Source organism: Candoia aspera, chromosome 6 (assembly GCF_035149785.1).
Source record: "Candoia aspera isolate rCanAsp1 chromosome 6, rCanAsp1.hap2, whole genome shotgun sequence".
NCBI classification, from domain to species: Eukaryota; Metazoa; Chordata; class Lepidosauria; order Squamata; family Boidae; genus Candoia; species Candoia aspera.
The window spans coordinates 73,392,687-73,681,044 of record NC_086158.1 but is presented as its reverse complement, the minus strand read 5'-3'; the positions used below and the strand labels follow the sequence as shown (position 1 = coordinate 73,681,044).

General features: G+C 39.3%; 3 protein-coding genes and 1 pseudogene across 8 annotated transcripts; 3 read left to right on the top strand and 1 right to left on the bottom strand.

Moving 5' to 3' along the window:
• Nucleotides 1-24,454: 24,454 nt before the first annotated feature.
• TBC1D12 (TBC1 domain family member 12) lies at nt 24,455-83,528 on the top strand. 2 transcript variants are annotated; one of them, XM_063307411.1, is made up of 14 exons: nt 24,455-25,391; nt 37,005-37,128; nt 54,917-54,973; nt 62,588-62,703; nt 64,782-64,864; nt 67,351-67,468; nt 67,806-67,912; nt 70,885-70,965; nt 73,273-73,367; nt 75,205-75,276; nt 76,205-76,333; nt 77,582-77,691; nt 78,698-78,956; nt 81,943-83,528. In XM_063307411.1, the coding sequence occupies exons 1-14, from the start codon at nt 24,658-24,660 to the stop codon at nt 82,009-82,011; spliced, it is 2,154 nt and encodes a 717-aa protein (XP_063163481.1). In that variant the 5' UTR covers nt 24,455-24,657; the 3' UTR covers nt 82,012-83,528. The 2 variants fall into 2 exon arrangements, with proteins under 2 accessions (XP_063163481.1, XP_063163482.1); XM_063307412.1 differs by lacking the exon at nt 54,917-54,973 and having other exon boundaries at nt 24,456-25,391.
• A 6,569-nt stretch (nt 83,529-90,097) lies between these two features.
• On the top strand, nt 90,098-115,381 carry NOC3L (NOC3 like DNA replication regulator). Its single transcript, XM_063307409.1, has 21 exons — nt 90,098-90,187; nt 91,763-91,967; nt 92,581-92,704; nt 93,527-93,684; nt 93,779-93,844; nt 94,401-94,528; nt 95,678-95,839; nt 96,562-96,655; nt 100,106-100,281; nt 100,376-100,504; nt 100,763-100,894; nt 101,996-102,076; nt 102,986-103,086; nt 103,521-103,593; nt 108,952-109,015; nt 109,839-109,910; nt 110,243-110,424; nt 111,573-111,701; nt 114,250-114,347; nt 114,764-114,848; nt 114,950-115,381. Exons 1-21 carry the CDS (start codon nt 90,179-90,181, stop codon nt 115,079-115,081), a joined length of 2,400 nt encoding a protein of 799 aa, XP_063163479.1. The 5' UTR covers nt 90,098-90,178; the 3' UTR covers nt 115,082-115,381.
• Nucleotides 115,382-121,058: 5,677 nt separating this feature from the next.
• On the bottom strand, nt 121,059-278,023 carry PLCE1 (phospholipase C epsilon 1). 5 transcript variants are annotated; one of them, XM_063307406.1, is made up of 34 exons: nt 276,596-278,013; nt 227,506-227,764; nt 205,805-206,109; nt 178,094-178,239; nt 175,828-176,086; nt 173,126-173,340; nt 165,437-166,112; nt 165,057-165,239; nt 164,313-164,430; nt 160,709-160,871; nt 159,928-160,050; nt 159,706-159,842; nt 158,439-158,677; nt 156,158-156,219; nt 155,912-156,077; nt 153,623-153,730; nt 153,196-153,312; nt 152,421-152,579; nt 151,923-152,052; nt 150,138-150,179; nt 149,311-149,435; nt 148,854-148,907; nt 148,072-148,189; nt 146,624-146,755; nt 145,027-145,314; nt 142,545-142,708; nt 141,797-142,058; nt 140,169-140,287; nt 138,841-138,969; nt 136,102-136,311; nt 128,851-129,012; nt 128,156-128,374; nt 127,489-127,688; nt 121,059-121,906 (listed from the first exon to the last, which is right to left on the bottom strand). In XM_063307406.1, the coding sequence occupies exons 1-33, from the start codon at nt 277,526-277,528 to the stop codon at nt 127,509-127,511; spliced, it is 6,702 nt and encodes a 2,233-aa protein (XP_063163476.1). In that variant the 5' UTR covers nt 277,529-278,013; the 3' UTR covers nt 121,059-121,906; nt 127,489-127,508. The 5 variants fall into 5 exon arrangements, 3 of the variants coding, with proteins under 3 accessions (XP_063163476.1, XP_063163477.1, XP_063163478.1); XM_063307407.1 differs by having other exon boundaries at nt 138,841-138,966; XM_063307408.1 differs by lacking the exon at nt 150,138-150,179 and having other exon boundaries at nt 276,596-278,012.
• LOC134500589 (U2 spliceosomal RNA) lies at nt 134,159-134,292 on the top strand (annotated as a pseudogene).
• Nucleotides 278,024-288,358: the final 10,335 nt, after the last annotated feature.

The window sequence follows — 288,358 nt, the reverse complement described above, 5'->3', positions numbered from 1 at the left end:
GGAGTTGAAGTCCACACATCTTAAAGTTGCCAAGTTTGAGAAACACTGATCTAGATTCTTTTCAGGCAGGTTTTAAACCAGGATATAGTTCTGAGATGGCACTGGTCATCCCCTACCTTGACCATGTTTAAATGGCTCCTTAAAACCTGGCTCTTCCCTCAAGCTTTGGGCTGGGCCAGGGGGCAGGCTTTGCCTGGGAATATGTTATGCTAAAAGGGTGTGTTTGTATTGCTCTTCCTGGATGTTTGCCACCCTGTTCTGTTTGTATTCCAAGCTTTTAGCATACACCACCTAGAGTCATTATGGAGTCAGGCAGCCTTATAAATTTGATAATAAATAAATAAATAAATAAAGGATTTATAATAAAGAAAGAGAAAAAATAGCTGTACCAGCACAATGAAGGTAAAAAACCCTCAGAAACAGCTGTTGAATTGAGTTAATTTCTTTATCAGGAGTATCTTTATCAGGATGAGGTCAAAAATATCAAGATACCAGCCATGATGATGCAATAGAAGGTCCATCTGTTCTTTGTGTGCACATGCAACACACATAAAAACAGGTGGCGTTTTCATTGCACGGTGACGTCCATCTTGATTTTTTTGACCACACCTTGCAGAGACCCTATTCTTTATTAAGATGCCCCATAAACAAACATAAGTTTGGGTAATTGGAGTATTACACTGTTGCTTAAAGAATGCTTGAAAGTTCACAATTCTTTGGTCACTAGTTATTTTTTAAAATTAATTGAATTGAATTTTCAGGATTGTTATCTTCTATTTAGGAAGCCAAGATGTCAGATATTAACTGTTTAATTTAATTGTTTTTATGAATTGTTTTACTGCCCAGAGTCGCTGGTTTGAGATGGGCAGCTACACAAATTGAATAAATAAAATTAAAATAAAATAAATAAACATCTGTGTATAACAGATATAATGGATCACACACAGCTTCATTTAAGGAAACAAGATATTTGGTCAGCTTTTTATATTATAAAGGTAGGATATCTAGTATATTTATAATAAATATTTTTCAATTGCATTGGCTTCATTATACCATAATAACTATATTGTTATTATGTGGTTGTTATCTATACAGTATGGAATGCAATAAAACTGGAAATTGTCAAAGTAGAAATGAAATGCTTTAAGTTAGATATTTAGGAATCAACCAGTTTAGCTGGCCTGGAATGGGGCACTTTAAATCAGGGGCTTATGTCATATATTTTTTAGGGCATGAAACCTTACAAAGTAGTGGTCTGAAAGAGGATGCCACTAACTATCTCCTTAATTGTAACCCAATAAATGATGGGGTCATATTTATTCATATGGGATCATATTTATCCATATCCATTAAACATTAATTTTGTATATATCTGTGTTCCTGCTGGTAGAATGGTAGAATACACTGAAGAATTGCATGGCAGACTGCAAGCAATGCTAAATGCATATCAAGAGAGGACATGCAACTACTAATAAATGATTAGAATGCCAACGTTGGAGAAACAGAGGAACCTAGAATTTATAGGCAGATTTGATTGATTACATGCCATCAAGTCATTTCCGACTCCTAGCAACCACATAGATAGATTTTCTCCATGACAATCTACCCCTAATCTGTTCTTTCAAGGATCCCAATGGTGTACTCATCACCATTTTAACTGAGTCCATCCACCTTGCTTCTGATCATCCTCTTCTTCTCTTTCCTTCCACCTTTCCCAGCATTAGAGCCTTCTCCAGAGCGCTGGGTCTTCATATAATGTGTCCAAAGTAGGATAATTTCAGCCTGGTCATTTGTGCCCCGAGTGAGAACTCCGGGTTGATTTGTTCAATGATCCATTGGTTTGTTTTCTTGGCTGGCCACGATATTCTCAGGAGTGTTCTCTAACACCAAAGTTCAAAGGTGTCCATACTCTTCCTATCTGCTTTAAAGTCCAGCTTTTGCTTCCATACTGTCACAGGGAATACCATGGCTTGCACAGTTCTGATCTTTGTAGGTAGAGACACATCACGGCATTTGAATATCTTTTCCAAGGCCTTCATGGCTGCTCTACCAAGTGCTAAAGGTAAAGGTAAAGGTTTCCCTTGACGTAAAGTCCAGTCGAGTCCGACTCTAGGGGGCGGTGCTCATCTCCGTTTCTAAGCCTTGGAGCCAGCATTGTCCATAGGACACTTCCGGGTCATGTGGCCAGCATGACAACACGGAACGCCGTTACCTTCCCGCCGAAGCGGTACCTATTGATCTACTCACATTTGCATGTTTTCGAACTGCTAGGTGAGCAGGAGCTGGGATTAACAACGGGAGCTCACCCCACCGCGCGGTTTCGAACCGCCGACCTTCCGATCGACAGCTCAGCGGTTTAACCCGCAGCGCCACCGCGTCCCATTCTACCAAGTGCTAGTCTGCAGCATATTTCTTGACTGCTTGATTAGAATGCCAAAATTAGAGAAATAGAGGAATCTGGAATTATAGGAAGATTTGGATTGGGTAAACAAGAAAGAAAAGGTGAAGAGGTACAATCCAATCAGCCACAAGATGTAGGTGCACATTGTAGAAGAGCCTATGAATATTAGGACTTAATTTATGGGATAAACTTAGAAAATTAAAATAGGTATATCCACAAAATTTGATGTAGAGAACATAAAGTTAGAATATACAATCAACATAAGGAACCAGCTTGAATTCCCTTAATTTATTGCAAAATAAAACCTGAGTAGCTATGGAAATTGCTAAGAGACTTGGCATTGTAGCCAATTGGAACTGAGATGTTGCTAAATTGGAAGGAAGCATGGTAAACCAAACACTTGGTGGGGCTTAAGCTGGCTCAGGTAAAAAAAATGGTACACATATGGGAGTGCATTTGAGATGGGCTGTGAGTTGGCAAGCACCATGTTGATTATTATTACACTCACGAAGTGATGTGTGGCCAACACTGGCACTGGGACAAGCAGAAAGCACAGATCTCGCCACAGTGAAGTCAAACCAACAAAAACATTCCAAAATTTCAAAGAAGAAAAGATCCAGGTGACTGTCAGGATAAGCTATTATGATAGACAGAGAAGGACAGGCAGTGAAAGCCTTGGATAATAAGAAGGTTGTATAACCACTGAATGCAGATTTTTAAAGGAAAGAACAAGGGGAGAAGATGTCAAGCATGTCAAAATAAGAGATGTTTTTAAGAAGGGAAAAATCACAGAATCATTTACACCTAAGTTAGGATTACTCCAAACTAATCAAGGAGGATATACAGTATAATAGAGGCAAATAACACAAAGAAAGATGGAAAGTTTATACTGAAATTCTACGAAGAAGATTATAACATGACAGAAATGTTTGTGTAGAGAAATATAGCCAGAAACCTATTCCCCTAGAAAATTAGTTAGAAGATACAATAACCACCTGTCAAATAGAATAGCATCAGAGGCAGATGAAATACCCATTGTTTTGTTTAAAGGCTGCAGGAGAAGAGGCAGTTAAAGTATGAATAGGTTGATGTAATATGATATATGGAACAAGACTATCTACCTTAGAGACTATATATGGATATATATGGGGATATATATATATATATATATATATATATATATATAAATAAAACTGGCCAGAGTCCCCCGTTGGGGGGAGATGGGTGGTGATATAAATTTAAATAATAAATAAATAAATAAACCTATACCAAAGAACAGAGATGCAAGAGATGGTGTGGTAATTCTTCAAAAGGTTTTTTTTTTTTTTTACAAGGAAGACAGTCATACTTGGAAGGAGACATACCAAATAAACAGAGAGCCATATATGGAAGCAGGTATACGAAATAAATCTTCAAAAAAGGCAAAGGGACACAAAATCAGATAGCTAGTATAAGATGGATTATAGAGTACATAAGAATATATAAAGAAGAGCGTTAACCTGTCCTGTCCTGACTGTAACAAGATGTTTGATTATGTAGATTATGTCTATTATTGAAAAAATTAAGGCTATACCAGAATACCTGATTATTTTTTTGAGGAACATTTACAGTGAACAAGAAGCTACTGTAAGAACTAAATTAGGAGAAATAATTGTTCAAAATTGGAACAGGAATGAGACAAAGATGCATGCTGCCCCATATCTGTTTAACTTGTACAGGAACCTATTAAAGGCTGGCAGGATTAGAACAGATGGTATCTGGAATCAAAATAAATATGAAATCCCTAACAATTTGTGAAACTGAGATGAGACCCACTGTATTGGCTGAATATGAAGAAGACTTGGAAAAGTTCATTAGGAAAGTAAAAAAAAAAACAAAGAGAAAAATCAGGGTCAGGGTTAGATAGTAAGGGAGATAATGTCAACCAGCATATTTAGTGAACTCACGGTTGATGACAAAGGAATGAAGGTGGTAGATAATTTTGTTTTCTGGTGCTCAAGGACAGATAAATATTAATAGAGTGTTAGAGAAGTAAAGAGGAGATTAATCCCTGGCAAGAAGGCAGTGGAAAACTTTCACAAGATCATGAATGATAAGGATATTATTTTAATATGTTTACAGGTAGTCCTCATTTAGAAACTGCCTTGTTTAGCAACCTTTCACAGTTACAATGGTGATTTTGTGTGTGTGTGTGTGTATCAGAAGCACCTACCAAGGTGCTTCTGTATTGAAAGGATTTGCTGGTGACGTCACCACTGCCCAGGGGATGCCTGAGGAGGCTCCTTTCATGTCGCTGTTATTTTCCCACCAAAGTGGTACCTATTCATCTACTTGCATTTGCATGCTTTCGAACTGCTAGGTTAGCAGGAGCTGGGATGAACTGACAGGAACTCACTCTTGTGCTCTCAGGTTTCGAACTGCCGAGCTTCCGACCTTAATGGTCCTCTGACTCAGCATCTTAACCATTGAGCCACTGTGGCCCCCACAATGGTGATGAAAAAGTAACTTTGTGAACAATCCTCACATTTACGACCTTTGCAGGACCTTTGTCCTTATGATCTTACTTCAGGAAAGCTGAAGTAAGATCATAAGGACAGTTGTGGTTTCACTTAGTGACCACTTCGCTTAATGACAAAGTTGCCAATTGTGGTCACTAAAAGGGGACCACCTGTATAATAACAAAGATCAGAATAGTTAAAAAAATGTTTCTGTCAGGGGTAATGCAAGTTGTGAATTCTGGACATTAAGAAAGGGAGAAAAAGATTTATGCCTTTATGGATTAGAAGATGGTTATCATGGACTGCCAGAAGAACCTATCAGTTGGTTCTTGAGAGACCCAGTTTGGTCTAGTGGTTAAGGTGCTGGGCTAGAAACCAGGAGCCTGAGAGTTCTAGTCCCGCCTTAGGCATGAAAGCTGGCTGGGTGACCTTGGGCCAGTCGCGCGCTCTCAGCCCAACTTGGTGCAATGTAGACCAGCCTCCTCATGGTGCACCCCGGGCAACGTGACTTGTCATGGCTAAATAGTCTACACATCTGGCTGCTGGACCTCACAAGGATTTCCCAGCAAGGAAAAAACAAAAAGCAGCATGAACACCAAACTGCTATGCCATATGATTTTTTGAAAAAAGTTGGTGCTGGAAGAAATAAAGACTGACTGTTCCTTTGAGCTGATGACTGGCAAGCAGAAATTCACATACTTTGGTGATGTGACCAGACAATGCACTAGAAAAAACAACTACTGTACATTTGATGAGACTGAGGGAAATAGAAAGGCAAGACAACAGATATAATGGGTGGCTAAGATCAGAGATATCTTTGGGATGTTCCAAAAAGAGCTGCGAATTGTCACCAAGAAAAAATCGAGATGCAAAATACTTGTTGATGGTCATCAGGATTGTTACATAGACTACACAAGGTTGCAAGATCTGTTTATAATTTGCACCTTGTTCTTCTTGAAAAAGGAAGTAGCCAAAATGTGTAGGAGACTAAAAACAAACACCCAGGACAGAGGACTTTCCTTACCTGTAACAAAGCACCATCAAATAGGAAGGTCACATGTAAGTGACCTCCTGGTTGCTTAATTGACAGCAGTTGCAGGTACTTGGATGCTAACATTTTAGATTTCTAACAGTGCATTACAGCCAGGCTATATGGGGTTGTGGGAAAATTTGAAATGGTACCTCTGCAGATGTCAGATGATGGAGCAAAGACAGAGACATTCCATTCAACCCAGACAATGTCTGGGGAAACAGACAAAATATGGAAGTCTGACTTTTATGTCCTTCTGTTTAATAATTTCAGTATAATGATCTATTGCTTTTGATGTCGATAGCCTTGAAAACATGGAAAAGCAAACAAAAGGAAAAGTACAGGTTTCAAACAGAACCACTAGAGGGCAAACACGGCGTTATGAAAAAGTCCCTTTTCTTATTGTGGTTGAATGGTTGTCCCTTGATAGTCCCTCTTGTTAAATGATTCATACTGTAGGTTAACACATGTGGAAAATATGTCTCTTTCATCCCTTAAGTGTTAGAAGTTCTCAGCTTTAAATGTTAGAAGACGAATTGACGTGACAGACCATTTGGGACAAATACAAATTGCTTGAAGAACTCCAGCAGCTTGGGAAATAATCAGTTCTGCTTAGAAAAATAAAAATGATCTTGGGGGGATCCTATAGAATTCTGCAAGAAGATAGCAAGGAAAATAGCTTTGCAATTACAAATATCATTGCGTTCTGCAGTTTTCAGCTCAGGGAAAAGGGGATTGTAATCTATGCTAGCAACACAAGTTTAAATATGTTTCTTGGAAAGCACAAGTCAGAACTGTAGAATTTTACCTGGAAAAGAGAATTATTACCCTGAGGTATTGTGCCTTTCCTCCATATTGCAGACCAATTGGTTTTTTCTCCCTATACTATAAATGTTTTATTGAAAATAAATTCCATAGTTTAACAACTGAGATTTTGGCACTGATAACAATAGAATATATGAATTGGAAAGTATCTTATAAGTCATCTAGTACAACCCCCTACTTAGTATAGGAATCCACTAAACCATCCACAATAAGTGGCCATCCAGTCCCAGTTTGAAAACATCCAATGAGGCTATTACTGGGGCAACATGGATTGCTCTGGTGGAAGAATATAATATTGTTCAACCACCCAATTATGTTCTTGGTTTTCTTCTGCTTTGGTATATCAGTTCTGCAAGGTTGGGCTCGGTTGGTTGGAAGGCCACCAGGGAATTCTAGGGCTGCAGGCTAGATTTGGAAGTCAAAAAGTCCTGGAAGAAGGCAGTAGCAAACCACTTTGATACTGATACCAAAGAAACTGAATGGTTATGCTCATGAAGACCCCCAGGAGTTGACCTCAACTCAAAGGAGGCTTAATTTATGAGTGGCCAATTTACAGTAATTTTTAAAATAAACCTGAAGACCATTAAGCCTATAATGCAGAACCTGTTCAGTCTGCTTAGAGCAAAACAGTAGCCATATTTTTAGAACACTTTTCTTCCGTCTCTTTGGTGAAATTTCAAAATCCTTAAATAAATTAATGGAGTATTATCCAAGGTTAAGTTCAACTGTGCTCTATTGCTAACAGCAGACATATGATTGGTTAGAATACAGTAGGGTCATGTGATTAGTTAGAAGACAACCAATGGGATTATTTCTGTTCATGTTTGCATCCCTTATTGGATGACAAAAAGTCCATGAGCTGCACTGACTTCTTATAATTAACAAGATTATGAGGCTGATGTAATGGTTGCCTATTCTAAAACACTATCAGACTCATGAGCAGGAATTCAAAGATACCTGATTTATTAAAGAATAGTATGCAGGATCACAGAGAAAGCTGAGAATGATAAAAGTGCGCCAAATGCAAACTGGGGAAGGTAATGGCAACCCACCCCAGTATTCTTGCCGTGAAAACTAAATGGATCAGTACAACCAGAGATATGTCGGTATACCATCGGAAGATGAGACCCCCAGGTCGGAAGATGGTCAAAATGCTACTGGGGAGGAACAGAGGATGAGCTCAACTAGCCCCAGACTTGATGACGCAGCTAGCTCAAAGCCGAAAGGACGGCTAGCGGCCGACGGTGCTGGTGGTGAATGGCAAATCCGATGTTCTAAGGATCAACACACCATCGGAACCTGGAATGTAAGATCTATGAGCCAGGGCAAATTGGATGTGGTTATTGGTGAGATGTCAAGATTAAAGATAGACATTCTGGGCGTCAGTGAACTGAAATGGACTGGAATGGGCCACTTCACATCAAATGACCACCAGATCTACTACTGTGGACAAGAGGACCACAGAAGAAATGGAGTAGCCTTCATAATTAATAGTAAAGTGGCTAAAGCAGTGCTTGGATACAACCCAAAAAACGACAGAATGATCTCAATTCGAATTCAGGGAAAGCCATCTAACATCACAGTGATCCAAATATACGCCCCAACCACAAATGCTGAAGAAGCTGAAGTAGAGCAGTTCTATGAGGATCTGCAGCACCTACTGGACAACACGCCTAAAAGAGATGTTATTTTCATCACAGGAGACTGGAATGCTAAGGTGGGCAGTCAAATGACACCTGGAATTACAGGTAAGCATGGCCTGGGAGAACAAAATGAAGCAGGACACAGGCTGATAGAATTTTGCCAAGACAATTCACTCTGCATAACAAACACTCTCTTCCAACAACCTAAGAGATGGCTTTATACATGGACTTCACCAGATGGACAACACCGAAATCAGATTGACTACATCCTTTGTAGCCAAAGGTGGCGGACATCTGTACAGTCAGTAAAAACAAGGCCTGGAGCTGACTGTAGTTCCGATCACGAACTTCTTCTTGCACAATTTAGGATCAGACTAAAGAGATTAGGGAAGACCCACAGATCAGCTAGATATGAGCTCACTAATATTCCTAAGGAATATGCAGTGGAGGTGAAGAATAGATTTAAGGGACTGGACTTAGTAGATAGGGTCCCGGAAGAACTCTGGACAGAAGTTGGCAGCATTGTTCAGGAGGCAGCAACAAAATACATACCAAAGAAAGAGAAAACCAAGAAGGCAAAATGGCTGTCTGCTGAGACACTAGAAGTAGTCCAAGAAAGAAGGAAAGGAAAAGGCAACAGTGATAGGGGGAGATATGCCCAATTAAATGCAAAATTCCAGAGGTTAGCCAGAAGAGATAAGGAATTATTTTTAAACAAGCAATGTGCGGAAGTGGAAGAAGACAATAGAATCGGAAGGACGAGAGACCTCTTCCAGAAAATTAGAAACATTGGAGGTAAATTCCAGGCCAAAATGGGTATGATCAAAAACAAAGATGGCAAGGACCTAACAGAAGAAGAAGAGATCAAGAAAAGGTGGCAAGAATATACAGAAGACCTGTATAGGAAGGATAACAATATCGGGGATAGCTTTGACGGTGTGGTCAGTGAGCTAGAGCCAGACATCCTGAAGAGTGAGGTTGAGTGGGCCTTAAGAAGCATTGCTAATAACAAGGCAGCAGGAGACGACGGCATCCCAGCTGAACTGTTCAAAATCTTGCAAGATGATGCTGTCAAGGTAATGCATGCTATATGCCAGCAAATTTGGAAAACACAAGAATGGCCATCAGATTGGAAAAAATCAACTTATATCCCCATACCAAAAAAGGGAAACACTAAAGAATGTTCAAACTATCGAACAGTGGCACTCATTTCACATGCCAGCAAGGTAGTGCTCAAGGTCCTGCAAGGGAGACTTCAGCAATTCATGGAGCGAGAATTGCCAGATGTACAAGCTGGGTTTAGAAAAGGCAGAGGAACTAGGCACCAAATTACCAATATCCGCTGGATAATGGAAAAAGCCAGGGAGTTTCAGAAAAACATCTATTTCTGTTTTATTGACTATTCTAAAGCCTTTGACTGTGTGGACCATAACAAATTGTGGCAAGTTCTTAGCGGTATGGGGATACCAAGTCATTTTGTATGCCTCCTGAAGAATCTGTATAACGACCAAGTAGCAACAGTAAGAACAGACCAGGGAACAACAGACTGGTTTAAGATTGGGAAAGGAGTACGGCAGGGCTGTATACTCTCACCCTACCTATTCAACTTGTATGCAGAACACATCATGCGACAAGCTAGCCTTGAGGAATCCAAGGCTGGAGTTAAAATCTCTGGAAGAAACATTAACAATCTCAGATATGCAGATGATACCACTTTGATGGCTGAAAGTGAAGAGGAACTGAGGAGCCTTATGATGAAGGTGAAAGAAGAAAGTGCAAAAGCTGGTTTGCAGCTAAACCTCAAAAAAACCAAGATTATGGCAACCAGCTTGATTGATGACTGGCAAATAGAGGGAGAAAATGTAGAAGCAGTGAAAGACTTTGTATTCCTAGGTGCGAAGATTACTGCAGATGCTGACTGCAGTCAGGAAATCAGAAGACGCTTAATCCTTGGGAGAAGAGCAATGACCAATCTCGATAAAATAGTTAAGAGCAGAGACATCACCCTGACAACAAAGGTCCGCATAGTTAAAGCAATGGTGTTCCCCGTAGTAACATATGGCTGCAAGAGCTGGACCATAAGGAAGGCTGAGCGAAGGAAGATCGATGCTTTTGAACTGTGGTGTTGGAGGAAAATTCTGAGAGTGCCTTGGACTGCAAGAAGATCCAACCAGTCCATCCTCCAGGAAATAAAGCCAGACTGCTCACTTGCGGGAATGATATTAAAGGCAAAACTGAAATACTTTGGCCACATAATGAGAAGACAGGACACCCTGGAGAAGATGCTGATGCTAGGGAGAGTGGAGGGCAAAAGGAAGAGGGGCCGACCAAGGGCAAGATGGATGGATGATATTCTAGAGGTGACGGACTCGTCCCTGGGGGAGCTGGGAGTGTTGACGACCGACAGGAAGCTCTGGCGTGGGCTGGTCCATGAAGTCACGAAGAGTCGGAAGCGACTAAACGAATAAACAACAACATGCAGGATCACAGAGAAAGCTGAGAATGATAAAAGCGCGCCAAATGCAAACTAAAAACCCTCGGCACAAATGAGATCCCTCCCCCCGTAGAATCTTCCCAAGTTCACAATCCCAGGTGCTCCTAACAGTTTCTGATGGTCTGCGGGAAAAGTCCTTGAACAGAGAACATAACCCAAACACATTCCATTGTAATGAACACAGATACAGAGCTTGGTACAAGGTGCACAGCAGCTCCCTCCCAACAGAAACACGTGTCAGCGCCATGGCATGTGAAACGTTACGATGTACAGTGCACATTGAAACAGTGAACATGACAGCTGAGCTATTCCCCTCTCCATTCTTATTATATTTCCTAGTAGCAAATTGATGGGCATTTTGTTTTGTTTCATGTAAAGGGGCATTGTGGAAGGTCTTGTTGGGGCAGTAAGTGACACTAGTCTTCCTTTTTCAAGAAAGAGAAAGAATCTGTAGCCTTTCAAGCCAGTGGTAAGTACAAATTCCCTCCTCCTACTTTTCCGTCGTCTATATCCTGTCTTTCTCAAGGGCAAGCTATTCTTTGGCATTTATTGTTACAGTGTTTTGCGACCAATAATAGTACAGTGTGTGGACTCATTCTTGATTCAAAAACCATCTCAGTATTTTAACTCAGAGCTGGGAGATGGATGCATTGTTTCAGAGCTACATCATAATATGGATATCACACCTAGGTTTCTTGAAAGCATTTTTTACAGCATCTGTTCTATTCACCAGCCTTCTCCAGATTAGTGCCCACCAATTTTGGTTTATTTAGTAATCCATAAGTCACCCAGTCCCATTTTTTATAGCCCACAAGATCACCAAAAATGCCAGGTTTGGGGTGGGTGTGCTTTTTCCTTCTCTTTTTTAAGATACAAGGCATAAAATAGGTGCATTAAGCCACTACAAAGTTTAATGAATTGATTTTATGGGAAACACACCCATTCCTTCAGATGTAACTGGAATCCCCTCAGTTATTTAACACCATTTCCTGGCAAATCATTTTAAAATCAAAGGAAAATTTCAACTCTTCCCCCTGCTCTGATGGCATCACATAGCCAGTTGTGTCTGCTGAAGTCCTTGGAGGTTAAAAACCTTAAAATAATCCGTGCCCCGTAGGGAACAAAATTGCTCTTCTCTGCAATAGAATATGCTTAAAGATGTCATAGATGAGCCAGAGACATGAAGCCAGTCTTTCTCTATGTGGCTTCTTCACGTGGTTCCTCCCTAACCAGGTAGGTTGATCCATGTGCCACAGGGAACCTTTGGCTTCTGAATAGCATAGTGAAGCTGACTCATCTGATGAGCCAGTAAGCACAGACTGCACCCTGCATGCAGCCACTGCTGTGTGGAAATGGATGAGGGAAGCCACAACATGTTTCAAGGCTCTTGAACAAAGGAAGTTCTTCCTGTTACTAAATGAAGCCACAAAGTTCCTCTCTGTTTGTAGAGTCCTTCAGCTGCCCAAGCTGATTTTAGAATGCAAGGGCATGTTGGCTCTTTGCAAGGGCTCTGTGTTCTGCTTTAAAGTTTTATGTAAAAAAGGAACTTGAGGTTATCAAAAAATTTCAGTTGAAGGCAATACAATGGAAGGCAAAAGGTTGTCCATGAACCCCTGGACATGCAAAAACCCATACAATTCAACCAATCAATAAAGAAGGGGCAATTATTTTCATTAGGAGTTAGTAACTTTTATAAACAGAAAATACTAATAGCAAGTATAATCTGTGTCTCTAAGATTGTTATGAGCAGATTGTGTGGAGAACACCTAGATCTGAAAACACCTGGCAGTCAGTGCCTTCTAGATGCTCCGGGCTGTAAGACCTATCACCCCCTCTCCCCAACCTAGCCAGTATGACAGTTGCAATCCAACATATATGGAAAGCATCTGATTGGGGAAGGCTAACCATACGTAATGTGCTCAGAGTCTTTGGACTTGAAACATTAGCCATCTTCATTCCTGGTTATGTAAAACACTGCTTTTATCATTCAAGGTAGTTCAGAGAAAATTAGTGGAAACAATCCTGTGGGCATGCCCAGCCTTTTGGATGTTGTTAAAATAGATCCTCAGATCCTGATTTTGATCTCCCGATAATGTAATGTTAGTATTAGACGAGAAGGTTCAAATCCTCAGTTTTCCGTGAAATGTGCTTGGTGGACCAGTCTCTGGGCACTTTTACACAGGGCTTCAGCACACTGTGATCCCATGGAGATGTCCCCTGCAGGCACTGAGCTGAAGACTTTGGCTCAGGAGGAATCAGTTTTGGAGTGGCCTTTGGGCAGGGAGCTCCACACTAGTCAGAATTCTCAGCCTGCCGAGCTTCTTGGCTCTCCATAACCTTAAACCTTTCAAGGTAAAGGCACTGTGATGCCATGTCTCTGTTGCCCACCCCACAAATTGAGTCGAGTGAAAGGACAACTTTTGAAAGCCCCCTTCACCACAATTGGTCAGTCTTTAAAATCAAACATCAAAGGCACACAGAACATGGCAAGGGGAGGACACTCTAGGTATGTCAACTTGTCTGTTTCCCTGTTGGACAGCTGCAGAGGGTTAGTTGTGTGTGCTGGATTTCAGGGTCTGTTACAGTGAGAACACTTGTGTGGTGGTTTGGGGATGTCTCCAAAGTACTGGGTTGTGAGGGTGATCCATATTGCCCATCCAAGTCTATGTTACAGATTTATGATGAAAAGTAAATGAAAGGAGAAGCTCCTATTCAGCTCTTTGCAGAAAGGATAAAAAGATAAAGGCCCCCTCAAGTCAAACTCAACTCTGGTGATTACACAGTTATATCCCTGGATTTTTCTTGGCAAAAATGTGAAAGTAGACCATTATTGCCTTCTTCCAATATTTTTTGTTCGACTTCCCTGTCTAGCCTTCAGCTGTGGTAGTATATTCCCTGTCCAATGTTGAGAAGATGATAGCAAGTTGCAAAATATTGCAAGTTTGGAACATCAGTACATTCCTCCTTTCTCGGGAAAATGGGTAGCCACCTCCCACTGCATTAAAAGCAAGAGGACCAAGGAATTCTTGACATAACAAACCAACTTCTTTTTTGCCACTATTTATAAAACTGAACAAAGACAAAGGAAAGCAATAACACAATAAAAGTTACACAGTGTACTAAGGACTTCTTGTGTGTGTGTGTGTGTCTTTGTGCAGGTAAACTAACTGAGAGTACTTAGAGTACAAACTTAGAGATAAATGGAGTGCTAAATAAATTTGCCAAGATTTTTGCAACCTAGTTCCTCTTTCTTTCTTCTGAGCTAGTACAATTTTCTTGGTGATACCAGCCTAGAAATAGTTTTATCTCCTGTCATGACTTGACACAGGCAATGAGGTTGGCCTAGAAAAGGCATCTTAAGCCTGAAGGTAAAGACGAGGAACTGACAAAAATGTGAAGATTTTAGTCAAATTAAGCTTTGACTAAAGCTTGGTTTCTACATCCTGCCAAGCCATAATGCAGAGGATTGGACGTAGCGTGTTTAAGATTGTGCCATTTGATGTCTAAATCGCAAGATACAGCTTAGCATAGTGTGAACACAAGTACTGTGTTTTGTTCAGCAAATCATAGTAGAGGCAAACTATGGCCTAGCACACCCAGCCTAGCATACGAACCCAGTTTTGTCCTGATTTAAAAAGAAATAAAAAGACATAAGGGCAGTCAAAATTGCCTCAGAATTAACATAATATACTATAATTCTGAGGCAATTTTGACTGCCCTTATATCTTAAGAAAAACTTGAACTAAAATTATAGTCCATGGTAGAAGACCCTCACAAAGAAATCAACTGTGCTGTAACCAAATAAATGACTTTGACAAAGTGATTTGTTTTCATAAATGAAGATATGTCTTTCCATTGCTGTGCCTAGCATCCACCAGGCTACAAATAGTGGCATGGTCACTGGACATAAGGCTTTGATGAATAGGCAGCTGTAGACAATTAGCAGCAACACTAGCAGGTTGTATTAATGACTTGACCAAAATGTTGCATCTAAGTATTGCCCTAAAGAGGACAGCTGCTCTAGGAGTAGCAACCAGAAGTGGAAGCATGTAATCTGGAACAGTTGTAGGGGCATGTACAACGGCAGGGATGAAATATATTTGTACAGCAATGCATCAGTGATGTGGAATGCAACAGAAAATCACTACACTATATTTTCCCAGGAAAACCATTAATCACTGGGAAAGAAATAGCAAATAGCAATGGTGGTCACCAACCTCTAGTAAGAAAAAGGTATCAATGTCTTTCTCCTGGCTGTTTTTCCATAAGAGGAAACTCTAAATAAGCAGTTTCTCTTCTAACAGTTGCTGTGGTTGTTGCTGTTATTAACCATAGCTCAGTTGTTGACCATCTGCTTTGCATACAGAAGATCCCAGATTCAATTCCTGGCATTTCCAGATACAAAGACCTCTTGACTTGGATTCTAGAAAACTGCCATCAGTCAATGTCAACAGTATTGGTTGAGTTGATTCCATCATCTGACTTATGAGAAGGCAGTTTCCTAAGTTTCTTTTTGAAAGATGTGTTGGTGGGACTCCTTGAATGACAGAATGCTCTGTTAATGTAGCGGTTCTGCCCATGAAAAAGTCACAGATGGGGCAAGCTGACAGCTGGTAGGAGTGCTTTGATGCCATATCCTATGGTCCCCCACATGTTTATGGCATGTCTTCAGACTGATACAAGATATCCATCCAATCACCGCCACTAGTTTTAGCTTATAAAGTGAACTCTTGTCAGAGGTCACCATAGCTTAAGCAATGATACCTGGATTAGTTCTTAAAAGTACCGTAACACACTTTGTCATTTTTGCCAGAACTAACTTCCATAGCAATTTCTTTGGAAAGCAGAGATCCAGCTGCCAGGAAAATAGTGAGGTTTCCTTTTTTTTTTCCCCCAGAGGCAGCTGCTAATTTAGCAAGCTGTAGAATCAGCTTTAAGTGAAATGGCTGAGACACTTATCTAGACAACACTCCATTTCCTTTTTGGTTCATCATAATTTTAATGGATGTATGGGGGGAAAACATCTCTGAAAGAGAACACCATGAAAAGACAAGTGAGCAGGGAATTAAAATGTACGTGGAATTTAATACCTTTGTCTTACCAGCCTTGAAATAGGAACTGGACCTGTCTTGTGTTCTCATAGCAAAAAAAGGTCTAGATCACAATCAAAGGCATTGTTGTAATTAGAACAATGAATAATGAATGGGTTGAACAAGGAATAGTAATTCAAGGGATATAGATCTCCCCTGATCTTGCTGAAATGCCATTCTGTAGACTTAAAGGAGCAGAGGAACATTGAAAGAAACAAGTTCCTTTCGGGTGATTAGGAAAAGAAGGCTTTGTGGTCTTGATCCAGCACTAGCCACCAATGGTTCTTTGTATGCAATCACTAACAGCCTTGAGCCTGGATGTAAATATGCACCCCCCTTTGCATCAGTCCAGTTTGATGGGTATTGACTAAATTATACAATGGGAATTGTACCATTAAGTGTATAAGAGGCCGCCCAACAGGAACCCCCTGCGGCAGAGGACTAACGTACAATCCTTAGCACGTTTGTTCAGAGGTAAACCCTGTTGAGATTTATTTATATATTAGATTTATATTCTTTGTTCTTCTTGTTGTTAAGGAACTCGAGGCAGCATACATAACTGTTATGGCTGGGCCTGACAACAATGCTCCTTCTTCCTAGTGTTTTCTTCAGAAGAGCAATCCTGTGAGGCAGGTTGAGCTGAGAGAGTGGTTGTTCCAAATTCACCCAATAAGCGTCTGCAGCTCAGGATGGACTAGAACGGTGACTCCCTGCTCCTAGTCTTAACCGCTGGGCCACACTGGCTTTCAGTGGATAATTCCCCCAGGATAACATAGAACCTGAATATGTGTCTTCCTATTTTTTTTTAAATGCCAATTATTTTGTTGCATGGGATCTAAATTATTGTAGAGATGCATTTTACTGGTATTTAAAATAAAATAGGTTGTTCATGGAATCTTGTTTTTCACTGCCTGACTATGAATGCTCTCCAGTGCTGGTGACATCACTATAGTCAGTCCCTAATATTTCATAGGAGTAAACAGAAACGTATATGTTCAATACCTTGTTTTCAAAGTCAGGGTTACAGTCTGAGTTCTCTCCCCTGCTCTCAAATCTCCTAGAGGTGGGAAAATTTTAACATCCAAATGTTGATGAGCTACAGTTTCCAACAGCTCCAGTCATCATGGCCAATGGCAAGGCATGGTAGATCTTGGAATGGTGGATAAGCCTTAAAGAAACTTGTTATCTTCCATCCTCCTTTGAAGGCAGACCTCGAGGAGAGCAGAGGGGTAGACCTGGAGGTCTTCTTGTCTGCATTAACTAAATCCCACTTGCTTAGCTATCAGACTGGAGAAGTCAACCTTCCAAATAACTTTCTATGTTTGTTGTGCTAAGAGTAAAGGAAGAAGTTGATATCATTTATAAGTCTTTGAATGTCTGATCAATCCTAAGAACCCATAGCACTCAGATCAAAGCACTCATAACATGTATGGTTTGCTTTGTACACAAACCACTTGACCAGCTGTTCAGTGCTTGAAATGGTTCAGATTCAGACCATTTTCACATCCCCATTTTCTGTGCAACACACTGTTGTAATGGCAAGGCAACATAGATACTTCCTTTTCCTTTTCAGAAACCACTATCCTACCATAGCTTGTTTTGAACTAACACGGGTGAGTGGGAAGTGGTAATGGTGGAGGTAGCAATTAATTTCATTTTCTGTGGAGTGGGGTAAGGGAATTTTTGATTTCAGGATTTACATCAACCCAGGGATTGACACTGATTGAACAACCTTTCTATGCTCTCCTATTGATCTGCTAAAGACTGCAGGGCTCATGATGATTTCAGTATGTTTCCCACATTTCTAGGCTGTAGCAATTTTAGATAGCTTTAGAGAGATGGGGGAGAGAAAATTGGTGGTGTTCAACCATTTCTAATGTAAGATTCACTCTTTCCTACCACTTCAGCCCTGCTGCCTCCAACTGTCAGGCTTCTTTCTCCATCAGCTGGCAACCAGCACCAGCTGAATTCTTTCTTTTCAGTTTTTAAACTTCCAGCATGAAATCCCTGCATAATGTCAACTGAAACCAAGGCAGCCACAGCTTTCTTTTGCCTCAGATCCAGCAACCACACCTGGATTTGGCCTACTTAGTTATATAATAACTCATTCAAGGACTTGCAAAATATAAACATTACAGAATATAAACAAATCGATAAAAATATATAGTATTCTTCACACAGCTCCAAACATGGCTAGAGAAGGGAATGTATTTGTTTGAAGAATGTTTTTTTTCCCTCTTTGTTCTGTCCTTAGATTAATCAGTGGCTTATATTGCTGTGGTTGCTTTGCTCTTTCCCTCTGACTACAGATTTGGAATATTCCCAGGTGTTGAACTTTGATAACTATATAACTAATGAGTTTGTTTAACACAGAGTTATAGAAAGCTTCCTGGGAGGCTTTATAAACATAGGCCTATAAGGAGTTTCTTTGAGTCCAAAATAGGAGGAGGGATGGAGGCATCTGGAAGCCATATGTACTTATGAGAGTCTACTGTTAACTCTATGGAAGGATACAACAAGGATAAAATGACAATTGTACTGGCCACTCCACCACTCCATGTGCCTTTCCAATAACAGCCATATCAGCAACATGAGCTGCTAGTTTGTTAAATGCTTCTACCCACCAACAACCACAGGAAGAAATCTAAAATAGGCTATGGGTTATTTTTGTGTTTGGTTAGTAAGAGTGGAAGTCTCATGGGCAGATGCCATGAGAAGCATTAAACAAGCAGTGGCAGCCATTGGTGGGGTATATTGAGGAGGAGAGATGAGCCAGTTAGTGTGATCGGGCATATTTGTCAGTAATTATAAGCTATGTTTGTCATATTGTCCAAATGCACCCAGTGTTGTCTTCTCTTTTTCCTCCAGCCTTGTATTTTAATTCTTCTTCCTCTTCCTCCCTGCTAAGAACCACTTTAGTAGGAAGAGTGTATCACTTGAAGCAGAAGTGGACTAAAATGTGCAAACCACTGCTGTTGTAATCAATCCGTTCCCTTCCATGATCATTCACAGACTGTGTGACTAGATCAGACGCTGTTTGGAAGCTAAACATAGCTAACAAACCCCTGCCTTGTTCGTTATGAACAGACATAATAGAAACTAAATATGGAGGTGTTCCTGTTGTTCAAAGAAAAGTAAGTTCTTAAATGGAGATCTTTCACTGGTCATTCCTGCCTTCTGAGGTTAGGCTTATAGCTATTAGCGAGGTAACCTTCTTAATGAATAAGGAAATATATGTGCCTAGTTGCTATTACTATATTTTAATTCCATCTTTATTTTAATGGCTTCCATTGTGTTAATTTTACTCATTTTATTTTGGTCCATTCTACTGAATTTTAAATTACTTGAAATATTTGTTAAAAATGATTATGTGTCATCAGGTCAATGTCAACTCTTAGTGACCATATAGATAGATTTTCTCCACAGTGATCTATCCCCAGACTGGCACTTCAGGTCTCCTAGTAGTGCACCCCTTTCTACTATAATTGAGTTCATCCACCATGCTTCTGGTCATCATCATCTTCCCTTCTACCTTTCCCAGCATTATGGATTTATCAAGGGAGCTAGGTCTTCACATAATGGATCAAAATGTGATAATTTGAGCCAGGTCATTTTTATTTCAAATTAGAATTCTGGATTGATCTATGATCATTTGTTTGTTTCTTGGCTATCCAGGGTATTCTTCAGGATTCTTGTCCAACACCAAACTTCAGAAGGGTCAATACTCTGTCTATCCTGCTTCTTCAACATTCGATTTTCACTTTCATAGAGTGTCACAGGGAAAACCATTGGCTGCATGATTCTGATCTTTATAGCTACAGACACATCACAACATCTGAATATGCCCTACATTTCTACCTTAGTAAGTGCTAGTCTGCAGTGTGTTCCTTTACTTGGTAAAAGTACTAAAATAATTAATTAATTAACAAACCTTGCAAACCAGAATCCCTGAAGCCCTGAACAGAGGCAGAAAATCTTAAGCAACTCTCCACATGAATAAAAGTTCAACAACAATAAGAATTAATAATTTGTTGTGCGCTTAATGGAGCTCACTTTGAAGGAAACTTTGATTTTACTTTCCATGTATTCATATTGACTGCCTGAAGCCACTGCCTCATTTTGCAAGCAGTGTGGAAGCTGGTAATCATCAGAAATTAGACTACAAATGCATCTTCCCACCACCACCCTGGAAATTCAACTAATTGAAATATAGACCTTCTATATGCAAACTGAGAACCAGTTTGTTGCAGTGGTTAAAGCACTAGGCTAGAAACCAGGAGACTGTGAGATTTAGTCCCGCCTTAGGCACAAAGCCAGCTGGGTGACCTTGGGCCAGTCACTTTCTCTCAGCCCTGGAAAGGAGGCAATGGCAAACCACTTCTGAAAAACCAGCCAAAAAAACTGCAGGGACTTGTCCAGGCAGTCTCCAAGAATCAGACATGATTGAACGGATAAAATACAAATACATAAGCAAACCAGGAGCTCTAGCACTGAGTGCTGGTCCCTGTTACAGATCTATTCAGACTCCCAAAGTACCTGGCTTAACGCTACATCTTCTAACAGGGACCTCCACAAATAAATTATGAAGGGCACAATAGTGGAACAAAAACGTAAACCTTGAAACCTGTAAGCATTATCCCGTAAGCAACTGAATGTTTCCAAATTTACTTTGAAATATTTAACTTCCAGATGGAGATACTGTATGCCAAGTTTCTGGACTATACTTTTATGGTTGAGTTATAAACCTGTGGAAAATGAACTTTGTAATATTAAACCAAACAGATCCAAAATGACAAGGTAAAAGAGCAAATGCAGGATAAAAAAAATCTTTGATGAAGAATAAACAAAATAATAAAGGTGACATTGAGTTTGTCACACAAGATTGGCTTAGGACAGGATAAACTTGTTTTGGTCTCTACGTTGGGATACACCCTGCAATGTAAAATATTATGAGGAAATACTTAAGTTGGTCTCATATCTTGAATAGAGTAATACACACACATGTCCAAATAATGTGCATTCTGTAGACAATTGCCTTAAAGAAAGTTCTGATATAAAAGTTTGAGGCTATACTTCAACAGGCTCAGCAATTCAAGTTCTGTCATGTTTCTGTGGGAAAAAGTTTTCTTTGCTGAATTTGAAATAAGTGTAAACTTGAAACTTTGAGCTGATCTCATCTCCTTTTCTCCGAAATCTTTGCCTCATATTATGCCACTTTCAAATGTTTCCAATGATCACTTTATTAAATGTTATGTATATTAACTTTCACTCTTGTCATTTGATAATCTAAGAATATCAGCACCGATGCTGAGGCTTAAGATAAGAAAAGGATAAGGATAAGAAAAACATGAAAAGAATTTATTGCAGAACATTTTAGCACCAGCAAAGCACCTCTTCCCAAAGCATTTAAAGCAACAGCATCATTTACAAAGCTTGCTCTCACACCGTTTCAAAGTCAGTCCCTGACTGTCCCTGTGTGTGCATACACAGCTGCTTTGCTGGAAGTCTGCTACAGCCTTTAAGGCAGCTGTGGGAGCCTTCCAAACAATCTAGCTACTCTTACACTTTGAGGAAAGGCCTTCTTCATGCAAACACAGAGTGTGAAGCACCTCTCTCAAAAGCTTTGTATAGCCCTACTATGGGCAGGTTTCCTAGGATGCTGCTAGACAAGGCTTTTTTGCCCTGCTTTATATATGAAATTTGATCTTCTATGTATAATCTTTTTTTTACACAGGGCATGTCCATTGTAGTGGTTTGTGACATCGAAAGCTTAGAAGAATTATTCGGGACAGCTGTATGTGGACATGTTGAAGAAGAATTGATATATATCGCTTAATAAACCTAATTGGGACCAGAATTTCCATCACTAACTGAAGTGGTCATTAGGCAAAACATCACGTGACTGCACTACTTAGCGACAGCAGTTCTAGTAGTCCCGGTTGTGGTTGTTAGGTGAGGACCTCACACTTCTGCCCTGCTGCACTCATCTCTGCTTCAACTCTCCCCACCCACCTATCTTCCCACCACTTCTGCCCTTTTGGCTGCCCTGTACTCCACCATCACCACCACCTACCCTGCTGCCCCCGCCAGCCCTAGCTGACCTTCACTGTCTTCTTCCTCCCCCTGCTGATGAGGTGCACCTAGCCAAGGCAGCTTCCAGCCTCACAAAGGGCCAGCAGCTGCCTCAGCCAGGCACGCCTCATCCGCAGCAGGAGGAGGAAGACCGTGAAAGTCAGATGGGGATGGCAGTGGCAGGCAGTGGCAGCGACATGCTGGGCAACCAAAAGGGCATAGATGGGGGGAGATAGGCGGGTGAGGGGAGTTGAAGAGCACGCTGCAGTTGTACATGCGGACGGGCTGCCAAACACCCGAATTTTGAGGTGACCGCGTGGGTAACTTCAAGGACTGGCTGTAACTACCATTCGTTCAGTGTCATTGTAACTTTGAACAGTCGCTGAACAAATGGTCGTTAAGCGAGGACTACCTGTATTGCATAGTAATAAGCTACCACAGTTATATATAAACTAAAAACTATGCAGTGCTTCACTTAAGCTAGGGCTATTAAGACCTCATTCCATGCTGAATCTCAGGCTTAGTTCTAGAATGTTTGGTGATTGAAAAAAAAGGGCTCCAAGCATGCACTGTGTGTTCAGAAAATATACCATGGACATCCCTCACACATATGGGACCTGGGATAGAGTTTCCATGCAAACTCCAAATAAGTGAAGAGGACAGCTAAATACTTAGGACTAAGACAGGCCAGAAGGATTTCCCTGTGGCTTTTACAACAACTCCAGAAGGGGATAGGTATCATGAAATCTAATTTCTTTAGGAAATCTTGGACTATATTATAATAGCTGTATATCCATTCCCCATCAGTTTTCTTTTCTCTTTTATTCTACTTTTAGCCCTTCAGGCGATAGTGTTACATATACAAGATCTCATCTTGCGATGCACTATGGAATTTATACTCAAGTTATTTGAAGACATCTGATACATTTGTACTGCCGGAGCGGTGAGGGTCCAGCTGTAATGTTGGCTAGATAGAAGATGACAATGAATGGGAATATTATTTATCTGGGCCATTCAGAGCTTGACAGATGGACAGCAAATTGTGTGGGATAAATAATAACCGAAAGCAGATTTGAAAATGATTACCTCTATGCCACAGAGTTTATAGCCTGGGCTGCACATGAAGCATAATGAGGTAGAAATGGAATTATGAAACTGCTGATATGGTAGAATGGATATAATACCATTTTAGAATGGGAAGGGAGCTAGATAAGAAGTATTTTGCACACAGAGAACAGTCTTTGCAAGTAGAAAACTGGAACATCAGTGGAAAGGTTAACCATTTTTTCCCTCCACTTTTAATATTTTTAAAAATTATTTAGCATGTTGTGTTGTTTAATGTGAGAAGTACTGAAATGCTATCTGCCAGTCAGGATGGTCTGCAGTCTGAAGTGGCAGTCCAGCCTACTCATCTTAGTAGCCTTTACCTGGATGTAGACTAAGCCTAAAGCCTTTTTATTTGTTGGGAGAAATGTGAGCATTAATGGACTGAATCCACATTACAGGTGGGGCCATAAATCACACTAAACCCATGATTTAAGCACAGTTTGTTGTATACATGACAACTGGCTGAGTTTTCAAATCATAACTGCAAAAACATGGTTTGCAAAGCCTAACCATCCCAATGAAAGGTGTGCATCTCTGGCTCAGAATCAAAAAATCATATTATTGTTTGTCAGATGATATGAGCCAGGTTCTTATAAACTCCCTTTCAGTTCAACTAACTTAAGAGTCATATGCATGCCTATTCAGAAGTGAATGTCATGCTTAATGAGGCTTAATCTGAGAAGAGCGCACATAGAAACTTAACTCCTGGATGCACTGGACCCCAAAAAGGGTAGTTCAGAGTTTTTCAACCTTGGCAACTTTAGAAGTGTGGACTTCAACTCCCAGAATTCCCCAGGCAGCATGCTGGCTGGGAAATTCTGTGAGTTGGGGTCCACACATTTTAAAGTTGCCAAGGTTGAGAAACACTGGGTTAGTTATTAGTCGAAAAGGGGCTACCAGGCTGCTTCTGATTTTTGCCACCATAGACTAACATGGTTCTCCTCCTACAAGGTTAAGGGGTGAAATCCGAGGTATATGATGCCTGGATCACGGCCCCAATAAATGAAGAGGGAAAGATGATATCTAAAACAAGACGGTCCCCAAGACGCTTCTTCAAAAGAAATAAAAAAGTGGATGCGTTCTTCCAGCAACCGTAACGCCAAGAGAATTTCGGTTTGTAGGCGGGGCTTTTAGAGAACATACGGTAAGCCAAGGGCTTCCGTCAATTTCACTAGGGGCGGCCCAGACCGCACCGGATGTTTACAAGCTGCATTTCCGCACCAACGAAATATTCTCTATGATCGGCCGCCTGGGACCGCTGAGGGGGCTAGCTGCGCCTGCGCGAGCCGGGCCCCTTTAGGCCGCTCCTGCCGCCACGACCGTCCGTGGAGCTGTATGCGTTGAGCAGAGACGCGCGGGCTCGGAGGCGGCGGCCAGGCGCCCCGCCCTCTCCCCTCCGGTGGGCCCCGCTGCGCCGCCGTGAGGAGCCGGTTCTCCTCCCCGCGTCCTCGTGCTCTCGGCCGGGCCGCTGGCTCCCCTGGAGTTCCTCGACGGCAAATGGTGGGGCCGGAGGATGCCGGAGCTCAGGGCGGCGCAGCCTTGCTTCCCTCGGGCCGGGACGAGGAGGCGGAGGCGGAGGAGGCGGAGGAGGACGCGGAAGCGGACGGCGAGCGGGATGGGAGCCGAGAGGTCTCCCGGGCCCGACTGCAGCGCTACCTGGCCGGCAAGAGGCCGCCCAACGGGGACGCCTGCCGCGGTGGGAGGATGACCAACGGGGACGCCGGCTTTCTGCTCCTCTCGTCGCCGCCGCCCCGTGAGGGGCCGCCGGGCCCCGAGGCGCCCGCGACTCCGCAGCGCGGCGAGGAGAAGCTGCACAACGGCGGCTGCGCCTTGTTCCTGAGCGGTCTGGCCGTCGCGGAGCCGCCGAGCGGGGGCAGCCTGGCGGGGGCCGCCGTGGTTTCGGCCCCGTCGCCGTCGCCCACCTCCTCCTCCTCCGCCGCCTCCTCCTCCTCCAGCTCCTCGGAGACACCTGAGGAGGCGGAGAGTTTGTCTTCCCCGGCGAGGGCGCTCCCTTGCCTGCCGGCCTTGGCCTTCATGGACATCAGCCTCAACTCCCGAAATACCTTCGAGGTGAACCGCCGCCGCAGCGCCCCCGAGCACTTGCCGCCGCCGGAACCGCCCGACGCCCCCTCTGCCGGTGCCCACGCGGCGCCCCCCGGGTCAGAACAAGGGGACCGGGCCAAACGGCTGAGTGGGATCTCCGGGTCCAGTTTCGCGGAATTTTTCACGAGGTAAAATGACTCATCCTGCCTCTCCCTTGTACCCGTAGAGAAAAGGTATGGTACGGGTGCCGCAGACCCGAGTTGTGTAATTCTGGGTTCCTCCGTCGTTAATCCTGAATAGCATTGATCCTCCTTGCCTTGTAGTCGCAGCCGCCCGTGCTTGCTAGCATTTCCCTCTGTAGATAGGCTTGCAGCAGAAAGAGTGCCTAACTACTTAAAAGACTTGTCTTGCAGAGGTTAATGATCTTAATTATGGATCCTGTGAGGTTCCTTATTTGCACTCTTTTCTCCCAAGTAGGTAGAGCTTTCTGGGTAGTTGTCTGGTTTACCATGGCATATTGCAAAGGACAGATCTGGAATGAGGGATGGCCTGCTAAAAAGGTTACCTTAAGAAATTCCTTATAAAAGGAAGAAAAATCTTAGTAGATAATGTTTAAGTAAGGCTTAAGCATGGCTCTTTAATTTCTGATAAATCAGCTCTGAAGGTGGAGAAAATTTTCGTAAACATATGAATATGTATAACCTTCAGAGAGATGTCCTCAACTTTTTTGAGTGTATCATTTGCTTAAAGTATAGTCGACTCTGATGCATTAATTGCTTTATTTAATGCTTGACAGGGTGCATTTTTAGGTATTTTTGTCTTAAGTCAGTTCTACTCAAAGTAGAGATTTCTGTCTATAAATGAGATACAATGATATCTTATGCTTTGGCAAACATTTATTGCGCTTTGCACCAAATGCCATTTTAATGGAGAATGGTGATAGTGTTCTGTATCAGATGACTGGTTAAACAGCTGCATGTTGCATTGCTACACATTTTATTGCATGGCTCCATGTGGCATTTTGAAAGCCAAAGGTGCTTATATTGAATTCAGTGAATTTGACCTCTACATTTCATTAAAAAGCCTATACCAGAAAATATTGGCAGACCTTTTAATCAGAAACATCTATTGTAATCTCTCAGTGATACATCCTCATTGAAGCAGGGAGCTGTTCTTTGTGACATGTGGAAGAACATACCTTGATGAATAATTAGCTTCTGGGGTCTCTGAAGTAGCTATCCAAGCACATTAGAGTATCTGGTAGAATGCGGTTTACCACTTAAAATGCTGATGTTTCCTAATCATTCTCCTCTTGCACATTTCACTGTACTGCAAAATACTGTTTTCATATTCTTAACTACAAGTGATTCAAGGCTTTAGAATGGTTAGGCTAATAGGGAACAAAATCCTATTATAGGCTAGTGTTGCAGTGTTACACTGTTCTGTGGATACGCATGACATCTTCCAAACTGAGCAGTTTTCAGGAATGAAACCTTACATCATTGTTGGCTGTGTTTTCAGTTACGTTAAGGACCAATGCATTCTTATTTGTACTTAGCTTCAGTAATGTTGGTAGACTTAATGAGTACTGGACTGGTGGAGTAAAAATTCACCATGTAAAATTATTTTCCTAAAGGGATTTTGTTCTATCACACACTGATATTCAGTGTCCTGGATATTGAAACCATTTATAACGTTTATGTTCCCAAGCTTCTCCTGGAAAAATCAGTAAAAAGCCTTGAGGCTTATAACCTAACACTCATGAAGACCTGGCTCTTCACCCAGGCCTTCAAGGGAGAGTGAAACTCCTCACTTCATTGTGCTTGCCATCTTTTTTCTTTCTTTTTTCTTGATTTTATTGTAATGTCTTTGTGAACCACCCAGAGTCATTGAAAGCTGAGCGGCATATAAGTTCAATAAATTATTATTACAGTATTATAAAAGTATGATTCAAAAGAAAAATGAGATGGGGCATGAAAAAGAAAACAAGAGCATTATAGTATCAGTTCTTAATGTTACAAGGATCCTAATCTTACCTGTAGTAGCTCGCTGGAGTGGCTCTTAGGTCACTAGTGGGGGATAAGCGTGAAGAAATTTGCTTTTGAAGAGTACAGGTGGTGGTCCCGCTTTCCTTCTCTTCGGCCAACACAGCCTAGTGGAGTGGCTTCTGCATTATTGGCAGTTATTTATGGCAAGGACTTTAATGCTGACTGTGGTCTTTTTGTGCTAAATAAAATGTGTGGTAGGATGTTCTAAGCTTTTCCACTGTGTTGTTGATATGTTTTAACATACCTAATTCAAAATCCTCTAATTCCTCAACTGTTGCATGGGATGGGGAGAGAAGAGGAAAAAGGAAAATGATAATGGACAGAACTTTTTGAAATAGCCCACTGATATTTTATAAAATATCCTGTTGAAACATCTGATGTAATTGATGTAAATTACTTGTCAGAATGTGTGATTCTTGGGTTGAGGGAGTACTTCATGCCTCAGGGTTCATGAACAGCTGATTTGTTACCAGTTGCTCCTTTTACAATTATCTAGAAACATTTCTACTCCATCTGAAATGCTCACCACCTCAGAGTATAGCTTTATTTGGAAGATGTATCTTTAGAGAAGTTTTAATCCTATTTACAGAAATGTGCCAATTATCCTGAATGATATAATAGACTATAGAATTATACCAGTGCTTTTTCTAATGTCCAATTTAGTCTGCTTTCAATATTTCAAAATCCTCTGGATTTTTTCTAACAGCATTTCTGAAGTATCAACAAATCATGACGAATAGAATAACAAAAGAAAATTATTTAGCTATGAGATCTGTAAAAGTTGAGTTCCAACATTTTTAAGAATGCAGTAATCATGCAGAAGCTGTTTGTATTTCTTGAATAGAACTCTTGCTTCTGCATTGAGCTTAATTTTCAAGCTTGTCCAATTTAAAAGGAAAATGCCAGGTATGTAATGCCTTTATTACAAATATAGTTTCAAGTCTTGATCATATATTAGGATATGCTACTTTTTTTTTAGTTAACCAGGAATGACTTGGCATTTCTTTATGACTTCTTGCCTTTGGTTTTATTTATTATATTTATAGCCTGTGTATCATAGCGCTCACTTTTCCCATTTACCCCACAACAGCCTTGTGAGGTAGATTAGGCTGAGAGAGAATGACTGGCCCAAAGTCACCCAAGGAGCTTCCAAGGCTGAAGATGGACTAGAATCTGGGTCTCCCCAGTGCCAGTCCAACGTCTTAACCATGGCGCCATATTGGCTCTGTGTCTTGACTGTGGGACTCACAGTACAACAGCAGAGAGTAGTGCCTGAATTGCTTACTGTACCCCCTATGTTCTTGTGAAAAGGATCTTGGAATTGTATTCGATCACTGGTTAAATATGAGTCAGTAGTATGACCGGGCTTTTAGAAAGGCAAAATGCAAATTTAGATTGCATCAGTAGATGTATAACTTCTCAGTCACATGAAGTAATAGCCTCATTTTCTTTTTCATTAGTCAGAGACTAGGTAGGACATGTCCAGTTCTCAGTATCATACTTTAAGAAAGGTTCAAACAATTGGTATAGGTGCAAAAAAAAAAGCAGTAAAGATTAGGGTACTGGAAACTAAATCCTATGAGGAGATGAATAAATTGGCTAGGTCTTGGGAAAAGGAACTGGTAGGGGAATGTCATCAAGCATTTTCCAGGTACCTGAAGGGGGATTACAAAAAAGGTCAAGACCTGTTTTCTGTTGCCTCAGGGTGCAGGATAAAGAATAATGGCTTTAGTTATAGGCAGGCAGATTTTGGCTGAATGTGAGGATAAGTTTCCTAAAATGTAAGATGGTAGAAGTGCATGAAAAGAATTGATTGGGCAGCCATCTGTTCGATGCTTTAATTTGGGTTCCTGCACTGAGCATAAAGAGCTTGATTTAAGGGTATAAATGGTCCTTTCCAATTTTATGTTTCTGTGATAATTATCTCAATTCATCACATTTTGCTTTGATGAGGAGCAAAGTAAAAAATTGCCAGGGGTATCCAGTCTAATACCTCCTGAAGGGAAAATTGATGCTGTATCATGTGGATGCTGTATCCCTCCTTGAGTCATTTAGGAAATTCAGAGGGTATGTATGTGAAATTGCCTCGCAATATTGTTAAAAGGGCATATAAACTATGGACTTTGTTGTCAGTGCATCCTAAGGATCTAATCTGACCCACTGTTCAATCTGAGAACCTATAAAATAGCATAATTTGCTAGGTTTATCACTCTTTTTATATACAATTATAAATTTTATAGTTCTGCAAAATCTGAAGTTTCCCTGAGCTTGTTGATACTTGTTGCTGTGTCTGATTGTAAGATGAAACGTCGGTTTTATATTAAAAAGCAAATGCTTAATTTCTGCTAGGGCTACAGAAGCTTGTATCTCTGAGCAGCATTAATAAAGGGTTAGAATGTTGATCACCCCACAGTAACATTGTGTTTGAAAACTGAAATTTTATTTAAGTACTTATAACACTCTGCTACATAAATACCCGTTAGAAGTAATCTATTTGATGTAGCAATTTCTGATTTGACATAAGTCACTCTTCTTATTTGTAAATTCAGTGCTTACTGTCTAGGTTGCATGTGAAATTTGGACAAAAATGACCAATGAGTAAAGAAAGACAAATAGCTGAATACAAATTATATACATAGACATGCATTTCATGCATATTACCTTATCCTTTTTATTACATGTTTTCTACAGTATTATGAAATCTGCTAAAACTGTAAACTTAAACTCATTTATCAAGGAGAATTTATTTTTTTAGTTAATGCAATGCAATAATATAATTCAGTCCTTCAGTTATTTTATATATACAATACTTCCATTATTGGTACTATAAGATAAATGTGTTCTAGGAATTATCTGTCTGAAAAATAGATAGAGAAGAAATTGTATAAAGATATTCCTCCATTCCATTTTAAGTTTATACTGAGATAGGACTATATGTAACCTACTTAAAAAGTTGATAAACTTGAATGTTGGAGTGGTGCAATGTGCTGTAGCATGTTTTATTATGCTCCAACTTGCAGTTGTGATGTTTTAGAAATCTAATACTGTTTTAATAATACAAATTAAAACTGGTGCAAATATAAGCAAAAAAAGTACCTGTTAGCTGTATGTCATTTTAATTTAAGTTCTCCTAGTAACTTAGTTGAAACTGAATGTTTCACTTTGATTGTGAACTTGTTTTTCTGGTTGCGATTTGTTTTTTTTCTTATTTGTATAGGCAGTACTTATCTGTGTACTGAATGACTTTCACAGGTATCAGTTTCACCTTTGTCTCAATCCAGTGTTTACAAAATTGCTGTTAGAGATTCAGTTTGTGTATATTTAATTGAATAGATGGCATAAATGCTTTTCAGCTAAGTCAGTTATTCCTCATTTGATATTAATTGAAGAAACGTAATTTTTTCTGGGTATATTTCAGAGTGTCATGATGATGGATAAATTGCATAGTGGAAATGTTGTATGCGGGATGTTATATACTGCTGCTCATCATAATCCTTGTGTCCCTTAATTAACATTTTTTTGATGATGATTACATGCCATTAAGTCATTGTCAACTCTTAGCAACTACATAGATAAATTTTCTCCATGATGATCTGTTCGTAACCAGGACCTTCAGCAGTAGTACACTCACTGCTACCGTGACTGAGTCTATCCGCTTACTTCTGGTCATCCACTTCACATTCCTTCCACCTTTCCCAGCATTAGAGCCTTCTCTGGAGAGCTAGATCTTCATATGTGTCTGAAATAGGATACTTTGAGCCTGGTCATTTGTGCCTCAAGTTGAAACTCTGGGTTGATTTGCTCGATCCATTGGTTTGTTTTCTTGGCTGTCCACAGTATTCTCAGGAGTCTTCTCCAACACTAGAGTTCAAAAGCATCAATAGTCTTCCTATCTTGCTTCTTCAAAAGTCCAACTTTAGTTTCCATAGAGCATAGAGTGTTACAGGGAATACCATGGCTTGCACAATTCTGATCGTTTGTAGGTATTTATAAACAGAAAAAGGAAATTAAGATTGATATAAAAATAGCACCAGCAGTATCCCATTGATCAAACATTATAGCACTTTGGCTTATAAGATTGTAGAACATGGGAGAAAACTGTTTTGCCTTGTGAAGAAAAGCCTGTTTTAAATCCCATTATATGCCATCACAATTCTATTTTTGTTTGTAGGTTTGAGATTTTATTTCCAAAGTTAAGTAACCCAAGTTTCAATTCAGAAATAGTTTTTTTAATCCTTTCGCAACAATAATTAAAAAAAACATTTAAGTTGAAAAAATGGCTCTAAAATGGCAAATTTTGCCCTATCATGGCTAATTCTATATAATTTAACCATGTGAAGTACATTATAGCTAGCAAATAAGTGGGTATATGCATGTTCACCACCTAGAGAGCTTATATAATAATATGGTAGAATATATATTTAATAAGTAAAAATCTGTCAAACACCGTCCGTCCCCCGAATTGGATTCTGACACCTTTGTACCCTTTAAAAAAAACTTTTTCTCTCAGCTTATATGCTGCTCCAGTGTGTGTGTGTGTGTGTGCTTTTTAAAAAAACAACCTTTGAGTGGCTTAAGCTTCTCACCCCAGTCATAAAGGTAAAATACAATTGACTTAAAGTTATCAAAACCATACAGTATGATAATTTATACTTATAGTCATTTTTAATAAGAATTTTATTAAGTTTAAAACAAAGATAAAAACTGCAAAACAATAGAGTTTCTCCCTGCTGTAGAAAGTCTCTCTTAGGGTACATAACTTTAAAAAAATGAATTGGGTGATTTTGAAATGGGATAGCTCAACCCAGTGTCCCTTAAGGCTACAGCGCCACTTGGAAATGATATCTCAGCCTCCCGTCAACTTTTACCCAATCGGTGTGAACACTGTTGGCGATTCTCAGGCTGCAAGTCGTCATTCCAGAGGGCAAATGAGGTGATTCCAAGCGTTTTCTTTCGTGAAATTGCTCTAGGACTTCAGGAAAAAGCCTGCCTGAGCCCAAAAAAGAACTGCCACTGTCAGTTCTGTCTGCAGAGCTCATGGACACAGCTGTTCAGTCAGCCATGTCCCCACCAGAAGTACATCCTTGTACAGTCATATCCATCAATAATCATATGTCACTATCTATAGGATAGCTGCCAGTGTGTCACAAATTGTATTTCACTGACAAAAGTAAATATAGGTAACATTTGGATATGATCATTTTTTAAAATAACTTTCTAGGTACAGAATATTATAAACAGGATACAAGTGTTGAGTAACATACTTCATAGTTCTGTGAAGGAGGAGCCCTATATTCCAATGATGTAGCTTGTTAGTACCACCAAACTTTAAAAAGTTATCTTAGGTAGTGTATCACAAATAAACAGTATTTTTGTCCATCTAGAAGCGATGTTAAGAACCTGTCAGGAGCTGCCTGTTGTGGACAGACATGGCTAAAGCTGGTGGGTACATGGGTTGGTTGGTTCTGGATCTACAACAAAAGTGCATGCATATAGTGCACAAGCAGAAGGCCTGCCGTCACTCCATTCCACACGTGCAGCTCATGTAATATTTCATAGGAGTAGAGTATTCTCTAGCCCAACTTAGTGGTTTATTTTAATATAAAAGTAGAATATGTTAAACTAAACTGGCAAAAATTATTGACAAGCTGTAGAATACGATGATATAAAGTATCTGTATTGGGTACGAGCCTGAACTTCAAGAAGTACATCAACTACAAATGTTTTGCTGTAAGGAACTTGGAACTACAATTATGCATTACCAAGCTGCAGTGGAAACATTCCCATTTATAAATTCTTAAATGATATTGTTCATACTAAGTATACAGAAAAATATATACAATAAATTAAAACTTTTGTAATCATCTAATTGAATTATAACAACCAGAATGGTGGATGAAACTTGAAAATCCACAGATTTTCTGTGGATCCACAGATTAAATTGAAAATCCACAGATTAATGTGGATTTAATTTAATTTAATTTAATTTAAAAATCCACAGAAGATCCACAGAATAAATTGAAAATCCACAGATTAATATTTCGTTTCCAGATACAATTCCTTTATGCTGTGGATCTGGAAATCTTCTATGTTGTACATTTGTATTGCTTTGTATTGTATTGAAATAAGTGATAGTCACACTTGATAAAGCACTTTTAATTATAAGGTTACTTTGTTCTTCTTTTGAATTAGTTGTAAATAAACTTCCAAAGCAAGCTACTAAACAGTTACAAGTGAAAGATAAAATGTAATACAGGTAGTTCTCAGTTAGTGACCATTCGATCAGTGACTCTTAGAAGTTACGACAGCCCTGAACAAGATTTATAGCCAGACCTTGAAGTTGCAGCCATCGCAGAGTCTCCATGGTCATGTGATTGCAATTTGAGCACTTGGCAATCAGCTTGCAATTATGGTAGTTGCAGTGTCCCACGATCGCCATTTGTGACCGCTGCTGGCTTCCAACAAAGTCAGTGAGGAAGCCAGTAGGTCACAAATGGCAATCATATGACATCATGCCTGACAACTGTGCGGGAGTCTCCTAATGACTACTTCTGAAACTGCCAGAACTGCCATCATAAGTTGGGACGGTCACGTGACATCACGCTTTACGACTGTGTCACTTAGTGATGGAGTTCCCGGTCCTTATTACCATTGTTAACCAGGGAGTACCTGTAAGAAATACTTTGCCTAAAAACTCTACTGTAAAATGTAGTTCCCCAAATGGCATTTAAACATATATGAGTGGAGGACACAATTAGACTGCTGGATCAACCAATTTAAAGATATATTACTTCCATACTTGTTAAATGTTGAAGGATTTATTTTAATCATTCATAAGAATGTAATGTGACTGTGGAAAATCATCTTCCACTTCCCATCCTTACTTTCTATAGAGGCATGATAGAGAGTGTATTGACCAACTGTATTTCTATTTGGTTTGGAGGCTGTAGTGCCTCAGATAGGAAGTCTATGCAGAGGGTGGTGATGGTAGCAGAGAGGATGATTGGGATTTCATTTCCTCCTATTCAGGATATTCAGGTTAAATACCAACAGTACATCATCTTATAGAAGTTTTCTTTCAAATTATAATTCAGCGTAAATTTCAGACCTTCCCCAGAAGACCCGGGGAGCAATTCCAAGCTTTCCTCCTTCCCAGGGAATGCTTCAGGGCTCAGAATCTTGCCTGAGCCACCAGTTAAACGCCGTGCTGTCGATCTAGCCGACAGAGCCGGCTATCAACTATCTTCTGCCATTAATCTCCCACTGGAAGTCTTCACAGAGAAACTTTTTCTTGACCTCATAACAAAAGTCAGTGTCTACAAAATCAAAAGAAAACCTTGAGAAGCCTGAGAAGTTTTGGACAAAGTACTTTGGACAGATGAAACAAAAAATAAACTGTTTGGCCAAAACCACCCAAGATACATTTGGAGACAAGGGGTGAAGCGTTTCAGGAAAAGAACCCCCTGACAACCATTAAGCACAGGAGTCACTCTATTATGCTTTGGGGTTGGGTGGCAGCCAGCAGCACGGGAAATACTCTGTGGGTAGGTGGAGGAGTAGATGCAATTAAATAGCAATATATCTGGGAATATTTCTGAGTTACGAGAGTTCTGCGGGGAAGAGTGGGAAAAATTCAAAAAGCAATAGGAAGACTCTTAGCTGGCAACAGGAACTGTTCGGAAGCTGCTGTTTATCCAAAAGAAATCTTACAAAGCCTTGATTGAAAGGCTACCTACATTTTTACACCGCCTTATTCATTTTCTTAATATTTTGAATCTGTAAACAACCGCACATAAATGTTCCTTAATGTGTTATTAAACTATATTTCAAAAGCTGAATTTCTCAATTTGTAAGTGTATTGTAGATAAATATCAAAATATGTTGTGCTTTGAGTGTTGCAAGTGAGGTGATTATGTATTCTTGAAAGAGTGTCTATGTACCAGGCTATAAAAACTGCCTTAATGAAATTTGTCAACTCTTCTCCTTTGAACTGGCTTTGTGTCAGAGGAGAGGCAGTAATACGGTTCATTATGTTTCTGGGTTTTTTTCCCCCTCTTGTCTCCTTTTTTCTTGCATTTCTTTGGCGAGAGGAGGTATTTTCATTTTATTTTTAGTTGTGTTTAGTTTTACTTTGGTTCTGAAGTTTCTTTTTTAGTTCGGGGGTTGTGCATACGGGGGCTTGTAAGGCATGGCTTCCATATATATTTATTAATCATGATTATTAATATGCAGTGTCTTAAAAATAATGGCAGTGCTTTTACAGTCCAATTAGAAACCTGCATTCAAATAAGCGTGCATTCAGATTTGCAGAAAAATCTCATGTTCAGCTTGATACCATGTAGTGGTTGCTTTAGCTTCTATTCGTCAAAAGATTCATTGAAGCACAGTTTGATCAGGGTGCCTAAACTTTTGCATACAACTGTAATTGGGAGCTTTTCATCTATTCAGCTGCAGTGCCATGATGTATAGCATGAGTATTAGGATTTGTGTGTTGTCTTTCCAAAGGAGAGATTGGCTATACCACGAAATTGTGTGTGCCCATCAGTCTTGCTTGCTATAGTTGAATATTTGTTCCCTCAACAATACAAAATGTGCATTTTCAGTTGTATGCAGTACACGGACAAAAGTGCCTGTTTTGTTGTGTTAAATCTTTGCTGACTTTTCAACAACATTTGAAAGGCCTTCCATTTTAAATCTTCGTACTGCAGTCCAGAAGACAAGAGAGATTGTTATTTCTGGCTAGAAGTAGCAACAACTGGATAGGACAGGGAGATTGCTACTTCTTACCATAGAAGAATGGTGACTTTCACTGATGGCTTAAATGCTTGCAGAACCATCTAGCTGGTTTCTCTGAATGACTACACATGTTGATTATGCGAGCCATGTTTCATGTAATTTCAGAGGCAGCATGGTAGAGGCAAACACCTCCCCAAAGTTAGATTACTATTTCTCGTAAAGCCTGTCTTTCCTCCTATATGTCAGTTTAGTGTCTTGTCATGCATGCATATTTGAAAATTGTAAAACACTCCTAAATTTTGGGAGCCAGCTCTACCTTGTGACAAAAAAAAAATTCGTATTTATAGATGCCCATGCAAAACGTCATTTGTGGTTTTTTCCCTATGTGTACAGCACGAAGACAGAAAAAGAATACTTCATAGATTTATAAAACAATCCAAAATTGGTCAAAATATACAAAACATTTTATAGTATTAGAAAAGAAAAGCTATTATTTAATAATGCTGTGTTCAGCAGGAAGAATAGATCTTTGGATCAGAAGTATATAACTTATTGTTATGCAACAATGTAATTATAACAGTAAACAAGACTCGTCTAAACTCTGATGATAATCTTGTTTACTGTTACAATTACATGTTGTATTTTATATTATGAATTGTGAATAATTTAGGACTTTATATTACAAAAAATAAAACATCAAGGAAAAGGATTCTGCACCGAGATATCAATTTTTTTTTACTTGATTTCAGTGATGTTTGTACTCCGTACCATCTGAAAGGCTTACTTTTAATGTCAGTGATACCTCTACATTAATTTAATCCTTGTTTTTCTTAATCTTTTCTAAATATTGATACAGGGAAAACAGGTTTATTTCATTCCATTCTAGCAGGAATAAATAAAATATTTTCAAATTAGTAATATATAATGCTCACTTTTAAATATCAGATGAGACAGCTTTTTGTTTCATTCTGCTAATGTGGTAAAAACATCTACATTTAGATTTCTTTTTTTTTACAGGAATTTCTTTAGCAAAAGAACAAAGGAACTCAAGCCTGGTATTCATAGTGCCCCTGGCTGGAAGTTGTTTGGGAAAGTTCCACCAAAAGAGAACCTGCAGAAAGACTCTAAAATAATTCAACAGGTTAGTATTCTAGAGTGATATTATAAGCTTTTATCTTCATTTTTAGTCTGTTCTTCCATTTCTTTTTTTTAATATATAAGAATTTTAAGTTTCAAGCAAAGATAAAAGCTACATAAAAACAAAAAACTGCAAAGAAAAAACAAAAAAAACTTAAAAAGTGTAGAAACACAAGAGAAAATTTTTCAAAATTACAAAAAAGAGGTGACTTCCGACTTCTAACAGCAAGGATATACAATTTTCCATAATCAATCCCTTACTCTATATTAAACCAAAATCACATTATTTCTATAAATAATTCCATTGGCACATTATAAAAATCACTAAATACAGTTGCTCCCTCCCCTTACATTAAAAGAAAAGAAAAAATATAAACCACCTAATCAACTCCCCTCAAAAGATAACATTTATTTAATTATTTCCTTCCTGCTATTATTCTATACATTTCTGTCTACTATAGTAAAGATCAAATTAAAAAACATATAAATTGTCTGCCATTGTACTTGATTAAACAACAATTTTAATAATCTTAATCATATTAAACCCCAAACCAGACATTTATTATTTTTTATTATACCTTAATACTCTTAATCCAAATCATTAAAGATAAATAAAATCAGCCAAACCCTAAAGGCAATCCAGATAAATATTCTTTAAACCTTATCCCACTTCAAAATAAACCAGAGCCTTTACATATCCTCACAGTACACACAGAGCCTTTTTCTTTAAAAAGTCGAACAGCCCGACTGCCCCCCTCAAAAACTCTGACTTCTGTTCAGGAGACCTCCCATACGTAATAAGACTTTCTTTTCCATGATGTTCCATCAGAAGTTCAATTTCACTAATGGCTTGTAACTCGATATCTCCCTTTAATTTCTTCAACATCCAATCTTCATCCAGAATTTCGACAGATGTCCTGATCTCACTCTTAGAAGAGACATTTCTGCCACTGTTAAATTCCTCAGTTTCATCCACAATATCCCCAACCAGATGACACATTTTAGATCTCATGTTTCTACAGTGTCCTGAATGCCTTGCATAAAAACTTGGTAGGAATCAGAAAGAACCTGTTTAAAATCCTGTTGGAAGTCAGAGAAAGTCTGTTTAAAATCCTCCATGTCTCAAGCAGTAGATTGTGGCACCCCCTAGGAGCTTAACCAGCAAACGTCGAAGATATGAAAGAATTCCAGAATGTGTTTACTTAAGTGAAAGTGAGATAATGCAGACGGTTCGCCAGGGAAAATAGAGAAAACTGAAAGTTCAAAACAGCCAATTCAACGTGTAGGAAAATGCTAATATCTTCAAATTTAGTGCAAAAATAATAACAGGGAGACAATTATTTACTCTCAGTCCTCCTTAATATTTGGATGGAAAACAAAGTCCAAAACTGAAAAAGAATTTTTTTTAAAAAAATAATTCCAAAAATAACGATAAGCACCAAGAAAACCTGATTCTCCTTGCTATAGAAAGCCTCTCTTAAGGTATGTATACATAAAAGAAACATAAATTGGGTGATTTAGAAATGGAGTGGCCAGTCTTAGTGTCCCTTTAAGGCTACCGCGCAGCTTGGAAATAGTGACGTCCCAGCCTCCTGGCTAGCTCTTAACAGTCAAGCGTGAACACTGTTTGCGATCTTCTGGCTGCAAGCAGCTGTCCGGAGGACAGATGGGGTGATTCCAGGTGTTTTCCTTTTTCTGGAAAAATACTCCTGGACTTCAGGAAAAACCTGCCTGAGCCCAAGAAAACTGCCACATTGTCAGTTCTGCCCACTGAGCCCGCGGACACAGCTGTTCAGTCCGCCATGTCCCCACCGGAAGTGACTGTTCTTCCATTTGAAATATTTCTCAGAGTGATTAACCATTTAGAAAGAACCTTGTATGGAATCTATAGTTGTAATAATTTTGATGTGCATTTGCTTTAGTGTCTTTCAGTTGAACTAAACTCCTGTTGACTTCAGTGACATGTCCACACACTTTTCTTAGCAGCAGCTGGCTGATCCTGTCTAAGCTGAAAGCTAAGTAGGGCTGGGGCTACTCCGTACCTGGGTGGGAGACTACCAGGGAATACCAGTGCAGTGTTATAGGCTAAACTGGTAGTTGAAAAACATCCTGGAAAAGAGAAGGAGAAACCACTTCCTAGCCAAGGAAACTAGATGGTTCTGTCCATGTAATCATCAGGAGTTGAGCTTGACTCAAGGGAGATGTAACCTTTAACTTTGCTATAGTGGTAAAGATGTTGGACTAGGAACAGAAAGACCCAGGTTCTAGTCTACCCACAGTCATGAAACCTGAATGGGTGACTGTGGGCCGGTACCTCTCTCAGCAGAACCTTCCTTGCAGGTTGTGAGCTTCTGAATGAAAAGCAGGATAAAAGTCTAATAAACTGTTGGCAATGTAAAAACTTTGATCAATCATTTATATAGTAAACTCTTGATTTAACATATTGTGGGGGGTAAAGGGTTGTCTGTTAAATGTCTGTTCAATTCTAACCCCCCTCCCATTTTTTCCCTTTCCTTTCCTTGTGAATACCAAGAAAAAAAAGTTTTTTCATAGTTTTGAGGAAGTAAAGCACTTAAAAACAGCACTCTTAAAGGATGTCATTCTTGGCACCAGCCTTCAGGATTATTGGCAGGCTCTTTTTTACCCCCTCCAACTGCTCTGTCAGCAAGGAAACATTGGTTGGGGTGGGGGGGGGGAGGTACTGCCACTTCTCTTGCCTATCATGTCCACCTGGTCGATCTTCCCAGGAGCTTCCCTCCCTCCCCACTTAGCCACTGCTCTAGGTCATTACCTGCCCATCTTTCCAGTCTCTCCAACTGGAACCTTTCCAGCCTTCCATCCTCAACTCAGCTGCACTCAGTGTCCCAGACATCAACCACTACCTGCCCAATCGGCCCAGTCTTCCCTTCCACCTTTCGTCTCTCACTTGGGACTCAAACCTGATTCATGCACAGGAGAAACGCATTATTTAGGGGAAGCGGCAAGCACTGTCTAGATTGCTTCCCCACATAATGGACCAGTTCATTATTTCCTGTAGCTTAAAGTCATATGGGATGTTTCCCGTAACAGTATAAATTTCCTTGCTGGAATCTGGAGGTGGGAAATTCCCACCCCCAGAGTTTCCTTTATGCCTTTCCTACTTTAGGAAGTCGACCAGCTCTAGAACAGATTTAAGGATGCATTCGGACTTCAGGGAAGAAAGAATCCTATTGTGAAGAGAAGTCCACTTCTGCATTGCTGAGTTTCACCCACTTTATAAACACAGATAGTCAAATGTTAATAATTAACATGAATAAAAATACAACAGTCAATCATGTGACAGAGCCAGATTATTTTATTATTATTTACTAAACTACATATACTGCCAAGTTCTTTCAGCATTTTTCAGTAAAATGTAAAACTACAATTAAATCTGAAGATACTAAAAGGAACAATTAAAAATCTATTTGAAAAGGTTAGGTTTTAGGAACTTATAAAAAGCTGGCAAAGATTAAGGTCTTCAGCCTAGGTGAATACATTTCAAAGACTACTGACCTCTGTTCCATTTGAAATTTCAGATCAAGTACCAAAGTGGATTTGTGCAGAACATACTGCACTAGTCAGTTATGGAGGTTACCAGCACATGTCATAGAGTTTTCCATGTCATTTTCTTCTAGGGAGGAATGTAGTTGTATGTTAACTGGATCTAATAAAAGGTGTCTTTGTTATTGCCTCAGTCTGAGCAATCAATCTGGAAGCACCCCAGAACTCAGGGCCGCAACTAGGCGGGGGCAACCGGGGCGTGTGCCCCGGGCGCCATGCTGGTGTGTTCCAAAATGAGTGCTGGGGGAGCGCCAAAATGGTTACGGAATCCATGTTTGCCCTGGGTGACACAGACCCTAGTTGCGACCCTGCCAGAACTGCATATTTCTGTTCTTTCTGGATGAAAGTGACCCCATTCAGGACATGGTGATCTACCTACTCTCTGGAATTGTGATCCCTCATAATTCAGTCCCCTTCTGAAACCAGTTTGAAATGATCAAGATAATCTGCTTTCTCTAGAGTTGTCTGATGTTTAGAAACCATCACAGTCTCAGTAACCTGAGCTAGCTGTGGATATTTAGAGACTAGCCTATAATTGTCCATCTCTAAGGGATCTGGTATAGGTTTCTTAGAGGTGATCTAATACTTTGCCTTTTTAATCAAGGAGGTATCCTGCTCTCTCTGAGAGAAACTTATTATATATTAACTTAAGCTTCTCCAATAACTGCCTGGCTAGAATTTATAGTGAATGTGGGGAAGGACCCAAAGGACAAGTGATGGAATGTGTCATTTCAAGCAGCCTATCCATATCCTTGACTCTTCTTCAATAGCGACATCCATTGTAACCCAGAGAATTAATCTGCAAAAACAAAAAGAAACAACAACAAAAAAAAACCTAATTAAAAGGATCACAGCATGTCTCAGAGGGTTATATAATCCAATTTTGGGAGGAAGACGTGAGGGTACAAGATATTCTCCCCCTTCCTCCCAAACCTGAAATAACTCAAGCCAATGTTACAGAATTTGAGTAATCTAACCTGAGCGCCCTTGCTTTTTACTTTGAGGTAGAGGGGTAGCTGCATTCAGGGACCAAAGTCAAAAGTTTGGAATCTTATGCAACAGTATGAGACTACATACACAAAAAAATGTAAGTAATAAAAATGGCTTTATTTAAACAGTTTTAGAGATCAGTTCTCATTTACTCTCTCATTCACTCACTCTTACATACCATGCCAAGCTGATCGGGCATTGGTTAGGATTTTGGAGAAGACATGACATGGCAGCAGATACATGACCTGAGTCAGAAGTCATCTAGTGAGCCTTGTGATTCTGTCTTCCTTGTACAGCCTGCATAGACTCTCAAACTTCTCCCTTCTTTGGTGATATTTACTGTTAGCTACTTTGCTTTAACCACATACTCCCTTTTCTCACAGAATGTGGTGTTGTTTCTAGACACCGATTCACCTAGACAACTTCCAGTTTCTCACCATCTTAGAATTACTGATCTTCTATTGGCGTAAATTAGTGTCTACTTTCCATGGTCACAAATGGTGTTTCACTCATTTATAACACCATAAGCCAAAGCGCGTGCAGGAAAAAATGAATTTTTCTGTGGCTTTATGCTGTGCCTTACTGGATTTGAGACAAGTGTTGCTGCACCAGAAGTCTTGCTGTCTACCTATCAAAATTGGTATTTTGTACCAATTGCAGTTTCTAAATAGCCTTCAAAGGCAACCCGGTGTAAAATGCTTTGTGGTAGTCCACTCTAGTGGTGCTGAGGGGGTGGGTTACTGTTGCCTAGGCTTCCTGCTCCAGTTAGGACTGTGGCTAGGCAAAGCCTTTCCTGGCCACCTGCAAATTTAGCAATAATTGGGAATCCAAATTTCCTAGTCATGGGTCAGCACCTTTGGGGAAATGCCCATAATTAATTGGGATAGGCTCAATGTTGTCATGGCTGCTAGAAATTCTATTACGGTTTACTCAGAAGAAACAAGCCACAAAATAGATCTTACTACACCATGAACCTTGGGAGACTCCAACACCAGCTTAATCACAGCTTTCATTAAATAGTGGATATACCAGGAGAATCCCCAAACTATCCCCGATCCCGAAACTGAGGTACACACACTCAATATAAACCCACTGTCTCACATACTTTGGTTAGAGCTACTGTTCTTATAGATCATAGCTACACCACTTTCCCTGCTTTACTATCAGTTGGAAGAAGCTAAATCCATACTGGCCCTTCTGTTTCTATCAGTCATGCCTCTGTTACGCAGACCCATTTGGCTTCCTTATCTCTGATTTATTTTGAGCTCATCTGCTATTACAAAAGATCAAGACTTTACTGGGCTCAAAGCCTGAAAGAGGAGAAGGCTGCTAGAAGGGAGGATAGCACTTCCATTTTTAATTTATTTTCCCCTATAACAGATTGCTAACTTGTCAACACCAAGTATGCTATTCCTCAGCAGTACTGTAATTGCTGCTCTGGATTCAATAGATACAGACTCTTCCCTACTCCCGCGCCCCCCATGATGAAGAGTTGAATGAATAGTCCTGATGGATATTTAACAGACAAACTGAGTATTGAAAGATACTTTTAAAAAACAAACAGGGAAATCTTTCAATTCAGAATCATATCAGGGGTGCCACCAGGAAAATCTAGTACATTGTAGCCCACCAAAGAGATTGGGTCTATCCCCTAAAGTGACAACCAAACTTATACCATCATTCCCAGTGAGTTCCATTTCTCACCAATAGGGCCAGTTGGGCTTAATCAGCTGTTCCTCAGCTGCTCTTGGTTGTTGCCCAGACAGCTCTAGTCTTTTTATACTTGCACACACACACACACACACACACACACACACTCTACACCAGTAGGGTTGTGGCCCTCACTTTCATGTTGTCCAAAGTGGCATATCCCAAAGGGATGGCTTCCTTTGTTGTCTTCTTCAGAATTGCCAACCATGCTAACCAGCCTTAAATGCAGCTCTCCCAAAGAGGTTCAACCAGTAGGTGATTGCCTGATTCTTCCAGGGCATGTCCTCTCCTAGTTCATAGCTGACAAGTGATGTGGTGTCTGCCTCCATGCAAGGCAGATTGCTGACCAAGCAGTGCAGAAGTACAAGGATTGGATCATAACTTTCCAAGAAATTTGTCTTACCTGCTCACCTGCTATTGCTGCAGTTCCTGCTTTACTGGCTATTGAAAACTATGGCTCTAATTTAAGTTACATTTGCTATGTTTTTCTACTTATTGTTATATAATTGGCAACCATGTTTGTAAACTTTTTATATTGGTTTTCAAGCAGTACTTTTCAAGGTGAATGTTCTGTCTTTAAGGTCAATCAGTTCAATCACAGAGAAAAAAGATTTTACATTCAGCTTGCTATTTTGAGATTGATATATTCCCTGTATTGAAAATTGCTAGCACTAACATATATTGATCCAGTTAGAACCATCAAACTTTTTGCACTGCAGAATTATATTGAACTAAATAAAAACACAAATTTGTACTTTCCATGCACAGATACAAAACTACTTATCTGAATGTTATGGAAGCCCTGTTGAGCAAAGTAGGATTGGATGACACATCTCCTGAGCATGTTGGAGGACTATTTATGATTTTCAGATCTTTCCCTCCCATCCCCCACAAGGCAGCTAACTTGAAGAATACGATTTGTATCAATGGGACTTTTTTCTTAATTCAGAATGCTGCAAAAGAGCATTTGGAGGAGAATACGTCACAGTTGGATAGGGAAGTTTAATACTCTTCCTTCTGTTCTGTAATTCTCTCTCCACTGCCCCCAGATTCCCTGACATGTTGCAATTGGATTTAGGAAAAAATGTCCCATTTATGTTAATGAGAATTTTTCTGAAAATCATGGTTGGAGGATGATTTTGATAAGTATTGCAAGAAGCAATAATATAAAGGGGAAGTGGAGGCAATAGACCGGGCATGTCTAAGTAGATGGTGTGAATAGATGGGTAGTACTTAATGAAGGTATTCTGGATGAATGAAGGGGGTTCTTTTTAATATATATATAATTTTATTGAAAATGTTAATAACTAATACAGACTAAAATAGAACAGGAAAAAAGAAAAGAAGGAAGAGAGAAATAAAAGAAAAAGCTAAAAGTGCAAAAAGGAAGTAGAAAAGTAAGGAAAAAAGAAAAAAGGTTATTTAAGAAATGGTTTCTGATCTTCTTTACAGCAGTTATAAATATAATTATAGTTTAACCTCTCTAAAGTTACATCATGACCCTCTTCTTCCTATAATCTATCCTGTCTAATCATCAAAACCATAAAACGTAAAGCAAATAGTCCATAAGGGGTTTCCAATCACCAATAAATGTAGATAATTATCTTTTCTCTAATCAATTTAGCCATTTCAGCAAGTTCTGTCATCTTCACCAACCATTCCTCCATTGTAGGTATTGCCAGAACTTTCCATCTTTGTGCATACAATAATCTCACTGCAGTTACCATATATAAAAACTGTGTTCCGTGAATCTTTTCTAACTGTTTATCCATCAGTCCCAAGAGGAATGGGATGAATGAAGGTATGAGTACCTCCATGTAGTTCAATTAATGGGGTACCTCTATCCCCTCTCTCCATTGCAGCACTCCCTTCGGGCTAAACTGCCAGTGCTATGTGCCAGCCATTTTGAGCTCTGTCAGTAATGGACATGTGGCTTTGGGGAAGTGCAGTCCTGAAGGATGGTGATGGGAAAGGTTCTTATCCCTGAGGCTCAGGCTTGAGGATACTAGAAAAAAGAGTATTTATCTCAGACTTTATTTGTAATATTTTTCAGCATACTTTCAAAGAAAAAAACAAGATGATAGAAGGTAAATAGTTATTTGGATATATTTGCAACTTGAATTTGAACCTGCAGTACTACAGTACTTGAATTATAAAATTTATATTATGTCCAGTTCAATGGCAATTGAGTGGCTCAGAAAAGGTATCCCCCCCCAAAAAAGTACCAAAACTATGAAAATAATAAAATAGCTCACCGTGTAGGACAGAGATAGGCAATTTAGCCATTTGATCACTAAATTTTAATGGTATGATTTGGAACTGATTTTCAGAGTTTAGGGAGATTTTAATGATGAAAATAGATCTTTGCCTTTCAGAGGCCTTGTCACATTCCCACTCTTCACCTCCACCAGTAATCTCCAAGAAAAAAGGCATAAGCATTGACCCAGCTTCTTCCAGTAATAGCTCTACATCCCAGAAGGCCGCCTGCAGCCTCCAAAAGATTGTGAGGCTGACTTGCAGTCCCGTAAATCTCGAATATTGTCCACCCTGGTATAAGATAAAAACTCCAGTCAGTGCAGATTTACAGCAGCTTAATTGTGAGCGAAAACCATAGCAGGAGTCAAAAGTCTTCCACAAAAAGAAACCCCACATACACATACACAATTGTACAGCCCTGGTTGGTTTATTAGATAGCTAATGACGAAATACGAAACTCGTTTTTCATAGCTCTTTACTAAAAATAATGAATAAAGTGCATGTTCAATTGTTTAAATGTTGAATAATGTTTCCTGGACTGAGGTTCTTACCATTGCTTTTGGACTCATAATATTATAACCTAATTGTGTTTTTTGTGATTAAACAAAACTGTAATCATTTAATAAATATCCATGCTTTGATATACAAAGATAAAAGCTGCGACATTACTGTTTATTGTGAAATCAGCTTAGATGAGTTGTATGCATTATTCCAGACACTGAAGTTAGCTTCCTATTTATTATGAACTTGTTGAAAGATCTCCTTTTAACAAAGTGATCTTTTGGGTGGATCACGGGTATTCACTAGAGAAAAGAAGGAAGAAAATTTCTGCTGATACTTTGCTATTGGAACAATGGGCTTGCTGAAGCATGAAGACATTTGAGGGGTATCTCAAATGTTGTTGCCTCCATCTTATCCCAAGCTTGCTGCTGAGGCAGCCTAAAGCCATCTTTAGTTGTTTCCATTGGGGAGTGGTGTTTGCCTTCCCATGCCAACACTCTAGGGTGCCTTGGGGATGACACCTGGAAGAGCAGCCTGCTGCACAAACATCCCTCTCTGTCAAGTCTCAGGTCACTGCTTCCCCATGGCCATTTAGTCTCTCTTGTACGCTTTTACTCTTTACATTGAATTATTGAACTCCCAGGAAACTGAAGGATTTGTCAGCCAACAATCCTGTTTTTTGATTTGTGTGTGCATGTGGGTCTGCATGTGCTGAAGAGGTATTTACGCATTTATTTATTATTTAATTTATATGCTGCCCAATTCCCAGTGACTCTGGGCAGTTTACAAATGATTTAAAACATGAAAACAAGACAGAAACAAGAAAAAAAAGAAGGGTAGAGATGGCAGAATAAAAAAGTGGGTGGAAACAAAAGGAAACAACCTAGGTTAAAAGGAGGCTTCAGTCATCCTCACCAAAGGCCTAGGTGAACAGCCACATTTTTAGGGCCCTTCAAAATACCACCAGGGTGGGGGCCATTCAGATCTTGGGAGAAACCTCATTCCAGAGGGATGGCATGCTTATGGGGTCCCAAGATATGGCATTGTTTAATTGAAGGAACCCACAGTGCACCAACCCTGTCAGATCCCATTGGCCAGGCAGATACTATGGGAAACAGGTGGCCCCTCAAGTAACCAGGCCCTATGCTATGTAGGACTTTATAGGTAACAACCGGCACTTTGAATCACACCCAGAAGCAAACTGGCAACCAGTGCAGCTTGCAAAGCAGAGGTGTTACATGGGCATACCGAGGTATGGCCATCACTGCCTGAGCCATTACATTATAAACCAGTTGAAGCTTGTGGATAGTCTTCAAGTTCAGCCCCATGTAGAGTGCATTGCAGCCTTGAGGTGACCAGGGCATGAGGGCCTCAATCTATGAAAGATGCAACTGGTGCATCAGATGAAGCTGTGCAAAGGCCTTTCTGGCCACAGCAGCCACCTGCTCATTGAGCAGGAGCTGTGAGTTCAGGAAGACCCCCAGGTTGTCAATAAAGTAGGAAAGTGTATGACACGTTCAAGATGCGGGGGGGAGAGAAGAGGCTCTCTGCCTGAAGCCAATCTGAAGATGATTTCCTTTCTTTAACTGTTGGTAGATCATAGTGGCTGTTGATCACTTTGCAGACTAGTAAGTCTGGATCAAACTTTTTAAAGTCTTTGATTGCTCCATGTAGATGTTCCCCTAGTCTCATTGACGCAGTAGTTAAAATAGTGGTAAAAGGTAACATTTCATGAAGTACAGACTTGAATTTTGGATAGTTACATAGCAACATTTTATTTATATTAGTCTTCTACGATACTCCGGTTTTGTGCTGGTTTCATATTTATCTTTAAATCTTGTGTCTACTAAATGGGTGACCTAGTTTGCGTGTGTGTGTGTGTTTTCATTCTTTGAACTACATTCATTTCAACCATTTACAAGCTTGCAGACAGCTCTGACTTTTTGAGGCAGAGAAATTGTTCTTAGCAACTTTTTCTTTTAGCATATTTATTTTTTCTTTTCTTTATTTTTATTTTTATCTCACATTTATTTATTTATTTTTATAAATAACTCAAGGTGGCAAACATACCTAATACTCCTTTGTCCTCCTATTTTCCTCACAACAGCATCCCTGTGAGGTGAGCTGGGCTAAGAGAGAGTGACTGGCCCAAGGTCATCCGGCTGGCTTTCATGTCTGAGGCGGGACTAGAACAGACTCCTGGTTTCTAGCCCAGCACCTTAACCACTAGACCAAGCTGGCTCTCTTAATACTTAATGAGACCTACAAACTTTCAGTAGAAGTTTGAGCCAGGAGTACATTCAGTGTCGTCTGCAAATTGGGTGGTTATTTTCGTTTTGTTTTGTTTTTAGGAAGAATCAGAAAACAGGAAGTCTCTTGAAAAATAAGAATTATATCTAGATAGAGTAGTTATCAGGAGAGTAAAAAGCAGACCAGGGTTATACCTATGTGTAAATCAATTACAAATAAAGCTACCAATTCAGTAGTGCCATAAGTCCAGTTTTTTATCATGTTGTGTCAGGATAATAGGCAGAATCCAAACAATTACAGAAATAATTTTGTCATCAGCAAACTTCCTTCTTTAACAGTAATCCTTTGTTACATCTTTTTCTTCTTACCTCATCTGCATTGAAAAAAAAAGGGCAAGTCTCAATATGGAAGTTTCTCTGAAGAAAAAGAAATCCTCTGAGGTTTTGCAAGTTTTTTGTATGAGTCAGGAAGAATGATTTGTGAGAAGGTGGTTGGGCTGGGAGGTAAGATTATCCCGCTGATAAGAGCGTTGTTTTTTTTTTAATTCCCTTGGTTTCCCCTCTCCCCTTCGGATAGTTCTTGATATTCCAAAAGTTGTTTTGGAGTGTCTTAGGACAGACAGGAATTGTTTTGGCTCCTGTAGATCCAAGGGTGCTTCTACTTTATCCCTGATCTTTCATCTCTTGTGGCCTACTATTAGCAAGCACATCAACACTAGAACTGTTTGCTTATAATCCATGGAAGATCCATGGATGTTCCTTTTTAATCAACCAGTGAAGGTCTTCTATGCCAGTACAGAGGTATTTTCATCCCATCAATTTTTCCCTCCTGAAGAAAGGAAGCAAACATTCCTATCAACTACCTTAAAATACAGTCACCTCTGAGCACTGAAGCATGATTGTGTGTAGCAGAACTTCCTTTTTTAAAAAGGCCTAAGAATTACAATCAGTACAGTATATTCTCCAGAGCTTTCAAGTTAACACTTTTCTTCTTGGGTGGGTGAAACTGAAAATCCCCAGAATTAGCTGTTCTAGTTCCTTTTTAAATATGTCTGTTGTTGTTTATTTGTTCAGTCGCTTCCGACTCTTCATGACTTCATGGACCAGCTTATGCCAGAGCTTCCTGTCAGTCAACACCCCCAGCTCCCCCAGGGACGAGTCCGTCACCTCTAGAATATCATCTATCCATCTTGCCCTTGGTCGGCCCCTCTTCCTTTTACCTTCCACTCTCCCTAGCATCAGCATCTTCTCCAGGGTGTCCTGTCTTCTCATTATGTGGCCAAAGTATTTCAGTTTTGCCTTTAATATCATTCCCTCAAGTGAGCAGTCTGGCTTTATTTCCTGGAGGATGGACTGGTTGGATCTTCTTGCAGTCCAAGGCACTCTCAGAATTTTCCTCCAACACCACAGTTCCAAAGCATCTTATCTTCCTTCTCTCAGCTTCCTTATGGTCCAGCTCTCGCAGCCATATGTTACTACGGGGAATACCATTGCTTTAACTATGCAGACCTTTGTTCTCAGCGTGATGTCTATCAAGATTTGTCATTGCTCTTCTCCCAAGGATTAAGCGTCTTCTGATTTCCTGACTGCAGTCAGCATCTGCAGTAATCTTTGCACCTAGAAATACAAAGTCTTTCACTGCTTCTACATTTTCTCCCTCTATTTGCCAGTTATCAATCAAGCTGGTTGCCATAATCTTGGTTTTTTTGAGGTTTAGCTGCAAGCCAGCTTTTGCACTTTCTTCTTTCACCTTCATCATAAGGCTCCTCAGTTCCTCTTCGCTTTCAGCCATCAAAGTGGTATCATCTGCATATCTGAGATTGTTAATGTTTCTTCCAGCGATTTTAACTCCAGCCTTGGATTCCTCAAGCCCAGCATGTCGCATGATGTGTTCTGCGTACAAGTTGAATAGGTAGGGTGAGAGTATACAGCCCTGCCGTACTCCTTTCCCAATCTTAAACCAGTCCGTTGTTCCGTGGTCTGTTTTTACTGTTGCTACTTGGTCATTAGGCAGATTCTTCAGGAGGCAGACAAGATGACTTGGTATCCCCATACCGTTAAGAACTTGCCACAATTTGTTATGGTCCACACAGTCAAAGGCTTTAGAACAGTCAATAAAACAGAAATAGATGTTTTTCTGAAACTCCCTGGCTTTTTCCATTATCCAGCGGATATTGGCAATTTGGTCCCTAGTTCCTCTGCCTTTTCTAAACCCAGCTTGTACATCTGGCAATTCTCGCTCCATGAATTGCTGAAGTCTACCTTGCAGGATCTTGAGCATTACCTTACTGGCATGTGAAATGAGTGCCACTGTTCGATAGTTTGAACATTCTTTAGTGTTTCCCTTTTTTTGGTATGGGGATATAAGTTGATTTTTTCCAATCGGATGGCCATTCTTGTGTTTTCCAAATTTGCTGGCATATAGCATGCATTACCTTGACAGCATCATCTTGCAAGGTTTTGAACAATTCAGCTGGGATGCCATCAACTCCTGCTGCCTTGTTATTAGCAATGCTTCTTAAGGCCCATTCAACCTCGCTCTTCAGGATGTCTGGCTCTAGCTCCCTGACCACACCATCAAAGCTATCCCCGATACTATTATCCTTCCTATACAGGTCTTCCGTATATTCTTGCCACCTTTTCTTGATCTCTTCTTCTTCTGTTAGGTCCTTGCCATCTTTGTTTTTGATCATACCCATTTTTGCCTGGAATTTACCTCCAATGTTTCTAATTTTCTGGAAGAGGTCTCTTGTCCTTCCTATTCTATTGTCTTCTTCCACTTCCGCGCATTGCTTGTTTAAAAATAATTCCTAATCTCTTCTGGCTAACCTCTGGAATTTTGCATGTAATTGGGCATATCTCCCCCTATCACTGCTGCCTTTTGCTTTCCTGCTTTCTTGGGCTACTTCTAGTGTCTCAGCAGACAGCCATTTTGCCTTCTTGGTTTTCTCTGTCTTTGGGATGTATTTTGTTGCCGCCTCCTGAACAATGTTGCGAACTTCTGTCCAGAGTTCTTCCGGGACCCTATCTACTAAGTCCAGTCCCTTAAATCGATTCTTTACCTCCACTGCATATTCCTGAGGGATATTAGTGAGCTCATATCTAGCTGATCTGTGGGTCTTCCCTAATCTCTTTAGTCTGATCCTAAATTGTGCAAGAAGTTCGTGATCTGAACTACAGTCAGCTCCAGGTCTTGTTTTTACCGACTATAGATGTCCGCCACCTTTGGCTGCAAAGGATGTAGTCAGTCTGATTTCGGTGTTGTCCATCTGGTGAAGTCCATGTATAAAGCCGTCTCTTAGGTTGTTGGAAGAGAGTGTTTGTTATGCAGAGTGAGTTCTCTTGGCAGAATTCTATCAGCCTATGTCCTGCTTCGTTTTGTTCTCCCAGGCCATGCTTACCTGTAATTCCAGGTGTCATTTGACTGCCCACCTTAGCATTCCAGTCTCCCGTGATGAAAATAACATCTCTTTTAGGCGTGTTGTTCAGTGGGTGCTGCAGATCCTCATAGAACTGCTCTACTTCAGCTTCTTCAGCATCTGTGGTTGGGGCGTATATTTGGGTCACTGTGATGTTAGATGGCTTGCCCTGAATTCGAATTGAGATCATTCTGTCATTTTTTGGATTGTATCCAAGCACTGCTTTAGCCACTTGACTATTAATTATGAAGGCTACTCCATTTCTTCTGTGGTCCTCTTGTCCACAGTAGTAGATCTGGTGGTCATTTGATGTGAAGTGGCCCATTCCAGTCCATTTCAGTTCACTGACGCCCAGAATGTCTATCTTTAATCTTGACATGTCACCAATAACCACATCCAATTTGCCCTGGCTCATAGATCTTACATTCCAGGTTCCGATGGTGTGTTGATCCTTAGAACTTCGGATTCGCCGTTCACCACCAGCACCGTCGGCCGCAAGCCATCCTTTCGGCTTTGAGCTAGCTGCGTCATCACGTCTGGGGCTAGTTGAACTCATCCTCTGTTCCTTCCCAGTAGCATTTTGACCATCTTCCGACCTGGGAGTCTCATCTTCCGATGGTATACCGACATATCTCTGGTTGTACTGATCCATTTAGTTTTCACGGCAAGAATACTGGGGTGGGTTGCCATTACCTTCCCCAGGGGTCGCATTTAGTCTGACTTCTCTGTCATGACCTTCCCGTCTTGGGTGGCCCTACACGGTTTAGCTCATGGCATCATTGAGGTGCTCAAGCTCCAGCACCATGACAAGGTAACGATCCTTTGCTGAAGTTAAATATGTCTACTGAACTTTTTTCTCACCACTTTATTTCTCTTAATACACTGTCTAGTTTGATATTCTTTGGCAATTTTTAAATAGATTTTTCTGGTCAATTTTGAGAAAGCAGTGTCAGAACAGCTGAGTGCTGTTAGACAACTCTAACATGGGGCAGTATAATCTAAGTTTGGGGCTCAAGATTTTTGAGAGTAACTTCCCAGGCTCTATGACAAATCCTTTCTGAAACCAAGACACTTGCAAAACCATATATTAAGTTCACTGTGGCTGTCTGTCCATGGAAAACAATGTAAAATAAAATCTGTCTTTTGCATACCCAAGTTCTGGACGTTCAAAACACCTCAGTTAAAGTGGAGTTAACAAGGACATTTCAGTTATGTTGTTTTGAATACTAAAACTGATTCTGTGTTCTGATGTTATTCATAAATAAGTGAAGTTTTTTAAAACTTGGAAATACATTGATGCAATATAGAAGAAATGCTTATTCCCACAGAATGGGCTTTCAGAGCTATGGGAAAATAAGCTGTAGAAGTGGGCATTTGCTATCAAGTTTCCTGTTATCTCAGTTCAACCAGCCATCCAGTCCTCCTAGTTTTTCTCTGGTAATTACTCAATTTCTACCTCTAACAGAACAAAAAGGAGAAATTGTTGGCTTCTGCATGTGTCCTGTTGTGTCTGGAAATTTGTCAGCATTCTGATTGGAAGTTGCTACCTGGGAGAGAGAGAAAGAGAGTGCCATAAATCCTTGCACCAGATTGGCGAGGTGCAATCTATTATCAGCAAGGTTTATATCAATCTATTATCAGCATATCAATGTATCTGTCCTGCTGGATCATATACACGTTTGGCAATTTGAGCATTTTGTTTTGCCTCTTCCATGATAATTTCAGACTCTGCATAAATTAAATATACCACTAAAGCAATTTAATAATTACTTAATAGATATTTATTGTACGTTTTGCCTACTCAGTAACAAAAAAATGTCCCACACAACATGAAATAAAACCCAATAGTAACGCAGGAAATAGGAAAACAGTTTGAAGTGCAGTATATATAAACTGTCATTGCAATGCTTGGTATTTAAATTTCTCTCTAAAATGTAAGTGTGCATGCATAAAATGCCTGGGGGAAGGAAAACGGCACAGACAGATAACTGGGACTACCAGGCACTCTCTTTAAGGAGATATTCTGTGCATGGGGCACTCTAGCCAAGAAGGCTTTTTCTTTGCAATCTTTCTAATTTCACATAGAACCAAATTTCAGTTATAAATCTTAAATCTTAAAATAGATTTAACAAATGTAAATATTTTAGAGTGAACTTTTAAATTGAATAACATTTAAAAGACTGTGAAATAATTAATCTGTGAAAGCCTGAATCACAAGTGGTGTTATTCCATAATGATTTATCCCTATTGAACCTCTCTCTATATATAGATTGAACAGCTTGTGCCTTACAGAAAATTATTTTTGGTAGAACTTCTGATATAGGAAATACAGTTATTTAATGAGTATTGATAAGAGACTTTTAAACAATGGCAATTTGCTGTTATTTTAGACTATGACGGCTTTTTAGTTTTGATCAGAGAATGAAAATCAGGGATAGCTCTGTAGCCAAATGCCAGATATCTTTGACAGACTCCACTAAGTGCCTGTGAATATTTTCCTTCTTTTTAAGTAGCTGAAATCTTGGAAACTATAAGACACTTTTGAACCTGTCAAATTATTTTTAAAAATCACAAATTCTGCTGACTCCTGAAGTAAATGGTATAATTAAAGAAGGAAAGTTAGCTATGTAGTAGCAGAAGCCAAATTCATGAAAAAATTGAAGGTAATAGTTGGGCCTGGGAAATCTTCAGGATTCAAAGCATAGATAAAAATTTTAGGAAGTCTGCATCTAATTCTTTATCTAGCTAGAACTCAGAATTCTAGTACAGTGTGCCTCTTCCTTAGGCATGCATGCACGCCTCTTTGCATAAACTCTTGAAAAGTACAACTAGAACCTTTCTCAGTATCTTAACGGTTAGAGTTTAATTGACTTTGCTTGATTTGCTTTTTGATTTTAGAATTTAGATTACTGGCTGACATGGGGAGGTGTGTATGCAGGCAGTTTGAGCTAGCTAAATTTAAGCCATTAATCTGATTTACCAATACATAGATTATAAAGGAAAAGCTAAAATTTGCATGCATAATACTGTATATTAATGATTGTCAAATGTTTCTCTAAGGATCTACTTCTGTTTTTCTCATTAGGAAGAAAGTTCTGGCACTGTTGCGTCAGTATCTACACTCAGTCTATTAAACACTGGGGTATGAAATTTAATATTTTTCTTTCACATTCTATGCCATTTAGGACCTCCTTAGCATTAATTGAAATACAAGGTACATTACATAATTGTAGTATGAGTGAACAGTACTAACACATCAAGTCATCAATACCATTAATGAAAGGAAAATTATATTAATTGTCTTTGTTTAATGTTAAATATTGATATTGACTGCCTTGTTTCTCTTAACTTTACATAATTTTACTGTTTAGTTGAAATAGGCTTCAGTGTATAAACTTCATTTGTATTCACTTGATTCTAATGCATAAGGCCTTTGGCCAACCTAATGTGCTCAAAAGTGTAAGTGCATAGACATTTGCAGTAGCCTTGGTATCTCATTGCTTAATGAAATTTGATACTTTTAATAGAGTGTCAGCATCTCCAGGCAATATATTTAAGTGAGTTGGTAAAGGAAAAACATTTAAGACTTGAACTTGTCAAAGGCTGCAGTTGTACTCTCGTAATACGAAGAAAATTAGACAAGTTGTTTTTCTGATGACCTAGGCCCATGCAAAATACTCCTCTACTTATTACAGAACTTTGTACTCCTTTCAGGTCAGCTGTGTAATTGTTCCCTCCTTTGAGGTGCAGAGGAAAGTGATTTATTTATTAAAAAGCAACTGTCATAAAGTAACTAATTATAAAATGAATCTTTTAATTACACAGAATAAGTGATAATCAATAAAGTGATAAGCACATCACAATTGGGGATGTGGTGACAACTGGGATGGTGAACAACTAGACTGAGCTTTTTATTTAGAAACCTGACCCTGCCTTCTTCAGTGGCAGTTACAGCTTAGTGAGACTATTTTATTAGGCAGCACCTTAAGCAAAATTTTACTAATGTCTTAAATTTTACTAAAGTCCTAAAATTTTACTAGAGTCTTAAACCACACTCCCAGTATAGCCATTTGAGAAGCCTGTTTTGAATTCTCAGTGAATTCAACATTTAGATCTTCTCAGCTGCTATTTAATATCTTTAGCCCTCATTCCTATTTCTTAACTGTTTAATTGTTGTCAGTGGCTTTAATAGAAAGTAATATGGTATAAGAGTTACTGGCATCTTGTGACAGTTGCCTTATCCTAAATAAAACTCTCAGACTCAAAATGTCAATTCAGGTTCTGGATTTATTTAGAAAAGAGTGCAAACAGGTAAAAAGCTGAGAATGAGAAAAGCGCGCCTAAACTCAAACTAAATAGCGTCTTTGCAAACAACACCCCACCCCCTCCCTCACATACAGTTCTCCCCACATTCCCAGGTGCTCCTAATGAGCTCTGCTGATCAACGGGCAAAAAGACCTTGACATTTCAGAGATAGCCTAAACACATTCCACCAGGCACAGATCAGTACATCTTCTGTACAAGGTTCCCAGCAGCACCCCCTCAGCCCGGACACGTATCAGCACCTTGGCAAGCGAACCGTTACGATGTAGAGAAACACCGGAACGGTGAACATGACACATCTGATCTCTCGTGTTTGACAAAGAGATTGTATATCTTAAACTATTCCATTTAAGATACATCAGATTTATTGTTTTGTTAGGAACAGAAATAGAAATAAGTTGGGTTGATTTTAAATATATATTTACAAATGCAACAGAGCTCAGGTTTGCGGCAATAAATAATCTTTCCCTGTCCTAACTCTTTGCTTTGCCTATGTTAAGCTTGTTTTTCCATCCTACATGTATTTGAATGGCTTTTTTTATTCTGTGGCTCTCCATGAAGCCATAATAATAGTCTTGGTAACAAGGCAGAAGAACCAGGGGAAATTTAATGTGCTCTATATGCCTTAGGGTTGATAATGGCATTTAGTTGGGATCCTAACATCTTTATAAGAGGCCTGACTTGGATTGGAGACTATGAAGAAGTCATAGAGCTGTAGATGAGATTGGGAAGTTAAAAAAAAAACCCAGAAGATGGCAAATCTTTTAGGTTGTTGCTAAGATCACCATGTACATATGCTGTGTAGTTGCCAAGAGCTGAATTTGACTTGAGGGCATCTCTCTTTTTTCTCAAATGTTTTGAAATGATACTTTTTATTAGGACTGTGTAGTGCTTTGGATTCAAAGGGAAAAAGTGATTTGGCATGCACATTGCAAGGAAAGATGCATGCTAAGTTCTTGACAGGCACCATGTAAGCACTTCTGTGTACTCTGAAGCACTGCATAGCTCTATTGCTTATTTACAAAAAAACAAACCTGTTGATTGATTTCTGTTACTTCGTTATCTTCACTTCCTCTTTTTGGCGGTATGTTGCCATAACCATGGCAGTGCAGACTAGTTTTATTCTGATTATTTTTTATTAAGCTTCCTGTTTAATATCTACCAAATTCCCTTTGCTAATGCCAGCATTTTCTCTCTGAAGTGCAAATTCTTAAATTAAGTGCCTCATTTTTATGAAGACCCAGTTTGGTTTTGAGTATTCATTTGTTTAAGCCCAGACAGAAATTTCCTTGTGTTCTGTTTTGAGAAGAATGACATATCCTGATTTGGTTTTTAAACAGAATACTTAATAAATTTAGAATTCCACATCTGAACTAAACTTGTGTTTATGTTTTTCAAGAAAGGATCATACAGAAAGAGGTCAGTTATGCAGGAAATTGCATTAGTATCTGATTCAGAAACCCCTAAACTGTATTTTTTTATTGTTTGCATCACAAAAGCTTTTCGGCTTCCATCAGTTCTCCTATGATGTCTGCTTACAGTGGGTAATGAATAGAAGGAAAGCTTTGGATGAAACAAGACAGAACTAGCAAACTTGTCTATTGCCTGAGTATTTATCAACTAATGTTAGGAATCCAATATGTCTGTGTAAGAACTAGCAGCTTTTATAAGGGCTTAAAATTGAAGTTATACAGAGATTAAAAAAAAAAGACATTTCCTGCCTGAATGCTTATGGTCTAGTATAGTTTTCCACACAAGAAGGAAAGGCAGTGGGAGGAAACATTCAAGGTTTGTTTGTTTGTTTGTTTTAGCAAAAACCCCAAACCAAGTAAATCTCAGTGGAATTAGGAGAACCTTAGATGATGCCACATATGTCTGAGTGGAACTGCAACATGCAGCAATTGTGCTTGCTGAAGCTGTACAGCTGTTAACTGTACAGTTACTGGTCTGAGATGGGGCAGTTATACAAATTAATTTCAATAAATAAATATAAATAGGTATTTTCCCCAAAACAGCAGACAGAAGGTGTATCATCTGAAATGCTTACAGCATACAAGCTAAAAGCTGTGGCAGATATTCATCTGTGAAACACGAACATGATTCCCTTTCTCTGCAGCATATCTTGCCGCCTTTAGAAAAGTCTCTTCAGGAAATGGATGTCTTCCCATCCTGTTTATAGCATCTTTATGGAGATTTGGAGAATCAACTTCACATTTCAAAGAAATGGCTGATATAACCCAACAGCACTTATGGAATACAATGTGGATTAGATTTATTTTGATCTAGACTTACTAGTTCTTAGAAAATTTAAAGACAGCTTACAAAATGTAAACAATTGTTAAAAAAAATAAAAGATACATGTGTAAATAAAGCACATAAAACAAATATATTAAGCATAATTAAAAGTGCCTAACAAGAAGCATCAGGCAATTATGTGTTATCTTGCTGAAGCCACTGAATGTAGAGAGAGACTGATACTGGCTTATTTGCCAACAAGGAGCCTTTGTGTCTAGCACACACAGACCTGCAATAATGGGCAAGAAGGAATGCTGTCAGATGCCTTTTCCCAGCTTGGTGCCTTTGCTGTGTTGGATTATAACTCCTATCCATCTATGTGTCTGGGCTGTGCAGCAATCTGGATTCAAAGGGCAAAATGTGATGTGGAACATGGTAGGTATACACATAACATTTCTCAGAAATTCCTTAAACCAAATGTGTTTTTTCTGGGAATTCTACAGGAGTTGAAGGCGGAAGTTGTGCAAACCCAAATAAATTTGCAGCTGCTTTGATGTATTCCCAGAAGGTCCTGTTATATACCCTTGTATGCTTCGCCTTATATTTTGCCCTTGAAATCTGGAACTCTTTACAGCTCTACTATGTATATCATCTTGTATTACTCACAGACTTGGTTTGTATAAAGCACCAAGTTTATTTACCTTTGGTTTCCCTGGGGCTTTGGATTTATGCGTCATGCAATCCTAGCCACTGTGGTTTGTAAACTATGGTGTATAGGTTAGTAAAATCTATATAATCCTGTTTTCTGCAGATTCTTCAGGAAAATTATTTAAAAATGGATTACTATAATGTGTGAGTGCAACCATTGCTCTGTAACTGGTTGCTGTTTCTTCTTGACAACATAAGGTCAAATAAGAAAACCAATATGTCACAGTCTGGTGGAATATAATATGTTGTATATCTTTCCTCTTGGTTCATATATTTAAATTCCTTGAGACTGTTGTGTATGTAGCTGAGGTTTATGAACATTACCTGGTCTGTTTTTAGCTGGTGTTACAGTTAAAAAAAAGTCATGAGATGACAATATTAGCTTGAAGCTTTATATTATCTAAAGTATACAGTGCTATTTAATTACAAAGCATTCAGCTAGATTTTTTCACTTTCTCACATACCACAGTCTACATAAAGGGGTTCAGTGTTTAGAATTTTTTGATCCCTCCTTTTTGACTTATGCATGTTAGTAGTGACACAGAAAACAGTGTCCAAACTGCATTCTTAATTGAGTTTCAGTCTTCTAGTCAAGAAATTGGTATTTATAAATTATCTCAGCTGTCCTTTAAAAATCTATTTAAACATCTATTGATATATTAAAAGTTATAAATAGTGGTTTCACTGTACAAGCATAGAATTTTGTATTGGTATAGAATTCAGTAACTGAATAATTTCAGCATTCACATGTTTTATTTCAAAAACTGGTTTTCTAATCCTTATACTTGTAAAGGCAAGCAAAAAGTATTAATAGATAATGCCTGTTTAAACAAGAATGGAAGTGGAGCAGAGTAAGACTTAAATGTCCACAAAGTGAATTTTTAAATTATATTATTATTTAATATTATTTAACTTTCTATCTGTATCCCAGATTAATAGATACATTTCAACAGGATAAGCAAATGAAATCTATGCAGGGAGCTGAAGAATTACATTAGCACAAAACTTTTGAATATCCCATTGATTTCACTGACTGCTGATAATAAATCATGAAAGCCTCTGCATTGATATGTTCACTGACGGTTTTTCTGTTGCATTTTGTTGCACCATTTGCACACTTGTATTGATTGTGCTTTAAATTCTCTGAACAGATGCATTTTATATTCTGCTAATTTGTTCTTATAGCTATGTATGAGCATGTGTTTTGTTTTCCATTATCTAAGCTACTGATGCTTCCCAGTGGACCCATGGGGCGGAAATAAATTTAAATTCAGAGAGTTTGGGGTTGTTTTTTTTTGCAATAACTTGGATTTCTGTTGGCAGTTATTTAAGATAAAAATACTGTTTATATTAAGATATAAAGATTTGAAATGTATTGTTGAACACTTATTATGTTAAGGCTTGGTTCAAACTTGTTTAGTAAAAAGAAATCTTGCTGATTCTACCAGATAGGTATAAGTAATGTGGATGGCTGAAATACATAAATTATAAAACAAATATTTGTTATAGATTGAAGTATCATGTAACATGGCATGCAAAATGTAGACGAGATAGCAACGTGAGCACATTCAGAAGGCCTTTCTGATGGGGCCATTTTTTATGCTGCAGCATTCTCTAGTAATGCTGTTCTGGCCTGCAGCATAAAAAATAAATAAATAAGCTAAATAAATGCTGCAGTTCCCATATCGCTGGCATTGTAGAGTGCAGGACATCTTTGTGACTAGTAGTGGACCAAATCATCATAAATCAAATTGATGCTGCTATTGAAATTGATGCCATTTCATGTTGTAAAACAGATGCTTTATGAAGGAGTCTCTTTGTTTTAGGATCTTGCAGTCTGTTGGGGAGAAAGGCATGAAGTTCCTTATTTTGATTCCCCAAATGATATTGGAACTCTAATTACATCCAGACTGGTGCTTAGCTATAGAAGACCTCTTAGAAAGATGGCACAAAAGTTGCTGTTGTAAAATACTCATAATCTGTTGATCCAGTAGGGTGACATCTTGGCAAAATATTGATTTCTGAATGGGGTGAATATTTGTTTTTACATTTATGGCTGCGATCCTGTACCCACTAAGTGGGTATAAATCACATTGAACTTGGTGGGATTTACTTATGCATAAATTTACAGGATTATTCCAGAAAGACATTCAAATTAAGATAACTTTTTTTTTAAAAGGACAGCATTTTAGAGCATATTTCAGATTCCTGTAGAGTAAAAGACACCTCCACAGATATTGGTAATGGGCCTTTATCTCAATATCAAAGATTTTGCTAAAGGTATAGCTTAGAGCTTATTGAAATGCAGTTTTTTAAGGCAGACTGTGGGTTTGGTTCACTGTTAAATTTATAACCACTGAACATACATTCAAAATGACATATATAAGAATGCTTAATGCTCTTTTTTCTCTTTAAGATAGAGCTCCTGCATCATCTCCAACATCATTAGACTTATTTTAATACTAGCAGTGTTATATTCTGGTACACTTTGAGAAGCTCCTGGCAACTAAAATCATTAGTTTCATCAGATGTAATAATAAACCATGTTTAATACTTATCAAAATAAGCTGAAATTAGTTTTAGGCCTGATGTACATTTTCCTCAAACAGTGTCCAGATGTCAGAAGGGTTCATTTAGCAAATGAAAGTAATCATTAGGTCTGAATTAGCATAAGTTCCAACAGTTTGAACTATAATTAGTTAAAACAAATCAGCCACTAACCATTGTTTAGAAAATTGGCTTGATTAACCAGAATTTAAGATCAGATATAATATTTCAGTCCAATTATATTTAAAATGGAAAGAAAAGATTCCCACTCCATCCTCTTAGTGATGCTGGGGGAGGACAACGGTGCAAGTGTGAATCCAAGGTCCTTGTATATACATTCTTATTTCACCTGAACTAGGCAAATGTTATTTCCCTGGTGTCTTTCCTTCTCTTTCCTTATAAGTTTCAGCTTGCATAATATTGTTTTAGGTTGTAAGAGTTAGAAGTGCATTTCTCTGTGGCACGTGCATATACAACTAACTGATGCAATGTCTCTCGTTCAATCTTAAATTAGCCCTAGGTAAAGGTAAAGGTTTCCCTTGACGTAAAGTCCAGTCGTGTCCGACTCTAGGGGGCGGTGCTCATCTCCGTTTCAAAGCCTTGGAGCCGGCGTTGTCATAGACACTTCCGGGTCATGTGGCCAGTATGACTCACGGAACGCCGTTACCTTCCCGCCGAAGCGGTACCAATTAATCTACTCACATTTGCATGTTTTCGAACTGCTTGGTGTGCAGAAGCTGGGACGAGCAACGGGAGCTCACCCCGCCGCGCGGTTTCGAACCGCCGACCTTCCGATCGACAGCTCAGCGGCAAACATTGTTTATCTAAAATGAACCTGACATAACCTAAGTCATTTGATCTCAATAGGTAGCTGGTAGAATCTGAACTGTGCAGGTTATTATATTTACAAATCTGTAAAAGTTTATTATTTAATTTTGTTTAGGAATATGAAGCACGGATAGGAAAATTGTGTAAACCTGCACCCCAAGCAACAAGACGTAGACATTTTGAATTTGAGCCACTTTCAACCACTGCTCTTATTCTGGAGGATCGACCATCGTAAGTCCCTGTGGATTCTTTTTACAAGTGTTTCAGTGTCAGATCAAAAAGTAAGCTGAGGTAGATACACAGGTAAATTATGCTTGAATTGTAGCACAATATGCCCCCATTTCCAAAAGTAATAACAATTTTTTGTGAATATATAGGTATATGCAGTGGGAATAATTTTAGAAGTACTTTTAAAAAAAAAAAATACATAATTTAAAAATAAAATATTCCATAGCTATTCACATTAAGAAAATTAAAACTTATCTTAGTAGGAATACAATAACATAGTTTAATTTTAATAAGCATCAATTGGAAAAAAACACTTTCTTGAGTTAACCATTATGTTCTATTCTGTAGTCTATTTGAGCTCAATCTAATACTGCTTTTGCATGTTTGACTGTAGAAGAGTTGCAACAACAAAGTATGTACTCATGACAGAGCCTAAAATAATTGCTTTATTTTTAAGCTTAGACAAACCGTTTAAAAATCTAAATTGGTACAACTTTACTACATAAGAATTAGGCTTTAATGTTAGTATATATCTGAGGAACTGTACTTTGTACAATTGACATGCTGCTGAAAATAATCCTGTTTCTAAAGCAACTGGTAATACCTTCTTTGGAACTATAATTTTGAAACAAATTAGATCTTTGAAATTTAATACTGAGATTAGATAATAAAATGGGCATTTTTATCACTTTTTAAAATAAATATTGTCTACTCTGCATGGAGTTGATAAATTCAAACTGATCTGGTGAAGTAACTTGTTGCTTGTTTATTTTTATTTTATTAGAACATTTATATGGCCAAGATCTGTACGTGAAGGATGAAGAGTATTTGATATTTTGTGTTTTTCAAGAGTTGTTTTTGGGGTTAAGCAAAATCACTGAAGTCAACTGAGAGGTGTGGAGGATTTGGGTGGATACAGAAGTAAACCGTCAGAGATTTATAGGACAGCATGAAACTGCTAATAATAGTAGAAGTAGACATTCAGGTGTTTTATACCTTGCTCTTTCAGTGTTAATGCTGGTAACATACTTGGAAGGACTCTTTAGAGACCAGAGTATGTAACTTTGCAGCTTTCTGTTCGCCTGAGGCAAGTACTAGTTGTCCACATATGTAGTACTGCCACATCTCTTCTCCCTGTAGAGAGCTTTTTTCATCCTCTAACCAGCCTTTTTTCTCAAATTACTCTTATCACTAATTAGAAGAGCGGCAGATCACTATCTAAAATCCTTGAATATTTCTTTTAAGGACAGTACTAAAGTTTGGTTTGGGAAGATGTTATGATTTCAGGGAAGGAGGAAATTATTTGAGTGATTGGGGTAGGAGTTAGCTGGAAAGCAACTTACTGAAGCTGCAGGGCTTTGGTAGTGAATTATTTTAGGCAGGGATGGATGGATGGATGGATATCAGAATGGTTATATAGAGTTTGTGTAGAAGGGGCGTGGCCCTATTTTTGAATGCTTTGGAATAGGCACAGCTCTCAAATGTAGATGGATAGTTGAATAATGAAAACAGTGACGTTGCATAGTAAACTGGAGACAGTTCATATTGATGACTAATTATACCACAGTGGTCTATTGCTTTGGTTTTCATGGTATCATTATCTTTTTGGTCTTACTTGTGTGCATACTTGCACTGGTATATTTTTCCCTACGTCCCCTCAGAACCTATGTTGGGATCTCTTAATAGACAATTTTCAGCACCCTTATTCAAATACAGTTTTCAGGTCTCTCTTAGATAGAACGGTAATAGTCACATATCATTTCATATTATCTTTCAAATATCCTTGGTCCAAATTTGTCAGAGAGCAAATTGGTCAAGATGTGCACCTTGCATTGTATCTAGAAACTAAACTGTTTTAGCATAAAATCATTTAGTTCAAACTATAATTTGTTCCATTGTTTGTAATTAGACTTGCTCCTGAAACATTAGTTATACATTCTTATGTAACTTATTTGTGATAACCTGTAAAACTAAGGATCTGTTGGGAATAAGTACAATTCAAGCACTCCTTTTTTAATGTACGAAAAATTTAACAAGACTTTAATTTGATTAATCTATTCAATACTTACAATTCTTTCCAGGAACCTTCCTGCAAAATCTATGGAGGAGGCTTTACGTCACAGACAAGAATATGATGAAATGGTGGCAGAAGCTAAAAAGAGAGGTATGTCTGATCTAGATTATTATCTAATTTATCTGATTTAACCCAGCTTTAAAAACTGGCTTGTTATAGAGGCACTACCCTGTTTATATTCTTCAGATAAAATTAAAACACAACATTCTTCCGAGTATTGTGGGTTGTTTTTACTACTACAGGACCACGTGTATGCTTCAAAAGAGAGTTGACATTCTGGAAAATTTAATTTCCATGATTGATCGATTGTTTCATGTTTAAAACTCAAACCCTGAATTATCATTACTCATTAGTGAGTGTATACATTCATAAACTACAGACATAGGTAAAGATTTTTAAACACACTTGCTTTCTCATATGCATATACATGGATACACTGTACCATATATATTTGCAGACTATCCCCCCAAAGGGTCAGATGTGACTTGGTGCTTGCACAGGGGACCTTTCACCTTTTACTATGCTAGAAGAAGAATTTGTAGTATGACTTTCTAGATGGTTTTATATATTTAAATATGTGTACTTTTTATATATTGTACTCAAGAACAAGTAAAATGTGCAGTATATGAATATAGACATGAAGAGGTCCACTTTTTTCCATCCTCAGTAATTTTTCTTAGAATAGCATTCAGTAGATCCTTTCTGAAACAAAAAAATTGCCATCTCCTCCCATGTGTGAACCGTATTTATATATTTTGCACAGTATGCACTGTTTGTATAATCTGAAAGTATATGTTGTTTAATGTAATGTAGGTGTGAATATTGAATTATTTCATGATGTGATCTTTGACCCTCTTTGTCAAACCAGTCATCTTTGAGGGCACGCCAGTGGTGTTAGTTATAAAATATACAGTATATACTCTTGATACTTTATGTGTATGAAAGAGATTGTTTATTATACATGCTTCTTTCTAGCAACAAGATATTTGCTATAGGAAAGAAGCATAATCTGTCATACAAAATGTAGTGCATTTGGCACATACTGTTATGTCAAACAACTATAATCTGTGTTTCCAGTATTTCAACGCCAAGTATGCTACTAAACCAGATTGATTGCATCCTTTATTTTTTTTAATTAGGCTTGATTTGTGGCAAATTACTCTGTATTTAGTCATGCACAGAACTCATATCTTTAAAAAAAAAACCAAGTTTTTAAAACAGTTGCCTCATATTTTCAGAGTCAGGCGGGAGCTTTCAAGATTGTGGCTTTTCAATCCCATCTCTATATTTAAGTACAATTGTGGTTCAAAGTATAGTTCTAATTATTCTGATGGGTCAAGAAATGAAGTTGTAAATTTTTCTTTAAAAATGTACTGTGACACGAGCTTCTATAAACTATAATCAGGGCCTTTTTAAGATTCTGAGAGGCCCAGCAACAGAATATTGTTTTGATTTTCTTCCATTATTTTTGCTCATGGAAGTCATAATTGGGAGTATATGGGAAACTACTGAAATAATTGTTTCCATTACATTTTAACAGATTACTTTTTCTGGCTTTTATTAATAATACTGATCCACTCATTTTGAAATACTAAATTATGATGGGGGAGGGGGGCCCTACCATTGCTGGAACCTATGGCAATTGCCCCATTCTTTAAAAATCATTAGATCCTATATTACCCTGCCCTGGTAGGAATATATAAACAAAGGTGTAGAGGGGAAACATGTGAAAAATGGGATTACATGGCAGTGAAATGAAAAAAGTACAGTCTGTGACAGTTTAATAATTCAAAGTATAGATGGTAGCACTGAAGTTTCTTTGATGTTGTCATGGCATTTCTCCTTTTGCATCCCTGTGCCTAAATACAGTTATTTAATTAGGGCAATGTCTCATGATATGAAATAGATTCTAATCTAAGAAAACTTAACCATTTTAAATAATATTGCTGTCCAAGGGCACCAATGTGCCAATAGCAGTTTTTCTTGACATCTGCCAGGCTTTGTGTCTTGATGTGTAAAAATGACATTCAAAATCGAATATGACTAAGTAGATTTTCACAGTCACAAAATGTTGACTGTAAGATGTGTGCAAAACACTTCACCCATAGAAATGTAGCATTCTGAGAAAGGTTCTGATTTTCCTCCAGATCACATCACCTGACCATTCTGGGTGTTACGGGGTAATTTTCCCTCAGTAAACCTTCCAAAATAAGGAAGTGATTTATGGTGTTCCAAATTTACTTCTAGAAAACAGCTGGAAACCACCCTTGGGACTGCCCAGTAGAAAAAACAGAACATTCTGGAATTCCTCAGAATGTTCCTTTTCGGGAGATGGAACACTTTGCACATGCCTGTTGACTTTTTCTTGCACAGTTATTGAAAAAAGAGCTACAACAGTGTAACAAATTTGTACATTCCCGTTATTAGATTTATCTCTGCTAAGGGCTGCTTTACATAGCAGATACATATTTTATAAGTATTTATATTTAAGGGACCCATATCCTTTAATTATCTAATATTTGTTTTAAACATAGCTTTTTGATGTCACATTGCATTTAAAATTCTGAATTTAATAGAAATTAAAGAAGCTCATCGAAGGAAGAAAATAATGAAAGAACGCTTCAAACAAGAGGAGAATATTGCTAGTGCTATGGTGATTTGGGTCAATGAAATTCTGCCTAATTGGGAGAGCATGTAAGTGTAGAACACTTGGTAATTCAAGTTTGATACAGACTTCTGCATGTTTTCCTTTCTGTTCTCAGCTGTACTTTTAACTGATCGTAATACAGAATTGCATTCTCTGGCGTCTGCTGTTTTTTATTCAGAAATCCCACGTAAGAAAGCAGTGTGTGCTGTCTTGTAAGGATGAGGCAATATTACACTCATAGGAAGCACTACTAGCAAATTCTAATAGAAGATCTCTGGCTTCTCATATGGAGCTAAAGTTTACTGGTGTATTTGTTTCTAGGAGATTTCTAGCAGTGCTAAAAACGTTTACACTTACACTCCTTTTACTTCTATGTCTTTATAGGCGTTCTACAAGGCGAGTGCGAGAATTATGGTGGCAAGGATTACCTCCAAGTGTTCGTGGGAGGGTTTGGAGTCTTGCTGTAGGAAATGAATTGAATATCACTCCTGGTATGTTTTGAAGCATACAGATAGTTTCAGTGATACCCTGCAACATAACTCAGCTTTGGCTTCATTGAGTATATGATGGTGGCCACATGCTGAGGAGTAATTCCATTGTTAGCCATAACACTTCAGTAGCTGGTGCTTCCCTTATAAATGATGAGAATGTGCAACACTCAAATCCATGTCTTAAACTGAAGCCATTTCTTTAAAAGAAAGTCAATAGTGCTGAATGAGTAGAATAAGTTAAACTGACATGTTGCTAACTAAGACTTAGTTCAAAAACTGATTTTTTTACATACAACTTACGATGTCACTTTTTATGATATATCACTTAGTTATGCATTACATAAAATTTTATTAACAATTTATTAATTTAATAAATAAGAAAATAAAATATAGTATTATATTTTAAATTTTGGCTCTTTCAGTAAATAAGAACAGGATTATCATAACTGATAGGTTCAAAATGAAAAATGCTCTCTGGAAAGCTATCAGGAAAAGTAGAATTACACTATTATTATATTAAGCTCAGTGTTTTCTAAGAAGAGTATATATGTTCCTCCAGACATTTATGAAAAGCAGGTTTAAAGAAAGAGCAGGATTCCCATCCTGAGCTTGGTAAGTCCAGGAATCCTGGCTGATTTTGGATGAATTCAAATCTTGGTAGCTGAATGGATTTTGCTGAAGAAATTTGCTAACGGTCTGGCCTGACTTCTGTTCGTTATCTTTAAGAAGTCCTTAAGAATGAGGAAACACATTCTCTTCACAAAAGGGGTAAAGGACAATCCAAGAAACTACAGATCACAGTGCTTGACATTGATAACTGGAAAAATCCCGGAATAGATCATAAAGTGACCAACCTTAAACACCTTGGAAATAGTGCAATGTTTACTATTAGTCTGAATGCATTTGTGAAGCCTTAACAAACTAATCTTTCATTTTTTTTGAACAGTTAAATTTCCTTAACAGATCATCAAAAGGGTTTGCTAAAATCAATATATTAGTACTCTCTCCCCCCACTTCTGGTGTGTTTATGATGCTGACCCTAATCATATCATTGCAATAAGATAAATGTAGAGACATGTTTTCCCCAGAATGAGGAAAGGGTTAAAAGGGCACAAAATGGTGTATTTGTGTGTTTGTGTGTGTTTGAGAGAGAGAGAGAAAGAGAGGCTTCTTTTCAGTAGTTGCAGTTGTGACTCAGTGACTAGGGAGGTGGTGGTTAGGTTGTTTGAGCCAAACAATGATACTCAACAATTTCTCATCAAACTTTAATAAGATGTCAAATGGAGTACCATTGAATTAGGTCCTGGGCTTTCTACTCTTCAGTGTTTTTATTAATGACTTAGATATATCACATTCACAGTTAATTCAAAACTGGATGGTACAATTAATACCATAGATCACGAGAGCAAAATTCAAAATGATCTTGACTAGTTAGAGAGATGGACTAGAAGTAACAGAATAATATTTAATAGAGATAGATGCAAAGTTTTTCAGTTAGGAAAAAAAATCAAATGCACAAGTTTAGGAATGAGGATTATCTGGCATGATAAATGTGAATAGGATATTTGAACTGTAGTTGATTATAAGATGAATGTGAATCAGCAAGGTAACACAGCTTCTAAGAAGGCAAATTCAATTTTAGGTTGTATCGCAATTTTGTTTTGGATTGTTCAGAACCCGGCTTGGGTAGCAAATCCACTTCTGGGCATCACACTTTATGAAAGGTTCTGGTGCAAGGAAGGGTCATCAGGGCTGGATACTATGTCCTGTGAGGAGAGAGTGGGAGTATGGGAAATGTTTACCTTGAGAAAAGGTGTTTGGAGGAGGATATGATGGCCCTTTCAAAGAAAATAAAGCAGTGCCACATAACAGAATGCCATTGCAAATTCTCTATTTTTGCATAACATGGAATAGTAGTCTTAGTTACAGGAAGGCACATTCTTGGCTGCATGTTAGGAAAACAAATGCTAAACATAAGAACAGTTGGACAGTGGAACAGATTTCCAAAGGAAATAGTAAGCTTTCTTCCTTGGATATATTCAGAATGAGTTTGAACAGCCATCTGTTGAGAATGCTTAATTTGGATTCCTGCACTAAGCAAATTGCTTAGACTTCATGGTCTAAATGGTTTCCTCCAACTCTTATGATTTTCAGAATTCTGCGTATGCATAATCCAGTATTTGTATACGTTATATGAAATATATATGAAGCATACAATTGTGTACAGGTAGTCCTTGCTTAACAACCATTAGTTCAGTGACCGTTCAAAGTTACGACGGTGCTGAACTAATGGTAGTTACAATTGCTCCTCGAAGTTACGGCCATTGCAATGTCCCCATGGTCATGTGATTGAAGGCCAGCAGCTGCCTCAGCCAGGCACACCTCATCAGCAGGAGGAAGAAGATGGTGAAGGTCAGCTGGGGGCAGCAGGGGTAGGCAGCTGAGTGCAGGGCGGGCAAAAGGGCAGAGGTAGGGGGAAATGGGTGGGGTAGTTGAAATGAGGGTGAATGTGGCAGGGCAGGAAAAGCGTGAGGTCCTTGGCTAACAACGGCATGGTCCTCACCTAATGACTGCAACTGGGAATACCGGAATTATTGTTGCTGAGTGATGCAGTGATGTGATACTTCACCTAACAATCATTTTGCTTAGTGACAGCTTCGCTTAGCGACAGAAATTCCAGTCTCAATTAGGGTCAATAAGCAAGGACTACCTGTACGTATATGCATATTCATAGTAACAAAAGCATGCATTTGTCACTTTGTATTCTGTTTTTACCCTTTGGGGGGTAGAGCTTATTGAATCTAACTACTGAAGTTATATTGTTGCTAAATTACTAAACGGAGACTTCCACCAGTCAACTTATAAATGTTCTGATTTTAAATATCTGTAAATTAATGTTAGAATGAAAATTATATAGTTCAACTTGCAAATCATAAAGTTGATTTTTGGCTACATTTTGCTGTGTTTTGCAGAACTCTATGAAATTTTCTTATCTAGAGCCAAGGAGCGATGGAAGATTTTTGAAGAGACAGGCACTGAAAATGATACAGAAGGTATTGTGAAATGGTACCAATAGCTACTCTTAGCATTTCACAGCACATAGTATACTGTTCATAGGGTTTATGCATAGAGACTTTCAAAGATTTTAACAGTATAGTCTCCCAACCCAGAACATTTAGCAGACAATTGTGTGTTTCATGCTTATTTATCGGGAAAGTAACATGTCAGAGAGAAAGATTCTAGAAATTTTATGTAGAGGATCACATTTGGGACTCTATTCTCTATACAATTCTGAATGATCAGTGTCATGTGAAACTTCTGGATGTGCTCAGCCCTGCATTAAGAGATCTTTTTTTTATATTAGAAGTACATAGCTCTTGTTGTTATACATAGCTCACATAAATAGTGCCCTCTTCTTCTGAAATAACAGCCTGACTTCGTAACTTAGTGAGTAAGATGCTGGTTTCATAAGTTACACTAACATTTTCTGACTAGGTTCACTTTTTGTGCCCAGTTGGTTTTAATCCTTTCTTCTGAGCGCTACAAAATTGAGGGAAAAGGCTGTTCTTTTTAGATATAAGCTCCTAACCCTATCATCTGTTAAATGGCTGTTTGGTGTACATATCTCTAACACACTCATGATCCTATTTATAGGTAGTCCTCATTCAGGGACCACTTGTTCAGCGATTGTTCAAAGTTACAATGGTGCTGAATGAGGGGACTTATGAGCGGTCCTCACATCTGCAGCTGTTGCAGTGTCCCCGCAGTCATGTGATTGTGATTTGGGTGCTTGGCAGCTGTCTTGCAATTACGACACTGCAGCATCCTGTGGTCGGTATTGCCATTTGAAACCTTCACTGCTGGCTTCCAGCAAGCAGATTCAATGGGGAAGCCGGCAGGAGGTTACAAATGGCAATCACATGATGTTGCACCTAATGACCGTGCAGGATTTGCCTAACAGCAGCAACTGGAACTGCCGTCATAAGTTGGCGTGGTCACATAACATCATGCTTTACGACCCTTTTGCTTAGTGATGGAGTTCCCAGTCCCAATTACCTTCATTAACTGTGGACTACCTGTAGATGTCTTTCAAAAACAGTGCCTGGCTAGGAAAATGGAGTGTGATGTTAAGGAAACCCATCCCTCTTTCATTCCTTGTTCTGCTCCTGTTGGAAGACAGATTGCTTCCTGACAGATAGTGCTTGCTCCAGAACAAACTTACAGGAGTACATTATGAATAGCATGGGTGTTTGGTGTAGGGAGGGGAGTCCATATAAGAAGCAACAAAGCTGAGACATAGCTTTTTATGCAGAAAAAAAGGATTAATTAAAAGAAAGTAAAATACATCCGTAGTCTCATACTAAAGATTAGCCTGGAGAAGGAAGGAAGGACAGTCAGGAAGGGATAAGAGATTGGCTAGAAGAAGACAGAAGAAGGAGGAGAGATAAAGAGAGAGAGAAAACTGAGCCAAAAGGTCAGATAGAGGAAAGCTAATTAAAGTGACAAGTTTGTACAGTGCAACGTTTAATGAATGCAAAAATGCAGATTCATAAGAACGTGTATGAGGCTAGGAGCAGTTCAGGTCTGCTCTTGGGAAATACACCTAGTGCAGGGCTCCAAAATAGATTACTGTTGCAAAATGTTTAAAAAGTGTCAGTTAAAAATACTTCCACAGGAACAAAAGAAGTAAAAACGTTAAGGCTATCTTCAGGTGGAAAACAAGGATGGCTGAAGTATAAGTATTTATTTGGTTCTAGGTGGGACACAAAAGGATTCAGGGTCTTTGGTTTTGTCAGCTGATGAGTGGCAAGCTGTTGTCCTAACTAAATTAAGTTGTGGAGAAGTTTGAATAAGTAAGTCCATGATTTATGGAGCCTGCTGAAATCCAGGTTTAGGACAGTGTTCTCCATGTTAGCAGAGGAGGAGGATGTCCGGGATTGCTGCTGATTGCTAGTATGGGAAGAATGGAGCCACACAAAATGGAGCTTGGGAGGAGGGGACAAAACGGGAGAACTCTGATAATAACATTCCTGCCTTAGCAAAATTTTGCTGTTGAAGTCATTTTATTTTGTACAATGGTCTGTCAGTCATTTGTGAAGTTTAAAGTAGATTTACCATTTATAACAGAAATGCTGAAACAGTTGAAATGCTGAGAGTGCTCATACTTGAATGTTGAAGTAGCTTGAGATGAAATTGCTGCCCAGTTCCTTGTTTAGTTTTTTAATTAATATTCCTTTTGGAATATATCTGTGATTGACTTAAGGAAACATTCGAACTGTGTATCAGATCAACATAATCTTGCATTATTGGGAATCAGTCTACAGACTTATTTATGAATCTGCGTGGTTTACTCTCTGTAGAAGCTGGAGCATCACATGCTGACCGAGAAGCTAGCTTGGAGCTAATAAAATTGGATATATCCCGCACATTTCCATCCCTCTATATTTTTCAGAAGGTAAAATTTGTTGAGTTTGCTTTGAGATTAGACTGTTTTTTAAAATTATAGTTGCTAAAAGGAAGAATGGAAGATTTCTCTGTTATGGTTTAATGCAGTGGACAAGTTCCACCTCCATTAAGAGGGGCTTTACTTAAAATGATTTGAAGAGATAGTTACAAAATCTGTATAGCTTGTATATATTATACACTCTCTTGCAGGCAGAAGTATGGCAGAAAGGTTAGTGTGTTTGGATTTATATAGAACTATAGCTGTTAAGTGCTGAGCTTTTTAAAAGCCTATATGAAAGCAAGAACAGCACAAGCAAATTACAAATTATTTGGGAGTACAACATCTGTGTTGTATTCTTCTGTCAAAACACATAGGGGGAAATTTTACATGTTCATTTTCAAAGAAGTGTGAGGGAAAGAATTCAGCCCCAGTGTGCATACAGTATATTATAAAACCATTTTTTAAAAAGCATACATGTTTCTCCTTTGTTTCTAACAGTCTTCTGGTACTGGTATTATGGCCCTCAAAAATGTTGGTACTACAGTACAATCTGTTTATTGCAGAGTAATAAATAAAGTATTTATTTATTTAGTAGGTTCCTTTGATGAGTGTCTCATTGTGAAATTGAAACTGCTTAATGTTGTACAGTGTTTCCCAGCCACGGCAACTTTAATAGGTGCGTGGACAGCTGGTCTGGGAAGAAGGCTGGCATATCTTCTTTAAGCAGAAGACAATTATGAGCCTGAGTACTTCCCTTCATGTTTAACCAACCCAAACACTGAAATTAACATTTATCAATATGGAAGCTCATTTCCTGTTCCTGTTTGGATCACAAAAGTCTAAAACATAACCTTTGCATTTGAAACCTTCTTTATTTCATCATTACTATACATTAGTATGCCATATGACTGCATCACTATTACTAAATTGCAAACTATTTTGATCATGTTTATTGCTTGTAATCATCACTGCCCTGTCCCTAAATCAGGTATCTCAGAAAATGGTGGACATACTAGATTCCATCTTTTTAATAAAGCTGCTTTTTAAATGCAGTAGCCTTCCAATGAAAATCGTGATGGTGAAAGGAAAATAGGTTATTGAATGTATACAGCTGGATCATTAGTTTTAATGACCTAACGTAATTCAGAGTATTAATCACAATTATTTTCTATACTAATATTTGTAAACTGCCTGGAGTCTACTGGGATTGAGGTGGTAGACAAATTGCCCAAATTAATGGATAAAATACCTCCATAGAGGATGCATTCTCTTATCACACAAAATAAGCCTTCCTTACATAGGTACTAGATAGCCCAGTTTCTGGCAGTGAGTAGCTTTTTCAGACACACCTCACCTATAATCTACCTTGCGCTGGTTAGCATCCTGGCTGCCACAATTTATATTAATTGCAATTTTTGGACCATTTTGTATGGAAGCCCCACATAGAATACATTGTATTCGTAGATCTGTCTAGGCAGAAGTACAAGCTTTAGAAAATTGGGTGCCCTGTCACAAAAGTAGCTGGCATGTAAGGCATGCCTGTCTTTGTTCAGATTGAACCTAGTGTCTATTTTTCTTGAAAAATGACAGCAATTGACGTTCATGGTGATTAATTCATACAAGTGAGGGTTGGTAGTCAAGTCTTATAAAGGGAAGATTTTAGAAGTAATTTTAATAATTGCTGTGTGACAAAATGTGGTATTATAGTTACATAATATATAAAAAGTTCAGTGTGATTATTCTATCTGTGCAGGCTTTTTCTGGATTTAAAATAACCTTTATTATATATCTCCATTTTTTAAAAAGTTTTAACCTTTACTTTCTTCGCCTAATGTTTCCATTTTAGGGTGGCCCTTATCATGATCTTTTGCACAGTGTCCTGGGAGCATATACATGTTACAGACCTGATGTAGGATATGTAAGTATCTGCACAGTTTCTTCAGTCTTTCAGTAATAATCATAATCACAATCATAAAGTATTAAACTTGTATGCCGCCCAACTCTCAACAACTCTGGGCTCACAACAATGAAACAAATCACAATAAAATCAAATCTGCCATCACCTAATTATATTGATACAATATTTGCAAGTGTATAAGCATATGCTTCATAAACTGAGTCAATTACCACAATATAACTTAGCCTTTTGACCCCAAAAGAGAAAATATGTTCTGCTACACTTAGTTTCCATAGTTTAACTCAATTCCCTTGCTGGCTAGGGAATTCTGGGAGGTGAAGTCCACCCCTCTTAAAGTCACTGAGTTTGAGAAACAGTGGTGTAACTGTTCTGCTGCGGGATATGTCATACCAAAGGGTGAACTTCCTAATGCTGTAACTCCTTGTACATTTGCTAGGGATACAGAAGTCCAAGATCTCACTAGGACTTCTCAGTAAATGTGTACAGGAATGCATTACTTTAGAGTGTCATTTTCTCTGCACAAATGAAAGTAGGAAGAAATTGCCGAGAATCATTATATGTATAGAATATATTCATTCATTCATTTGCATATTTTTTCCTTTCCTCCTCCTGTACTTGCTTAGAAACCATTTGCCAATTTTAGCTTCTAAAGTGAAATATGAGCAGCTTTAAGTCATGATGGCATATATCCATACACCACTGTTATTTTTCATCTTGAGTATAATTCAGCAAGTGAATGAATGAAAAAAGGTAGTGAGCCCGGTTCAGAATATTTTCCTAAGGTGCCCTGCTTGTTGTCATAATTTGGTAATGTACTAGTTTTCAAAAATACTACAACTTATAAATAGTTGCCTTAGCATAAAAATGAGTATTTTAACTTGGTACACTCAGCCCGTTTTTTGTTCGTTTGTTTATTTGCTTGTTGAAGGTCCAGGGAATGTCTTTCATTGCTGCAGTTCTCATACTTAATCTGGAGGAGGCGGATGCTTTTATTGCCTTTGCGAACCTTCTGAACAAGCCATGCCAGCTAGCCTTTTTTCGTGTGGATCATAGCATGGTATGTGCACATATTATCATTTACTACTGTTATTTGACTTAAATTTTTCTTACCGCAACATGTTCATGGACAGTAAGTAGCTGTTCCTATTGAAGTTAGTGGTATTCCTAGTTTTCTAAAGATCAGAGCTTTGTATACATCCTTATAACTAACAGGGGTATGTGTGGCCAAGGAACTGAATCAGCAGCAAATACATTAGTAGAATTTGTTGTCCCTTTTCAGAACTCTTGCATTTTACAGAATTTGCAGATTTCATTTTCGGTTCCTCTAGTTTTCTGTGACATAATGGTAATCCCTGCAATCTTTTGCCTTTCAGACAGAGAGATAGCAAGAAGAAAATAATACTCTGTTTATGTCTTAGATACAAAAGGTTTGGATTACTGTAACAAATTCTACATAGGCTTACCTTTCAAAAAGTCTTCAGAAGCTGCAGTTCTTTGAGAACATAGCTGCCAGGAAGCTATTGGGCACATTTTTGCATTGTCACACTAGCTGCCAATATGCTTGGTCCAGAATGTCTAGTGTTTCCTCCTATTCCAGAGGTGGGGAACTTGTGCCTTGCCAGTTGTTACTGAATTACATGCTGGCTGGGGAATTCTGGGAGTTGAAGTCCACACCTCTTGAAGTTGCCAAGGTTGAGAAACCCTGCCTTAGAACCTTCTCTGTCTCCATGTAGGGTGGAGGTGGTGATGAAATTAAAGCATTTTTGGTCTTTGCACCAGTATTGTGGGATATTGCACCTGGTGAAACACTGGTGGCCTGGTCTCTGGATATGTTTTGCATTTAGTGTAGATAGTGTAGTTCTAGTAGGCTTCATTTGATCTGTTGTGTTAAAGGTTGTTCGTGTGTCATCTTTGTGTGTTTTTATAAATTTACTGTATTTTTCATTTAATGCATAATTTATATTATACTGAGTCTAAATTAGTGTAGGCTGTCCTGAGTAATGAACAAGCATGTGTGTATGTTTATATGTGTGTGTTTATCTATCAGCAATGTTTACTACTGTCTACATTGCAAGGGTCGTTGGAAGCTGGAATCATTGATCCTGGGGGATTGAATGTCGGCTAAATTATTTCTCAACTGCAGATACCAACGTGTGGTAGTAGCAATCTCACCTAAAGTTTTACTGTTTAAATAGGGCACACTCTGTTTTGTAAGCTAGTACATAGTTCTGCAGAACCTTCAATATTTATGACATCTCATATGTTTTCCAAACCAATTTTGTTTTTTTTTCCCTTTTCTTTACAGATGCTGAAATACTATGCAGCATTTGAAGTATTTTTTGAGGAAAACCTCCCTAAACTGTTTCATCATTTTAAATCCTATAAACTTACTCCCGACTTATACTTGATAGATTGGTACGTTGAAAACTTAATGGTCACATCATGCCACATTGAGAAACTCAGGTGAAGTTAAATACAAGCCAGATTTTGATGGACATTCTAGGATTCCTTGTGTTTAAGGGTATCTGGTTAGGAGAGCAGAAGTGGCTGTGACATGGATGCCTAAGGCACAGAGGAGTAAACAAGAGAATGGGATTTAACTGGTAGATTGTTGGGTGGTTTACAGAAGTTATCACATGAGTTTAACCTTCAGTTGCTTAATAGCACAAAAGTAGTTTTCTCCCTGGCCAAATTAGGGTGATAAATGGGTGGGAGAAGGAAAATAAGCAGTGGTGTTTTGCCAAATTAGCTTCTGAGCTAAATTCTGCCACTAAAAAAAAATTCCTGGACTGAACCTACACTCCAGAGAAAGATTTGCTTCTTTAATATTAAGTGTTCACATTCTGCCATCCCCATGAGCCACTGCTATGGTTCTAATCACAACAGGCAGATTTTTAAAAAAGATTGTACAAAACTGAAATCTAGTCAATGGATTCAGTGGGTTTATATCCAAATATAACTACATATCAGCTTATTAAGTTGGCTTTTTTTTTTTTTTTTTTGGTGCCTCTGAGTCAGTGTTGACTCCTGGTGACTGCCTAGACAAGTCCCTGCAGTTTTCTTTGCAAGTGGTTTGCCATTGTCTGCTTCCAAGGGCTGAGAGAGAGTGACTGGCCCAAGGTCACCCAGCTGGCTTCGTGCCTAAGGCGGGACTAGAACTCCCAGTTTCTAGCCTGGTACCTTAACCACTAGACCAAACTGGCTTACTAGTTTTCATATTACAGTTCTTTACTTGGAATGTAGGTGCTGCATTTGGAAATGGAGGGATAGTTGTTGCAAATGAGCTGTCTACTGGTGCTTGTCTCCCTAACCCAAAGCATGATAGGATATTTAAATAAAATAATCACTGATAGTGCAAGAGGAATTAGAAGGTCTGGTGTTTTGCCTTTATGTACCTGATTCTTTTAATTTAAACATGCAGGATCTTCACCCTGTACAGCAAGTCACTACCCCTAGATTTGGCCTGTCGAGTTTGGGATGTCTTTTGTAGAGATGGAGAAGAATTTTTGTTCAGAACTGGGTTAGGAATTCTTAGGTTATATGAAGATATTCTCCTGCAGATGGACTTTATTCATATAGCACAGTTTCTAACAAAGTTACCCGAAGACATCACATCGGAGAAGCTCTTCGCATGCATTACGTCTATTCAGATGCAGAATAGTAACAAAAAATGGGCTCAGGTAAGTATTAACTATATGTGGATAAACATACTTAATTTTATCATACAGCAACACTAAATGTAAAGAAGAAGCACAACCATGAGCAGAGATGAAGAACATTAACCTTGTCTGGGAAAATAAGGCTTTACCTCTTGCTGAATGCATGTGGTTGCCTCAGGGATAGCATTCTTGGAATGGGACACCACCACGAACAAGGCCTTGGCCTCTCTGGCCACCTGCCACATACTAGATTGCAGAGACATCTGAAAAGCATCTACTGAAATTATTGCCTATAGACAAGCACATGTGGATAGCCTTTTAAGTACCTATTGCAAACCATGAAGGACTTCCGTGATTAAAACCGGCACTGTGAGTTCAGTTGCTGTAGTTGAGGTAACATGATTGCGTATAGTCTCAGTTACTCTAGCATCTATATTTTGGACAACCATTGCTATATGTCACAGTACTGTACCTTAATCTGTAAATTATCAGAACATTGGTGCAAGTAGACCTTCATCGTCCATGTAATCTCTTTTGGTAGAAGGAAGTGTGTAAGAGATTGCTTGTGTCTCAGATGACACAATGAACACTCATAGGCTGTGTACTTATGTTAGGGGAATTGCAGTCCTAGATAAGAAGCAGTACCAATGAACCATCCCCAATAGCTGTTTGTCTAGATTGAGTTGATTCACATTTCCAGAACCAGATGTAAAAAGCATTATGAAAATGATAGATAGATAGATAGATAGATAGATAGATAGATAGATAGATAGATAGATAAGCATGCTAGATCCAGTCCTTCCATCTCTGCCCTTCTTCTGTGCAAGATAAACCAGGATCAGAATTGCACATCTTCCCTGTTTTAGAACTTCACTCTACAGTATGCAAAAGAATGGTGAGAACAGAGACATGAGGGAACAAGACTAGCAGATCTGGCTGCTGCTTTCCTTATATATTATGGCAAATAACACATGATGCGTGCACAAGGCCATGATGGTAGATGTCACCTGCATATTTTTGGGTGACTAGAATGATGGATGGTACATCATTCAGAATTTTTAGATGACTTAATTCAGCAATTTCCAATAGAATATAGATCGTGTAGCATGTTCACCTTACTTTTCACAAAAATGGGAGGCAAAATAGTGCACCCATTTTTCCATTAAAAAAAACAAACCAAATGGTTTGAAAATGTCAGCCTCATTGCATTCTGATGAAAACGTGTCACTGGGCATCTTCTGCCACATTCCAAAGAAAATGGCCTCACCATAGGATGCACAATTTCCTTATGAAATGGTTGTATGCTGCTATGATGTGGACAGTAGAAGCATGAAGGACGAGATATTTTGTGGGATTTAATAGCACAAGTATCAATGAATCAAACGGTAATCCTTGAACACCACTTTCTTAAACCAGTCTTTCAAACCGAGCCAGAACCACCACATCACAGAGATATATTAACTGAGACAGTCTGTGCTGTGGAATGTTACTCTCAGAGCATCTTGAAAGCTCCTGAGGTCCAAGAGATTTGTGGGAAATAGTCTGTCTTTCCCCTGTGCATCAAGAAGACCACAATCCTTACAGGGTCAAATCATGTGTCTGTGTAGAAACTGATACAAAAAATCTGTTTTATCCAACCAAGATTACTATTTCAAGGGAGACTGATAATCATTCCTGAAAATCAAAATACATTAATATAAGTCACAATGAGATAAAGCAAGAGTTTGCTTAGTATGTTTGCTCAGTGGTAAGATTCTTGACAGAATTTTTATAATGGGTTGGCATTTCTTAAAAAAATGTTCTGCATTCTGCAGTCACAAAACTTCACTTTAAAGCTGTAACCATTTATTTTACTATATTAGGTTCCCCAGTTTAACAAATTCTAAATTGTTTCCTTATTAAAATTGCAAATGGCAATTTCCCTTCTAACACAATAGCAGTTTCCTCTTAAATATAAGCTTGCTGCCCACGCCACTTGCTTCAGAAATAGCTTTACCCTTATGCCAACCTGTGCAAACTTTTTTGATTAACTAACTTGATATCATTGTTTAAAATTTCTTCAATGGGCTTGGAATTCTATTTTTAAGTGAGAAGTTTTGGCTATGTACCCATGAAGAAGTACGTAAGTATATTAATACATGAAGTTTGGAGGTAGTTTGAAAAGTGTACAAATCTGGAAATGATTTGAATGTTATGAACTTGGGAAATCCTACAGCTCTGCAGAGGTTTCTCTAATGATAAACAATAAAGTATAACAAGGCAACTTAGCTGTATTTGTCTAAGGAGATATTGCTATGATTGAAACCATCCATGGTACTGCTGCTCATAAAGCTTCCTAGAGGGTGAGGCTTAGGGTTAGGGTTACTGAAAATAATTGAAATTATTATTACTTTGGATACATTAGAGTTGGTCATTCTTACACTAGAACTGTTGAAATCAGCTGGACTTGGGTCTTAAGTTACTCATGATTAACTGAATCATAACTGACTTAATGTCCTATTTATTTCAATGACTAGTCCAGTGTCAATTTTGAAAATTACTTGTCTATTTGCAGTAGACTACTGCATTGTTCATTAGTGTTTCTGCTAGAATTATTGTGCCAAAATGTAGCCAATTTTACACTGAGATGTTGACATGACTTTTTGTCTGATAACCAAAAGACCAAAACATAGGCAGCATACAGTTAACAGGTTTCCATTACGCTCATAAGTATCTTTGCCAATTTTTGCAATCTTCAGTTGTAATGTTTTTAAACTGTGGGTGGGTGAGTCCCTTCATCTAAGGCATAAAGGCTAGCTATTTGGCACCCTGTTTATAATTAATTATTATAGAATTGATACTTAAAATACTGGACTATTGAAAAAGAGGTAGGGGGGTTGATGGAAAACAAATGGTTATAATCCATGATAGAAAGGAAAACCTGCAAAAATGGTTAGTATTTATAAATGTTAAAAAGGGATTAACTTGTGGCCCATTTTAAAGTTTTATTTTAAAAATTGGTTTTCAGGTGTTTGCCTCATTAATGAAGGATAGCAAAGAAGGAGACAGGAACCATAGTCCAGCACTAAAAAGTTAACTTCCAAGCTCAATTGGAAAAACCACTTGGTTATGAATGAATTCTTCTAAACATCTTCTCAGTGAAAACCACTAAAAAATGGCTTCAGAGACCGAAGAAGAAACAGTATTGACTGAATGCAGTGGTGGAATTTGATGGTCCTCACCCTGCTGCCAGTATTAAAGACCTCTTTTGGGGGAAGATTCCTTTTTGCAGGAAGCAGAACAATAAAGTATGAAACTGAGAAAGTGGCTATCGCATATTTAATATTTAAAGTTGAACGCAATAACATTTGTAATAACTTTTGTTGGTACTTAAAATTTTGAGGGATACCTTTTTTATGATTACCACAAAGGCACTTTTGGGAGCAGGGCTGGTGTTTAAAGTGAGGCCCCAGAAACTGCTACCTGAACCAAACATTTTGGTACAAATACCTCCAAAATTATAGATGAAATCCTTAGGACCAAATCAGGATTGGTTTTGGTATACGTTCTTGCCCAATTGATAGGAGGCTTTTACGTATGTCTTACGAAACTCCTTTTAAACTGCAGTTTCACTTTCCAACTAAGTGAATGTCAGCAAAAACAGAGGAAACTGCTTGCAATTTTGCCATGGAGCCATTGGCGAATAAGTCTTTTGGCTGGAAGGTGGCAGCGACCATGGGCTTAGGTAAGCAACCAAGGGGGTTTTCAGCGTTTTACTTTTTGAAGTACTTTGCTTACAGGAAAATTGGTTTCTGATCCATAAAAATCATATGAATTTTTTTTAATCAAAGTGACTTATACTTGATAAACACTAGTATAATTAATAAGCTAGTGATAACCCTTTTGCACATTTTACGCAATGTTAATGTTGAAAGTTTTGAGTCCCTGTATATTAAAATGTTTTCTCATTTAAACTGAAAGTTGATTACTGCAGTGTGTACAATAATGAGCACCCAAAAAACATTGTCAGTCCATAGCTTCATACTGTACAGACAGTGTATGGAAGGTCAAACTTCCTTCACACTCCAAAACGTTTTAAAATGGCTTTGAACTGGAGGGGGATGGGAAGGATACCTCTTAATCTCTCCGAGCAGCTAATGCTTGTTCTTTCTAAGTCCGTTTTGATAGTATTAATGTAAATAAAATTGTCTTTTTTTCCTTTGTACCTGGTCCCTGTATGTGCAAATGAAGTCAAATTTATCATTGCATTAAAAATAAGTGAGACTGCTTCAGTTGTCAAGTGTTAAAAAAGGTTGCAGAGCCTATTTTAAAGATTTGGTTACAGTACACTGTAATATTTATGTTGCTATCAGATATAAACCACACTTCAATATTACTTACTACAACATTCAATTTGAAGTTCAAATGTCTCTTTTTTTCTTACGTATTTACTTGCTTCTGGTGTATGTCCTTTACTTGGGTTCTCTTGTACAGTTTTCTTACTTTTCAAGTACAGTATATACATGTATATAAATTGTAAATAAAAGGAATTTAGCCTTCATTCATAACTACTAGTAACAATTCCTATGTAAATAAACTTGTACGCAGAATGAATACTGTCTTCGTTTAAATTTGTTCAGCCTTCATGTGCAAAGGGGAATCTTCTGTAGCTTTTTCTGTAGATTTGCTTCAGACCATCCAGATGTGAGCCCTGAAGTCTTTTCCAGAGTTAGGCTTTTAATGAAAGGTTATGGTTTGTATCTTCTCAAAGAATCACAACTGGCTGTCACACCTATGTCTTTGTTTTCCAAAGAAATGGGGATCCTGTGGCGCCACACAGGTTGCTGGATTACAGCCACTGGCCATACTGGTTGAGACAGTGATTGTGGGGTTGTGATTCAGCAGCATCCCCATCACAAAATCTGCTTTCCTTTATATATGGAACAGAGCTTCTTGTTGTTTATTCGTTTAGTCGCTTCCGACTCTTCGTGACTTCATGGACCAGCCCACGCCAGAGCTTCCTGTCGGTCGTCAACACCCCCAGCTCCCCCAGGGACGAGTCCGTCACCTCTAGAATATCATCCATCCATCTTGCCCTTGGTCGGCCCCTCTTCCTTTTGCCTTCCACTCTCCCTAGCATCAGCATCTTCTCCAGGGTGTCCTGTCTTCTCATGATGTGGCCATAGTATTTCAGTTTTGCCTTTAATATCATTCCCTCAAGTGAGCAGTCTGGCTTTATTTCCTGGAGGATGGACTGGTTGGATCTTCTTGCAGTCCAAGGCACTCTCAGAATTTTCCTCCAACACCACAGTTCAAAAGCATCGATCTTCCTTCGCTCAGCCTTCCTTATGGTCCAGCTCTCGCAGCCATATGTTACTACAGGGAACACCATTGCTTTAACTATGCGGGCCTTTGTTGTCAGTGTGATGTCTCTGCTCTTAACTATTTTATCGAGATTTGTCATTGCTCTTCTTCCAAGGATTAAGCGTCTTCTGATTTCCTGACTGCAGTCAGCATCTGCAGTAATCTTTGCACCTAGGAATACAAAGTCTTTCACTGCTTCTACATTTTCTCCCTCTATTTGCCAGTTATCAATCAAGCTGGTTGCCATAATCTTGGTTTTTTTGAGGTTTAGCTGCAAACCAGCTTTTGCACTTTCTTCTTTCACCTTCATCATAAGGCTCCTCAGTTCCTCTTCACTTTCAGCCATCAAGGTGGTATCATCTGCATATCTGAGATTGTTAATGTTTCTTCCAGAGATTTTAACTCCAGCCTTGGATTCCTCAAGGCCAGCTTGTTGCATGATGTGTTCTGCATACAAGTTGAATAGGTAGGGTGAGAGTATACAGCCCTGCCGTACTCCTTTCCCAATCTTAAACCAGTCTGTTGTTCCGTGGTCTGTTCTTACTGTTGCTACTTGGTCGTTATACAGATTCTTCAGGAGGCATACAAGATGACTTGGTATCCCCATACCACTAAGAACTTGCCACAATTTGTTATGGTCCACACAGTCAAAGGCTTTAGAATAGTCAATAAAACAGAAATAGATGTTTTTCTGAAACTCCCTGGCTTTTTCCATTATCCAGCGGATATTGGCAATTTGGTCTCTAGTTCCTCTGCCTTTTCTAAACCCAGCTTGTACGTCTGGCAATTCTCGCTCCATGAACTGCTGAAGTCTACCTTGCAGGATCTTGAGCATTACCTTACTGGCATGTGAAATGAGTGCCACTGTTCGATAGTTTGAACATTCTTTAGTGTTTCCCTTTTTTGGTATGGGGATATAAGTTGATTTTTTCCAGTCTGATGGCCATTCTTGTGTTTTCCAAATTTGCTGGCATATAGCATGCATTACCTTGACAGCATCATCTTGCAAGATTTTGAACAGTTCAGCTGGGATGCTGTCGTCTCCTGTTGCCTTGTTATTAGCAATGCTTCTTAAGGCCCACTCAACCTCACTCTTCAGGATGTCTGGCTCTAGCTCACCGACCACACTGTCAAAGCTATCCCCGATATTGTTATCCTTCCTATACAGGTTTTCTGTATATTCTTGCCACCTTTTCTTGATCTCTTCTTCTTCTGTTAGGTCCTTGCCATCTTTGTTTTTGATCATACCCATTTTGGCCTGGAATTTACCTCCAATGTTTCTAATTTTCTGGAAGAGGTCTCTTGTCCTTCCTATTCTATTGTCGTCTTCCACTTCCGCGCATTGCTTGTTTAAAAATAATTCCTTATCTCTTCTGGCTAACCTCTGGAATTTTGCATTTAATTGGGCATATCTCCCCCGGTCACTGTTGCATTTTGCTTTCCTGCTTTCTTGGGCTACTTCTAGTGTCTCAGCAGACAGCCACTTTGCCTTCTTGGTTTTCTCTTTCTTTGGGATGTATTTTGTTGCCGCCTCCTGAACAATGCTGCCAACTTCTGTCCAGAGTTCTTCCGGGACCCTATCTACTAAGTCCAGTCCCTTAAATCTATTCTTCACCTCCACTGCATATTCCTTAGGAATATTAGTGAGCTCATATCTAGCTGATCTGTGGGTCTTCCCTAATCTCTTTAGTCTGATCCTAAATTGTGCAAGAAGAAGTTCGTGATCTGAACTACAGTCAGCTCCAGGCCTTGTTTTTACCGACTGTACAGATGTCCACCACCTTTGGCTGCAAAGGATGTAATCAATCTGATTTCGGTGTTGTCCATCTGGTGAAGTCCATGTATAAAGCCGTCTCTTAGGTTGTTGGAAGAGAGTGTTTGTTATGCAGAGTGAATTGTCTTGGCAAAATTCTATCAGCCTGTGTCCTGCTTCGTTTTGTTCTCCCAGGCCATACTTACCTGTAATTCGAGGTGTCATTTGACTGCCCACCTTAGCATTCCAGTCTCCTGTGATGAAAATAACATCTCTTTTAGGCGTGTTGTCCAGTAGGTGCTGCAGATCCTCATAGAACTGCTCTACTTCAGCTTCTTCAGCATCTGTGGCTGGGGCGTATATTTGGGTCACTGTGATGTTAGATGGCTTGCCCTGAATTCGAATTGAGATCATTCTATCATTTTTTGGGTTGTATCCAAGCACTGCTTTAGCCACTTTACTATTAATTATGAAGGCTACTCCATTTCTTCTGTGGTCCTCTTGTCCACAGTAGTAGATCTGGTGGTCATTTGATGTGAAGTGGCCCATTCCAGTCCATTTCAGTTCACTGACGCCCAGAATGTCTATCTTTAATCTTGACATCTCACCAATAACCACATCCAATTTGCCCTGGCTCATAGATCTTACATTCCAGGTTCCGATGGTGTGTTGATCCTTAGAACATCGGATTCACCGTTCACCACCAGCACCGTCGGCCGCTAGCCGTCCTTTCGGCTTTGAGCTAGCTGCGTCATCACCTCTGGGGCTAGTTGAGCTCATCCTCTGTTCCTCCCCAGTAGCATTTTGACCATCTTCCGACCTGGGAGTCTCATCTTCCGATGGTATACCGACATATCTCTGGTTGTACTGATCCATTTAGTTTTCACGGCAAGAATACTGAGGTGGATTGCCATTACCTTCCCCAGGGATCGCATTTAGTCTGACCTCTCTGTCATGACCTTCCCGTCTTGGGTGGCCCTTCACGGTTTAGCTCATGGCATCATTGAGGTGCTCAAGCTCCAGCACCACGACAAGGTAACGATCCTTTGCTGAAGGGAACAGAGCTAGGTTAGAAGAATTCAGAATACCAATCTTTTATGTCCCTTAAGCTGCTTACAAACCTCAGGAATGGAGAATGAAGAGTAGGTTGATTGGCATACTTGTAATGGCCTTATCACTGCAAATGAACAGGACATTCAAAAATGCCTACATCAGTAGATGCTGTCCTCTATTTTTATCCCATGGTTATCACTCACTCTCTGCTACATCAAATGACAGCACCATAATTTGGGGTTCTTAGGGCAGCCTTAACACAGCCACTTCAGAGATGGGTGCAAATTATTCAGTTAGGTGCAAGGGAATAGTGCCAAAAGTGTTGGACTCTTCCGTTTTTATCCTTCTCCCAAGCCTGAAACCAACCACTAACACTGCATGTCAGCATTGTGAAGCAAAAAGTTTTATTTCTTTTAAACAGTACACTATTTTAGAGCAGTCAGTGCTGCTGGAGCAGAATACTCTTGAGACCTGAGTTGTCTGAAGTAGGATATATTGAATAAATAGACCAAATTCAGAATAAATCTTTTTATCAGACTGGTAATGCAACACGCCCTTTCCATTAGTGCAGTGGTAGGGAACCTGTTCAGTGGCCAGGGGCCAAACTCAGTATTTGTGGGTGAACTTGAAGGCCACAGATGGTAGGGCAGTGGTTCAAAGTGGGTGGGGCTGTTTTTGTTTTGCAGGACTTGTATTTAAAGCTCTGTTAAGCTTATTGATAGGAACTATAACCGTATTTATCATTATGTTGCCTACCTTAAAATGGTGAGAAAACAGTGATCAGAGGAAACTCTTGGGATGTCAAAAAGAGCTCAGGAAGACAGGTTGCCCACCCCAGTGCAGTTCCTGTGTTCAGGTAATAACGTATTTCAACGCTTATGCACTACATCATAATTGCAGGAAATACGCCATTTACCAGTGCCTAACCTTGGTGTTTTCTGGATGATGACTTGAAGATGAACTGTATCAAGCTTAAGCACACGGAGCCAGGCAGTCTGCTTCAAGAATAACTGTAGAAATACGTTCTAGACAGAAAACATGCTAGATTTTGTGATACATTGTCTGAGCTATGCTAAAGCCTGTCTTTTTTATTACAATGAGCAAGCTCAGTAACTGTGTGCCAGCCTCTTCTGCACATCTCAGATTGTGCATGAGGAAATTACTTCTCTTTAGAAACTTACGTGATTTGGAACAATCTGATTCCCTGCTCCAATCTCTTAGCGAGTGCTTTTTTTATTTGCAGCAGACCAGCACCATCTTGTGGCATTTTGAGACCTAAAGTTTCAGAAAATTATTATTGTCTGTCTGTATATTTGATTTTATCTTTTGTGAGACTGGCCTATCCCCCAGGGAATGGCTAAAGGAGATGGTACTGCAGGATATTTTTCCCTTCATTTTTATATTTTAATTGCCAGAAAAGGAGTCCCATCCCTCTCCCATGCCAGAATCTTGATGCACACCAGAAGGGGAGAGCCTCGAAGCCAGTTGGGGGCAGCAGGCTCTGCCACATCACTACCCCAAAACCCGAGTTCTATTTATTTATTTATTTTTTGAATTTCATCACTGCCCATCTCACTCAAAGAGCAACTCTGGGTGGCTTACAATAAAACTAAAAATAAATACAGATTAAAATACAATAGCAACAGTATTTCTTAAATAATAATATAAATGGTGAAAGGTGGAAGGTCCTCTGTGCAAGCACCGAGTGATGTCTGACCCTCTGGGGGGATGCCACTTTCGCAACGTTTTCTTGGCAGACTATAGCGGGGTGGTTTGCCCTTGCCTTCCCCAGTCATCACCTTCTCCAGCAAGCTGGGTACTCATTTTACCGACCTCGGAAGGATGGAAGGCTGAGTCGGCCTGAGCCGGCTACCTGAGAATCCAGCTTCCGCTGGGATCGAACTTGGGTCGTGAGGAGAGTTTTGGTTGCAATACTGCCGCCTACCACTGCGCCACATGAGGCTGTAATAATATAAATACAAATGTAAAATATAAAATATAAAATCCATGATGGAGATATTAAAAGTTCTTAATTTAAATTCACGTAATTCACTGGACCCTCTTCAGGGCGCTAACCATCCCCAGGATTGATTACCCCTCCTTCCAAGATCCCCAGCCTTCCACCTTCCATGGGCTCAGCTGGGGTCTCGGCTGCAACGCGTGCTCCTGCAGCAGCTGAAAAGGTGGGACTGGGGTGCACGAATGTCCTAAAGCAGGTGTGTTCAACCCACGACCCACGGGCTGCATGCAGCCCTGAACAGCTAGTAATGCGGCCCCAAGGATGAAGCACACAAAGAGTAAAATTAGAATTAAAATTTCTGACAAGCACCTTGAGAACTCTGAGAATTGCAACCCCTTTCATCCAACCAGACGCTGAAGTCAAATATCTCACTAGTTTTATGTTGCCCTCTTTTTTTAAGATTTTATAATAAAAATATAAAAAATAAATGAAGTTTTATTACTTATATACATTAACTATATTAGATATTTTATGTGTGGCCCAAGACAATTCTTCTTCACTCAATGTGGCCCAGGGAAGCCAAAAGGTTGGACACCCATGTCCTAAAGCTTCAGCGGGTTGGGAAGTGCAGTCTGGAGCTCATCAGCCCCGTCCAAAAGTTAAGGCTTTAAACTGGAAAGAGGCGGTGGTGATTGGGCGAAGCCGCCAGATTGGCAGTAAAGGAGAGATTAAAAAATATATATCTATATATCTATCTATCTTTATCTCTGTGCTGCCAACTAATGGGCGCCCGGACTTTTGCAGCCTAGGGATAGCCCTATCCGTGAGTACCGCTTCACAGCGAGGGAAGCAGGGACTGCTGCACAAATTCGGATTAGACAAGAGCGAGAAATATGCCCACCGGACACGAAACATCCCGAGCGCTCACCCTCGTCGTTCGCCAGCCCCGGCTTCCTGGCAGGCGCTGGAGCTGACTTCGGATCCTCCTTTCCGGCAGAGGGCGCTGTGGACGTGGCGGCGGCGGCATTTCCGGCCTGACTAGCGCCAAGGTCCTACTTCCGCTGCTTTTCGTGTCCGAGTTGTGCCGGGGGTTCGGAGGCAGAGAGTGAAGGTTTTCCCTGCTTGGCAGCTGCCATGAAGCCGGTAAGGGCACGAGGACTCGTTGCCGGGATACCCAACGTAGCCTGCGCCAGTTGGAAGTCGGGGGAGGGGGTAGGCCGTGACAGTGGGGACGTAGTCCTGGGAGCCAGGCGCCGTGCGCGAGTTCTCATGGAGTTGAGTAAAGTGCCCCGCTCACTCATCGGGTCTCCCACGAGCGGTGGACTTCCATTCCCACAATCCCTAGAGGGTCTGCAGGCGCAACGGTTTATGGGAATGGAAGTTCAGTGCCCTTGGAGGGCACGAGGTTGGGGAACAGGCTTGGTATTTAAGGAGCGGATGTACAAGCTGGTTAAGTTGTTTAGTTAAATTATGGCTGTTTTTTTTTCCGGGTGTCTGTAGAATGAGGTGTGAATAATAGGTACTCTGAAGGAACATGGGTGTGATGCATTACGAATATAGAATTCCTTTTATTCCTCTTAAAAGTTAAAGTGACTTGCTTCAAAGACATTAAATGGATACTTTATTAAAAAATAAAATCGCCATATGGATGAACATATGGATATGGCAGTGTTTCTCAACCCTGGCAACTTTAAGATATGTGGATTTCATCTCCCAGAATTCCCCAGCCAGTTGGCTGGAGAATTCTGGCAGTTGAAGTCCACACATCTTAAAGTTGCCAGGGTTGAAAAACACTGAGATATGGTATTGCTGCACAGCCAGGGGATTTCATTAAATTGCCACGAAAGTGTCCCTAGAGCTGCATGCAGCTGCTGAAGAACCTTGGGGCAGTCCCACAAAAGTTGACCCCACATTTAAATTTTTAATGTAATAAAAGGGGAGGATTTTTGTATACATGATGGACAGTCCTGTTCACTGCAGTTGATTAATATAATCTTAATTCAATTTAATCAAATTTAGCCCAACCCCCATTTATCCCATTTATTTAAAGACTGCAATCTCTGTCACTCCACGACCAAGGGTAAATCTCAGTTTGAAAAGAATTTTATAACCCTGCATCAATAGAATAATTTTTTAGTAATCCTACATTACCTCCATGCATCCAGAATCCTCTCTAGGGAATTAAGAGTCAGTCTCCAAAACATATATTGAGTGTGTGGGTGGGCAGAGCAGAAAGTTGGGAAACGGATATACAAAATTTGCCTTTTTTCCTACAAGAGAGTTTTTTTCCCCTTTCTTTTCACTTATATTGGGTAATTGGGTTGCTAAAAGAATTTATTTCTAGTAAGAATTTGCTGTTTATCTTAATTCTTTTGCCTTGTATAATATTAACTTACTGCTGCTATTGAATTAATCTAATTGTTTCAAAAATCTATGCCAGTGTGATAAAGTGGGTAAGATGTTGGCCTAGGCATGGATTCAGGTTCCCCACAGCCATGGAAGCTGTGAGGAACGCTACAGGGTTATTGTGGGGTAACGTAGACAAAGGGGAGCTAAGTATGCTGCCTTGAGAACCTGGAGGAAAGGCGGGATATGAATCTAACAAATAATCTGTAATTATACATATTGCTTAATGTTTCAAGATTTGAGTTAAAAATATATAAGGAAAGCCACAGATCAGTTTAAAAGGCATACTAATCTGACCCTTATTGCCTCCAGAGGAGAAATAAAAAAAGGGTTCCAAGTTTCCGAAAATTATTGAAAACGAGTAAAATAAAACTTGACAACAAGTTAAAAAACAAGCAGTTCAACCAGCAAAGTGCTGCCAAAAAGTACCGAAAAGAACAAAGGAAACTCAGACAAGCTGTAAAAGATGCTGTATCTCGGAGACCGGTGCCTTTGGAAGATAACAAAAAACCTCCAAGTAAGATGAGTGTGTGTTTGTGTGTGCGTGCATGTATGTAAATATATGAGCCATAGAGACTTTGTTAAATGTCACTATTTTGTACTACTGAATATAAGGTTTCTTTAATCATCAGATTGTTGATTAACATAGGAGTGGGAAGAAGCTTTTATGTCACTGACAGGCCCTCCAGGTTGCTGTCAGTTGAAGATCAGTCTTAATGCTTTGTTTTTATATCAGTGCGCAATGTACTTTTTCTCAAATGAAGTAAAGTTATTGATATTTTAGTTGTAGATTATCAAAGAGAAAGCTCTGCTTCTCTGGAGGAGAGTAGCTTGAAGAAAATTACTCTAAACCATGATAGGATAAATCAAGTTTTTAATTTTGTCTGGGCTCTACCTGCTTTATAGATATAACACCATGAAAACAGAAACCAGCTGCAGCCATTGGTACAATATTCCATTGTTAATATCTATTTCTCCTTTTCCTGTAAAACAAGAGTCTTATCGCTGAATTACTTGTTCATGTACTCATCCGGGAGTACAAACAAAAAAACAATATATTTCCACTTACCTATTGCAGGCTTATGTATGTATATTTCTGTGCCTCTGATTTTTTTCACTTGCCTGAACAGAGAGGATGGAGAAGGAGGAAGAGGAAGAAGCTCTCCCTCTTGATATGATGGATGAAGATGATCTGAAATTAATGGAAGAGTTGGCTCAAAAGGCATCTTTTATAACAAGAGACTTATCTTCCAAGTAGGTGCTGGCAAAGCAGAAAATTTGAGCTGTAGAAAACCTTTCAACAGTTTCTTGTTTATCAAGCTTTCATTTCACATTCACTGATGTTAGCAAGGTCTAAATTGTAGCTAATGTTTTGTGTGTTGGGGTTTCAAATTTAGGTCTCAAGATTAAGAGCTTGACTGTATTTTCCTTTCGGGTAGTTAATGCCTGAAATAATGGAAATTAATAGAAAATGATAGTGAAGCACTAATTATGAAAACTGTATAGTCCTCATGAGTAAATCACAGAACTTGGCAAAGCTCTCAGTGACAGGGTCCTTGCCCATTTTAATTTTTAATGCAATAGTATTATGAAGATGGTTCTTCATAGTCAAATTAATGACCCAAATAGTTTTAATAGATAAAAATTATATATATGTTTTAGCAGATTGCTCTAAGGCAGCAGAAGTAAATAAGGATGAGAGACCAGGCATTTATTTATAAAAGATTGTATTAAATAAAAAACATTACTTAGAAGTAAAACAATAAACAGATTAACCAGCTAGCTAGCTAACAACAGAGACTTAGAGAGACTGACCAGAGACTGACCAGCAAGAAGCTGGTGTACATCATTGATATATTCTGTCCTATGTACATCAACCAGTCAGGAGCTTCTTGACCTTATAAGGACATAACCTTTGGTCCCTGAGAGTAAGACCCAGACAGCCAGGCACCAAAGGTCCACTCAGAAAAGCAGCCCCCACCTTTGTTCCTGTGAGGTCTCTTTTTAAAAACTCAAGCCTCTGTAATGCTTCTGTGATGAAAAAATATTCAGCAATATGTGGATTTCGTTCCACAGTGAACCTATTCATGCCAAGAAACGTAAGAATGAAAGCGTGATTGAGAAATATGAGAAGATGCCAAGGCGCATGCAGTCCATGCCTGAAAAGGAACTGATTCATTTGCTTCCAATCAAAGATAAGCATGGAATAATTCCACAGACCATGGAAAAGCCAGGTGAGACACAGTCAGGATTGCCTTGCGAGCTGTCAATAATAAATGTGGAGTATTAGAGCTGTTTGGTTTTTAAAGAGCATGTTCTTTCTTGCAGTTGTAAGTGTTGAAGAGGAAGCAGAAGAGAAAGAAGATGCAGCAGAAGAAGGGGAGGTGAAAGAAGGTAATTAAGGCTTGAAAAATAATAATTTGAACAGTTGAAATACTGTTTTTTTTTTCCAAATAATGTTAAGTTTCTTGGAACAGTGCTATAAGCAGTTTAATTGGTATTTCTTGGGGAGGAAGCTAAATACAGGCAGTCCTCACGTAATGACAGTAATTGGGACCAGCAACTCCGTCGCTAAGCAACACAGTTGTAAAGAACGATATCACGTGACCACGCTGACTAATAATGGCAGGTGTGGCAGTTCCTGTTGCCATTGTTAAGGGAGTCCTGCACAGTCATTAAGCGTGATGTCACATTATCACAATTTGCGACCTCCTGTCAGCTTCCCCAAATACCAGGTTATCTTTACTAGAGCTACCAGATCTGGGCTGCAAAATTCCAGACAACCACAAGATGGGAGCAGAGAGATCAGAAAGTTCTAAATTTGATCATCTTAGATGAACAGTTCAATAAAGGTTAGAATATTTCTCCCAAATGCTGTCATTGCCAATTCTAAGTTAAATGATTCCACACATGCATTCCTTTAAAAAGTTGTTTTCTTTATTACCATAAGCCCTTGAAGAGCCCTTACCTGTTCTTACTGTTGAAGAACGGTTAGTCCATCGGGAAAAAAAGCTACAAGAGAAGAAGATGCAAATAGCTGCTTTGGCATCTGCGATTCTGTCTGGTCCAGAGAATAATGTAAGTAATGCTGCTTTGGAAATTCCAAGCAAGAGAATGTGAAAAAGGTAAAGAAGCGAGAAGTTAAGCAAGAAGTGTTGGAGTTAACGGCTTGGCAGGTCTCCCAGTGATTTACATTCAGTTTTCTGTGCAGCCATCCTAGACTTTGTGCAGTTACCTTTTAGATGAAAGGACAATTCCCTTTCTCTAAACAAGATTCATGGGCTTACTCTTGGATATGCTTGCAAATTTTAAATTAATACTATTAGTTTCGATTTCCTCTTTAAAAAGATTTTTTTTTTAAAAAAACGCCTCTTTTTGAAGGATGTTCGGTAAAAATAAAGTCTTCTTAGCTGCCAATCAGGGATACAAAAAAATTTATAGCAGGAAATTTAGAACTGACAAGGAGAGTTGAAGGATTCTGGGAATTTTTAGAGAGTGGGTTGTATGACAAAAAATTGTTCCTGGCCAGTTATCTGGACTGCCATCTGGAGTTTGCTAAGGGAGGAGTGGCATGACAGTTTTCATTTTATTGTGAAATATAATTACTGTAGGATAAACCACCTATCCCCCCTTCCCAAGCATTGGAGGTGGGGGAGCACTGTAAGTTTGCCAATCCACAACTTCTAAAAGACTTGAGTTGACTAATGTGAAAATGTCATGTCAATAATTGATGATATCATGTAAGCTGAAGTTAAAAAATGATATTCTGAAAATTAGATGTTGCTCAGTCCCAAGCCTTTTTTTTCCGTAGATATGAATTGGTATTTTTTCCTGTTCTTACTTTGGTAAAAATTCCTTTCTAGTTTGGAAGATGGGGTAAAATTCAGGCATGCTAATTTTTATAATATGTGAAAAGCAGCATTTTCATACAAAAGCTCAATGTTGCTAAAATTATATCTACATGCGTTAACAGGAGCAGTGCAAATTCTTTCCCTAATTTGGATTTTCTCATTCTTACCCACTCCACTCTGAAAGATCAGGTGTCAGAGATGATGACAGCAGTAACCAAAATATCTTGAAATGTTTCTGTTGGAAAAGTTGGTGACAGAATTCCCAAACTTACCATAAAAGTGGATTTGTTATTTTTAATAACAATATATCCGAACATAGACACTTTAGCTTATATAGTGATGGGAATGTACTCATAGGGGTGTTATTCTTGAGCAGATAAAGAAACTGAAAGAGCTGCGTGCAATGTTGATGGAACAGGATCCCAGTGTGGCTGTGATTGTGCGAAAATTGGTGATGATTTCTCTGATGGAGCTATTCAAAGATATTACTCCATCTTACAAAATCAGGCCTTTGACTGAAAGAGAGAAAAATACAAAGGTGAGGATATACAATGATTGGGGCTTAATATTAAGTCTCGGGAGGGAAAAAATAGTGCTTTGGGGAGAATACATCAGAAGTTTGTTATGAAATATTCTTGCTAAGTTTGCAATTTGATGTTTTAATAGTAATTTTTAATAGTAATTAATAGTAATTTTTCCCTTTAATTATTTTAGTCTTGATCTTGGTATTGCCACTCAACCTGGTTGATTTATTGAAGGAAAGCCAATTTAAATGTATGCCAAATTTGCAGAGAATGCATAATTTCCTAGTAAATAAGAATCTGGAGTTCTGTTTGTTGATGAAAATGGAATTTGAATTAAATCCTGATTCTTTTAGAAGTACATTTGCCCCATGAGTCAGCCGCTTGACTTAGAAGCAAGGATACTCCTACAATAAATGGATTTAAACTCAGATTTTTTTTTTACAGGAACTTCTAAAGTTGTACAACAACGTGAGGAGAAGGGTATTTAGTTGCTGAGTTGCAGAGAACTCTTCAGCATAGAATTCAGTATTTCTAATATTAATGTTTTATATTTGGGATAGTTCCAATGAAATAAATGCCTTTCTGAAATCTTGTACATGCATTCCTTCAGATTTGGGCATTATATTCTATTTTACTAAGCAGGATACCTGCTACAGAGTAATGTTTTTTAAATGTAAACTACTGAGTAATAGAGTAGATACATAGCAAAATATTTTACAATGTTTCTTTTTTATAGGTTAAAAAAGAAACTCAGAAACTGAGAGAATTTGAAGAAGGCCTTGTGAGCCAATACAAGTTTTACTTAGAAAATCTGGAACAATGTATAAAAGGTATAATGCACAGGGTGGAGCAGAATACAAATATATGTGTATTTTTTATAGAATGTTCAGTTGGGAAGCACACCAATCCTTCTAGAAGAGTAGTCTTATTAAAGCTAGTGAATAAGTAGTGTAAAATTATATTTGCATGTGTCTTCTCCCCAGCAGAATATTAAGATTTTACAAAAATTTCAGCTTATGCCATCAATACATGAATAAATCGAAGCGAATATTTGTAGCTCAGGGTTGAACTGTGGAGTCCTTGGTGCTCTCTGAGCCTTGTTGTTTTCTTGCAGACATTTCATTGCCAGACTAGGCAACATCTTTGCATATCTGGGTGTTGATTGCTGGTGACGAGGTGTTCTGGTCTTTTGGCTTTTCTATTGTCTCTTTCGAATGGTATGTAAATGTTGTTTACCTCTATGTGTCTGTTGATGGCTGCTTTGTCTGAGTGCCAGGCTTCCAGGAATTCTGTGGCATTTTTGGATGCAAAAATCAACACTAGGATTAACACCAGACGAACAATCAAACAATACACAATACCCTAATCAAGGAACTGTTAACTCAGTCAATCAACCAAGCAGCAAACAACAACCCAATCAAAGAACTCCCAAGGAAGAACAACACCCCCACCAACACAAGCAGGGCAAGTCACTGTGTAGTAACAGAGAGCAAGGCCCTCTCCCTGTTCACACTGAAGATGTTGCCTAGTCTGACAGTGAAACGTCTGCAGGAAAACAACAAGGCTCAAAGAGCACCAAGGACTCCACATGAATAAATATCATATGACGGTTGCATTTCTGTCTCTGCAAAAGTTGCAACTCGTAAGAGAGACTTAAAAATTCCTATCCTGGGGCTAGAAGTCATTACAGGGCTAGCAGGTCACCTTGCCTATAGAGCTCTCATGCCCTAAAACAAGATTCTGCACATAAACAGGCAGACCCATCATTGAAGATATTTTCAGCTTTACCACCTATAACCCTTCAGCAGTATGACTAAAGGACAACTGCTCTGGACTTCTAATGCGTCCTGGCAACCTGGTGGGTGGGTAGGTAGGTAGGTAGGTAGGTAGACAGATGATAGATAGATAGATAGATAGATAGATAGATTGACTGACTGACTGACTGACTGACTGACTGACTGACTGACTGATTGATTGATTGATAGAAAATCATACCACAGTATCACATGAATGTTGCTGGCCATAGCTTCCCAAAGTGCCTACATTGCACTTATTTTCATTTATTTATTTTCTATCCCACCTGTATTATTTTTTATAAATAACTCAAGGCGACGAACATACCTAATACTCCTACGCTAGAATGGTGTGTATATTTATAGACCCTCAGCAATTATGGCTAGTAGTATTCATGTGAAAACAATAATCAGTTTGGGGGAGTGGTCCTAAGAGCAACATGCCAAAGATCCCTGGTACCTCCAGTCTGCATATTGAGTGGCAGCAATGGGAGAGGCTGACTTTCACACCCATTCAGAGGAGAGGGAAAACTAGGCAGACTCAGGAAAATCAGGTCCAGTCCTCCTGGAAAACACTTCGGAAGCGTTATATTGTAATTCTAAACCCTTTTCAGTCTGATGGTTGAATCAAATTTTTTTAATACAATTAGGCTATGAGTGTAGTGCAAAACCTGTTCCTTAATACCTTGACAGTCATCCCCAACTCTGCCCTGCAGAGTCAATCCCATTGAATAATGCTTTTTCTCTGATAAATAAATGCATCTGTCTAGAAGAGATCAGAACTGTCTAAAGCAATTACCTTGACTTCTCCAGTAATTATTTGATCTATTTCTTCTCAACTGACTCACATTTTTGGTTTTGTGTGCACACCACACCTTGGGCATTTCATCAAGAATGGTGAGAAGAAGAAAAAAATCTACTTTTCTGTAAATGGTATGCCATAGTATTCAACAGAGCCTTATTTTAGAACCTTTGCCTACGTGCTCCTGATTTTTTTCCCCTGTTTTTAGTCTGTCATTTCTTACTCTCCATGTCACGTCTTGATTTTACTGAAGATTTTACTGATGGTGAAATAAGCATTTTGAAATGACTGTGTGGGTAGAGAGAGATTTTTACCCATAATTCAGAAGAACGTCATAATAATGTACAGGGCATTTTACATTCAAGATTTAAGTCTGCTTTACGTTTCTGATACCTGTGAAGAAAAGAAAGAAGAAACGTGTGAAATATGTACTAGCTTTTGGAATGGTCTCAGCTTTGATCTTGCGTTGATACAAATGAGATAGGTAAAGGTAAAGGTTTCCCTTGACGTAAAGTCCAGTCAAATCCGACTCTAGGGGGCGGTGCTCATCTCCGTTTCAAAGCCTTGGAGCCGGCGTTGTCCATAGGACACTTCCGGGTCATGTGGCCAGCATGACGACTCGGAACGCCGTTACCTTCCCGCCGAAGCGGTACCAATTAATCTACTCACATTTGCATGTTTTCGAACTGCTTGGTGTGCAGGAGCTGGGACGAGCAACGGGAGCTCACCCCGCCGCGCGGTTTCGAACCGCCGACCTTCCGATCGACAGCTCAGCGGTTTAACCCGCAGCGCCACCGCGTCGGACAAAAAATACTCTTAGTGTCACTGGAAAAGCCACAGTCCCATTCTCATCTTTTGCTGTATGCTGTTGTGTCAACTAATAACACAGGTACTCCTCATTTAGCAACTACCGTTGGGAGCCACAACTTGGCTGTTAAGCAGAGCTGTTGCTAAGCGAAACATCATAATTTTACAATCTTATTTCAGCTTTTCTTTGCTTTACAGACCTGCAAAGGTCGTAAATGCAAGGACTGGTCACAAGGTTACTTTTTCATCATCATCCTAACTGCGAACAGTCACGAAACAAGGCAGTTGGTAAATGAGGACTACTTGTAGTTTGTAGTTTCAGCTCTTTGAATTTACAAAAGTCAGTTGTGAGGTTTGTCAAAATGAACAGTACAATAGGACTGCCAACAAAGGCCCTGTGTGTACATGTGCGTAGGTACACAGACAGGCTGAGGAAAAGCTTCAAAGTAGTTACAAAGTAGTTCAGGAGGATGTAGCTGCTTTAATGCTTGGAGGAGGGAGGCTTTGCCAATCAGTCTTCTCAGATGTTTTACACAGCCCTGTTTTTCCTCAGTTTCCCACAACCTGTGTGTAGATTTGATAATGTTAGGAAGTAGTAGTGTTAGCGCTTTAGGAACTTACTCAGTGGAAAGAGCTACTTGGTTTTGAGCCACATTTTGAAGACTAATAATTTTAACCAGAGCAAAGCTCAGTCTTTCCAATATTCCAGTGAGATGCTCTCAGGAGAATATCATCCAGTGATGCAGTTCAGTGCCTGATTTTTAGGCATTCTTCCCCTCTGCATTACCAACTACTCCATTCAGATTTTGAAATCAAATTATTAGTAACTAGGGAATCTGGGCATGGAGATATTGAAGCTTCACCTAATGTTTCCTTAGATTGGAAGCAAAGGAAGCTGAAGAAAAGCAACGTGATTTCAGTGAGGGCATACAAAGGCCTTGCAGAGACTGCAGTGAAGTGCCTTTGTGAGCTCCTGGTGGCCTTGCCTCACTTCAACTTCCACAATAACATCATTGTACTGGTTGTACCACTTATGAATGATGCTTCAAAAAAGGTAGGCTTTCAGTACTGCCTGCTGTGCTCCATTTTATGCTCAACATGTTGGCTTCCAAAGCTAAACCTCTAAACTGAGATTCTGAACTTCGCAGATTTCTGAACTGTGTTGCGATGCGGTGAGAAGCCTCTTCAAGCAGGATAAATTAGGCTTTGCTTCTCTTGGTGTGGTGAAGGTCATTTCCGGCCTTGTGAAAAGTCAGAATTATGATGTTAGACCCAAGGTGAGTTTGTTGGTGTATTCATTTATTTATTTTTGAAGATGGGTTTTCCTGTTCTGTTGAAGTAGCATCAAATCTTTTTCCACCCAATGCTTTGATTGAAGCTTTGAATATATTTATTTCTGTCTTTCATGAACTACCTGCAAGGATGGCTGTGAACCTCTACCTGAAAAAGAGACATTGTTTTAGTTTCTCATAATTTTGTTTTGCAAAAAAGTCTTTATGATTTTAATGAAAAAAATGCATGTGGATTATATTTAGGTGTTAATGGCACTACTTCATCTGAGAATTAAGGAAGTGGAAGTAAAAAAAGATGCAGAAGACATTACACCAAAGAAAAAAATCATGTCCTACAAAGACAAAAGGAAAAATCTATCGAGGATGCAAAGAAAGGTAATTTTATGCTGCAGTGAGCAAAAATGTGAAATACAATTAGGAAACTAATTGGTAAATAATGGTATGTCCTGGATTCAAAGCTAAGTTCCATTGGGTGCTGAGGAAACAGTTGCTGATTGAAAAGAGTTTGCTGAAATCACTGGGCATGTTTACGTGTACCAAAATTCTTTGCAACATGTTTTGGGGCTGATGTTGTTGTTGGCCAAATCTATAAAATGAACCCAATCATTTGGCAGTTTAGCTTTGCACATTTTATTAACATCTCCCTGCCCCCCTTTTTCAAAAAATACTTGTATTTTTTGGATGGATTTTTTAAAAACTAGCCAAGCTTAAAATACTGAGAGAATGTCAGTATTATTGTAAAGTCTATGTGGGGATTCTCCAGAGCAGGAGTGGGTAGAAAGTAGATCCGAATCTACTGGCGATTGGAATAGCTCAGCAAGGGCTTTTGCTTCTCAGTTGGTCAAGGATAAGCAGAAAATGCGCGCGCATGCACCCCCACCCACCCAAACGAAGGAGGAATTGCCATGAGTCAATACTTACATGGAAGCTCCGTAGGCGTGTTTGGTACTAGAGCCCCAGGCAGTTTCCTCAGCTCAGAATCCTTTCATTCCAACCAACTCAAACATGGACATAACAATTTGACACCCATGGACATCATGCAGCCCCAAGAGCGCTTCCAGCGGTTTCTACAAATCATGACAGAAGGGTACTTAACTTACTTGTTTACTTATTTACATTGATACCCATCCAGCTTCAGAAGCTCTGGCTGGGTAATATTCAAGTAAAACCTTATGAAGGAACAGTAATAATGAGAAAAAACATGTGAGGGTCTTAGATTTGGACATTCCATCCAGCCACCTCCGGAACAGCCACAGGGATCCTCCCTCCCTGGCCAGGCAAATCCCAAGCACAGGAGAGCCCCTGTTCTCCCCCAGGTCAGTGTGTTGGCTGACTTGGTCGTGGAGGAATTCCATGTTGTTATGGACGGGGGGGGGGGGGAAATGGCATTGGATGTTGGAAGTTCAGGGGTTAAAAATTATTTTGGTTCAAATTGCCAGAAACTGACTAGCTTCTAAACCATTTATTCATTTTCAGTGGAAGAAAGCAGAAGAGAAACTGGAGCGAGAACTCTTGGAAGCAGAAGCCTCTGAAAATACAGAGAAAAAATTGAAACTGGTATCTTTATTCCTCATACATTTTACATTTTCTGGGGGTCATTTTGTACTGCACGTGAAATAGGACTGCGTTATGCAGTGTATTTCTTCCAGGTTCTTTTTCTGCTGTGGCTAGTCAGAAATAGATTCAGGTAGGAGTGGGTGGCATGTGTAAAGACTTATAGCCTGTTATACAGGCAGTCTTCACTTAATGACCACAACTGGGGCCAGCAACTCCATCGCTAAGCTCCATGAGCACTAAGCAGAAAATTGCGTGACCGCAATGGGCTTACGACATCATTTCCCATTTAGTCATTAAGCGAATCACCGCACTTGGTAAGCAAGACATCACGTGACCATGACTTGTGACTTCTGCATTCTCCATTATTTCTGCTTGTTGGAAGCCAGTTGCAAAGCGCCCAAATGGCAGTCATGTGACCATGGGACACTGCAACAATCGTAAATCCAAGGACTGGTCGCAAATCTGGGGTTTTTTTTACACCATCATCATTTCAAACAGTTGCTAAATGAGGCAGTCAGTAAGTGAGGACGATCTGCAGTCATGGCTTCATGTCTCATTGTAGCATTGGTGTTCTTCGGAAGTTTAGGGAAGTTTAGGGAATCTAAGAATACAGTAATGGACTGGTAGTTTCTTACGTTCCAGCTAATAAATAGCTTCTTGTTCACTAATGTGATTACATTAATGTGATTGTGTCATAGCTACTATTGCTGTAACTCAGAATGGTGTAAAGCTATAATTTTTCTGGCTCTCAAAGTTATAATTAGGCAGTTTATTGAAAAGCCAGGAATTTTTAAATTAATTAACCATTCATTTTGGTTTAATGGCGTCAATATTGATGCATGAAGAAAAAAATTTGATTATAATGAAGTCATAAAGGTTCATATATCCTTTTATGGCTCTGTCCTGTAGCACACAGAAACCTTGAATATTGTATTTTTGACTTACTTCCGAATCTTGAAAAAAGCCCAGAAATCTCCTCTCGTGCCTGCTGTGTTGGAAGGTCTTGCAAAGTAAGTATTTCAGAATAATTTTGAGATTTCTTTTTTTTTTTTTTTAAGAAAAATCTAGCTAGGGACTGCATACTAAGGTAGAAATACATTCACATTATAAATATGTGAGCAATCATAACATTCTTTAAAATTATGTAACAATATAAAAAACATGTGAAAGTCAATATCTAGTTGACTAATAGTTCTGAATCTACTTTATGTTTATCTTTTGTTATCAATATGCGTTTGTTTTTTGTTTTCAAAATTCCTCCTAGTGAGTGACATGGAGCTCTGCTATGTGGCATTTATTCAGGAATGACAACCATGCTACAAACACGGGCCTAAGGATCAGTTTTAAGTAACGACCCTTCCAAATAAGATACAATTGAAGCAAACAACGTAGTTTTGTAGGTGAATCCCATGTAAAATCAAGATTTAAATGTTCTTTCGTTTAGATTTGCCCATCTCATAAACTTGGAATTTTTTGATGACCTTCTGATGGTTCTCCATTCCCTTATTGTGTCTGGGGTAAGTTTCCTGCTTTCTGATTAAATGAGTGACCCTTATTCTGTGTCAGGAATAAGGAACCTGCGCTGCCTCTTGTGCTGGCCTAGGTGGGCCCATGTTTGGTTTGTAAGTTTCCACCCTCAGACTCTCCCTTTTCCCACCGCCCTGTCATGTGCGCCGTTTCAATGTATTTGATGCATCGTAACGTTTCGCATGTCATTAATTGGATGCGTGTTTCATTTGTCTAGGGAGGATGGGAACGATTATATTTTGGCTTTGCTTTGGAATGTGTTTGTGTTATCTACTGCGCTCAAGGTTACTTTCCCAGGCTAGCAACTCTGACGATTGCTAGCACCTGTGCCGGGCGGGGCTGTTACGAGGGAGGCGGGATACGTTTGAAGCAAGGGTTTAAGTTTGTATTTGGCGCGCTTTTGCTCATTCTCAGCTTTCTCTGTATTTGCGTTTAGTACTCTAATAAATCAGATTTCATTTAGCATCCTCTTGTGAGTCTGAGTATTTGGGGCTAGGGCAATCATTACATAAAGCTGAGAATCTCAGTTCCTAACTCCGCTGGCCCCTGTCCAAGGAAGACAAGCGTCTAACTTGTGAGGGAGAGAGCCCGCGATGACCGAACCCGAAATCGTGATGATGGAGGAAGGGGAACCGGACTCGACCGTGAGGCCGTCCGGCCGACCGTCCCAAGGAGGGGAGCTGTCCGCCATCAGAGAGGAGGCGAGCTCCGGGTCGGAGAGCGAAGCCGGGGGGCTGAAAACGGCCCCGGAGACCACCGTGAATTCTCCGGGCGAGCTGCTCACCTGGGATGAGACCCGAGGAGATGCCACAGCAGCGGGGGGCCCATCCTGGAGGCAGAGATACCCCTTATCCCCCAACGTGGTGCAGGTGCAGCCAACGGAGGGCTCACCCACTCCGGATCGAATCAGAGTGCTGGAGTCGAAAATGGATTCGTTGGAGGCTATTCTGAAACAGCTGAGCTTGGATGTAACCTCGATGCGAGAGCTCCGGGAAGAATCCAGCCAGAGGCATTCAACCCCTTCCTCCCAGGGGCTGACCCCGGAACGGCGACGGGTGGTGCGGAGGCGCGAAGGGGACCAGTCGGTCCAGATGGAAATCGCAGCATCGCCCGGGCGATCGCCCCGGGGCCCCGTGCCGCTCCGAGTCAGGGAAGCACCAGCCGCAGCAGCACCGGTGGTGGGGCGCAGCCCGGCGGGAGGCGGCATGCGAGACTTCCCTGTCAAGTTTGATGGGGACCCGACCAAACTCTCGTTCTTCCTGACGAATGCGAAAGCTTATATGGAGGAATGGGGGGCGGTTTTCCAATCGGAGAAGGCAAGAATCATCACCATTGCCACCAAACTGAAGGGGAGGGCGGCAGACTGGTATGTCCAGATGTGCCAGTCGGAAGCGCCTGAACTGGAAAATCTCGAGGAGTTCCTCTGGGCGTTGAAGCAACACTTCGAGGACCCCTTAGCAAAGGAGAGAGCAAAGCGAGCCCTGAAGGAACTCAAGCAGGGGTCCCGATCAGTGGCCGATTATGCTTTGGAGTTTAAAGCGCTAGCTGGGAAGGTGGATGACTGGTCCCAAGCAACCATTATCGAGCTCTTCAAAGATGGCTTGAATACCGAGGTGCTGCGCTGGTCCCTGGGGAGGGACGACCCATACACGCTGTATGAGTGGATCCTGCTAGCAGGAAGGGCTGAACATGCCCAAGAGGTCTTTGCCCAGCGGAAGACCGCCAAGTCGGGGCGGGAGATGAAGCCCAGCCGCACATCGACCACCGGGGGAAAACCGGGACAGCGACCCTGGGACGAGGAGCGTGAGAAGCGGTACGCCAAAGGATTGTGCCTGAGATGTGGTAAGGAGGGGCATCGAGTGGCAGCATGCCCGAAGGCAAAGGTGGAGGAACGGCCCGGAAAACCGCCGGCGAAGTCCCCTGCGTTGCCGAGGAAACAGAAAGCTGCGGTGGCTGAGACCGAGGGAGACGATGTGATGTTCTACGAAATTGAAGGGGAGACCGAAATCCCGCAACCGGCGGGAAACGCCAGCCACCTGCTCTAAAGGGCGCCGCTGGGCAGGTGGTAGAGGACGGGCGCGAGCCTCCAGCGGTGAGTGGCACTTACCGCATACTCATGGTGAAATTGAAATTGGGTTCCCAAGTCAAGACGGTGGAAGTATGGGCCATGATTGATTCGGGGTGTTCCCGGTGTCTGATGCACCCCGACGTGGTGGCGGCTTTGGAGCTCCCCACTTTTCCCCTACAAAGACCCATCGCATTTACTCAATTGGATGGGTCCATGGCAGGGGGCAAACCGGTCACCCATTTTACAGGGCGGGTAGCCTTGCAACTGGGCAGTCACCAGGAAGGGTTGTCTTTTGTCGTGGCTCCCGTAGGGGGCCCATTGGTGGTGTTGGGGGTACCATGGTTGGTGCAGCAAAACCCCCAAATAAACTGGGTCTACCGGACCATCACATTTAGGGATGGGTTTTATCAAGCGGCAGAGGGGAAGGGTGCCCCAGAGGAGATGGTGGGGGTTGCGGCAGCTGCGACTCCGCCTTACCCGGCCTCTCCTCTGGAGGGCTTGCCGGCCGAGTACAGGATGTTTGCTGATGTATTCGGTGAAAAGGAAGCTGACCAGTTGCCCCCCCATCGAAAGACGGACTGTGCCATAGAACTGCTGCCCAACACTCAATTGCCTAAACCAAAAATTTATTCCATGACGCAAAAGGAACTGACTCTCTTGAGGGAATTTGTGGACAAAAATTTGGCGCGCGGATTCATTGAGCCGGCGAATTCACCCGTGGGGGCGCCGGTTCTTTTCCGCCCAAAAAAGGATGGGACATTGAGACTTTGTACGGATTTCCGCGGATTAAATGCCGTCTCAATTTCCAACAAATATCCCTTGCCATTGATAAAGGACATGTTATCACATCTGGCCAAAGGCAAGATCTTCTCTAAACTGGATTTAAGAGAAGCCTACTATCGTGTACGAATCAAGGAGGGTGATGAGTGGAAAACTGCATTCAATTGCCCGTTGGGAGCCTTCCAGTATAAGGTGTTGCCGTTTGGGTTGGCTGGGGCCCCTGGGGTATTTATGCAATTAATCAATGAAGTTTTGCATGAACATCTGTTTAAAGGTGTACTGGTGTATTTGGATGATGTATTGATTTATACGGAAACCATGAAAGAGCATGTAGCTCTGGTAAAGAAAGTCTTGTGTAAACTCAGATCTGCTGAATTGTATGCAAAGCTATCCAAATGTGCCTTTCATCAGACCCAAATTGACTACTTGGGGTATAGGATTTCTGATAAAGGTATAGAAATGGACCCTGCCAAGGTGCAGGCTATCATGGACTGGGAGAGTCCCCGTACCCGCAGGCAACTTCAAAGTTTCTTGGGGTTCAGCAACTACTACAGATTATTCATAAGGGGGTTCGCTGAGATTGCCTTGCCCCTAACGGACCTGCTTCGAACAAAAGGGGTGGGAGATACTAGGAGAGTCAAGAATCCCGGAGCGTTGTTGAGGTGGACGCCTGCTTGTCAAACGGCGTTTGAGCGGCTGAAAGCAGCTTTCGTCAAAGAGCCCATTTTACAACACCCTGATCCCTCAAAGCCTTTTGTTGTACAGGCAGATGCCTCCGATTATTCTATTGGCGCATTGTTGATGCAAAAAGACGAGGCAGGATGCCTCAAGCCCTGTGCTTATCTATCCCGCAAGTTCTCTGAAACTGAGAGGCGTTGGCATGTTTGGGAAAAGGAGGCATTTGCAGTGAAAGCTGCATTAGAAGCTTGGCGGCATCTGTTGGAAGGGGCTAATCACCCCTTTGAGGTATGGACTGATCATAAAAACTTGGAGGCACTTAGTACCCCTCGAAAACTGAGCCCTAAACAGGTTCGTTGGGCTCAATTTTTCAATCGATTCAATTTTCAGTTCAAATTTATTCCAGGGAAAAAGAACTTTTTGGCTGATGCCTTGTCAAGGCAACCTCAAGACTCTGGGGCGGCGCCAGATGTGGTAAGCACCCTATGGTCGGCGCCCCAATTGGGCATGCAAGCTGTGACGCGAAGCCAAACGCGCGCGCAACAACCGCCCACCACAAGCGCTGCTCAGCCAAGCCCTTTGTCAATTCCCTCCCAATTGCAACAAAAGTTTTTAAAAGAATTGAAAACGGATACTTGGTTGCTTGCGAATAAAGACAATGTTACTTTTGACAGAGGCTTCGCTTGGAAGTCCGACCGCCTCTACGTTCCCGAAAGCCTCCGAAAAGATGTGTTAACACGTTCACACGATGACAAACTCGCAGGTCACTTCGGGTTTGTAAAAACCTTGCACCTCGTTCGGAGGCAATTCTGGTGGCCCACATTACGTAAAGATGTCAAAGACTACATTGCTTCCTGCACTGTTTGTGCAATGTCCAAGCGCAAGGTGGGCAAGCCCCAGGGGCTGTTGCAGCCGGTAGCAGCCCCCTCTTCCCCTTGGGAAGAAATCTCCATGGATTTTATTGTAGAGCTACCACCCAGCCAACGCAAAACGGTCATTTGGGTGGTCAAAGATTATTTCTCCAAACAAGCCCACTTTATCCCCTGCGTGTCCATTCCGTCAGCGCGTCAATTAGCCCGCCTATTCCTTGTACACGTGTACAGGCTACACGGATGTCCCTCCCGCTTGATTTCGGACAGAGGTACACAATTTACCTCGCAGTTTTGGCGGGCGTTTCTCAAGCTGTTAGGCACGAAGCAAGCCCTCTCCACGGCTTGGCATCCTCAAACGGACGGGGCCACTGAGGCGGTTAACTCCACTCTAGAGCAGTACCTGCGCGCTTTTGTGAATTATCAGCAGGACAATTGGGTAGACCTTCTACCATTTGCTGAAGTGGCTTACAACAATGCAGTGCATCAAAGCACTGGGCAGACCCCGTTTCGGGTAGCTCAGGGTAAAGACTTTGTCCCTATCACCGATCTCCCACAACCTCCTGCAGGTGCAGTCACTACAGATGATTGGTCAACACAACTGGCTGACTCTTGGCCAATGATTCAAAATGCATTGGCTGATGCTCAAGCGGATTATAAATTGTATGCTGATCATTACACGCCCCAGCAGTAAGAAAGCAAAAACAGTGCTCAGAGAGGGGTCTTCTCTCTGCCCAGCTCAGAGGAAAAGAACTTGACGTGTAGATCAGCTGCAGGGAGGGACATAGGAAGATCTTGTGTTCCTAGGCATGTGAGTGGAGGAGACCAGTTACCTATCAGTAATGATACAGGGGTGGGGAGGGAACACCTGCAGTCTGGCTGTAAGGGCCCACCAGCTGCAGACATACAGCCTTGGGGTCTCTGCGCTTACAATTCACGTTTTGCCTTTTTAGGTGTTAAGCCATAGAGAGAGCCTGCACTGTATCCTCTCGGCGTTTCACATTTTGTCCGGGCAAGGTAGGGGATTTGATTTCATATTGTGACGGGCTTGGCTTTTGTGATCAGCTTGAGTGACACAATTCCATAGTTCAGCCTGAGAAATTTGAGAGTGGTCAGTTTTGTAACAAAAGTCTTTTTAATACAGTTTGTAAGAAGACAGCAAGGAGGCAGTTTTCATCTGAAACTAAGCTAGGATCACTGATTTTGTTGCCTGTTTTTGTTCCAGTTTTTTTCCTATCTGCTTCTACATTTGTAACTAAAACAATATATAGCAACAGCTCTACTAGCTTCCAAGATGTATTTACAGGTAGTCCTCAGTTAACTACCATAATCAGGACTGGCAACTCTGTTGCTAAGCGAGAGGTTGTAAAGCAAAAAATCACCTGACTGCACCAACTTACAATGGCAATTCTGGTTGTAGTTGTTACGTGAACCACTCACAGTCGTTAAGCATGATGTCACATGACTGCAACTTGCAAATTACTGCTGGCTTCCCCATTGATTTTGCTTGATGGAAGCCAGCAGTGAAGATCACAAATGGCAATCACACGACTGTTATAATTGTGCGCCAATTGCCAAGCACCTGAATCGTGATCATGTGACTGCGGGGACGCTGTGATGGCTGCAACTACAGGGACCTGTCATAACCCTCCCTCATTCAGCGCCGTTGTAACTTCAAACAGTTGCTGAATGGGTGGTCGCTAAGCAAGGACTACCTGTATATCAAAAGGAAATTAATTCTCATAGAAAGTAAGCCTTTTAATCTTAGCACGGGAGAAACCAAATGCATTACTGCATTTTCAGATATAGAAACCCACTTAACTGGAATTATTTTCAATAGGTGATGTCCTTAACATTGATCCGTTGAAGTTCTACACGCATCTTTACAAGACATTACTTAAAATACATGCAGGTAATTCCTGATATCAGTGTATTGAGTATAACTGATGCTTTCTAACTATCCAGATGTGTTTCACTGAATGTCCTCTAATATTGAAAACTATTTGGTGATATCAAAGTTTGAGTGCCATTTTTGAATGCCAGATGCCCCTTTTGTAGCAGATAAGTTGGGACATTAGCTTGGAGACATTACTCCAGTTCCTCAAAACACAAACTAAATCCATAATGGGATTCTTCAGGGCATCATCTTTTGCTAAGCAATTCTTAACTGATTAAAGAAATGGTGGTAGAACAGTGGCTTTTCAACCTTTTTGGCTATTATTGGGGTTTTGCTTTGTGTTCAAGGAGCTACAAATGAAGATGCAGCAATAGTGTTGCAATGTCTGGATCTAATGCTCACCAAGCGCAGAAAACAGGTGACACAGCAGAGGGCTCTTGCTTTCATTAAGCGTCTTTCCACCGTGGCGCTCCAGCTCCTTCCGGCCTCCGGCATTGGAATCTTGGCAACCAACAGAACATTAATGCATGTAAGTTCTTAGCGACATGGCTGATATCTCGTAAGTTATGGATGCCATGCTACTGCTACTGTAGCCACATTCTTGCCAGAAGGGACAATCTCACTGGGCTGTTCTCCCAGCTTTCCTATTTATGTCCTCAGCTATTCTTACTCCTGTGGGTAACTACGTTTATACCTGAAGTATCAATTACGTTGAATTTAACGTGTAGAGAAAATAAGCTCACTGGATCGCTCCTTTATTCAAGGAAGCGGGCTGTATCTTCTCAGTGGCGAAATTACACAGGGCCCTGTGTGAACACACAGTGGCTTTTATAATGATGACACCTCCAGGAATCATGAAATTGGTAACCTGAAAGTCAGTCGGCTGATGATGTTCAGCCCATGAGCTCCTTTTTGCTGGATCACACCGTCTGAAAGGATTTGGAGGAGAAGCCATAGGCTGAATAAGAATGCATACGTGAAATCCCTAGGAGACAACAGAGGTATTAATGGAGGAGGTAATTCTAATGTTGGGATTGGTATTCTTTTGCGCTTTCCTTCAGCAGCAAGATGTATAGCATGGAAGCAATACTCCATCTGCTGTTGCTCCTGGAAAACTGTGTCAGTGGTATCTCTTGCTAGCTTAGGCTGAGGCCTGCCTTCTGGGACTGCCGTTACAGAATGCCAGCCTCAGTACTGTGTCCCCAGCTCTGGTAACTACTGTGATAACTGCAACATGGGACTGCAGTGAGAAGGAAGTGAGAGTATATTTATTCTTGGAAGACAAAATGCGTTACTGGTTATAATCCGAGTTTGGAGTATTTTAATTGCTGCGGTTAGTAGGTGGTGGTTCTAATTTAATTTTTCCTTGTAATTGCATGTGTTCTCACTTCTTGCTTCTTCCTAGCTTCACGATGTTTTGTATTGATAAGATACAGAAACCCCTGTAATGTACAAAATAGTCCAAAGCTGTTTTAGTCTTTATGACATCAAAGAATCTTCCTATTTCAATAGATAACATACTGTAGACCATATGTATGGTAGGGATTCTGAGTTTATTACTCCAAGAATTAATTACCCACTTGGGGGAGAAATTATTTTATTCTCTGAGGTGAACAAGGCATCTTGTAATTGTTCTGTTTTCTGAGGCACTCTTTTTTTCAACAAACTTCATTACAGATTTTCCCAAAGACAGACCTCCTCCTAGACAATGAATCGCAGGGCAGTGGCCTTTATCTGCCTGAACTGGATCAGCCGGAGTACTGTAATGCTCAGAACTCAGCCCTATGGGAATTGCATTCCCTCTTGGTGAGTCCCACAGAGGCTTACATTTTGTAGCTTTATTCTGGGATGGTAGTCTAGAAGTCCTTTTTTCTTTCCTTCTGAAGACTTTTCTTCCTCAACTAGAATGTCTAGGAATGAGTTTAGGAGCTTTACATACTATTTTCAACTTTTAATATGAATACTCGTGTAATAATTTTTTTTCAGTCTTCATAATCCTGCCTAGCTTGCATCCCTTTGGAACACCCTCCCCCCAGAGGTCAGACAGCTCCTGGACTTCCGAAAAAGACTAAAGGCCTGGTTTTGTCAGCAGGCTTGGAATGGGAGGGGGAATAGTTATACCTGGGGATGGCTAGCGCCCTAAGTGATTTTGAGGGGCCTGTTACACTCACGGACTGATTAAATCTTTTGCCGCTTAGTTTTTATTATATTTTTATTGTATTGTATTGTTGTATTGAAATGGTTTTAAATTTTAACTGCATTTTATTGTAAACCGCCCAGAGTCCCTCATGAGGTGGAGATGAGTGGTGAATAAATTTATAAATAAATAAATATTTACTCCCTGTTGCTGTACATTCTAATCCTAGAGAAAGCAGGTGATACATTTGAGCTCCCCAGGATCTCGCCATCTTTCTCTCTTGGTGACTGGCAGTCCTAGAGTCCAGCCCTGCAGTTTATTTCTAAAAAATAAACATCCGTTATTAAGTGTTTATTCCTGCATTCAGTATTGAGGATGTGTGAAATCGCCAGAACCGAGTGATCGCAGTTTTAAGATTTCATGAAGGAGTTGATCTTCCAACACATTCCATTCAACAGACCGTCTGTTTGTACAGTACCTATTACCAAGCCCACCAAAACACATGTAGGGGGTGGGGATATTGCTTTCAAATAAAAAAGAAACATTATTAAAATGCAACAAATTAACTTTTCCATATATTCATTAGAAATGGGAGGGAGAGGAAAATAAGTAACCATTCTTCCATAATATTTATTTTGGTAAAATCTGGGTGAAGAGAGACCCAATTGGTAACTTCTTTTTTCACCCAAACATGTAGTAGTAAGTGCCATGTGGATTTCAGTCATTTGTAACTGGGTGGCAGTTAGCATAATCCTCTCTGTCTAGGGAGGGCTTTTTCAAAAGTATATTGCCACCTTCTACAAGGCCAGGAGCATGATTCCATGGTGCTTCACTGCTTTCTGGTTTCACTTAGCCAGCAGCTCTTCTCCCCACGGTTAGCTCAGATAAGCTAGGATGGGCAAATGTCAAGAGTATTCGTGATTGTCTGGACTGCAACATACCTTGTCTATGTCTTCAGGCCTCAAAAACTGAAACTAGTCCAGTACAGCTGCACATCTCATTATATACTGCATCAAAACCAGTGTTCAACTCAGTATGAATATGGGTTCTTTGATCCTCAGATGTGGCACAGCAGGCTTTTGAGGGCTCCAGCATTGGATTCTCCAGGGTTGATGGCAGTAAGCGCTCAAGCTAACCCAAATAGCTGTATTTGATAGCTATTATTTATATTTTTATTTATTTATTTATAGAGCCAGTTTAGTCTAGTGGTTAAGGTGCTGGGCTAGAAACCAGGAGTCTGTGAGTTCTAATCCCGCCTTAGGCATGAAAGCCAGCTGGGTGACCTTGGGCCAGTCAGTCTCTCTCAGCCCAACTCACCTCACAGGGTGGTTGTTGTGGGGAAAACAGGAGGAGGAAGGAGTATTCGGTATGTTCACCACCTTGAGTTATTTATAAAAAATAATAAAGGTGGGATAGAAAATAAATACTGTAAATAAAATTTAAAGATGTGATTACTGTGTTGTGGTACCCAACAAACACTATAGTATGTAGTGTGTCTGGTCAGCCCCAAGAGGAGTCTTATCCCATTGGCACTCTAGCTGTCTTCTGTCCCGTTTCGTTATTTAGAATTCCCCAGAAAACTAGGGAGATGCTGGGATTCTGCTAGATAGGTTAGGGCACTAAAAGGTGGCCTGTTCTATTCCAAAGAAATTAATGGGAAGTATGCCCAACAGCCCATTTTCATCTTCTTCAAAGTAGATCAAGGGACTGGCCCTTGTAGCCTCTCTCCCGAGGGTCTTGTATTAGCCTATCTGAGATGCTTCCTGTTCAAGCTCTGGGTTTTGAAAGCTGGACAGAAGAGCCTGCTCAAACTCTAGATGCAGTCATTTTGGGAAGGCTTAAATACATGTTTGCTGGAGGGCAATATTGATGCAACAAGGAACTATCAGCAAACTTGTGTCCAAGTTGACTTCATTATGCCAATCCGTCAGTCTTTTTTAAATTAAAACTTTCCTGATTGCACTGTTATTTTTCAACAACTGCCTGTTTTCAGATTACCTCTGCTCAGTAATTTATTTAGGCTGAACAATTAATTTCTGGTGGTTCAACTCATTCCTTGGAAAAGGTTTAAGATTACCTAGCCATATTGTTTTAATCAATTGCTTCTAACATACATAATTTTGGTGATTAACTCTTCAGAGAAATAACTCAGGGTAAGTACATTAATGTATGAAAACATGAATCTTCTCAATCTGCTGTGATTACTCCCATTTTCAGAGGCACTATCATCCAGTTGTTCAGAAATTCGCAGCTCATCTCCTTGCAGGAGCTCCAGCTGAAGGATCAGAAGCTCTTGGGCATGAACTTAGCCGGAGGTGAGAGAACATTCTGTGCTGTGTCCAGAAACAAGCCGTCATCCCTTTCATCATCAAGGAAGCATACTGCCTTTAGTCCTGCAGGCTGGATGGCACTGTTTGACCAATTGCTGGTCATCAAAAGATCTGTTTTCTACATTATTTCGAAGAAGAAAACTATTTCTCTTAATTCATTCTTACCCTTAGTGGGAAATAAAATATCAGATTTTCAGAAATTACATTACATTCTCAGTCCCATTACATTATAGTTCTGCAGTATCTGAAGGCCACATATTCCTCCTGGTTTAAGTCTAGAGACCTGTGTAGATTTCCTGCCTAGATTCATCTCTATTATTGCTTTGTTTTTTTCCTAAAATTTGCTTGAGTTTTAAGTTAACTTTTGCAAATAATGGAAATTATATTGCTGTGTACCATAGGTCTCCTGGTGAACTTTTTGAGGCCTACAGTATGAAAGATACGACTTTTGATCCTCATATTCCACCAGTTGCACATAGGAAAAAGGTACTTTTTCACAGATTCCTTTCTTAAAGTATGAAACATTACCTTAAGGTTTATAGCTGTTTACTTTCAAGTTTTTTACTATTGTATGCTTCTTATTTCAGGGTAAATGTTTACAAGGTGACTTATTTCTGAATGAGGACATAACTAAATTGGTTAAGCTTCATCTTGAAAAGCCTGGTCTACAAGTACCCTTGGATTTTGCTGAAGACATAAAGGCATTTCCAGCATCATAACTATATTGCAAGCTAGTTCAGCATGTTTGAAAGAACCAGACATATGAAATGGTGGCTTGTTCCATTGAATCCTAGATTTTCAGAATGCAGAAACATGGAAGAAGAATGTTTTTTTAGTTCCTAGAATATTTGAGGTAAATTCTTCAAAAATTCAGGAATGATGACTTTACACTGATGGATAAAGTTTAGGATTTCTAATTTATTCAAGCTTGCATTTGTAGAAAACAATTGTACAGTATTCTCGGTGCAAAATAATGCCTTTTCAATAATTGTATAAACATGGATGATTCCTAGAAATTTTTAATTATAAATATAGAACTTTTTCAAAACATGACTCTGGGCTAATCTGTTGTAACTCATAATTGAATTTCAGTGGCATTTGCCTCGATTACCAAATTTGAACAGATGTTGAAAAACAGACATGCAAAGTTTTCCACTATCATGCACACTGTATTCCTTTTTCCATCATTCCATTCATTTAGATGGATATATATCATATGTTAAGATGGTGGAAAAAGAAAAGTATCTATGAAATAAAATGTTATCTGGCCCAGTACTTGATTTGGCATAAAGCATAATCAAGCATGGTATTCATGTATCAGTGATACTTCTTGCACTTAGACATGGATAAAATATTGACAGTATTCAAAGTATGTTTTGGGTAACTCCAGAATATACACCACACCTTCAGGACAGTATTATCTAAGATGGCTTTGAGCATAAGGCTTAAGCCCTATTTTCACCACTTGCTTAACTGGGTAAGTGAAGGGAGGAGTTAAGTGTGTTGTGGAAACACCAAGAAAGGGTGAATTGATCCAGCCAATTAATTCTGGCAGGTGTAAGTGTAATCCCAAGTAATCAGCCATGCACAGACCTAAATTAATTTCACCAGACATGTTGAAGAACACACAAGTTCAGTCAGGTGATCCATTTGGCTTACCTAATCCCAAAGTAAGAATTCTGGGGAGCAGCTAAAAAGACCTCAGTTGTCATTTGGAAAAGAAATAGTAGAGTCTTTGCATCCACTGACTATACCTCCCCAGTGTCTGCTTGACTGTGAGGAACCAGACAATCCCCTCTGAGATTGCTTGCAGGCCTGCTTTCTGTAAGCACTTAAAAAGGTAAAGGTTTCCCTTGACGTAAAGTCCAGTCGAATCCGACTCTAGGGGGCGGTGCTCATCTCCGTTTCTAAGCCTTGGAGCCGGCGTTGTCATAGACACTTCCGGGTCATGTGGCCAGCATGACGACTCGGAACGCCGTTACCTTCCCGCCGAAGCGGTACCTATTGATCTACTCACATTTGCATGTTTTCGAACTGCTAGGTGAGCAGGAGCTGGGACGAGCAACGGGAGCTCGGGAACTCCAGTAATGCCCCAAATGGGGAATTAAGTTTCTGTGGCTATGCCGGCCAAACCCCAGTAAGGAAAAGTGTGTGGTAAGGAAACTTGAGTGGGTTAGTGGCTGACTGGGCCAGGTGTATGTGAGAATGGGGCCACTGTCAAAACTGGGTACAGCTTATCTTCCATGGTGCTCCCATCCCCTCCTTCATTTCTAGCCACACTGGCTGTGGCGGATGGCTGGGGGTGGTGGGGTAATGTTTGACAGCATCTTGTGCAAAAGCAAAGTTCTTGATTAATTTTACTTCAGGGAATCAGTGTCAGAGCCACAAATGATTATTCATTGCAGAGCCTACCAAGGGGCCAAGCCAGACCCTTATCACGGCAGCGCCTAATGTCCTTTATATTTTCAAACATAAAATGTTCAGAAGGCTGAACTTAACAAGCTTCTTGCCATCACCCTTTTCTTGCTCAAAGGCTTCCTCCTCCTCTTTACTGAGGTGCTGAAACCATTATTTTGAGTGTAGAAACAGGTGAAAAGGTTATAGCCATTTTATGATTCCACATTTCTACATTGATTTGAGAAAGGCAACTTGGAAAAGTCTTGTGCAACAGTCTAGCTAGCTGGTCCTCCATAATGCTCCAGCTGTGCTTTGCTGGTGTTACGGTATGGATGATATATAGTCTCTTGAAACATCAAAAAGGAGTAGAAAGATCCAGCTAAGATATAAAAATAATTTGTTCCCTATTAGTTAGTGGCTTGTAAAGGGAGATTAATTTTCTCTCTTGATCTTTGTACAAGTATAACCACAAGCAACCCTATTTTATTTACAGATTAATCAGATACAAAGAGGAGAACAGTGTTCCTGTCACTTGTTTTTATTTGGTTAGCTCTTCCTTTGAAGCTTCCATTTCAAATACACAAATAAAATATTGGTTGCAATCAGCACTCGGTCTATAACAAGTGAAACAAGTGCTGGACTAAGTGTTTTAAAGGCAGCAGATTAAAGAAGCTGGCCTGGTTCACAGACAGTAAAATAAGTGCTGGTTTAACAGAACCACATGCCTAAGATAGAAGGGGCCCTTACAGGTCAAGCAACCAAATGCTTTACACAATTCAGGAAGGGTATGGTCAAAAAAGTCAAGATCGTGGCTGAGATGGTGTGATTGAAGCTATGGCTAGTTTTTATGTTGTATGCAATGCAATTGGGGAGCTGGGAGCATTATTTTACTTTCACAAATTTACGCAATGCTCCCAATGTCTTCTGTCGAAGTTTACCTAGGAAACAAGTAATGATTTCCTAAAGACAATTGAAATTGTCTGTAGTAAATACATAATGCATACATGAAATACACTTTTTTTTTAACCTATTAGGTTGGGTTTTAACTCTAGAACTTCTACTGAGATTGTGGAAGAAGTTAAGCAGTTTGAATAGCAATTATGCTTTAGCCAGACCTACTTATTTTTTGTCTTTGGGATTCTTTGTAACCACATTTATAATCTTGTAGTTCCTTGTTGCTTGATTATGAATGCACCCTACTGTCTTTGTTTCGGGGCCTTGCCTGGGGAGTGCTACTGAACATGTCCCTGTGTGATTGACCTGGCTTTGCAAACCCATCATAAATTTCGGAGACTGAAGTATTCTGGTGCCCTGCTTAAGTCAAGAATGAACCTCAGCTTGTTCCTCCGAGGCCAAGTGAGAAAGGCAAAAAACTTTTATGTTGAAAATGAATTCAGAAGCCCACTTACAGATTGGTCTCCAACACTGAATCAACCTGTGAGTAAAAGAATTTTTCTCCACATGATGTTGCTGCCGCCCCAAAGGTCTTCTGCTGCACTCAGTTGTTTAATGAGATGCCAAAATACAAAGTGGAGGCAAACCATTAATGTGATGGAACAACTTCAACTTCCTAAGCCCTGCCGGGCCAGAGTGGATATTTTCCAATGTTTGGACTTTCCCACTGCAGTAAATAGGTGAAAGATGAAAGGTCCCCTGTGCAAGCACCAAGTCACATCTGACCCTTTGGGGGGATGCCGCTTTCGCGACGTTTTCTTGGCAGACTATAGTATGGGGTGGTTTGCCACTGCCTTCCCCAGCCGTCACCTTCCCCAGCAAGCTGGGTACTCATTTTACTGATCTCGGAAGGATGGAAGGCTGAGTTGGCCTGAGCCAAACATCAGCGTTGGTGGTTTCTTTTGATTTGGGGCAATATAATAACAGCTTCCTATCCATGTCCTGTTTCCTCCATACCTACCAAGGAAAACTGTGTAAGTACGAGTTTCACAATCACTGGCGTTTTCTGTGCAGGGCCATCCACAGCACAGAGGGCTGAGATTTTGTCAGCCTTCGAGATAGTCCAGACAACAAGCACAAACCAGGAGTATTAAGACTACCTTTACTGTAAAGTTACAGTAACAGAATCTTGCAAGTCTGAAAGGACATTTTCCCTCTTACTTTCCAGGAAACTTGGAAGGGTCCTTCTGACAGGCTTCCCACACCCCTTTTCCTTCTGTGGGCTGAGATACCTTTTGCATGATGGTTGTCAAGTCTGGGGCTCTTCCTCCTGACTCCCAGGGTCATTCCCACAAACCATTACAGACTATCCAAATGACAAAAGGGGCATCAGAATGTTGTAATACACACTGTGCCCCTTGTGTACCTAACTCTGATGTGGCAATGCAACAATATGAAAAGGACAGAGGTCTCACTCATCACAGTATGTACTCCACAATTCCGCCCTGCCCCGCTCCCTCTCCATGGATGTCCATTGGCCTGAAGCAGCAATTCTACTTTTTCAGGGGATAGAAATATCCCCAACCAATATTTTAAAGAGAGAAAAAGAGTAAAGTAATGCGAACTTTGTGTCTGAAGGAAGACAGAATTGCTTTATAATTGTGGTAAGGAAAGGCCAAGACTCTGATCAATTTGTGACAATTATTGATAAAAAATAAATTTGAAATTTGAAAAACTGAAATCATCACAGCAGCCAAAAAGTCATTGAGGGTCATGATGTGATTAGAGCAGCGTTTCTCAACCTTGGCCATTTTAAGATATCTTAAAGTATATCTATCCACCTATTTTAAAGTGGCCAAGGTTGAGAAACGCTGGATTAGAGTGTAGGAACTTGAATCACTGGAATCTTACAAGGGGTGTTGGAACATGGTCTACCTATTGTCCTCATGGATATAAAATGGTATATAATAAACGAAGTTTAGAAGCATTTTTAGGAACAGAAGGATGATCATGTGCTGCAGGTTTTTGGGGCTAAAATGTAATAGTCAAAAACATTTCCAGTTCAAAACAACCATTTACTTAAACATTAATCGCAGGTGTGAAGTTTTAATACTTGCCCCTCTTTATGATAGAGACCATTTTTTCATAATGTTGCTGTGACAGAAATTGGCAAGAGAATTTAGGCATTCACCTCCAAGTTTTTGGTGTTCTGCATTTTCTTGGCTAAAAGATGTGCAGGTTTAAGCAGACCTAGTGTGTACATCCAGCATGTACCAACCAGCCAAGCTATAATCACCGTCCCTGGTCAAGCAAGTACCTATTTGTGAACAGGCACATACACAAATACATTTCACTTCAGTTTTACCAATAATGCATTCACTTTCTCTCAGCGACAAATTATGTTTAGTCTAGGATTTGGAGAAAAATAAACAAGAGTCTTTTCTGGATTTTAATATAATTTTTTTTCACATTAACTGCAAAAAGTTAGGATATAGCTATTAGCTAAATATGTTTCTTCCCTTCATGATAGCCCTCTGGTGCTGCTGCTTTGATACGTAGAAGTCTTTTTGTCCCAGAGGTGAACAATATGTTTTGCAAACACGAGAACAAAGCTTTGTAGAACGTCCAATCTGATTATAACTTTACATGCCATTCAGGTACAAATTGTTGTTCAGTATTTTGCTTCTTTGAACTCCAATTAAGCAAGCAGGGCCTGTTCTTGATTTATGCATTCAACTTGAATCTGCTGGATTGCAGGTGCACTGCATTGCTGAAAGTTTCAGACAGCCTGTTTTGACAGGTTTACACTGCAATCCTAGACACATTTACTAAAAATTAAGCCTGGTTAAATACAAAGGAACTGAATCCCACGTAGTGAATATATGATTGTAGCCTTCATATGTGTTACAGTTATTAAATGTAAAGCACATCTGCCATTTCCAATCTGCCTGTTTTATATTATGGAGGCAGAGAGCTTCGGATTCAAAGGGAAGAAGGGGGGAAAAAAACAGGTCGGAGCAGATGGTAGCTCCTGTCTCTCCTGAGACTGTGCAGAGCAGCGGAGAGCAGCTGTCCCAGCTGCAAATGCCCTACTATTTTGGGGTAGTTTTTAATAATATATATACAAAAAGGAAAGCTAGAGTCAATACTAGCAGCCTTTTAAAAAGATTTAAAACCCCCCCGTTTTATAAAAATAGACAATTATTTTATAAGGGCTTTTTTGTAAAAAGCAGCAGCAGATTTTATACTAATCAGTCCATGCATTCTATTTAAATAAGAGGGGTTTTTTTCCCTCTTTTCTTTAAATAATATTTAAACAAAGCAAGTACAAGTACAAAAAGTTTTACTGGGATGCTGTGTTGTTGGGTGCTGAATGAAGAATCCAGAAGTAAATCTTTACTTAAATTGCCTTTTCTCAAAAATTTTTAATATTGTTTACTGAGATAGTCAACATACAGATTATGTTTCCTGAATGTACTTTTTCATTAAACATTTATCCCCTTTAAACTGAGAAATAAGTAACATTCTCTATAAAGATATGTAGAATTCTCTAGAGCAAGACATGATAAATATATTACAGTGGCACGTACTTTAAAATATTAAAATAAATTACTGTGTTTCAAAACAGGGAAACTAGGATACATTACCTGAAAAAATTCTCTTCTAATCAATATATATACCATCTACTTACACTGACATTAAGACAGATGATATATTCACAATACTCTACTAAAATTTGTGAATTACAACGTACTACATACATCTGCCTGTAATCACATTAGCGTGAAGAGGAATTCTTAAAGGTGCATTAGATTTATGCAACAAACTATAAAACATTATCAACCTTCATTTTCCCTTAAGATACTTAATTAAAATCTTCTATTCAAAAAAGCAGGTTTCTGTTTGCAAAGGGCTACATAAGGTGCACACTTTACTCTCCCAGCCCAAGGTGCTGAGTATGAAGAAGAAAACAGTTTCCAAATTCTTCCACATGATTCCTTCAAAGCTCAGAGCCAACTTCTCATTTGCAGAATACCATCAGCCTCTCATCGATATTACACCTGCGCTGCCAACCACCCTCAGCTGGCTCTCCCAGGGCCTCACTGGTGATTTCTTCCATTCTCCAAAGCTTTTTGTCTTTCAGAGACCTATTCCAGTTACAGGTAAAATACTGCCCAAATAAGATGCTGAAGGATCCATCTTTACATCTTCTCATCTTCACTGTGATTGTTGTCTCTTGTATTTATAATTCCCTGGAATCAGGAAGAAACAGATAAACTGTAAGTCTCATGAATCTGACAATTTGAAAAGTCACATCAGCAATCAATCAAAACAAATTGCTTGCAGGTTTGTGATACACATGAATGGGCACAATATATTGAAAGTATTCAAGTTCTATTACTTTAAATTTCCCCGGGAAAATCAATGGACAAAAATAATACTTCAACTGACATCAGGGTTAAAGGATTCAGATTTTTAAAGAAAATGTTAGGAGGAAAAACAGTCCAGACTTAAAATTTTCTACTTTATTTATTTATGTAAATATGTTATAGCTGCCCAACTCCAATGGACTCTGGGTGGTGTACAAAACCCCCAAAATTTATAAAAACAGATAAATCTGCAACCACACAGACAGCCCAGACTAAAATTATCTAAAAATGGCACAAATCAAACAAAATAAAACAGCCCCCCCGCCCACGCAAAATACAACAGTACATTGACCCCAGGCCTGGAACCACAGCCAGGTTTTCAGAGCTTTCCAGAACCCCAGGAGAGAGGGCACCATCCTTCTTTCTGGGGGGATGCTGCTGCAGAGGGCAGGGGCCGTGATGGAGAAGGCCTGCTCCGTTGGTCCCACAAGGTGACAACATCTAATAGAGGGGACCTGGAGTGAATTCACTCTGCCGGAATGTACCGGGCAGGCAGAACTGATTGGAGATAAGCGGTCCCTCAGTACTATAGCACTGTTATCAGTAACTAAAGCAGAAAAGACACTGAATATAAATGTATATAACCTTTCTTCTAAAGAATTTTCTCTTTCAGATACAAACAGAGTATCTAAAAAAGTTTATTTGAAATATTAATATGAATGAAAAGAAACTTAAAGCAAATAGCAAAACTGGCAGGTGAATGTTGCAGTGGCTTTGTAGTTAGGAACATCGCAAGTTTTAACCTTTATTTCGCTAACATAAAACCATATTATAGCATAGTATTTTAAATGCCCGGATCTCATTTGTAAATAGAAATAGGGTGTGTTGTTTTGATGACCGTAACTGGCCATTATGTAGGGTGGTAACTATGACTCATTCAGACATAATGTCCATTCCTAGCAAAATACAGAACAGGTAAGACAGGGCTGATTTGTGCCAAACTGCAGGAGACCAATGAAAGGAAGAAGAAACCACTGTGCACACTATTATTCAGAGCGTCCTACCAGTGCAGACATAGGGGCATCCTGGTGTGTGCTACGCTCCTTGTCATTTAATGTGTTGCAGCCCACTCACCGAGCACCTAAGTTCCCTCGCTTGTAAATAACAAGAAAAAAAACAATCTGACCACCCAAGATGGGAAGAACATATGGCAATTTCTGCTCCCTCAGCGCCAGCTGAGGAGCAATTTCCAATGCTGCTTCAGATCAAGCTACGTTCTGAAGCTGACGTGCTTTTCTCATTTCTTTTGAACCTCAGCTCCCATACTATTGCTTTGTAGCGTTGTGGTGGAATCACAAAAATAGTGTTTCTATTTAGAAGAGCACTTTTCCACCAGGAGTGACATCACATGCACTAATGGAGGCCTGTGAAAATCTGACCTGCCTTGTGTACTAGCAAGTCCCACTATCTCCTAATCAGAAGGCGATGGGCCGTGATTCTAGGCTGCTCTTTATCCCAGATTTCTGGGAAAGAGGTTTTGGGGGCACTGCATCACTGAGAGCATGAGAAATTGCCATGTTAAGGGAATCCTAAATTTAACTCCATGGAAAGAATAATCTGCTGGTTTTTCTTTTCCCACTATCTGTTATTAGAGCAATAAGCTGAACACACACGAATGAAAGGGTAAAACTATTGGATCTTGCTGTATGGAAACACACAGTAGCAACTCATCACCATTTCAGTAACATTTTTCATTGTAATCCTTCATGGGTGCAATATTTATGCAATTTGTATGTTCATCTTTAGAATGTCATTGACAACAAAGACACCCTTAAATCAAGCTTCATCCAAGCTCTTAGAAGCTTCCAAGCCTAGACAGAAGGGCCAGATTCTTCCACCATGTCAAATATAAATTTCATGTATTTCATAAAGCACACCTGAGTTAAAGAGCCTGTCCATGAAATAAGAAACGGCACAGAGGCATCGAGCAGAAAATTAAGCTGCTGCATTAGTTCTCTGGAAGACCAGCTGCCTTTGGTCCTCCTACAACGGACACCTAATCCCTGAACTTACTTTCTTCTTCCTCGCTGCCCCACCATTTTTCTTTTCTTCCTGTGTTCTGTCTTTTAGACCATGAACTTGAAAACAGACATTTTGCCAGCTCTCCTGAGAGCCTTTTGTAACTTTGTTGTTGTTTATTCATTCAGTCGCTTCCAACTCTTCGTGACTTCATGGACCAGCCCACGCCAGAGCTTCCTGTCGATCGTCAACACCCCCAGCTCCCCCAGGGACGAGTCCGTCACCTCTAGAATATCATCCATCCACCTTGCCCTTGGTCGGCCCCTCTTCCTTTTGCCCTCCACTCTCCCTAGCATCAGCATCTTCTCCAGGGTGTCCTGTCTTCTCATTGTGTGGCCAAAGTATTTCAGTTTTGCCTTGAGTATCATTCCCTCAAGTGAGCAGTCTGACTTTATTTCCTGGAGGATGGACTGGTTTGATCTTCTGGAAGTCCAAGGCACTCTCAGAATTTTCCTCCAACACCACAGTTCCAAAGCATCGATCTTCCTTCTCTCAGCCTTCCTTATGGTCCAGCTCTCGCAGCCATATGTCACTACGGGGAACACCATTGCTTTAACAATGCGGACCTTTGTTGTCAGTGTGATGTCTCTGCTCTTAACTATTTTATCGAGATTTGTCATTGCTCTTCTCCCAAGGATTAAGCGTCTTCTGATTTCCTGACTGCAGTCAGCATCTGCAGTAATCTTCGTACCTAGAAATACAAAGTCTTTCACTGCTTCTACATTTTCTCCCTCTATTTGCCAGTTATCGATCAAGCCGGTTGCCATAATCTTGGTTTTTTTGAGGTTTAGTTGCAAGCCAGCTTTTGCACTTTCTTCTTTCACCTTCATCATAAGGCTCCTCAGTTCCTCTTCGCTTTCAGCCATCAAAGTGGTATCATCTGCATATCTGAGATTGTTAATATTTTTTCCAGCGATTTTAACTCCAGCCTTGGATTCCTCAAGCCCAGCATGTCGCATGATGTGTTCTGCGTACAAGTTGAATAGGTAGGCTGAGAGTATACAGCCCTGCCGTACTCTTTTCCCAATCTTAAGCCAGTCCGTTGTTCCGTGGTCTGTTCTTACTGTTGCTACTTGGTCGTTATACAGATTCTTCAGGAGGCAGACAAGATGACTTGGTATCCCCATACCGCTAAGAACTTGCCACAATTTGTTATGGTCCACACAGTCAAAGGCTTTAGAATAATCAATAAAACAGAAATAGATGTTTTTCTGAAACTCCCTGGCTTTTTCCATTATCCAGCGGATATTGGCAATTTGGTCCCTAGTTCCTCTGCCTTTTCTAAACCCAGCTTGTACATCTGGCAATTCTCGCTCCATGAATTGCTGAAGTCTACCTTGCAGGACCTTGAGCACTACCTTACTGGCATGTGAAATGAGTGCCACTGTTCGATAGTTTGAACATTCTTTGGTGTTTCCCTTTTTTGGTATGGGGATGTAAGTTGATTTTTTCCAATCTGATGGCCATTCCTGTGTTTTCCAAATTTGCTGGCATATAGTATGCATTACCTTGACAGCATCATCTCGCAAGATTTTGAACAGTTCAGCTGGGATGCCGTCGTCTCCTGCTGCCTTGTTATTAGCAATGCTTCTTAAAGCCCATTCAACCTCACTCTTCAGGATGTCTGGCTCTAGCTCACTGACCACACCGTCAAAGCTATCCCCGATATTGTTATCCTTCCTATACAGATCTTCTGTATATTCTTGCCACCTTTTATTGATCTCTTCTTCTTCCGTTAGGTCCTTGCCATCTTTGTTTTTGATCATACCCATTTTTGCCTGGAATTTACCTCCAATGTTTCTAATTTTCTGGAAGAGGTCTCTTGTCCTTCCTATTCTATTGTCTTCTTCCACTTCCGCGCATTGCTTGTTTAAAAATAATTCCTTATCTCTTCTGGCTAACCTCTGGAATTTTGCATTTAATTGGGCATATCTCCCCCTATCACTGTTGCCTTTTGCTTTCCTTCTTTCTTGGGCTACTTCTAGTGTCTCAGCAGACAGCCACTTTGCCTTCTTGGTTTTCTCTTTCTTTGGGATGTATTTTGTTGCCGCCTCCTGAACAATGTTGCGAACTTCTGTCCAGAGTTCTTCCGGGACCCTATCTACTAAGCCCAGTCCCTTAAATCGATTCTTTACCTCCACTGCATATTCCTGAGGTATATTAGTGAGCTCATATCTAGCTGATCTGTGGGTCTTCCCTAATCTCTTTAGTCTGATCCTAAATTGTGCAAGAAGTTCGTGATCAGAACTACAGTCAGCTCCAGGCCTTGTTTTTACCGACTGTATAGATGACCGCCACCTTTGGCTGCAAAGGATGTAGTCAATCTGATTTCGGTGCTGTCCATCTGGTGAAGTCCATGTATAAAGCCGTCTCTTAGGTTGTTGGAAGAGAGTGTTTGTTATGCAGAGTGAGTTGTCTTGGCAAAATTCTATCAGCCTATGTCCTGCTTCATTTTGTTCTCCCAGGCCATGCTTACCTGTAATTCCAGGTGTCATTTGACTGCCCACCTTAGCATTCCAGTCTCCCGTGATGAAAATAACATCTCTTTTAGGCGTGTTGTCCAGTAGGTGCTGCAGATCCTCATAGAACTGCTCTACTTCAGCTTCTTCAGCATTTGTGGTTGGGGCGTATATTTGGATCACTGTGATGTTAGATGGCTTGCCCTGAATTCGAATTGAGATCATTCTATCGTTTTTGGGATTGTATCCAAGCACTGCTTTAGCCACTTGACTATTAATTATGAAGGCTACTCCATTTCTTCTGTGGTCCTCTTGTCCACAGTAGTAGATCTGGTGGTCATTTGATGTGAAGTGGCCCATTCCAGTCCATTTCAGTTCACTGATGCCCAAAATGTCTATCTTTAATCTTGACATCTCACCAATAACCACATCCAATTTGCCCTGCCTCATAGATCTTACATTCCAGGTTCCAATGGCGTGTTGATCCTTAGAACATCGGATTTGCCGTTCACCACCAGCACCGTCGGCCGCTAACCGTCCTTTCGGCTTTGAGCTAGCTGTGTCATCACATCTGGGGCTAGTTGAACTCATCCTCTGTTCCTCCCCAGTAGCATTTTGACCATCTTCCGACCTGGGGGTCTCATCTTCCGATGGTATACCGACATATCTCTGGTTGTACTGATCCATTTAGTTTTCACGGCAAGAATACTGGGGTGGGTTGCCATTACCTTCCCCAGGGATCGCATTTAGTCTGACTTTTCTGTCATGACCTTCCTGTCTTGGGTGGCCCTTCACGGTTTAGCTCATGGCATCATTGAGGTGCTCAAGCTCCAGCACCACGACAAGGTAACGATCCTTTGCTGAAGCTTTTGTAACTAAAGAACAGAATTTTAATTATTTAATGTTTACACATTGGTGACATCCTACCTGAATTGAAAGCTGTTATGTTATTCCATAGCATCGCTAAGAGTCAAATGGCAACCAGCCTTGTCATCTTTACTCTGAAGACCTTCTGAAGAAGTTTGTAGAGATGGGGTTATAAAGCCTCTGTACTGCTTACTTGACTTTGTTAATTTCTTAAGTTCATTAGCAAAGGAAATGCCTTTCCTTTTATCATCTCGGCCTGCCTGCCCAGAAGAAAGGAAGGAAAGAGAGGAGGATCACACAAAAGAAATGGTCAAGTGTGATTAATACATACAAATGTTGGAAGAAAAACCTTCATGCAGAGCATGACTTCTGTTATATTATTATTAACAAGAATATGAAATGACATAGTTAATTTCCTCTTTTCTCTTTCTCTAATAAAGGTTTTTGTAAGATGCAAAATGAACCTGATTCATACCTATGAATCATCTAAAGAAGATTAAAATTAATGAAACTAAAAAGCAAGCGAAGAAGTATGGCTGGACAGATCTGCCAATTTTACTTTCCCATATTCATTATGTCTTGGACTTCTTCCGTTTTAATCCATTTCTGATGATGCATGACTATGAAACAGCAAAACATTTTTAGAGATGTTAAAGTGCATCATTTCATATACAATTACTAAACCCAAACTGTAATCTTTACAGAATCTCTTTAATAATTTACTTACTTGGACTTGTTCCTTAAGTTTAAGAATAAATTTCCCAGCTCCTTTCCATTTGTTCTGAGCCTGAAACACACACTCTTGGTCCAAAAGAATCCTCTGACATACTTTGGGTGTCGAAGATCTTTTGTTGGCTGGCTCTTTTGACACTTCTTCCAAAAGGACATAATCACCTGGATTAGGATGGTTCAGAATACTGTAGGAGTATTTGGCTTTGCATAAAGTCTGTTAAAGAAAACAAACAGGAGGCCAATAAGCTTCCCTCAATTTGTGGGGGTCAGCCTTGTGGGGTAAACCAGATAGGAATCACAACCAGATGAGCTAATTCTACTTTATTGTAAAGCTACGTTGACCGACTCTTGCAAGTCTGAAAGTATAATCCTCCCCATCTCTTTTACAGCCCGAGAAACTAGGGAGGGTCTCTTCTGAGCCTCTTGCCCTGCCCACTATCCAGTTGTGGGCTATGTTGTCTCTTATCTGAACATTCCCTTGGCAGCATTTCTTGGCCCAGTCTCCCAAGGTCTTTCCCACATACCATCACAGTGGGGCAGGTCAACGCTCAACCAATTGTACCTTGTGTTCTGGATTAGGCACCTTCATGGTCCCCATTAAACATTCCTTTGAATGATATTCCACATATCCTCTGGAGACCAGCATGAATCTTAGCTAGGAGCACGCAAGAGCAAAGCAACATGTTCTACCTGCTGGATTACATCCTGGGCTGTGCTGAAGCAAGGAGCCTTGATGACTGTCCGAGGTTGCTCAGGAGAAACATCATGAACTTGAACAAAGAAACTATCATCTTCAGAGATTGTGACTGCATCGTCTTTTTCCTCCTGACAGAGATTCCTTGTATTTAAACTCTAGAAAAATATTTTAAAAATTAAGAGCGACTAGGTTTTAAACGGAGGATCATATCACTTAAGAACACACAGAGGTTGCCCCCTCAAACCTCTTCCTTTCTTGCAAACTAAAATTGAGATTAAAGTAATTGTTTCTGAAAAATAAACAGGAAGATCAAAGTGATATTGGCTACATAGTATCAATTATGTTCCTGTTTGCAATGACTATTAAAAATAAAAGGTAGTGCAGAAAATGCACACATTTATTTTCATTTCCTTCAGCCTAGATGACCATACATAGACCAGAGTTTCTCAACCATGGCAACTTTAAGATGGGTGGACTTTAAATTCCAGAATTCCCCAGCATGCTGGCTGGGGAATCCTGGGAGTTGACGTCCACCCATCTTAACGTTGCTAAGGTTGAGAAACACTGACATAGACTGATAGGAACTTGTCATTCATCTATGATCAGGCTGCATCTCACACCACAACCCATAAGTTATCAAGAGAGCATTCACAAATACCCAGTTAATAGTACATTGTGCTCTGGTTTCAGCATTACAAGTGTTTGAATTATACTGCAGACTACATCAGTGCTTATAATCAGCTGGCAAAATAGAATGTCAGTTTTTATTCCATTTTCCTTCCTTCTGCTAGTAGAGCTATTTTATCCATAGGCCCAGGGCTAGAGGAGGCCATGTTAACATTGTATATTTGAATTTTCACACAGCTTTTGATAAACTTCCTCATCAAAGGCTCTTGACTAAATTTAACGGGGTTGGGTTCAAAGGACCTGCCCTTTTATGGATTGCTAACTTTTTAAAAAACAAAAAGCAAACAGTGGGGATAAGTGGGTAATATTTGTCAATGGGAAAAAATATGAATAGAGTCCCTCAAGGATTGTATTTTTTTAACTTGTTCATAAATCAACTTGGCTCAGGCATAAGCAGAAAGTTGGCCAAGTTTGCAGTATCATTCAGCTGAGTGAAAACCCTTTAAACTGGGTGAATAAGGTCAATCAAATGGCAAATGCAGTTCAAAAATCCTGACTTCATATGTATACTTATGCCATCTGAGGTATCTGAAATAAATTAAAACAAAAACCTTGGGGTGAGGGTTATCCACAGGGTATGGTCAAAAAAGACAAGATGGTGGCTTGGAAAGGGTTTATGAACAACTGCTGGCTCTGTAATGTCCTGATGCAAATCTACTGTACATCTGCATCTGGAATACTACGCACAGTTCAGCTTTGCCCCATTTGAAAAAGGACATCGTAGAGCTGGGAAAAGTGCAGAAAGTGGCAACAGAAACGATCAGGAGGTTCAAACACCTTTCTTACTGGTTGGAACATTCGGGACTCTTTCACTTAGCAAAGAGACAACTGAAGGATGACATCTTTGGAGAAACAGGACAGGGATTTTCTTCATCTCTCTCAAAACACTAGGACAGCCATCCAGTGAAACTGATTGGAAAATTTAGAATAGAAAAAAAAGACCACCTCTTACATAGTTCACAGAAAATGGCATGAAACCTGCCTTTCCCCATTGCCTTCCCAACTCTGCGTCTATTGCATCAGCTTCAAGCCAGCCCCTTCTAAGGTAATATACAGCTTGAAGTTACCCTTGGATAATGTCAGAATAAAGGGAAAAATACAATTAAGCACTGAAATCTGTATCACTTGAAGGCTGGGGAGATGGCCAAAAAAAAAGAAGAACATTTGTACCATGGTTAGAAGCAAGCAAGGACACGGTACAGAAATGGACCCTCAGCCCATTCCAGCAGGGCTATTACGGTACCGGTTCAGTGGTTCTGCTGCAGGGGTACGGTAACTTTCAATAAGCTATTTTCTATCCAAAACTGAAATACTTTGGCCACATCATGAGAAGACAGGACACCCTGGAGAAGATGCTGATGCTAGGGAGAGTGGAAGGCAAAAGGAAGAGGGGCCAACCAAGGGCAAGATGGATGGATGATATTCTAGAGGTGACGGACTCGTCCCTGGGGGAGCTGGGGGTGTTGACGACCGGCAGGAAGCTCTGGCGTGGGCTGGTCCATGAAGTCACGAAGAGTCGGAAGCGACTAAACGAATAAACAACAAATTTTCTATCCATCTATTTGCAGCAAATCTCACATTTTGCTATGTATTTTCTTGTGTTGATAAAATCTAGAACATTACTGGTGAGTTGAATAGGGAGGGACTTTGAAAGCATGATTGTGGCTGTCCTCCTGACTTTCTGAACACCCGCTCCCCCGCAGAAACCAGTGATGGTATTTTTGAACCCTGAAACCTGTTTGGATATGAAAATTAAATACGATTTAGGGCTGGAATCTCATAACCTTATCTTTCTCCACTACCCATTTCCTGTATGTTTCACTTCGTTTCCATGCTAATTTTTCCTCATTAGAAACTGAATTTCCATTAACTCACTTAATGGTCCAAGATTTCTTTTTGTTAAAAATATTGTAGAATTGGATAAACTAATTTCATGAACCTTAACTATTTACTATTTCTATTTTTTAAAATATATATTAGACATTTTAGAGAAAATGTAGGATACAAATAAACAAGGGAGTTATAAATATTGTAAAGGCTATAATTTTCTGGTATATCATTTAACTGTGAATAACTGAATATATCATTTTAAAATCTTGAAAATAGCTATTAAGCTCTAAATAAAGCATAGGAATCGTATGAACTGCAATATTTCTGTTGATTCTAGTAAAAGACTATTCTAATTTAGAATTTCTATAAAATTAAAACACACTTTTTAGAGAGACCAACCCATTGGATTGGATGTAGTCCAATCTGTGTATTGAATTTTAATCTACGAATGGTTTCCAGTTTGAATTAAATTCTGTGTAAGATTTACTTTTAAGAAACAAAGTTATTTTAGACAATGAAGCACATTGCCACAACTTGCTAATCATTCATCCAGAGAAAGGACCAAACTTCCTTTCCAAGAAAAGGCATACTAACCCTTGTAGCAGTTAGCATGCCCAGATCTAATTCAGTACACTTTGTGGCAATATATGGTTTAATAAAATTTAATAAAAGATATTGCAGGTTAAAGTGGAATTCTACTTTTAAGATTTGTTTCATTCTAATATGAATCAGAACTATTAAGCTTTACCACGTTGCCACTAGGTATAAGAGACTAGTCCAATGTGATCACTGCACTTCCAGCAATTTTTAGAAAACGAACTATCCATTTTAACAATCAGGACTGCGATAATAAAGCTATGATCAAACTTCTTATATCATTTTTTTCTAAATATAATGTTCAGTGTAAATGCAATATTCTTCTTCGGTTGAAATTCCCATTGTTGCATATCTATTACTGCATCTAAATTCTGTACTTATTTAATCATGCAATCTTTGATGTGTTTGGTTTCTGAATCGTACTTCACCAGCAGTCTATAAATGAGGCCCAGCAGATGCTCTGAGTTATGTATCGTAAGATTTTCAGGTTCAGTCAAACCTCGAAGTGTTCCCTCTGGCTTCTATAATACTTTCAATTTTTTCTTTTGTTGTTGTTGTTGTTGTTGTGTTGACAACTGCCTGGATTAGTCCCTGCCATTTTCTTAGCAAGATTTTCAGAAGTGGTTTGCCACTGCCTCCTTCCTAGGGCTGAGAGCGTGTGACTGGCCCAAGGTCTCCCAGCTGGCTTCGTGCCCAAGGTGGGACTAGAACTAACCATCTCATGGTTTCTAGCTTGATGCTTTAACCACTACACCAAACTGGGTTTCAGTTCTTTCAGTTGTTGTTTATTCGTTTAGTCGCTTCCGACTCTTCATGACTTCATGGACCAGCCCACGCCAGAGCTTCCTGTCAGTTGTCAACACCCCCAGCTCCCCCAGGGACGAGTCCGTCACCTCTAGAATATCATCTATCCATCTTGCCCTTGGTCGGCCCCTCTTCCTTTTGCCTTCCACTCTCCCTAGCATCAGCATCTTCTCCAGGATGTCCTGTCTTCTCATTATGTGGCCAAAGTATTTCAGTTTTGCCTTTAATATCATTCCCTCAAGTGAGCAGTCTGGCTTTATTTCCTGGAGGATGGACTGGTTTGATCTTCTGGCAGTCCAAGGCACTCTCAGAATTTTCCTCCAACACCACAGTTCAAAAGCATCGATCTTCCTTCTCTCAGCCTTCCTTATGGTCCAGCTCTCGCAGCCATATGTTACTACGGGGAACACCATTGCTTTAACTATGCCGGCCTTTGTTGTCAGTGTGATGTCTCTGCTCTTAACTATTTTATTGAGATTTGTCCTTTCAGTACTATTTACTTATTTGAAAATATTGAATCTAGTCATTGTAAAGTAAGAAGCTCAAGGTATTTTTTTTAATAATCAAAGCTTGCAATCTACTCTTACTCTCCACTGAGCAAATTTCTTTAGTCTTTCCTCAACATATAAGTAAACATTTAATAGTGAAGCATGAGGGAAAAATTGGGTTGATTCTTTTCCTGTATTTATCCCAGATGTTCAATACATTGCTTAATATTATACGCTCACTTATAAATTGTTTGTTTCTGCTTGTATGCAAAGCAGAGATATTTGTGCAGACCATCTGGAAATCCTGCCCCTTCTGTAGAAGTGGTTGTACTGGAAGGAGATACAACCCACTCTGTAATCCATATTAAATAACTGGCATGGTAAGTCAACTTAAAATTTGGGGCTGCCAGTCCAGGTTGCTCTTGGGAAACCTCTAAAATTTTGAATTTAATTCTTGGTCTTTTATTGAATCATATGTACTTCATTACTTGTCTGAGCCAATCACCTAATAACTTGTTTTCACTACATACTGTAATCATTTGGAAGAGAAAATTAAGTCTTGGTAAAACATTCATTTTAGCAAGAAGCTGCAATTCTTCTTAACCAAGATAATGTTAGTTTTTTTCCCCACCTGGAAATATCTATATTTTTTTCCAAATATGTGAATAATTGACACCATCAGCATAATTCCAGTTTGTGTTCCTGAGCTGCTAGTTTAACTCCTAAGAGTTAATTTTCTTGACATGTTTTCATTTCCAATGGTTTTAATGCCAATAAAAATAAAGGAGAGAACACAACTGTCTTTTCAGTTTAAGTACGGTGCATTGTTGTGATAGAGAACCATTTACTATTATGTTGGCTTCTTTTCATTTATGAATACCCTGCATCCATGTGAAAAACTTCTTGGCCTCTGGCTAAGATCACTTGTAGTATCTGTTCTTATCAATTTAAGTTGCCTAACCATTTATACAGTATTGTGTACTTCAGAAGATGACCCAGGCAAAGTCCATCACTTCTAAAGGACTTTTTCCTCTGGTTCAGTTCATGGGATATAGGATAGCATCCACTGTGTATGAACACCCTTTCCCCCAAAGGTTCAGGCAGCCCTGACATTATTCAACTTTAGAAAATAATTAAATAATTAAAATTTAATATTGCGACATTTGATTCTTGCCAATTATGGATGGCCATTACAGATATTGTTCTTGCATTATTGTACTTTATGTTTTTCTTTTTTTTCTGTTGATATTGTTCTTATTTGGGTTTTTAATTCTATTTTGTTGTTGGCTGCCTAGAGTCCTTTGGGATAGATTATAAATATGAATAAATGAATGAATGAATGTATGAATGTATGAATGAATGAATGGATGGCTTGTTTTAAAAGAACACTAAACCCACCCTCAAAACACACTACTGTACAGCTGATCAGCAAATGGGATTGCACAATAAAGTGTTTCTTAATAGGCAGCCTACTCTACCAATTGACTCTGCTCACTTGCTTGATAACAGGTGTAGCATTTTTCTGAAGCTACACACATATTCAAAAAGGCTTAGAGTGGTGGTGATGGTGGTGGGGTTATGAGATAAAGCAGCAGAGCCAGTTCTCCCTTTCACTGTGCAACTCCCTCATCCCACCAATCAGCTTTTTGGCAGAAAGCTGCAGGCAACAGAGCAATCACTAACTGCGCTCTGCTTTTTCCCCTATCCGGGAAGAGAGAGAAAGATCCGGAGGAGAGTACCCTCGACCCCAGAGTGAGGGGGTTCAGAGCATCAAAGTCAACAACAGGTGATGGACTCATCCTGCAGCATATTGGTCATCTGACTTCACTGCTGCCAGTATGAGCGGGAAGCAGGGTAAATTGTCCTCAACTTTGAACTAACATTCATTGGTTTGAGAAAAAACACTACTTTAATACTGGTACACCTGACCATGACTTGAGATTGTCTGGCACATGAGTAAAGGATGAGATGAAAGCAACATCATGGGAACATGGCAGAATAAAGAGTGGCATGGGGATGTTTGTACCATGGTAAGGTAGAAAAGGCCCTAGTGTCTGTTGCTATCCATTGAAAGATGCTTGCTTAAAAAAACCTTATTTTACTTAAACTAAGAGGACCTGTACGACCCATTTCACACAATTCAAAACAGAAACCTTGGGTTTATTATTCAATGCATGCTCAAGAGTGAGTCAATCCTGACTTTCTGATTTTACTTTTATATGATAAATAAATAAATAAATGAGCCTGCAAACAGTTAGTACATAGGGTACATATAAAAGAGAAATCACATTTTAAAGAATAATGAGGCACCCTAGATCCTAATAAACAGTGAAGAGTATAAGTGTTCCTGTGTGCAGAGTTTTCAGCTGTAATAATTAAATATAAGAAGTAATTATAGAACAATTATTCAGGGCGTTTATTAAAAGAGGAAGTAAAGGTGCAAAATAAACCATGTCCCTGATGACATTCCACCATAAGATTAAAAGGAAATCAGAGAGCGTATCTCTCTGTTCAGTTGTGACCAATATGTATCAACATGGGATGTTCTTTTAAGTAACTAGAAGAGTTCAGGGCCAAAATGCTTTTAGTTTTATTGCATGTTGTAATGCACATTTGCAGATTCAAAAAAGTCTTAGAATGCAAAATGACATCTTCAGAGCAACATCACATATTTAATTTAAGTGCTTTCATTAAGAGTGCATAACAATCTAGCCGCTTTATAATGCTGGAGTATTCTGTACAAATTCCAAGAATAAATTCCAGTCAGCTGAACATGCTGTCTTTATCACTCTTCTGATACTATCAGCAAGCAATATATGTCAAGGCAAATGGACTCACTTCCTCACGCATTTTAAAGATAATTCTTCCGACATAGCCTTCCTCTGGGAACCAGCTGTTCAAGAGCTGGACAAGTTCTTCCTCAGGACCAAGCACTCGTTGGAACGGTGGCTTCCTGTACTCATTTCTGTCTTTAGATATAAAGCATTTCTCCTCCATCAAAAAATAATCAGTAGGATAGTTTCCAATACCATTTGTATTAGCCAAAATCTAAAAAAGAGAACCATGGTGATAATTAGAATGGCAAAATAACCAAGGTTCAATAGCAAAAAATCTTTTATTATTTTTCAGGCATACAGTAAAACATATTCTTAGAGTTATGTACTATCTGAACAAGTGATTATTTCAAAAGAGGCAAATACTATTTAATCTTATTTTTGTTCAATCTGGCTTGCCAGAGTATTTATTCAAAATCCCAAGATAGTAGAACATTTTCCCACTGCTGGAAGAACAATCTCCTTGAGATAATCAGTTGAAGGATTTCTACTCATGAACTTAGTACTTTTAGCTTTTCCTCTACATGAGAAAATACATTACAAGCAAAAGCCTTACGATGAAGCCTGGCTGTGAGAGACATCTCATTTCTCACATCGAACATACTATCCAAGCACACTTTAGGAACAGCAAGAATTATACTGTTGCATCACCACCAGTTTTTTTTGTTAGGATCTCTGTTTCTCTAAGATTTATCTGCATCACCCTTTTAGTGTCACAGAATATTGACAATTAAACCTTTTCAAAATCTTTGCTGGCAACCCTGCAGTATAGACAATGATGGACTGGTTTATTCAGAGATGTTTCATATCCATATTTTAGTGCTATATAAGCTGATTCATATTAGTTTCCAGACAGTTGACCACAATGACTACAGGTCCAACAGGTGGGAGCAGAAGGAAAAAAGCCGCCTGGGTGACCGTGGGCCAGTTCTTCTCTCTCAGCCCAACTCACCTCACAAGGTTGTTGTTGTTGGGAAAACAGGAGGAGGAAGGAGTATTAGGTATGTTCCCTGCCTTGAGTTATTTATAAAAATAACAAAGGCGGGATAATTTTTTTTAAAAAAATCTGGTTGAAGCAGATGTAATTATTTATTCAATTTATATTTCTCCTCACTCGCCAGGCAACTCTGCAGCATGTCAGCTCTATGAAATTGGGTTTGAAGACAATTACTGGCCATGATGTATTCCAGGTACATTTTTATCTAATGAACTTCATGGCTGAGCATTTCTCTTACTCAAGATAATAAATGAGTGTTTTATGCTAAAGAGAGAGAAGAAAAAAAGAAAGAACATATGCAGAAACTACTTTCTGACTGGAGGCAGTGACTGGAAAAGCTAGAAGAATGACAACTGCTAACACCACTCATACATGTGTAACATTTTCAGTTTAATTTCATCTATGCAAATACAGTAACATCTTCACAATTACATGAGCTGACAACACAAACTCCAGCTTTTTTTTTTTGCATCACAAGCTCAGTGCTGTTCTAGGGGGAAAAGGATGAAAAACTGCAATTGACAATTCAAGGGGGTCAAGACGACTATTTGGGCTTTGCCAAAGAAACTGCCACATTCCTTCACTACTGTGAAGACAATGAATCATTACACAGAGCTTGAGTGCAACCACAGTGAGTAGAACAAGTGAAAGAAATCAAATCAAATCAAATCAAATCTTTTTTATGGGCACAAACCAGCATGTATGTATGCCAAGCTTCCACGATCTAGCACCCTGTAAATGTATTAGGACGGCAATACATCTGGAGGATGTTGTATTAGGAAATAACCGCACACAAAGGCTACCTGATGTACCACATATGTGGCAAATTAATTTTATGCCAAGAACCACGTTTTCCTGCAGAGCAGCTTCCAAGGGCTGCATTCCAGCTTGGAGGTTAGAGGATGCCATGCATTCACTCGGATTTATAATCTCATTCAAGAAGAACACATCAACACATTTGCCCAGTGCCAGCAAAATTTCCAAGGTAAAACACTTGGGAGAAGTATGTGTAGTACAGGGAGTCCTTGACTTACGACAGCAACTGGGACCAGAATTTCCATCGCTAAGCAATGTGGTCGTAAAGTGTGACTGCATCGCTTAGTGACTGCAATTCCTGCAGTTGCCGCCATTAACTGAATCCCATGGTCATTAGGCTAGGCAGCTTCCTGCCAGCTTCCTACAACCAAAGTCAGTGGGGAAGCTGGCAGGAAGTTACAAGTCCAAGGCTGGCAGGCAGGTCAGTGGCTGCTGCTGGGCGGGGGAGGGAGTGAAGAAGGGTGGGGGAGGGTCGGGGAGGGAGCATGAGGAGGTGCGCAAGAGGTACAGCGAGGGTCAGGGAGGGTGCGCGAGTGGCCGGCATGGTGCGAGTTCAGAGGGGCTGAGGCAGGGTACGCAGGTGTGGGTGACTTACCCCAACCATTTGCAACCTTCTCTGCCAGCTTCCCCACTGACTTTCCGAGGAAGCCGGCAGGGAAGGTTGCAAATGGTGATCAAGTGATCACGGGGTGCCACAACCTATCGTAAGTGCAAACCGGTCACCAAGTGCCAAGATTGCAATCTTGTGACCATGGGGGCGCTGGGACAGCTGGAACTCCAAGGACTGGTCATAACCACCATTCGTTCAGCACCATTATAGCTTCAAACAGTCATTGAATGAATGGTCATAGGTCGAGGACTGCTTTTAGTGTTGACCACGTAGATCTTAGATCTTAAGAAATCAAATGACTTACTTCATGAAAAACTTACTTCATGCAAAAGCTGAGCTACTGTGGTTCCTTGCCTTACAGGAAAAACTGTAAATGGTTCTGGACCTGGGACTCCATGTATGGTGACTTTGTAAACTACAGCTGCTCTCCATTCTGCTGTGCTGAACTGCTGTCCAAAACACATACACCAATAAGTAAGTAAATAGTACTTGCCTCTGTATATTGTAATATATTGTACTCAAATAATATCAGTGCTAGACATCTCTTAATAGCACACTCTAATTTCATAGGGCCCAACTCATATGCCAGGAAAGACTTCAGGACAGATTTCTTTAGACAGATTCTAGGTACAGTGCAGAGAGAGAGAGACTCCAGAACCATTGAGAGTCATAGCTTAAAAATAAGCTATGACTCAACATTAATAAAAATAAGTATGGGTAAAGAATAGTCAGAAAGACTAAATGAACTGGATTCATTCAAATGAGCAAAACTGAATAATTTATCCTACAGATAACTCATGGAGAACTGGGTAAGGCTCAGGAAATTGGAGAAATACAACTGTAAATAAGTAAATAATAATAAAAAGACCATAAACACTGTAGTTTCTTATGAACTGAGGGAATGATCCAAGCCAAAGCTAAGAATTAATTTGATTATTGGAATGTAAGCAAGTGCTTATCTCTTGAACTGAAACAAGCCAGAGTTAAGCTTGCTTAACATTGGCTGGCCTACAGTGTATCTCCAACTTTATTCTCCCAAAGAAGCAATAGAATCAAAAGGAATACACTTTATATAGTCAGAGTTTAACCTGGCTGTTGAGCAATTTATACAGCAGAATTATATGTAGAATCACAATATGGACCTTTCTGTCTGCTACACTAAACCTAATTTATGGAATCAGTATCCAACTACTAGTGCAAGGTACTTCATGGAATTTCATGGGATGTCATTTTGGGTCTAGTGCTGTCTGATACAGTTGAATTTTTGAAGGAAAAATGAGCAAATATATTCTTGCACAGGAAATGTGCAAGAGTAGAAAGGTTGGTAGAAGTTCAATGAACTTCAGGTATTAGTAGCTGATATTCAAGTAACCTAAAAGCCACAGTTCTAGAAGAAAGAGAGCAACACTGAATATGTTCAATGGAAATACATTCTGTCTAATTGTCATTAGCAGTCAATGACGAGTGGCTTGTGCAGGAAGGAAGCAAGCTCCATAGACCCAAATGCTATTCTCTGTTGCTTGTATAAGAATGGACTGAGCATTGCAATAAAGACTTTAATTGTCTACTCAGATTTTGGTGTCTAGCTGTATAAAATTGTTAAAATTCTGACTAGAAATATACTGCTAAATATATTTTACTTAATTACCGAAGTAGTAGGTACAGCATTCATAGAAGGATTTTCTTCCATTCTTCGGCTGTTAATAAACAAACTTGAGATTTCTAGTGCTTCATTATGCAGGTTTCGTAATTGGAGATGTCTGTAACCTTAAAGAATGTATAATTGGAAATTGCAGAGAAAAACAGTAAAATAGAATGAATTCTTATCTATATTGTTTTGCAAAGTAAAATGTAATGCTTATTGTGCTTAAGATGTACAAATAAGCCCATTTATTTGATTAACAATATTTTGAGTAGAGTTTAGAGAAGTCTTGGGTGACTCAGCAGGAGCTTCTGGAATATCCTGGAACATGGAACACAGTTCTTCAAGCACTTTGGGACTTCTCAAGTGGTACAAGGACCTACATCTTAGACTAGAACTTTTCTCTCTACAAATGTGCCATTTCTTTGCCTGCCTTCTCAGAATCATTTGAGTAACTTTTTTTAAAATAGTGGGGGGGGGGGTTGGTGGAAGGAATTAAATTAGTAAAGGGAGTGGGAGAATGAATGACAAGGCTGTTTACGATTGGACTGCTTTATAGATATCTGAACACATTAAACTTTTCTAGATTATGTGGCCAAAACTACAATCAGATAAATGAAAAGACAACCACTGTCCTCTATCAAAGCTGTTTTTCAAAGAGCTCATCTTGAAAAAGATTCATTATAAAACATAAAGAAGTATTCTCTTATCTAAGACAAGCATAAAGAAATTTAGGTTGGGTACTATAATCAATGGCTGCCCTGGAAATTATGAACTAAAATGCTAAGAGTTAAGTAGCCTATTCACTTGTATGACAAAAATTGCACAAATACTGTAGACTCCTGCCTATGCTGGGTAGGTTCCACTAATACAAAGAGTTAGTGAGAGATGACAAGTGGCAGCTGTTAAGATATTTTTGAATTAATTGCTAAGATATTTTGGAACTAGGATATTTCAATATATACTTAAGAGGTTCAGCATCTTATGAAACATACACACAAACTAATAGGTGTATCTTCTAGAAAGGAAGAAACTCCTCCGCAGTCTAAGAATTCCCACATCACATCAGCAGTCTTCTGAAACTGAACATCTTCTAAACAATTAATCTCTGAATAGCTAAACATCCTCTTTCTTTCTTACTTTCAATATGTAACAGAAACAACTGCACAGTCAGGACTGACCCAAAGACTTACCCTAGCACTTCAATCTTATAATTAGATGATTAAAAAAAACCCTTTAAATACATTTTAAATATTTCATATTTTATATGTAAAGAATACACAAGAACTAGCAAGTCCAAATCAAAAGCCATTTTCCACTCGTCAGTAGATATTGCTATTTACAACCCTCTTTCATAGGGCCTTAATTACATGAAATAAAGGCTGTATGTGCTGCCCCAACAATTTTTGGTGCCAGTGACAACCTGAATTTGTGATCATACCTATTTTCACTACAAGGAGAATTGTAGGGCAGGAAAAGGCTGAAGGCATGTCACATCCAGTATTTTTAATACAATACCCTACGCAAAGGGAGCAGAATCTAGCCAGAAGCACCTGTGTTTACTTTCTTTTACACCATTAGGCGACAACTACTAAGCAATGTAGTCTGCACCTTGCATGCAAGCATTACCTTACCTCTTTTTAAAGCTTTCAGAGGTATTATTCTTTGAGCCATCACAGCTGAGGAATTGTTTTCAACAACTGCAAAACGAAGGAAGACTAGATCCTCAAAGTGAATTCGGAAAAGAAACTGTTCATTCCACATGGGATTTAGAGTATTGCGATGAATCGGTTTGGTGCGGAAATGGCAGCTATCCAGAGGCATCCCAAGCACATCCAACTCAATGCATGGGCTTCCTGTGCTGTTGCCGGGACAAACATTCTGTCCAGACACAATCTGAAACATAAAAAAACAGAAGTTGAGAGCAGTGATTTCATATGTTTTTATTCTCAAACTGAAGAGTTAATGGATTTTCAAAAACAACTACACTGATTAAAGTTTGATTTCAGAGAATCGGTAAGAGGAAGTGGAAATACAGTATGCCTTTACATAAACCCAATATAATAACAGAGTTGTCATTTACTGCTTGCCTATTCTGATGGAGAACAGTATCTGCTTCATCTGCTTCTGGGCAAACACCCAAGTGGAAAATTGCCACACCAAGGAGGCCAGAGATCCAATCCCCCCACCAACGAATATAAAAAATGTTTGTCTGAAAATGGTTCCCATACATGTGCTGTTCTTATTGCATCAAAGCAGATTGTGAAAGTTTTATACCATCGTTTTCCTCTTTCCTCACCCAGCTCCTGTACTCAGTTGTATGGGAGTGCTGATGGGTTGCTTGTGACTTTCAAAGAAAGATTATGGATAGGATTCACTTACTGTCAAGGAATAAATAGCCGGCTCTATATTGTCAAAATCCCGTTCTAAAGGACAAAAGTGCTGATATTTTGGACAGTTCTTATCCCATAAAACAGGAGGCTTCAGAACATATCCACAGCCGCCATTTGCTTCAAACATTGCTGTGTTCAAATGCAGGGGAAGATCTATGGATAAAGCGTTCAAAATCTTACAAATACTATACCAAGATTTGAAAACAAGGCATATTAAAAACAGATCAGTAAAAGATTCCTGTAAAATTGCAACTGTATTTTGATTAAATTGTAAAAGCTTTTATAAAACGGGCACATTAAGCTTGGCTGCTTCCAATGTAGCTACTCGTTTAACTAAAATATATATTTCTAAAAAAATTAAAAGCAAAATTAAAACAATAGATTGTATTCAACTATTTAGAAAGTGCTTATGTTACACACTTTAATAGTTGCATGAAATTTATTACACATCAATTCATAGCTCTATTTATTTCAAAAATGGTTATAACGTGTTATAGGAGAATTCCTTCAAGAAGAAGAAACACAAACAAAAGCTGGTTTATGACAGCTTTCTCCTATTAAAGCTGATTTTTCTTCAAAAATTTAAATTGGTTAAACTCAAGCACTAATTTAAGAACTAAAGTTGGAAACTCTGTTATGTGTACAACTGTATAGAAATAGTTATTTTTATTTTGTTTTGTTATTTTAAAATCTCAAAAGCTGCCAATAAGGTTCAACCATCTAGAAGCAGCATACAACAAAACTTAAAAATCACAAAACAAAACAAAAACAAGGTTACACCAATAGCAGAGGGGAACTGACCAAAAATGACCCTTGCACAAAAATGTCTTCAAGTGGGGAATGCCACTACTGCTTCAAATGCTGATTTCAGAATATGAACAGATTTGTACAGGTGAAAGCAATTCTTTAACAAGCTTTACAAACCAGTATCAATTCTTCACCTTAAGTATGATGGGCTGAATTTGAAAAAAATTATCTATGAAGTGCTAATATGCACAGTGCCTTGATTAACCTAGCCTTTCTATCAGTATGCATGCAAAACTGCAAACTTCTCAGTCGAAAGCTACTCCTATGTTACCAAGATGATTCTCCTTTAGTGATGTGCAAGATAAAAGGGTCACTCATGCCCTGGTTATCTCCCATATAGACTACTGCAATGCGCTCTACATGGGGCTACCCTTGAAGAATATCCTGAAGCTACAGCTGGCCCAGAATGCAGCCACATGAGCAATCTTAGGTGCCCCAAGGGTGGTACACATAACACCTTTGCTGCGCAAGCTGCACTGGGTTCCGGGTCCAATTCAAGGTGTTGGTTATCACCTTTAAAGCCCTGCATGGCATGGGACCAGGTTACCTGAGGGACCATCTCATCCCTATTACATTGACCTGTCCCACCTGGGAAGGCAGAGAGGGCATGTTACGGACCCCATCTGTAAAAGAATTCCATCTGGCAGGGTCCAGGAAGCGTGCCTTCTCTGCAGTAGTGCCTGCCCTTCGGAACATTCTTCCCCCAGAGTTGAGACAGGCCCCTTTGCTCCTGGACTTCCCCAAGCAATTGAAAACCTGGTTTTGCCACCTTGCCTGGGGCGGGAAGGAGAGCAGTCACTCTTGGGGATGGCTAGCTCCCTAGAAGGACCCTGTTTTACTTGCAGATTCATACAGAACTTTTAGCCATCAGGTTTTTATCATATTTATTTTACTGTGTATCTATATTTATTGTATAGTTTTATATTGTACAGTTTTAATTCCGTTTTATTGTAAACCTCCCAGAGTCCCTCCTCGGGGGGAGATGGGCGGTCATAAATTTGATAAATAAATAAAAACTGATAATACGTAAAAACAGGAATGCATTTTTGCAAATACAAAAGGATTTGTTTGGTCCTAATGCATGGTGCCAGATGCACAGGACAGGATACTTCATACACTTCTGTGTTGAGTGGTGATATTAGAAATACGTTTTTGGTGTAGTCTTCCATACAAGGATTGTAATGTACCTTATGTGCAAGGGCAAACTCATAAATTTCATAGTGCTACACTGCAAACTTGGGAAATGAACCCCCCACCCCCACCCCAATGCTGTGCATAGAACACAGATCCTAACTTGTTTCTCTAGTGGTGTATTTTTCCATTGGAGATATTGGCTGCACTCCATGCTTCCTGCCTCCCAACTCACATTTAACACTCAGCTAGCAGTAGAAAGCTTCAGAAAGCATTTGCACAGAGTTATGGAAAAGCGAGATAGGCTTACAGTGCATTGGAAATAGCTTGCAAATTAGACAAGTTGGCAGGACTCAGCAGCATCCCCAGCAGAAAGGAGCATGTGAAACCTTCCTTCCTTCCTTCCTTCCTTCCTTCCTTCCTTCCTTCCTTCCTTCCGATGGTTTTTGTTTTAAGTATACAGTACAATCATGTAAGCACAGAACAACACTTCAGTACAAATATGTTACTAGGAAGAATCAGAGTGACCATACCATCCGTTTGATAGTTCAGTGCCACCAGTTGTACTCCATGAAACCAGAACAGAAGGGGATGTGGATTGGATGAGTCAATGCGAGTTGCAGCTGGATATGTTCTCAGGAGCTGGCAGTTGGTATGCTCTATTAGTTTCTGAGAATATCGCCTGCACAAGCGCTTGGCAGCATTTTCATTCAAAGAAGAAATATGGTAACACCTAGGTGTCCTTATTATAGAACTCAGAGAAGTTGTAGGAATAGGTGAACAAGTTTCGTCCCAGGTCTGCCGGACACTATCAAAGGTTCCTAGAAAATAAATGATACTTTCAAATGGCATTTTCAAAATTTTAAGTTGTAACATTTACCTGAGTTGTCCTCATCTAGAGAAATATGATATATAAATCGGAAATAAATGCATAATTCTTAAGAAATCATGAGTATAACCCAAAGTAGAATTGGTAGAATAGTAAGGAATTCTTGTGTATCACCACCATTTTTCTTGAAAATTCTGTTCCCCAAAGGAAACAACATTTTAAGAAACAAAATTATGGCTTAAGTCATCAGAAATGATAAACGCTGCAGAACATTTAAAAAAAAAAAAAAATCCAATCTTATGCATTCTCTATTCTTTAATTGTGTTTAAATTAACCTGATTTGTGGCTCAGGTTTTTCAAAATAAAAGCAAACTTAAATTAAAAGCAGTAACAACACATGCTTAATCAGACATTTCAGCAGCCCAATAAAGAATGAATCCCAGCACATACTGTATATAAATCCCAGTGCAGATTAACACTTTAAAACTCATAATTATGATCTAAAAACTGAAAACAGGCTTTATCATATTCTCCTCCTTTCCTCTGGAGTGAATCCACACCCCAATATGCCTTAATTGTGACCACACACAGTTACATTGCATTTAGCAAATATTAAGCAGGGCTTCCTCCTTAACTACAGTTCATATTAGATATGGGAAAACTTATTTGATTATACAGGAAGGAAACAAAAGGAGGGGGAAATCCGAGGAACATCTTATTACCCATTCTTATATCAGCATTTTGGCCCCTTCCATTTTGGAAATTAAATCTTTCTAACTGCAGTCATGTTCTTACAAATAATTATTTTAGATATAACTGGAAAGGTTTTTTCCCAGCATTACCATGCTCTTTATAAAAAGATTTCTTAGAAGTTTAAAGTAAGCAGGGGCAACCTATGTCTAAATTTCCTCCATTCTGCATTTCCACTGTCATATTCTCAGAGGCAATCCTCCTCATTTAAATCACGGCTATTGCTTTTTAAGAAATGCACGTATCTTTAATCTATAAAGCATTCTCATAAGAAAACTTTGCCTGGAAATATAGCTTTCCAATTTGTAAAATTAAAAATAATTAGGCTGATATTTCCAGTGGTCCAATACAGTAATCCAATTCCAGGTCATTACTCTGAAGGAGATTCCTTCCAATGACCTTGTATGGATCCACTCCTGGTGGAGAATCCTTCCATCTGATGAGTACTGCCCATACAGAGCAATGGGTTTGATTTATAACAAGTAAGTGAGGCACGCGTGTTGGATTATAGAGCCTTCCATTGAATTGACCTAAGCAGATCCTGGCAGTACCTTTTCCAGATGTTTTCGCAAGCGTGGTTGGCTCCCCTGGGCTCAGCCTTCCAGGATTGTTGCCAAAAATGGACTTCCTGCTTTTTCTTTCCTTCCCTCGGCTAGAACCAGATGGATTTAGAGTTGACAAGCCTTTTCCCATAAAAATATAACAAACAGATGGAAAAACATGAGTGTGGACACATTTTATCATTTTTCAGCTTTTGAAATTTCAACATCTCAGTTGCTTCCTGAGTTTCTTCAGTTCATACACAGAAGGGCCATATGGGGTTTTAATGATTTATCAACTACTCTGCTAATTAGTGTATTGGTTATGCTCTATTTCAGAAATTCATGGCTTGGATTTTAACTTCCATTTGTAGATTTCTGCTTGTGAAACAGCATTATTTACATCTCTCCACACCCCGCTTTCATAAATGCCATCAAAACCTAATCTGTAAGGCTGGGAGATTCATTCTCTGGAACAAAAATGGAAAGATGTAGGTGGGGGGAGAGAAACACAATAGCACAGGGGAATTGACCCTAACTGACCCTAGCACAACTGAAAATGTCTTTCTTCTCATAAGGGTGCTTTTCAATGCAAACATGTAAAGCACCTCTACCAGGTTTATTTAAGTTACAAGATTACTGCACAAAATATAGGTTGTTTCTTCAGTTCAGTTTTCCTTATTTCCCCTTGAACTGCTCTGCTTTATACATTTATAAACTGCTAGGGCCCACACGCCTGACATACTGTGAAATAGCTGGCTATAAATACTTCTTTTGAGATCAATTTCTCTAAGGGAAAACCAAATGACAAAAATGAAATAGGTAAAAAAAAACTTTTTAAAAAGTCTAATAGAATGTCCTATCCAGCATTTTAAAATCTATTGTAGTACAGAGATACAAAATAATCTTAATTTCCATAGACAACAATATCAGATCATTCATCTTTTCTTTAAAACTTATACAATGTTATTTTATTCTTGCCATAGGCCTTCTTTCCCTCCCACCCCATCCATTATAGAATGCCTGATGGCCCGATTTACTACATGTTGTCTATTCTTCCCCTGTTCCAATTTCCTGTTTGTGCTCCTATCCCAATATAACCCCACTCTTTTAGTTCTCTTGTTGGACTACAGCCAAATCTCTACTGAAAGGAATATTTGTCTGTGGTGAATATTTATGTGTGAGCTGGGGTAGAGAGTGGAAAAAGCAATGCCTAGAAAGAATGTTTCTTGAAAAGGAGGAGAAAGAATAAGAAAGAAAGAGTAAGTGAGGGGGTCATCACTGAGAAAGGGATCTGACATGCCTAATTTCCCAAAGAATTAGAACTGAAACTTATTCCTTGTTCAGAACACAAAAGTTGAGCTCAACAGCCCCACCAGGGGAAATCAAACAATTTTTTAAAAACATTATTTGCTGCAAATCAAGTAAATAGCCAAAGGCAGTCAGGACAATGTACTTACCAGGGAATTTCACAGCTTGACAGTAGATGACAAGATCAGAGAGCTCAGGTGCTATTTGTCTACTTTCTTTTTTATTTTGAGAAAGATAAAATTCTTCACTCAGTTCCATATCATAAACCTAAATCAAATCAAATCAAACCAATCTTTATTATAGTCTGAGATACAATCATTTAAAAGAAGCAAAAATATTTAAAATCTGTCTTTCTGTCTATTGGAATAAAAAGTAAAAATCTGAAAGGAGCTATGAAAACCTAGAAGATATAAAATATATTTATGTTTCATACCCATACATATGTTTAGTGTGTGTGTACGCATGTGTTTGTGTGTGTGTATGCATGTGTGTGTGTATGCATGTATGTCTGTGTGTGTGTGTGTGTGTGTGTGTGTGTGTATGTATATAAAAACTGAGAATCTGAAAAGGGGGGTGGGAGCATTAGATGGGTATAGAGGAGCATAAAAAGTTAGCATGTGGAAGACCATATCTATCAAGTTACAAAGCACCGTAATGTGACAAACTAGTTGCACACTAAAACTAGATTATACTGACCCCAAGTACAAGTGAGAAGTCATCACCCCCCCGCAAATTTAGAGTGCTGCTGCAACCCACCTTTGAATCCACATGATCAAAAGGGATTTAGTCAAATTTAATTTAACTAATTTGGGTATGTAACAGAAAAGGTCAACAAGCAGCATTAAAAGCATAAGGACCAAGCACTTTAAATAGATAAAGAATGCAATCTTATACATAACTTCTTAGAAGAAGTACATTCATTGGAGCTTACTTCCAGATCTGTGGGTACAGTTTTACATCCTGAAACATCCTTTATCAGGGGCAACTAGAAATAATAGCAGCAGGTCAAAATATTTAAATTTGCTTCTGCATGAGACAAACTGTAAAGAATACATCACAAATGAAAAGAGGATTCTATATTTTATACACTATAATGAAGATATGGCTATTACATCTAGCTATTTTTTCTATTTTATTTTAATCACCTTTACCTTTTCTGTTGAAAAATTAAGAATATAATAACCATATTAAAGAACTCATTTCTACTGTCCTTTTCAAGTACTGACAAAGTTGTTCGTTGGCCACAAAAGTTTAAGTTACAGTACATTCACTTGTCTTTAAAATGCTTGATTTCTTTTTTTAAAAGAGTAGTTTCTTAATAAATCCCAGCTCCTGGCTAAACCTTCCTCAGTATAAATATAAGTCTGGAGGAAAGAGATAAGTACTACCTTTCCTTTAGTGTTGCACACAATGCTATCAGCCTTCTTTATTCTCTTGGCACTTTCTTCACTAAATTCAAACTGAAGCTTGTCAATGGTTAATTTATTCTCAGGTCGGTCTTCCAAAATGTTATCTGGAAAGCAAGTAATATCTGATTGAAGCTTCTGAAAGGGAAATTTTATTTCAAGTAGATGTTTTGGGAAGATATCATCTGAATAGAGATCAACCAGCCAAATAGTTTCTCTTTCCCTAATACTATTCTGTTGAGTCAGAATAAAATCCTACCTTTCTGAATTCAGCAACAGGTATTTCCTTAAAGAACAAAAGTAGATTTTTCCATTTACATATCTGTGCACTAATACGTTACATTAAAGTTGCCTCAATCAAATTACTTTATATGGACAAGAGCAATCTGATACAATTTTAAAATACATAAATATTTTAAATACTTATCGCACAGCATTGTACACAGCCATACTACTCAAGCAGTTACTGTATAGCTAAGAGGGAGGCATGTGACAAGGAACTGAAGCGCTTACTAAAACAGATTCTCATTCATTCATTCATTCATTCCCTCAATCAAACAGCAAATTGTATTGCATAATTTAAATCATATATATGACCCAAACATCTATTTAAATATCCACATGTATAAATAAGAAAAAGTGCAGTATGTGCAAATAGTATAAGCTCCAAAGCAGGAAAAGAAAATGAATGAAATATACAGTTGTATTTAACTAGTAAATGAAAAAGCATTCAAAGTATGCATTCTACATTGCCTGGAAATGCAATGGTGAAATTCATGCAGTTACAGTGTTTGACCAAGGGGTTTTACCTTCCTGGCTGTTAGGAGCAGGAGAAGCATTAAGGACATCAGCTATATGAAAACAGTCAGAAAAGGAATAAGAGTAAAGGGAATTGACAGATAAATGAACATTACATTCAGACTAGGTAGAATTATCATGTTGATACAAACACTTGAAGAATTGCTTCAGGGAAACATCAGTAGGAATACTTTATAAAAGAGAGCACAAAGACAAGCAGTTGGCCTTCATATCCAAAGCTGTCTGCAGCTTAGAAAATAACTGATTTCTTAGTATGAGTATTTAGGAAAGATGGGAATCAGACAAGAGATTAAGACAGCAGTCCTATACACTCTTTCATGACAATGACTGAATGCAATGGAGCTTAAGTAAAGGTAAAGGTTTCCCTTGACATTAAGTCCAGTCGTGTCCGACTCTAGGGGGCGGTGCTCATCTCCGTTTCAAAGCCAAAGAGCCGGTGTTTGTCCGTAGACATTTCCGTGGTCATGTGGCCGGCATGACTACACGGAACGCCGTTACCTGCCCGCCGAAGCGGTACTTATTAATCTACTCACATTGGCATGTTTTCAAACTGCTAGGTTGGCAGGAGCTGGGACTTGCAACGGGAGCTCACCCCGTCACGCGGATTCGAACCGCTGACCTTCCGATCGGCAGGCTCAGCAGCTCAGCGGTTTAACCCGCAGCGCCACTGCGTCCCGCAATGGAGCTTATTTCCAAGTTAAAATGCGTAGAACTGTGATGTTAGTTTACCAGACAGGTAATTTAATCACCATTAGCTACGGAAGACATACGAAAGACTCTACCTGGGATGAATCAGCAGACTCTTTACATCATGCAAGAAAACAACCAACAACACATTAACATTTGCTTTTGCAACTCATTACTGTGTATTGTGCATCCTAATTTAACTAGCTTAACCATATTCAACCTAATCAGCTCTCATATTGGGTGTAAGAAGGGCAATATACTGGCCACTATAAAACATGATACTATCGCATAATATTTTCATCAATGTCATTAATTAATGTTTCTAAATGGTAGAGTCTTTTTGAAAGGCAAGAGATGCTTTGTGTTGCAGAACATTGAAATTAGAAATGACATTAGGTATTTTAATCATAGAGTAACTTTTTGTCATTTTTGTTCAGTTTTTTGCCTTGTCATTATCATTTGAATTAAAGCCTTCAATATAATTTATGGGAATGTCTGAAACTGTTAAACTGAGGAGCTTTCAGTAAAAAAGATTTATTTAACTAAGATTTAGATATTAAAATGCACATGAACTGACATCTGATTATTTTCCCAGTACTTTATCCAAAGTATCTCTATTATTACAAGCGGATATCAGGAAATGCTTTAAATCGGTCTACTTGAACCAGCAGCCTTCTGGGAATTACAGATATTGACTTTGATTGATTTCGAAAAGATAAGTTGGCTTAGATCTGGCTAAGGACAACTAGGAAAACCCAGGACTGTTTGCTAGGCTGAAGTTTTTAAAAAAATCCACAGTACTGCCAAGGAAACTATATGGAGGTATCCATGAAGTCACCAGTTCAGCTTGATTCAAAGATTTGCATTTACTGTATCAGAGTCCACCAGTCTATGGGAGGCTGAAGAGATTCTATGGATTATTATTATTATTGATTGCATTAAGTAGAATGAGAGATTGTACTGTATTTTGACTTAGGTTTGTTTTATTTGTTTCTTGACTAAAGAATTTCAAGAACAGTTATGACCAAAACTTTGTCCTTGCCATAAATCTCAAAAATGCAGCATTACATGTAACTGTTTTCATTTACCATCAGACAAGGACTCATAGTCATAGTCATATTCATCTTCTTCTTCCTCCTCTTCTTCATTAGCAGTAGAAAGATTTCCCATGTTGCTACCATTGCTTGCTTGAGCCTGCATGTATGCCAGCTGATGAGCCTGTAGCATCAAACCAGATTTTTAAAATATGACAGGATTTCAGTTAGAAAATACCAAAAGATCCTGTATCTTCACACTTCACCACCCAGTCATATACCACCTTTCTTATATTCCCATTTATCAGTGAAAACCCACATCACCTCCTATTTCCCCCAGCATTACTCTTTCCACTGAGCTATCAGTAACGTCTCAATTTATTTTAATGGAGGAGGGTGAGCTGCACACATATTGCTTACATGCACAATGTAGTCAAGATAACCACAGTCAAGATCATTTAGTTTTTTTTTCTTATTCATAAATTATAGCATGACCATAGGCATTCCACTTCTGGCCACTACAATGTTTTAAGAATAAAGTTTAAATCTTACCTTCTGTTTTAATATATCCACTGGAGTTTGATGTGCTTTGAGCTTCTTATTTTTAAGCAGAATCTTTCTTCTTAATTGATGGGGAGAAGGTAGCAACGGGTCATCAGAAAAGTCACTTTCAAATAAAAATTTAGTTACCAGTTTATCTCCAAATGTATTCTGGAATATCAAGATAATAAAAGGTGTTAGTTCTGAATAGTGTTATTAGTCCCAGTCAGACAATCAAATCTTGGTTTAATAAGCCAGGATATGTACAAGCTTTATATACTTGCATTCAGATCCTTTTTTCGCTTGAGCATGGAAACAAAATAAGGATTCTGTGGTCAATCATAATATATTGTTTATTACTACAACTGATATGCTCTGAGTAGCATACAATATTAATATAACAAGATTAAAAATACAAATCAATCCAATTAAAATCACTTAAACGGATTCAGATAAAATTGTTTTAGGGCTCTCTGAAAATACAGTAAGAAGGGTTTTTGTTTATGTCAAAACCATAACTATTACTGTTATTAGCTTCCTAGCAAGCAAAGATGCAAAACTATGTTTTAAAAGTTAATTTCTAATCCTCTCTTATTTGGAAACTATTAATCATAGTATCCTTGTTAGAACATAGTAAGAAGTTAATAGTTAACAGCAATTTCTAGCTTATTTGCTCACTAATATAAAAAAGAGAGGCAGAGCAGGAGCAAAGGAATTATGTATGGTTAATGATTATGTCAGTATCTTGGCCTGTTAAACTTGACATGAGTATAGTCTTGTAACCCACCTTGAAAATTTCAGCCATCTTTCGTTGTTGTGGCAAAGAACAATGATTCTCAATAGATATGATAATTGGCAGTTCTGAAGTGATGAAAGCATTACGATCAATAGCTTCAACTACTTCCTGTAATAATCAAAAATAACCAGAATTGTAGCATTCCTCAGTCACAGTTAACATGCGCAGTACTTTGTTCCACAAATTACTAAAGGAAATCTTAGCACGCTGACTCTAGACAAAAGGAGGAATGCAACGTTTACAGAAACGTAAATTAGTTTGAAAGCCTTCTGACTAAAGCACAGTCATAATCACCATTTTAATGCTTTTGATCTCATGTGCCTCAAGAAGGTTAGTATAGTCGTTTACCCAGTCAGTCATATCCTCTTATATCAAACTAATTTATATTATAGAAGGTATTACTATAAACTACATATACCTTAAAAGCTATCTTGGTAGTGAGTGTATGTCCATGATAAATTACAGGCATACCATCATCACCATCCCAGCAGTCTAATTCCACACTCCGACAGCCTTGTAATAGAATCTGTAATACAGAAAAGCATGATAATGCATTGATCCTACAGAATAAGATTATACATCATATTGAAGCCTAAGCTGGGCTGGTCTGCCCTTGTCAAAAACTTGAAGAAGCTGGGTAGAAGGGCTGTTGCTTTCTTGATGCTCTCTAATCATATTCCAGTTAAAATCCATTTACAAATATTCAAGACTGTAACAGGAAATGTTCTGGCTTTCCCATTCCTATCTGTCATAGTAAATTCTGACAAGTGCCTCACTGATGGTCTTGCCTATAAGTGGACCATCACTGATGTTACTTCAACTAAACTACATAAAACCCGGAGAAATGCTTTTTGTTCCTATCTTAGGATGCTCCTGGCTGTGCTTTGTTATGCCTTGACCTTCCCATCATAATCATTCGTGGCCAACACACGTGATCCTACTAACTCACAAACCCTGAATAAATCTATTTGGTTACAGTAGCTTATCTCAATAATAGATGTAGCTAGACCAATATTCTGGTAGGGTTTCCCTTGACATGAAGTCCAGTCGTGTCTGACTCTAGGGGGCGGTGCTCATCTCCGTTTCAAAGCCGAAGAGCCGGCATTTGTCCGTAGACACTTCTGCAGTCATGTGGCCGGCATGACTACACGGAACGCCGTTACCTGCCCGCCGAAGCAGTACCTATTAATCTACTCACATCTGCACATTTTCAAACTGCTAGGTTGGCAGGAGCTGGGACTAGCAACGGGAGCTCACCCCGTCACGCGGATTCAAACCGCCGACCTTCCGATCGGCAAGCTCAGCAGCTCAGCGGTTTAACCCGCAGTGCCACCACGTCCCTATAATATTCTGGTAGAGTAAGTTTTAATAGAAGAGAATAGGTTTTGATTATGGTCCAAATTTCTTATGCGTATGATCCAATGATGATCACTTCACTAATGGTGCAAATTTGGGGGGTGATAAGATTTGAGAGGGAGAGAGAAATTGCCAAAAATTATCTCTCTCCTTGACCTGCTGACAAATGTCTTCCATCAGAAGAATGAATAAAAATGAATAGATCAGAAGGAGTAGAGTTACAAGCCTTTCAGTAAGCGTATTGTGGCTGACCTATAAATAGAAAACGACTGTAAAGTACTATATAAATATTAAACTCACTTGGTCAAATAATCTATTTTACTAATAAGGATAGAATAGTCTACTCAAAAATACATTTCTACTATAAACCTAACTGAATGTTACCTAACTGAATGTTTGCACATAAACAAAATGAAAATCAGACACAGATTATGTTTTATGAGCGTCTTCTATTTTAGAAATAAATTCACACATTATACTATATTTTAAATACATCTTGAAAAATAAATGTGGAAATTAACTTTGGTTTGGGATGCATGCACCTTCTCCTGGCATGCACATCAAGAATGCTTCCAAATTAGATTTGTACTAGACAAATATCTGCCTCTTTTTGGATTGAGGATATAGATGTTTCCCCACAACTAATTCCATCTTTTCCGTCAAGAGAAAATCAATTGGGGGGGAATAATTGTGCAATGTCATTTGATTGATAGTGCTAAAAATTGTTACTCTGGAAGCATCCATTGCAGCAAAACCAGGAAATATTTCATTCAGTGTTAACAAAATGTTAATCAATAATTTCTACACATAGTAAGTGAGATGCTTCTGCAGTTCTTTTAAATGTAATGCCCCTCCAATATGCACACAAATAAAACTGAATCTCTGGAAAGTAGTATTTGTTTTCATGTGGGTCAGTTGCTTGGAAAGTATGTCTAAAATATTATATAATATTCTTAGAAGCAACATTCTCTTGAGTAATAATTTTGCTACAAACTCATCATCTTTTCAGCACAAGTTACATTATTCTGAATGGTGCCTTGACATCTAAAAGAAACAACATATTAGCTCAGTCTTTCCTGTGGGAAAGTCTAATTTTAGCAGGTTAGATCAGACTGGCTAGTGTCTAAATTCTATGACTCTCAAATGAAAACTTAGAACAAAGCATAAATATATAATTATAAAAAAAGCATCTGAGCACAACTGTGCATACAAACTGCTTTCCCACACATCTTATTTTCCTACATTTTACAAGCAAGTACTTGGAACATTTGAAAGGTCATGCTTTTTTGACTTTCCAAATAAATAAACAAATCCTTTTAGAAAAAAGACGCAGCAGATTGACTTTGTATACCTGGCTGTAAAGGTCTACTGAAGATTCTCCTTTAAGCTGATGTCCCGTGAGATATGTATTGTGTGAAGATTCGATGTAATAATATGACAGTGGAAACTGCAAATCTTCTATGTTCTCTTGAGACTCATTATTCATACAGGCAAAATTATCTTTATCCATCAAAAACCTAAGATACAGATTTTTTAAAATTCATAAAAGTTATATAAAACAACTTGACTGTATATTAGGATATCCAAAGATAATTACCGTGTGAATCCTTCAAATGACATTAGCCCCTGCTGACACATACTGATGCTTGGTTCAAACTTCTGTAAGAGACAGAAGAAGAATATCAATAAAAGGGTGAGAATTAAGAGATGTAACAAACATCCATTTTCACTCAGTTTTTACATATAAATAAATACAATATACAATTGGCGCAGCTAATGAGATATGATAATGGCAGACCTGGGTTTTCAAATGAAGCTGTGCGCTAAGATGGCATCTAAAAAGGAAAGGCAGCACTGGGCATAAATATCAAGTGGAAAAGGAGAGACTGGAAGAGAATAATAAAGCTTTCCTCATCTGTCAATTTTCAACTATGCAGAGACCAACCCCCTTCCACTCCCACCCCATTCATCTTAGCCGTTGCTGGCCTTCAAACCTAGCCAGAAGAAAACTAGTGGAGGGGAAAATGCTGGGGGATAAACACAGTAATCAGTATTTCTCTTCTGCACCTCACGACTTTCAGCCACCTGTGCAGCCTGTGTTCCCTACTTCCATACCATGAAGTGGCATGAACACTGGCGGGGGGGAGGGCGAGATTTCTGCCTTGAAGGCAGTTCTGACTTACATGGGTGAGTCCTGGAAGATTTCCTGGCAACATTTTCAGAAATGGTTTGCCATTGCCTTCCTCCTGGGTCTGAGAGAGAGTGACTGGCCCCAAATAATTCTGTGGGCTTCCATACCTAAGACAGGACTAGAACTCAGGTCTCCCTACTCCACATTAAGTGCCTTAACCACTACACTTAACCCAAACTGACTCTCATCAAAAGCTACTGCATTGGGTCAAATGGATCTCTACAGAAAAATTATTTAGTACTCTAAAGCTAAAGAAATATAAAAACAGTTCTATTTTTTAATGAGAAAAGGAATGAAGGCACCATGCTATCCCATCATGCTTCATGCCTACTGCAATTCTGTTACAGTATCTTGCTGCCCAAAATTGAGAACACTGGCAAAGGCAACACTGGATTTTTGCCAGACAAAGGGGGCAGTAGGGGCACTGAATGAATAATACCACTACTTTGTGCTGGGTGCCTGAGGAAGTCAGTAGTAGATGAAGGAGGAACTAATATTGTCTCTGGCTTTACTCAATCTGGTATGACACTGAGCTTCCCAGTTCTCTGCATGTTACAAAGGTCATGACAGACGAATCTCTCATTTCAAACTGAATGTTCGACACATTCAAGCAATCTTTTTCCTACCAAAATAAATGAATAAATAAATAAATAAGGAGGGTTCAGGCTTCTCCCTTCATGCCTTCCTATCCAAGTACTACAAATACCATGGCACAGTCTCTTAATACCTTCTGGCCTTTACAGATAGAGTTTCTCATGCAGATTCCGATTAACCTTGACCTTGGTTGCAAGGCTTCTAGCAACATCCTACAGGATGGGAAATCATTACATCTACAAGACGTCTACAGTGTGCCAAGAATGGGAGGATGGATGGGGTACTTAGAACAATTCTAATCTCTTCCTACATTCTGGAATAACTTGCAAATTCAGGAGGGGGACAAACGGGCTAACGAGCATAGACTGCAATTGTGTCTATGCGCTTCAAATTTCACAGCAAAAAAGCTTCCACGAAGGACAACTTGCTAACCCAGCTGCAACCCACAGGAATGAGGCAAACTCTGTTCTAGGCTGCATACTCAATTATTTAGGAAAATGCTGAGGCCTCAACAGATCGGACCTGTCATGGCCAATTCACTCCATGAATTATGTATCTCAGTTATATTCCAGAATGCATAGCAGCTCTGTGGTAGATACTACTCTCTATACTATAGAGAGATTGATTTGGAAAGAGTTCCATGAAGACTATAGTTCAAAGCCTTGACATTCTGTAGGTTTGTTTCTCTCACTTTAGAGCATCGTGCTTACTGCTTTAAGTAAGAAATGTGATGCTAACTAAATCCCTGGAGCTAGCAGCTGAATGAAAACACTAGTTTAGACTTATTTATTGGTAAGTGCAAGCAATCCATCCCTAATTCATTAGTTTTTAATCAAGTACAGACATTCCATATGAAATCTTCACAGGGTTCAACTGTTTTACCATGGTAATCAATATGAATTAAAAACACTGGGTTTGGGTTAGAATGTTCACATGTTGGCTGTCTCTAGCTTAGTCAAACTTCATTTGCTGTGCCTTTTGAGCCCAAGGCACCATCCCACAGAGACTGTTACAGAAGGATTAAAAAGCAATGTGAAAATACGAAGAGCAAGTCAACTAAATATATGCATTGTAAAAATGTGGCATTACCCACCTGAATAATACTGAGGATTTCATCGTAAGTATAATGTTCTCCTTGGCAATTTACTAAGAAATCATTAAGTTGCTGTATTCCCACACCAAATACTCCCAGAGATGTGCTCTCTATTCCAGTGCCATTAGTAACAATGCTTGCTGCAGCAATAGCGGCTGATATTTGTCGCTGGTTGTCCGATAACTGCTGCCTATTCTTAATGAACAAGCCCAAATCTGATATGTTCCTCGTTAATAAATCTGAAAGATAAAAACACGATCAAATCTTTCACAGAATATTCATGCCGGTTTTTTCAAGTCTTTAAATAGCCAATGATATTTGGAGAATATTTTGCTGAGTCCATGGTTTAGAAAACATTGCTGAAACCATGATTTACAGGTTCTGAGTTGGAAATGTATTTGTGCTTTTGAAAATAAGCCCAGCTAAGGAAGGGAGATGAGCCATATGCAATTATTTGTGTTTAGGATGATGATGATGTCATAATGTGATTTACCCCTCATTGCACTTCATTAGACTGTAAGAAAAAGAAATATTTGGCCAACAAGCATACAAAATTATTACAGGTAGTCCTCATTGAACAACCACCCATTCATTGACCATTCACAATGGCACAAAACATGGGGGACTTATGATGGGTCCTCGTAGTTGCGGCCGTCGCAGTATCCTCATGGTCATGTGATCATGATTTGGGTGCTTGGCAACCAGCTTGCAATTATGATGTCACTGTGTGCCATGGTCACATAATCACCATTTGTGACCTTCCCTGCTGGCTTCCCACAAGTAAATGGGGAAGCCGGCAAGAGGTCACAAGTCACTCCCACTCCTGCCGCTTTTTCTCCCGAGGAGTCCCTGGGCAGCAGGGCAAGTGTGGGCCCCACTTGCGCTGGCTGTAGCACCCGCCCCCGCACTCCACAGCACTCACCCGCCTGCCGGCCTGCTTGCAAGCCCCTAAGGAAAGGCTTGTCATGACCAGGACTTGCAACTTCCTGATGGCTTCCCCTCTGACTTTGCTTGTGGGAAGCTAGCAGGAAGTTGCAAGTCCCGGTCACGTGAGGTTCTTGCCTAACAACACACGATCCTTGCTTAATGATGGCAGTGGGGCTGCCAGGATTGCTGTTGCTAAATGATGCGGTCATGTGACATCGTGCTTTATGACCACATCGTTAAGCGAGGACTATCTATATTGGAGTTACAAATTTGACCTAGGCAACCCAGATATAAAACCAAACTGCTGTCACTAACATCAAATTACATTCCTTGGTTTTACCTAAATCAGGCTGGAGTCCATTTGTGTTCTCATCAATCTTCAAGGAAGTATACAGTGGAGCTGAATCAGGACTCAGACGATTGCATGGTATGGCATATATATCAAAAAGATCCTTGAGATCCTTGCGGCTTCGTACACTGTAACATATAGATTATTTTTATTACCTATTATTTTTAGTTATGCATTGGATGTGGTTGTGTAGAAGCAGCCAGTAGTTATTACCTGAAAGACTTGAAGAGCTCTACAAATTCAACAAAACTCATATTGCTTTCAGAAGCCATGCAAGTCTGGAAGCCCTTCAGTCCTCCTTTACCTCTTCCATGCCAGCTACTACTGCTCCAGGTGCTAAAAAAAAAATGAATTATTTGATGTTAAGGTTAAGTAAAAGTAGTTGACTAATTATTGTAATACTGTATTTTTCTTCTAGACATATTGTCCTTACAAGGCCAATTTCAACTACTTGATTAAAGAGTGAAGCCATATTGATTTATGTAATGCATTATCATTATACCCTAATTTTAGAAGGCTCAGCTCAGTAAACATAGACTATACCATTTTTATCTTTACTGCATCCTAAGTGATAGGGTGGGCAGTGATTTGTTCAAAGCCAAGCAAGTGAAATGGCTGAATAGATATTTGAATCTAACAACTAGGTTTGAAATGCTACAAAAATGGCATCCGATCCTTAGAAGGAAACCAGGCATTTAGCTCCCTTGTGGAATAGATTGCATCTTTTAACGGAAATAGTTTCTCATCTTGTACTGAAAATATTTGTATGGATAATTCCCATGGTCCCCAAATTCTGAGTTTATGTACAGTCACAAGTACAATTCTTTTACACAAACGCAAGTGATAACTTTAAAAAGCTGTTGACAATCAGTTTCTCAGATAATAAAAACAAGCCTTTTTTAAACCATGGATGGTACACTTTAAAATAAAAGGCAAACTCATGGCCAACACTCAACAGGCTGAAAAATAAAGTTGAGTCACATTTTCTTCTTACCTAGGTTGATTTTTTACTGATGGTGACATCACTGGAGAAGACTGTGGTCTAACAGGTGAAGAGACTACAGGTGTTACACTAGGTGGCAAAGAAGTAGTCAGTGACTGTGTTCTTCTAGAAGGCAGAGTGTTTGCACCAGTAAAAGTAACCAGAAGAGTTGGATCTAACAATAAATAGAAGTAATTTTTTATTTATGATTTTTATTTACCAACTAGACTACCTGTGACCCATTGGGTCATCATTTCAGAAATATTTCCTTATGAGATTCCTCAATGCCTTCAACAATGGCAGAGTTTCTACTGTACTGACTTCAGTGGAAAAATTCTTAAAAATTTAGGGAGATATTCAGAGATGTATCTGCCTTGAAAATAGCCCACGTCATTCATATTGAATGTATAGCAGTCAAACATCAGGAGTTGACCACAGGAAATGTTTTATGTGTATTATGTCATAAAATGTTTTATGATAATTTTTGTGTCATAAAATGTTTTATAACATTTTCCAAATTTCAATTCCACGGGAGTTATGGGTCCCAGAGTTAGCCAATTTGAGGTACTTTGGTTCAAAAATTGTTGCCCTACAATGCAATGTTTCGCCCAGTTAAAGGTTACACACAAACAGGAGAGTTTTAGTAGTAGTATATAGATAAAAGTCCTATCTGACCCACATCTGATGCCCAGTCAAATAAAGTATAACTAAACAAGTATATTTTATTGAGTTTCCTGTCTAATATATGAAATGGTGTACACAATTTCATATTATACACAAGCATTTGTCAGACAAAAAGTAAAGTATTGAAAGCAACTGTTCAAAATGCTTTAGAAAGTATCCAGTAACAAATACCAGTATTGCTGTCCCTCATTTTATTTCCCTTTCTGGGAGTTACTCCCTTCTATCTAAGAAAAAGAGCAATGTTCATCTTTCTGATATTCATTAGAGTAAATAATTTCATTCAGGCAGAGCAGTGGTTTCTTTAGACCAGTGTTTCTCAACTTTGGCAACTTGAAGATGTGTGGACTTCAACTCCTAAAATTCCTCAGCCAGCCATGCTGGCTGAGGAATTCTGGGAGCTGAAGTCCACACATCTTAGGGTTGCCAAGGTTGAGAAACACTGCTTTAGACAAACAGAACCACCAAGTTCTGTTGAGCATAGGACTAAAAATCAAGGACTTTGCCAAAATTAGGGAAACAATGAACTAAATACAAAGTTGAGACAAGAAATTATTTTTTTACTGACAGAATATTTATGAAGAGGACTAAGCCACAAAGTAAAACAGTTGGATTTGCGGTGCTATAATAGGTATTTTATAAATATTTGGGGAAAGACTAAAATAAATATTTTTAATGATACATATTTCCGGTTATGGAAAAGAACATGGAATACAAAGGAGATTTTTATGATTACTGCCATATCCTATAATTCTTTTATTTATTTATTTGTTTGTCTGTCTGTCAAATTTATCACCGCCCATCTCCCCCTCAAGGAGGGACTCTGGGTGGTTTACAGTAAAAAACATTTAACCACAATATAATAGATACTATACAATAATACAATATAAACAATAAAATATAAATATACTAAAATGTAACAGAATCCAGATGGCAAAGTTCTTTCTCAATCTGTAAGCAAAACACGGCAATTCTAGGGAGCTAGCCATCCCCGAGAAGAGCTGTTCTCCTTCCCGCCCCAGGCATGATGACAAAACCAGGTTTTCAATTGCTTGCGGAAGTCCAGGAGCAAAGGGGCCTGACTCAATTCTGTGGGAAGAATGTTCCAAAGGGCAGGAGCTGCTGCAGAGAAGGCATGTTTTCGTGACCCCACCAGATGGAACTCTCTAGCAGATGGGATCTGTAGCATGCCCTCTCTGCATGCCCAGGTGGGATGGGTCGATGTAATGGGGGTGAGACGGTCCCTCAGGTAGCCTGGCCCCATGCCATGTAGGGCTTTAAAGGTAGGGCTTTAAAGGTCATAACCAACACCTTGAATTGGACCCAGAAGCAAACTGGAACCCAGTGCAGCTTGTGCAGTAAAGGTGTTACATGTGCCACCCTTGGTTATTATTATGTTATTATGTTTCAGGAAGACTAAGTTTTCAGACAATCTTTTCTGTGTCAGAAAAAAGTAATGCTTATTATTAATTTATTTAATATGATATATAAAAACCTTTAATGATATTGCTAATTATAAACTTCTAATGAAAAATAACCTTTACAGAGTAGTCTGAACAAGTTAATATTTAATTCAAAATATTATTAATTTCACACTTCAAACATACCATGTTTTATTATGAATCTGTACGTGACTTAAGTTTGCATGTGTCCCCTCCTCCCTCTTCAGCCATCATTCTGGCCACAGGTAGGAGATGATAAGCTTTTGTTTGAATTTTTTACTCACCTGCAGTAGATCTTAATAACTATACATTCCAACAAGCTAGTGTCTTAGCCCATGGTTTGAAGCTGGTTTGTTTCAAACAAACTGTAATTAAAATTAAGCAGTTTGGATGAAATGATAAGCAGCAGTTGATAAAAATAAAGTAATACTTTCAAACTCCTCTTTGCAGCTATATTAGAGGAGGAGAGGGAGAGAAACATTGCTACAACATGCGTTGCTTATTTCAGCATCTGAATTCTACATTATATCCCATTTTTGGTGGACCATAGTTTGCTGCTTTCCCAGATCTGCAGCCCTGGCCAACTATGATTTACCAATCGAAGACAATATTTGTAACTCCACAACAATGATTTGTTTTACCTAGCTAGCTTCAGAATTCATGGTGAAGTTTTCTTATTTGAAACTAACCAAAGTTAGATGTTCACCACAATTTTTCACGCTGTTAATCTTGAAGGCTGCACATGTGTGTCACATACTGCTGTTGAGGGTGTAAACTGAAATATTTTAAATGGACCCTCTCTTTAACTAAATCAAAGCTTGAATATCTTCAATGGGGCAAACTTTTTGGCCAAAGATCAGTGTTAGGCAGTTATTTTAGCAATGCTTACTTTCTCAGTATTTAAGTTTCTAAAAATATGTTAAGCTACCATATTCAAGCAGAACACGCATTCAGAATTTTTTAAAATTGCAGTGCCTGAGTTCCTATTTTTAATTTGCTGTTTTCCCCAATAAGCCACTCCCAAATTTTGTGAGTAGAATCAAAAGTAGCAATTAAACTGGAAGACTCAGTATGCATGGACCACTCTCCCAGAAGCATTTCTTTAGGTCCTTTGTCCAAATTTATTTATTTGTTTGTTTTCCTGCCTTTATTTTTATAAATAACTCAAGGTAGTGAACATACCTAACACTCCTTCCTCCTCCTCTTTTCCCCACAACAGCAACCCTGTGAGGTTGAGTTGGGCTGAGAGAGAGGGACTGGCCTGAGGTCACCCAGCCAGCTTTCATGCCTAAGGGGACTAGAACTCACAGCCTCCTGGTTTCTAGCCCGTTTCCTTAACCACTAGACCAATGAAGTATATCAGCTAGTTACCATCTTTTATCTTTATCTTTTAAAAAAATTACTGTAATTTCTTTGTTTGATTGTGTGAGCTGTTCAGAGTCATTGAGAGTTTGGCGGCATACAATTAATATTATTGTTGCTTTTATTTTTACCTGTTTCTTCTTGCTCATCAATATCTTGAGGGTCTGAACCACTTCTATTCCGATTTTCCTTGAGAGGCCTTGCTTTTCGACTTGCCATCTCATCATCAGTGCCATCTCCACTTTCACCCTTAAAACAGTGATTTTCACAATAAACATCTTAGAATACATATTTCAACCACTTTCCATTTTGTAAGTTACACAGCTACATGAAAAGCTATCAAGTCATTTGGTGAATCAAAAGGCTATAAAAGTTGCATATGGAACATAATTAATAACCATACTCATTGGTGGGTCAAGCTATGGGTTTTTTTAAAGTAATTTTGGAAAAGCCAGAATGATTTTGACTGGACTACAGCACTGAAGAAAGAATGATAGTAAAATCTGACATAATTGGATTCTGCTTCCAAATTAATATTTTCTGAGCAGCATGGCAAAATGGTATTTTCTGCATAATCAAAAATGCTGTTATACTTCAAATGTATGTAATTCTATTCTCCTTAGATTTGTAAATACAAAGGCCCAATTCAAAATACCACTGAAAACATTCTATTTCTAGTTTTATTTAGCCCAGGCAAACTTTTATACTATTGTGTATGTATAAAAACAAAAACAAAAAGGAAAAGGAAAAACTGCATCACTTCTAAAGAAATGAAATTTAAACAAATACCAATTATTTATGTAAAAACTCATGATGGGTAAATACATAATAAATCTTAAATAATCCATGCAATAATATTAACAAAACATTCCTACCCTCATGAGCACTTTCTTTTTCTTCTTAGCTGTACTGATTCCTAAAGTGTTGTTTCTTTGCACACCTGGCTTCTCTAGGTTTTTTGCAAAATTTCCTGGGCTTGCATTTCTTGTACTCCAGCGTCTCCCTCCAAACAACTCAACAGCTTGAGCCAAGGTTGGACCCTCGTATCGGCCATCCTCCTAATAAAAGTGTTCAACTTTATTAAAATGTGCAAGCTACATAATTAAAGAGAAATATTTCATATTCTTTTAATTGTACACATGCATATTATAAGAACACAGTGCAGGAATGGAAAATAGATGATTACAGAATTCAACAATGCAATATAGAAAAAATTCTATTTGAAGGGAACAGGGAGAATTATAGTTCATTTTACCTGATAGAGGATGACGTATTGTTTCCGTAACCACTGTAATCTCTGATCAGGAAATCTCTTCATCTTCCTTATAGCTTTAATTAATTCCAGCAATCCATGAAACAACATTTTAGCAGTATATTTTGGAGCCACAAAATGCAGCAATTTGTTTTCAGTAGTTTGAAGTCCATATAATAACGTTACACCATTCTCTTCAAGAGTCATGTTTAAAAGGTTATTCTGAATGCACACAGCATGCATATCAATGCCAGAATGTCCCATATACACAGCTTTTGCTGACAACAGATCTAAGCAACCCTCGACCAGTCCATTTAATCCAGTATTGCCAAGAAATTGAAATTTTCCAAGTTCAGTTGTGCTACCTAATATGCTAAGTTTTATTTTAGAATTTGCACAGCAAGTAATGGTTGGCTTTGTCCACGTCAGTGTGCTATTGTCAGGTTGAAGCTGAAGGAAACAACGGGCTGACAAATGAGTTTCTTGATCATAACGTATAACTGTTGCACCTTGCAACATGAACTGATGGACGTCAACTCTGATTGATAACACATACCAGGGAATTAGCTCTATTCCATGACTGAACGCTTCTTGTGGTTCTTCAGCAGCCTGTGTTGCCCATTCTTTGAATTGCTCAAATATGTCGTTTTCGGAATCTGACAGATCTCCAGTTATTAAGCTGAACAGAAACGAAGATACAGTGAGCCTTCCATTTGCAAAGATCACGTGACTTGTTATTTCATCATGCAATGTTGTGAACTAATATACAGCTGCACATAACCTCCTTGCAATGCATTACACTAAAATATTTTAACATTTTAAAACCACACTTTCACAATGATCTTATTACAAAAGGACTACTTTGCTAAAAAATATATAAAATGGCATATTTATTGCATTTATTTCAACATTTATATTCTGCTTATTTCCCACAGAGTTCTTACAAGAAATACTGTAAAACCCCATGTCACCAATGTCAGTTTTGCTTTTCTGATAAATCAATAGAGTTAATAAATCTTTGTTATTTCAGGCAAATTAAGAGTATATTCAGAGGGAAATGAGCTCTGATAAAACACAAGTGCTCAAAGAAAGGTTTGCTTTCTCTTGCTTGTATTACTTTTGTTCCTTTAAAAAAAGTGGAAAACACACACACACGCACACACAATATCAAGGGAAGAAGTCTCCCTTGCTGTGATGGCTTAAGGAATGCAAACACTGAAAAGGATCTAACAAACATACTTAAAATAGTTCATCATCACTAATTGTTCAATACATGTACAGCCATAATGTCCAGGCTATAACATATAAATGATACAGATAAGCCTTTTTTCAGTAGTCAGGTAAGAACAAAGGACACAGTCAAAATAATATGATTGCATGATTCAATTCATACATTTATAAGCCCAAAGCATGACTCTGGAAAATAGATTTCAAAAAGCCCTATTCCATTGTGGACTGGAAGTAAAAAAATATTGCAGGCTTCTTCAGAATCTATATGCTTGTTACCTTTCAGCCAAAAGAATTATGACTAAACATTTTAATGGTGTGGAAAAATATTCCAAGTATACCACTATAAAAATTTGCCACTGTAGAAATTAAGGTGCTTTATCAAAAGTATGTATCAAAACTGAAATGAAAAGTTAAGTTCTGACAGAGAATGAGACAGTAATTTTTATGTCATTGGCACACTTCACTGCTTCAATTTGCGACAATTCTCACATTTAAAAATTTTTAGTTTACCATAAAAGAATGCTGAAGAATTATAGGTAATTAACAATAATATTTTCAATGCAATCAAAATGAATGAGTTTTGCTGCTTCATTTTGCATATATTGCTCACAAACCAGAAACAGCTATGAGTGAGATAGAAAAGCAAGTAAGTGAATAAATCGGAAAAGGATTAAGAATACAGAGTTCAGTTCAATGCCATTTTTATTAAATGGAATTCTACTGAAGCAAACAAACAAAGAAAAAATCACTCGTAGCCAGCCAACAGGAAGGTTATTAGCTAAATGTTCAGAGATAAAATATACTGCCTCTATTTTTTTCATTCTAATGCATGAAAGACTTCTATTTATTTTTAGGGAAAGCCTTTCAAGTTTAATATCCAACAAAAATAATGTTTCAAAGAAAACGTAAGCTTCAATTAATAATAAGCTACTTCTCAAAAAAGCTGCAAATTGTTAAAGAACAAATACAAGGCTTTCCAAACACTTTTCAGATGTCAAGAGGTGATATGAAAGGACAAGAGAGAAGGTCAGCCTCTTCTGGCATCAGATATTGCTCATATGCCCAGAGAGAACTGACGCCAGATGATAATTATATTAGAAGCAGTTTTGTCAGGAAGCAAAGATGACTTCACATACATATTAAGGGAATGAGCACATTTAGAAAAAGGACATTTATGTTTTCTGCACAAATGTTTATTAACTTAAAATCAGTATAATCTTAATTGTTCAGAATGATATGAGGTCAGGTTGTATATGATGTTTCTCTTCACCACTGGGGTACTTTGTAAATATAGTGAAAGATGAGCTATAGTCTTCACCATCCTTTATCACCTGCTCTTCTTCCTACTTCTATTACCTCTAGTAAACAAGAACCACAGGATATTTACTTGCCGTTATGGTTCTTCAAGTGTTCTTCATTTATGCATTCATATCCGTGGGTTCACATCTTCATAAACAATTGTTCAAGACCATTTCAAAGCTGAGCTTTCAGTACAAGCCACCACCTTTTATTTATGTTCAAATAACTTGTCCTTCAGCTCCTAGAACTACTCAATGGCTGCTTCATGTAAAACTACCACTTTACTGAAGGGAAGGTGAATGTGTTATGTGATGGTACAGATGACCATTCAAAGAACTACAATTCTTTATGGTAAGCAACTGTTGTTAGTCTTCATGATCTCTGTGCATCACACCTATGGGGGAATAATTGTTTACCTTGAGGTTATTTATTTATTCAAATTTATTATAGTCGCCCAACTCCAATGGACTCTTTAGTCCATTTAGTTAGTGAAATATAACAGAATAGAAGGCAGCACTGCAAAGAATACATCCACTCTTGATATAATATCCAGGTGGCAATGTTCAATAAAAGAGAAGTATTGCAAACAAAAATGGAACTTATACCACAAATAAGCAAACCTTTTTTAAAAGGTAGTCAGAATTGAACAATTAAAATGAACCATGATTTGAAAAACAATGTAAATTTCATTTTTTGTACCAAAAGAGGACATTCATTGAGAGACTAATCCACTATATCAAACACCGTATTTGGATGAAATACACAGCTATAGGATTAGAAATAGATGGTTTGGATAAAGTGGAATGTGAGTATAGGGTCCTCTGGCTACAAATATTAATATGACTTATAGCTGCATTAACCAGTTGGGTTTATGGTGAAATTCATGGCACTGGTTATTACCCTTAAAGCCCTTAATTGCATGGGGTTTGTCTGAGGAACTGCTTATCTCCAGTTTCTCTGACCATCAGATTCAGTCCAGCAGGGTGGGTGAGCTCTGAGTCCCATCAATCAAATTCCATCCATCCATCCATCCATCCTATTCTGAAATTTAATAGTTTCTTATTTTAAAAAAAAAAAGAATGTAATCTTGTGGGACCCAGGAAACATGCCTAGTCTGTGGCAATTCCTGCCCTTTGGAATGATTTCCCACTAGATATGTGTTGGCTCCTACTTTTCTATTAGAAAATGATTGTGATGTACCTCTCAACAGCTCACAAATGGGCTGACTGGGCTCTTGTATTTGAACCTGGCAAGCTGTTCTCTGATTGGTCCATGTCACAGGAGTCCAAGAAAGCTGGTTGCTGATTGGTTCTTTGTCTGGTTGGTCCATTTTGAGGAAAATTCCAAGAGTACTGGTTCCTGATTGGTCTGTCTTTGAGCAGGCTTCATTGATGCCGGCCGTGACAACTTACACTAGTCAAAGTCGTTCTTTATATGTTTTTAGTAGGCTTAAAAGGGTTGGCTTTATAGCCGCATTTATTTATTTATTTATTCTATTTCTGCAGCCGCCCATCTCAGGAATGGCCGCCCATTATTAATTTGTTGCTGTTTGCTTATATTGTTCCTTTTCAGTGTTGATGTTACTGTGTTTTTTTAATTCTGATTTTGGCCATGTCCAGATGCAACCATAGTTTCTTTCCTGCAGTTCCTACGTTTTATTATGAAGAAGTCTGCTGTATTCCATCAGTTTCATTGGACTGATCATAATAAAGTAGCCTTTCATCTCTCCCATCCCTGTCCCTTCCCTGAATACAATGATAGTTGTGACCACGAACATGAGACTTTCACATGCCAGCACATACAGAGCTGCAGGGCTATAAAACTACACAAAACAAAACAAAAATTGCAGGCCTACAAAATACTCCTAAGTTACCGCACTTGTTGCTGAACCTCCTAGGATAATGTAATTCTTTCCTACCTATGAAATAAACTATTTTTTTCCAATGCATGTTTTCCTTATAGAGCAATGATTTGGACATTATGTATTAAAAGGTGGACAATTACTTTGGGTACCTACTTCCATTGTTCACATATTACCATATATATGTATTTAGTAAAAACTGCTTACTTGCAGATACATCACCCATCTCTGTACAAAAACAAGAAGATTCCTTCTACTCTGGAAGGAAAAGTAGGCAGAGTCAAGGAGGAAAGTTAATTGTAAAATGGCATTTTGTTTGCTGAAATTGCCATGTTTGCATGTTCACAATTCAGATGTTCGGGGGAACGGCAGGAGGGGGGAAAGATGACTGCTTCTGCTGACTTCAAAGCTGCCACCAAAACCCTTGTAGAATTACTGCTGTGAGTATTTCTGCCTAAACATATTTTCCCTGTTAAGGGAAACAACAGCAGAGAAAAGGGGTATGAAACATGAACTGATGACTAAGAGATGGTGACATTTGGATGCTCTGTGAAGTTATCATGATGAACAAGACATGCTGCACATTAAAAGGTTTCCTGGAAGCAGTGTATTTTGTAATATAATTAGTTTAGAATTTTATTATAATTATACTGGCAGAATTGCCATCAGAAGCTTGCAAGAACACCAAAAGGTAGGTAGGTAGGTAGGTGTGTGTGTGTGTGTGTGTGTAAGATCCTGGGCAAAAAAGGGATATATTTTAAAATTTCCTGTTCAAAGAAGATCACAGCATCAGTAGCACTTTACAACTTTAGAATAAACTGAGGCTGACAGATAGTAACTTGCACAGACCACCCAGTGAATTTCACAGATGAACAGAATTCTGAACTTGGGTCATACAGCTAGGTGAAATGTTATCTACTATATATCACAGCTGTCAACTCTTAATTCCCCAGGAAAAGAGACATAAATAGTGGGTATAATTTTTCTTGGGGATACAGTTGAGGCAGATCTCTCAGCATAGTCCAAAAAAAAAAAAAAGTCATTTAACTGCATGGTGTTCTGGACTCAGTTCTTTCTCACCACACACAGAGAACTGGGAGATCTGAGAACAGAAAACAACAGCCTTCCCATATGTCATAATTAAAACAACACCTGTGCTGAATGGCTGTGCTCTAGTGTGAATATTCAAAGAGTTTATTAGCTCTGATAAGCTTTTCCTAAAATACTTCAAGAATCTCAGATAACATGTCCTTAAAAGTAATGGGATTAGGAACAATAATAAATAACCTTTATTTTGACTGAGTTAGAATGCTATTCCAGCAGGATACAATGTTCTGGGCTAAGATCAACAAAGATGGCATGATGTTATTCCTGGCACCGCTGACTTATGTCCTAGCTGCATCTGTAGGCTTCTAAAAGGATCATACACAAGATGAAATGATTTTGCCCAAAAGTAATTACATCATGAGGGAATATAAAACTTAAAGAGGAAGATTCCAAGAATCTTCAACCCATGATTCCACACATAATTCTGACAAAAGGTCTGGAGATAGAAGGAGTCCAAGTGCCCACTTGTTTTAAGCTACATATTCTCACTATACATATTACTATTGGGAATATACATTTTAAAATGACACATTCAGCTTGGCTGAATGTAATGCTAAAGACCGAAGTATAATTTACTGTTTCAAAAATGCCTTCAGGCTTCATGCTGTTCTTTCCTCCCTTTCTGAGACTATAAGGTCCAGTTCAGACATTTTTGCTTCCACTTTAAAATAACTGTAACTTACTAGAACATCCAGGCTTCAAAAAACTACATTAATGTCCTTGAGTGGAACTCAGCTTGTGATTCAAGGGACATCTCCATGTAGTTTTCAAGGCAACAAGACAGAAATGGTTTGCCAATGGTTTCTTCTGGGCTGGTTTCTCTGTTTAATAGACTAACCAACAACCCTGGGACTTCCCAGTGATCTCCCATCCAAGTACTAGCCATATAATTCATTTGCTTTATGGTTCTGCTAGAGAAAAGGAGGAAACATAAAAACCCATGGTTTTCTGAGCCTGGATGCTTTTAAACAAGGAATTGGTCTACCTTCCCCATCCAAAGGGTTCTTTTTGGATAAGAAAAAAATAGATGACAAAAATATGGAAGAGTTTAAAAAAGGGAAATAATATCATCAGGACTTCCTGTAAAGTTCCAGAAATAAAGAGCATAGGAACTACATAAGGAAAGCTACAACTAGAAGCAGAAGCACACCCATCAAACTCTAAACAGGGGGTAACATTTTCCTGGGCAAACACCATACTTTGCCTTTGAGTCCTGGACTAGGTCACATCCATGAAAGTAGGCAAGTTGGACACAGAAGTGGACCACATCATTTAGAGGGGCCACATCTAAGAATGGCCACATGCCTTCTTGGGCCTCAAATTCCTCCATGCTCAAAATCATGGTTTAGAGATATTTCTGATGATTATTACCAATATAACCACAGTTAAAAATTAAAGATCTCATTATTTAATGGTGCTATTACTGCACGAAAAAGGTATGTTGAAATAAAGTATAAATGGGAGCTGTAACAACACTTCATGCTGATGAAACTCATTTTTATTGGTTGAATTTCATGGGTATATATCGTTATAAATTTCAAGGGTTTCCCATATCCAATATTTTTATGTTATATGAGGATGATGCCATTTTGAGTACCTCAAGACCATGATCCAGTCAGAGAACAGATTGCTACTATGTATGAGCTTTGCTAAAGCACATAGCTTTTTTTAGTAATTACTTCAAGATGGAATTATTAAAAATGAGAAAATTTAACTAGTACATATTAGTTATTTTCTTAAAATGCACAAAATTAAATGTGGGTGGGAATGTATAAAAGTTCAGAAAATTGGAATTTTTAAAATAGAATTATTTGAACTATGTTTTATACTTAAAACTTACATCATAAACTTTTAATGCAATCAATCGGACCCATTTTATAATGCCCTATTTGATAAAATACCTGGAAAATTCTGATCTTTTATATGTACATTTGTTGCTATGTGATCAGTATGATTCAGTTTCTTTGAACATAGCTAAATTTTGTTATATTGTCTGTAAAATTAGGCAGACTTTGCCCACTGATGATCCCACCATTCATATTATGTTTTGTTTTATTTTAATGCATTTTTATCCGTACTTGTACTAATTCGTATTTTATTTGTAATTCTGGTCTGTGACCGTAATAAAATGTTGATTGACTTTTTAATGCTGTAACTTGAAAATCTAAATAAATTATATATATTTAAAACCTTACTGATAGCGGGTTTTGTCCTTCAAAGAATTTTTTCTGGAATTTCCGCCTTCATATTCAATAAAGTTATCTTCTCCATCTTCTGACTCCAAGCTTCGATTACAGCTTCGAATTGTTTGAAATATGTAATTAGTCATGGATTCTTTTTCTATATTATGTAGGCCATCTTGACCTACCCTTTGTAAGTAGTTATCTTGACCACTGTATTCTGCAACAAACTAGGAAAAAAAGAAGATACAGTACTAACTACTGACTTCATATTCATAGCTAAAGATGATTACAGAATAAATACATTTTAGACATTTTATGGATACAAGCAGTTATTGCATGAAGCAGGTAACACAGATTATCCTGTAATGTTTCTTGCCAACTAGAATCCCATTAAATCTACTTATTGTTCACTTCTATACATACGACCTCATAGGTATGCCCAACTGAACTGAATGGGGTCTACTCTTAGGGATAGACTTTCAGTGGGGATACAATTTGGCATATACCAAAATGTACTTGCATGCTTGGAATGCCTACCATTGATTTTGCTTTGGCCACTTCAATTCAGCTCACAGAACAGTCTCTGTTCTCAATAACACTGATGTTGCTGTTGTAAATCTGAAAGGGCATTCATTTAGACCCAACTACAAAAGCAGAGTATTTCACTGAGGAACATGGGAATATATTTATTGCATTCTGGCTAATTTAGAAACCAAAGAAGGATCCAAGAAATTATAGCAGGAATTTCATAAGCCTAAGGGTGTTTGGCTGTTTTTGCCCCCTTTAATAGTATTCTTTAAGGAGGCACATTGTTAGCTTGTCAAACAAAAAAGTATTTTAAAAATCTAGTAGGAAACTCTTTCATATAAGAACTTAAGCAGATCTTAGGATCACACTGAATATGTGAGTGTGAAAGAGAGAGAGAACAAAGTTATAATTGCAGTAGTAATAACCTTACTAATTAATACTTGCTTGGCATAGAGAATTTACACAGAGACTTACATAAAAGAAAAGATGATTTTGCAGTTAACCTCAGTAATTCTAGTACAGAATAATCCAACTATTTATTTTATTTATTAATTAAACTATTTATATGGCCACCCATCTCGCAGATGAGACTCTGGTCAGCTCACAACACATTAAAACAATAAAAAAGAACATCAACAAAACATAAAAAGCAATCAGCAAGAAAACAACAATGCACAGGCCACTTAACCTTCAACCCCCATGCTCTGGAGCACATCCAGGTCTTAATGTTTTGTGAAAGGCTTGCAGCCTCATGTAGAGTGGATTCAAGGGCAGACCCATGTACAGCAAATTGAAGTAACCTACTTGGGAAGCAACTAAGGTGTGAGTTATGGTGAGCAGAGCATCCCAGTCCAGGAAGGAGTGCAACTAGTGCACAAAATAAAGTTGTGTAAAGATGCTAGTTATGGATCCAGGAAGACCCCCAAATTGTATACCAGTTCTGTTTGGGGTAGTGCAGCCCCATTCAGAACAAAGATGGATTCGGGGGGCTTTAAAAAACACAGTCACATCTTGCCAGTGTAGAGTGAAGCCTGTCTTCCCCATAGCCTCAGACACTGAGACAGAACTTCCATAGCATTGTTTGGTCTGCTCAGGATAGATATGTAGAGCTGGGTATCATCAGCATACCAATGATACCTCACCCCATGCTGTTGTATGACCTTGCCCAGCACATCCTTCATATAGATTTAACGAGTGGGGAGAGTGTTGAGTCCTGATGGAACCCGCAGAGAAGGAACCATGTGCTGGATCTCACTCTCCCATCCCTCTTATGCGAGAGGTCATCCAGAAGTGCAATCAGTACCATTCAGTTGAACACCCAGGCTTGAAACCTGACTGAAAAGAGTCCAGATAATCTGTTTTCTCCAGGATTCTCTGAAGCTTCAGCATGACCACTTTCTCAACAAACTTTTCTAAGAAGTGAAGATTGGAATGGGACAAAAGTTATTCAAAAAGTTTGGATACAGGGATGGCTTCTTGAGGAGGGGGTAGACCACAGGCTCTGAAAGCAGCAGTGGGCTACCTCCTCTTTCAAGGATGAATTCACTACCAGGATCCAACCACATATTGTCTCCTAGGATACTCTTAGTTAACCAGGAAGGACAAGGATCCAACACACAGGTGGCTGAGCTAACAGTTCCAAGAACCCTATCCACTTCATCAAGACCAACATGATCAAACTGTTCCAGATAACCAAGCCAGAGTGGGCTTCAGTCACCTCCATGGGAACTGCCTTAAGGCCAAGAGTCCAGTTTGGAGAGAATCTGAGCAACTTTATCTGACAGATACCTTGAATACTCCTCACAGGAGGCCCTGAAAAAAACTCTCTTGTTCGACCCTCCTCAGGAGGAGCTGAGTCGCTCTAAACAGGGCTGTTGGGCAGCTATCTGTGGAAGCAATAAAGATGGAGAAATATTGATGTTTCACCACCCTTACTGCCATGAGATAGACCTTAACAGTGGCTCCAACTTATGCTTGGTCAGGTTCACTCCTTGTTTAAGGTATCATATAACGAATTATCGCAGTTGTAAAGGCCTCTATTTTAATATATATAGAAATACAGGTATGATACTTACCTACTTATAAATGGATCTCACCTTTTTATGCATTGCTGTATCATCAAATCAGTAAGACATGATGGAATTATAACAACTCTTTTAGATAACAATGCTTACTCATTAAATTACCTCTAGTGTTTCATCCTGAGAATTATACTGAGGACAAAGTCTGATGAGGCTTGCAGCCCCATCCAAAACTTCATAGAGCTCTTTTAAAAATACACCACAAAAAGGAACTACTTTACAGCCAGGGATATTCAGAGCTCTGTTGACAACTTTTCTATATTCAGATGATGATTCATGTTGTGCCATAGCATCTTTCAAGCTTCGCATTGTTTCAATATCAGATTGGTCCATGAACTGCCACATTTTTAAAACTTTTCTTGACCTATTTGGAAAACATAAAGAAGTTTACTAGCCTAAATTAACAAGATGTACATATCTTGTTAGCAGTAATAACAAATAAGTCATAATACAGTTATGTAAATATTATTGCTGTTGTACATTGTCTTGAAATTGTCAGGGAAACAAGGGATTAATAATAGCTTGTCTTACTAATAATGGTAGTTGTAGGTTATTGAAAAATGCAAAAGAAGCTTGGCAGCAGAATTTCTTTTCATAAAACACACAGGCCTTCTGTGGGATAGTCAAATGTTATTTTATAAAATTCCTTTATTTCATAAAAGCATTTGGACATGCAAAACTTAAATTAATAAAGAACAGACCTTATACAATGTATAAATAATTTGTTCTATGGTGAGTATGAGGACTGCGTAAAGCTTTCATAAGAATTGCTCTGCAGAGCACATTGGCACAAGCCAAGCGCTTTCTTTAAAGCATTAAAGCAGCTGCATCATTCAGAAGGTCTGATGCAGCTACAATAAAAGCTTATGAACTTGAACACATAGCCACCTTGTTTTTGCTGGTGATCTCAGCAGAAGTGAACATGCATACCCATACCACTGACAACTAGGGAAAACTTTCAAAGTAGCCATGTAAACTTCCCAGAGGATATGGCTGCTTTAAGTCTTTGAGGACAGTGTTCTGCCTGGGCCAATGTGCTTCACAAAGCACTTATTTTAAATGCTTTACATAGTCTTTGTGTGGTCTGGTAATATATGTACCCAGCAATCCTTTAGATGTATATATCTAAATATATAAGGAGAATGAGATCATATTCTTGATTTACTCTCATCTTACTCAGTTAATTCTGTGTACAAAGATACTTGAATAAAAATGTGCTCAGTAAATAAAAACTTTTAAGCCAACAGCAGAAGGAAGACAGTTATTAATATAGACTATATGCTGTATGCATGTCAGATTACAGATTCATCATAATATGATTTCATTAAATCATATGCATCACTTTGTAATCTACATAAATCCTCTCCAAATACGGAATATATGATCAAGGTGCTCTGGAATAAATGGATAGGAGACAGAAACTACAAACATTTTCAAGTATAATGCTCCCTTTGTAAACTGCCATACAGCTTAGATCTTGCCTCTTGCCTCTTGCCTCTGTCCTGTCTCATCACCTTACTTTTTTTATTTTCCAGTATGGATGCTTTATTGATTAGGGATGAGAGAAGATAAGGAAGGGTGAGATATAATTACTGTTAGGACTGTATTGATAATGAAAAATGAAGCAAGGATTTTTAACATAGTGGATTTGATAAGATATAGTCTGAATTTATCTAAAGTGTGTCCTTCCTTCAGGGTGGTGAAAAAGAAAAAAAAAGGTGAAAGGTCCCCTGTGCAAGCACCGAGTCATGTCTGACCCTTTGGGGGGATGCCTCTTTCGCTATGTTTTCTTGGCAGACTATAGCGAGGTGGTTTGCCATTGCCTTCCCCAGTCATCACCTTCCCCAGCAAGCTGGGTACTCATTTTACCAATCTCGGAAGGATGGAAGGCTGAGTTGGCCTGAGCCGGCTACCCGAGAATCCAGCTTCCACTGGGATCGAACTTGGGTCATAGGGAGAGTTTCAGTTGCAATACTGCCGCCTACCACTCTGCACCGCACAAGGCTCTTTCAGGGTGGTAACTAGTGCTTTTTCTTAACTATGTTTAAATATGGCACTAGGGGTTTTTAAATTTTTTCTCTGTTTTACTTGTTTATCACTTTGTAAGATAAATGATGTCTCTAGAGTTTTCTGAGAAGAGACCTGTCTTTTAAATGATATATCCCGTCATCCATCTTATTCAGTTTTGCCAAAACAGATATAAAACTCACTGGATGAGATACATGATGCAATTTAGCAGAACACTTTAACACAATGACTGATGGAGTGGCGTTCACCATTTATTTTTTTAAACAGACAAGCTGTATGTAACAGATGCTGCAACTTAATCTATCCCTGAGCTCCCATCATTTCAAGAATGAGCTGCAAGTACCTGAGTCCTGCCAAGAATTCCATTACACCATTGTAGTTGCCCATGTTCCAACAGCATTTTGCCACATGTACTACATAAGAGAAAACTTCTCGTTTTTCCTCCATAGAACCTGCAGTCAGAATCAGCCATGTCACCCAAGAGCTTACCTTATTAAAAAGAAAGAAAGCAAAGCAGAAAAATATTAAAAATATGATCTATATTTGTACATTTTGTTTAGACATATATATCTTACATGCTTGTATTTTACAACAGAGTAATGACTTTAAATATAGATAGTCCTGATTGTTTTGTTCCAGGGAAGAACTTAATCCTATGAGAACAATAGATATTGTGATATGTATTCCCCCTGCTATGCAATAATGACAACATTATTACTGGGATGCACAACACTATGTAATACATTTGTTTGTGTATAGAACCAAGCAATTAATATTTTAGCTGTATCTAAGGAATTTTCATTACCATTTAAGAACTAATTCATAGACAGATAGGCAGGCAGGCAGGCAGGCTTTAATAACTTTAAATATGAAATATTCTAAAAATATACAACATTCCTAAACTGTTATATTTATGACGCTTTTCTCTCCAATCCTTGGTACAGTAATGAAATTATTTGGGACTGCATGGCCAGTTAGATTGAAACTAAGAGCCCAGTAGCATCTTTGGCAATTTCCTCCTTGCAACTTACGGCATCTTCCTAGCAACATCATCACCCAGCCATCACTGAAGTGACATAAAGGCTGTCTATGTTACTTTTCTTTGCCACAACAATGACTGTGTTGTTGTTGTTTATTCGTTTAGTCGCTTCCAACTCTTCGTGACTTCATGGACCAGCCCACGCCAGAGCTTCCTGTCGGTCGTCAACACTCCCAGCTCCCCCAGGGACGAGTCCATCACCTCTACAGTATCATCCATCCACCTTGCCCTTGGTCGGCCCCTCTTCCTTTTGCCCTCCACTCTCCCTAGTATCAGCATCTTCTCCAGGGTGTCCTGTCTTCTCATTATGTGGCCAAAGTATTTCAGTTTTGCCTTGAATATCGTTCCCTCAAGTGAGCAGTCTGGCTTTATTTCCTGGAGGATGGACTGGTTTGATCTTCTGGCAGTCCAAGGCACTCTCAGAACTTTCCTCCAACACCACAGTTCAAAAGCATCGATCTTCCTTCTCTCAGCCTTCCTTGTGGTCCAGCTCTCGCAGCCATATGTCACTACGGGGAACACCATTGCTTTAACTATGCGGACCTTTGTTGTCAGTGTGATGTCTCTGCTCTTAACTATTTTATCGAGATTTGTCATTGCTCTTCTCCCAAGGATTAAGCGTCTTCTGATTTCCTGATTGCAGTCAGCATCTGCAGTAATCTTTGCACCTAGAAATACAAAGTCTTTCACTGCTTCTACATTTTCTCCCTCTATTTGCCAGTTATCAATCAAGCTGGTTGCCACAATCTTGGTGTTTTTGAGGTTTAGCTGCAAGCCAGCTTTTGCACTTTCTTCTTTCACCTTCATCATAAGTCTCCTCCGTTCCTCTTTGCTTTCAGCCATCAAAGTGGTATCATCTGCATATCTGAGATTGTTAATGTTTCTTCCAGCAATTTTAATTCCAGCCTTGGATTCTTCAATCCCAGCATGTCGCATGATGTGTTCTGCGTACAAGTTGAATAGGTAGGGTGAGAGTATACAGCCCTGCCGTACTCCTTTCCCAATCTTAAACCAGTCCGTTGTTCCGTGGTCTGTTCTTAGTGTTGCTACTTGGTCGTTTTACAGATTCTTCAGGAGGCATACAAGATGACTTGGTATCCCCATACCGCTAAGAACTTGCCACAATTTGTTATGGTCCACACAGTCAAAGGCTTTAGAATAGTCAATAAAACAGAAATAGACGTTTTTCTGAAACTCCCTGGCTTTTTCCATTATCCAGCGGATATTGGCAATTTGGTCCCTAGTTCCTCTGCCTTTTCTAAACCCAGCTTGTACATCTGGCAATTCTCGCTCCATGAATTGCTGAAGTCTCCCTTGCAGGATCTTGAGCATTACCTTACTGGCATGTGAAATGAGTGCCACTGTTCGATAGTTTGAACATTCTTTAGTTTTCCCCTTTTTTGGTATGGGGATATAAGTTGATTTCTTCCAGTCTGATGGCCATTCTTGTGTTTTCCAAATTTGCTGGCATATAGCATGCATTACCTTGACAGCATCATCTTGCAAGATTTTGAACAGTTCAGCTGGGATGCCGTCGTCTCCTGCTGCCTTGTTATTAGCAATGCTCATTAAGGCCCACTCAACCTCACTCTTCAGGATGTCTGGCTCTAGTTCACTGACCACCCCGTCAAAGCTATCCCCGATATTGTTATCCTTCCTATACAGGTCTTCTGTATATTCTTGCCACCTTTTCTTGATCTCTTCTTCTTCTGTTAGGTCCTTGCCATCTTTGTTTTTGATCATACCCATTTTTGCCTGGAATTTACCTCCAATGTTTCTAATTTTCTGGAAGAGGTCTCTTGTCCTTCCTATTCTATTGTCTTCTTCCACTTCCGCGCATTGCTTGTTTAAAAGTAATTCCTTATCTCTTCTGGCTAACCTCTGGAATTTTGCATTTAATTGGGCATATCTCCCCCTATCACTGTTGCCTTTTGCTTTCCTTCTTTCTTGGGCTACTTCTAGTGTCTCAGCAGACAGCCATTTTGCCTTCTTGGTTTTCTCTTTCTTTGGGATGTATTTTGTTGCCGCCTCCTGAACAATGTTGCGAACTTCTGTCCAGAGTTCTTCCGGGACCCTATCTACTAAGGCCAGTCCCTTAAATCGATTCTTCACCTCCACTGCATATTCCTTAGGAATATTCGTGAGCTCATATCTAGCTGATCTGTAGGTCTTCCCTAATCTCTTTAGTCTGATCCTAAATTGTGCAATAAGAAGTTCGTGATCTGAACTACAGTCAGCTCCAGGTCTTGTTTTTACCGACTGTATAGATGTCCGCCACCTTTGGCTGCAAAGGATGTAGTCAATCTGATTTCGGTGTTGTCCATCTGGTGAAGTCCATGTATAAAGCTGTCTCTTAAGTTGTTGGAAGAGAGTGTTTGTTATGCGGAGTGAGTTGTCTTGGCAAAATTCTATCAGACTATGTCCTGCTTTGTTTTGTTCTCCCAGGCCATGCTTACCTGTAATTCCAGGTGTCGTTTGACTGCCCACCTTAGCATTCCAATCTCCCGTGATGAAAATAACATCTCTTTTAGGAGTGTTGTCCAGCAGGTGCTGCAAATCCTCATAGAATTGCTCTACTTCAGCTTCTTCAGCATTTGTGGTTGGGGCGTATATTTGGATCACTGTGATGTAAGATAGCTTGCCCTGAATTTGAATTGAGATCATTCTATCGTTTTTTGGATTGTATCCAAGCACTGCTTTAGCCACTTGACTATTAATTATGAAGGCTACTCCATTTCTTCTGTGGTCCTCTTGTCCACAGTAGTAGATCTGGTGGTCATTTGATGTGAAGTGGCCTGTTCCAGTCCATTTCAGTTCACCGACGCCCAAAATGTCTATCTTTAATCTTGACATCTCACCAAAAACCACATCCAATTTGCTCTGGCTCATAGATCTTACATTCCAGGTTCCAACCGTCTGTTGATCCTTAGAACTTCGGATTCGCCGTTCACCACCAGCACTGTCGGCCGCTAGCCGTCCTTCTGGCTTTGAGCTAGCTGCGTCATCACATCTGGGGCTAGTTGAACTCATCCTCTGTTCCTCCCCAGTAGCATTTTGACCATCTTCCGACCTGGGGGTCTCATCTTCCGATGGTATACCGACATATCTCTGGTTGTACTGATCCATTTAGTTTTCACAGCAAGAATACTGGGGTGGGTTGCCATTACCTTCCCCAGGGATCGCATTTAGTCTGACCTCTCTGTCATGACCTTCCCGTCTTGGGTGGCCCTTCACGGTTTAGCTCATGGCATCATTGAGGTGCTCAAGCTCCAGCACCACAACAAGGTAACGATCTTTTGCTGAAGTCGGTTGACTGTAGCAGATGCTAAACTGTAAACTGCTAAAGGAGAGGTTAATCTGGATAATAGAGCTAAGTAAGAAAAAAAACTACTGACTTCTAGGACATTGATCTTACAATATTTCACCTTTATTAGGAATCTTAGAGTAGGACAACTGAACTTTAAAATACTTCATACTTAGAAGTAAATACAACTTAAATCTAAGTAAAAATAGGTAAGATTGAACTGAAACTAGCCTACTTATATAGTGATTAGATGCACATGATTATAGATTTCTAATTTTAAGGAAAAGCACTAAGGCTTAATGTTTAATAACATAATTCTAACATTTTATGATTAAAAACTTTACTAAAGTTTTTTTTAAAAAAACCTTTTGCTATTACAAAATCATATTCTTTCTTTAAACCACATTTTAAAATAATATTTTACTTCACATCACTTGTAAGAAAAGTATGAAAGTAACTTCCCCTTGCCATCATCATAATTTTGTATATACATCATTTACTATAAATATTTTTTTTAAATTCCAGAAATAATTTTAAATAATTAAAACTCTCAGACCATTCATATGTTGTCTAACACGTAAACACATTAACTTTAATTTGGTTTTACTCATATTCCCAATATGACTTCATTAGCAAATTCCGCATTAGGTTCAGTGAGAACACTCATTTAAACATAATTCGTTTGAGTGTTCAGAACCTGAACAACTATCTAACACTTAGAAAATGCGGTTTACTTTCCCACAACATTAATTCAAAGAAAAAAGAAAAACAGAAATATAGAAAAGCCATATTTCACATGGAAACATAATTCAAACCAACTGGACTATTTTATAGTGAGATTCCCAAGGGTTTGGTTTTTCCCATTGTATAAACAGTTATCAACATGAGATAATAAATGCAATCTTTTTTCTCCTCCATTTAGTTTTCTTCTTCTTGGCTCCTGAAGGATTTATAATTTATGTTTACTGACATTCTTTCAGCAATGAGAGCTTCACATGCATTTCATCATCTCTTAACAGTTAGATTTAAAGACACGAAGCAAACTTGGCCACAAGACTGTGCTAAAGTAACTAAAAGCTGTTTGTAAGGGAGGGGGGAATTTCCCCCCAAAATCAAGTATCTTATTTGCATTAATATATGTTTCAACTTGGAAGAGAAGCAGGCTTGGGCCAGGTTTATACTTGGATAGGAGACTCCAAGGGAATATCAGAGGCAGCCAGTTTGGTCTAGCAGTTAAGGTGCTAGGCTAGAAACAAGGAGACTGTGAGTTCTAGTCCTGCCTTAGGCATGAAAGCCGGCTGGGCGACCTTGGGCCAGTCACTCTCTCTCAGCCCAACTCACCTCATAGGGTTGTTGCTGTGGGGAAAATAGGAGGAGGAAGGTATGTTTGACGCCTTGAGTTATTTAAAAAAATAATAAAGGTGGGATAAAAATTAACTACATACATACATACATACATACATACATACATACATACATACATACATACCAGGGCATTAGGTTAAACTGCATTGTTGAATAACATCTTGGAAGGAACCAGTGCTATGGCATTTTTGATTGTGGCCAAGAAAACTGTATAGACAAAACTGTATGGGCACCATAAGACAAACTTGACTCAGAGGAGATATTATTTGGATTAACATTAGCATTATTAGTAGTAGTTGCAGTACTCCTACCTCTGTATACAGAGGAGTGGACAGCAGCCACAATTCACTACAGCAAGGCATAGGGATGGTGTGATTGTTCATTGAGAGGCTTTGCACTGCAACCCTCTCACTTCCAATAACTGGAAGAGGCTTCTGGGTTGTGCATCTGAGGATGATTCTCCCAGTGTCTTCAACAACAATCCTGGAAGCATCAGAAGAAGCTCCTGCACATACACAGCATAATCATCTAGCTCCTTATCTGCTTTTACTTACATTATTTGGGGATCCCCCCCCCCCCGGTTTTGTTGTATTCTATTTTTTTGTTATACTGTAGCCGCCAAGAGTTGTTTGGAGTCAGGTGGCAGCTAAATCAATTAAACTGAATTAAATTATTTGAATTAAATCACAAAACCTTCTTCTGGCTATTGGAAGTATCAACAGAGGTTGTGGAGGAAGTCCACAACCCGCAAAGAGAAGCAACGTGGTCACTTCACTTTTAGAAGCAAGGAGCTATGTTGCTTCAAAAATCCACCTTAAAGAGGTGCTTTGTGTGATCTTTCAGCAGAATGAAGCACTCCTTCGAAGCTTTGTACAGAAAGCACCACTGAACTAATTTCTTATGCAACCAAAGTTTTGCTTACAATCTTACGAAGGAAGGTAGAGCTATAGAGGGAAAGAGAAATGCCAAAAGAGCAGACAGGATTTCAGCAAAGCAGAGGATATGAAATCGCACTAAACTTTTATTTCCTTGCCACATCAAATCAATACTTATTTGCAGTCAGTAACTAGCACAAGACAAATAGAACAGTAGCTATAAAGGTGAATCTAAAAGGATTAAAATACATGACAGAGTGTAAATATAAAACAGTAATTATAACTAAAAGAAATTTTAAAACTAAAAAGCTTCCCTTAAAATGCAAGAAGTTTGGGGCTCAAAAATAGATAAATATGGACAATGTGTTGGAGAAAAATCCAAGAAGGCAATGACAAACATTGACTAGACTGAATAGGATAAGAACATTTACAATAAGTGACAAAAGACCAGTTAAACGATCATTTTTCCACTTGTAATGTATTACTGTGAAAGTTAAAACACCAATAAAAAGCAAGATTGCATTACAGATTTGGAGATGTTCATTTAAAGTATCAAGGACTAGAAAAAGAACCAATCAACCAGTCCTGGGCTACATAAGGGCTGTTTGCTTCCTTGAAGTGATGACCAGAAAGCAGAAACTCACATACTTGGTCATGTGATATGAGTGGATGATGAGCTAGGAAAAGAGGAAATGAGATGAGTTGGGTGGGTCACTGACTAAACAAAGCTTTGCAGACTCCTCTTTAACAGCTGGAGGGAGAGAGCACTGATTGGATTATTGGATTCTCACCATGTTGGAGAGCAGACATTGTCCCCCTGTCTCAGAAGGAAGACAGAATGGAGCACAGGCTGGCAAGGTGAGCAACTGCCCAATCGAAACTTGAACCAATAAACCATAGTTTGTAATTCCCCCATAAACATCATTATCTGAGAACAATTCGCTCCAATATCATTAGGACGTGCCTAGAATTGTGTGGCTAGTAACTCATAAAGGCAAAATAGTCAAGTGAACTGGCTACCAATTACAGTAGTAGAGTTTTGCAGTGCTTTAGATTCAGTCTTCGAAAGGTGCTTCAGACTGTATGCTGTTCAAATGTAGCACCTCTCTGAGATAGCTAAAGCAACCCTGCCCTTTCCCAGAAGTATGCAGTACTGTAGCTGCGAAAGGAAGTCACAAGATCCTGGGAATCAGAAAAGTCAAAGCTGCTTTAAAGAGTTGCAGATGGGTGCTGTGTCTGTTCTCCCATACACTCCACAGCACCTTTGGATGCTGAATTTGAAACATTGCAGAGCCATAATAATTAGTAAACACAAACATTACCAAACAGATCTTAATTGGAAACAAATGTAATCTAACAAATGCAATAAAACGGATAATTAAACAATATCAGCCTAAACAGAGTTGACAGGCTTGGGTTATATTTCGTTCCGAGTACAAGTAATGCATAGCTACAGAATTATTCAGAGATTATGCAAGACAGTTTTTGACAGTTGTCCTGGTAATATAAACAGAAGCTTTTTTTGCTTCCAGCAGAACAATTAAAACTTTCAGATTATTTCAAAAGTAACAGTAAAGAGCACAGCAAGGAAGTATCTTATGCTTTCATATCTGAATGACTAAGCAATTAATAATAAGAAATACAATGAAGGGGGATCCACGCTATTACGAAAAAAATAAAGAGAAAGAAGAATCCATAAATAAGCAGCTCTCTACAACAGAAGATTCTGAACACGATATGTTATTTTAAAACGCTCATTTTGGAGGGTGAAAGAAAAGGTCAAGATGGCAGTGCAACCATATGATAAAAACACCACCCCTTTTTTATGTTCATTATGTATGCAACATGCATAAAAAGGGATGGGGCTCTGATCACATGTTCACAGCCACTACTTTCATGCCCCTGCTTAAGTTTATACATTTTTGTGCCTCTGCTTAAGTTTATACGTTTTTGCACATATCTGGCACAGGAGTGAACCTTCACCCTCAAGAGCCATAAATAATCTTAAGTGGTAGGCTAAGGACTAAGACATATACCCATACACACAGAGGCACATAAATTCTCTCCAGTTGAGGTGGAGAAGGATTGTTTATTTACGTATTGCTTTCATATCCCACTGCAATGAAAACTCCTGATGGTCTGTGCTAGCAGGGAGAGATCATGTACTTCCTACCCAGACATTAGCTTGGTTGGCTGGATGGGGTATCACAGACTCTTTCCCAGCAAACTCAGTTTCACTGGAAGCTACTTGTGTTAATTGGTTGGGAATGGGGTTTATTTTTAATTTTTTTAAAATATACAATGTATTTATATTGTATTTTAATTCTTGTTAGCCATCCAGAATCAGTGAGATGGGTGGCCATAGAAATCTATATAAATAAATAATAATCTTTATAAAATCTCATTGAACTCAGAACACTGGGTTCCTAGTTAATGCAACTAATATAAGCTATTTCTTTTGAAGTATCACAGCAAAATTACATTAGTTTTTTTAAGATTAAAGTCTAGAATTTCTAATGAATTATAATTATGAACGTAATGAAACATGCAATCATTGCTACGTGGTTTAGTAAAAAATTAATTATGGAAAACAGTTTTAACACATCTGTTAGTGAACTCAGTAGTTACATCCCTAAAAAAAACCTATCTTAGAAAAGATCTGCAACTAGCAAGATGAAAACTTCTTTAGAGGACCATAAAGGCAGAATAATGGCTGTAACTTTTCCAAAGTTGTCAATCAAATTAGCGACATTCAAAAATATTAATACAGTGAAAAATACATAATGTTCTCAGACCTCAAAAGGGTATACAGACTCTAATGGTAATATCTGGGTTGGAATAGAAACAAAATTGAAGCCAAATATTCCAAACAGAAAGCCTTTCAACAGGCCTCTTGGTATTTAATAAACTGGCAAATCCCTTTTCCCCAGTTGTAATGAACTTTACAGTTCTTTTATTTTCTTTTTAAATATTCCAAATGATAAAATCATGAGGGGGAGGGGGTTCAATATCAGCAGAATACTATATGGCAGCCTCTTAAACTTTGTTGGTTAATATTAGTCCTTCTGGGTAAACAGTAAAGAAGCCAAATATTTGCAGTACTGTACAGTATATTTATGACTGAGCAGGGCAGAGCTTAAAGCAACGGCCTTAGATATAGATCATCAAATTGAACACAGCACCATCTCTACTCTCTTTCCACTATGGAATTTAACAAATGCTTTTAAATTAGTTGGATACATAAATCAACTTGTGACCTCTAAATATCACAGAGCCCTTAACTCAGTGGGTTTTGATGTTATACCTTCAGCTGTTCTCAAACGTAGATATAAGAAAATCCATTAAGACGTAAGACTCTATCCCTAGATCTGGAATAGTAGAATACCCACTTCCTTTTATATAGACTTTTTTTTACAGTGAAGCCTAAGACAAATTTAAAATGTTCCACATTCAAACTCTCCCTAATCAGTCTGATGAATTCTATGTTCTATATCTTCTATCTGTCCTTATCTCCAACTTTACTTAAGCACTGTGTTTTTCTTGTTGAACAGTGCTAAAAACAATGTGTAACGTCTTTTAATTATTTAGGATGATTACAGACCAAAACAAGAGTATAATAGTGTTAAAATAAAGGCTGTACGTCTGTGTGCTATAACACACCAATAACTCCAAAGGCAATCACCAGAAAAGTATTTTGATCACACCTCTTCTGTGGCTAGAATCAAATAGGAAATCTCATAAGCCATCCATTTTTAAAAGCTGTCAAATGCTAAATTCGAAGCCTGTCAGCTAGTATTACACATGAGTTATTAAATACTAAGCCTTAGTGTCATGCGGTATTTTGGATTTGAAGGCAAAAGGTGGCCTCGAAGCATCTGGGCACACAAATATAGCCCCTGTCTGCAGCTCCTTAAAAACAGCTGCTTTTTTTCTTGGCATAGCAGGGCTGCCTGCTACACAATCCCAAGAAAATGTGCATTTGGTGCAAAAAAATAAAAATAAAAATCTAAACTGCAGGCACATTCCATAATACCTTTTTGTTTTTGAATGCAAGCAATGCACAGCCCTACTAAATATCATTCCATGTCAGCTATTGCATGCAGTTAGATTTTAGACTTGAAATAAGATACTGTATTTATCTCATGTAGATACAAATACTTCCTAAAGTCCAGGACTCTTTCAATTTGGGCTTAGGAGAATAAAATCACATTTTGCACCAGTTATTCTCATTATTTAGAAATATTTCTTGATTTGGATTCGGGGAAAGACTGCCCCAGTGATCACCATTATTTCAGCCCCAATTAGCTCTCACTATTACTTTGCAGTTTTAGCTATGGTCAACATTATTATTGCAATTTTATGCCCTTAAAATTTACTACAACTTAAAAATATAAACATATATGTGTCCTCCTCCAAAAAAAGTGGAGGTTCTGTTTCCACCATGACTGGATCAAAGTTTATTGCTAGTATGACCAGAGGAACTTATGATATGAAAAGTTAAAAGCCACTAGCTTAAGTAGCTTTATCCTACTAACTACCAGAACAGACTGTAATGTTGAACAAGAAACACACAGCAGACATATAAAGTTCAACAACATCAAATTGCATTGCTCTAGGCACCAATCTGTACCTTTCTGGTGCTTAGCTTTTGTTCTCATTTGTGCATTGGTATGCACTTGTTTTGTCCCAATTTGAGTATTTCCTTTGGATCTGTAATTCACTTGGGTGATGCTTATAAGATCAAACTTAATCACCACTCACCTCAGACATCAAATGGTGGTTGGTTACAGTAAGGTTAAAAAAAGGAGCCTATATTCTATGCAATCTACTTTACACCTCCTAAACTAGGCCCTTGCTTTCAAGTGCGGTGGAAAACATTTTCCAGTTACAATTGTAGAAAGACTCACCTACAAATGTTTTTGGCTTTGTGCTTGGAAGGGCCATCAGGCAGCAAAATGTTTTGGACTGCTCCTGATTGATTACTTAGTTCTTAAGTCCCTGAATAGTGAAGCAGTTCAGTTTTGTGCTTCTTGCTCCATAGTCCCTATCCTAGAATACGTGGATCCTGTGATAGCACAGCTTCAGGTTGTGGGTTTCTTACTGTCTCTTTATGCAAGTTTTCACGCTACTGCTCTATATAACAAAATGGTTAAAAAGTTACAGAGTACTAGACATAATTTTTCCAAATTTGCCTACCTATATACACAGTATAAACCAGTGTTTCTCAACCTTAGCAACTTTAAGATGTGAGGACTTCAACTCCCATGCTGGCTGGTGAATTCTGGGAGTAGAAGTCCTCACATCTTAAAGTTGCTAAGGTTGAGAAACGCTAGTATAAACACTCAGTACACACTAATGCAAGTTTTTTTTTAAAAAAAACCTGCTTCCTTTTGCAAAAACTGTAAATCTCTTTAATAAAATATCATGAACTAACTGGTCTGCTTGAAAGGAGTGAAATAGACCAACAAAGTACCTTCACCAGTTTAATCTGATTATATATTAATTCAAATATACTGTTCCAAACAAGGACTGGAAACATTCAGCTATTTATTTATACAAACATAATGTTTTCTAAAGGTTTCTGCAAAGTCATTTAGGTTTTCAAAAAAATCTGAACTGGGGAATGAAATATTTATTTACATTCCATTGCTGAAGCAAATGTACACTTTTAAGACATCTCTTTTTGGACTGTAAGAGAGTTAACCTTCTTAGACACATTTGTTACATTAAAATCATTTACCTCTATAGGATCAAAACAGCCAGATAAATAGGTAAACATAATGTTATATGAGAGTGGAAAAACATGGAAAATTACTTTTTAAAAAATGAAAGGTCCCAAGAACAAGTTATTTCACGACAAAATCAGTGATATTTCTATAACTTAGAAATATTATGAATATATAAGCTTATGAATATATCTAAAATGTTAACTATAATCTTCAAAGAACTGAGTGATCTTTAAGTGATTAAATTAAAAGGTTATCACTTTTCACAGGATCCCCTTGTGATCAGTGGCTATTTATAGCTTAAAAAAAATCTTTAAAACAAGTATACAAAATTAGGTTGCTGTAAAAATGCCTTTGTAAATGTAAAAAGGCTGGAGTTAAATGTAAAAAGTAAAAAGGCTGGAGTTCAAAATTGCTGGAAGAAACATTAACAATCTCAGATATGCAGATGATACCACTTTGATGGCTGAAAGCGAAGAGGAACTGAGGAGCCTTATGATGAAGGTGAAAGAAGAAAGTGCAAAAGCTGGCTTGCAGCCAAACCTCAAAAAAACCAAGATTATGGCAACCAGCTTGATTGATAACTGGCAAATAGAGGGAGAAAATGTAGAAGCAGTGAAAGACTTTGTATTTCTAGGTGCGAAGATTACTGCAGATGCTGACTGCAATCAGGAAATCAGAAGACGCTTAATCCTTGGGAGAAGAGCAATGACAAATCTCGATAAAATAGTTAAGAGCAGAGACATCACGCTGAGAACAAAGGTCCGCATAGTTAAAGCAATGGTGTTCCCCGTAGTAACATATGGCTGTGAGAGCTGGACCATAAGGAAGGCTGAGAGAAGGAAGATCGATGCTTTTGAACTGTGGTGTTGGAGGAAAGTTCTGAGAGTGCCTTGGACTGCAAGAAGATCAAACCAGTCCATCCTCCAGGAAATAAAGCCAGACTGCTCACTTGAGGGAATGATATTCAAGGCAAAACTGAAATACTTTGGCCACATAATGAGAAGACAGGACACCCTGGAGAAGATGCTGATACTAGGGAGAGTGGAGGGCAAAAGGAAGAGGGGCCGACCAAGGGCAAGGTGGATGGATGATATTCTAGAGGTGACGGACTCGTCCCTGGGGGAGCTGGGGGTGTTGACGACCGACAGGAAGCTCTGGCGTGGGCTGGTCCATGAAGTCACGAAGAGTCGGAAGCGACTAAACGAATGAACAACAACCAATTCAAGGTGTTGGTTATCACCTTTAAAGCCCTGCATGGCATGGGACCAGGTTACCTGAGGGACCATCTCATCCCTATTACATTGACCTGTCCCACCTGGGAAGGCAGAGAGGGCATGTTACGGACCCCATCTGTAAAAGAATTCCATCTGGCAGGGTCCAGGAAGCGTGCCTTCTCTGCAGTAGTGCCTGCCCTTCGGAACATTCTTCCCCCAGAGTTGAGACAGGCCCCTTTGCTCCTGGACTTCCCCAAGCAATTGAAAACCTGGTTTTGCCATATTGCCTGGGGCGGGAAGGAGAGCAGTCACTCTTGGGGATGGCTAGCTCCCTAGAAGGACCCTGTTTTACTTGCAGATTCATACAGAACTTTTAGCCATCAGGTTTTTATCATATTTATTTTACTGTGTATCTATATTTATTGTATAGTTTTATATTGTACAGTTTTAATTCCGTTTTATTGTAAACCTCCCAGAGTCCCTCCTCGGGGGGAGATGGGCGGTCATAAATTTGATAAATAAATAAAAACTGATAATACGTAAAAACAGGAATGCATTTTTGCAAATACAAAAGGATTTGTTTGGTCCTAATGCATGGTGCCAGATGCACAGGACAGGATACTTTATACACTACTGGGTTGAGTGGTGATATTAGAAATACGTTTTTGGTGTAGTCTCCCATACAAGGATTGTATGTACCTTATGTGCAAGGGCAAACTGTCATAAATTTCATAGTGCTACACTGCAAACTTGGGAAATGAACCCCCCACCCCCACCCCAATGCTGTGCATAGAACACAGATCCTAACTTGTTTCTCTAGTGGTGTATTTTTCCATTGGAGATATTGGCTGCACTCCATGCTTCCTACCTCCCAACTCACATTTAACACTCAGTTAGCAGTAGAAAGCTTCAGAAAGCATTTGCACGGAGTTATGGAAAAGCGAGATAGGCTTACAGTGCATTGGAAATAGCTTGCAAATTAGACAAGTTGGCAGGACTCAGCAGCATCCCCAGCAGAAAGGAGCATGTGAAACCTAATGATACTGAAGGCAAAACTGAAATACTTTGGCCACATAATGAGAAGACAGGACACCCTGGAGAAGATGATGATGCTAGGGAGAGTGGAAGGCAAAAGGAAGAGGGGCTGACCAAGGGCAAGATGGATGGATGATATTCTAGAGGTGACAGACTCGTCCCTGGGGGAGCTGGGGGTGTTGACGACTGACAGGAAGCACTAGTGTGGGCTGGTCCATAAAGTCATGAAGAGTCAGAAGCGACTGAACGAATAAACCACAACAAAAATGCCTTCTACATATTCTTAGACATCATTTCTTTCTAAAAGGGTCTGAAAATATTGACTATTCTTTTTTTAATCTAAGCAAAGGCTGTATAACAAGTCAGTTTCATTTAACACATAAAACTGTCTTGCAGTGTTTTTCTTTTGTATTTCATGGTCAAATATAATAGGACTTTAAGGCTTTTACACATTGATTTGATAATAAAGTTAAATTATACAACCCCAGGAACCGGTTTGCAAGATGAATGGGTAACCACATAAAGCCAAAAGTTCTTTTCTCAGAGTATAAAAACTATTAAGTAAATAAAGTGCTAATGTACATCAGAAAAAAATTACAAAAAAGCAAACTGTTACATAGTAGAGAATTTGCAAGAAATAATCGGGAGTGGGGGTGGGACTGAGGTATGAAATATTTCTCTCCTATTAAGTATCAAGAGTCTGTCATCCAAAAATTCATTCTGGCTCCCACAATATAAATATAGTGAATTATTTTTATAGGCAATGCCAGAAAGCAGTTACATTTTTTTTGCCAACCAAAGCATGACTTTTTCCCCTGGAATTTTTTTTTTCACATACAATAATAGAGATGCATAGAAAGGCTGTCTTAGCAATAGAGTACAACAAACATATTGAATATGCAGCTGGTACTGTACATAATGCAATAATGTATTTCCCAATACATGTTATATATTTAGCAACAATACATCTTATTATCTTCAGCAAAGGATCGTTACCTTGTCGTGGTGCTGGAGCTTCAGCACCTCACTGATGCCATGAGCTAAACCGTGAAGGGCCACCCAAGACGGGAAGGTCATGACAGAGAGGTCAGACTAAATGCGATCCCTGGGGAAGGTAATGGCAACCCACCCCAGCATTCTTGCCGTGAAAACTAAATGGATCAGTACAACCAGAGATATGTCGGTATACCATCGGAAGATGAGACCCCCAGGTCGGAAGGTGGTCAAAATGCTACTGGGGAGGAACAGAGGATGAGTTCAACTAGCCCCAGACGTGATGACGCAGCTAGCTCAAAGCCGGAAGGACGGCTAGCGGCCGACGGTGCTGGTGGTGAACGGCGAATCTGATGTTCTAAGGATCAACACACCATTGGAACCTGGAATGTAAGATCTATGAGGCAGGGCAAATTGGATGTGGTTATTGGTGAGATGTCAAGATTAAAGATAGACATTTTGGGCGTCAGTGAACTGAAATGGACTGGAATGGGCCACTTCACATCAAATGACCACCAGATCTACTACTGTGGACAAGAGGACCACAGAAGAAATGGAGTAGCCTTCATAATTAATAGTCAAGTGGATAAAGCAGTGCTTGGATACAATCCAAAAAACGATAGAATGTTCTCAATTCGAATTCAGGGCAAGCCATCTAACATCACAGTGATCCAAATATATGCCCCAACCACAAATGCTGAAGAAGCTGAAGTAGAGCAGTTCTACGAGGATCTGCAGCACCTACTGGACAACACGCCTAAAAGAGATGTTATTTTCATCACGGGAGACTGGAATGCTAAGGTGGGCAGTCAAGTGGCACCTGGAATTACAGGTAAGCATGGCCTGGGAGAACAAAACGAAGCAGGACATAGGCTGATAGAATTTTGCCAAGACAACTCACTCTGCATAACGAACACTCTCTTCCAACAACCTAAGAGACGGCTTTATACATGGACTTCACCAGATGGACAACACCGAAATCAGATTGACTACATCCTTTGCAGCCAAAGGTGGCAGACCTCTACACAATCGGTAAAAACAAGACCTGGAGCTGACTGTAGTTCCGATCACGAACTTCTTCTTGCACAATTTAGGATCAGACTAAAGAGATTAGGGAAGACCCACAGATCAGCTAGATATGAGCTCCCTAATATTCCTAAGGAATATGCAGTAGAGGTGTCATGAGTACTGATGGCGAGCAGGAGGGGGCCTCTATCCAGGGGGGAAAACGCATGCGTAGTACTGAGGAATTAAGCAGCCATTCAAAGAGACACTGATCAGACCCGCCTTAACTTTTGCGGTTTATCTGTCTGGGTTTTTCCCACACTTCTTCAGTTTGTTAGGATTTTCTGTCTTACATAGCAGTAATAAACACTAGAGACCTATTCCTTGTCTCAGCATGATTCCTGACTGTTAGGAGAGGAGGTGAAGAATAGATTTAAGGGACTGGACTTAGTAGATAGGGTCCCGGAAGAACTATGGACAGAAGTTCACAACATTGTTCAGGAAGCAGCAACAAAATACATCCCAAAGAAAGAGAAAACCAAGAGGCAAAATGGCTGTCTGCTGAGACACTAGAAGTAGCCCAAGAAAGAAGGAAAGCAAAAGGCAACAATGATAGGGGGAGATATGCCCAATTAAATGCAAAATTCCAGAGGTTACCAGAAGAGATAAGGAATTATTTTTAAACAAGCAATGCACAGAAGTGGAAATCCTCCAGGAAATAAAGCCAGACTGCTCACTTGAGGGAATGATATTCAAGGCAAAACTGAAATACTTTGGCCACATAATGAGAAGACAGGACACCCTGGAGAAGATGCTGATGCTAGGGAGAGTGGAAGGCAAAAGGAAGAGGGGCCGACCAAGGGCAAGGTGGATGGATGATATTCTAGAGGTGACAGACTCGTCCCTGGGGGAGCTGGGGGTGTTGACAACCAACAGGAAGCTCTGGCGTGGGCTGGTCCATGAAGTCACGAAGAGTCGGAAGCGACTAAACGAATAAACAACAACTTAGTATGCAGTATAACAAACAGAACGTCTGCATCTTCTATACTGAGAAAAGCCTCTGAATCTAAGTTTATATGCATTTAGTGAAGCCACCAATATTTACTATGTCCCTATCACAAGGAAATTTCTTTACATTTAAGCATGATTCCTGACTCCTTCGACATGTTTAAAGCCCTTGCTTTACCTAAACTGCTAGAAGTTAAGGGAAAAATGAGGCTTCTAAAACAACTTGTCTGTCCTTCCTCTCAATGGAAAAATGGTTGAGTTTCTCAGCAGAATTAAAATGCAGTAGGAAGCAAGAATGCAATAGAAAATGCAGCATCTCCAGCAGTGTGTTCTTATTTCAATTTCTCTCCAATTCTCTGAAACTACAAAAGCTTGCAAGGCAATTCAGGATTGACAAGTATATCTCTTTGCCTGAAAATATAAGTAAAAGGAACTCTTTTGAAATTGCTAGCAAGTATGCTGCTTGGAGTCAGACTTGCTCCTAGATAATGAAACAACTTTTAATACAAAAGTTTGTATTAAATCCAACTGTTTCTCAAACTCAAAACAGGCAGATGGGGCTTTCTCCATCAGTTGCAACTTTGGATATTAATCTAGAGGGTCAGAGTGTGCTGGAAAGCGTTTGGCCCAAGAGATCAGAAAAATCACAAACCAGGCATTTCTATAAAAATAAATGCATTTACAGAAAGCACAAAAACACATTTACAAGCTGTGCATTCACACGCGCTCAGAGAGGACTGAGAAGAGAGGCTGTGCTGGAAAGCTACAAAAGCGAAACTAAAAAAAGTCCAGGCAAGTTCCTCCCTCAGGCAATGCAGCTTTTAACACCCAAACCAAGGACAATTAAGTACGACCTCTTCACCCTCCCGATACTTAAGGAAGTACTCAATTACCATGGTAACCTAGTGGCTTGGTCCTGTGCAAAAACAAAGAAATGCCAACACTCCCCTTTGTTTTCTAAGGAGTAAGACACAAACCAATTTTCTTTGTCAACTCTGTATGTCTTGGTAGAACAAGAGGTTTGGTTAAAATATCAGCAATCATGTCTTTTGATTCACAATATTTTAACATTATTTCTCCTTTGGCTATCATGTCTTTGATATACTGATATCTAATATCGATATGTTTTGTCCTATTCTTGCAGGCTTCAGATTTTGCCATTGCAATGCAAGCTTGATTATCCTCATGAACAGTTATAGGCTGGTTCACTTCCATGGCTATGTCTTTTAACAACTGTTTAAATGATATAATCTCATTGCAGGTTTGTGCTAGAGAATAAAACTCTGCTTCTGCAGTGGAAAGAGCAAGAAGTGTTTGCTTTCTAGAATGCCAGCCTAAGCCTGACCCAGCAAATTGAATTAAAATCCCAGAAGTGGATTTCCTGTCACTGATATCTGCTCTCCAATCAGAATCACAAAAGCCTGCAATTTTTCTGTTCCACAGGCATTTAGCTTCAGGCAATAATTCTTTGTTCCTTGCAAATACCTGATTAACCTCTTCAGTGCTGCTTTTCCAGTAGATGTAGGCTTCTCTACCTGTCTACTTAAAATGGCCACAGAATTTGAGATATCTGGGCGAGAGTGATTTGCAATGTACAGTAAACTTCCAATTGCAGATCTATATTTCTCTGCCTCAGTTAATTGAGTTTCTCCTATTTCTTTCTGAAAATCTGGTATCAGGGAGTAGAGACTGGTCTACAGTCTTGCATGTTAAAATCCTCTAGGAGCTTTTGAAGTTCACTATGTTGGCTGAACAGAAAGCTACCATCCTTCTCTCTGTGTATTTCTAGTAAAGGTAAAGGTTTCCCTTGACGTAAAGTCCAGTCGAGTCCGACTCTAGGGGGCGGTGCTCATCTCCGTTTCTAAGCCTTGGAGCCGGCGTTGTCCATAGGACACTTCCGGGTCATGTGGCCAGCATGACGACACGGAACGCCATTACCTTCCCGCCGAAGCGGTACCTATTGATCTACTCACATTTGCATGTTTTCGAACTGCTAGGTGAGCAGGAGCTGGGATTAACAACGGGAGCTCACCCCGCCGCGCGGTTTCGAACCGCCGACCTTCCGATCGACAGCTCAGCGGTTTAACCCGCAGCGCCACCGCGTCCCATTGTGTATTTCTAAGCCTAGGTAATTTGTTACTGTTCCAAGGCTTTTTAATGTGAAATGGCTTTTCATTCAGGCTTCAAAATCAAGCCTTTGTTTTTCTGTTGATGTGAGCAGCAGCAGATCATCAACATAAATGCACAGATACATACAGCCTTGTTTGTCTTTCTTCACATATACACATGGATCTGCTTTTCCTTTTACAAAACCAAAACTCTGCAGTTTTTCATCTAATTTTTGGTTCCAGGATCTAGCAGCCTGTTTTAATCCATAGATTGATTTCTGCAGTTCACAGACCAAATTCTCTCCTTTTTCATAACCAGGGGGTTGCTGCATGTATAGTTTGTGGTCTAAATCACTATAGAGAAATACAGTTTGAATGTCATAGTGGTGATCTGACATTCCTTTGAGTGCATCAATTTTTAACAGTAATAAAATTGATTCACCTTTAGTAACTGGTGCAAAAGTCTTGTCAAAGTCTAAATCTTTCCTTTGAGTGAACCCTTTTGCAACCATCCTTGCTTTATATTTTTGGATTTTTCCATCAGCATCTGTTTTCAGTTTGAAAACCCACCTACAACCTTCATTGGGAGGTAGATTTACCAGTTTCCATGTTTTATTTCTTTGAAGGATGCTAATTCCTGTTGCATGGCAGCACCTGAGATTGCAATTTTGTGCAATCTCAGGTGGTAAAGCATTTACTTGTTCTAAGGACTCAGGTTCTGTGAATATGTGAAAAGCCTTTACTGTTTCAGCCTGAAAATGTGATGGAGGAACGCCTTTATTATTCCTCTGAGATCTGCAAGGTAATACAGGGCTTAAATTTTGACTCCTATCACTTTCCTGAGAAGCATCTGTCTCATCAGACAGATCTTCAGTTTGCTTTTCTGGTTTAATGTCCTCATCAGGAAAAAGATCACTATCAGCAAGTACTTGCTTTTCTGTTGTTAGATCAACTGGAGAGCTAGAATTTAATCTCCCCCAGTTTTGCTCATAAAAGAAGTGCTTTTGCTAATTGATAACTTATCACCCACTATGAACCTGTAGCTCCTTTGGCTTTGTTCACAGTAAACAAAGATGGCTTTCTTTGTTGTGGGGCCTCTTTTTCTTCTCTGTTGTTTTGGTATATGAACCCATGCAGTACTACCAAACACTCTAAGATGGTTTACCTTTGGTTTCACACCATAAAACAAGTGGAATGGAGTGTCCTGGATCACAGAGTTATACAGTCTGTTTTGTACATAACAGGCAGTGGATATTCCTTCTGCCCAATACATTTGATAAATTTGAATCTTTAAGCATGCATTCCATTGATTCTTGCAGTGTTCTGCCCTTTCTTTCAGCAACACCATTTTGCTGAGGGGTGTAAGGGTTAGAAAGGATTTGTTCTATCCCCTTTTCAGCTAGGAACCTTTTGAATTTGTGAGAAAGGTACTCTCCTCCTTTATCACACTGGAGTGCAGATACAGGCCTTGGGAATTTTCCATTTGCCCATGTCACAAAACTTTTAAATTTCTCAAATGCCTCATCTTTATGTTTTAAGATGTAGATAAATGTGTATCTTGAGAAATCATCAGTGATGGTCATTGCATACCTTACTTGTCCAAGACTTGGAGCAAAAGGACCAATAATGTCTGAGTGTACAATTGCTAGAGGTCTAGTTGTAACTATGTCACTGTGCTTACTCACAGGAGCTTTTAGTGTTTTGCACTCTTTGCAAACTACACAGTCTAAATATTTGTCACAGGGTTTTATCTTTAGGTCAGCACACAGCTGTGGCATTTGTGCTATATACTTGAAATTAGCATGACCAAATCTCCTATGCATCAGGTGTACACATTGGTCATGATATGGAGTGTTGCCAACTGCAGCTTGGCTTCCTTGCATTTTGCACAATGTACAAGGAGTCTTTTAACATACCAGTAGCACACAATTTCCCATTTTTACGTATCTCACAACCATTTTTCTTAAATGTTATGACATACCCTGTTGCAGCCAATTGTGCCACAGATAAAAGGTTTGATTGAATTGGAACATACAGCACACCTTTCACAGTGTCTCCCAAGCAGGATAAATACAAGTCACCTTGTCCAATAATTTTGGTCACAGACCCATCAGCCAAAGATACACTTTGTCTTTCAGTCTTAGACAGTGACACAAAAGAGCTTTTACAATTACATAAATGACAATTGGCCCCAGAATCTAACACCCATACATCAGAATTACCCTTCTCAGCAACCTGTGCAATTTGGGTTGTCTGAAGAGCCTTCTTCTGTGCTGCCCTTGTGCTCTTCTCTGTCTTTCTACTCTTGGGTCTCAAGGCACAGTCTTTCTGCAAATGTCCAGCTGAACCACAGTTGAAACATCTCTGGCTGGCTAGTGCTGTAGCCTCAGCTTCATTTCCCTTCCTTTCCCTTGTTTTCTAGTGCTGCAGCTTTCCAGAAAAGATGGGGGGGATCTTTCCTCTCTCTCCTCCCATTCAGCAAGTAAGCGCTGTGTAACATACGATGGGGTGAGGTCTGCTTCAGGCATAGCCTCCAGGGTACAAATCAGCATGTCCCATGTTTCATTCAATGAGAACAGCAGTATATACGATTTTGTGAGAGGTGTAAATTCCATTCCTCTCTCCTGCAACTCAACAAACAGCTGCTGGACATAACGCAGGTGCTCAGGAAGGCTATCTCCTTCTGCAAGGTAGGCTTTGTACAGCTTTTTTGTCAGGGTAACTTTACTCCCTGCTGTTGCCTTTACATACAAGTCTCTCAAAGCATCCCAAAGTTGCTTTGCAGACTGCATGCCTCTCACATGGACTAGCTGATTGTCCTCAACTCCCAGGATAATGGTGGCTCTAGCACGCTCATCCTGTCTAAGCCATTCAGCACTGGGATTTTGGGGGGTTTGCTCACCGATTAGCATCCAAAGATTCTCTCTGCAAAGATACATTTCCATCTTCAGGGCCCAATTCAAATAGTTGGTCACTGATAGGCACTCAAGAGGCATCGCTGGGAGCTGGGAGGCAGCCATGGCTTCTTCCTTCTTTTGCAAGTCACCTCAGCTGGCTTCTTTGTCCTGTAGACCAGCAGTGGCTGGAAAATCTCCAGGCGACTCCAAAGAAAAATCTTCACAGGTCTTTGCTACCTGTCTTTAAAAATGTGCATGAGGTATGGAGCTGATCCCTCTGCTCTCTCTGAGGTTTCCCTGGGCTGCTTACTGGGCCCATAACCTGTCAGAGTATGCTGGAAAGCATTTGGCCCAAGAGATCAGAAAAAGCACACACCAGGCATTTCTATAAAAATAAATGCATTTACAGAAAGCACAAAAACATATTTACAAGCTGTGCATTCACACGCGCTCAGAGAGGACTGAGAAGAGAGGCTATGCTGGAAGCTACAAAAGCGAAACTAAAAAAAGTCCAGGGAAGTTCCTCCCCCAGGCAATGCAGCTTTTAACACCCAAACCCGAGGACAATTAAGTTCGACCTCTTCACCCTCCTGATACTTAAGAAAGTACTCAATTACCATGGTAACCTAGTGGCTTGGTCTGTGCAAAAACAAAGAAATGCCAACATAGAGGACCCTCCTTCTCTAGATTCAATAATGGAATTCCTGAAAACTGATTCATTATGTCCTGGTGAACATACCACACCTACAGTTGCTGGCTGCTGTTTACTTATAGCTCAAACAGTCAATAACGCTAAAGACAGAGAAGTCTAGATTAGGCTACCAGCTGTAATTGTACCCATACCACATGCAGCATTTCCTGCTAAAGGCAGGAAAAGTACCATTTAGTTTTGGAACATTTTGGCCAGTATTTCAGAACCATAGCCAAAGCATGCTTACTCTGTTCTATGCAAGCTAGGATCTCTCATCTAGAGACTACCATGTAAGCAAACGTACTGTTGCCCACATTCCACATACTCAGGAGGTACATGCAGTATACTGATAGACACTGAGAAACAAGATAAACTCTGAATATAAAAAATGGTGGCTGAAGCATTCAATGCATGCATTTGAGTTTTCCTGAGAACAAAAATCTGACCTGAGCAATGACTGGTAAAGCAGGAAGAAGATTTCAGGAAATACCTCATAGGGATAGGCAAAGCCTAGTATCTAGCAAGCTAATCCAAAAGGAGGAGAGTCCAAGGGGATGTGTTCCTGGGAGGGCACAAGGAAGCAACCACACCAACAAAGCGCAGGCAGAATGAAAAGGAGGGGACACAGAGCACATCCGTAACACTCTATCAACACCCTACTGTCCCTTGTTGTCATTAGGTGATGGGGTGCTGAAGGGTCAGGGCCACTGGGTTTGGATTGTCAACAATAATTTTTAATATTAAAAACCAAATCTAATTCAGATGAATCACAGAGGATAAGAATATAAATGGTGATTAATCATGATAGTGATATACTGCTTCTAGTATGAAAGATACACCCACTCCTTGTTTAGCAACTACCTCGTTTAGCAACCATTCTCAAATACAATGGTAATAAAAAATTCATTTTCCCACCAATGCGCACATTTACAACCAAATTTCGTGCACCTGACAACAACACATGCTGGAGTGAGAATAACACTGTTGTAGCTGTATGAGAGAACTTTATCTGAATGAAACAGTGATCTTGGCAGCATCTCTCCCTCTCTCTCTCTCTGTCACGTGTTCACTTAGCAACCATTTCACTTAATGAACCAGAACAGAACTTGGTCACTAAACAAGGAGTGGGTACGTTATGTTTTTCTATATACATTGCTAAGGAATACAAATCAAATCAATTTTTATTACAGTCATAGACTAGCATAAATAAGCAAAAGGATACTATTGCATTTGTGTCCTGTTTACCAGTTTCCCATATCTGCATAGGTATTTTGAACAGAGAATGTTGGGCTAGTCGCTGATTTATCTCTAGAGGCTTTATGGAATTTAAATGACAGATTTGATGATGGGTTAAATGAATTTGTAACTAGAGGCTACAACAAAATCCCCTTCTGTTGATTTTTTTGTCTACAATTCTAATAAACAAGCACTAGTTGTTTTAAGGATCAAAGCAATCCCTACTATGGCTTAACAAAGGTGAAAAGAAAAGTAACCAAAATCTTATTAGCTGAAAATTTAAAAGGAGTAGTAAAAGCTTCATGGATCATATTCCTGCTACTGTTCAGGGCACTATCTGGACCGGAAGTCGTATTTCCTTCATTAACTAACTGGCTACTCTGATGCATGGATCCTTTCCAAGCTTAAATTAATAAAACAAAGTTCTCTTTTTGCAGACAGTGATATGAGAAGTCTGTGGTTGTAGAAAGGAGCTTTAAAAAAAGAGATAAAATATTGAATGGTACCAGAAAAAAAATGAAGTAAAATAGTAACACTGACCATGCATTTTAGTAAAGGTCTTCTCCCATATATTGCCTAACTACCAAAATTGTTGTCTTAAAATGAAAATGCCTGTAAAGAGTTAGGTAGGTGAAGACTGATTAATTGGTTCCTCTGGCAGTAAAGTATCTATCTTCATTGACCTTCTTGTATTTGCCTTATATAAGCTATGTTGATTTGGTATTGCTGTGCTTTTCTGAACCTCGCCTGTTCATTTGACGTTTCTCTAACTTTTTAAAATAAGATGTTAAAGAAAGGGATGCAGTAATTCGGACTTTCTCTTGTACCTCTCTTTTTTATATGCTTTAGTACCAATCTTTCCCAATCTCTAGCCCATACAGTCTTATCCATAATGTTAACACAGGGCTGCTAGTACCAACTACCTGTTCTTCTGAAGCTTTAAAGAATTCATCAGTATTGCATTTGCATTTGATACTTTCCTATTTGACAAGTGGTTTATTACTTGTCAAACCTCACTTTCCAGGGGAGTAGGTTCCTAAATGTATTTTCTCTCTAGAAATGTTTCTCCCCTTCTATAATCCCATTTGTAAAGGTTTCAATATAGTCTTTCTGTCTTTTTAATCTCATGTGTCTATCTAAGATCTCTTCAAGCTTACTTTTGAGTATTCTTACACATTACCACATTGCCAATATAAATGGGATCTTCTTATAAATATTTATTTTCCTTTTCTTGTTATATCTCTTCATTTATTCATATTTTGATTAAGATCTTTCTGACTGTATGATTATTTTACAAGTTTAACCTGTATATATTTGACCTCAATAATTTATGATCTGTTCCATAATATACACCTGGAAGTTCTTACCTGACTCAATTGTACCTCCCAAACTTCTATTTCCTATTATGTAGTCTATTTAATTCTGATGTTTGCTTGTTTATTTCATTTATTAAATTTCAAAGCCCTAAACTCCAAAAAGACTCTGGTAAAAGAATACACAATTGCAAAGGCTCTTCTGGCCATAGCTGCCACCTACTCTTTGAGCAGTAGCTGTAAATCCAGGAGGCCTCCAAGTTGCACACTAGTCTTGAATGGATGCAACCCCATCCAGGATCAGAGGTAGAAACATCTGTCAGACTGATCCTGAGTCTGTTCCTCCCCATCCAGACCAAACAGCCTCTAGACAGGGTCCATACATTGATGGCTTCACCTGTACAGCCCAGAGTTGAGATCCACTCTCAGTCATACTGATGATACCGTACCCCAAACTGACTTATGACCTCCCCCAGCAGTTTCATGTAGATGCTAAACAAGAGATAAGAGTGTCAAGTCTTGAGGCACTCCACAGGTGTGGAGCCACAGGCATGACTTCTCCCCCACCCCCAACACACACTGGAAGTAACTGAGGAGATGAACCGCTGCAGCACAGTGCCCCCCTACAAGTCCTCACAACCAGTTTATAAGGATGCCATGATCAAAGGAACTGAAGGCCACTGAGAGGATGGATGCACCCCTTTCCCATTCCAGCTATGCCAAAGGTCATCAACAAGTGTGACCAATGCTATCTTACCCCAGCCTGAAACCCAACCGTAATGGGTCCCAAAAATCTTTTTCTAGGAATCTAGGAATGTAATTGGTGTTTATGTTGCTTGAAATATGTGTTGGCAGTAAACAAAGAATTCTCTTCACAGATGTCTATCAATCTACCTCCTCCATTACTGCATTTACTCAATCCAAATCTTCCTATAATTCCAGGTACTGTTTCTCCAACAACATCCTATTCATCCATTAGTGGTATTACATTCTCTCTTGAAGTTGAAATTAGCACCTTCTTCCATTGCATAATAGCTGCACAGTAAAGGCGTGTAATGCATTGGATTCACTACGGAAATATGCCTTGCAGTGCATTGGAGCATTAATACAATGCCTGTCAAAGCTCACTGAAACCATGGAAACAGATATGGTTGCTCTGAAGATGCTTCTGTTGCTTTTTTTCAATTGCCAAAAAGTGCTGCATTCTCACTTCCACAAGACCTAAAGCAGTCCTTGCAAAACAAATCTTAAGCACTAAAACAAATCTTAAGTACCTACATTTTTATAAAACAGATGTTCAGTAGATAGCCAATAATTCTAATAAATATGATCCTGTTGATTATTGTGATAGAACCAAATACACATTTAGCCATGTCCTTTTTGAGCAACACTGAGAGTTCAATCACATGGACTCATGCCCTGAATCATACACCTATCATGTAACTGATTTATCTGGACTAGGATGGCTCTCATGACTGCTGGCACTATTACACTGAAATGACATGCTGAGGCAGCTTGGGAAAATTGTACAACAGTATATATTACACTGTTCTAATGGCACTGTTGGCTTTCGATCATACTTAAATAAGACAGAAAATAGGTTTAAGGTTTGCCTCAACAGCAAAAAGAACATGATTTCCTTAATAACAATCACTGCATATGCAAGTGCTGTAGATTATGGATTATGAATAAATACACAGGATCCGTTAGAATTTAGAAATGCGTTTCATGTTACATTCACATCATTAGGAAAATTATGTTTACTCCGTAACAAAACGGTCCAGACAATTAAATTATAAGCTCTCTGTAACAATCCAATCCATTGTTACAATGGATTGTACTTGTCAAAAGACCAGGATTGGCAATTATATACTGTACCTCTTCAGGCAACTACTAGGGTCCCAGTGCAATGGGGGGGCTCACCATTAAAGTCTGTCTGATCCTCTAAAAAAAAACATCTAGCCCAATACTCAAAGCAAGGTTCCAATACAACTAGTTTCCCACAAAGCCCTAGTGCAATGCTATAGCAGAGGCACTGCAGGGAATTAAAATGGCAGCTAAATCTAGCTACTTCACACCGCTCAAAGTACAAATGTGCATTCCCATAAAGTCAGCCTGACAGGGTTCATCAAAAAGGAAAGGGCCCCAGCTTAGAGAGCTCTTTTAACTTAGAGAGCCTTCAGGTCTGTCCTTAAAAGACATACATATATATATATAGAACATACAAAAAATAATCACCTACCTCATTGAACCGTGTCACCAAATTTTCAACAGCACTGTGTTCCCCATCTGGGACAGACAGAAAAGTTGCTTTAACGGTTGAAAGTGTGGTATGACATTCCGCATTTCCCAAATCTCTGGTTAAGAAGCAGAGATAGTCAATCGGCAACACTTTTCTGTAGAGATCCTCCTCCTGCTCCATCAGAATGCTAGCGACTTCTTCCGGAAACTGAATGAGGTGCTGCAGTTCTGCAAGTTCTTTACTGATACCACTGACAGTGGAAGGGAGGGTGTTTGATGCAGCCATGGATGAACTCAACTGTCGTTCTAAAGCAAATAAAAGTAGAAAGAAGCTAGCATTTTCTCTTATCAGATTAGATTAACATTTTACAAGCTGTTTATAGTGTATTCTGCACAAGCTGAATTATTGAATGAGTTCAAATAGATGGCATTTGAAGTTCCTTTTTGATTTCTATAAAATATTACAGTACTCTCCGCCATAACTGTACAAAATAGTGTACAACTCAGGGTACATCACTTTCCAAAAACAGCATTGGTCCATATATAGATAAATATTTCCCTATATATCATTTATAGGTAGTCCTCACTTAACCACCACTGAGACCGGAATTTCAGTTGCTAAGCGAATCAGTCATTAAGCGAATCTGACCTGATTTTATGACCTATTTTGCAGTGGCCGTTAAGTGAACCACATGGTCATTAAGCGAATCATATGGTTCCCCACTGATTTTGCTTGTCAGAAGCCAGCCAGGAAGGACAAAAATGGTAATCATGTGACCACGGGATGCGGCGACAGTCGTAAATGCAGACCAGTTGCCAAGCACCCAAATCGTGATCATGTGACCATGGAGATACTGCGATGGTCATAAGTGTGAGAACCAGTTGTAAGTCATTTTTTCCAACACCATTTTAAGTCCAAACCGTCACTAAACAAATGGTTAATTTCAAATATTAACATTAAATATGTTAAATTATAATCTGGACAATATGTATTCATTTGCATGGGCAGATAAACAAAATGTGTTATGTCATCTTCTATACCAGTAGTACAAGTAATTTGTATTCATTTAGATCCTCTGCTGGGGTGATAATTACTCTCTCAATTCTAAAGCCTGTTCAGTCCATGATAATTCATCCTCATTCAGTGAGAAATGGGAGAAAATTATCATGAAGTGAATGGGACCATACTTTAAAAATTCCATAGACTTTCAGTATTAGCGTGCTACAGATTTTGAAGAAGCACGAGTACAGAGCGAAAGGGAGAAGCAAGCTAAGAGGAAGGTGCGTCAAGCAATTCCTCATCATGACCGCCTTCCACCTGGAATCTTATGCCCTCGTTGTGGGAGGTTGTGTGGATCCAGAATTGGCCTTTACAGCCATTTACAGATCCACTGTTAAGATTTTAATCCTGGAAGACAATCTTACTCGGGTGATCGCAAACACAACACACAACACACCACTGTGGTTCTTTGAAACCTAATGTCTGTAATCAAAAATTTATTCAACTATGGCCAGGCATTTATGGGCATCATGATCTTCAGAACACATAGCCAAGAAGTACTCTACTTTACCTACACAATCAAAACAAACAGGGACACGTGACTCTTTTCATCAAGTGACTGATTGATTTTGATTATGTTCCATTAAGTTGGTGTCAACTCTTTGCAACCACATAGATAGATCCTCTCCAGGAAGATTTGTCCTCAGTCTGGCCCTTCATGTCTTTCAGCAGTGGATCACAGCTATAATTGAGTCCATCCACCTTGTTGCTGGTCATCCTCTTCTCTTTTCTTTGACTTTTCCCAGTATTATAGACTTCTCAAGGGAGCTGGGTTCACCAGGTAACTACACTTTATTTTGGGGAGGTCTCAAAGAACCACAGGATCATTGCAGTGATATTGGAAGGGTGATCCCAAATTGTTTAACCTTTGGATTTGTTTTTATTAACAGTAGGTGTATTAAGGTTACTAGAAAGCTTGACACCTATTGGGGGGCTTTATCATATTTAAAAAAAGCATAAAATTATGCCTGATAAAATTAAAGATTTTGCCTCTGAGATTCCATATGCAATCTTTGGGGTTACTGTGATAATGCAGAACACTGATTGGCTCCTCTGCATTAAGCAGCTATTTATGGGAGTCCTATGGAGGACACCTACACTGACTATCCAAAATGCTGATGCATCTCTTTCTGGAAGTTATGCAAATCCTATTTTTTTTAAAAAGAGTCAAAAACTTGCCATGTAGCAAATCCCAAGCTAAAAATTTTACCTGGCTTATTCTATGAGTTTAATTTTCAAATCAGCTGTCTTTTTCCACTGCTGAGTTGAACATACTTCAGTCAACAGAAAACTCCACTGGCATGAAATCTGTGGCCCACTGCTTATCTTTATCGTGCCTTTATTGTCTCCATCTCAAGCCAATGCAGTTGCTTCCCTTGAAGGTATTGGAAGTCCTGGCAAATCCAGCATGCCTCATTAGCATATGGATGGTTGCTCTAGGATGTACTCTCTCCATGCTATTGAGGAAGCTGTTTGTTGCCACTCCCACTTCCTCTCTCTCTCTCTCTCTTCCTTCTTCACCATCAGGAGCTAAGCATACGGCTGTATGCTGCTCCATCTCTGGGTGCCACGTGGTGGGCCTGGAATTCCCATTTTCTTCCACGCAGCTCTTAGCAGCTGTAGGGCTAAGAGATCACCAAGTGTAAGTAAAGAACAGAAGAAACAAGGAACTTCGTTTTCCACCAAAATGTAACTGGACCAAAGAATAAAGTCAGTAAGACTCTTTTTTACTTTACTTTGAACCTACTATATCTAAGCGTGTAATTCTTTATGCATGGGAGGGCTGAATGTGTAAGATCAATAACCTGTGTTTCTCTGATGTGCTCATTAAAGCTGTCTAAGACAATATTCTTTTTCTGTGCACAGCTTCCTCCACTGTGTTAAACTGCTCCATTATGTGGTCCTAGCTGGCCACTAAATGGCTTCAGAAGGTAGTCTAACAGACTTTATAACCTCTAACACTGGACTTGGACTGTGTCAGAATAAGGGGGAAAACAAGTGTTTAACACTTGCATGACTTAAACCACTTTCACTCATTGGATGAAGGCAATGTCATGGGGAGACAGCAGAAAAAAAAACACTGCCAGGGCATGTATGTTTCCTGCAAGTGGGAAAAAAGGCTTTTGGACACTAAACCTATACAATATTTTAAGGTACAAAGTTCACTTGGTGCTCTAATAGAGAGGTACAACAGGAACCAGGAGTTGATTTTTTTTTTTGGTCCAATCTTAAATTGGCCTTCACATGGTGGGTATAAATCTTATCTGGTTATTAAAAAGTCAGGGCAGTCTGAAAAAAGGAACCTATAGTTTTCTTAATGTATAAAACTTTGAATGGTAAGTGGTGACAACTTTACTTTCGATACATGTTGCAACTGATAAATTGTGCTATGGATCAGAGCTGTCAGTCACAGAAGCTTGTATATGAAAAAGATTATCAGGATCCTTTCCAGTCTGAATTCAGGTCCAGACACAGGACAAAGACAACACTGGTTGATCTATAGATGACCAGTATTGGACCTTGACGGTGGAAGTTTGCTGCTCTTGGTCCTTTTGGACCTCGCAGCAGCTTTTCATCCCATTATCATAGTATCTTACTTGACCATCTGCAGGAGCTGGGAGTCAGGGCATGGTTCTATAGGCTTCTGTTTCTACATCAGTGGGCAATTTCAGTCAACTGTAGTACGGGATAAGTAGTTGTCTGTGATTGTTCCAATGTAGAGTGTTGTAGGGCTCACATCTACTCCCATTGCTATTTATCATCTATTTAACTCACACTGGTTGGGAGAAATCATCCATCAGTTTGGGGTAAGGTACCGGCCATATGCTGATCACATTCAATTACGTACTATCACTGTCATTTCATGTCAGATAACACTGTGAAAATCCTAACATAGTATTCTGGATGGGCCAAAACAAGGTTAGCTGAATTCCAGTAAGATGGTTTGCCCCTCCCCCCCAACACAGGCTCACTAATGGCAGAATCGCCCTCTCTCAGAAGGAAGAACTCCATAATGTGGGGGTCCTAAGGGAACAGTAGTTGGAAGCTGTGGCCAGGGGGCCTTTACTTAAATCTATCTTAGGCTGGTGCACCAGTTGTGGCTTTAAATGGGTCACTAAGTTTCAGTGACAGTCACTGAAACTTAATGACTCATCACCACACGCTTAGATTTCTGTAACATGCTCTATATGGGGCTGCCTCTGAATACAATCCAGAAACTGCAGTTTACATAAAATGTGATTGCCTGCACATTAACAAGTGAGAGATGTCACTGCATAGTGAGAGTATAAATTCTCTAGTCGCTGGATTAGGGGCCAACAGATTTCCAAGTCTTGCCTTTGACCTATTAAGCTCTATTTGGATTGGTTCCAGGATACCATCCAAGGATAATCTGCCCTGCCCATGCATGCAAGCAGACAGGGAATGCTTATGAACCTACCTGTATGAGATCAAACAAGATATGGACCCATTCATTCCTTCTCTACAGTGGGCCCCTCGCTATAACCTTACTCACTGAGGTATGCCAGGAACCCTCCTTGTCTGCTTTCTAAAGAGCCATGAAAACAGCTTTGTTTCAGCTGGCATTTGTGACTGATTTTTAATTCTGCTGCAATGATTATATGCTGTTCATATTTTTATATAGGTTTTAATCTTATCGTAAACCACACAGAATTTGGACACTATATAAATTAATGTAGATAAAATAAAAACAATGAATTATTCTGTTTCCAAATAATACATACAGTACCTATGGGAAGCCCACAGAATAGGGAACAGTTGATTACTGACTGTAACTAAGTGATCATTTCTGAATTCACACGAATGGGTTTTATGTATGCACAGAACTGTCTTCAGAAACTTCAACAGCATAGATTGTTGATGAGAGTGCTACCCCTTCTCCCTATTGTCTATGCTTAGGCATGCTCCCACTAATCTCAGTCATTCAGGACCAATGCTGCAGCGTTCCCAGGTCCACATGATGCATCTGCCTTTTTGGTAAGGAAGTCCAGGACTTCGGGAGAAGATACTCCCAATGAGACAGGTACAAACTGCAGAGAGGGAGGCCACCAAGGTATCTTTGAGGCAATCTGGTTCAGTAACTGAACTGGGAGAAATATAAGTATAGTAGTTCTATCCAGGAGATAGAAACAATCCTCTAGCAATGTCCTGGAGCTCTTCCTACAGCAATATTTGCCATACTGTCAGCTGTTGAATGCAAAAGGTTACCATCCCACCTCCAAAGGACAGCATGAACTCTGCACCTGCCATTTGTCAGACACAGCAAATCAACTGAGCTGTGCTACAGCTAACACGTTGTCCTTCCTGCCAAAACAGATTGCCACCAAATGAATGTAATGGACAGCTCATCAGTGCCACAGGGCCAGCAGAATAGTCAGTCTGAAATTGTGTGACATTGTTTGTTGATGTACCAAACAATCATGATATTGTCCAATATTTCCACAAATTCTCTTGAATATTTCCTTCATTCAAGAGAAGGTTCTTGAATGTAGAGTGCTTTGTATATACTCAGGAATGTGAGCTTGTCAGTATGGTCAGCAGTCTCAATAACTGATCATGTGCATGGATCTGAAGGACTGGCAGTGAATAGCCTAGCCTATGGAAATATCTATAGTAATCACAACCAATGGAGACAGCAGAATGAACGGCAATCCCTTTAACAGGTTGCTCATATTGCTCTATCAATGCAGCAAAGACTTCATATCTCTAGTGAGAGGCAGGCATAGCTTCCTCATACTAGCTCTAGCTGGAACTAAGTGTAGGTCCACAAATGGAGCAATCGTATCTGAAGACAGCTAAATCATGTGACAGAAGCGGTAGACAACATATGGCAAAGTCATCATGTAGTGACTGGCAAAATCAGCAGTGCTGAATTCTATTTTCCAGAATTCAGCACTGCTCCAATGTAACTGATGACCAAAACAGGAAAGTGGAGGTATGCATCATAAAACAGAGAGAAAAGGAAACTGATTCACAGTATTGAAAATGGTACCAGTATCTATCTACACATAGATCCATAGGAGCATCACTGGTGAAAAACAAAGATGCCAAATGAAAAGAATTCGGTGAGAGCTGGTGTTAAACTGTGGAGACTTGATAGTGCAAGGATCTATGCAATTCCTGTGAAAAGTAATCAATTTATTCTCCTATCTCAGGTAAAACAGGTGAGTGATCCCACATTCCCCCCCCCCCCGATATATAGTCTCTAGCTGCTGGTTCCTGCCTGCAATCAAGTCTACCTTCTACACTGGGGAATTGAGTCAAGAATGCTTGTCAGTACGAATACCTGCAATGAGATACAGAGTCCTATGGCTCCAGTCCTGATCCTTCAACTAGAATGATTTTGACTCAAGTAGATGAAGCCAGGATCTGTCCTTTTTCTTTTTCTTAAGAATCAGCAGGCACAGCTGTAGTTGGCTTTAACAAGGCAAAAGTGACAGGAGCCACAACCATCAAAAGGGCAACATTTATGAAGTGGGGCCTTCAACAACATTAGGGTCCTTGAGGCAGTATCAAAACGCAAAATAGTTTGTCTTCCTGCAGAGAATAGTGCCCAATAACAGGCACAGCATACATTAATATGAATCACAGAGATCACAATGAATAAATCATCTTTCCCTTTTCATTCTCAGCATTTGCTGTTTCTGCTACATTTGGACCATCCACTTATTAACCATGACTCACTGCTACTGATAGGGCTCTTTTTCCTATTTTTGTCTAATCATTTTATTGCCCTTTAAACTAGGACCAGCTTGCAGTCAAGAGCATATGCTAAAGGAACACTGATACCCATGCACAGGGAGGTAAGTTATCAAGTTGGTCATCAGCTTGGTTCCATGTCTGAGGCCCTTTCCCCAAAGACTAACTGCTGGGATGCTTGGCTGCCAGTGTCAAACAGCTGGATTTCCCAACCTGAACCAAAGAGATATTTTTCCCCCATCTGGTTAGCCCTGATTGGCTTCCTGGGCAGTGAGGTAGCCACCAGCAGATTTACCACCAAAGGAAAGTCAAGGCACACGACCTGAGTGCATGTGCACACAAAGTAGAGTGTAGACTGGTTTTCATCAGATGAAAGAACGTATGGCTGTGTCACTGGGGTTGGCAACTGACAATTATCTGCAAGAAGAGAAACAGGAAACAGCTTGGCAGCAGCTATTAAGATGGCTAGTGGCACGTGTAAATACGGCAAAAAGGGCTGTTGGCTGGTCTCACTTCTTTCAGTATGCAGTCTGTCCAAGGAAGTAATGGTAATATAAAAGGTGGTTCCCCAGTTTAAAAACCCTGCTATATAATGTGGGTTGTTCATTTAATTTAATTGATTTTCATCCTGAATGAAAATGCAGTCCTAGTATATACCATGAGGATCTGGCTGAAGAAGATGGGAAGATTTTGCTTTTCCAGTTCTTGGGAAAGCTGCCAAATTACTCTTAAGGTGCAGAAAGCTAGGTTATGAGGAGGAGAAGGGGCAGTGGCCACAGTCCATAAAAAGACCATCTCACTCACCAGGTGTTCTAGCCAACAGTCTGTCAAGTTTTACTGCATTCTGATGTTATTAAACGGCAGTAGCAGAGTTTAGGCAGGAATAGCCAGCATGTGCTTCAGACACTTCTTGGTTCCTTCCCTGAGCTCCTTACCTCACCTGACTTTTGAAAAGTTATATCTAAAACTAAATAAATAGGAATAAAACACTAGCCCCCAGTACTGTATTTTTTTGCAGTAGCACCTTTGGATATCACAAAGGACTCACTCAGATGATAAGGAGCTAGCTTGCTTTCTGGTAAACAGATGATGAATGTGCCTGGTTGTTACATCATCTACACATGGAGGCTTACCATTTTTAAACATTCCCACTGTATTTATCATTTCTTTACATCATTTTTTATACAATTCGCTACAATTCCACCCTTCAACGTATCATTCCCAATCCCATACAAATCTCAAATATTTCTTCTACCATTCCCTCAGTTCATTTTCATCTCAAATTGTTACTTTTATTTTTAAGTCCATTCACTCTCTTTGTTTCACTTCCATAACAAATGTTTATTTCCATCAAAATCATCCCGCAGTCTGTTCCTTTTTTAGTCTTAATTGTCCCTTGCTCTCTGTGTAATTTTCTTTCTATATATTATACTTTTTTTTCTCATTCTCTTTTTTTGTAGTAATTATTCTCTTATGCATGTTTTTTTCATTAACAGCTTCTTTTACTTCATAATTTCACTAAGCATTTTTCCAAGCTTTCTATTAACATAATCCTACATATTTCAATACCGTTCCATTAACACATTTTTTTTCAAATCAGTTCTCATTGAAGATATTAACCAGCGCAAAGCAAATATAACAGTCAGTCTTAGGATGAAACTAAAAGGATTAAAGTAAATTACAGGTAAGTACAAAAAAGAAATTTTAACTAAAAGAGAGATATTTAAAAGCTTCACTTAAAATACAAGCAATTTTGGCTGAAAAAATGCAAGTCAATAAGTTAGTACTAGGATGAGCCATCTCTCTGAATTATTCAATTACTTTTTCTATAATCTCTTGTCTTGTTCCCACACATCTTTTCATGTTACGTAGCAGAATGTTTTCCCTGGATCACACCCAGATCGTTGCACAAAGTTTCTCAGTACTGATCTTTGGTTCTTCCATTATCATAATTTACTAGAGTACAGCATACAAACATCACCAACCCATGGACTTCAACTTTCTACTGACAAGAATCTAAATAATACCAATTCATACTTTAGGACATGTATTTTAGATCTTGTGATTCATAAATAAATCTATACCTTTATTTCCTTACATGTATTTATCAACCCCACTCCACAAAACTGAATAGAACTATTCCATTCTTTCTTAGTTTCACAGAGAGACAACATATTTTTCTATTCATTTTATGAATTCATTATTTTACATTCCAAGTTTCAATCTGTAGTGGACCATTGTATAATAAGAGTCCGAAGAGATTTTATCTTTGTCCTGATGTCAATAAAACCTTATAATCTAAACAACTCTCCTCTGAGCAAATTTCTTAGTGACTTCATCTGCAAACTGCCGTAAGAGGAAACACAAACCGTCAAGGAGTAGGTCTGCAGCTTGGGGGCGGGGGGATCTCCTGGATTCAGGGTTTATTTTATTTATTTATTTTTCAAATTTTATCACCACCCATCTTCCCCGAAAAGGGGGAACCTGTTTGATTAGCAGGTTGAAGCCATGCCCAAGGAGTCTTTGTCCAGCTTCAACTGGTGTCCCAATTGTGGTCCTACTGGGGCACGGGAACCTTACAACAGAGACTTATACCCTCATCATCACTTGATTAGACTACTGGAATGCACTCTACATGGGGCTGCCTTTAAAGAATGCCTTCCTTTCTTCCCTGGAGGAAGTGGATTATCTGGATCAGGCTTTGGGCTGGGATATAGTACTGAAACAGCAATTATCACACTTGTTGATGCTCTCTGGTAAGCTTGGGATGGAGGTGGTGCATCTGTCCTATCTCTCCTAGATCTTTTGGTGGCCTTTAATATAATTGATCATGTTAGTCTTCTGGACTGACTTGGGGATGGCGGGGGGGACAAGATCTTGCAGTAGTCCTATCCTTCCTCCAAGGCTGATTCCATTTGCTGTTGTTGGAGGACCAACCCTAAATCCATGCATTGCAGGATGTCTCAGGACTTGACTCTCTCCCGACTCCTATTTAACATCTACATGAATCTGCAGAATTTTTTTTTCCCGTGTCAGAAGCACCTACCAAGGCTCTTCTGCATTGCAAGGATTTGCCAGTGACATCACCATTGCCCAGGGGAACGCCCAAGGGGGCTCCTTTCATGTCCCTGTTATTTTCCCACCAAAGCAGTACCTATTTATCTACTTGCATTCGCATGCTTTCAAACTGCTAGGTTAGCAGGAGCTGGGACAAGTTGACGGGCGCTCACTCCGTCACGCGGCTTGTGCTCTTGGGTTTCGACCTGCTGACCTTAATGGTCTCTGACTCAGCATCTTAACCACTGAGCCACCACGCCCCTTAATCTGCAGAGTGAGGTTATTCATCTGCATAACATTAAGTATCATCAATGTGCTAATGGCATCAGCTGTACACCTCTGCTCCAGGCCATCCAAATGATGCTGACAAGTTTCTTTCCCAATGCCTGGAGGCTGTGGAAGTCTGGATGGGGAAGAACAGGCTTTGCCTTAATCCTAGCAAGACTGAATGGCAATGGGTTTTAGAGCCCTTTAGATCTGAAGATTTTCCATTTCTGACTCTGGATGGAGTAGCATTCTCCCAGACAGAGCTGGTCCATAATTTGGGGACTCATGACTCCTGCTCAAGGAGCATGTGACAGCTGTAGCCAGGAGGCCTTGTGCACCAGTTGCATCTGTTTCTGAATTTGGAGGCTCTACTCACAGTTATTGATGATTTAGTCATCTCCCTGTTGCACTATTGCAATGTACACTACATGAGGCTGCCCCTGAAGAGCATTTGGAAGCTGCTCCAGAATGTAGCAACCCATGTAATATTTCTGCTTTGAGGGCTGCACTGGCTCACAATAGGTTTTGGGTGCAATATTGTGTTTTGTATTTTTTATGTATTGTTAGCCACCCAGAGTCACCACCCAGATTGAGATGGGTGGTCATATACATTTAATATTTTAATGAATGAATGAATAAAGTAAACCACTTGGTAGCTTTAGTTGGTCCATGTATTATCTGGTCCTCATTAATTGGAGAATTACCCCTGTGCCAGAGACCCTACATTGGTTTCTGGGTGCAATTTAAAGTGCTGGTGTTGCCCCACAAAGCTCTTTGGGCTTAGCACCAAGCTACCTTCAGGACTGCATTCACCTATTTGACCTGGCCAACCATCTTGCCAAGAAAAGCAGTTGATAGTTCCCACCTTTGGGTTGTGGAGGTGGCCAAGCATGGAGGTGCTGTTTTTTGGTAGTAGCACCAACCTTTGGAATGACTTCCCACTGAAAGTTAGATTAGCCCTAACTTTAGTAGTCTTCTGGGAACAGTTGAAGATGGAGCTTTTCGGTAGAACATTTGAGGCCCAATGTGTGTCTTCAATATTGTTTTGAGGTAGATCATCTACCTCAAAACAATATTCAAGACATGCATCAGGCCTCAAATGTAAAAAGCAGTACCTTAAATTTGCTTAGAATACAACTTGTAACCATATCAGATCCTTCAACAAAAACATGATATGCTCCTAGTATCTTGTACTGGAGGGAAAGAGGTAGAAAAGCACCTGACACTTTCAGACTGAGAGGGGGAGGGGAGAAAACAAGAAGGGGGATATAGTGTTAGAAGTGAAGCTGGTGAAACAAAAAACAGCAGTTTCCAGGTTATGTCAATACAACTCAGTAGCAGGAGGGCCTCTGATTTATTACCTTGGGCACTTTGACTTAGATATGGTGCTTCTGATTTCCCTTTTCAACTTTCTTTCAATTTACCTACACAGCATTAGAAAATTTGCTTTCAGAAATGAAGAGGGATTGTACTAGACAAGTGTTTCTCAACCTTAACAACTTTAAAATGTTTGGACTTCAGCTCCCAGAATCCCCAGCCAGCCATGCTGGCTGGGGAGTTCTGAGAGTTGAAATCCATGCATCTTAAAGTTGCCAAGGTTGAGAAACACGGTACTAGACGTTTTGACAAGTGCCAACAACAAAGTGAAGTCCATTTTAGCTCCAGTGAAGTCCATTTCTTTTATCCATGTTTGGCTTCCTCCAAAATGTACCCCAGTTACTAAAAATGTAAATACTTCCTCCTGAGCTAATCATTATCTCTCAGCCAATCTTACCTCACACGTTGTTGTGAAGATATTATTAAATCTCTAAAGCCTGAGAACAAACAGGCGAAAGAATTGTGAGGATCTTTTAAAACAATTTGTTTTATCATGGTCTCCAAAGGTACTGTTTGTCCCCACTGCACCTTCAAGTCATTCTTACGATGAAAATCATAACACTGGAAGAAGTTATATAGTTTTGTCTCTGCAACGTAACAGACAATAGCCAGTACAGCAGCTCACATATGCAAGCAGTAGGTCTATAGGAGTGGTATTGGGCCACATCTGTTCTCAGAGCTGGTGAAGATGGATATATTATCGTATCTGGAATACTAATTTGTCTCACCTAGGATTTTTTAAAAAATTAATTTGTGACAAAACAAGCTGTGTTTAAAGAGATAAAGTTTTAAGAAAGAAAGGCAGAAGCAATTCAAAATCCTTCTCAGAACTTAAGTAATCCTGAAACAAAATTCATCTATAGGCCACCTAAAAACAGGGTAGTCTTCTGGTACTTTAATGACTACAACATTTATAACACAGTTTTCAAGAAGTTTGTTCCATTTCATTTGATTCACTAAGTACTGATTAGAGATAACAGAAACTTGTGGGAGAGGGGGAAGGCTAATATAACTATATACGCACTAGTACTACTATTCCTATACTTTGTCATATGATGTTGAGACAACATCATGATGCCTTCACTGTTTCCCCCCACTTCCTCCATCCTTTTTCCCTTCTCTAAATTTGCTCAGTATTGATAAAGAATCCTGGGGAATTTCAAGGCTTTGTGATATTATATACCAGTTTACATTAAAGAAGCAGCAGACTTTTCAAAAAAAATTCCTTTCTATCCTGTGAGGGCTCCAAGGAATATCAGGTCTCTGGAATGTCCCATTTTGAGGCTGACTCACCTTTGGAACACCATAAACCACTCCCTTTTCCAGAAGGCTTCTAGAAAACTGCAGAATCACCCCCACAACATTTGAGAGGCATGGCCAGAGAAGGAATGAAACAATCTCGAGTTCTGCAGAATGCTCCATCTTGGAACAGAACGTCTGGCAACTCTCTACTGTAGAAGCTGCGAAAGGGTTACTGGTGTGCTGCCTGCAGTGTGCCCATCACTTAATTAAGGTATTTCCATACTGTAAATATTAAAGTGGCTTTTTTCCTAATGGATCAACACAACTATCTACAATGTCTGCATTGTTTAGCAAGATTATGATGATGAATATGCATACAGCCTAAAAAAGAGAGCCAGTTTGGTCTAGTGGTTAAGGTGCTGGGCTAGAAACCAGGAGCCTGAGAGTTCTAGTCCCGCCCTAGGCATGAAAGCTGGCTGGGTGACCTTGGGCCAGTCGCTCTCTCTCAGCCCAACTTGGTGCAATGTAGACCAGCCTCCTCATGGTGCACCCCGGGCAATGTGACTTGTCACAACTATATAGTCTACACGTCTGGCTGCTGGACCTCACAAGGGTTTCCCAACAAGAAAAAGCAGCATGAGCACTGAACTGCTATGCTATACTATCATAAAAAAAAAGCCTAATAATAATATTTGTTTAAGGATGATGTTCCTATTAATGAAAACCAGCTTCTGAACTTAAAATCTGATTAATGTCATTTCTGGCTTTAACAATTCATGCATACAAACATACACTAAGATTTCAGGGGTCTTGACTATCAGATTTAAATATTGTTTTTAATTATCAAGGAATTGTTTTCTCTTTCTTTTTTGTTTGTTTGTTTGTTTTGGACAATGCCCATCGCAAGGAGAACTATCTTTTGTTGTAAAGGTTTGTGGTCAAATGCAGAAAGTGAGGGGGGGCAAGGAAGAAGCAGAACTGCAAATGACCTTGTGACATGATAATTTTAATATTAAATTCAGTGCGTATAATTTATTGCCTGTAGTAAGTTTGTAACCAAAAAGGGGACCCCATGAAACAAAAGGGAAATATTAGTAAGCTCTGGGGAATTCCCAAGTTGCAAAAAAAAAAAAAACCTTGAATGAAATATTTAAGAGAATGTTTTTTTAAAAAAAGCCTCTTCTAGCTGAAGAAAGCTAGCATTAACAAAAAAAAAATTGATCCAATCTAATATGTTGCCAAAAAAAAAAAATCCTCAGACAAGGGAAAGATATACTTGGTCTCATAACTGTTAGTCTAATCATGGCATCTAAAAATAAAGGAAATTTGCCTCAGATATATTCCCTTTGGGCCTTTTATGAATCTGTCACTAAATGTACATTTAGTTCATGCATTTCCTAACTATTAAAAAGACAGCAATCATTCATACCAAATACATAAAAACTCAAAAAGGCCTCAAAGACACCTCATAGGATTGATGTCACATTTATAATAGACAACTACAGCTACAAAAAGCCATTAATAAGAATTAACTTTTTTTTTGTCCTTGGAAAATGTAAATGCAATTTATATAGGTTGTCCTCTGTATGAAAATTTGGTTTCAAAAGAAACAAAACAAGAGAAGAGAACATGAGCCGGTACAGTCATTTTTTTTAAAGTAGTTAAGTTCTCCACAGTGCCTATTTTGCCATTTTCACATGTTTGTGCCTCCACTAATGAATGGATGTTAATTTTTATTTTTACATATTTAAAGAAAAAGTGACATCCCATTCATTACCATTTTTATATTAAAAATAGAGCTCATTAGAGGGTTTTTCTTTCAATTTGCATAGATCAAATTATGTCAGTGTCCTATCTGGCTTTTAAGTACATTGCTCATATTTTTTAAAAACCTTGTGGATGACGACATTTTTAGAATTGTACTGAAATTTTCAGATAGGTATGCAGTCTAAATCATAGTTTCAAAAATACTGTTAGGTTAATTCTTCAACAACAATAAAGCAAAGTAATAAAGATTAATATGTAGTCATGACTCAGATTCCTCCATCTATTTATTTATTTATATCCCACCTTTATTATTTATATAAATAACTCAAGGCAGCGAACATACCTAATACTCCTTCCTCCTCTTTTCCCCACAACAACAACCCTGTGAGGTGGGTTGGGCTGGGAGAGAGTGACTAGCCCAAGGTCACCCAGCCGGCTTTCATGCTTAAGGCAGGACTAGAACTCACCGTCTTTATAAATTTATGAATTTATAAACTGAATATTATAAAAGTTCAACAAATATCCAAAAATAATGAGGCACAGTAGGGTGTTAATAGTAATTGTGCACTAAAAGACACTACTGGTGAAGTCAAGTTCCCCCTGCAGAGATGGAAATTGCTTTGTCAAATTGTTTTGACACTTCATTTTATAAATGATGTAATGAAGTGAATATTATAGTTGAAAAAATCATATTGGGAACATTGAGCAATACAGTACAAAACTGAAAAAGCCAAAAAAATATTCTAGCACTTTCTTTGAATGTTACTTGATATTAGCCTCCAACAGTAGTACTGCACCAATAAATGTACCTATCCTAGAAAAAGTACTGATAGCAATACAATACACTGCAAGCAGTGACACTGGGGAGGTACTACTACTACCCCATAGCTACTAACAGTAGGTCTCTTATAAAAGCCATACAATACAGTTAATTTATTTGGTACCTAACGTGCTATATTTGAAAATATCCCAGTATCCCACAGCCTCTCATCTACTGTATTATTTTAAGTTTGTTACCACTGAGTAGCAAGTCTCTTACCATTTTATAGTATGTGTCTTGGATACTGGGTAGTATACAATAAATAAATAAAAACATCACACAAGTTATGTTAAAGATCTATAATTAAGAATCTTGGGCTGAACATTCAGCCCACTCTGGATGATTCTTCTCCGCAGAAGCCCAGCATGCTTAATGTGCAGTAGCTGCAAGCACATTGAGTAAAACGTGCTCCAATGAAAAGTAAGCTTAACCTGTCATTGTTACCTTTCCCAGTAACTGAAAGCTTAAATTAATAAGGAATAATAATTGGAAGGAAAACAGCTAATTCAGAAAATACAGTGTAATGGGGACTCATCTAATAATGATAATTTAAGTTCTTTTTAAACACCAGAAAAGATATGCACTGATTCATCCATCTACTGCCAAATTACTGGGGCAATTTGCAAATACTGAGTTTCCTCCCAGCTGTCCAAATTGAAGACAGTCCTCTTCCTCTACCCTAACACTTCTATGACTCCACCATTACCATAGAATACGTCAATGCTGTAAGAACTCATCTCTTTAAAAAAAAGCAATAACTAGTTTCTCTTGTAATTCTGTTTCCATAATCTTGACTACAGTGAGCTGATTTTTTCCCCCCTTGCTTCAGCAACTGTTTTATATTATCATATATTTTAGTTGCATCTTTATTTATTGCATCTGCATTTAGTATCCAAGATATGATCCTACTACTTTTAAATATATCTTGCCACTTTGGATAAAAATTAAGCAGACCAAGATGTGTTCCACTTGATTGAAGCCTTTGAAGTTAAAAATTAGAAATTAACTTCCCCTTATCCCTCCAAATATTGTCATTATCTGCTTCTACTGCCTATCTCTTTATGTTCCTTTATCTCTGAACTATAAGAAATACATATCTACTCTGCATGTGTACAGTATGTTATAAGGCTGATTCACGTGAGCCAGAAGTTATTGGGGGGGGGTGTTGCTTTAATTTATTTATCTTTTACTTTGGGCAGACTACATTTGAGAAGCTAATAATGCAGGGCTAAATTCTGATATTTTTAGTTACACAAAGAAAAATCTGTTCCAAACCTTGGTGATTTTCTTTATACCTCTTTCAGAAGCAGTAGTTAAGCAAAAAGTTCTATAAGAAGCATAGGAAAAAAAAACTAAGCATACTGTATTAACCCAATTTGCTTTTAGTTATAGCTGACTTAGTTCTGAAGGGCTGCAAATCACGGCTTAGGACTGGAGTCCTTTAAACCTGGTATGGGTCCCAATAAACACACCAAGTGAGAAATAGGAAAACCCTTTTATTTGAGCGCTCAAGTAACAAGGGGGTCTCTCCTCTGAAAAAGGAGAGCCCTTTGTGTTAGTAGACAGCATCTTTTATACCATTGTCTATAAGATACAGTTACAGGCATAAAATGATTATTGGGCAATTTCTGTCACAGGGTACATAGGCATGCATACATTTGTGTTATCTATGTTAACTATACACTACATCTACACCCATCACCATTTAGGGATTTCTCCCCTCCTTCAGGTGTAAAATTCCACCTTGGCCCCTCCTTTGGGAGTGGAATGATCTAATTATGGGAGGAGAATTTAACATTACAAGTACCTGTCTGGTTACTTTCGGACAAGATATCCCCCATATGCACATGCTTGCATTCTTATATTATCTTCTACTGGTTCTGGTTTGTATTTCCTTCCTTTATCTTCCATTTGTGCCATCTCCCAAATTATACCTATCATGTACTTGCCAGCCTCCCACATATTCCAAATTATTCGTAGGCATCCTTATCCCCCAGGAGAGCCTTGGAGCTCTTGAGACAAGGAAGCTATTATTTTCCTTGACAATTATAGCTTACACAGTTAGCTGAACACATACATTCCTTATAAGAAGGATGCTGGTAAAATTCTGTCTCCACAGTTCCACTGGCTGATTGCAAACAAAATTCACACTTCTATATTAAAGAAGATTAGCTACCAACTGCTTGTGAAGGAAGAAGCAACCTGAGTGTTAATTTGAAGCAAAAAAAAAAAATCAACAGGAAATTGTTTATATAAACTTTTTTGCCACATTTCTGCTCCAAACTATCCCTTTTCCAAGTCTTACACACACACACACACACTAATTAGAGAACTACTATGTACAGTCATCTATAATGTAAGTTTGCTTGTCACTGAGTAAAGTAAAAATCATAGCTGGTACTACAAATGACATAAAAACTGGTAATCAAACTGCATTAAAATAAAAATATACAACAAAATGTCTTAAATGCTTCTGGTGAAATAGGTTATTGGTGACATTATTTAAGTTATTTCTTAAATGAATTAAGTTACTCCATCATTACCACTGATTTTCCTCTTTTCTCATGCAAATAAATGAGTAGTAATCTTGTAAACCATGGGAAATCTCTTAAAACTTAATACCCTTCTACAATCTCCAGCCACCTCAACCCTTGTTCACAGTATTGTATAAGAATGCTATATGACATTCTAATATTAAATCTGGACAGCTATTATTATCCATCTTTCTGGAATCCCCAAGACAGTGCCAAGAATTCTGGAAGAAAAATAGCAATGTAATTAAGCTTACACAGTGGCTCAGTAGAATTTTGGTTACCATACTGTGAGAAAACAGCCAGTAGACATTGTGTTCTGATTTTCCAAAGCTTGGTTTGAAGGACAGAAAAAATGCTGCAGGATGATCTGCTTCCCATGTCATTATTTAAATTTACTTCCTCTTATAAATCTGTTTTCTTTTCTGTATCACAATTTGCACAACTATTACTTACTGTGATATTCAAATAGGGCAAATAATGATTCAGGAGAAATAGAAATTATCTGTCATGTGAGAAGGAGAAGGCCATGCCTGTCATCTGAACTAAAACATAATTCCTGATACAAAGGAACACTTTTATTGATTCCTAATTTTAGGAATTTTTATTATCTACAATATTTATATTTGTATGTACATTACCAACAATAAAGTAATTAAATGCCCAATATTTGATCATTAATGAGTGTTAGAATATAAGGTCAACTACTGAATGCAATGTCAACTATTGAATTACAACCATTCTATGATAATGTAAATTAGCCTGTGATTTGTACATGAAACTTTTGGAAATTATGCCAAATAACTTGCTAATAAAAAGTAATTATTTTAATGTACTCCTAAAACAAAGAGAACAAGCCTTATTAGCTAAAATAGTTTTCTGATATGTAACATCCAGTAAGAGCTACTCATTACTGACATGAACCATGGTTACATGGTTATTGGACATACTGAACTTACTGTAGTAAAACATAGTCACATGTACGAAAAAAATACATTAATATAAAAACTGACTAATCTAAACTCATTACAACTAAATTTTCACAGTATTTAAAGTATTTAGCTGTAATTAAGAAATATAACCAATATCTGTCAAAGAATGACAAAGAAGATTAATATACTGGATATGCCTTCCCACAAATAATTTACAGCACATGACTCTGAAATCCATGCCATTATTTCTATCTCAAAAACATTTTTTTAGATTAAAAAGGTATGAGAAATGACTATATAGGCCATCAAGCTTACCAGTAAACTGAATTTTCCTATTCATTTTCTTCTAAAATGTCAGAGTGTGCAGATGCTTTCAAAAGCAGAGAAATATAACATGCTACATTTATTTGTATTCAGTGTTGGGCAACAGCTGCTCAGTCTGAAACTATGAACTGTCAAAATACACAATTAGCATACATTGTGTAAGTCACAAAGACGACAGGCATAAAGGTCAGGTTACCTACTTACCAGATAAAAGCTGAAACACTATGACTCCAACAAGATAAATTTTACTTTTAAAGACTTCCTGAGAGTAGCATTTGATTTGGTTACAAGAAAAAGATAAACACATTTATGCCACATGGAAATCAATGTACCTTGAACAGTCTCAGTGAAGTCAAAATGTTCTAATAATCAATACTATGTTAGTTCTAATACACAGCAATAGGCAATAAATGATATCATTTAAAATTGTCAAAATATATTAGAAGCCCCAATTATTCTTTTTAAAAATTCAAACATGTTGCGAATTAGCATGACACATTTATCTCTAGGTTTGACTTTGCTTTTGTTTATATTATCAAACATTCCAAATTTACTTTGAACTAATTATTTTTTCAGAGGAAATGGTTAAAATTTTAACTATTTAGATGAAAATTTATTCTTCATAATGAAGAGTTGTAAAGATTCACACCTAATAGGTCACTGATTATATCTTCAGAGTCTGATGAAGTCTAAATAAATATATATATTGTTAATTTTAACCTCTCAAATATCAAGATATTTACTTGCACTAATTCTGGAGTACACAAATATTTATCTCTTTTCATGCAAAAAGAAACAAACACCCTTACTTTTATCAAGCTGCAATGATACATCTTTTAAACCTTAATGCAAGATATTCAAATGACTTCAATAATTCTGGCAAATGTAACATAAAAGATATAACAATTTGGTTTTAGTGGCATGAAAGAGTAACAAGGATAACAAGACAACCAGAAAAATATAAACAATCAACTTTTTTATTGCAGTATTAGGAAGCAGAGCAGCTAGCAAACAAATTGTTAAATATTTTAAGTTACTTCCTAAGTTGTTTGACGTGCTTAAATACATAACAAAAGTATGTTTGCTTATTGTGCTGCCCATTAAAGAAGAATTTTGTATAAATTAATAAAAAGAGTGGGAGTGCTAAATAATCTCAGAAATAAAGGAATGGCAGGAATGACTGTTTATATGCCCATTATATATTAACAAACAAAACAGTATATGGGGAGATATAGCAGAAAAAGAGATGTGTTTTAATACATGAAGTCACAGTACATGGTAGAAAACAGAACCTTCCTAAAATACATTCTAGAAATGATATTATGCAAATATTCAAAGATATTATGAAATCTCATAATAAAGAAGAACTTTTGTCCAAGTTTTTAACAGTGGATCAGAATTTAGTAAAGAAATTATAAATTATGATAGAATCAGTTAATCCATCCCTATTCCAAATTAATTTTTAATGGAAATGTGAGTTTGGGGAAGATGCAATGGCAAAGTGATGAATGGAGTGTTTTAAACATCACCTAACCTCCATTCTTCTCTATATCCTGTGATCTCCCAATTTATTATACAGAAGTAACAGTCAGGATCTAGAAATCTGATTTAGTCATGTAAATGTCTAGGTGTCAAGATACATATATTACTTCTCCAACGAATGTTACAGCATTTATTATAGTAACAACATACTAGATTGCCAGCATTTACAGACCAAGACACTAAAATGTGTTTATTCATTAAGGTTTTATACTAATAGCCTACATTCTAAAACTGAACAACAATCTATTTAATTCCTATTTTTATAAATCTTTTGACCCATTAGTTTTCAGAAACATAAAAAATACATAGTTATTCAACACCAAATCTGACACCAAAACAATGAGGACCTGCACTTTATTCCATTTCATTAAGAACTACTTTGCCATGGAATCTAACCTCACTACTAAGTACAATAAAAACTCAATAAATATCTTTACAATGTGCTTTGTTGACATTGTAATCTAAAGTGTTTAACATTCCTAAAAGCATGAAATTCTAGAGACTCCACAAAGTAATATACCTATGTACTTTGTACTTTACCATCCTTGGTGGTATGGCATATCTAGGAAGAGGGATTCTTTTAAAAAAAAATTCCAGAGAATCTGTAAGACATGTGATGATGTTAACCAAATTGGCTAAAGAACATAAAGACACAAAAGAAAATAAAAACAACTTGTTCCAAGAACACCCTAACTTCTCAGACCTAATGAACAATGCTGATTATGTCAGCCTGATCATAGTATAAAAATCCTGTGTTAATATTCTGATCATTTTTGGTAGGAAAACTTTACATCACTATACACATATTTATGGGCAATCTTAATTTGGTAAATTACTTGCTTCTAAATTATTGGTTAAAAAAGTTGTAAACTGCTTGTGTGCGCTCTGAAGATAAAAATCCAAGGACCTAATTTAAAAAAAAAATAACACACATGGAATATTTTTAAAATATCCAGCATTTGAATTCTAAGAATTTAGGCTTACCAATGGCTCTTTGGAGAAAAATTCCACACATAACAGCTTTTACAGGTATACCATCAGAAATTATACACCTCCCTTCATTACCTTTTAACATGATCTTTCCAGTTGATCCTCCTAAAACATTTAAGGTGCCACTTCTTGCTCCCAGAGATGTAGTTGCTTCGAGTAAGGCTCCACTGATAAAATCTGAGAGAGAAGTTCTGCTTAAAGTGGCGCGGTATTCAGGAACTCTTTGAGGACATGGTGTCATGCAATCTGCATGGTGGCATGGTATTAACAAAATCCTCACTGGATGGGAAAAGCAGTCCAAAGACTCTTCAGCTCCTTGTGTTGACCTGAAAATCTGAAAAACAATATTTGAGTGAATAAACGGAATTCTGTGTTGAACTTATTCATTCTTCAAGCATAAAAGCCAAGAAAGAAATAGGTCTAGCTTATGAAAGTAATCTTTCAGGATGCTTTCATACAAGGCTTTTATTGACTAGTCATGCTGTCTTGCTTACATAATTTTGCAAGGACTCCATAGTTAAGATGGTCATCCACATGCATCTCTCTTCTGTTCCCCCACCCCCACCCCCACCCCCACCCCCACCCTCACCCTCACCCTCACCCTCACCCTCCAGCACTACTGTGCTTTTTTCTTATTGGGAAAATAATCTGTAAAAGAAGGAAAGGTAGACTAGCTCTACAATGGATTTGGATTATTAGCACTAGAAGGCATTTAACTAGAAGCTCCTCTGGAAAGGCCAAGAGGCTGCAAACAGTACTGCCATAAAAGTGGAGATGTGACACAGCTGCTGAGAGCTTTGAAAGTAATGATCAGAATTTGTACTACGGGAGAGGATAGAAACTATAAAGGATTTAGAAAGGGATCATATGGGCTTAATTTACACATTATACAAAACCATAATGTGGCTTACTTGGGTGTGGTTTAACATGTGGCACAAATGTAGCCAATCACATTTTAACAACAGCTTATTGTGATATATGATGACTAAAAGGCAGAACAGGTAAATTGTTTTAATAGAAGAATCCTGGACCAACTTCTGGAAAGTTGAATTTATCATCATTCAATCTGTAGTTTTCAACATAGTTTGACAATGTTATACATTTTGATAGTTACAATATTTAGAGGATACATAAGCTCTTATTTAATACGTAAACCTCTAAAAATCTTAACATTAAAACAAAATTCTAAATACTGGACAAAATGATTCCACAATAGAGGAACATCACCTTAATTCTTGTGTTTGGATGGCATTGTATAAAATATATAAAATGTATCCAAATTATAAGAATCACCATATCTTAATTTTTTGAGCAAGTATCTATTATGTATTCATCTACTCTGCTTAAAAGTATAGCTAGAAAAAACTGTTCCCCAAAGATAATACTAATTATAAACCACAGCTGATTTTGTTAGATGAACAAGTTAATTTTAAAATACCAGAATCTGTTTTTGTTCATTATGAAGTAAAACTACTAAAGCATCTTTGTCAAAAATCATCCAAGACCGCTTCCAAAATCCATATGAAAACAGTACCCTTATTAGATTAGGGGTCACAATGTGCAAGCTTTAGAGTTCTCCAGAACTCTTCATCAGGAACAATATTAAACAAAGCAAAAGGGGAAAGAAGAAAAAAAGTGGCAGAATTTGAAACTCTATTAGTTAATATGCTGAAGGAAAGCATTTGTTACTCATAAGGTCAAGACAACCTTTCACAGGGTTGTTGTTGTGGGGAAAACAGGAGGAGGAAGGAGTATTAGGTAAGTTCTCTGCCTTGAGTTATTTATAAAAATAATAAAAGGCAGGATAAAAATAAATTTTTTATGTATATCTAAATGTATATGTATATTTCATAAAAGACTGTTCACTGTTCAGAAAGATGAGGGAATGAATAAGAACATGGCATACCCATTCTGAAAAAGAAAAGGCTTGCCTCCAATACAGTGTTCCTTGACATGTATAAGCATATAGTTCAGGAAACACTGGCCCAGATCAAAGGATTGCATGGTAATCAGCATAGCCATAGTCAGCTCCTTCAAAACCAAAAATGCTGCACTTCCTAAAAACACAGCATCAGAATTCTTTACTGGACCACACAAACCTTGACAGGGACTTACTCCACTACCAATATGCAGCTTCACACACAGTGTAGGGCACAGGGCTGCAACTAGGGTCTGTGTCACCAGGGGCAAGCATGGATTCCACGCCCATTTTGGCGCCTCCCCCCAGCGCGGTGCCTGGGGCACATGCCCCGCTTCCCTCCCCCCCCCCCCCAGTTGCAGCCCTGGTGGGGCATTTTCCCAATTGAGGAGACTCATTTCTTTTGCTGAATCCACCTCTTTTTAATCTCCCTTTGCCATTGTATCTGGGGAAGCAGGAGAAGTAAAGGAGGAACCTGGAGCTGGTTGTTGACTATGCATTTTAGGGAGGGTTCAAATATTTTCCATTTATAACTGTTTCATGTTTTTACAATGCTTTTATTACCTTTAGTCTGGGGGAAGGGAAATCCTTTAAGGATGAAAAGACAAAATAGTATATGTGTGTGTATGTGTGTGTATACACTGTCTGTGTGTATATATATCTATATATCTATATTTACTGTATATCTATATCATCTATATCTATATCTATCTATATCTATCTATATATTGTTAGTTGCTTTGGTTTGGAAGCAAGTGCTGAGTTCTAAGTTTAAAATAACCACCTCGAATGAAGCATGGAAATATATCAGAAGTGCAGTGCTTTTGATGTACACCAAAAGTATAAAACTGTAGTATCAGCAAACGAGGAAGATTACAACCTTGTGATCGTAACTAAGCCGCAAAAGGTCATTTGGAGGTTGAATTTATTCAGAATGCCCCACTTTTAAATATGTTACAGCATTCTTGAACTGCGCTTCACAATTTTATTTGCTAAATGTGTATTTAATTAATCATTCCCAGAATATCTCATCTGCTGGCATAAGTATCATTTTCTACTATGCTCTCAAAATATTTGGATAAAAAAATTATATTTAATTACTGTACTTTCCAAAACATTAATATTATGCAACCTATGAAGTTGATTCTTTGCTTTGCTGCATTCAGTTTTTCTGAACTACGAATGCAAAGAGAACCTTTGTTTGCAGAAACAGGAGACAGTGGCTTACAATCGCTTTTACATGAAAGGAGACAACAAGGCAACTGTCTCCAGAACATATGAATTTCTCCAACTGTCTCTAAAGAATGTACTTCTCACTTCTCTTTTCAAATAGTACATTATCTGGTTTTCACATAGGGTAGGAGTTCAACTAAACTGTATCTAGACATTTAGGTCAAAGAAAGACAAATAGAGCACGTTTCCTTCTTGAATCTAATGTTTAAGAGATATGCTTTTCAGTATTGCACTGCATATTGTATTATTATTTGATTTTTAACCCATTACCCCAAAATATTTATCCACAACCTGGTACACAGCTGAAGATGGCGGTGATCCTATACATTCAATGGAGCTTACTTCTGGTTTGCATGCATACAATTGCACCAAGGATATGAACAATAAAAATATTAAAAAAACAGTGATTTATCTGTAACAGCAAGGCTGAACCAATCAAATGAAAAGTTGACATTCTTAGATCTCCTCTCCCAGAAACTCTTACGGGTTTACACACTCTAGTTCTGCCTCCTGCCTTGGTGTATCAGCCGAGTAGTTCCCACTGCCATCACTAATCTTCTGGAGACTGCCTTTACTTGGCATGCCCCCTCTCAGTCTTGGCATGTGAAACAGATGAGACCCACATAGCTGATGAAATGTACTGGCAAATAAAAGGGAAAAAATGTAATAAAAATAATACTTTTGGCCCTCTAGCATTGAGGCACGTAACAAAGGAAACCACACACTCTTCTTTACAGATCACACTGATATTTATAGAATCAAACTTTATTTTTTAAAAAAAGGAAAAGTAAAAATTCCCTTTTAGTTTTAAGTAGCCACATGCAAAACAATCAACACAATGGAGGAAATAAAAATATAGGGATGCTCAAACTACAAACATTGTCTTAGAAGAACCTCCAATAGAAAAATACACAGGAAAAGATAAGACTCTGAACAGAGCATAAGATGGTGTTGGTTTGTTGTGGAAGGTGGAAGGTCCCCTGTGCAAGCACAGAGTCACTTCTGACCCTTTGGGGGGATGCCGCTTTTGCGACGTTTTCTTGGCAGACTATAGCACGGGGTGGTTTGCCATTGCCTTCCCCAGTCGTCACCTTCCCCAGCAAGCTGGGTGCTCATTTTACCCACCTCAGAAGGGTGGAAGGCTGAGTTGACCTGAGCCAGCTACCCGAGACTCCAGCTTCTGCTGGGATCGAACCCGGGTCGTGGGGAGAGTTTGGGTTGCAATACTGCCGCCTATCGTGGACAAAACAACAACAGAGACAATAAAACATTAGCAGACACACAAAAGAAATTAATTTTTTTTGTTTTTTCCTATTCCTCTGGACATTAGACTGTTGGAACAGATATGACCTCTGAGCCAATTACATACCCTGGAAATCCTTTTCCTGAAAATTCCATCTTAAATCTGAGGTTGAGAGGAGACAGTAAATCCCACCACTGATTTCCAGCCTCTCATCTGGCAACTTCTGCTTGATTTTAAAAAGGCAAAACATTTTTTCTCTGTCAGAAAGGAAGGCTCTGCCTGATCTGTACATGTCCAAACCCATTGAGGTGGAGAAGATGTGTATTCAATATCTGAGCTAGCAGCCTGCCCTCCATTACCAGGACCTGGCAGGCAGGGCACAAGAGTAAATTTGGAGGTGGGGACTTATTTATCCATTCAATAGGTAAAGGTAAAGGTTTCCCTTGACGTAAAGTCCAGCCGTGTCCGACTCTAGGGGGTGGTGCTCATCTCCGTTTCTAAGCCGTTAGAGCCGGCGTTGTCCGTAGACACTTCCGGGTCATGTGGCCAGCATGACGACACGGAACGCCGTTACCTTCCCGCCGAAGCGGTACCTATTGATCTACTCACATTTGCATGTTTTCGAACTGCTAGGTGAGCAGGAGCTGGGACTAGCAACGGGAGCTCACCCCGCCGCGCAGTTTGAACTGCCGACCTTCCGATCGACAGCTCAGCGGTTTAATCCATTCAATACACTACTGTAAAATAATTACAAACAGTGCTAATAAACTAGAAGAATACTGAATGGTGTTGAGGGCCATCTATGAACAGAAAGACAGCAAACTTCTGGATTTCCTCAGAGAAGCATTGCATTTTAACATGAAATCTGATACAATATGAGGTACAAATTGCTGCATATAATTACAGGATTTCAAAAAGCTGTCAAACGACGCTACTGTTGTACCTTTTAAGAAGGGCCCTTCGATACCACCGCTATTTCTACTCAATCTCTCAAATGACCCGTGATTGTCTTTTTCAGCAGACTCAAAGGACAAGAAGCAAAACTCACTGTCACACTGTGAACAAACACCATTTTTAATTGATTGTTGTAAACCGCCCAGAGTCCCCCAATGGGAGGAGATGGGCAGGGACTGACTGACTGACTAAATAAATAAATAAACCCTTCACTCCCATTCCACAGAAGTGGGAAAGAAAAAAAAAAGTAGAAACTAAGCCGGCTGACACTTTGAATATGGCTGTCCCCTGCTTTAAAAAGCAGAAGAAAAAAAAAAAAGAGGGAAACTGATATAATCTTGTTTTTATCCTTAGCTCTTCAATGAGAAGGCAGCCTGGAGAAGAAGAAATCCCAGTAGACATGCACTGAGCAGCGAGGAGGGCATAGAGATAACAACTCTCCAATCTTCCATGCAACCCACACCGGGTTCTAGTTCGAATAAATGTGTCTGGGGCCTTCAGAATTAGATTGCCATTTTCCTAGCAGTATGGAATATTCATCTGATTGAGTTAATATAGGCCTCTGTTTGCTGGGCTGTAATCTACTAAGAGTGCTCTTGTTACTAGATGGATTGAAAATACAATTAAGTTATTTAGCACACCATCAAAACAAAATCAGCTTGGACCACTTTACAACATTTACAGAATAAAAAAAACTTTTGTTATTTGTTTTTTTACAAAGACAACTATTTCTTCAGCTTGTATTTTAAATGTATCTTAGTTCTCTGCTTTTTCACATCAGAGAGAAAACTAGATAATGCAGTAGCTGTTGGCATTAGGTGATGCTTCCACAACACAAATCTCATGATCTCTAAAATGACTATTTTTAAAACTATCTTCTGACTTCTGTACTTAACTAGTGTTTATTTTTCTGAGTTTCCATTATTATGCCAAGTATGAGACTTCTAAAATGCATTTCAAAAACATCAACCAGATATTGCTTGCTGCTTTTCCTGTAATATCTAAAGTTCTCTCAAGAGAAAAAGTTTACATATGTGTCCTAAACTTCATTTGATTTTTACAGGTTTACATGTGTCCCTTAGTGCAGGATTCCTCAACCTTGGCAACTCTAAGCTGTGCAGACTTCAACTCCCAGAATGCCCCAGCCAGGGAATTCTGGGAGTTGAAGTCCACACAGCTTAGAGTTGCCAAGGTTGAGGAACCCTGCCTTAATGTGTTTTAATGCAACAGTGTGTATGTGCCATAGGAGGTTTTCTAAACAGAATAAACATTTTTAGAGAAAATACCTTATGATAAGAGATTCTTCATTTTTCAGTTTCAGTATCAGTTAAAATCAATTAAATATAGATAATATTCAAATGCATGGAAAATATATATTTACAAAACAAGTAGATATACTTTTCCCCTCATGTCTCCCTCTCTGCTCAACTAGAGATGACTGCATTACATGGCAAATTCTAATCTGCAATCAGTTGGGACTCAAGCTTTGTATGGTGTTTTATTTGGGGAAGGATCTGGGGGCACAAATGGGGTACCTGTCTATATAGGGATCACATGAAGCTTGCCACCCGTTATAAAAAGAGGCAAAACTACAAGAATAGAAGGAAGAGGTAGATTCATAACTCTAGCAATGCCAACCATTCTGTCATGAGCACTGATGGTGAGCAGGAGGGGGCCCCTATCCAGGGGGGAAAACGCATGCGTAGTAGAGAGAACCTGAGCAGCCATTCAAAGAGACCCAGAGCAGACCCGCCTTGACTTTTGGGGTTTATCTGTCTGGCTTTTCCCACGCTTCTTCAGTTTGTTAGGATTTTCTGTCGAACGTAGCAGTAATAAACACTAGAGACCTATTCCTCGTCTCAGCGTGGTTCCTGGCTGTTAGGACACATTCACCACCAAGCAATACTTGCCCTGAACACCATTCTCAACAAGAAATTGTGTGTTACTGTGCAGCACAAATTCTTTAAAAGCAGGTTGACAACTTTAGAACAGAATTAGGATGAGTTCATGATTAAATTCTAATTTTTTCACACCGAGCAACAGAAAATTAATTAATTAAAATTTGTCCAAAGTCTGCAGCCTTTTCACTGTATTTTCACTTTCTCAATACGACTGTATTGCTATCTGGTTAGTGGGACAGATTTTGGCTTTGTTATATATAGCCAACAGATCTGTCTAGATCTTCTCTGAGTTATCGTTCTGTCTTTAATCCCTAAACTTTCCTGAAACTTCCAAGAGTTCAGAGGTAGATGAGAAAGCAGTCCAGTCAGACAACGTAATAGGAAAAAGAGACACAGCGTCATAGCTTGGAAAACTGAACAGACAATACGCTTCTATTTTTCACATTCACAGAATATAGTAATCCTAACCCTTCAGAATATTCTCACATTGAAATCACCCATCCGTCAGGCTGCTTCAAACCAGCATAGCCCAAGCTATAGTAATGGAATATGAGCCATTTGAATAAAGTAGCAGTAACAGAGAGACATGTCCCATTCCTTCTATTCCCTAATTCTTGATTAGAATATGTACCCTCACATAACCACCCCTCTTTCAGTTCTAATAGAATGAGGGAAGAAGGGGATGATGGAGAAAGAGAAATGGAACATATCTTGGGAAGAAAGGGGCAGCAAGACAGCTAAAGAAGGAAACAGGAGCATTACACAGAAGGGATTCTTGAATCCAGTAGAGAGGTAAGCATGAAAAAGAAACTCAGGAGTAACCCCACCTTAACTATACTAGGTATTAGTAGTGTAGGAAAATTACTTCCCCAAACCCTCAGAAATAATTGGAAGGTGTTCTATTATTATTTTCAATTCTACTGGCTTAAAATACAAGAAGTAAAAATCAGTGCCGTACCCCTGGCTCTTCTGGTTATGCAGCAATAAAAATTTCTTCCTCACCCCCCCGAAAGGAAAGCCATGTTTTCTGCTAAAAAAGGGAGAAACATATCAGTAGGCATTTAGATTCTGTTACATTGTGAAAGGTGAAAGGTCCCCTGTGCAAGCACCGAGTCATGTCTGACCCTTTGGGGGGATGCCACTTTTGCAACGTTTTCTTGACAGACTATAGTGGGGTGGTTTGCCCTTGCCTTCCCCAGCCGTCACCTTCCCCAGCAAGCTGGGTGCTCGTTTTACTGACCACGGAAGGATGGAAGGCTAAGTCGACCTGAGCCAGCTACCCGAGAATCCAGCTTCCGCTGAGATCGAACTTATGTCGTGGGGAGAGTTTTGGTTGCAATACTGCTGCCTACCACTCTGCGCCACATGAGGCTTCTGTTACATCACTTTATAACAATAAAAATCCAAATGTTTCTTGCTTCCTGAGCTGGTCAGCCTTACAGGACTTGACAGAAAGCCAGAGAATGATGGCTCACTCACTTTGGGTCTATCCAGCTCTGGCCCCAACTGAATTTTCCTCTGGGTAATCAGTCTTCTGCAGCATGACATGGAAGCTACAAATCTAATCAGAGAAACTGTTGAACAATGTAGTCCATTGCTGCTATTTTAGGAAAATCCCAACATTCCTGTCATTTGGAAACAGATTCAAGTATTGTCTTTGATGGAAAAGAAGAACACATTTTATATTCATTCTAAAATTGTTTTCTAACTCACTTTCCTTCAGTAATCTCTGAATGAATATCTATTAGTCCACATATATATTTTGAGAAAACTAAGAAAAGTTTCATTTCATATGAAGTAGAACGTTTTTGGTCAAGTACCAAGATATACTTTTTTGCCCAAAGGGTAGTAAACCCCAACAAAAAATGTATCTGAGCATTCCCAGAGGTTCTGCACCAGTCTGAAAGTCATGAATCCATTTCTTCCTACAGCATCATCAGTGGTGGAAAGCTGCACTGATTTCCAGTTAATTTGTAGTGTGTTTGAAATTACTATGAAGCCAAGTTTTTGTTTTGAGATACTGTGGCTGTTTCCCATTGGAAGAAACCTCTGTCTCTCGCCTCCTTGCAGCTTCTGATCTTCAAATCCAGGAAAGGGAAATCTTAATTTGACTGCTTTATAGTTCCCTCTTAGTAGCCAATACCATCAGGAGTGAAATTGACAAATATGTTTCTCCCTTTTTTAGCAGAAAATATGGCTTTCCTTGGGGGTGGGGGTGAGGAAGAAATTTTTATTGCTGCATAACCAGAAGAGCCAGGGGTAGGGCACTGATTTTCACTTCTTGTATTTTAAGCCAGTAGAATTGAAAATAATCACAGAACACCTTCCAATTATTTCTGAGGGTTTGGGGAATAGAAAATGCTTTCTCTCCCCAGTTGTTTTACAGTACGCATATGCTGATGGAATATTGATAATGTATTGGTATAGACTGGAAGGATGAATTAAGTATCCTACCCCAAACGGAGTAAAACAACTGCAGAACAGTGGTTCCATTCTCAACCCCAGCAATCAATCCAGGATACCAGAGTTGATTGTATCAAAAGCCAGTGATAAGTTTAAGACAGTGTTTCTCAACCTTAGCAATTCTAAGATAGGTGGACTTCAGTTCCCAGAATTCCCCAGCCAGCATGTCTTAAACAAACACCCACGTATCTTAAAGTTGCCAAGGTTGAGAAACACTGGTCTAAGAAGACCAGGATAGGTACATTATCCCCATCCTGGTTCTGACAAAGGTAATCAATTAAAGCAACCAATGCCATGTCATTCTTAAACCCAGGCTTGAACCTTCTTTCAAAAGGATCCAGTCTGCTACGTCTAGGGTGCTACGTAGCTGTTCTGCCAACAGTGTCTCAATAACCGATTTCTACAAGTTGCCTGTTGTCTAACAAGTATATTCTCTGGGATGCTCCATGTTTAACGCTGAACCACTTTATATAGCCTTCCATAGAAATATTTGGCATCGTCCATTAACTTAGGGCTTGAGAAACATTTTCAGAATTGTATTAATGTCTTTGCTGATATTAAGATGACTTTTAGCTTCTCAAAAAGCCTGAAAATCAACCCACAGGTGGACTTCATTTCTATATTGCTATGTATCTGAACCATGCTTTACTTTCTTTTTCTTCTTTCATCAGTTAGCTCTCCCCAAATGGGAGAATTTTTACAGTTCTCACCTACCATACTTCACTTAAGTAATGGTTAGGGATGACAGAGAATTACAGTTCAATAATATCTGATGAGCCAGGGGTTTGTCCTCCAACGCAATGCAATGCAATGCAATGCAATGCAATGCAATCCGTTTATTGAGTAAACAGATTGAGTAAAATGATGACCAACTATTATTAAAATACATAAAAATCAAGTAAAACCTATATAGCATTATTTGTAGAGCAATTAAAACATAAATAAAAAGAACTTTTAATAAAATAAATTCTCTATTTAGCAGCCACTCAAGCACAACTTGCCAGCCTCCATAATAAAGTGTTGAAATTCATTAAATATTCAATATTGTGGGATTCAGATCAGAATAACTTTCCCTACAAGAGGGGTCCAAAAAATTTCTCATGAGCAGAAGCAGAAATAGAACAGTGGAATAAAAACTGTGGCAGGTCTTTTATAGTTTTATTGGAATATGGACAGAAATGAATATTTTATAGTATTTTAAGGAATCAGCCCTCCCTGGTAGTTAAAGATCGCTGTTGAAACCATAGTCTAGTGCAGTGTTTCTCAACCTTGACAACTTTAAGGTTTAACTTTAATTCCCTGTGCTGGCTGGGGAATTCTGGGAGTTGAAGTCCACATATCTTAAAAGTGGTCAAGCTTGGGAAACACTGCTCTAGTGAGTGCCTCTCCACGGGATGACTCTGTTATACACCTTAAATAGCACTCCCATTTGAACCCAGTTCTATTGCATGCATACCAAGGAGCAATATTATTTTGTGAAATTATAGATTCCTTTGAGCAAAAATATCCCAAACTCTGTTTTTAAATAGCAGATTATCATTTGTGCTATTTGAATTCAGTAGGAATGCTGGTGTAAAAGAATACATATGATTGGTTAAGAATATCAACCAACAAGTACAAAATGACATGGGGAATTTCATTTGCTCCTAAAGGTACAACTTAAATCAGGAATCAGGTAGTGAAAAAAGCCTAACCCAGTAATTAAATGCCCTAACAATTATTTTGCCTTTAATTGGGTATGTGCCAGCTTATGAATGCAGAAGGGGATACTGTCTATTTAGATACAGCTAAAATAATTCTAAGAAGCTTGTTTTGGAAAAACTCTGTGTTATAATGGATAGAAATCCCCCATATCTCTGTTGCATGCAGAAAATAAGGAACTAGCTTGTTTTTCAGAAGGGTTAAGCCTGGAGAAATGTGATGCCCACCACTTGTACATCAAAACTTTATTATTCCAGTGTAATGATTGCCTATTCTAACGGACTCAGTCTCACAAGCAAGGGCTTAAGGATAACTGATTTATTGAAAGAATAGTATGCAAATACAAAGAAAGCTGAGAATGAGCAAAAGCGCGCCAAATACAAACTAAAAACCCTCGCTTCAAATCCAGTCCCGCCCTCGCTCCCTCTTAGCAACCACCCCCTCCCCAGGTGTTAGCAACCGTTACCCACATCGGCCTGGGAAAGTAACCTTGGACAGAGGCAATAACCCAAACATACATTCCACAGTGCAGTAAACAGATTCCAGCCTGGCATGGCTGGAAATTTCCCTCCAGCAAACCCGGGTCAGGAAAATGACATGCGAAACGTTACGATGTATTCAGAACATTGAAATGGTGAACATGACATATCGCCCCCCCTAACGAAAATGAAGAGTTAAGGAGCAGGCTTAGTAGGGTAGGCAGCATGAAAACGAGTAACTAAAACAGGAGAGCGAACATGTTGAGCAGCCACCCATTCAGGATGTGGGAAATGCTTCCAGCAGACCAAGTATTGCAGTGTAGAACGAAGGCGCCGAGAATCTAGAATTTCTTGGACTTCAAAGTGTTGTTGGCCATCAATCATGATAGGCGCAGGTGGTGAGGGGTGTGGATGCCAGTGGTCAGATTGATGGAAAGGTTTGAGTAAGCTGCAATGAAAAACAGGATGCAAACGTTTAAGATTATGAGGCAAGTCTAACTTAAAAGTAACCAGATTAATTTGGGCAACAATAGGAAATGGGCCCACGAATTTGGGTGCCAGCTTTTTTGAGGGTTGGGGTGATTTAATAAATTTCGTGGAGAGGTATACTTTATCCCCAACTTGAAAAAGTGGTTGAGGTGCCCGTTTGGTGTCAGCATAGTGTTTGTAGGTGGCCTGGGCATCCGCAAGAGCTTGTTTTATTTTCGGCCAGGAGTCTCCAAGATGTGCTGCCCAGTCTGCCGGGGACGTAGGAGGAGCGGTTGGTTGAGGAAGCTCAGGAATGGGTACGAAATCGCGCCCAAAGACAGTGCGGAACGGCACCTGACCAGTGCTCTGATGCACTGCATTGTTGTAGGCGACTTCAGCAAAGGGTAGGAGATCGACCCAATTATCTTGTTGATAGTTAACAAAAGCACGCAAATATTGCTCCAGTGTGGAATTAAGTGCCTCTGTAGATCCGTCAGTCTCAGGATGCGACGCAGTGGAGAGCGCTTGGTTGGTGCCCACCAATTTCATAAAAGCCCGCCAGAATTGTGACGTAAATTGTGTGCCTCTGTCAGTCACCAAACGGGAGGGGCTCCCGTGGATCCTGTACACGTGTACAAAAAAGAGGCGGGCTAGTTGTTGTGCGGAGGGAATGGAAGCACATGGAATGAAATGGGCTTGTTTTGAGAAGAAGTCTTTTACAACCCAGATCACAGTTTTCCTCTGGCTTGGAGGTAAATCCATCATAAAATCCATAGAGATCTCCTCCCAGGGGCGAGAGGGGCTGGCCACTGGTTGCAACAACCCTTGGGGCTTCCCAACCTTCCGTTTGGAGCCAGCGCAGACAGGGCAGGAGGCAACATAGTCTTTAACATCTCGCCTTATTGTTGGCCACCAGAATTGGCGCCTAACCAAATGGAGTGTTTTAACAAACCCAAAATGCCCAGCCAGTTTGTCATCATGGCAACGTAGCAAAATCTCTTTGCGCAAAGCATCAGGCACATAGAGGCGATTATTTTTCCAAGCAAAATTGCCGTCAAAAGTAACCTTGTGTAAGTTTGCTTGCAACCAAGTGTCAGATTTCAAATTGGAAAGCAACTGTTGTTGCAAGTCTGCGGGAACTGGCAAACGTCCCGGACCGGGTGAAAGTGAAGCATCCGGTTGCTGTGCACGAGTCTGGCTGTGGGTCACAGCTGCCAGACCCAGTTGGGGCTCCGTCCACAGCGTCCCCACGATATCAGGCACAGAACTGGAATCTTGGGGTCTGCGGGATAGTGCATCAGCTAGAAAGTTTTTCTTTCCCGGGATAAATTTTAACTTGAAATCAAAACGGCTAAAGAATTGAGCCCATCTAATTTGCTTTGGGTTGAGCTTACGAGGTGCACTGAGTGCTTCGAGGTTCTTGTGGTCAGTCCAAACCTCGAAAGGGTGGGTAGCCCCCTCCAACAAATGGCGCCAAGTGTCCAAAGCAGCTTTAACCGCAAAAGCCTCTTTCTCCCAAACGTGCCACCTCCTCTCAGTCTCAGAGAATTTGCGGGAGAGATAAGCACAAGGCTTTAAACATCCCGATTCATCTGCCTGTAGCGGGAGTGCTCCAATTGAGAAATCAGAGGCATCCACTTGTACCACAAATGGTTTGTTAGGATCTGGATGCTGCAAAATGGGTTCTGCTGTGAATAGTTTCTTAAGCTTGTCAAAAGCCACCTGGCATGCAGGCGTCCATTTCAGTAAAGCCCCCGGTTTTTTTGATCTCCGTGTGTCGCCTTGCCCCTTAGTTTTAAGCAACTCAGTGAGGGGCAAAGCTATTTCTGCAAACCCCTTGATAAATGACCGATAATAGTTCGCAAAACCGAGGAAACTTTGGAGCTGCCTCCGTGTACGTGGCGCCTCCCACGCCAGAATGGCTTCAATTTTTTCTGGGTCCATTTCAATACCCTTGTCTGAAATTCTATACCCTAAATAGTCAATTTGAGATTTATGAAAAGCACATTTAGACAGTTTAGCATACAGTTCAGCTTTTCTCAGCTTGCTGAGCACTTGTCTGACCAGCTTTACATGCTCCTCCATTGTTTCCGTATAAATTAATACATCATCCAAATATACCAAGACACCTTTGAACAAATGGTCATGCAAGACCTCATTAATTAATTGCATAAACACCCCAGGCGCTCCCGCCAACCCAAAAGGTAACACCTTATATTGGAAAGAGCCCAGAGGACAATTGAATGCAGTTTTCCATTCATCCCCCTCCCTTATACGGATACAGAAATATGCCTCCCTCAGATCCAACTTGGAGAATATTTTCCCCTTTGCCAGATGTGATAACATGTCTTTGATTAACGGGACAGGATATTTATTTAATATTGAGACTGCATTCAAACCACGGAAATCTGTGCATAATCTCAAAGTTCCATCCTTCTTTGGTCTGAATAGAACGGGCGTCCCCACTGGGGAATTGGCCGGTTCGATAAAGCCCCTAGCCAGATTTTTGTCCACAAACTCCCTTAGCGTTGCCAGTTCTTTCTGGGTCATAGCATAGATTTTTGGCTTAGGCAACTTTGCATTAGGAATAAAGTCTATGGCACAGTCAGTCTTTTGGTGCGGCGGTAGCTGATCCGTTTTTCACCAAATACATCCGCAAAGTCCTGGTATTGCTCCGGCAACCCCTCTAACGGATCAGCAAGGAAGTGCGGGGTTGTTGCTGCCGCCCTTCCCGCTTCACCGCTGTCCAATTCATCCCCCTCCGGCGCTTTGTAAAATCCATCTGCAAAAGTCACAGTCCTGTGAACCCAGTTTATATGTGGGTTCTGCTGAACAAACCAAGGCATTCCCAAAATGACCAACGGACCCCCCACAGGCGCTACCACAAAAAGCAGCTTTTCCCAGTGGCTTCCCATTTGCAATGCCACCATCCCTGTGGACTGCGTTGCCGGTTTCCCCCCCGCCGTGTATCCATCCAATTGGGTGAAGATCATGGGTCGTTTCAAAGGGAATGTGGGCAACTGTAAGGCAGTTACTACATCAGGGTGCATTAAACATCTTGAGCACCCCGAATCAATCATCGCCCACACTTCCACGGTTCTTGTTCGTGACCCTAATTTCACCTTCACTGTCAGGGTAGGGAAATTTCCATTCACCAAAGTGTGATCGCGCCCTTCCTCTTCCACCTGCCCAGCGGCGCCCTTTAAAGCAGGTGGCTGGCATTTCCCACCGGTTGATCAAAAGGAGCCTCCTCCTCATCTCCGAAGAAAGGGACTTCCTCCGGTTCGACCTCCGCCAACACCGCCTTCATCTTTCTTGGTAGAGACGGAGATTTCCCAGATGATTTTTCCCCCCGGTCTTCGGTCTTCCTCTTTGGGCACGCCGCCGCTCGGTGCCCCTCTTTTCCACACCGCAGGCATTGCCCCTTTGCATAGCGTCGCTCCTTCTCTTCCTCCCAGGCTCGCTGGCTGGCTCTCCCTGGGGGAGCCGAGGTGTGGGACCCTTTACTGATTCTCCCATACCTCATCAATCTACGGTGGGCAAACGTCTCCAAGGCATGCTCTGCGCTGCTCGCTAGCTGAATCCAGTCATACAGGGTTTTCGGGTCCTCACGCCCCAGAGCCCACTTCAGAACTTCCGTTTCTAGCCCATCCTTGAACATCTCCACCAGGGTGGATTGGGACCAGTCCTCCACCTTCCCAGCCAGCGCTTTAAACTCCAGCGCATAATCTGCCATGGAGCGTGACCCTTGATACAGTCCCTTCAATGCCCGCTTCGCTCTTTCCTGAGCTAACAGGTCTTCGAAATGCTGCCGTAACGCCCATAAGAATTCCTCGAAGTCTTCTAGCTCCGGGGCATCCGATTGGCACAGTTGTACATACCAATCGGCTGCCCTCCCCTTCAGCTTGGTGGCAATGGCGTTTATCTTGCCCCGTTCTGACCGGAATCCCTGTTCTCAATCCTCCATATAACTGTTAGCATTAGTTATGAAGAAGGACAATTTGGTAGGGTCCCTGCCGAACTTTACTGTAAACGGTGGGGGTCTCCCAATTTCTGGTCGCTCAGCCCTTGACACAGCCCCTAGCGAGCGCCTCTCTGCCGGAGGGGACCTCGAAATTGTCACCCTTGGGCCCCTCTCCTCTCCTCGATGCCGAACCCTGCTTCTCCCTCGGGGGGGATGGTAGGGGTGCCAGGGAGATGGAATGCCTACGGGGGGGATCCTTCCCCTCCTTTTCCGGGTGAACCGGAGCCCATTGACAGTTTTTTCAGCAGGAATTCAACCAAATCTAATTTTGCCTCCAACACCTTTATACGGTCAGGAGTGGGTGACCCCTCGGGTGCCTCTTTTCTGACCACCGTCAGTGACAGCGGGTACCGCTGCTTCCAGGAAGCTTGAGCCGCCCCAGTGACTGATTCCTCATCCCACATAAGGTAGTCACCAGCCGAAGTACTGGTCGTTTCAGGTACTTTTGGACGACCCTCTGTCTCCTTCGAATTGGGGTTGGTTTCTGCCCGACCCTCCGGAGCATCGCTACAGGGTACCTTCTCCGCCCTGACCACCGTGGATGTCCTAACAGCCAGGAAACACGCTGAGACAAGGAACTGGTCTCTAATGTTTATTGCTAGTACATAACAGGAATCCTAACAAACTGAAGAAGCGTGGGAAAAACCCAGACATATAAACCCCAAAGATTAAGGCGGTCCCGAACTGTGTCTCTTTGAATGGCTGACCAATTCCTCAGTGCTACGCATGCGCTTAACAGTCTGGATGGGAGCCCCCTGCTCGCCATCCTTACTCATGACAGTGGAGTTCGGTTCCCCCTCGCTCGATGCCTCGCTCTCCATCTCTTTCAATCCCGACTCGTTCCTCGCTAGCGCTCCCCTTCACAGGTGACACTGGATAAGGGCTAGCGGAATAAGGGTTTTACTATTCTCAGCTTTATGTAATGATTGCCTGTTCTAACGGACTCAGTCTCACAAGCAAGGGCTTAAGGATAACTGATTTATTGAAAGAATAGTATGCAAATACAAAGAAAGCTGAGAATGAGCAAAAGCGCACCAAATACAAACTAAAAACCCTCGCTTCAAATCCAGTCCCGCCCTTGCTCCCTCTTAGCAACCACCCCCTCCCCAGGTGTTAGCAACCTTTACCCACATCGGCCTGGGAAAGTAACCTTGGACAGAGGCAATAACCCAAACATACATTCCACAGTGCAGTAAACAGATTCCAGCCTGGCATGGCTGGAAATTTCCCTCCAGCAAACCCGGGTCAGGAAAATGACATGCGAAATGTTACGATGTATTCAGAACATTGAAACGGTGAACATGACACCAGCTAATGATTGAGAGTCCCTTTTGGGAGATGGGCAGTGATAAATTTGATTAATAAAAAAAAATGATTGATCAATTTTGATTTCTGAGAGTCAATAATGAGAGCACCAACTACCTGAAGCCACAAAAAGAATTCCCAGATATCTATATCAGGGTACCTGTTCTAGATCACTTTCCGTTTATGAATTTTTCTTTTTTCCCCAAATACCACCACCTTTGTCTTTTAAGCATTTAAAATTAATGTGTAAAACAATAACTGTCCAGTGCCCATAATTACCTATGGAGGCCTGCCTGAGAATATGAAATGAGCAATACAGTAGATCATTTGAATAAAGAAGTACCAAAAATTCCTATTTCCCAACTTTACTGGGGGGAAAAGTCTCAGCTCAGGGCTGAAACAATATCGATAAACAAGTTGAATAAGAGCAATGCTAGCACACATCATTGTTTCACCCCTTTAAGGATCAGAATGTTGTCTGTTAAATGGCCTACAGGGATGAATCTAACCTGAATTTAAGTATTTGTGCATAATACCATAATTAACATAAATAATCCGTTCAAGCTCTTCTAATTTAGTCTATAGCTTGTTTCCAACCGTAGAGTCAAAGACTGCATGAAAATCAACAAAGAATCAAACAATTTCCTTATATATTTTACATTGACTTATTATATGATCCAAGATGAAAAAGTGATCAATTGTTGAGTTATCTGCCTCTAAACTCAGCCTGTTCCTCTGAATGCACATTATAATAACCCAATTCTCTAATTTGTTAGGCAGATACTTTGCATAAATTTATGGCTGTGATATTAATCAGGGTAAAAAGTCTATAATTTTCTGGAAACTCTCAATCACCTTTTTTATAAACTGGGATCACAAGGCTTATCTTGCATTAACTTTGTCTTTAACTGATCAACTTTATGTTGATGGTAGTTCAAAACACCTGGAGAACCTGAGTCAGCACTGATCAAGTTGTAGCAAATATCTGCCAGACAATTTGAATGTGAAATTGCAGTCATTTTCTCTACTGACTTATGGATCATTTGATTCTTTTTTAACTCAGAAGATCTAATTCAGGCAGATGATCATCTTAAATTTTCAACTTCCTACTGGCTTCAAGTCCAATCTATTGAAACAAGATAGGTTGGTAATCACTGCAAGCTCTTGAAATGACCTCCATATTTTGATTTTTTTCCATCTTGGCAGAGGAGATACATTCATAATCAATTATACTTATTCCATTTGTTTATAAGAAGATGTAATTGCTGGAGGAAAACCCTCTGGTGGGAGTCCTTCAGGATCTGATAGTACTGTTTATAAAGTAAATCTAGGAATTTGTATCCTACCAGATTTGTTTTAGAATCCTTCAAGTTATAAAAGTAGGTAAGATAAAGTTAGTCAGGATTGGGTTTCAAACATTTTGCTATTTTATACTTATCACACCCTATTCTTAGATTAAAATCTCCTACCAATATAATAATATCCACCAGAAATGTATCTTCTAATATACCTATATGATTTTGAAATTTGGCCCTTCTAGGAGGCATGTAAACACTTAGTAGTATTAACGCAGGATCGTTTATTATCATGAATCTCACTACCAGTATGGAGGGATCACAGCCCAGATTTATCTGAGCTGCCTCCAGATTCCACTTCATATTTAACAAAACAGCCGTGCACGCATACACACACACATGCACCTAAAGGGCAGCCTGTAGAGTGTAATTTCCTCGGTGGAATAACTTACAATCTAAATCCTGCTAAATAAATTATATGAGTCTGACTTTCTGAGATCCACATTTTCTTACAAGCATACTACATCATGGGATTGCAATAACTATGAGGAACCCTTATCAGCAGTTTGAGCCTTCCATTCTGCTATATTCCAAACCAGGATGGAAAAAGCACATGAAGTTCACAGCTTAATTGTCATTTTTTATGTGAGATCCTCCTCCCAATTGCAAAACTAGGAAGACAACTTTCATTTATAACTTAAGTACTAATAGAAAGCTTAGTTTGGCACATGGGAAGCTTGTTTTACTTGTTTTTTAGTGCCAATTATTTCATGACTTGGACTGGATTTGAATATCAGGTCAGGGCATCAAGCAATTTCATCCAAGATGTTTAGTCTAACCATATTGGTTTGTCTACTAAAACCAGGAGGCAACTGTAGTGTCCTACAAACCGAGTTATATTGTGGTTAAGGCATTATGTGCAAGTGGTTATGGGGGCCCTGTATCTTTAAGATAAGAGGCTCTATAGTTTCATATCCCTTGAAAAGTGGGGCTATTTAAATTGTTTTCATACAGGGAGTTAATCTCCACTACTACTCTTCCCAACCAAAGTTGTAGGGTCTGCACTGCCTTTTCTGTAGGTTGATTATTAAACATGTAGGTGTTTTGGCCAGTACTGCTAAGCTTGCTTTTATTTTCACTTCCTTCACATTACACATCAGTCTTCTTGGGTCATCCCCTTCTTCTCAGAGCTTTTAGGGTTAGGAGGCAATTGAAGTTGGTAACTGTGTTTGTGTTGCAGCTCTTCTCTTAGCCAAAAGAATTTGGCTCTAATACCATTTTGTTCCATAGGAGGCAATTCACTAAAAGTGTTTATTGGCACGTTTTCTTCAGGTAAAAAAATCCTATCAACTACTGGATTATTTAAATTAAATGTATCTAAAGGAATTAGGAAAGAAATTACAAAAGTACACAAGTAACATCTAGGTACTTCAAGCTCTTTGCCTGAAGAAAATACTATATTTACACTGATAAACCATTTGTGCCTCGTCACCAGAATCAAAAGTTACCAATGCACTTGTTATAACACCATTATAATGCAGATATTCCATCTTCCTTGACATCTACACTGAATCTAAGAGGAGTAAATGTTTCAAGTAGCTACACAAAATGCAATCTTCATTCCATCTGTGAAAGTAAGCCTCAGGGCTTTAGAAAGTTACTAAATGCAAATTTGGCTTTCATAAGTTGAAAAATGATACATGGGGCATCTTCTCCCTTGCTCCTCAAAAGAGCAAGCTGTGTTAAACGTTTGCTAGATAATTTTGATCAATTATGGGATCTACCGTCTTAAGTGATTTGACTGACCAATATTAGACATTGGTCTTTTTACATACCTTACTTCTTTATTAAGTACTTTATTTATCCATCTATGATAACTTTTTAGTTGCCTGTGTTCTCTGTATGGTTTGTTTCCAACAAAAGTTGAAGAAGATGGTTATAATTCAGCTTAGGTGCATGCTTCCTATTCTTAGGTTTTGCTCATTTAAGTTTCAATTTCTACCTTCTTTCTCTTTTTTCTAAAATGCACCTGAGAGTTTACTTTCTTTGTCCTCTTCTTAGTACTACGTAGAGTCTGAATCTGAGAATCGTTATGAAGTGATTATTATATTTTTGTCTTTGAGGTCTGATCTCATTTGAGACCAGTTTGGTAAGAGTTTTGGTCAATAAATCACTTGAAGTGGATAGATGAATGAGCAGTAGATGAATTCTTTCATTCTTTCATCAGATGACCTCCTCAAAGCAAAATTATTGAAAGCCTCGTGTTATTCTCCCAAAGTTTCTATTAAGTGTAACAAGGGTCCATTTAATTTAGTATATCATTTTCTGTTCCTTTTTCCTTTGTATCAATAATTTGCTCACAAACCTTTGTTGGAATCACACCTCTAAAAAAGAAGACTGTAATTGATCGTTTTTGAGATTTAATAAACATATCAACATCTTCAGTTAAAGGACACATCTCCTTTTATTTGTAGCCAACTCAAGTAAGAACCATTGTTTCAATGCCTCCTAGGGCTCTTCCTCCATAGTTTCAACCTACAATCTAGTTGAGGGAGTCTTTTCATAAGTGCTACATAGAGATAAGCCTATTCCATTATAGGTTCTGTCTAGAGTCGCAATTTATTATTGTTATGATTTTTGGATAATACAGCAATGCAGTTTACTTGGCAAACTTCACAGACCTTCTGCTTGTATCTGTAGTTGGTCATAATTTCCAAAAGGGAGTATTAAAGCCAATATGTATAAAACCAGCTGTGACCTTCAGCTATGCTGACACTGTAATATTTATATCCACAGGGATTTTGTTTCTTCCTGCTGTTTCTGCTTTTTCCTCCCTCTTTGCAGCCCAGGGTAAGAATTTTGTGCCCTAATTAGCACTAAAATGTATAGTCCAAAAGGGAAGATAAGATATAAAATTTAAAAACTCAGGCGCTCATGTAAACTGTGTTGCTGCTGACTCTGTGCCTCACCCAGAAGTCCACCCACCATTACATAATATAAATTGATACAATTAATAGTGAACCCACTAAGATTTAAAACTGTTTCCTTGAGTGTAACAATCCATTTTATTGGCAGCTAACCGGTCAAATATGGTGGGCCCCAGTTACAAAATTCAATTGTTTCATCACTTTGTTGTTTATTCGTTTAGTCGCTTCCGACTCTTCGTGACTTCATGGACCAGCCCACGCCAGAGCTTCCTGTCGGTCGTCAACATCCCCAGCTCCCCCAGGGACGAGTCCGTCACCTCTAGAATATCATCCATCCATCTTGCCCTTGGTCGGCCCCTCTTCCTTTTGCCTTCCACTCTCCCTAGCATCAGCATCTTCTCCAGGGTGTCCTGTCTTCTCATTATGTGGCCAAAGTATTTCAGTTTTGGTTTCATCACTAGTTAAACACAATCAATGTCCAGATTCCATGACACGTTTTTAAATAAAATGTTTACCTTCTGTAAACCTTCTCTAGAATAACATTTGCCTCAGGACACTGTTTTCTATATATACCTAAAGCAGCCAGAAATTTATTGTGAATAATTCTGCAAATTCCATTTAGAATTCATGAAACTCTTCCATGAGATGTTTCGTCACAAGAATGCGCTCAATTTCCAACAAGGCAGAGAATAAGTCCAGCATGCTTCCACTTACTGTTCCTTCCAAACAAAGCAAAAGCCAATTCATTTTTTTAAATATCTATTTTGAAAAAAAAAAAAAGAAAGTTACCAACCAGCCCTTTCACTCTTTTTTACCCCAACAATTGATTCTTGAGTATCTATTGTCTTTTAGATCTTAGAGCAAATTTCAAAATAGGCATATACCAGATCTGTGGAGTCCTTGGTGCTCTCTGAGCCTTGTTGTTTTCTTGCAGACGTTTCACTGCCAGACTAGGCAACATCTTCAGTGTGAAGAGGGAGTGGGCCTTGCTGTCAGTTTATATACCGTGGCTTGCCCTGCTTGTGTTGGTCGGGGTGTTGAACAAGGCCCACTCCCTCTTCACACTGAAGATGTTGCTTAGTTGGGCAATGAAACATCTGCAAGAAAATAACAAGGCTCAGAGAGCACCAAGGACTCCACAGTTCAACCCTGAGCTACAAATATTTGTTTCGATTGATATACCAGATCACCAGAAGCCAATGAAACTCAGTTTCAGGCACACTGGTCTTTGTAGATTGGGGAGAAGAATCCCACCAATGAAAAATTTATCAGAGACACAGGTTTACGTAAATAAATTGGCATGCAATCTTTCTGTGCTGGCCACCAATATATTCTACTGATGTGCAGATCTTCAAAGTTTGCTTTCTTTCCCTAGAACTGCAATTAGAGTGTACCTCTGAAGCAAAGTGAAGCCCTGTTTCTAATGTCAAAACAGTGGCCTATCTATTTAATAACAGGCACTTCCATACATGTGAAAAAACCTTTGTTATCAAAGTTCCCACTCAGGTTAGATCAACCCTTCCTCAGCACGATAAAAGTCCCGCTGAGGCTCATTTGCACTGACTTAACATATTCCTAATTTCAGTCATTAGTATTTTTGTAAAGACATAGTTAATTCTGTGACAGATGGTGGTCTGAAACCACTAACACCAAAATCCTTATTCAAGCAAAGCAATACAATTAGAGTATACAATAGCAGGGTGGGGAGTGAAGGGTGGAAGGATCCTCTATATCAGGGTCCTCTACCTGCTATTCTAAGCTATGTAAATACTGCAAAGCAACTGGATATACACTAAGTTCATAAATTCAATTTGTTTGCCCCCAATTGAGCTATCAACTAGAGAAAGTTGTGGGTAAAATTCATAATTTGAATTTAAAATTGAATGATAATTTGGTTATCACTAGTTTTTATACCATATTATATTATAACCAACCTATAATCTGTAATAGAAGCACATTTATGTTTCATTAAAATAAATTGAATTTCAGCATTGGTACGTATGTGATTATAGCTTTATAAATGTATTAAAATCTTGACATATATCCGAATCTGTTCTCATTCAACAAATAAAATCTGCTTAAAAAGTACAATTAGTCACTAACAGAGTTAAAATACTACAGATAATTTCTGCTGTGGCAAGTAACAAATCAAGGATTTAGAAGAAAGCTTTTCTGCGTTTTCCCACTGGAGTTCAATGTCACATGAGGCATCACTCTCTGAATTTAAAACATCTGGCTTAGGGCCAGGAGAACAAAAATACTTTATATTAACTTCTCTTATCCTCTGGTGACTATTACAGAGCCAGGAATTGCAGTTGAGGCATCCATGAGATTTATTTTGCTTTATATGTGTTAGTTTCAACCAAAACTTTGTATATATTACAACTTGCTTGCAAAAATTCATAGACACCTCTATTTCTCTAAACTATAATGATATTAAGGGTACTGCTACTATGACAACTTTTCAAAAACATAAAACAATCTAACTGAACTTCAATGAAACTTGGGATAAAGTCCCTAAACAGCTTTTTAAAGTAAGTAAGTGCTTATTTAAACCAATTGATTGTCTTCCATTTTAACAGATATCAGGACAAGCAAATATAGGCTCAAGACCTAATCAGGACCTCACCCTCACACACATAAAGTAGGCTTTAACTACTTGTAGGATTAGGGAGCTAATGCCCTTAACAGGGCAAAAGGAAGACTATTAAGTACCTTAGCATCAGTCTTCTTATTTCTTATTAATTAGCAGGATGCATAATGATTACTATAATATGTGAATTTATTTTCAAAGGCAAATTAAGAGGGCTGAGGAAGCTGGCAAGTTCTTGCTGTTAAAATAATTTAAACAAACAAGATAAAGATTGGTAACACACTGCTTTTGGATGGCATAGACAGTGTTTGGCAGTTTAGTTTTTACACCATTGGTTCCTCTTGCCCTCAAAACTGATAATGGTTGTGGCTCCTTGTGCCTCTGTTGCAAGTGTAGTAATCTTCCACTATGTGTGATTTTCTCCTTTATTGGACAATTACAGGTTCACCAGCTGTAAAGTAGAACTGAAATATTTATACAGTCTGAGTAAAAGGGCAACATTATTTAACATTGGAGCCTTAGCAGTGAAATACAAACTATTCACAGACCTGCTGTAGAGAGCTAAAACTGTTCTCCTAATGCTGGTCCTTAACATTATTTTATTCATGCTCACGCTAACTTGCCTAAACAAGACATCTTATTTTTCCTTGATTCAATATCACCAGGTACCTTAGTTTCTTTTCATATTAGGCATGTCACCCTAATGAAGGCCTCTGGCACCCATTCTGGGTCTTTGGATCTTTCTTTTCAATTTCAAAACCATCTGCCTTTCTCTCTCTCTCTCTCTCTTTAGTAATCTTGAACCTCCAATCTGAGGTAGCTTTCCTCATTTTTATCAAAATCCTGGCAAATTCAATATTTTAAGCAACTTTTTGTTAAGTTTCTCAAATTGCAAAAGTAGAAACTTGGGGGGGGTTTTTGGTCTACTATAGGGGTTATTTTATATAATATATCTTATGATATATTGTATGTTATTATGCATATATGCATTTATTCACACACACACACACACACACACACACAGACTATCCTGCCTTCCAAGCACTTCTTTAAGTTACAGCACTCACTAAGCGGGCACACAAGTATCTAGGTTGTAGGTAACACCTCTGATTGAAGGCTTGTATGACTGAGCACTCTTCAAAAGAAATTGAATACTATTAACAAAACCTGGCATATCACAGAGGAAGCTAAATTTAATCCTTCCCACTGCACACATAACTTGAAGGGCATTCAGTCATATGGGTCTGTACTTACATACTCAAGTGATTCAGTTTTACCATCTTAGAAAAAATCAAACTCTAATTCTAACAGTTTTATATGTTCCTTCCATCAGACCCCTTGAAATAAAGTATAAAACAGTCAAAGAGAGCAGAAGGGAACTAAGTAGCAATACTGGCATTCTTCCATTTCTACCTTTCCTTTTTATAAAACAGCAACCTCTGCAACTACTGAAACACAAGAGATTGCTGTGCTCCCTTCACTTTATAGGTAAAGCTTCACAGGAAAGTTGGTGAAGTATTTAGAGAATCCCAGTCCACAGTGTACTGACATAAAAACCAAACAACTTCAGGGACAAAAGTTCACATTAAAAGCACATTTTAGTATACTAAATTAGGTGTGCTTTGCAATCCATTTATCCATTTGCCCACTTACTAACTCCTCCTTCTTCCTTGGTAATTTACAATTGTCAGCAATGTAGCAGTGGCTGAATTAAATACTTAAAAGTTTTCAAACAGTGCGCACTATTCATCCTTTTGATCTTTCATGGTGATATTTATCAATAACTTTCTTATTCTTCATTTATATTGTAGCTGCCACTCGGCTAGATCATAGTAACAAAGTTTTATCCATGTGCATAATCAGAAACTCAAGCCAGGTTCTAGATTTTGACAATATTTTTCAATGTGTTAGTGAAAAATACAATGTTTAAAAAATACGAAGTCCTATGAATAAATGTGGGAATCAGAGTACTCTGATAAGGATACAATTAAATACATGCTTAATTAGAGGGTTTATTTCAAAAAATAATGTGGACTCTTACAATTGTATGTGCAATTATGCAAACTTAATTTTCCAAGTTCCAATAGCTTTGAAGCAAATGGCTTTAGTTGTCATTCAAAACTGATGTCCAGTGAAAGACACATGGCAAAATAAATTTTCTCTACTTAAAAAATGTACTAACTTGTTTTATTTTGCACTCTTTAAGAATTGTCAATTACATTTAAAATAGCAAGCAGTTCAATACATCAAAACCAAATCACTCTTTTGCTGTAACAGTTTACACTGTTGAACTAAAGTACAGTTTTAAAAGATCCATATAAGTACAGTGAAATAAAACTATAAACTTCAATTAAGCTATTAATAAACTGCAATAAAAATAATCGGTCCTCCTTATATTACAAAGCATATTTTTCATTTTATCAGAAACATACAAATGCTGAAGTAATAAACAAATAGCAGCCTTATTCTGATCCCATAAAAATGTTCAACATTAGTGCAAGATCCAACCCACAATCGTAAACAGCACATTTAATTCTATATACACTTTTCTAATTACTAGAATTATTAAACAATGCCTCATCAAATGGTTTCTAAAACAAGGCAGTAAATTCCAAAATTGGACTACCGTAATGCAGATGCTTTCCAACAAACATCTATAAACAAATAGCATTAATCTGATTATAAACAACAAACTGGCTTTTAAAATCCATGATCAACTGATAAAAAGACAAGTCAATAAACAGTAATTAACGGATAGTTAGAAGCTAACAACAATTATACACATATTTAACAAATCTTGTTTTAAACATGAAAAGCATAGTTTCTGTGAAATCATTCTGCTGCTAATTGCAAAAGGTCTTTGAAGAATGTATTATCATCATGCCTGGCAAAAAGTTAAATCTCTTCCAGTGAATATGCCATACCTTTTCCACATGAGGGTCCAGAGCTTACTTATCCAGATCATACCAACTTGAACCAAAAGCTACATTGAAAGATGGAATGCAGAAAAGCATAATGCGCGCACACACACACACACACACACACAGCTAGCTCAGCTCTACAGGATGACAGTTTGTTCCCGTCTCAAAAAGCTATGCCTAAGAGCCTGTACAGAAACTAGTATGTAGTGCCAAATCTTAATCCCTTTGCTGAATTTCACACGGTGCTGCCTCACTTCAGTTCCTGCAAAAACTATTTTTCTAACAGTCAACTTTTTAAAAAGCACATTAAAAATTGTAAAAGCCTCATAGAATTGAATCCCAACACTTGTTAGCATGTTTTTCTGAATCTTACATGTTTACTGATATGTTCACATGTTAAAAACATGTAAGCATGTTTTTCTGGATCTTCCATGTTTACACTTGGGCAAATTCAATATAGTAATTTAAAGAGCTGAACATATTGGTTCAGATTTATATGCTGTGAATTTCTGCAAAGCAAAATCTTCTCAAGAAACTTAAAAAACTTAAACTGATCTTACATGTTTGGTTGAATTATTAATGATTGATTAAAAACTATATATGAATTCCATTATTATTATGGTTAAAAGAATTGCATATGGTTAAAATAATGGGGAGACAGTTATCCCAATTGTCCAAATTCACAAAATTATACTGAAGTATATTTCTTTTGAAGAAAAAAATTCCCATGATGTAGCAAACCATGCAAACCTATCAATGTGTATGACTCATAATAAAATTAATATGGGCAGTGAATGAATTTGAGCAGGTAATGGGGGAAAAAAAGGAGTCTTGACTCTAAAAAATAATAAAATAGAACCTTCCATTTCAGGAAAAGACAGAAACATCTCATTATTCGTAAGATCCAAGAATTCCATGAGTTAATCTTTATAACACTTTCTCCTTCTGCACATTCCCCAAGCAATTTGGTTCCAAAATATTTAGCAATATGAAATTACTTAATTAAAAATGACCTTGCAGTCAGTAACTTTGGCTGAATTATTGGAATGACTAAAAACAGAGAGATATGCATGAGTAATAATTCCTTGTATTGAATGTGACCAAGTATAGTTATAAAGAAAAACACTGAACATAAGCATCTTTAACTGTGCCCAACAAATGAACTATTTCCTAAAAGTCAGGGGCTAGTAGTTTAAACCCACACATATGTACACAGAAATAACCTCACTAAGTTCAGTGGAACATGTTTCTAGCTAAATGCAGAAGATGTACCATGTGTAGTGGTTAAAGTGTTAGGGTGGCAGTACGGACAGGCCCGCAACTAGGGTCTGTGTCCCCTGGGGCAAACATGGATTCCGCGCCCATTTTGGCACCCCCCCCAGCACTCATTTTGGCGCCCCGCAGTGCAGCACCTGGGGCACATGCCCCACTTGCCCCCCCAAGTTGCGGCCCTGAGTAGGGAGGCCCAGATTCAAGTCCACCCTCAACTATGAGAGCTCACTGGAAGACTTTGGGCCAGTTACTCTCTTTCAGTCGAACCTACCTCACAGGGTTTGCATTGCAAGGAAACATAGGAGGAAGAGTATAAAATAAAAGCTGAAATGGTAGGGACTGAGGGGGGACATTTGATCTTCCTGTTTGCATTATGTTTGTTGCGGCATATGTTCTACCTTTATTTTTATATTTTTTACCCTGCAATTGTTTTGTGTGTAAGCGTGTGCATGTGTGTGCATGAGTTTCTCCCAGCATTCCTTATGCACAATGTGTATTTTGTTTTGCTTCATGGGATAAAGATATGATTTGGCATGAGGGGTTCATATGCCATCTCTGCCTTGCATTCATTTTCTTGGCCAAAGTATTCATCTTTGCGCCTTAGAAGTTCACCTTTTGAGAAACTTGTGGGTAGTAACTTACCATCCCCCCTCCATGGCTACCATTTTGTAACAACCCCAAAACTTTTTTTAAAAAAAATTCCAAATCTCAAACCCAGGCCTGAAACCAAACCTAGAAGAAGCAATGACTCAGTGGAAACCTTAGTAGCTCCTTTATTAAAAGCAAGATATAATAAAGAAAGATAAGGTAGTAAAGGTAAAGGTTTCCCTTGACATTAAGCCCAGTCATGTCCGACTCTACGAGGCAGTGCTCATCTCCATTTCAAAGCCGAAGAGCCAGCATTTGTCCGTAGACACTTCCATGGTCATGTGGCTGGCATGATTACACGGAACGCCGTTACCTGCCCACTGAAGCGGTACCTACTAATCTACTCAGATTTGCATGTTTTTGAACTGCTAGGTTGGCAGGAGCTGGGACTAGCAACGGGAGCTCACCCCGTCACGCAGATTCGAACTGCCAACCTTCTGATCGGCAAGCTCAGCAGCTCAGAGGTTTAACCCGCAGCGCCGTGTCCCTCAAAGAAAGATAAACATACAGCCTAATGTTAGAAAAAAATACAATACAGAACTGAGATCCAAATGACAATGAATTATCATTTACTCCACAATTTTAGGGCTCTGTCCTCTATTAAGGACATTAGAAAAGATTTTCAATGTAATTAGTCATATTTCCCCTCCACCAATACTCATAAACACTTTGTGCCCAACCACAGGACTCAGAAAGCCATGATCTCGAGCATCCAGTAGTAGCTATACAGTATGAGCTAGATTCGAGGAAGATGGGCGAAGTAGGCAATTCTAATAACAGTTATTAAAAATTGAGTAATTTCTGTGGATTTTGTAAGGCTGAATCACTGGTATAGGTGAAAAACAAAATTGGGGATACAGGTGGAAATTTCCATACACTTTCAGAGGGAAGCTTCTTTTAAAATTGTAAGCTATGTGCATACTAAGACATTTCCTCCTCTGCTTCAAATATATAAAACAGCAGGTTTTCATTGTTTTTACAAGATGGCTCACGGAAAATATCAAAAATATCAGAAACCAGTAATTTAAAACAAATCCAAGCTAAGAACGGTAATATAAAAAGAATGCTCATACAAATTATATAAACGTAATAAAACTTAAAGTTTAAACAGCTTCTAGACAACAGAACCTAGAACAGAAGAAATAAGATTAAGGATCTGGATCTGGAGCAATCTACCCTCCACTGCCAACTTGTCCATCATCTTCCCTTCACCAAATAAAAACAAAAAAATTCTCCAGCTCCAACAAAAGGTACAAATGGAAAATACAGTACTATAATTTAACAGTTCCACTGATGCAGGGAAAAAGAGGGGGAGGGGGACAACTCTGAATCATAGTTCAAGCAACTGGGGAATTTTTATCTCATTCTCATCCCCAGCACCAAGAATCCAAACTGAAATAAAGGTAATTGAGGTCTCTTCCCCCCCATCCTTTTAGCTTAAAAGGTCTGGGTAGTTAAGTAATACAAAACATTTCTTGAAAGAGATAAGAAGGAACATAATGACAAGCTGAAAAAAAGGAGGTGAAATGTATATAATTCTTCAGGATTTTTTCCCTGAAGATTTTGTAAAATTCCCAGTGTATTAGATTTTGCTATGTTGCCTTTCTATTTCATAACTAAGAACACACAACAATAAAATCATTATTTTTGTGTGCAGCCAGAACAATTTAGCACTGGATTGAAAAATACGTTGGTCTTGGAAAGATTTTTTTTCTCCTCTTTTTAATGTAAGACAATTCTGGGACCACACCACAGCAAAATTCTGGCACCTTTGCACATAGTGGCCTGCCAGAGGATGGAAACTTTGGCCTGTTCCTAGCAGCATGGATGGAATCATACAGGTAGTCCTCAACTTATGACCACAATTAGGACCAGAACTTCTGTTGCTAAGCAATGCGATCATTAAGTGATCATGTGACCCTGGGCTGCTGCAACCATTGTAAATACATGGCCGTTGCTAAGTGCCTGAATTTTGATCATGTGACCATGGGGATGCTGCAACAGTTGTAAGTGTGACGACCGGTCACTTTTTCTACCACCACTGTAACTTCGGTCATTAAACGAATGGTCGCAAGTCGAGGACTACATGTATCCATATATTCAGCAGGCACCAAGGTATCATAGGAAGTTAAAGGTATTCGGTCTGGTCCACCCTCAGCCATGGAAGCTTACTGGCTGATTTTGAAACAGTCATATTTCTTAGCCTAACCTGCCTACATGTAGAAGAAAAAGGGAATTGCTTTGAAGGATAGGAGGAAGAGCCATTACCAGAGCAACATTCAAATAAGAGGGGTTTACTAGTTTGAGTAAATATCTCAGACAAGCCCCTCCCTAGTTCAAACAAAGTTAAAGTGAGGGAGGGGAAGCACATTCAGACTTGCAGGATTCTGTTACTACAGCTGTTCCAAATAAAGTAGTCCTGACCTATATGGCATTGGTTTTTTAGTCTACTCCGTTGGGCTGACATTACAGGGTGATTGTTGTGGGGAAAACTGAAGTCTTCTTCCTCATTCAGCTGCAAAGTGGTCAGTTTTGACAACAGAGGAACTGCACATCTTAATTTTCTTCATTCAGAACTTTTTCCAGTGCCTCATGGTAAATCTTCCACTCAAAAAAGTGTTAGAAGCTTCTTTGGTAAGAACAAGGTCATTATTGCATTCATCAATAACCAGAAACCCCTTATGCAGGAAAGAAAATGATTTGTGACCTATGGTTTTAATTATTAGAAAGAATAGGTTATAGAAAGAAAGGAATTATGATGTAATCTTAGACAGGGAGGTTCAATTAGAATCATATGTATAACTGCTGAGAGGAAGATCAGAAACCACTTCTTTACAGATATATTTTTCTCAGGTTTTCTGTTCTTTTATTTTCTTTTTCCTATCTCCTTTTTTCTTTTTCACATTTACTTTAATATATATTTTTCCTTGAATGTATTTATTATCTATGTAAAATATTTTAATAAAAACTATTTTTTAAAAAAAAAAGCATGAGAAGCATAGATCCACCCAGAGCCATTTTAAAATCTGATGGTAGAATTTCATCTGACAGTTTCATTTTCAGAATGTTCATCTGATGCACAGAAACAGTTTCTTCTCATTATGGCCTCTGTCAGATTTATTTATTTATTTATTTATTTCTCACTCCGTTGGTTTTTACGTATTGAAATCCAAGATCTGGTAAATGGGAGCACATAGGGAAACCCAAAATATTGAGATAGTTACTGGGAATATATTTTAACATTGCTTTTTCTCCCTTTCATTAAAAATATTGAATCATCTGACTCTGGGGGGAGATGCACAGTGGCAAAATTTGATGAATAAATAAATAAATAAATTTAATAGGTTGAACCATAGTTCGGATGCAGGCCTGGGTAATTAGCCTTATAACTCCCTCCTCTCATTAAAAAAAAAAAACTTCTGTCAGTGGTACAATAACTAGAGCTTCACTTTGCAACCAATCCTGGTTCTCAAAGAAAACCAAAACCACTGCTGGACTTGATATAACAGAAAATTTAGCTTGCCAAAAATAATAAAATAGCTAATTATTGTGAGCACATGAAAGAGCAAGGAACGTGAAAGCCAGGTCTAGTCGACTCAAGCCTTGGTTAGGGTTGCAATTCATCTGAGCAAACTCTATAAGCTTTAAAAGCAGACAAACTTCCTATATGATTCAACTACCATAAATGCAGTTTTTGGAAACCACAAATAAAAGAAATTAGCCCATGACCTACTGTTTAACTGAGTAGAGGAACCCTGATATTATCTAGCACAAAAACTGTTTCAGTCTTTTTAGTTTTACAGTACAGCCAATCTGTTATTGGCTGCCCCAGCAAAACCAGAAGTATACCAGGTTTATTCAAACACATTAAGTGCTTTTCTGGCATATAAACAATGACATTCCCTTTCTTTTTTGTGAACTCGCTGTTTGGGAAGAAGGATGGTAGCAAGCTATTTAGACATAAAGGAAGTCTACGTTGTGGGACATCATGACTTGTACAGAAAAGCATCAAGTCCCCTAAATCTATGGTTCTGAACACATTTTTCTTTCAATCATCCTGCCTATCATACTAATTAAAAGTATGGACCAAACAAAGGTATACCTAGTTTTGTGTATCCAAGCAAGATATGGGGTGATTTTCAAAGGTCTGTGATACAAACTGTACAGTACTGGAATAAATATTTTTCCTCCAGTTTAAAGCTGAATCTGAATATAAACAAAAATAATCTCATGGGTATGTTCAGATATTATAAATGATGGGCTGTTTTGAGGAAAAGAAGCTCTCTATATACTTCAGGTTTACAGTTTTCTTTCTCCTTTTTTTTCTCTGATGTGGCCATGAAGAGTTTATACATTTGCATTTTTTTATAAATTGCAGTTTATCTTGTTCAAAACTAATAAATCATGTTTAATCGTAAGCTTGGTTCATTTGAAAAAAAATCAAACCATAGGAACTATAATTAAAAGGCAAGGAGTCGTCTATCAGTTTCCAAGAGATACATCAGTGGAGAGACTGATCCCCATAGGCACTAAGCTGCCGAACTCCAGTCTATTACACAAGTAACACATTCCTAATCTGCCAATGTATGCTAGACAAAACCTGACCTTTGCATTCTACAGTTCACTGTTTCACAGAGGCTTTGCACAAAAGAACCTGTACAAACACAGGTGTAAGAGTGATGTTGATGCCTCCTTCCCCCGCCCTTTATCTCCTATAAATAATTATTGATGATGTATACATACAGCTGCACAAGATCTTCGCTTAGTTTTAAAGGCCATCATTAGCTCCCTAACTACAGGCAACCCTCCTTTAACAACCACTTGTTCAGTGACCGTTCAAAGTTATGATGGCGCTGAATGAGGAAACTTACGGCCAGTCCTTGTAGTTGCAGCTATCGCAGCATCCCCAGGGTCATGTGACTGCAATTCAGGCACTTGGCAATTGGCTCGCAATTATAATGGTCGCAGCATCCTGCAGTTACACGATCGCCATTTGCAACCTTCACTGCCGGCTTCCAACAAGCAAAGTCAATGGGAAAGCTGGCAGGAGACTGCAAATGGCAATCATGTGGCATCACACTTAATGACCATGCAGAATTTGCTTAACAACGGCAACCAGAACTGTCATGTGACATTGCACTTTATGATCACGTCACTTAGCAACAAAGCTGCTGGTCCCAATTACCACCAATTACTACCGGTATACCACCAAAACAAGGAGCTATGCCTGATCACCTTTGGTAGAGAGTAAGGAAAGGACCACAGTGGAGATATGCGGGATCCGTTACCGAGGCAAAAGAGGCTGATGCATTTTTTAAGCCCAAAGCTGCCAGATAACATTCAGAAGGACTCAGGCAGATGCTTTCCTGATTCACTAGAGTATAAGGGTGGAGGGAGGTACAGCGCAATCAGACTTGCAAGATTCTGTTATTATAGCCAATCTGAATAAAAGTAGTTTTAGCCTTCCAGTGGAGTTGATTTCCTGGTCTGGTCTACCTAGTGGGGCTGACATCTTTTAATCTGCCTTTTAGGCTGTTTTATTCAGTTTACAAATTCAGTCATGTTATTGTTTTATTGCTGTGGCTGCTATTGCCAAGACTTCCGTTAAAATATATTTTAGTTTTATTATACCATTATATCTTTTCCTTTTTTCTGTATACTGCCTTGAAGGTATCTTGGCACAGAAAGATAGTATACAGATATTGCAATATATGAATAAAATACTGGCCTAAAAACATTAGGAACATACTAAGTTATAGAATGGATTTTTCTTCTCCTGCTCTTCCTATCTCCAAAAGTATATGGTATAGATCTAAAATGTACAGTAATAAAAATTAAAGCATTGAACACTAAATTCACAAGAATAGAAAGGGGAATTTTTGAATACTAAATGAAATTAAAAGATTAAGTATCTGTCAAACTAAGTATCTGTCAACTGTGCAACTGAGGATAGGAAAAAAAAACCAGGGTAAATAAGTATTAAACCACAGAATGTTACCAGTGGTGCAGCGAGGGGATATACAGAGGTTTAAACAACAACTGTTTTATTTTCACTAGTATAATTTCCATCTTCTTATTTTAAGGAAATACTAATACTACTGTATATAAATTCAGCTGCAAAGCAGATGAGCGAAAGTTTTAATCAGTCTCCACCTGCTGGTCAACAAGTCTGGTTTCAGCAATGTAAGATACAGAATAAAAACCTAATCTTTTCTTAAAGCACGGGAATTGAAATACAGAAATTGTTTGCTGAATTTTAATTTTAAAAAATCAAAATGGATGCACAGGTGGCAGAACATTCAAACATTCATCAGGAACAAAGGAAAAAGTGTATGCTCATTCCCTATTACTACTATATCATTATTTCAAATTTATTTTTAGAAGCTGCCAAGATTGCAATTCTTAAATATTAATCTGAGGGTTCGCTGAACTCCATTAGCTTTTTTTCTAGTACATATGGACAAAATTTTTAGAGTGTTTATTTGAACAAGTATTTACTTATTTACAGGGTGTCAAATAAGCTTTGCTTCTGTCTTTTGGCTAGCCACAGTTATATTCAGTTTTTTTCTTCTGATAATTTCTTCTTCTGTGTTCCCCCTTTATGAAAGGCAAAAAGGAGAGCAAAACAAGAAATGTCATCTCGAGAATTAAGGGAGAAGTATGTAGTCAAATTATTACATATTTTCAACAATTATTCCTGAAAAAAATTCTTATGAAAAAATGAAATCTGACTATACCTTACATACATCTTTTAGTTCACCAGTATGCAACCAGGCATTCAGGAATATCCTGATTTGATTATTAAAATGCTGAACTACTTTTAGGGTTCCAACCTCTGTTACTTAAACATGAAATATAAGAGTTTAAAACAGACACTTGGCAGCTACTACACGTTACCAATTCTCTACACTCTTGACAAAAACTATATACTAATAAAAGTACGTATTTCAGAAGCATAGGTATGCAGAAGGGATCTCTCTGTTAGCAGGGAAAACCACTATTCAACAGAGCAGACCCAAAGAACCAGAACCGTAGCTTCCCAAGGACTAAGACAGCATAGCTCAGGGGTGAGATGTCTGGAATTATATAGGTCATCATGATTTGGAGGACACAGGTTTCCTAACAAAGAAATGGGACGGAGTGGCATTTTTCAGAGTCTTTCTTTCAGTCCCATCAGCATCATCAATAATTAGGGAGGATAGGAAATGTAATCCAATATCAAGAAGGCCACATGTTCCCTGCTTCTGCCTTGTAATTTCTTCTTCATTAGTTGATTTGCGTTCATGCAAAGAATAAAACAAAAGGTTGCAGAGGTGGTCATGAAAAGACTGCATGTAATAGCTCCTAGGTAATTTTGGCTGATCTTGAAAAGTTAAGATAGGTCAGGTTGTGGATGGGAGACCACCAGCAAATTCCAGGGCTTTAGGCTAGACTAGCAAAAGACAATAAAACAACCCTCAGAAGAAGGCAATAGCCAATAACTTCTACACTTGTGCCAAGTAAACTAGATGGTTGCATCCATGAAGTCATATGGCACTGAACTCATGCTGAAGAAAACATTAGGATTACAACTGTAAAGTATGTTCAGCCCTAGAAGAAACTGGGCAGAAGCTCCACTATGTAGTGGAGTGTGAGATAGCAAGAAGAGATTTACCAAGCATAGTGGTGATAGACAAGTAGAAGCTGGAAATACTGGTTTGATTTGATTACTGGAGAGAGTCAAGTAAAAGAAAACCAGGAAACTGGCAGAGATGACAGTCCTAACAGTATCATTCTTATATTTATTTATTCATTTGCACTTATGGCATACCGCACTATTTCTTAAAGTGTGGTCCAAGGGCCCTGGGGGTCCCCCAAGACACTCTCAGGCACCCACAAAATCAAAATCATTGGCTAAATATTGAAGATATTTGTAAAAACTTTGAACAATGTCACTCTTCTCATTGTTAGGTTTTTTCATGAAAAACATTTATATTAATATCTAATGAGTTTCATAGTTACTTTTACATGATTCAATAAATAAATATTCTACAAATGCATCGATCTTAATTTTTAATATGATGAATATTGATAAATACAATCCATACAAACAAAAGCTCTTTGGGGGTCCTCCATAATTTTTTGAAGTGGGAAGGGATCCCAAGAGCAAAAAGTTTAAGAAACACTAACATATTCCAGTCCTGAAAGACTCAGCACCATAAGAAAAAACAGAAAGAAAACAACAGCACAGCAGTAAATCCCATGAAAACCCAAGATAGATGCCCTCAATCAATCACTTGGGGATTTAACTCGTTTCCAGAATGTCCACAAAGTGTGGGCTGCACATTTTTTTTTGGGGGGGGGGAGTTTATTCCACAAATACTCTCAGGTCTGTCTTCTCGCCTGTGACTGTAAAAAGGGAAAGGAGGGCTGAACCAGCCCTTTTTTTAAATAGTAATTTTATTAAAAATTACAACTACAATGATAAAAAACTAATACAAACTAAATAAAAAAACTAAAACAGAAGATGCAGAAAAAGAAAATAGAAAAAATAGAAAAGAAAAAATAAGAGTAAAGAAAAAGAAAAGAAATATATAGTGAAATGACTTCCCCCTTTATCACAAGTTTAAAGAATTTTATATTTATCACCTTCTCTTAAAATACAACAAATGACCTCTTCCTCCCATATCCCATCTCTTACCTATAAACAAATCCTTAAAAACCTCATTGTTTCAGTCCTGATCAGCAAAAGTCCATTGAGGGTTACCAGAGATAACAACATGTCTATTTTAACCTTGAGCAAATAAATCAACTTTATATTCCTTCCTTTTACTTCTAACAATCTTGATCTTTAGTCCCTTCAAATAATGTCCTAAATGTCATGTTCACTGTTTCAATGTGCACTGTACATCGTAACGTTTCACATGCCATGGTGCTGACGCGCGTTTCTGTTGGGAGGGAGCTGCTGTGAAACCTTGTGCCAAGCTCTGTATCTATGTTCATTTCAATGGAATGTGTCTGGGTTATGTGCTCTGCTCAAGGACTTTTCCCGCGGACCAGCAGAAGCCGTTAGGAGCACCTGGGATTGTGAGCCTGGGAAGATTCTACGGGGAGAGGGATTTCATTTGTACCGAGGGTTTTTTAGTTTGCATTTGGAGCACTTTTTCCATTCTCAGCTTTGTGATCCTGCATACTAATCTTTAATAAATCAGATATCTTTATGAACCTGTCCATGAGTCTGATGGTGTTTTAGGATAGGCAATCATTACACTAAAACTTAATTTCTTTTCATTTTTTTCTTTGTCCCTTCTCACAAAATTCTTCAAAGCTTTAACAAGCCTCTTCTGTAAATCCAGTATAGGAAAATTATCCAGGTCACTCTCTTGGTTTGTTATTTGTTTTAATTATTAATTATTTCAATTATTAAGACATCAGCGGGTTTCATTTGTATGTCCAGTGTAGTATCTTTTTCCATTATCATTCTTGTAGCGTGTCATTTTTAAATCCACTTTCAAATCAGTCTAAATCTTGTCAGGTAAAACTTGTTACTCCTCCATAACATTTTTCAACATTCTGTCTATAGAGGCAGACACTCTTAAAATTAACTTTTGGTTCCATTGTTCAAAAATATCCTTCAGTATGTCCAATGTTAAAATATTTCGCTCCATTCTGTATCTGTAAGTCAAATGTAATTGTTCTTCTCCTTTAATTGTAATCTTTAGTTCCTACTGGCTCCCTCTAGCATCCAGCCTTCAAAGTCCCATTCTACCATGTTTAACAAAAGCATTTTCCCACAGGAAGGATTCTTATACTAATTCCAAAATCTTATTTCAAATTCATCTGGACCCTTAGTCCTTTTGTAACTTCCCAGAATCAAAGTTCTAATCACCCTTTTGCTCTTTATTCCCCCTCCCACAATTTTTAAAAAATCCTTAAATTTGTATTTAAAACTTCTTTTGCTAAAGATTGAAGAAAACTCTCCTGGTGTCGATCCAAAGGTTCCTAAGAGCTGAAAAGCAATTAACAAGCAATTTCCGAAAGTGATTAGAAAAGTAATATGCGAACCCAGTGTCCTTTTGAAGGTGCCAACCGTGGTCTCAGCAAAAAGATGGCTATTCCTTGTCCCAGAGCTCTAAACCCACCAGGGACCGCTGTGTTGTAGTCCCCTTGCGAGGAACGGTCTGGAGCACTTGTGGGCAATCATAGGTCCTTCCCTTGTACAGACAGGAATTACAAAGAACCGGTCTACTTCATTCCGGTGTGGTCGTCTTCGGTTCACCGTTTCTTCCCCAGAAGAGAACCAGCCCCTCTTCTGAGGTACTTCAGTTCTGAGGTAACTCGGCCTAGACAGCAGCAACTGGAAAATGAAGCCCCTTTGCTGCCACCCCGTCAGCCCTCCCAAGTAAACCAGACAGGAAACAATGAGATGAGCTAACTGTACTTTATTGTAAGGCTACATTAACAGAATCTTCTAAGTCTGAAAGTACAAATCTCCCACCCTCCCTATTTAACTCCTGAGTAATTAGGGCGGGCCCTTCCTAAGTTTCTTTCTCTGACCGTTACTCTGTTGTGGACTCCCTTCTCTTTTATCGTTCCCTAGGCAGCATCTCTTCCTCCCATCTTCCAAGTCCACCCTCACATTCTATCACACACCCCTTGGTTACAAACCAGTTTCTCCCTTCTGTAGTGGTATGTGGGAATGATCTTGGTACAGAGACACAGGAGGAAGAGCCACAGCTTAGACACTGGTCTGATAAATGAAATCTGACTCCAAAGGAAAGCTGGCTGGGTGACCTTGGGCCAGTCACTCTCTCTCAGACCAATTCACCTCACAGGGTTGTTGTTGTGGGGAAAATAGGAGGAGGAAGGTGTGTTATACCTAACTCAAGGCAGCAAACATACCTGAGTTATTTATAAAAATAATAAAGGCAGGATAGAAAATAAATAAAGGGAAGGAGAAAGGGAGGGGGTGGAGAAAGTGTCTCAGAAGGGACCCTCCCTAGTTTTCGGGAGAGTAAAAGTGAAGGAAGGGAGGGGTTCTTCCAGAATTGCAAAATTCTATTAATGCAACCTTACAATAAAGGTACTGCCAGTAATTTGTGCATCTTGTCTGGACTACCTCACAAGGCTGATATCAATCTTGCAAGTCAAATGCTCAAATCATCAGTACTGTCTTTTCTTCTTTCAGAAAAAAGTCCATAGAAGACTTCTAGTCTTTTTAAAAATTCTTAGTTGTTTTTCCCCTGGCCAAACTGGTCAGTTTTGTCATTTCTGCGAGCTTTGTCAATTTTATAATCCAATCCTCTACCATGGGTGTTTCATTACTGTTCCATCTTTACAATATCCACAAGCTTTTTTTAATTTACTGGACTGGATGATAGATTTGTTTTGTGCTAAGACAGTGTTTTTCAAACTTGGGAACTTTAAGATTTGTGGACTTTACCACTCCCAGAATTCCCCAGAATGCTGGCTGGGGAATTCTGGGAGTTGAAGTCCACACATCTTAAAGTTCCAAGTTTGAAAAAACACTGTGTTAAGATCTCTCCTTACTATCCAATGTTGTGCCTGTAATGACACCCATTACCTTTAATACAGGTCTTATTCTGCACTGGTGGGTTGTCTCACCAGCAATCGCTCTGCCACATTTTGTAGAAGTTGCAGCTTCCATGTCTTCTCCAAAGATAGCCTTGTATAGAACTCATTGCTGTAAGTCCAATAAAAGGCATCTTAGACACATGCGAAATATATGTTCCTAATCAAGGAAAGGAGATAAAAGTGTAGGGTCCTGCTCCTAACTCTCCCTAAATGTAGTGCTCTTGTGGCCAACGGGTTTATAGGTGTAGAAAGTCCAGACGCACAATGCCTAAACTTCCAACACTTTATAGAGCACTCATACTTAATTACACCACAATGCCAAACTGTTTTGGCTGCAAGAAGGAAATTGAAGTATTTGTTTCTGTCTGAAATGAACTGGACAAAGAGATGGGTTTAAACAGTATTTTGATTACACTACAACATAAAGCATGGTGGTTGCCGATCCAGGCTGGTTTGGATGAAAACAAGACACTGTTTACTTTAAATAGAAACAGATGCTTCTGACCTTGGAGCCAGACCAGGGGCTACAAAGTAGAGGAGAGTGTATCTGTACAGAAGGCAGCTTATAATTATATCAAATCACATTGCATTCAAGTGTCAAGTCAAATGTTTGAACTAACTTTCAGAGAATGCAAGATCGCCCTACTTAGGAAAGTTCTGCATTCTACCTTACCACAGAATCTGGATGGTTTATCTTATCTATCTTCTTGCCTAAAACATGTAAGCATTATTTTTAATATGTAAACAATTATGAATACCTTAGTATAAATGAGCTGCTAACCTGTTTGCACTTAAGTCCTCAAATTAAAAAAAAATGGGGATTTGTAAAACAAAACATTAAAAAGGAATTTACAGGACAATTTATCTAATACTGCAATTATGCTTACAATAATTTTATTTTTATTTATCTCTTTTATCATATCAGAGTATCAAATATCTATGATCTGAGAGCATAATAAACCTGCATTTATCAGTTTCACCACAAGATGGTGTATCCATTCCATTAGGAGCAGAAATGATTTTTTTGCACAGCAGTTTACACTCTTCCGATATAATTTTATTTATATTACTATACTATAATAGTTACAGCCAAACTACTTTTCCACTCTTAAAACTTATAATCACAGGATTTTAATTAGTTGTCTATGACAATTAAAACTCACCCCCAAAATACTAGACTGGGAGTTTTTAGAAACTAAAAGGTACAGATGAAATTAGATTGTGTTTCTCACACTATATTTTAGGCTAATGATTAATTGTAGGCTACATCAAATGATTAATATAGATAAGTGAACTAGTAAGTTATTTTGTGGGCTAGTTAAATGAGACTAATTTACAAGGATGGCTTATACATTATATTATATTCTTTTTTCTAAGCCCATATTATCTTAACAGAACCTTAAGTTTTAAACACCATGAGAAGCATCAGGCTTTGCATGAACAGGCAAAACCACAAGCCTAAGATGATTGCATTCTGGGCTTTCTGGACAGTCCAGGGTGTGAAAAATACAGGTATTAGCTTAGTTGTTTTGAAAAGACTGGGATTTAAGCATGTCTATTTAATGTCTATTTAATTACTTCCTATTAGAATTTGATATGCATAATTTTGGTTTATGTGTGCACATTTATTCCAAATTTTTATCTATGCCTACAGCTACTTAGGCAAAAGCTTTTTCAGTCATAGACCAATATAAAGTAACATTAATAAGAATTACAGCCATTTCATTGTAATAGTGAAATCTATGAGAAATAAAGATACCTAGAATTTAGTAGTACCAATCCAATGTTATAATATTAAAACACTAAGATCTTTATATAAAAGTTTTTAAAATTAAGACTAAAACAACAAAATAAGAAATGAAATAAGAGAGAATATAAAATAGAATATAATAGCCAAATTATATTCCACATTTGGAATCTGTCTATTTATTAAGAATTTTGGATTTACTGTGCTTGCATGGTTGCCAAAAAGATCATCATATATTCCTGGAAACACATTTGTGCACAAGATACCAAAAGTTGGTTTGATAAAATGTGTACACTCTCAGTCTTTGAACTGGCTATCTTAGTAAAGAAAAGACAGGTTGATCGATTGATTGATTTGATTTGATTTCTATAGCAAAAGACAGATTTGTTTATTTACTTGATTTCTATAGCCGCCCATCTCAGCAAGTGACTCTGGGCGGCTTATAACATGCAATTAGCGCAGCATAGTATAACTGTATTTCATTTAGTTTGACTAATTTTTTATTTATAAAATATATGCTTTGTTTTTTCTTTCTTTCTGTAGTTCTATATTAACAATAAAAATGACTAGTGAACTGCATGTCCATATTTTGAACATATAATTAAGAACCAGTGGTTGAATTTACTTTATCTCACCTCCTTCCCTGGACTTTGAAGAAGCAGGATAGGAAGAGTGTTGATGCCTTTTAACTTTGGTGTTGGAGAAGACTCCTGAGAATTTCATGGGCAGCCAAAAAACCAAACAAATGGATCATTAAACAAATCAACTCAGAGTTCTCACTCAAGGCACAGCTGCCCAGGCTCAAATTATCCTATTTCAGAACAATATGCAAATATCTAACTCTCTAGACAAGGTTCTAATGCTAAGAAAGGTAGAAGGAAAGAGGATGACCAGCACCAAGGTGGATGGACTGAATTACAGTGGTGATGAGTGCTGTCAGACTCCACAATCAAAGGATTGCTGAATCGTCTGATCGTGTTCATCTGCCATGATGAGTCAACAAGTGTCAAGAACCGGATGGGGGGGGGGAATGAAAAGAGTGTGAAACTTTGTTGTTTGGGCTGGATGGGGGGAGTCAAGGTCATACTGCCAGAGACATCACAGATGTTCGTGCCTGGTATGGCTGACCATTAGAACTTAGGTGGGGAAGTAACAGGAGGGGGGAGCAGGGTGCTAGAAAGTTTTAATTTGCTAGTTTAGGCATGAAGTTTTCAATTGCAGCTTTTCTTTTGTTCTGTACACTGGTTCTCAATAAATCTGAATTCTGCATGTTCTCACTGTGCATGAGTCAGGTTATTTTGGGACCAAAGGTGTCAGTTCTTAAAAGTGCACTGTTGAAAGACCTGAAAGACTAGGTTAGGGGCAGATCATCATGGAGAAAATGTATCTATGTGGTCACTAAGAATCGACAGGGACTTGATGGCATATAGTCAATCAATGAATCACCGCCTTCCCAATCTATTTTTCCTTAAATATGAGTTTTATTTGATCAGTGGAACAGGAATGTTTCAATAAGAATGAAATAAAATAGATGAGAATAAACTAGGCCAAATTGCATTTGTAAAGAATTTTACCAAAGGTAGACAAAAGTGCATAAATATAGACAGAATTATATACGAAAAGCTGTCACTCTAAAATGGATGCATTTTAATCACATAATTTTTAGTTGCAGAGAAGGGTTGAAAAGCTGTTAACATTATTCCAAAAGGTCATCTTTTGTTGTGCAAGTTTATAAACATAATAATCCCTAACATAAGTTGTTACAGAACATCTATCTATATTCGCCCACAAGTGACAAGCTGTTCTTGTATGGTCATTGTACTGTAACTGCTTTTTGGGTTTTTAGTAGACTGTTAATTTTACCTACATAGTCACCATTAGTACATCAACAACATGTAACCATTATAACCATTATACTCATGAAAACTGAATTCCTACAGTTCAGCAAAGAATTCTTTTAGTTTTAATCAATCTCTATTTTTAATGTTGATTCTTATATTTTTAAATGCCTGTTTTTATATATGTATTTTTTTCTGATTATTTTACACCACCCAGAGTTACTTCTTGTGAGATGAGTGGCTATATAAATCTGATTAATAAATAAATAAATTTCTGCAATCAGTATATCATCAAAAGGCATTTTCTCTTAATGTTGTTACTTAACATACCTAGGATAATGCTGTAACTGGAAATTTACAGCTCCTACACTACTATGTGTGCAGATCTGCACAGGGGAACATAATCCACCCAAATCTTATAGAATATCTTTCTTGCAGATTCATTTTACAGAGTTAGAAGGATCTCAGGTGCAAAACAACAGATGTCAGTAGCTCATGTTGCAACTCTTAAAATCAGTGAAACAAGGAAATGTACAGATCTGATGCTAATTCCCCAAATTCATCTTGTAACCCTATAACATGTTTATATTTTCTTATCTGACCACTGTAATGTAATGTAACCTATTGTAATCTAAGTATATTGATTTTTGTAGGCAACAGTTCAAATTGCCTATATTAATAAATAATTTTACAAATGCATGAATATATTGCATATATCTCCTAATAGCTGGGGTTTAGCTTTAGCCTGTATAGAATAGTGTGAACATGCTTAAGGTAAAACTGGACTTTAGCAATGAGTGTGGCATACTAGCCAAAATATGCCAATATAAGTATGGTTCTTACCATTGGCAGGGAATGCTATAGGCAGCATGGAAAAAACTAAAGTGGTTAACCTAATCTACACCTTCCCTTTCTTACTAAAAAGCATTATATAAATGCCTTGATTGCCCAAAACTATGATGGGAAATAAAGGTGAATACCTACAAGCCAAATTCTGAGAGTGCCCTTGACTGCAAGAAGATCAAACCAGTCCATACTCCAGGAAATAAAGCCAGACTGCTCACTTGAGGGAATGATATTAAAGGCAAAACTGAAGTACTTTGGCCACATAATGAGAAGACGGGACACCCTGGAGAAGATGCTGATGCTAGGGAAAGTGGAAGGCAAAAGGAAGAGGGGCCAACCAAGGGTAAGATGGATAAATGATATTCTAGAAGTGATGGGCTCGTCCTTGGGGGAGCTGGGGGTGTTGACGACCAACAGGAAGTTCTGGCGTGGGCTGGTCCATGAAGTCACGAAGAGTCGAAGCGACTGAACGAATAAACAACAACAAAACCTACAAGCCATCTGGTGATGACCATGCCATATGGAAGACTGCAACTTTGAAAGTAAGAGGAGTAAATGTTAAATAGCATTAATTAACCTGTGTGTTAATACGTGTCTTCATTATATAAAAGAGTCTGAGCTTGTGGAAAGGAACTGATGAACACATGCAAGTAAGTGAAGGTTTAGGTTGATTATTAATGAAAGAGCTAAAACAGGTGTCAGAAAATATGAATTGGTATAATCTACATTCTTATGGGTGCACAGGAAAATAGGAATCCATAGGTTGGTGATAATTGCTTGCTATATTCCACTGAATCATGACGATGGAAGAATCAGATGTGACTTTTGGGAAGAATTAGGCAACTTATATGAATGCAATCAGAGGGAAAATTATTCCAATGGATGAAATTAATGGGTGGGAATGAGATAAGATGGCAGAGGCAAAGTGATTGGGCCATTCAGAGACTAAAGAATAAATAAGAAAAGCGTCTGGTGAGTGTCTATTTATAAAAAGGTCTGTTTAGAAATCATGGTTTAAACATAAGCCTATTCATACACACACCACAAAGGAAGGATTATTAATCTAAAAGTCTGATGCTTTTCATGATGAAAGATAAAGAAAATGACTGAAGGATATAAGCACGATGAGGGATTACAATCTGGGACAGACCAATTGAAGAATGGATCTTGGGCAAAATGGATGTGCAAGAAAAGTAATGAAGTGAAAGAAATCACTGCAGGAAGAAAAAGCCACCCAGAGTTTGTCGGAGTTGGGCAGCTATAACAAACCTGACTAAATAAAGAAATAAATAAAGTCTGATATTAGGAAATAGATTAATCTCCCAACTGAAAGAACTGAAAATGGACATAAGAAAAAAAGTTGTGGAAAGCTGCTTGGAGCAGAATGAAAAATGTTACAGGGTGCTACAAAAGTGTGTGAAGTTATGCTAGTAAGAAAAAATGTTTGGGGGAATGATGAAAAGGCTGTGGATGAAGGAAAAAAGGACACAAATAATGAAGACCAGAAAAAAATACTACGTAATATGCATATAGTGAAAAAATAGTTATAAAGAGTATGGGTCAAAAGAAAGCAGAGAACAGTTAAGATTAAGAGGCAAAGAAAATCCAGAACAATTAAATAATAAAAAGTGTCTTGGAAATGGATGAAGGAACCTCCAGCAAATTAAAATGAAACTGAAAATAAAGGTGATGAAAAGATCTGAGATGAAGCTGAACTGAAGGAATAATTTCAGAGATTTGTAATGGAAATTATAGTAATATATTGAAAAGTAGAATTTTAACCAATGCTATAAATGCTAGTGCCCAAGAAAAAAAAAGATGGAAAATGACAGAAAATGATGAAGTCATAAAAATTGTGACAATACTGAAAAATGGCAAGGCTGCAGATGTAGATAGTATAATTGGAGAAACGTTAAAATGTGATTGGGTTATAGAATGGCTGTGCAGATTGTGTTCGCATTTGTTACACACTGCATTTATGACTAATGATTGGGAAAATGCCATTATTGTTCCCTACAAAGAGAAAGGTAGCCAAGAATAAATATGACAACTACTAGTTTGTTAATTATATCTGGGAAGGTGTTTAGGCTTTCTTGTCCCTTTCAATCAAAATTCTGCCAATGAGCAAGATCTAGGAAATGCAGTGCTACTTTATACCAGGCAGGGAATGTGTGAGAATAAATTGAATGGTTAGTGGATTATTCATTGTTAAACACAGAATTGTTCTTTTGCTCTTAATTTGGGAGTAGAATTCTAGTATCTCCAGCATACTATGTACTATTTGGTTGTACACACTAGTAAAACTGTGTTAAATAATAATGTCCTTTTCCCTTTCTATCTGACCCATAAATCCCTCTAACCAAGTTCACTGAGAAATTTAGATGAAGTGTTTGCTCACCAAGGATAAGATAAATTTAGCCAACCACTATCCTAAAAGAGCTATCTCCATATGTTACTTTTCTGAAAATACAATATAATCAACAGTACTAACTCAAAATCCCCTCAAATAGAGGTACTTTCTACAGCCACCTTCAGCTGACTCATTTAGAATACATGCATTGTATTACAAGTATGGACTACTTGCTATCCACTAAGGCTACTACCTCCAATGTTTAAAATGGTGAGGCCAGACAGACCCTTCAATCGAAGGTAATTGTTAAAGTAGATACAGTATATAGAACTACATCATTTGAACCTAATCTGATGTTAAAATTGCTGACCATGACAAGAGCATCATCAGAGTACTCCAAAAATGTATCAACTACATCAACTTCAAGTATATACCAGATACCACATGGGAGATAGTAACTGCATAACTACAGCCATTATTTTAGAATTATGGCTGTGGCTAGAGAACATACCCAATTTCATTAATTCAAATTTCTCAAACTTGACACTGTCCAGATGTGTTAGGAAACTATTTAGAATGCTGGACCTTGAATTCCCAATGTAGCTAGAGAGCCCCATACTGAAGAAGGGGGATGCTTTATATTAATAAAAGAAATGTTTGATAGGATACACTCTTGTTCTCTAATTTTGTTTCTAATGTCAGGAAAAAAACGATTTCATTTCCCAGCAATAGTATACATTGTTCAGCTATTCCCCAGCACTAAATAATGTTTCTTTGTATAATATAATGGAAAGAAAAGGATTTGACCTATCCCAATGATCTGTGCGCTCACATGTCAAGGAATATCTCTAGCTAATTGGAACCCAACAATTCAAGCACTACAGTAAACTCCTACCTTAAGCATCAGCTACAGAAGGTGAAACGTTAAGGCTTTGACAGTACTTTATGGCCAGAGATAATCAAAAGAAGTAAGAATCAGGATTCAAATTATGTGTTTGAATAAAAATGGATAAAACATTTTAAATTATAGTGTAATATTCAAATAAATGTAGTCATTAAGTCCAAGACACTGTCACATCTAAAAATCCTCCAGAAATCCATTCCACACAGATTACTTCTGCTCTGTCTCAAGCAATTAGGAGTATGCTGCACCTACCCAACTCACTAATGAACACACAACCCCAGATTATTCTTTTATACATTATTTTTATCCCAGGAGTAGGTTAAACATTTTGATAAAAGCAGACTTTGGTAAAATAGCATAATAAATAGATTTTTAAGAATTAAGGATGTGTTCCTTTGGTTTCCAATAAACTGGTTAAGAAATACGTTATTTCCCTATTTTAACTGGGCTACATCATCAAATTATAACTGCCACAACAGGCAATTTAAAATTTAAATTCTGCATCTCCCAGCCACCATATTCAGAAATTGGGTTTCACAAAGTTATTAAAAAAGCACTTACCCCATGCCACATGGATTGCAGAAGGTAATCATTTAATGCTTGGTTTATTGAAACTCGAAGCATTTTTAACTGCTGTGATATAATCCCAGTGTTCCTTAACTCAGTATGGACTTTCCACTGAGCAACACAATTCCAAGCAACAGTCCCAATGTGCCCCAGTGGTAAAGTCCTTACAATCGCTCTGGTTCCAGTGTAGACCGATTTCTTAATCTCCTTATCATTTTTGCAAAATCTTCTTATTAGTAAGGTGGAACGCTCCTTCTTGCTTCGGGAGAAATCTTCCTCCATAATTTTGTTTGCATTGCAGTTTTCAAAATGGCTCAGGAGAGGCTTTGAAGGCATCCTTCCAGTAAAATTACCACTTGAGAAACTGTGGCCTGAGCCTGCCACACTGAGTTTTGGGGTTCCTTTTCTGAAACACAATAACTTATCCACTGACGCATCAGAAGAATCAGGGAGTTGTCCAGTTTTACCCCCACATGACGGTAGTTCCAGGTAGTTACAAGCACAGGCTATGGAATCATTGGTGCAATTGCTGTACACCTTTATCGGCTTCGTGCAGTCATTCCAAATGAAGTTATTATGCAAGGTATCTATGTTTTTTGAGATACTATTGCTCTGTTTAACATAACTGGCATCAGAACTTTCACTTCCTTGTTTGTCGACCGAGGACTGGCTCCTCAGTGGCTTCAATGTCACTCGAGATCCATCCTTGTTTAATTGAATTTCAGCATACATGGCTGTTTGCAGCGAAGAAGAAATTCCAGTTTCTGAACATTTCTCTTTCTTTGAAAAAGAATCATATGGTTTATATAATTGATTATGGAGAGCATTACTCTTACAGTTTTTCTGTATGTCATAATTTATGTTAAGAAATTTCAAAGAAGCAGGGATAAATGTGCCTCCCTGCCAGGCATTTTCTCTATCAGTCATTTCTCCTTTATCTCTTAAAATAAAAATGCCAAGCAACGTTCCCTATGAGGTCTTTTTATTCAAGTTATTATAAAAAAGTCTGTACATCTGATTTGTCATTTCATAACTGGCACCTACATAGCTTTATCTCCATTTCCTTTCAGAATGGCAGATGTTGGCCCCAAATCAACAGTAGATAATCCCATTTCTTTGGAAAACATGCTGGTCCCATATTATTTTTTAAAACCTGTATGCATTTTTCCTCTAATGCTGCAATGTAATGAATGTTATCACTACAAAACATATAGCTCTGCAATTAATAGTCTCCCCAAAATTCCAAGTGCTTGGCTGGCACCGAATATAAATAACAGCATTTGTTTGGAGTATCACAGCATTTAGACTTGTTTTCTCTCAGATTAATACTTCTGTCACAGAATATAGTGTTGTTGCTTTGCCTCTTTGTACATTTCTTAGAAGAACGTAACAGGAAAAGCCCCTGCTTCTTAAGTCATGCAGCTTCCAGTTAGTTTTCTGCAAGAAAAAAAAAATTAATACATTTAATGGTATTAAATTGCATATTCATAAATGTAAGTCACTATTTCCACAAACTTATCCTTCCTCTCTCAAGCATCTTAGGAAAGCTGCCCCTTTAAGTCTACTTCTGACACAAAACAGAGGAAACAAAAGGAAATTAAACTTAGTGAGCCAAAAAACTGATCACAGAATGGGACACTTGGATGAAAAGTGTCATCTAAATCCAAACAAACTATAAATCAGACCCTAGATGGGCACATGTTGGAAAGGGGAACCCCATCCTCCTTCAGTGCCTAGCCAGATCTTGGTGATACACGCGAGGCCAGCCCTCTCCTGCACAATTGCATCATGGATGACATGAGCTTTATTAGAAATCAACCTGCATTAAGTGGCACCAGCCGGAGTCACCTAAGCCCCGATAACCAGAAACTGGGGATGCAGGCAAGGGACTGGATTCTCTCTGTGTGCACCCCACCCTCTGCCTCTTCATTTACAGGCCCATTACTGGACTGTGGGGGCAGGGAGCACCATGATGGAGTGATTTTTGAGACATGGTTAAACCTGCCGGTGTAGCCCTCTGTCTAAACTCACATCTTCACAGTACCAGTCCCATGCCAGTCAAGAGAAGGATTGGGAGATATTTACTAGTCAACTGGTGATGTTTGGTTGTCAGTCACTTTCCAATGTTAGACTGAAAACTGACCTAAATAGGCATTCAGGAACACGAAAGTTGTATTAAGTAGATTTATTGCAGTAAAGCTAATACAGCCCTAATGAAAGATTTTGAACAATTCTATGTATCAAATTCAAGATCTATATGTAGTGAACTCAAGGTTTAAATTTGTGTCCCTTTTATTCCCACCTGCACAGCATAATGGGCTTGAAGACATGACATTCACCTGTCTCTTGTTTTGATAATAGAACTAGCCTGGTTTTGTGGTGTTCACGCTCTGACAATATGCATGCTATCCCCATCATGGGTATGATTTTATATGTTTTTGACAATTATCAACTCTGATTTAGTAAAGCATTGTGCAAACAAAGATTGTTTTTATTAATATCCGTAATCCAGTACACTGAGAGCAAAGGAAAATCCTCCTTTTGATATATCAAAAGTGTGATATGTTCTATGCATCTGAACAGAAGCATAAACAGGGAAGGAAAATAGATCAAGCACAGACAGATCACATTAGATCAGAAGCCAACAGCAGAAACAATGGAAACACAAAGTATTCTGGCAAACTGTCAGCGTTCATGATCACAAACTATTTACCTTTCACAATGAAACCACTGCTGATGAACTGTAAATGATATATACAATAATAAAGGAAATAGATTGATATGTCTGCCTGGATTTTTAAAGTAAAATAAAGTTCCATTATAATATTTGCAGTCAAGATCCGCATGTGTTAAAAGAAACAATCAGCAAAATTATTTTCGTCAGAGCATCTTGCAACTGCTGTTTGGATGAAGGAAAACTGGGGAAGTCTTGAAACAAGATTGGAGCCACTACTATAGTATAACAGCTGTGAAAATAATATCCTTTCTCTGAAAATAGCAGCAGTGGCTATGTCTTGGTGCATGTTTCTCAACGAGTTTTCCTCACATGAGTTTTGTCATATAACATAATTAGACTGTTTGCAGGAATCAGGGAGAGTATACCTGCCGACATAAATCTGTTCACTTTAAGCAAATATTCACCAATTATTTGGCTGGAATTTTGTGAATTATATTTGAAGGTCAAGGCTACAATCTTATACAGATATAGTAAGAAATGTCTTACTTCTGGGGCTTACTTTTGAGTAGGTTTGCATTATACTATAGGACAGTTAGATGCCATCAAGTGGGTTTACTTTGATGGTAAATGTTTGCTGTCTTGGCCTGCCTGAATTATAATCACCCAGAGTCGCTCTTTGAGTGAGATGGGCAGTGACTGAATCTGAAATATAAATAAATAAATCACAACTCTTCTAAGGGCATTCCACTAATCTCTTCTGTCGCATCCATTGCCTTCCCTTTCTTTTATTTCTCTTAACCTTGCTAAGTGATGCCATTTTATTAGCTCATCATCTGCTAACTTTACATGGCCACCGCATGTGAGTTTCTGCTTCCTGATAACCACTTCAAGGAAATGGTCTGTCTTTCTTTATTTATCAAGGACTGACAGTAACTTCTTTCACTCGTTCTTAGCGTCCAGGTTTTACTCTGATTCTTTACCACTAGAATGCCATTTCTTACCTATTCAGATTTTTGTTGTCACGGAAATATCCTTACTCCTCATGGCCTCACTCATATTTATCTATTATTGAGCCTAAGAATGCCAACTTCAGTTCTTTACCATTAGCTTTAAAGTTCACCAAGTAGAGTTTAGTTTTCTAAATAAGTTACGTTGACCTGAAGTTTTCTGTTTTCATGCTTACCTTTACAATGAGTTATTTTTACTTTACTTTCAGCTTGGTGTTACCCGCATGTCTCAGATGATTAACATTTCAATCTCCAACTATTACTGTCGCTGTCACCTTTTCCAATACTGCCTTTCTCAAAACATATTCAATATACAGATTAAATAGATATGAGGATAACATGCATTCTTGTCTCACTCAGTTCCTTACTCTTAAACACTCTGTTGCTCCAAATTCTATACTTGCTATAGTTTCTGGTTTGTTCTAAAGATTGCTCACAAGAATAATCAGGTTTTCTGGCACTAACCTTATTGTGTTCTGCATTATTATTATTATTATTATTATTATTATTATTATTATTATTACTACTACTACTACTACTATCATGCCTTTTTAGTATATAACTCAAGGCAGTAAACATACCTACTACTCCTGCCTCCTATGAAATCAAATGCCTATCAAATGCCTTTTTCATGTATTCCCTTGTTAGCTCTAATGCCCATCTTATGTTAGCTATATGATCTCATGTCTTCCTGCTTTTTTTTTTTTTTTTTTTAAAAGTTGCCTATTCATTTGGTATTTATCTTTCAGGGTATGGCTCTTTTCTTCTTTGTAAGCTCTAAGTACCTAATTATATTAAGTCCATACTCTGAACACCACCTTAAGCAAGAAGTTACTTTTCTTGCCCATTGAACCACTCCCTTCTGCAACATGGAGGATAATTCAGACTTACTTTTCAGGGTTGTTATACGGATTATAGCTAGATAATTCAGGTGAAGTATTTTGAGAACTTCAAAGCGTTATTTGCAAATGTAAAGTATTATTGCTGCTACATATGTAGATCATATAGAACATACTTCACTAAATATGGATACATTGAAAAAAAACAACATGCTGTAGTCTCCTCTCAGTAAAATACATTATTAAGATGCTTTACAGTCTGTTAAGCAACTGCCTTTAGCACAACTGCTCTTGCTAAAAATCCCCAAGTTCTACCCCATTCCATTTATCCTCCCTAAAATTAGTTAGGTCGAGAAACTATCTGGGCTGAGCAGGGGTTGAAAATAATGGACAAGTGGATTTTACATTTCCTGGGCTATGTATTAGCTCTACAGCATGAGGCAGCACACAGCCAAAGGTGGCTGATCTCCCCAAAGCTAAGTAGGTTGGAATTGGTTAATACCTGGATGAAAGACCTTCAAGAAATAACAGGGCCATAGGCTAGTCTGGGAAGATAAAAAATATGTAGAAAGGCCATGGAAAATTATGTCAATGTCTGTTTTACTGCTGCCAAGAAAACTATGTGTAGTCACCAGCTTTCTCCTACTTTTTTCTTACTTTTTTTTTTTAAGGCATTTTTATTTATTTATTGTAGTAGATATTTAAAACACCGAAAAAAATGTAAAAGCCAGATTTGGTACTGCTTAACATAAAAACAACAGGCAGGAAAGAAAATTTAACCTTTAAAATTTAGGTTATTCTTTAATAAATCACCTTCCAGAATTGCTGGACTTTACAGGTCAAATATGAAATACTGATCTGACCTGATTACTGCATTTTCAACAGTTTTTAGGAAATGGCGTATACTTTTTGGCAATCAACACTGGGGGAATTTACCAGTGATAAAACATCTTGTGCCATTTTTGTCCTATTTATTATTACTGATGATACTATAACAATGTAATTCGTAGTTCTAATCTACACTCAACTGGGTGTGATTTGTACTCAGGATTGCCGGTAACAAAGTTCTCTATTAACTCCTCAGCAAAAACTTCTCAAGCAAGCAGCTATTATTATTATTAATTAGATTTAATATAGCCACCCACTTAGTGGACTCTGTTCAGTTCTACACATAATAGTGGCAGGCGGATGCCATCTATGAACCAAACACAATTACAGATGAATGTTCCTTGAGTATATTAATCTTGCCATTCTAATTTCAAGCCATCTGAAAGGAACTACCATTTTGAATAAATGCTAGGTATATTAAAAATGTATTGATGTTCCCAATTAACCATTAAGCTTTTATCCAAAAGAACTGATGTATATGTCTGCCGTAGTTCCTTATCCCCTGTGAACTTCATACATTAAATGGGACAGCTGTTATTTGTTAAATTTTATATTGCATTTGTTATTCAAGAATTCAACAGTTTAACATTTTCTTTCATCAAACTACTAATTATTACAGTCAAAGCATCCTATGACATCTTCATGGATCTTTTCAGTGATGAAACTTCATGTTCTTATTATGGCAAATAGAACAATACCTTATTCTTTGTGGGAATAAAAACAAGAACAGCAAGAGACACACTTATTTAAAATTATATACATATGTTATTACAGTAGTTATTTTTAGGAATTTAAAGCTGGGCATACAAAATTTTGTAAGGAGGAGGCCAAAGGCCATCCTTGGCTCCTAAGCGGCATCTAGGGGCAGCCAAAACTGTGTGTGTACAGATGAAAAGGTGCCTGGGAAGATTTTAACTGAATTAAAATGAATATGCATTTTATATAAGTAGTCTGTACTTAATAATTCTATTATTATAACATATTAAAAATTACAATGCAGGACAATTTTAGCATGGTTCTGGGGGTTGTCACAAAGCTTTAGAGGAAGTGACATTTTTGTAAGACTTGTTTTTTAGATTTATATCCAGCTTTTTCTCCAAGACCTCAACATACGTAACACTCCTTCCTCCAATTTTTCCCTTGTCAAGAACCTTGGTATTTCAAATCTCTGCTGTATAATATATATTGTAGAAATGTATCATAACAGAAATTATTTAAATGCTACCTATTTGTCATGAGTGCCGTTGAGCTAAAGTAATCAGCGCAATGGCACTCATGACAATGACAAGGAAATAGGTGAAGGGGTACAAGTTAAGTAGCCATCAACCCACAACGACTAACGGCTAACAAACAATAGATAAACGGATCACGGAGCCACGCAAGCCATCAGCAGCAATACCACGGGGATCGCCCAGCTGAAAGCAATCAGCAGAAGAATGAAAACCTGAGGATGGGCGATCCTGGAAACCCTCAACCAATGGCAGGGCAACGCATGGGACAAAGGGGGGTGACGTCACCGAGAGCGAGGGGGCGCTGACCGGCGCGGGGTATTTAAACCCCGCACCGGCGCGCTCCTGTCACTCTCAGCTTTTTTCTAACAACGTTGTACCTATCCTGAAATAAACCAGAGCCTGCTTTGCAACCCAGTGTCTGAACGTTATTCAGAGGTAGGCAGCGCATGACATAAAGCTGAGAGTCATAAACTCAGCCTCGCCGAGCCCCACCGGACGACAACGAGCCGCGGGAGGAGTAGACGGCGAGAAGACCAGCAAGATGAGGCCGGAACGGCGCGGGCAAGGAGGGCGAGCCGCGCGGCAAGAGACAGAGGAGGACCGACCGAGGCCAGAGGCACCGCGGACTCCCGGAGCCATGGACGCCCACCCCACCCGACCCGAGCCTCAGCTCCAACCCCAAGGGGAGATGGCGACGGAGGCAACCCGACCGCGGGAGGGAGCAGCACGACTTCCGAAACCAGCGGAGGACCCCGCGCCCCACATCGCACCCCAGCAACGGGTGTGGAGCGACAGCCCCACGGTGCTCGACACGGAGGAGGACGACGGAGACACCCATCAGACGGAGGAGGAAGCGGACCCGCGGCGGAGGGACGATGAACCCCCCCCCCCGAGGACGCGCCAACGGAACCGGCCCCAGCGGCGGTGCGGGCTGTGGACGAGGAGGCACGAGCTGAACTCGCGGCCATGCGGGCTCAGCTGACGGAACTCCGGACCATGCTCCAGGCGCTTATGCCCCCCGCGCCACCCAATGACGTCCCCGCACAAGCCTACACCCCGAGCGAAGCACCGAACCCACACGAGCCAGCGGAGAGCCAGCAGACGGCACAGGCGGCCGACACCACATCCCGGGAAGCGAGAGGCGGGGCCGCGCAAAACGCCCGGGCCCCAAAGGACTTCCCCATCTTCTTCGATGGGACCCCCTCAAAACTCTCGTTTTTCGTCACCAACGCTAGGGAGTTCATGGGGAGGCACGGACACTCCTATGACTCCGAGGCCGACAAGATCGGCGCCGTGGCGATCAAACTCCAAGACAGGGCGGCGGACTGGTACGTCCAACTGTACGAGTCCAGCTCCCCCGCCCTCGCCACCTTCCCTGCTTTCATCAACGAGATGAAAAACTATTTCGAAGACCCCCTAGCTAAAGTACGGGCGAAAAGCGCACTCCAGAGACTTAAACAGGGCGCACGCACGGTCCCTGACTACGCCCTGGAGTTCAAAGCCCTCGCGGGAAAGGTCTGCGACTGGTCTGAGACCACCCTGCTGGAAATCTTCAAAAAGGGGCTCAACCGCGACGTTCTCCAATGGGCCCTCTACCGCGACGACCCAGAAACGTTACACGGGTGGATCCACCTCGCGGGGAAAGCCGAACACGCGCACCGCACCTTCCTTATGACAACCACGGAAGACACAAACTACGTCGGGAAAAAGGTACCCGCACCACACGGGGGGATGGCCGGCCCCATATACCCAAAAAAGAAGTTCAACCGGGAGCCCTGCGGGAGGTGTGGCAAATTAGGGCACAAGACGGCGGACTGCTTCGCCAACCGACCGCCGACCAGCGCGCCCAAGCCCGCCCCGAAAATTAGCCCCAAACCACCCAACCCGGGGCCGCCCCCTCACCGCCGAATGACCGTGGCCACAGCGACACCGGAAGAGGGCTGGGACGCTTACTGGGGAGAAGAGGACAATACCGACCCCGACCAGCCGGCGGGAAATGCTCCCCGCTTGCCCTGAAACGCGTGGCGAGGCAGGCGGCGGGACAGCAACGCGAACCACCTCAACGAAACGACAAAAGCTCCGTAATATTGGCAGCAATTCAACTCTCTGCCGGCAACGGAGCCACCACGGCCGCGGCACTAGTGGACTCGGGGTGCTCAAAAAACCTTATCCACCCCGACCTAGTCGCCAAACTCGAACTCCGCTGCTTCCCCCTCCCCACGCCGCTGGCATTCCACCAGCTGGACGGCTCCACAGCGGGGGGGAAACCAGCCACGCTACAAACCGAGCCGGTCACCCTGCAAATGGGCACTCACACCGAGCGCACATCGTTCGTAGTCACGCCCATCGGACGGCCCATTGCAGTCCTGGGGATGCCATGGCTCGCGAAAAACAACCCGCGGATCAACTGGGCGACCCGCACCTTCACATTCGGCGACGGCGAGTATCGAGCACCAGTACCAGCTGGCAAAAGCAACCCCACGGTAGGACGAGCGGAGGCGACCACACAAGACAACGCCGCTACCACTGCAGACCTACCGGAACAATACGCCGACTTCTCCGAGGTCTTCGGAGAAGCAGAGGCAGACCAACTACCCCCCCACCGCAAGACGGATTGCCGAATCGACCTACTGCCCGACGTCCCCCTACCTAGACCAAAGATCTATTCGATGACCCCGAAGGAGATGGCAACCCTCCGGGAGTTCATCGATAAAAACCTAGACAGGGGATTTATAGAGCCAGCATGCTCTCCGGTCGGAGCCCCCGTCCTATTCCGGGAGAAGAAAGACGGGACCCTACGGCTCTGTACCGACTACCGGGGCCTAAACGCGGCTTCCCTGTCCAACAAATACCCCTTACCCCTGGTGAAGGACATGCTCGCCCACCTGTCCACGGGCAAAGTCTTTTCCAAATTGGACCTGCGCGAGGCGTACTATCGCATCCGAATCAGGGAGGGGGACGAATGGAAGACGGCGTTCAACTGCCCCCTAGGCGCTTTCCAGTACAAGGTACTGCCCTTCGGACTCGCGGGGGCCCCTGGGGTGTTCATGCAGCTCATCAATGAGGTACTGCATGAACATCTGTTTAAAGGGGTCCTGGTCTACATCGACGACGTCCTTATTTACACAAAAACATACGAGGAACACGTAACCTTAGTCAGGCAAGTCCTCGACAAGCTCAGAAGGGCGCAGCTCTATGCAAAGCCCGCAAAGTGCGAGTTTCACAAAGACCGCCTAGACTATTTGGGGTATCGAATCTCCGGGGACGGCATCGAAATGGACCCCGCAAAAGTCGAAGCGGTACTAAACTGGGAGCGGCCCCGCAACAGACGGCAACTACAGAGCTTCCTGGGATTCGCGAATTTCTACAGGTCCTTCGCCCGGGGGTTCGCTGAGATAGCCCTCCCCTTAACGGACCTCCTCAAAACCAAAGGGGTGGGGGACACCAGACGCGCCAAGAACCCAGGCACAGTGCTGAATTGGACTCCCGCGTGCCAGACCGCATTCGACAAGCTGAAAGCGCTGTTCACGACGGAGCCAATCCTCGCGCACCCGGACCCAGAAAGGCCGTTCGTGGTCCAAGCCGACGCCTCAGACTTCTCCCTGGGAGCCATCCTCCTACAAAAAGACTCCACGGGGCTCCTGAAACCATGCGCCTACCTGTCAAGGAAGTTCTCCGAGACAGAGAGGCGATGGCACGTCTGGGAGAAAGAAGCCTTTGCGGTGAAATCGGCACTAGAAACATGGCGTCACCTACTCGAGGGAGCCACCCAACCATTCGAGGTCTGGACGGACCACCGGAACCTCGAGGCCCTACGAACGCCTAGACGCCTTAGCCCAAAACAGGTCCGATGGGCACAATTCTTCAGCCGCTTTGATTTCCAGTTGAAGTTCATGCCGGGCAAGAAGAACTTCCTGGCCGACGCCCTCTCCCGACTGCCCCAAGACGAAGAGCCCGCCCCAGACACCATTGGGACAGTCCTATCCGCCTCGCAACTGGGGATGGCCGTGACCACCCGAAGCGGCGCACGAAGGCAGCTCGACGCTACGGCGCAGCCGACGGCGGGACAACCGGCGACGGAAAGAAGGCAACCGCAACTACCAGGGGGAATGCGCACGGACCTCGCCGCCGCCCTCAAAACCGACCCCTGGTTCCTGGCAAACCCCGACAAGGTAACGATGGCGCAAGACCTAGCATGGGGGGAAGGCAGAATCTACGTCCCGGACTCGCAACGCCAGGCGATCTTGCATAGGTCACACGACGCCAAGCAAGCGGGACACTTTGGGTTCCTCAAGACCCTACACCTAACACGGCGGCAATTCTGGTGGCCCGCGCTCAGGCGAGACGTAAAAACCTACGTGGCGTCCTGCCCAACGTGCGCTAGGGCCAAACGGGCACCAGGCAAACCCGCGGGGCTATTGCAACGGGTGGCAGAACCCTCCCGCCCATGGGAGGAAATCTCTATGGATTTTATAGTGGACCTCCCACCCAGCCAGAAGAAAACGGCCATTTGGGTGGTGAAGGACTACTTCTCAAAGCAGGCCCACTTCATCCCCTGCACGTCAGTCCCATCCTCACAACAACTAGCCAAACTCTTCCTCATCCACGTGTACAGGCTACACGGATGTCCCGCACGTGTGGTGACCGACAGGGGCACACAGTTCACCTCCAAATTCTGGCGGGCCTTCTTGAAGCTGACGGGGACCCAACAGGCCCTGTCTACGGCTTGGCATCCGCAGACGGACGGAGCCACTGAGGTTCTTAATGCCACCTTAGAGCAATTTATACGATCCTATACGAACTACCACCAGGACGACTGGGCTGAACTGCTCCCGTTCGCCGAAGTCGCATACAACAACGCCGTCCACACGAGCACGGGAAAAACCCCGTTCGAAGTAGTCTCGGGGCGCGACTTCGTCCCCATACCGGAGCTACCTCAACCCCCGGAACCCCAGGTGGACGCCAGCGACTGGGGACGGAAGATCGCGGAAGCATGGCCAGTAATCACGGCGGCGCTGAAGGAGGCACAGGCTGCTTACAAAGAGCAGGCCGACAAGCACCGGCGCCAACAACCGACGTTCCAGGCGGGGGATATGGCCTATCTCTCCACCAAG

Coding starts and splice junctions, on each gene's coding strand:
- TBC1D12 (XM_063307411.1), top strand. CDS start 24,658: ATGGTGGGGCCGGAGGATGCCGGAGCTCAGGGCGGCGCAGCCTTGCTT. Junction 54,974..62,587: donor TCAGTCTATTAAACACTGGG/GTATGAAATTTA, acceptor AATTTTGTTTAG/GAATATGAAGCACGGATAGG. Junction 67,469..67,805: donor CTGCCTAATTGGGAGAGCAT/GTAAGTGTAGAA, acceptor ATGTCTTTATAG/GCGTTCTACAAGGCGAGTGC.
- NOC3L (XM_063307409.1), top strand. Junction 93,685..93,778: donor ACAGACCATGGAAAAGCCAG/GTGAGACACAGT, acceptor TCTTTCTTGCAG/TTGTAAGTGTTGAAGAGGAA. Junction 103,087..103,520: donor GTGTTGGAAGGTCTTGCAAA/GTAAGTATTTCA, acceptor TCTTTCGTTTAG/ATTTGCCCATCTCATAAACT.
- PLCE1 (XM_063307406.1), bottom strand. CDS start 277,528: ATGACTGATAGAGAAAATGCCTGGCAGGGAGGCACATTTATCCCTGCT. Junction 164,431..165,056: donor AAAAGAAAGTGCTCATGAGG/GTAGGAATGTTT, acceptor CACTGTTTTAAG/GGTGAAAGTGGAGATGGCAC. Junction 142,059..142,544: donor CGGCTATTTATTCCTTGACA/GTAAGTGAATCC, acceptor TTTATGTTTCAG/ATTGTGTCTGGACAGAATGT.